Below are 237,237 nucleotides of genomic sequence, written 5' to 3' on the forward strand. Positions count from 1 at the left end.
GGTTTCTGCAGCCCCACGGTGCTTATCTCAATTTACTTTCTTTTTAATGCAGTTTGTTTTCAAAGCGGGTTTGTCGCGGGCTGTAGCTGTCGGTGGAGTGCCGCAGGCAGCGCCCGATCCCGAGGACAGCGGCTCGGGATCCCGCGGGGAGCCCTGCCCTGCGGCCGTGGGGCACCTGTGTGGTTTCTTGCTCTGGGCCGAGTAGGCTGGGGCTTTGGGGTGCCTGCTCCACAGGCTTTGCGACCCGATGGGGAGCCAGCGGGGCTGTGGGGCGCTCTGGACCGAGATCGGGGCTGTGGGGCACTTTGGACCTGTGTGGGGCGTTCTGGTCTCTAGCCTGCGATGGCCGTGAGGCTTCTCGTCCCGGACCGCTTAGAGGCTTCGGTGGAGAAGCTGTGCAAAGGGGGTGCCGGGGGCTACGGGCTTTTGTGCTGGCGCCCCTCCGTCAGGCGGGTAGAGGGACCCCGCTGGCCACTACTGCGATCTGCTGGCCACTCCTGGGCCCCTGCGGCTCAGTGCCCTGACGGGCGAGCGTTTCTGCCTGCGTTTTGAAATTCCCCCTTCCAGAAGTAGAACCCCCAAGCGTTTGATCATCTAAGTGAAAGTTGCACAACTTCACCCCTTGGCTGGTTGGTTTGCGCAATGCAAGTGGGGTTGGTGGGTTTGCAATGCTTTCTTTTGACGTGTTGCTTTAGCATGTTTTAAGAAATCTGTTAGACTTTGAGTGGGTCTCTTTTGTCTGCCATGCCTTCCCTGGTGTGTGTGTGTAAGCCTGGAGATGCAGACATGGCAGAATAGAGGGGTTAGAAAGGAAACATGAGTGATGCTGAGTGTGATGCACGGTATTTCAGCCTGCAGTCTCTTCCCTCCTGTTTGTAGTTGCTACAAGTGGAAAAGAACAGTAGTATTTTCTAATGGAGTTTAATCTTTTCCTAGGTCTGTTATTGTAACTAGCTGTTAATTAAAAAAAGAGTGAAAAGCTGCACAAGTGCTTCAGTTTCTGCTGCCTGTGCCAGTGAACTGCTTGTGTGCTGGTCATGAGCTGTGGTTTGCTTTTCTCTAGTCGCTAATTTATAGCGACCTGTCACTGCCATGGATTTCATTTAGAGAGAATGAAAAGAATTTGTGTTTTTATATGGAAAGAAATCTGTGATTAATTAAAGTCCTCTTTTTATAAGGGATTTGGTGCGCACAGCTATTAAATGACTTGTAGCCTAGCTTTAGTGTTGAGCGAGCCCCCTAGGAATCCTAGCTGAAACTTGGTGGAGGCTTTTTGTTTCTTTTCTTCCTCTTCAGCCACATAAAAGCTCAGCAGCTGTGTGTTTCCCCTCTGTACATTGGTGCTTGTTTAGACTTTTAAGCGGTGGGTTTATTGGGCACCTAGGGTCAGAGCTGTCCTTTTGCTGGATGCCAACAGGCACATCAGGAATTGGCTGAATACCCACTCTGAATTCAGTTTCCTAATATATATATTGCTCTGCCTAATGTCAACAGCCGTGTTCTGGTTACCTGAGTGGCCATTGGTGGGAAGGAAGTTTACCGTTTGATTTGGAAACTTATCTGAGCAATGAATCTCTGTTACTGTTGGGTTTCTAAGGGGGCGACGTTAAATGTCTGTCCGTACACTGACAGAGGCTGCATGACAGACCTGCTCTGATGGTCTGTGAGGGTGGGCTGGTGGAGCCCAATGGGGTTTGCAGCCCGCTTGCTTCTGCTTGACCAAAGGTCCACCTTAAATGTCCCTATATGAGTATGGAATCAGGCTGTGCCGCGGTGTAGTCTTACAAGAGCCCGCCCTGGTGTGCTCCTGCCTGGCTTCAACCACACAAAAATAGATGACATCTACTACCTAAGATGTCATTGTAACATTACTTATCCAAGGTGAAACTGAAGCCCTTATCTTTGACGCTGAACAGCAATTAAGTGCCTCAGCTGCCTTTTAAAGATAGTTTAAAAGGAGGGAAATGCCTGGGTTTTGCTTCCTCAGTACCAAGTTGTGGCTGTGGGTATTTCACTTTAGTTCATGGCTTTCATTTGAGGGTTGGTTTTAAGATCCATTTTGTCTGTTACATTGTTCTACCAATATGAAGCTAATACTATAAAAATAAAGAAGTCACAGGGTTTTTGTTTTCTTCTGATTAACTTCAAAACTGCGATATTTTGAAACTGTCAGGACATAATATGTTTAGAAACAAGCTTCAAGCTGATGACATAGAAGCATATGATATTCATTTTGTTAGAAATGAATGTGCCAGTAGTGCAAATTTCTTTCGTACTTGGATTTAAGGGATACTATCAATTCATGCTTGTCTCATTGAACTTTTTTAATATGAACTTCAGTGCTGAGGGTCCCCCCACTTTCCCCCCCATGTTAGTGTTAGGGAGAAGTAGTTGTCAAGATGTCTGATGCTGGGAAGTTCTCAGAGTCCCAAGTCTATGTTACGTTCCCTAGTTACATTGCTTCCTAAGCTATGGAGGAAAACAACATATGAGGAATAAAAGCACAAGTAATGACTAACCGATGTGTATTTATTGGCTGTTTTTATACTACGAGGGGGAAAAGATAAGGCTTTCAAAACGGTAGACAGTGCCTTTTGTTTTTTTAGTCTTTAAATTAGAACTCTAATCCTCTTCCACAGGCATCAGTTCTTTGGATTTGATCCTTGAAAACTAAACAACATGAGCAACTACAGCGTGTCTTTGGTCGGCCCGGCTCCCTGGGGTTTCAGGCTTCAAGGGGGCAAGGATTTCAATGTGCCTCTGTCTATCTCTCGGGTAAGTGCATGTGTCTCTTTGCCTGCATGTGGGTATCTGTTATGCTGTGGCCAGCCTGCAGCCTTCAGGCATAAGTATGCAAAGCCATTAGAGTTGCTAGGGTTCAGCTTGCCCTGTGGCATGGAGGGCTGTTTTTGGGGGGGTGGAGGGGAAGGCGCTGGGAAAATAAATCAGTGTTGTCCAAAGGCTCCAGCAAAATTACTTTAGGAAGGATGTGTTTGCTTGGAATGGTCATTTTATCTGCATTTATTTATGCAACAAGAAAAGAAGCCACCTTTTAATTCCCACCCAGAAAACACCAATGCAGAGGCTGGAGGCTGGCAAGAAACAAGAAACTTTCTGTGCTGGGCTGAGTCTGTGCAGTTCAGATAGGAAGCAGTGGGGGAAAATCACTCAGGTTACCCTTGTTTATTCAGCAGCTTTTAGCAGCTTGAGGATCTCCTGGTGTCTGTGCTTGCAAATCCCACTATTTACAATAAAAAGGCACTTAAATGGCAGTAGCTGTAAATAGCAGTTCATCAGTATGTGCCTGAGTGAAAGTGACAGTTTCTCACGAGTGTTTTATAGTGTATGTGTACTGAACTGGTATTCAAAGGATTTGAGGAACTAAATCAAAACAAATGTGATTTTTGTACCCAGGCACTATCTGACTAGTTTCCTACTTTAAAGCCACTTTTTTAAGGAAGGCTGGTCTTTCAGTACAGGCTGAGTTTCAAAGTCTTCCTTATACAGCTGAAGCACTTCACGTGTGAAATACAGGGATGAACAGTATTGAATTTATAGGATCATTGGAAATCTCTGGGTAAAGAAACTGGCTCCTGATGGCTCGGTACTCTGGCACCTTTAAATTTGGTTTGCAGTGTGGAAGCATTTATGTACAATGGCCTCTTGTCTGTTGACAGCTCTCCTCTGCCTCCTGCATATTCATATAGTTTAGTGACAAAGATGAATTATTTTTACACCTGTTGGGACTGCAGAACTGATACTGCCCTGGAAGATGGAGCAGGTTTCTATTTGGGTTTAGGCATCATGGGAATATTTTTAGCTAATCTCAACTAGCAATTCAAACCCTGTCAGTTCATTTAAACTTGGCTTATTTTATCCACTGGTGGATTATGCTGATGAAGTTAAAATACGGTTTGGCTCTACTGAATTACTTATATATGGCTAAAATGGACTGGAGAGCTGTAGAAATATCTGTGTACAGATGAATACAGATGATATCTGTGCCAGAAAGGGGTTGAGAAGCAGTTTATTCCCAAATTCCATGGATTTTCAAGCTAAACTGTAGTTCAGTTTCGTGTTCAGTAGCTGGTTACTCCTACAGTAATGAGAAATTTGAGCTAGGGTTGTGGATAATGCTCTTCTGATTCCATGGTAGAAGTGCTGTCATAACAAGGATTTGAAAACGCATAGGCTCGTGCCTACATAGGGTATTTGTACATGGTACTGATTAGCAGTTAAGTGCTTGGAGGCAGTAAACCGTAGTAAACGGCTAGTTTTAGGGAAGGGGAATACTTATTTTTTGTAGGAGCCTTTGCAGTCCTGGAGATCTACTATACAGTCTCGCTGTTAAGCAGCCTTCCTCTAAAGAGGAAACATATGTTGAAATTAGTCTAGACTACTACTTTATTGCAGGAATCAAATATGCTGTCGCATGGAGTAACCTAGGGGAATTGGCCTAAATAGCTACATATAAAAGCCTCAGTTATGGGACTCTCTAATGACAAATGTCAGCGCCCGCAAAAGCAGAATGTAATGAAAGATGTGGACTGGGTGGTTTTAGGACTTTAATTTGTGCATGGGATGGGAAAGCACAATATCCAGTTCAGCTATTGTACCTTAGCCCTGCTCCACAGCTGAATTGTTTCTTACTTGCAGTTATGTGTGTAAGAGTATGCAAATATTAGACTGCCAAAAAAATGGTGTGTGTTTTGTTTTCTGTCCTTTGGATTAAAAAAGTGCTTAGTTCTGGTATGCCAATCCAGCTTTGGCCTGATAGCTGGAAGAATTCAATGCTGTGTTCCTGGTATGCTAGAACAGTGCGTACCATTCACACCCCTCCAGCCCTTCTTTTCCTGATGAAGCATAAATGACTTCCTGTGTCCGAGGGCTGCTAATTAAATTATTTTAGCAAAACAGTAATGAGAAACCAGAATTATGTTCTTTGGCAAGGAGGAGTTCTTCAGTTTTGTTTTGTTTTTAGTTTGTCCTCTAGATGCTGAGGATGAATCTGGCTGCGCTGCTGAGGGCCAATTTCCTGCTTTAGTTTAAACTCCTTGAAATTAAGTTCAACTGAAGTACAATGTACAAAACACAGAAAATAAACAGCTTTAGAAACCAGTGTATCTGAAAAGCTAATCACTTTTTACTAATGATTTGAGCAATTTAAGGTCTCATGTGGTTCTTTGGAGAAAGTTTTTAGTAAGTTAGGTAGCTTTGTGCAGAATGCAGTTTTAATGAGTGTATTCCTTGTTGCTTCTGTAAGGTAAACCAAGCCTGGTTTGGGTTCTTCAGTTGAAATTCTTAATGTCAGCCAAGGTGTAGCAGGTTAACATTAACGCAGGGGTAGCAGTAGCATTTGATTTTTCATGAGCTAGTATGTTGTAGACTGGTTGCAGCATAACCAATAGCAACAGTTATTGCAAGGTTACATCAGTCACTTTATATAGCTCTCTTAGCGCTTTGTAGTTGCTGTGTATACTTATACAGCTGTACACATTTCATGGTAAGTAATATATGTGATGTTGGGTATATAGCCTTATAGTTAGTGCCATAAATCTCCACAACAAAAATGCTGCAGTGCCTTTTATATACACTTGAATCTGGTTGGACTTCAGCAGGGTGGCTTTTCACAGTCCTTCTCCTTACCTTGCGAAGGCACCTGTCTGAGCCCTGCAGAGCCATTATGCAGGTCAGGAATTCAACACTGGGAAGCTGATGTGGGGTGGAAGTGGTGGTTGTAGTGTGGTGGTGGGTATGGATCTGACTGAAGAGGGCTCAGTGGGAAGGAAGCTGCTGTGAATATAAAACGATTATATATTTACTCTTCAACCAGGAATAAAGGGTGGGCTGAGGTAGTAGATCTATATCTTTTATTAATGGGTAAGTGTTAAAAGTAGCTCAGGCCACCACATGTAACTGTACTGTAGGGCTTCCAGGTGGTTTATTCTGTGGTGGTAGAATCATAGAATAGTTAGGGTTGGAAAGGACCTTTAGATCATCTAGTTCCAACCCCCCTGCCATGGGCAGGGACACCTCACACTAAACTATCTCACCCAGGGCTTTGTCCAACGTGGTCTTGAACCCTGCCAGGGATGGAGCATTCACAACCTCCCTGGGCAACCCATTCCAGTGCCTCACCACCCTAATAGGGAAGAATTTCCTCCTTATCTAAACTTCCTTATCCTCCAATCTAAACTTCCCCTGTTTATACCCCTTGTCCTGTCACTACAGTCCCTAATGAAGAGTCCCTTCCCAGCATCCCTATAGGCCCCCTTCAGATACTGGAAGGCTGCTATGAGGTCTCCACGCAGCCTTCTCTTCTCCAGGGTGAACAGCCCCAAATTCCTCAGCCTGTCTTCATACGGGAGGTGCTCCAGTCCCCTGATCATCCTCATGGCCCTTCTCTGGACTTGTTCCAACAGTTCCATGTCCTTTTTATGTTGAGGACACCAGAACTGCACCCAGTACTCCAAGTGAGGTCTTATGAGAGCAGAGTAGAGGGGCAGGATCACCTCCTTCGACCTGCTGGTCACGCTCCTTTTGATGCAGCCCAGGATATGGTTGGCTTTCTGGGCTGCAAGTGCACACTGCAGCCGGCTCATGTTCAGTTTCTCATCGACCAACACCCCCAAGTCCTTCTCCGCAGGGTTGCTCTGAATCTCTTCCCTGCCCAACCTGTAGCTGTGTCTGGGATTGCTCCAACCCAGGTGTAGGACCTTGCACTTGGCATGGTTAAACTTCATGAGGTTGGCATCAGCCCACCTCACAAGCGTGTCGAGGTCCCTCTGGATGGCATTCCTTCCCTCCAGGGTATCAACCGAACCACACGGCTCGGTGTCATCGGTAAACTTGCTGAGTGCGCACTCAATCCCACTGTCCATGTCAGCGACGAAGATGTTGAACAAGACCGGTCCCAACACCAATCCCTGAGGGACACCACTCGTTACTGGTCTCCAGCCGGACGTTGAGCCATTGACCACAACCCTTTGTGTGCGGCCATCCAGCCAGTTCTTTATCCACCGAGTGGTCCATCCATCAAATTGATGTCTCTCCAATTTAGAGACAAGGATGTCATGTGGGACAGTGTCAAACGCTTTACACAAGTCCAGGTAGATGACATCAACTGCTCTACCCCTGTCCATCAGTTCTGTAGCCCCATCATAGAAGGCCACCAAATTGGTCAGGCAGGATTTCCCCTTAGTGAAGCCCTGCTGGCTGTCACCAAGCACCTTGTTGATTTTCATGTGCCTTAGCATGCCTTCCAGGAGAAGCTGCTCCAAGATTTTGCCAGGCACAGAGGTGAGACTGACTGCTCTTTAATTCCCCGGGTCATCCATTTTCCCCTTCTTGAAAATGGGGGTTATATTTCCCTTTTTCCAGTCATCAGGAACTTCACCTGACTGCCATGATTTCTCAAATATGATGGCCAGTGGCTTCGCATCTTCATTTGCCAGCTCCTTCAGGACCCACGGATGGATCTCATCAGGACCCACGGATGGATCTCATCAGGACCCACGGATGGATCTCATCAGGACCCACGGATGGATCTCATCAGGACCCATGGACTTGTGCACATTCAGATTTTTAAGATGGTCTCGAACCAGATCCTCTCCTACAGTGGGCACAAGGTCTTCATTCTCACAGTCCCTGCATCTGCCTTCCAAGACTTGGGTGGTTTGGTCAGAGCCTTTGCCAGTGAAGACCGAGGCAAAGAAGTCATTGAGAACCTCAGCCTTCTTCAAATCCTGTGTCGCCAGTTCTCCCGAGAGCTTCCTGAGGGGCCTTCCTTGTCCCTGGTCTGTTTTTTATTTGCTATGTACTTGTAGAATCCCTTCCTATTATCCTTAACATCCCTAGCCAAGTTTAATTCAACTGGGCTTTGGCTTTCCTAACCTGGTCCCTAGCTTCCCAGACAACATCCCTGTACTCTTCACAGGCTGCCTGTCCTTGCTTCCACTTTTTATAGGCCTGTTTTTTCATTTGAATTTTCCTCAGTAGTTCTTTATCCATCCAAGGAGGTCTCCTGGCCTTTCTTGAGCTACTCACCTCAGCGAATGACCTGTCTGGTACTTGTAGAACAGGAGATAGTGCAGTCCCAAAACAGTACTTGTCTCTGGTTGATGGCAGTATTTACCACTAGAAACAAGGAAATACTGAAGTGAAACCTTTGAGCAGTAATGTAGCCTGTGTACATTATGTATCTTTCCACCTAATGCAAGCACATAGGAGGTTTTCTTTTATTTAAAAGTTATTTTTTTGTTTAATCCTCATGGCAACTCTAGTCAACTTCCTTCAGAAAATGTTTTGCTATATGTCTTTCTCTTCATGCAAAAATGAAATGGAATATGTCTTCTTGAAATGCTTGACCTGACTGACAGCTCTGTTTTTAATACTGCAACTTCTTTAAGTGCGTTTTCCCCCCAGCTTCTTACTGCTTTACTGGTCACTTTGCCTCTTAGAGCAACAACAAAAAAACCCAACCCAACCAACCAGAACCCAAAGAAACAAACAAAACCCAAACAACAAAAAACAAACCACAAGACAACCCACCCCAGCAAAACAAACAGAAATCCCAAACCTTAGGAATAACCCTTTCTTTTTGCAATTTTTAAGTTTTCAGTATTTCATCTTTTTCAAGTGTGTTTTTCTGTGGTATAGGTGTTGCAAGCTCATAGTTGATGGGAGACTCACAATAATGAATGTCAGCAAGCAGTACCACCACGGAGTAGGTGGATGAGCAGCCCACCTTTGGATGAAGTGGGGAGTACATGTGCATTCAGCTATGCATCAATGCATGAGCTGCTTGGTATTCATCCCATGTGAACATACTGAAGTATCTTCATGCTGATATTAGGAGGTCACTGTCAGAGAAGTTTTCTCCTTTTCTCTCCTGCTTTCCTTCCTTCCTGCCCAGGTACTTACACGGTTACCCAGCAAGCTGTGCCCATGGGTGGAGCATGTGTGATTGTTTTTGCACAGTGTTTGCTTATTCAGGGGCTTGGCCTTGGCCACCTTAATATTTGGAAGCAAGCTGTTTTAAAGGTATTAACATGTGTGAAAATAAGGTCAATGAGAAGATAATAAAGGAAAATGGTGCATTTAATGCACCTAGAGCATGTCAGCTTTGATTGACTGGACTCTGGCTGAGACTGTTGCCCTTGTGTTTGCAGGAATTATTAAGCCAAGTGTGTAATTTCGAGTAAAATCTTCTTTTTTTTTTTTTTTTGTAAGTATGAAATAAGTTATTGAAGGGGGGAAGGGGAGGGTGGGGATGGATTTCGGAAATGGTCTTTCAAGCAGGCATGTGAAATAGGAGAGAAGAACTGGAACAACTGATGGCCTGGCCAGTGATGATTGTGTCAGTAACTTTATGCTCCATCCTGGAAGTTACTGACTAAGCTCTTACTGGCAGCTGCTGCCATTGCTGTGCTGGTTTGATCTGCTACCGAGTTGTGATGGTTTGCACAAAATACAGCTGAAGATGTATTCCACTACTGCAACTTCCTGGCACAGGGTCAAAGGTACAGGCAGAGGTCACGGCACTTACCTGCTGATCCTGCACCTAGGTCAATAAATGCTGTGTTTTACGGGACCTGTCTGTACTTATGAAATAAATGGGATTAGCCAAGGCGTACATGAAGAAGCGTTATTCTGTTCTGTTTAATTCTGTTTACAAGATGCGGTTTACTGCAAAAATATTGAGAATGACGGGTGAGCTACCAGTGCCAAAGTCTGCATCCTCTCTGCACTGAGTCCTGAAGGAGCAGAGTTTTTCCTTTAAGTGAAATATGGACAATTGTAAAGCTCCCAGATGCACAAGTGATTTAATATGAGTGTTTTCTAAAAGTCCTAAGAGTGCTAGTTAGTGCTTCAGAGCTTGTGTAGTTGCCTGCAAGCAACATCCTTCTTTAGGGCTCCTCAGTTTAACTTGAAGATGGAAAGAGAGATCAGTTGGCACATTGTTTCCTGACTGCCTCTTTTCCCACCACTGTTTAACCTCTTGTGCTGAAAAACTGGGGGAAGGGCTGTTGTTTCCCCAGACCATTTGTTTCTCTTCGCTTGTCTATTCTGCTGTGCAGTTTAAAGCAAGACAGATCATCACTGGAGTGAGGGTGGGAAAAAGAGGGAGGTATGGGGGAGAAGAGGCTGAAGAAAAGTGTCTGCATTTCATCTGTTCATGACTTTATTTGTCAGAGAACCTTCTCAGACCATGGAGGAAGCTAACTTATTTTAAAATAGTTCCTCTACTGATGTCCTTGCCCCAAAAGTGAATCTGGCTGTATTGAGGGGTGAAAAGGAACCAAAGAGCTTGTAGCTGAAGGATATTTGATTGTATGTGTGAACATGTTCTTTTTACATTAAAAAATGCTTGTAACTCTTTTTTTTTTTCCCCTTGGAAGTGACTGTTTAGTTACAGTATGAGAAGTACAAGCTAAATACTTCGTGATGGAAAAACTAAACTATTTGTTTGCAGTGTCTGCTTCTCAAAGACAGATGTAGTGGAAAAAATAAACTCTGATTAGATGTTCAGAGCAGATGCAAAATTGGCAGTTCTTCCAGAGGCCAAAAAGCAGGACCATTTATTGAATAGTAACTGCAAAGAAATTAGGCATGTTTTCTTTGCAAGTATCTGGCCCTGGAGGCCTGACAACTTCTGTCAACTTCCTCACCGGTTGGAGATGCTATTTTTAGTGTAACTGTTTTTCTCATTATTCATTGGCTGATGGCTATCAAAAGGCATTGTGAGAAGAGACATGGTGTTGAAAGGTTTGATTGTTTAGCTTTGGTATGGAGCCAGGAGATAACATTGTTGGCTTCTTTTTTTTTTTCCCCTCCATTTGTTTTGACTTTTAAGAATAGATTTCGTATGTTATCAATATAAGGGAAAGTGTGAGAGAAAACTCTCTTGTGTGCCTAAAGCAGTAGAAATATGGAAGAGGTGATATTCCTCCTGCCAGTGGTCAAAAAGAAGAAAAATGGAGGCTGAGGCCTGTTTGAACAGATACGAGAAGCAGAAGTACATTTACTTTCATAGCTGGCTCTTGCAAGAATAGAATCAAAGAAAAAGATGCCATGCAGAAGGCCAGTGTTACACGAGGCTTCGAATGACTCAAGTCTTCAGGGAAGTAAAAGTAGGGAAAATATGACAGAAGTATCTGTTTAGGTTCCTTAACAATAAGAGGTCCTCAAGGTAAATTTGTGGAGAGCTGTGCTGTCTCTTGGAAGAGTTGACATGGGTGGAAGAAAAGGTCTATGATCTTCGGGCACAGAGTCCTTTGAGGGCTTCAGTTACCAAATTGATGTGTGTTGCATTTGGGAGTTGGTGTGCTTTGCCTTTCTTATGTTTAGAAGTTTATGGTGTCCTGCTGCTCTGATGTGTGCTGCTGAAGGCAGAGCTGATAGGTAAGAGGCTGAGTGTCACTAACTTTGCTAGTCTGGTTTAAATGCAGACAAGCTATTGCTGTAGATGTGATAGCAGGTGATTGTGAGCTCTATGTGTCTAGATTAGGGCTATGATGGTTTTAGCAGACAAGTTTGCTGGTAGATCAGGTTTGTAATTTCATTTGCTTCTATGAACTGATCTTGAAAGAGTTTTCTTCAGGAGCGTGATCACGCTCGTAATGCTGTGCTGTCGCAATTCAGTCCCATCTTCTGAAAAGGAGTAAAAAAACCCCAGAAGGCATTAGGAGCTTGTGCTGTGATTGTGCTGCAAGAGCAGCCTCTCTAATTACTTGCTTAAAACTAGATAAACACGGAAATGGAGTTCAGGGAAGAGTAGGAATGGGCAACAGAGGAAGAAGGAAACAAAATGTGGATGCTGTTTGGTTCGGTACAGCTGTGAGTAGGGGCGGGTGCTATCTGTGACTGACTGCTACTCAGGCACAGGCCAGCTGCAAATGGCCGTGGCCACTAAACACTTCTGCAGAACAGACCTAAGGTTTCAAGTATGGGAATGCAAGCCACCCTTAATGGACAGGCTTTAAAAGCCTGATTTTAGTGACTCACATAACACTGCATGGGGGTATTCCCATCCTCTTTTTTCCATTTCTCAGCTTCATTCATCACTTGCCTTTCGACGCTGTCAGTTAATGAGATGGTGTTCCACATACAGTAGCTTTTTATCTTTTGTCACTTTGTGACACCAGTGCAGTTCCCACCACACAGTCCTTTGTGTATGCTGGCCCAAGTAGAGAGGTAGTAGGGGGACAAACTAACATGTTAGAAATTGAAGACTGTATCATGATGCACACCCTCAAAGCGCATGAATAGGTGCTACACCAATGGAATAAACTATATACCAAAACTACTGAGTAAGCAGCCACAGAGGACAAAGAGACTTCTGCTGTCAGTTACTTTATTTTTACTTAACAAGGAAAATAGTAGTCTTCAGTGTTTTATGATACCGAAAACTTGGAGTGAAATTAATAATTCTGTGCAGCTTGGTGGCTTCTGCCTATGTGCTATTGAGCTTCAAGATATACCAAGTGTTGAGTCCCCACTTAAAATGGGAAGATGCTATACATCGCTCGAGATTGGTGTTTCTTCTTTTAGTGTAGACCAGAAAATTTTGAATGGAATAGTTCATAATATTTTTTTATTGTGGATTATTATTATAGCTTTCTCATTCTGAGTTAGTCTTGCATTAGAAACCTCAGCTTAAACAGTTAAGCTTAGTAAAAGCAAGAGAAAATGGCATGTATGTAGTTGAACGTATGAACTCTTGCAATTGCTGTCAGCTGTGCTTGTAACAAAGCCCTGAAGTGTAATGCCTTGTGCAAAGTCCCATAGGATAAGAAGTGGATCTTGCCAGATCTTTAGTAGTCCTGTTGGAAAGGTCAAATGGTTTGCATGTTAACTGGATATGAAAGAAGTTTGACTTACCCTGGCCTATATTAAGGGATGACCTAATGCGGTATCTAGTTCTTTCCTTAACAAGTGATTGAACAATCTGAAGTGCTGAGCACAGGAAGGTACCAGAAACATTTATTTTGTGTTAATTATTTCATACCTCTGGGAGGTTTGAATAGTTATTTATATATGCTAGATCTGGATTAATGTAGAGTCCATAAATTTCAGAAAGGTAGAACTCCCTGGCTTTTAAGCTTTTGTGTTTATGAATGTAATTGGCTGAAGTGTGTCTCTTAAGTGTGGTGTTGTATTGGTTATAATAACATTTGAGATTTTTAACAAGGAGTTCTGTAGAGTGAAGGCAGAATGCTGTAAATACGAAAAATGCAGTTATACATAAAGATGTATTTTTTTAATTAAGAAGACTATCACCCTGGTGGGAATTCTAGCTATAGAACATTTTTTTGTTTAGAGCCCTTAAAAGAAAGGCAGCTTTGCTCTGCAAATACTCCCTCTGCCAAACAGAGCAGCCTATTCTCAAGGTTTTTCCTATTACGTGTTATTAAAGCTTTTTCTTTCTAATGTACATATGATACATGACTAGCCAGGCATAGTTTCTAGTCCGATGCTGCTAGTAAGTGAAACTTTTCTTATCAAGTAAGAGGTCAAAATTGTTGGTTTTTTTGGGAGGGAGAGTGAGGACTTTTTGCCAGTGATTTCTGCCTCTTCTCTTTTTGGTTCTAGACTTAGCCTGGTGTTGTGGAAGACACGGAAAGGTAGACTAATGGGATTGCTTGCTTCCAACTTGCTCATGTGTCTCAGCAATTCCTTCTATGCTGTTCTGGTTTTCTTCACCATATGCCTTTAAAAGGAAAAGCCAACAAAAAAAAAAACCCAAACAATGGAGATCTACAAGCCAGAGAACTTGTGGAAGTTAGGTTGGGCTTACTTTTATTAGATCAGTAGGGAAATGGAAGGCTTGTAAAGCTTTAAGACATTTTGATAAACTCTCTTGTTTCCTTCTGGCTTTCTGCAGCATCTGGTCAGGTCACAGTGTTTTGAGTCCAGACTGAGTAAGAGTGTTCTCTGCTTAGTGTCTAAGGTGGTTTGCTAGCAATTATTCAGGAATGAAAAGGCATCCCCACAAATATGTACTCTGATAAACAGAATATAATGCAACCTCAGAGGACAGTTAACTAGTACCTTGTACTTTCTATGGCTTGATCAAGTGCAATGTAGATAGTGATCAGGGGATGCAATCAACCTTGCAAAGGAAGCAGTAGTGGTTGGAGGGTAGGCATCATTGCATCCTATCTGGCAGCCTGAGTTCTTGTTCTTTTTAAATTTTTTCCTAATGCGCAGAGGGGAGTGTGTGTGGTGGTGGTGGGGGTAACCCAAAACACTGGTAGTTCACTAAAATGGGAATAAGCTCCATAAGAAAAGCTAATGCTTTTCTTGTACACAAATTAGCAACCACCCTTCTGTCAGTGGTAGTCATTGGCTGAAGAAGGCTGGCAGAAGAAAATGTGTGCTTGTATCTGCATGTCAGAGCTCAAAGTAACTCTATGGATGAAACTCTTTCTCTCAGTGCCCTAAGCAGGGATAGTAGGTGCAGCTGGTGCAGCTCACTTAGCCCAACAAGAGCTGGGGCTGCTGTCACAATGGTAGGGGCACATACCTGGGGACAGTACAATTTGAAGTACCAAAGCCAGACTTGCTAGGACATGTCTGTCAGTGTACTAAGCTGTGAAAACTGCCACTGAATGCTTATTAAATTACAGCTTTTGTCAGCTATGGATGCAGTCTATTCTCTCCACTTTCCAGCTGTCCTATTTTGGCAACTGGCTACAAGCAAAAGTCATTGTAGCAGGGGCTGACATGAATTTCCTTTGAGAGCATACTCAGTTTGTAAATTAAATTATCTTGCTATTGTGTGAGCATAATTCTGTAAATGCGAAGAACCCAAGCCTTGGCACTGCAAAAACACTTGCAGAAGTATAATTTTAGGCATACAAGTTGCATCCGTGAGATGACTCTTGCTTAAGGCTCAGCCTATGGAGATGTACATTGCTGTTCAGCATCCTGCAGTGCGGGGTCTTCAGACTGTTGTTACCAGAAGGAAAGAAATACTGACTTGCTTGGAGGAGACCTTTCCAGCCGACTTTCTGCTTTCTCTCAAAGATTCATTAGCCAGTGACTGTTAGCCAAAACACCTTGAGGTGCGCACTTAGATCTTGGAGACTTGCCCAGTGTCTGTCTGTTCCAGAGAGAACGTGATACTCTCAGGCCGGTTGAGTATCTCCTCTGCGAGACCTTTTTCTTCCGTTGACACATCTACACTTGGACTTTAAAATGTAGAAACTGCTGATTATTAAAACTTCAAATAATGTTAATTTGTTTTGATACCTGACATGATGAAAACGGCTGTTGTTGCAGTTGACAGCCCAGATCAGCTTATAGCTCTGTGATGGATGCTGTGGAATTAAATAACTGGAAATAGCTCACAGGAAACTCTGATTACAGCAGTTGAAGTAAGGATTTAGAGCAAACCAGTCAGTGTTGATGCTTTACTTTGTAAACTTGTGCTGTTGGAGAAGGCTAAACTACTGGGTTTCTTTCCCCCTGCTTCCTCCTTGCAAGTGTAAGCACAGTTTTGGCATGGTGATGGAGGCAGTGTAAGTACATGGTTCTGGATGCTTTAAGCCATTGACGTCAACTGGCTCCTGACCTCATCAGCAGGACAGAGTGCCTCGGGTGCTTTTAGTAACTCTGAATGCCTCCCCTTGTCACTCACTTGCCATGTGCGCAACTCTGTACTTGGTTTTATTGCATATCCCAATCCACGCCTGTTCAGTTAGCTCAGTGATTCCCATTCCTGCTCTCTGACTTCTGTTGCTCTCTTTAGCAAAGAATGTATCCCCAGGGTACCAAATGAGGATTTGTAGAGATTCTCCTGTTCTGCTTTGCTCTGCTGATGATTGCCTTGTATAAGTCACCCTTTGTCCTACAGCATGGACTTTTTACTTCTGTAGGAATATGGGGGAGAGGTGAGAACTCACAAGGGGGAATCCCTCATGGAAAAAAAATATTATTCAGAATGAGGGGGTAAAGATAAGCTTTGTGGAGTGTGTAACTGCTGTGCTTCAGAGGGGTGCCATGCAAATATTTTAGACTTGGATGCAATGACATTTATGTAATATTAGTATCAATTCTGGGAAATGTAATACATAACAATAGGCATTAAGAGTTAGGAAATACCTAAGATTGCTAACTACTCAAGTTGAATCAAGAGTTGGTTTTCTAGTGCCGTTTTTTTGAGTTTATGCCAAATAGATTTGAGTCTTTCAATTTGTCACCTGTTTTAACATAAAGAGGTAGGTAGTTTTGCAAGAACATAATTTGTACTGGCATCAGTTTCCCTCCCCTTGCTTTCCTTAGCCCGAGGAAGTCTTTCTTACTGCTGAAATAAGTCTACCAGGTGTTTTTTGCTGTTAGTTATGATTTAAGAGGACTGCTGTTCAGAAACCATTATTATTTGTGGCATTAACAGAGCTTAGGGTTCAAAGAAGTGTATGATGGGATAAGAATGAAGGGAATCATAAGAGCTAGGTGGAGAAAAAAACACAAGCCCCCAAACTACAAAACCCACAAAACTATTAAAATCAAGTATATACGATACTTGTCAGAAATCTCTAAATGACAAATGATGAAAGGTTTGGACTCTCTGTACCGCATGGTGTAAGTTTATAGGGATATTTTGCTTTTGTTTTGAACTAAGTACTGCATATAAGTCTGTAACCATCCTTTGCCTTCTAATTTTCTCTTACTGTGCCAGTCCTTGCCAGACTGTAGCACTCCTGGTTTTGCTGTGCCTAGCAATGGGCTTCTGTTAATCAGAAAAATGAGGCTGTATGGCATCTCTTTTGCATTATTGATTCAGTTGCAGGAAATACTTTAGCATCAAGAAACAAGCTGCTCTTTTATGCAGCAGAGAGCACCTTGGATGCCACTGGATTCTTAGACAAGCATAGATGTTGTCAGCAGCATGTGCACCCTTTGGGTTGCCAGTCCAAAAAGCACTACTGACTTCTTCAGGGAAAATACTGTAGCTAGGGTTACATGAGAGGTGATCAGGTGGGTCTAGAAGTGTCTTCTGACTTTTCTGACAGGCATGTGACCACCCTGGTTGTGTAGACTTAACTATGTATTTCAGTTTCATGAAGTCCTATGCATGGGGCTGTCTTTTGGAGCCTGCCACAACAATCCTATTGGTCTCCCAGGTTCATGGCAAGAGTAGCAGCTGTATTCCTTCAGCCACTTCAGGCCATTCTGGTTCAGGAGAGCACAGAGGGTTTAGATTTCATTTGCCCGAGGTTGTAAAAATGTGATAGAGCTAAATGGCTTTGTAAAGAAAGCAGTAGCTTCCTTGGGTTGATCTCTGTTCAGCAGTAAATGGAGTCTAAAAGCAAAGTGTTGGTTAAAATTCACCCGAAAGATACTGTTTCGACCATTACCCATTCCTTTCATTTATGCTGGGAGGAGGAGTAAAGTTATTGAAAGGCTTGAACTAAAATGGACTCAAAATCTAAGTAATCAGAGGGGCCACACTGCAGTTACAGCAGAGCCGGGTTTGTTTTGCCAATTCTCCTGTAAAGGGGAAGAAGTGTTCAGAGTCTGCTACCTCACCAGTAACCCTAGCTGGACATTACTCCGGACCACCCATCGCTATGTTTGACCTCTTTTGCTGTTTTCCTGCATGCTGGAGTGATATTCCCAAAGCAGCCCTTTGAAGGGAAGGTCTGTGGGAAGATTGCTACGGTTGAGATTGTAGAGGAAATTCAAGTTACTCCTGCTGGTGCCATACTTGAGTGTCACCGTGAGCTTTTGGGAGGGCAGTGTTGCAGGGGTGCTGTTAAGCCCCCAGTTCTTTGCATTGGTGTGCTTTTATCAAAATTTGGTTTTGATTTAAATCGCCAAAATAATTCTTCAGTGTTGCATTGAAGAGTCAAGGAAAGTAAGCTGAATGACCCAGCGAAACCTCAGAGTGTATCTTGGCATTAAAATCGTGAGATTAAAAAGCGCTCCTTATTTCTAGGGCCTGACTCACATTTTTTGAATGTGTGAGGGTGGCAGTGCTAGCTCCTATGGTCAAGTAGCATTATAAATATTTCAGGACTGTAGGGCACAGAGCTGTGCCAAATATTTTTCTCATGTTTGGGTTTTTTCCTGATTCCCAAACCAAATTGTTGCAGATCTCGTATAACCCGGTTTGTGTGTGTAATTAAATGGACAACATGTTAAATCTGCCATGTTTCTGACAATGGTGCGTCAAATCCAAGTATTTAAATTGATTACATAGTGACAGAAGTGTTGCTGACTGTCTAAAAGCTGTTTTATTGAGACATAGTGTATGTGTTTTCAAGTATATGTGGTGGGGAAAATGAATTGCAGAGCAGCTGGCTGGCTAGAGACCTTCAGAAATAAACAGCACATGGCATGTGTAGTAGAATTTGACCCTGTTAGGAAAATAAGTAGGGCAGAATGGCTGGTTATTAATGGTGGCTCCAGCTTCTGGTGGCACCATAGGCAAGGCAAAAGAATGGCAGGGGGGGAAATCAAGTGGGATTTGAATAATTCTTCCTGCCTGCCAGGAAGCCCTAGATGCTGTGAAGCTCATTTAGCCAGGTCATAAATGAATTCTCCTCTGACAGATTGCTCTCTGGGGGAAGCATTTTTCCATTAGTTTTCATGAAGCATTACAAGCTGCCACGAGTCCGGAGCATTAAAGGGCGGAGGGGGCTTTCAGCGGAGGTGTGTGGGAATGTCTTGCTTGGGACTTCAGCAGACACTGGGATGCGGTGTGCTGCATGCAAGGAGTTGGCACATCACCCGCTGTGCCATGGGGTCACCGCCAAGTGACGTGGGGAGGAGCGGGTGGCTGGGAGTTGTTGGCTTCATGAATTTTTCCCCAGAAATGCTGACAAGGTCCCTTTGTGCTTTAGCATAACAACTGAACTGATAATTTGCTTTCTCTGATTACCAGACATGTGGGTGTGAACAGGCTGCCCAGTGTGCTGTTCTGTGCAGCGGTGAAATAATGAGGTTGAGCACTGTGGATGGAAAGGAGTGGGTCTTTTCTGCCTGCGTTATATACCGATGAGAAAAGATGGAGGATAAATACATATGTTTATTTGTCCGATACGAGTATGCTCAATCCAGACTTCTGTGCTATGTGGAATAAGCCCTTTACCAGATGAAGCTTTGGGCTCTCTTTGTGCTTCAAGAATTCTAGGTTTCTTTTAATCTGGAGATTCTAACCTGTCTCTGCTAAAGGGAGACAATCCTTTAGCCAGTGAAAAATGTGTATTACTATGGAAAGACGTTTTGCTTGTTGTGTTTGGTGCTGCTTTAACAAGTGTGTGTCGTGAGGGAGATCGTTGGAAGTAGAAGATGGAGTGTGGCAGGCAAGATCGTGAGGAAATGTTGGAATAAGTAGATATGCAGATAATAGTAACTTAACCTCTCTTGAAGAAGTTTAGGAAATTTATTGCTTGATTTATAGATTTGTTATGCTTCTAAAAGTCACTGAAACATAACGATGCTCAAAGAAGGTACAGGAAAGATCTGTGTCATGTTGCATAAATAGCTAGACTGGGTCCTTGTAAACAGCTGTTGTAAACTGTATGGGACTGTAATATAGGTAAACTCATGATTTCTTTTTCTGCAGAGGAGGAAGAATGATGTTTACAGTGTGTACCTTATGTGTCTTATGATGTGTCTCCATATGCTATTGATTAAAATGAGGTAACAGAGCCGAACGTAACAATGTGTAAGCGCAGTACTCCACAGTTATCATTGGGACATAATTTTGATTGGCCATCTGTGTGTCCAGCACATTTAATTTGAAAACTGAATTTCAGTGTAAGAATGGGCTTTGTATTGTAAGTTAAACTAGCTTTGGGATTTTCAACTAACATGTTGTGGAGGAAAAAAATAAAGAGGAATGAATACAATCCCCTTAATTGAAACTAACCTTAATTTCTTTTCCTTTCTTGATTTACTTCACTCTCTATATACATGAATATGACAGCTGGCATGATGCCTCCTTTTTGAATTGTTCTGTTTAGCATTTCTGGCAGCTGGATATGTGTGGAAAGCTGTATAGTGACAAATCGGTTTCTCATACCTTTTGTAGTCTGGTTTTCATCAGATGGAAAAATGTTAATACCCCCTGAACTTTCCTCCTTTGGCTCACACGGACAGCAATTTACTTGAGCATTTCCTGTATGTTGTCTTTGGGTATGGAGCTCGTGCTTTCTATCTCTGCTGCATTGCAGAGCTACATCAGGATGCTGCCTTGTCCCCAGGTTTCTTGGAGCATTTCTGAGGACACCCTGGACTCGCATGCTGCAGCCAATTGGGATGGTGCAAACTTATGGAAGGGAATTTATCCTCAGTCTGAAACAGTATCTGAAGTGAACCTTGGAGAAATACTTCACTTTGTGTATTTGTTGCCATGCTGTTGATGTTTCCTGCATGTCTTAACAGAATTTCATAAGTTTCCTGGTCAAGCAGAAGTCTGCCTACAAAGAGTTACTGCTTAGAAAAGAAAAGCTTAGACAATCCTGACTTTTCCATATGCTAAAATGTATTTTGATGCTAGTAAATGAATATTTTCAGAAGTGGTGAATAGAACCTTTGTTTTCAAGGGAATTTTCCTTGGTTTTGTTAGTGTGTTTTGGCTTCAGAAATGTACAAATGAAGAATATGGCATAGAGCAGATTTGTCTGTTAACTGAATATTTTGTGCTTATTCAGGCTGCCTGAGGAATTTTGTGTTGTTTGTGGGCAAATAACTGTTTCTAGTCAACTCTGCCCAGAGTGCTTTAGTATTTAAGCAGGTGCGGAATTTTGACCTCTTGGACATGCAGGTATTGTGATCCATACACCGCACTGTGGAATAGGTTGCCTACTGTAAGCAATCACCATAATGATTTTACTTTCTACTCCCTTTCTGCTCTACTTGGGCACTTAATAGTAGTTCTGCAAGCATAAATAGTTCACCTTAACAGTTTACAGTTACAGCTTTCTCATTATGCCAATATACAGACTTCCAGCAATACAAAGAGCTTTTCTGGAGACGGAGCTGTGAGAAGCTCTGAAATGCTCCTTGGAGGTCCTACCTTCAGTGCATGGGTGGATGCTATAGTGATGACAATGCCTGGAGGAAAAAGCATGCAAGCCTCTTTTTCTGACAGCAGATAGTCTTGTCTAAACATTTTACTTGACTAACTCGCTTTAACAGTGTAGCTGTTAAAAATGCAGCGTTGAGGCCAGAACATCAATATTTTGCTGGTTTTCACTTGATAAATATTTCTTTACTGGAGCTTCTTTATCCTAATTCCCCCTTCTTGCTTGAAAAGCTACTATTTTCTTTTTTTTTTGCTTTATAGCAGAGCTGAAACAAGAAGGTGGTTTTTGTCCCTGTGAATATGCCTAGTTCTTCAATTTTATCCTTCCATTTCACTGCTGGTTTTGAATGCTACCAAAACTGTAATTTGGCCCTCTTGTCTCCTCTCCTCCAGTTCTAAGACTTGGAGCAATCCTCAGACCTCAAATATTTTCACATTGGAAAAAAAGAAAGTCTTAGGTTATTTGAGCCAGGCTACAAGAAAATAATACAAATATGGAAGAACCAAAGCACAGTCACACCCTTGAAGGGAGGATGTGATGTTGTCTTTGAACAAGCTCTTCCTCATCAGCAGTTCACTGGAAAAATTACTTTGGCTCTCCTTAGAAAGTGTTTTGAGTTATTAATGGACTTTGAAGCTTTCTTTAGGACAGTATTTTCTTTTGTCAAGAGTGTCTTGAAGTTCTTCAAAAGCCAATTTGTAAGTTATTGCAAGGATTAAACAGACTCATGTTGACATAAGTAAGCTTTTATGTTTATTAGGTTTTAATGTAGACATAAAAAACACGTATGTGCAGGTCTCTCTGCATGTTTTATTTTAGTGCTACAGAACGCCGAGGAGAGAGATGTTGCAACACTAAGTTTTGTTAAAAGTACAAGCTGACCTGTTGCCAGCAGGCACTGGAAAGTTGTCATGCAAAGCCTTGCTGAAGGAGAAATCAGAAGTGGTTTCCTTAGTACAGCTTTTTATTGATGCATACCAGCCCTGAAACAGGGGCGGTAACACTTCTGCAGGGATCAGGCCTTTAAGAACTAGCACGGCACTATTGCCAAAATCTCCAGGATATATGGTTATATATATAACTGAGCATTGCTGTTCAGCTGGGAGCAGATTTGGGTCTCTGCAAGCACCCACTGCAACCCTTGGTCCAGGATCAAAAACTTACTCCTGGATCAAAAGCTTGCTCCCAAGAAAAGCAATCTCTGCACTGACACCTTCCCGGGGAAGGTGTGGCTCAGGCCATGTCCTGTAGGGCAGCTTCATTCATGCAGTGGTTCACTGTGGCCTGACCCTTCTCCTACCTGGCAGCATCACAAAAAAATGGTGACAGTTAAACTGTGCTTGAATTTACTAGGAAAACCAACTTGGTTTGTATTTTAAATCCCCTTCCGTTGCTGGGGCCTCAAACAACGAGTGATATGTTATATTGTCAAACTAAATATCACTTACAAATGAGTTGGCAAAGGTCTCCTTTTTGTTTTCTCATTGTGGTTGTTACAGTCTACATACATCATTTGATATCTAGCACATGAAGCAGCAGTAGTCTGCAATGCTTCAGTGCTTTGTTCTGTTTTCACGTTGCCCTTCAATGTGAAGTTTGCGTGTGGGTAATGCCATTGCTATGGGACAGCCTGTCCCTTGCCCTTCCTGGCCCGGTTTTCTGTGCAGCATGCCACGTACATGCTACTGGTATGGATGTCCCCAGACCTCCAGGCACAGTGCTAGTCCTGTCCCTGCCCTCTTGCATTTTCATGTATCTCCAGCTGAGGCTGGCCTAGGAATGCACCCGAGACCTTTGGTTTTTGCTAAGTATACTTCAAGCAGATACCGGGATGCTTTTTATATTTCTATGTTAAAACGAGGCTTTTGTTCACACTTGGAAAGCAGTGAAGACAGAGGCTGTAAATTGAATGTGGAGTCTGTAAATCCTAGTTAAATTCAGCTGCAAGCTGAGTTCGTTTCACTTATTCGCTGTAAATTTGATTATTTTTCAATCTGAGACCCTTTGCCAAGTGCATATGGCATTTTTCACTGCCATGGGATACTTCTGCACATCTGGATTTGGCAGAAGCATTGGCTAAATCCTGTAATTCTTAAAACTCTGGGGCTGTGGCCCTCTGTCTGCTCTGTTTCACCAGAGAGCAAAGCCTGTAACATAATCTATAGGCAGCATATTGAAGTGACGTGCCAGCTTGATGTGCCATGGTTTTAAATAACTTGCATTCATTCCCCCCCAAGTACTAAATGAAAGTTTAGACCCTCGCTGAGCAGCCCACACCACGGTTGGAGCTTGCTGTTCAACACGTACACTCTGGGGTGGCTGTGTCCATTTTGGAGGCTTTCCCCTACTACTTGCTCTTCCATTTCTTTTTTAGTCAGACTTCTGTTGTAGTTTGTGGGATATTTTTTTTTTTTTAAACCAAATTAAAGTGACAACTCTGGAAGCAAAGCTTTCATGTCATTTCCTATGCCATATTTGTCTGCAGGTGAATGACTGTGAGCCTTACATTCTAGCTCCTTACAACCCTACTGTCTTTGGTACCACTAAATTCGGCTAGAGTGATTTTATTTTTCCTTGCAAATGTTTCATGTAGGTGAAGCAGCATTCGACCAAAATTAGATTTTTGGGCAACCATACTAAAATGTCATAACTGGGTGATATTTAAAATTAGAAAACAGTATTTAGAAGTATTTAGTTATGCAGAATTAAACCAGAAGACTCTTATGCTAATGAAGTTATTGTTGCATCAACCAAAAAAGATCAGGTGAGTTGGAGAAATAAAAAAACTTCTTCATTGGAGGACAGTGTCATTGAGCTGTGTGACTAGTACTCATTTTGTCATGTGATATGTCCCTGAAACTAAGGGGAGCTTGCCTGGGATTGCCTTTGTAATGATGTGTATTTATGTGGTTCACAGTGTTACTCAAAATTCTTTTCTAATCTTGGGTGTTCCCTCCAGCGTTGCAAATTCTGCTTTTATGGTTCAGTGAGCTCCTCAGCCCCATCTCCAGTAACCTCGAGTAGGAAGGCACAGTCTTAAGCATGGACTTAAGCCAGTAATCCTTCAACCCTGCCATTCCCCTAACCTCATGTACCACCCTCAGCCCCTGTGCTATCACCGCTGCTCATCCATTCACATGCTGTGTGTATCCTAAAAATTTGGCTTCCATGAGAGCTACCTGTAACTGCAGACACTGTGTTACTGAAGTGTCAAGTTTAATTATATGAACTGGAAGCTAGAGCAGACTGTGTTTTGGTGAGGTTTTCTTAATCTCCCTCTAGGGACATAGGATTTTTCCCACCTGTGCTGGGAAATTAACTTTCACTTATTATTGACCTGTGCTGGATTCAGTGATATAAAGGGAGATGCTACGTAGCATATCTGACTATTAACATTTGATTTACAAATACTAGCCTCCTCTGGTAGCTTCCTTTTCTTTACCTTCTTGTGCACCCTTTTATATGCAGTGATCTGGGTCACCCTCTTTTCTCTGAGCTGTAATTAGCAGACTCTGATGAATGTGACAAGTTATTTTGTTTTCCAGCAGATTGCACTTGATGGCTGCTGTTGTTCCACCCTGCTCCTTATGCTGTTGTATTGCTACACCAGTCTTGTACTCCTCAAGATGATGAAAACCAGCCTGCCTGTGTCTCCTCTGTAACAGGGAGAGGAATGACAGCTCTTTTATGTTCAGTGAGCACTGTGGTTAGTGTTTAGGAAGTGCATGTGACAGTAACAGAGAGAAGCAGGGAGGTCTGGTGTAACCTTAGGCAGGTTAATCACTATACATATTGACATTTGAATGCAAACTTTCAGCCGCACCAGTATTTTCATATGTCTGCTTAGTATTTCTTTTGTGTTTTTTTTTTTGTTTTCATTAATATCTTGGTGTAGTCTGGAAGAAGAAAGAAAGATTGTGTTCTGTTTTAAGCTTTGTTTATTCAGAACAGATTCCAACCCCCCCCCCCCCTCAATTTAATAGGAATGTGGAAGAACTCTTTCTCCCCGGTATGTGTCTTGTGCTGCTGTCATTTTAATTTTAATTTTACATGCTTTCAGTTCTCAAAGGTTTGAGCTTCCTCATTCCAGTTAAGCAATGTGGGTTGAAGAAGTGAACTGCTTGCTTGTGCATCTGAAGAGCTTGAAATGTAACTTCTTCAGCAGTTGACTTAGTGGTTTCATGCTCTTCAATATGAGTCATTACTAGAAAATACAGCTCTACCAGTGCTGGTCTTTCCCTTGGCACATTTAGTTTGTTTAGTTAATGAGAGGAACACTTCAGAGGTAATTAAACACTTTCTGAAGTTCATGTTAAAAAGCTCCTATAAATAGGAGGCTGATGTCCTCCAGATGCTCTGTGGTGGCAGAATACCCAGAGGCACCGAGAGTGGCTGGGCTGTTGGCTTCTGAACAGGGCCTGTCCCCTTGTGAAGGCTGCTGTTCTGGAGACAGCATCCATGTCTGGGAACTAGTGGAGCAAACACCTGGGATGGACCCTTTGAAGTCACCAGGTGACTGGTCCTAATGTGGGATGGGAATTATTTTTGTGACTCTGACACAGGGTTTCATTAGGCCCATGACTCTTCATCAGGCTAACAAATATCTGTTCATTGCTGCATAAGTGACTTCTTACACTAGCAGTGATAGTGGAAGCTCACACATGTGCGCATATAGACAAGGGAGTGTGGGACTGACCCTATTGCTATGGCTCCAGCCAATGAGCATCCCAGTGAGAGTGCTGAAGTACCGTTATCCTCTACATCTGTTTACTGTGTTTATACCTTTATTTAGAAACGTTTGCAAGACTGATTTCTCCCTTTCCCTTCCCACCAGTCCTGGTTTGGATGCTGCTATTTCACAGTCTTCAGGAATACGTGCAGTGACATGCTGCACTTGCTGTGTGGTGCTGGAGGAAACTGCTGTTCACACCATTTTACTGGTGTGAACACCGAGCCTTTTTGTATCAAGCTCTTCAGAAGTGCCGTCATTAATGCAGTTCCTGTCTCTAGATTATGGAGTGAGGTAGAAGGCTTTTGAGGTGGTCCTCATATTGGGAGGAAGGATGGTTAAGTGTGAAATTAAATGGTTGATACCAGATCAGTAAGGGTGTGTTGTCACCAAAGTGTCTTGCTAATATAAATTCTGCAGAAATCTTCAGTTTGGCATCACTGTCTCATGGAGGGTGCTCAGACCTGTGCACTCTGTATTTTGGTAATGACTTTTCTCACATCCTTCCCTCAGAACAGACTGCCAGTTGCATGAGTTTTCTTGTGGTAAGGAACTGAACTCCAGGTTAAAACCACAAATGCTTCAAGTAATATATGTATTGTAACGAGGATCTTCAGTGTCTTCGTTTAACCTGATCACCTTTCCAGGTCACAGGTGTCCTTTTGTGAATGGGAAAAGAGAAAAAAACATAAAGCAATGCTAAACTAGTACTCCTCTCACCTCATTTGTAAATGAGACTGAAGGTTTGCTTCTGGGAAGATGTTTTAGTTCCAGGTTTTCCAGCTTCATTAATTTTCCTGCTCTGGTCATGCTGATTTTTTTTTTTTTTTTTTTTTTTTCCTTCTCGCTTGTATGGTTTGCTTTCGTTCTTTGTCACTGTACTTAAAAAGCAGTGCAAAAGGTACTCCTGTAATCTGCATGAGCATTTGGATAACAATTCTTTTCTGTGAGAGGCTGTATTTTATCTAAGGTGGAATATTTGATATTTGCCGTGTTGAACTACCAAATCCTAACTTTGTTAGTGCATTCTTCATTTTCTGGTCATGAAAACCCTGTGGAAGCTGAGTTCTCCTGCCCATGTGGCTGTTGTTTGAGTTGGTGACTTGTAGCATAGTTCACAGAGATCGGAATACTATGGTGTACAAAAAGGTATTGAATCCTTCTACAGTAAGTGCCTGAAGAGGTTTAAGGACAATCTTATTGGAAAGCTGGAGGGAAAAGGAAAAGCATCTCCAACTACACTGCAGGCCTCTCTTGTTCAGTACTTGTTTCTCACTGTAACCAATTGCAAGACTCCTACTGATATTAATAATAGTTTAACTTGCGTATGATTGTTCTGGGTCAACTTGAATTATTTTTATGTAAGTGCAATAAAACTTCAAAGTCAAAGTTATTTTAATATGCATAAATTCTATTATCGAATTCAAGTAACAATAGACCTTACTGGTTTTTGTACCTATGTCAGCGCTAATGCCTTTCTTTAAAATTCTTAATGCAGTGTGCTCTTGTTTTTATTAATGCATGAAACCACTATATTCTCAGCATACCTAAATATATTTTGGATGCTATAATTGTGCTAAGTTCCAGTTTAAATCTAACAGAGAAAACATACCTGTGCTCCCTTGAAAAGCGAACCTTTTAGTGGATTAGAGATATGGGCTGTAACTGAACACCAAGTAGCGAGAGGTGTAAAACGCTTCCAGATTCTTCAGTCACTGTAAGACCTTGTCAGGGATGCATGTGTAAATCTGGGGATTCTCTGGTAAGTTGCGTAATTATAAGATACCTGATGCCTTCTAATAGGTGGCTGGTGAGGTATGTATGGGTGAAACTGTAAAGAAAGGCATGATGGATAGCTGTGTGAAGAGCTCAGATCCTTCTGTAACTTTTCTGTTGTCCCACTGAGCCCGTTTTTCTTTTGGAAGCTGGTTGAATAAAAATGATGTATTTATGAGGAAAAACCTTTCCCCTAAAATAGGTCTGTTAAGCAGGCAGTAAATGTGCAAACAATGCCTTTTAGGACTGGAATGAGGTGAACCCTTGATCTCACCAGCTCATATGACTTAAGGACATTGCTTGCCAAAGGTCACTGGCTGCCTGTTTAAGCCTCACATGTGTGGTTATTCCTCCCTCCCCCTGCAGAGACAGGACTGGGGATGGCATTGCTGTTTGATGATTGATGAAGTATGTCTTGAATGGTGGTCTTGGGTGGGAAGTCATTGGACCCTTCTTGCTCTGGTGGCCAGCCTGATCCTGTGATGGCCTTTGAATAATGCGTCTTATCCTGCCTGCTGATGTTTGGGGAGGGAGGGAGCTGACTAAAAGATGCTCGATTTTGTCTTGAAGAGCTCTGTTTCACAAACATCCAGTGCATCACTGCTCAAGGAAGTTTTATGCCCTGTGAAGTGAGTTGTATACTCATGTGTCTGGTCAAATTCTGGCTTAGAACATTAGTGACAGCTGATGGATGTATCTTGCTGTTAGCTGAGGGGGAAGGAGCAGGTGCTGCGGGGTCTTATAGTGATGTCCTGCTCTGTCATCTTCCCTACCTTGGGCAATAGGCCCTGGCATCTCCTGCATGGTACTGACCTTGCCAGCAATCCCAGCTGTAGTAAGCCTCCAAGCAGAAAGAAGCATGAAGGTGTAGTAACCCTGCCAGGACAGTTATGCTGTCTTGCTTTCCAAGATATTTCTTGGATATTCTCGCTTCCTTATTTTGGGGAGATAAAGAGTTTTTCATTGCTTTCAAGAGGCTGTGTTAGTTGTTGAGTTCCAACTGATGTGGAGAATCTCTTTTGAGTATAAGCTATCAGCAGTGAATGTCCCTGATGGTTTATTCTGGTACCTTTTCAGTTTGAAAACTTTGCTCTTCATCTGGTACAGTTGATGCAGAATTCAAGCGAAAGCAAGCTGAAAAAAAACCAATTAAATACAGATTTTTATGTGTTTAACACTTTGGAAGAGTTTTATAAATCAGTATTTCCAGCAGTTCTAGAAGTAATATGTTTACTTCTAGAAATTATTTGAAATCTAGCAAAATCTAGTCTTCCTACAGTAAATTTTTTTCTTGTTGGGTACCCAATGAAAAAAAAAAACAACAAACAACTGTTAAGTGACATGCTTAAAAAAAAAACCAACTGCACAGATTTAACAGGCATAAAGGTAGGCTCTGTCATCATGTTTATCAAAAGCCTTCTGCTTGAGTGGTGGTCAGGCTTTTATTCTTAAATAGCTTTGGAGCATTCAGGAGACTGTATGTAGGTTTTAGAGGTTAGAAGAGTGTAAATCACATGGAGGCCAGTGACATCTGTGCAAGTGATCAATATTTTGTATTGTTATCAGGATTAATAAAACCAAACCTAATCTGTAGGCTTTCCATACCACCTGCCTTGGATTGAGTTGGAGAAATGATTGGATATTGGGTTGTGGTGTTGTGTTGTTTAACCTGGAATAGCATTGTCTGTAACCAGCAGTGCATATTAGATTTTACTTCACAGTTTTAGAGCAGTGTTGGTATTAGTCCTAAATTTTCAGACTGTAAATTATTTTTATTTCCTTAGATGTGAAAATGAAGCAGAGTTTACAATGAATATTTAGGGTGGATTTTGTGTGTATATGTGTCTCAATTTTGCAATGTCCTGATTTTAGTTTTGGTAGTATAGAGCTCAGAGATCTTGACATACAAAGTGGGGGGGAGGTGGTGAAGGAGAAAAAAGAGACAATAAATAAAAAGATACCAGAGACCTAAGGTGACTACTAGGCTCCATTTTACAAGACTCTTCTGAAAGTCCAGGCTTTGAATGGCTGGACTCTTTCCACTGTGAAGTGGTAGGCTGAGAGCCAATGGTAGACTGTTGCAAGGAGTAAATTTGAAGGGTTGAGTTTTCTTCATCGTTTTTTCAGAGGTAGTTGATAACCAGCCTTATACGTTGTTCATTTGTGTTACAACTTTTGGATCTCAGTATGTCCAAGTAAGAAAAACCATGCTGCAGTATAACTCAGACTTTAAGTTATGATTAGCAATTGCAGGTTTCTAGCAAAACTCAGAAGACTGTTAAAATAGAGGAGTAAGAAATTTAGACTTGGAAACAAGTACAGTATCATTTTCCTTTCTGGAGCTTTAGTAAGGAAATTTTGTGTGGGTTTATATTCAATCCTAAATGCCTGCAGTGCATTTAGGAATCATATGGTAAAGTGAATTTACTTAAATTGAGGGTCTTCATTTTGCAGCCTGAGTATTTGTCCTCACTAGTTTCCTATTTTCTCAGGACAGCTTCAAACAAAGCTGATAATCTTCATGTGGTCTTAAAGGCACAGATCCCCAGGAGAGAGGAGAAATGCCTTTTAATTTATATAGGGGTGTGTGTGTGTAAAATAAATATTTATACATAAATACTTAAAGAATGCATGTGTATAACACCATCTATAGCAATAGATCTAGTGTTTTACATACATGTATAAATAAATGTATATATAAAACCCCACACCTGGGACTGTATAAACAAGTGACATAAAAGTGATGCTTAAAGTCAAATAAACAAACTGTGTGTATAAATTAAAAATGGAAAATTAAATTTGATTTTTTTTAATGTTTATTACTTTGCAATAAATATTTTTGTGTCTTAGCTATAAACAGCTGTATGAATTTATTAAACAATGTGCAGCTCCTTTAAAACTTGTTTCTTGTTTTCTGAAGGTGTTTTTTATTGTACATTTTTTTCTTGCAGTGTTTCATACTTTGGGGTTTTAGCCAATAAATGTCTAGCTTAAAATAAATGTCTGCTGTAATGTTCCCTTGACACATAAAAAGGCAATATATCCACTTGGATTTACTGAAATCTTCTATTTGTTTTATTTCTTTGTGCCAGAAGTTTGTGTTGCTAAATAAAGGTACATACATAGAGGACTGTGCTTCATTGAGCTAGAGTAGGTCTCAGCACTACCAGTGTATTATTATATATACTAATTAGTTTAATTGTTACTTTCCATGCACTTCAGAGCATGCTTATTTTCCTGAAATGGGTTGTCTTTCACATGTTTAAGGTTGCTTTTTTCTTCCATATCAACAAAGTGCCATAAGCACTAGTGCCTTTATACTTAAAATGTGAACCCTCTGGTGTAGCATGGTTGAGTGGGAGAAGCTTCTGTACCTTGATGCTTTTCTTCTGCACTTTCTTCTTGGGTGTTGAACTGAATGCTCAAAGGAGAGCTGGCAGAAGTGCAGCTCTGAGTCTCCAGCCTTTGTGTCTGTGGTGGCTCTCCTGGCCTGCACTTGGGTTTCATCTTGAAAATGGACTTCTGCAGTTCTTGCAGATTACCAGTTTGGGATGGCATTCAGGTGAGCTGTGCTCCCTGGGCAGATGACTTGTGCCAATAAGCAATACCTGCAGTGCCTGAACTTGTCTCCATTTTCCTATTACGTGTTGCAGCTTATCATTATCTCAATTCTTTGAAACAAGCATGTTGTTTCCTACATGTTTATACATGCCTGGCTTGTTTCTGGATAGGAGAAAGTGAAAGAGCAGCTGGTGTACCATTGGGAATTCAATTCGTAGTAGTGTTTTCTTGCCACTGGCTGTTAGTTTCTGTTAGGTGAGTTTCTGGTTCACAGTTCCCCACATAACTCTCTTTTGGCTTTGCTTACATAACTGTCTTTTGGCTTTGCTTTCATATGTGGGATTGCTTCATTAGTTGAATTTCCTTCTCAGTGCTGTCATATATGAGACTTTTCCTGTGAGAGGGACTCCAACACCCCCCCCCCCCCCCCAGTGGAATACCTTTAAATTACACAGTATAGAATAGCACTCTGTTTGTATTCCTAAATTGAATGCTCTGGGAAACAGAATGATTTCATCATGTTTGATGTGGGAAAGGTATATCCCATTAAGAGGGACTAAATCACAGACCATGAAAACAAAATTACATATGTTGGGCTACTAAGGTTATTAAGGAGATGGATGTTCAGTTAGTTGAACTGATTTTATCATCTGTAAATGAATAAAAAAATAACCCTTCATGGGAAGGGAGGAAGTACACCATTATATACTCTGCGGAATTCTTCATCTTTATGGCCTTACAGTATGGAAATTAATTTCCGCTTTGGAAGAAGCTGAGCCTCTTTTGTGCCCATTCACACTTAAGCTCCATTAAAGGAAACTAACTCTGCTTTGGTTTAGGTTTGTTCAGGAGGCTTCAGCAATAAAACTTAACCAACTAACTTTTTCCAAACTGTTTATTCCAAATGAGGCAGGCACTTGAAACTTCTGTTCTGACGTAAATCACTCTGCTCCTAAGGCAATGCCAAGTCAGCAGTCCCAAGTAATTTTGTGCTTTGGTTGTGCAGTTAATTAGTGTTGGCCATCCAGAAAAACCCAACCCTAGAACTGGAGGAGAGACTTGCAGCTCCCAAAAGCTTTAAGCAGTCACACAAAGTCTGTGTTGTGTTTCTAGCTACATTTTCAATTTCCTCTTTCTGTCTCTCTGAGAAATTAAGTAGGCAGTAATTTTTACCCACTGGCATATAGTTTCCTAGGGAGAAACCTGGATTAATTGTGTAAACACTCTGAACAGAAGAATAATCTTCAGAGAGAGGACAGCTAAAATAAATAGGGTTCTAAGGCAGGCTGGCAGCATGAGAACACAACTGAGCGCCTTCAGGGAAGGCTTAGTCAAAGCTACTAATTTAGGGTCTTAAATATCTGCAGACATTCTGGCACTTGGCTGTAAATCATTTTCCATCCCTTCAGTGTTTGGAAAGCATGTATTTTTTGGAATTGCCCATGTTCTTCTTGCAGATCCAGTTTTAGCCACAATGTCAAAATTATTTTGCCTTAGTCCTTTTGTCAACTTCCTTTTTGACATTGTGACATTATTTCTTCTCCAAAACAGAATGTTAGTTGTCTTCTGTTACTCAGGAAGTATTGCCCATTCCATCACAGTGGCAATATTTTCACCTCTTTTTTCTTTTCAATGCTTCAAGTGGCTTGGAAAAACAGGACGAGATGCTTAGTCTTGTTAGATGCCAATAGAGCTACACTTGCAAAGAGTAGTTTCTTTATGCCTTGTGTGAGGTGAGAATGAATTTTGACTCATTTTAATAATCCTGTAAACCCAGTGGGTATTTTGACATTTAAAGTTGTCTGTCAGCACCTGAATAAAATGTTTAAGATACATGTAAAATGCATTAATTGTATCAGAATTTATTGCTATATGTATAGTTAACTGTTTCCCTTTCACACTGCCAAGTTCAAAAGCTGGGGTCATCCTTTCTAGGAACTGTTACTGAACTTGCAGTGATGATGAGGTGGTGGTGTTCTGTGAAAAATTAAAGCTGAAGGCATCTTCTGTGCAGTTGTTTCTGCTTCCTTACATCCTGCAGCAGTTGTAAGGGAATGGGGAGAGGTAGCAAAGACAAAACCTGCTCATAGAAGAGCAGAGCTGCAAGGCAACCATGATCAGTCAAGCCATGACAAGTGAGAGATGGCACAAGTTAATAAGCCTTTTGGCATCAGCATGTGGAAACTGTTTTTCCTTACTAACAGCCTGTTCTGGGCCAAGTGAGGGAAGCTGAGGGCTGCTGCTTTGACTTTACTCCGCTGCCATTCAAAGTGATTTGTTTACTGCTAGTTGATTGAAAAATAAAGGAGCACATTTCCAAAAGGGCTGGACATTGTGCAGTTACCCTATTGTGTAAGCTTAATTTGTATTTTTGAATCTTTTTCTTCATCAAGCCAATTGTGTGTCAGAGTGATTTATGCTATGTGGTGCCTTTCCTGGTTTTAGCAGCCAAAGCTCCATGTTTGGTACACGAAAGGATGGATGAAGTGAGTGATGTGTGTGTCAGTTCATTTGAAGAGTGAAAGAAATTTAAGTTGTATGTTTTATGTGGAGGGCATTAGCTAAATATTAAAGGTTGAAATACAGTAAGAGAAACTTTTAAGAAGAAAAAAGGGGGTTGAAACTAATTGTCTTTTCCCTAAAATGTGAACCCACAGCCGTGCTCATGTAAGACTTCAAACTTCATGTTGTTTTTGTTTTGACGTAATTTCTGAAGGCGGGACTACAGGCATATGCGGCTCAACCATGTTAAAATCTATGTTGTTGTCAGGGTTACTGCTGAGGATGAGTAGCAGAACTGAGAATGAAATGTGAGAGATGGTTTTGTGGGTTCTTTGCTAAATGCTTGTGGGATTTTCCCATGCTTAGCTGTGGGCTATGATTAGTCAAAGCATTGGTTTAGGTCTTCATCAGCCAACCCACTACCACACCGCAGCAAGGGAGCTGCTGTGCATGGAGGGAAGAGATGACACAAAGCGGGAGAACCTGGGAGTAAAGGCCAGGAGGCATGGGTAGCCCTCTTGCTGAGGAGCCCTCTTGCCAGGACTGGAGTTGTATCTGCTCTTGGGACCACAGCCAGACCAAGAAGTAGGGTTGGTACTTTGCCTTTTTTTTCCCTTACACATTGTCTTTAATGGTTATTGGCATGCTGTGCACACTTTAGGTTACAGCTGTATAAATCAGTCAGGAAGCACCTTCAAAGTTACGGAGAGTAAAAGGAGGGAAATGGAACTTAATCTAATTTTGATCCCTGCTTGATTTGGGGAAAATCTTTAGCTTATTTGTAGGACTGCCTCATAACCCCTTTTATAGCTGGTTGTGTCAGTGGTTTCCACTGCAAACCCTGCATTAACATTCTTATAGCTCAGCTGTATAAATTTGATCTGGACTTTAAAATTGGTATGTACATTCTTGATTTGGAAGCAAGTATCGAGGCTGGTGGTCTAATCTGTTGGCTATGTGAACAATATTGCTGTAGTAAAGGCTGTGAGGAATATGATACAGCTCTTAGTTTCCATTGAGTGCAGAGGAAGCTTATTTGCTACAAAGAGCAGGTGCTCCCATGGCTTCTGCCCCCAGTGCAAAAGCAGTAAACTGGACCCTAAGTGTCTCAAACCTGTTAGGAGTCTGGAGCATAAGCTGGGCTTTTGCTTCTTTCCCAGCAGGGAAGGTGGTGAGGAAGGGTTTTGTCTAGCCACCCCGTTAAAGTGTGCTGGGGCACAACAGTACCGTATTTGTGCTCATGGTGTTCAGGTGTCAGATCCCAGTACCCAGTGCTGCTGCTCCTGTGAGTTGCATGGTGCTGGGGCCACCTATCTGGAAGGAGTCGGGTCAGATGTGCACAATTCATGTGAGGGAGCTGGTGCAGCTACAGAATATAAGCATGCCCTCCCCATACCATTTTGGGGTAAGCGTCTGTTCTCCAGAAATACAGTAAGGACTTCCTGTGGAATCATAGAACGGTTAGGGTTGGAAAGGACATTAAGATCTTGCTCTCTTCTCTTGCAGTGTTTCCCCAAAGAGGTACTTTTTAGTGTAATTTGAGCTCTAAGTACATTTGAGAGCATGCCATTAAAATACTGGCTATTGTGCAAGGTGGTACTTTGGTCAGGTGAAATGAGGCTAGGGATACAAACAAGGTAGTAACAGTTAATGAGTGTCAATATTAGCATAAAGTGCATTATAGCAGGGAGATAAAGCTCTTGTGGTTTGAAAGTCTGTGTGAAAGAGCAGAGGGTTATTTGATAAAACAGGTTGTCTGATTGCTTATTTTGTGATTCTGCGAAGTTCTCTTGTAATGGTCTTTCTGTACATGGATATGTTGTGTACTTATTTAAAGCACTTTGTTATAGGGAAGGTTAGTGCTGAAAGAGGAGCAATAGTGGTAATGATACAACGATCATTGTCTGGTTGACTTCTGCTTCGATTATGCATGTTTTTAAACTGAATTGCTATACCCAGCCCAGTATTGTAAGTGCTCAAGGGATAAAATTCAAGCTGGAGGGATGTCAGGTAGCCCAGGGAGTTTTAAATTGGGAGCAATGAATTATGTTCCCAGAGAAAGTTGTAGATGACATTGAAGGATGTTTGTGTGATGCAGAGAACATTATTTACTGTGAGGCTATGAAATACTTTCTTTGGGAAAGTAATTGTGATGCACTGTCGCATGACCTGTTTGCAGCTAGGATTGATTCAAGGCAGGCATTGTGGAAAAGATAAAAGACAGCTTCCATCTCTTGCCAAATAGGCCTTTGTTCTATGAGTAACTGCAATTTAAGTATTTCATTTATTACTGCATAAAAGCTAAATAATGACAGTTCAAAGAAGAGATGCTTGTCAAGTTTTCTTTGCTTGTAATGCGAGTAGAAATAGACTGTTATGTGTTAATTAGAAATTAATTAAGCTGCGAATTACATTGATTTAGAGATAGATGCACATGTATGTGCACACATGCGATTTTCCTGGAAAGGATCTTCCAAAATTAAAGCAGTCTAAAACTTATCTCAAGAAAACAGTTGTATACCAGTATGCCTCGGGTTGTTTGCTTTTAAAAACCTGAGGCATAGATTGCTTATAGTAACCTATGCTGAGATTACTTTTTATACCATTGCTTTTAAAGTTCATCCTGGATCAAGAGCTGCTTTATTTTTGATTGTCTTCATTAAAAATGTTCTTTAGGGCAGTATTTGCAGGTTTGGAATTATGATGTTTAAAACAAGACCAACAAAAAAGTAATTTTTCTGGGGGGGGTGGGTGTCAAAACTGAAAAGTGAGATTAGATGGGTGATTTTACTTATGTTCATTAGGAAGTGTCCTGCGCATCTCTGGATGGCATAGGCTGGCTTTTGGCTTTCAGCCATGAAGCTGATGGGGCTGAAATGAGGTTTGCTTCTGGAGGCTGTGGGAGTGATTGGCCTCAGCAGGTGCTTGATAGTGAAATCTGTCCTGCTTGACTCCCCCTCTGCCTCCAAATGAGCTTCCCAGAGTACAGAGGCATGGAACTGAGTAGGAGGAAATGTCTCTGGTTTGGCAATTTTGTAGCTTTGAAGTCTGCTGTGTAACATCAAAACAAAGTCCCCTTCTTTAGCAGCTGTAATTCATGCTTGATTTTTAAAACTTGCCTCATGCTGTAAATACAGAATTAAGATAGATCCATCAAAGATCTGAAGAATCTTTGTGGTGCTGAGAAGTTAGTTTGATTCGTAGGTAGCCAGTTGTGTAATTTTAATGCTGTATTCTTCTGTGCATATGACTTGTTGCATTGAATACATTTATTTGCACGTATACATTCAATAAAGGTGTATTTTTAAGGCTATGCTTTTTTCCTATTTGTAATTAATTAAGTGTTAAAGGTTTTTTCTTTTGCCTATCGGTTTACTAGTTTTTTGGTATTTAAGCATAGGAAATACTGTAGTTCAGTGGTGACTGATGCCAGATAATTTCATTAAGCTAAGGTTAAATTTGCAGTTTAAGAACAAAATTGCTCATAGGGGGCAGGGGGAGGGGAGGGGGAATCAGTACAAAATAGTAAGGATTTATAAATGCCATTTAAAAATTTCTTGTATAGCTTAGCACGTACGTATTTTTGTATCTCCTGCATCTGTTGAATTTTTCAAAATCTAGAAGGGGAAAAGAAAGATAAATGGAGATTCCATTGTGACAAGGAATATGGGGAAGCTTTCTTTTAGCTTTGGTTGAATCAATTTGAAATATGTATGCAGTTTTGCTTATGTAATTCCTGGTACATATATGAACCTATTTATTGTAATGGTAATGCACATTTGCAGAATCTAGAAAGTGTCAAAACTGAGACTTCCAGACTACATATATCTGCAGTCTGGAAAAGATCCTTAATAATTTCAAATGTTCTAATTCTTCCTGCTTTATGAATTGTAGATACTTGCTTATTTTTATATACCTGTTCTTGTGATTATTTTCCTCTTGCATCTGGTGAAACTCTGCCCTTGTACCTTCAGTCCACTTCATTATAGGTGCTTCACAAGCTAAGGATGATAACTGGTACTCTCAGGGAAGACTTGTGCTTTGGCTGAGATTTCCTAGAACTATCAAGTTCACCTCTCTTGGTTAGTCAGACCTCTTGTTCAAAATCAGTAGGTGTTACTTAGAAGTCTTATCCACTGTATCTAGAAAAGTAGATTACTGCTATGGCATCCCTCTTCACACCCTTGTCCAGTAATTTATTCAGATGGGTCTGTGACAGCCTCGCCTACCAGGCAGATTCAATCCCCTGCCTACACAGCAGGTCTCATGGATGCAGCCAGGGCCTTGTCATGCTTCTCAGGACCTGTTTGCTCTTTCCCTCATCTCTAGGGTGCACTTTCTGGACATAGTTCTATGGGATTTTCAGCCTGGGGTTTTGCTAAAATGATCTTATAGCTGCCTGCCATGTGTGCTTGCAAAAACCTTCATTCCCAGTAGGAAACAGTTTAAGACTGACCTCTTGAAAGTCAGGCAGTTAGTTGTAAGTTGTGTGTTGGCCACCAGAATTGAGGAAAAAAACCAAATGACAATTGTGGATGGGTTGTTTGTTCATTTTTAATTTATCAGTTTGTTTTATTTTACACTTCTGTGGATGGTAAACCCATCCCTCCATGAAAACAGTTACCCTGAAGGCTGGTTTTAAAGTCTTACTGCTGAATGTGTAGATTGCATGTGAGCATCATGCATATTTACATACATTGAGAGAAAGGTGAAATTTATTCACTTGGGGAGTCCAGTCACAAAGCACAGTGATACATTTGACCTTTGGCTTTTAGCACCCTTACGTTCCTTTTCCTTTTCCAGACCTTGCTGACAAATGTCAGCATGCTGTAATGTGTCGGTTTAGGGATCTGTTTATGGCAGGTTTCCCCCCCATGCAAAGGTTTGAGGAGCTTCCCTATAAATAGCTATGTTGGTCATAGCTTTCTATATGCCTGTGGGTTTCCTGATCTGTGTTTTATAGCAGCTGGGTCTCTTTGCTCGGAATTTGGGTATGAACACCAAATTTTGGAGGAATTTTGGTTTTGTTGTTGCAGCCTGTTATAAAAGGTTGTAGCCTGTTATACAAGTTGTAATTCTTATGAATTTAGCAAGACAAAGAGATAAAAGTCTTCCTTCTGCCTCCCTTTCAGAACTCACTTGCTAGAGTGCAATTGTGGCCCAAGGAGAGCTCCACTTTTGGAAATAAAGATGAAGTAATTCTGCTGTTTGCTACACCTCCCTAAAACCATAGCAATTTCTTCAAGGAACACACTCATGTTTGCAGGCAAAGGAAAGAGTTGTGAAGTTTTGCATGCACAGCACAGGCAGCTATGGCTTTTCTGCTGTAACACAGGAAATACATCTGGCAACAAAGAGGGAATTTGCACCATTCAGGACTGCTCTTAGCAGCCGCCTATAAAATGCAGATTGAGGACCAGGGACATAAATCAGTTCATAGATTTTGCCATATGTTGCTTTATTTCTGCTCTCTTTCAGTTCTTTGGGATGAAGCTTGTTGAAGTTCAGTGGCATAAAATTAAAAGGTTACTTTTTTTTTTGTTCAATTTGGGTCAATAATGTGAACTTTTACAAAGGTTTTTGTTGCAAGATCATTTTGTTCATGTCTATAGGCAGTTAAACTGAAGTTTGGCAGTGACTTTAATCAAAGAGGTAGATTGCTCCACAAGCCTTTCTTATTCTGGTGTGAATATACTAAGGGTCACTGGGGCAATAAACCTACTGAGAGAAAGGCAAAACTAAGTAACAGGTCTGTGTGATGTTGAACTTCTGACTTCCTATATAGTTGCTGCTGGGGAAAAGTCAGCTTCACTATTAGTAAAGTCATCTGTGCACATAACCAGTCATTGACAGATGAAATTTGAAAGAGTTGTTTATACGGAAAATCTAGAATGGGGAAAGTCTTCATCTCTCCTCTTGTGATCAAAGTTTCATATATGAAGAGATCAGAGGCTGGAACTTGGCATCCAGGAAACTGTGTGTTCCTATTTCTGCTTGCGTCTTTTGGTGACTGTACACTTCTTCCAGTAGAAGTAGTGGCTGATTTTGAAAAACAGGCAATACTGTGCAGTACTTTTCCTGTCATTCAAGTGCCAATGTCTGTTGTGTCACTGGAAAGACAGATAGTGGAGCAACTGTCACAGGGACATACTCACAAAGGAGAAAAGAGAACTCCCCCCCCTTCTATGAAACAGTACTGTGAATAAGATACTGTGGTCCTGTGTTCAGAGGACACAGACATAAACTATCCAACGTTCTCATTTACTGTTCTTGTGATATTTCAGCTTAATGATGGTGGCAAGGCAGCCCGAGCGCACGTGGGGATAGGTGATGTAGTTCTCACCATTGATGGGATAAGCACAGACGGGATGACTCATCTAGAAGCACAAAACAAGATCAAGGCATGTACAGGCAATTTGAACATGACTCTGCAAAGGTAAGATACCTGTTTAAAAAAAAAGAAAAAGAGAATTAATAGTCTTTTTAACAGTTGGTTGGAGGATAAAACTATGTAAGTGATTTGGCGAAGTGCATGGAGTTAAATGCTCACAATTGAAGGATATGCTTCTGTAGCTTGAAATGTGTCTTGATTTATTTCATTTTAGAAAACATGTGAGTCAAAATCTCTTTTCCAACCTTCTGTCAATGCAGTCTAGTTCCTCTTCCTTTTGAGCTTCAGTTTTGTTAACACTATTTTAATTAAAAACAGATCTTATCTTTTTCCCTCCCCTTCCCCTGACTGTCTAGGGGTACTTCTTTTTTTGGTCAAGTGGTTCGTAGTCTCTTTTACTGGCAAACAGAATTGATGGATTTGGACAGTTAACCCCTGAGTTACATGGATTAGAACACTGCTGTTTAAGAGTCATAAAGAGATGTTTTCCAAAGCAATACTACTGTTTCACAAAGTAACAGCCTTCGTTTGCTAATTACGGTGTCTACTATAGCAGTTACAGCCTGGTCCAGCCTCATTCCTGAAATTTACAGTTTATTGAATATCAGCATACCTCTGTTAGCCCAGGATTATGTTTTGGGAGGGGTTGGAAGAAGGGCAGGATGCTTATGTGTGGGTTACTGGAACTGAAGCAGGAAGAGCAGCAGTGCAAGCAAGAAATTCCTTCAAGCTCTCAAGAGTCTCTCAGAGCTAACTATTGGCTTTTATTCGAAGACTGCTATTTTTACTTAATGAAGTGAGTGAGCATCCTGGAGGAGGAATGGCCTCTGAAGCCATCACATAATGAGAACCATCTTTTCTTGTTATCAAAGAAAACAACAGCACTTGCACCCTGTGATTGCTGTTTGTGCCTGCCTTCAGCAGTGCAAAGTTCCTCGGTGAGTATTGGTTGACTATAACAGTGTTTCTTCACCAGTTACTGTATTTCCTGGTAAATAATTGTGCCTTTAACGAAAGGGCCGCCTCTTTCTGAGACTTCATTGGTACAAGAGTTAAAGAGGTAACATGGTTGTAGGTCTGACAAACACCCAGCTCTCCAGGGTGGTGGTGCTTGTTCCCAGTCCTAAGTGATGTGTAGTTGAACAGTTATGTGAGTGCTGTTTTCTCTAAGAGGCTACAGTTCAGCCCTACTTGTTGATTCTTGTTTTTCCTGTTGTCCTTCTGTGCTTTGATACTTAGCTAGCCTTAATAAGGGATTCCCTTTGTTTAGTCTGTGAGGAAAGGATCATCTTGTGGTGCGGTTCATGCCTAGGGCATCTTCTTGAGTGAAACTTGAAAGGTGGCATTAAAAGTTTCTTGATGAAAAAGGTATTACACCAGATCATATATGCATAGTATCTAGTGTGTCATTTGCTCTTCTGTCTCCTGACGAGGCAAGCAGGTCGTTTAGAAATGCACTTTCCAGGAGCCCACTGAATTACTCCAGCAGGCAGCTGGGAGTGTGGGGATTTGGCCCACTTTCTCCTGTCACCACAGATTGATGGGCAGGGTTAATATCAGATACAGGAAAGGAATAGCAGGTGTGTCTCAGTCAGGCAATAACTTGTCTGAGACTGCTTCTGGTTGAGTGCAGGGATGAGTGGCTTGAAAATAGAATTAATCATGAGTTAGCCTGGTCCCTTCCTGTTCTCACCCTTCCTGCCCAGTGCAGCATCTGACTCACCAGCGTCTGCTACCTGACAGCTGAGGGCTAAGTCAGGATCAGACTAGCAGAGATCAAAGAAATAGCATCTGGGGGTGGGACAGATGTCCTCTCTTGCAGCTCTGCCAGTCTGCAGTCCCATTGTCTCAGCTGTTTCGAATTCTGTCTGGATCCCATGAAACCAAAGCTGTGGACAGTGCTCTCCTGGCTCCTCTGCCTGTGAAAACTTCCTTGTGCAGATTGCTCTTGAGCAGGAGGTTTGCTTTGATTGTTTATTTGTTCTTTATAGCCTGGAAGAAAGTGCTTCTTGGAGTCAGACTGGCTCATGCCAATTGCAGAGGCTGGCTGCCCATGGGAAGGATGACTTGAGAGTATAAACAGGGTGGCAAGATAAGCCATTTTAATATTGAGGGACCTCCTTAATTATGTTCTTCTGTTCCTGCCTCTTCTCCCAAAACAAATCCAAGCTAAAATATTTGGCTGTTATTGTTCACATGCAAGATTAGAGATGCTGTCAATGTGAAACAGTGTTGGCCTTCAAATTATGAGTTGATGCCATAGGTATGAAAATCTAAGGCATATCTTATATGGGTTTCACTGCTTTTAATGATCTTTAGGGATTTTTACACTTTTCTGAGCTTTTATCTATTTCCTCATGGACTACTGATAGTTTGAGCTACAATGTAAGAATGTGGAAGTTAGTCTTGAAAGAATACATATATTCTTAGACACTGCCCAATTTGATGTTGCTTTAAGGGAATACAATGATCAGTTGGTTAGTGGTGTTACCTAGAGGTCCAAGAAAATTGGAAGGGCCTTATGGCTTGAGCTAATGGCTTTTGCACTGTGAGCATGTCCATGTGGCATTTTATGAAAGATGTAAAAGAACTCAGTTTAATCAGTCAGGGGAACCAGAATGTAGTTTGTAAGTTCAATCTGGTACATGTTTAGTGGTAGCACAGGGTAACCTTTATTCATGACAAATTGTAGAAGTACTGTGCAGCCATCTGCGGATGCCTGCTTTAATCTTTATCAGTTATAATTTGCCACATACTCATGTGGAATATGTAGAAAATTAATATAGACAAGTATAATGTGAAGATAATATGGGTTAAAAATACTGGGTATGCCATCAACCTCACGGCATGTCAAGAGAAGTGGCTGGCTTTGCTGTTTGCTGGGGATGGATTACCCAAAACAATCAGCAGTTATTTGAAAAAGAAACGGTCTTGCTGTGGCTTTTTAGGATTTTGTGTGTGTGTTGTGAGGATAAGAGTTGGTAGTTGGTAGGAAAGCAGTGGTGCATCCTAGGGATTAGTAAGCTGTTGAACCTGAGTGGGTCCCATTTGAGGTTGATAGGCTCCAGCATCCCAGTTGGCACAGTGGCCAGCACATGGCAACAGCTTGCCTTTTAAAAGATATGAAAGAAACTTCATATGTCTACATGGCAAAACAAAAAGAGGCAATTCTTCATGATCAGCTTCCTTATTATAAATATTTTAACTTGATAAGCTTTTGTAGCTCTGGTCAGGCTTTCACTTGACTTCCTCTATTCTTTACGTACAAACTGGAAAAAGTAAAATTAAGAGACACAAAATAAGGGGCAAGTAACTGCTTTACTGGGAGTTTGGAAGGGATATTGAAAGCAATGTCTTTAAAAACTGTACTTACAGGTTGTAAGCAGAATATTTATGGAGGCAGATGTGTATGTACCTTTTGTGGAAAACCAGTTTAGATGTTTTGTAACTTTTAAAGAAGGTTTGCAAAATATTTGAAGGGAGAATAAAATCTCCCTTTTTTTTCCCATGTAAGGCAATGTTACAGCTTGGTTTTTTAAATACTGAATTGTTCTCTGCCCCTTAAAGACCTGCAGCTGTCACAATTGCAAGTCCACCTTGCTTGGATATTGCTTAAATACAAATAGATAAAATAGATGTAGTAGGTGCCTAATAACTCACATGTGTTGGCAAGTATTTCCAGGTATATGTCTTTGAAATTACTCCTGTAAACAAGTCTCACTGTTTAGTATGGAGGTTCTATTTTCTTAAATTATGAAATAATATTCTAATTTTGGCATGTTTTGGCATTTTTTTATATTAGATATGGCCCAAAAATACGGGGTTTGTTTTTCGTAACCTGTGATTTTAGCCTCTTGATAGTGGGCTGAGGGTTTTTTTTTGTTGTTGTTGTTGTTTTAGTTTAGGGCTTTATGTTGTTGTTTCCCCTCCCTTGGGAAATTCTTTTTGCATGCATCCCTTCTGCCCTGAGATCTTGCTCTTTTGCACCCCAATATTTTATTTTCAGTTAAAGCCGTTTCCTGGTTCCCAGGAGGTCAGATGGAAACCAGATGCTTGCTTTTTGGATGTATTTTCAACTTCAGTAACTTAGTGTGGGCTTCCATAAATAAATCTGTAAGTTGCTGAACAGCTAAGAGCCGCCACCTATTTTTTAAATATTATCTTTGGGGACTGTTTCTCCAGACTTCTGACTTAATGATTCTTCGGAAGTGATAAAGATGCAGAATTGTTTCTATTGGTGCATTAGATCATGATACCCATGAAACTTCTGGGAAAAGTGTCAGTGAGCAACCAGGGATAAAAATAATACAGAAAAGCCTAAAAAGTTGATTTGGTTTTGTAATATACAGCTTACCTCTTTCTTAAAACAGATCTGCACAACTACGGTGTGCTTTTTAAGGAAATTTCTTTCATCTATCCCTATGAATTTAGCCATTTAGGAGTAAAAGGCATTGGGATCATTTGGCTTGGGAAGTGAAAGGAGGATTCTGAAGGGTGTTTACCTCTTGATATGTTATGGTGCTTCAGAAATCTTTCTTGGTACAGTTGGTAGGCAGTGAGCTGTTGCCACAGTTCTGCATCCAGCTCTTCAATGGCTGTTTTAATGGCTTAAAAGCACAGGGTTGCCCAAGTGTCACAGGTGAGGCCAGGGCCTGCTGGGTATTTTTGATGTCCATGTTGAGAAGACTCGGAGCCAAAATTCTTAAGAGCCTTAAGGCTGGGTTCTGCAGTTGGTAAACATAAATGTTAAAAACCACGACACTTATTTTATCTTCTTCCCTCAATGTGAATCTTTATCATATCATTCTCCCTCATCTTTTTTGGTTTTTCTTTCAGGAAACAAAGTCTAGACTTCTAGCTGAAGAGCAGCTGAAATTCTCATGATTTGAGGTGGGGTAATAGGGAAAAAATGTTATGGATCATTTGATTTCTATTTTCCAAGGTCATTTTTAAAGTTATCCAACTCAGAAAGGGCTTTCTGCAGCAAGACTAGCTCATATGCTTTTTACTATTTTTATTGTTCCCAGTCTTGCTTTTATTAGAAAACAATATAATGATATTACCATTTATTGTATTTAGAGTCCTGCTCTGCTTTGGAATTGCAAAGGAGGAAGAGATTTGGTGCGCGAGGAATGTGTGTTCTGACAAAATGGATGCTTTTGTTCCCTTTTTGAAGATGGGGAAGTGAGGCACTTTATAGACTAGGTTTTAAGAGACTCAAGTCCTTTGTTCCTCAGGTGTTGATGCCTTTCTGTAGTGTAGGTTACCTGTAATCTATTTAGTTTCTCAAAAATAAAAACCAGCAGTGCAGGAAATGGCACCATGGAACCCAAGAGCCAGCCTTGGTCACTGTTACAGGGAAATATGAAGACCTGAAGTTCATTGCCTCTGTAGAAAAGAGCATAACTGCTAAATCAAATGGCAGGTGAGTCCGTAATAAAAATAAAAGAAGAGGAGCAAGCAGAATACAAGTATAGAAAGGATTTCTATATAAATATATATAAACCATTAACAATACAGGCTTCATGATGGTTAAAACTCATGCTTTCAGGTTTGAGTCATGGGTTTCTTGGGGCAGATATCTTGTTTCCATAAACCATATAAGGATGAGCTTTAAGAAAGCTATGATAAGAATGCATTTGGAAGTCTGATTTTTCTCCAACTTTGGTTTACGAGTCATCATTTCCCTTACATAGGCATTTTGACTTCAGTTTTGTTCTTTAGTGATTTGCTTTTTCTAGCACATAGAAGAAGGTTGATTGTCCTGTGCCAGTTGAACAGAGGCAATAAATGGGTTGAAAGCATCACAGCTTCAGAGTTTTGTTTTTTTTTCTAAATCTGGAAGTAATTTTATTTTTTGCTGGAATTCTTTTTTTTTTCCCTGTAATATTAATTCTTACATAATTTTAACAGGGACAGCAAAACTGAGTGTTGGATGATTAAGGAAATAAGCACCATTATCCCTTTTTAACTGAGAGTTGAGACACAAAGATTGCAAAACGCGATAGAAGTCATATGGCTAGGAGTATATAAACAAACTATATACTGACAGTTTAGCTGCTAGTCAAAACTTTAGGCAACTTACTCCTCAATGCTAGATTTTTACCCTCAGTCATTAATACTAGCTTTCAGTAATTATGCCTGAAAAGAAACTGGCTGAAAAATAATGCCTCCCAAACAGAGTGTCACTTCTCTCCTTTGTCAATGTCTCTAAGCTTTGAGGTGGTGGCTGTTCTGGGTAGCTCTCTCAGTGGAGCCCCATATAGCCCTGTGAGACTTTAAGCATTCCTGTTGAACTTTCTGTATTAACCACAGATTCTTCTGAAAGTTGCAGTAGAAAACACTTAACCCATTTCTGATCTGTTGCTGATCTAAATGGTCATGGCCTCCTCCCTGCCAAATGCCAGCATCTCAGTGACTTGAAGACTTAAAACTCCCAGGTGAACTTTTAGGGGGAAAAAAAGAATCAGTTTTCCAAGTCTTAGGTAGCCTGTAAGCTCAAAGCAGTAGAGGTTTGGGCAATGAATCTCACCAGCTTAATGATTGATGCAGGTATGGATCTGTATTGCTCTGCATATTACAACTCGTTTTATTATATTTTCATAGAATCATAGAATAGTTAGGGTTGGAAAGGACCTTAAGATCATCTAGTTCCAACCTTCCTGTCATGGGCAAGGACACCTTACGCTAAATCATATCACCCAAGGCCTCGTCCAACCTGGACTTGAACACTGCCAGGGATGGAGCATTCACAGCCTCCCTGGGCAACCCATTCCAGTGCCTCAAAACCCTAACACGAAAGAATTTCCTCCTTATATCCAATCTAAACTTCCCCTGTTTATACCCCTTGTCCTGTCACTACAGTCTCTAATGAAGAGTCCCTCCCCAGCATCCCTATAGGCCCCCTTCAGATACTGGGAGGCTGCTATGAGGTCTCCACGCAGCCTTCTCTTCTCTAGGCTGAACAGCCCCAACTTCCTCAGCTTACCTTCATACGGGAGGTGCTCCAGTCCCCTGATCATCCTCGTGGCCCTTCTCTGGACTTGTTCCAACAGTTCCATGTCCTTTTTATGTTGAGGACACCAGAACTGCACACAATACTCCAGGTGAGGTCTCACGAGAGCAGAGTAGAGGGGCAGGATCACCTCCTTCGACCTGCTGGTCACATTTCTTTTGATGCAGCCCAGGATACGGTTGGCTTTCTGGGCTGCAAGCGCACACTGCAGCCGGCTCATGTTCATTTTCTCATCAGCCAACACCCCCAAGTCCTTCTCCGCAGAGCAGCTCTGAGTCTCTTCCCTGCCCAACCTGTAGCTGTGTCTGGGATTGCTCTGACCCAGGTGTAGGACCTTGCAGACTTGTCATGGTTAAACTTCATGAGGTTGGCATCAGCCCACCTCACAAGTGTGTCGAGGTCCCTCTGGATGGCATTCCTTCCCTCCAGGGTATCAACTGAACCACACAGCTTGGTGTCATCGGCAAACTTGCTGAGGGCGCACTCGATCCCACTGTCCATGTCACCGACAAAGATGTTGAACAAGACCTGTCCCAACACCAATCTCTGAGGGACACCACTCGTTACTGGTCTCCAGCTGGACACTGAGCCATTGACCACAACTCTTTGTGTGCGGCCGTCCAGCCAGTTCTTTATCCACCGAGTGGTCCATCCATCAAATTGATGTCTCTCCAATTTAGAGACAAGGATGTCGTGTGGGACAGTGTCGAACGCTTTACACAAGTCCAGGTAGGTGACATCAACTGCTCTACCCCTGTCCATCAGTTCTGTAGCCCCATCATAGCAGGCCACCAAATTGGTCAGGCAGGATTTCCCCTTAGTGAAGCCCTGCTGGCTGTCACCAAGCACCTTGTTGTTTTTCATGTGCCTTAGCATGCCTTCCAGGAGAATCTGCTCCAAGATTTTGCCAGGCACAGAGGTGAGACTGACTGGTCTGTAATTCCCCGGGTCATCCATTTTCCCCTTCTTGAAAATGGGGGTTATATTTCCCTTTTTCCAGTCGTTGGGAACTTCACCTGACTGCCATGATTTCTCAAATATGATGGCCAGCGGCTTCGCAACTTCATTTGCCAGCTCCTTCAGGACCCACGGATGGATCTCATCAGGACCCATGGACTTGTGCACGTTCAGATTTTTAAGATGGTCTCGAACCAGATGCTCTCCTACAGTGGGCACAAGGTCTTCATTCTCACAGTCCCTGCATCTGCTTTCCAAGACTTGGGTGGTTTGGTCAGAGCCTTTGCCAGTGAAGACCGAGGCAAAGAAGTCATTGAGAACCTCAGCCTTCTCCAAATCCTGTGTAGCCAGTTCTCCCGAGAGCTTCCTGAGGGGGCCCACGTTGTCCCTAGTCTGTTTTTTATTTGCTATGTACTTGTCGAATCCCTTCCTGTTATCTTTAATACCTCTAGCTAAGTTTAATTCTAACTGGGCCTTAGCTTTCCTAACCTGGTCCCTAGCTTCCCGGACAACATCCCTGTACTCTTCCCATGCCACCTGTCCTTGCTTCCACTTTTTATAAGCCTGTTTTTTTTTCATTTGAATTTTCCTCAGGAGCTCCTTATCCATCCAAGGAGGTCTCCTGGCCCTCCTGCTGCACTTCCTTCTAGTTGGGATGCAATGCTCCTGAGCTTCTAGCAGGTGATCCTTGAATATCACCCAAGAGTCTTGGGCCCCCCTGCCCTCTAGGGCTCTATCCCATAGAACCTTACTAAGCAGGTTCCTGAAGAGGCCAAAGTCTGCTTTTTTGAATTCCAGGGCAGTGAGGTTGCTGCACGCTCTTCTCACTGTCCTGAGGATGTTTTTGGAACTCTGTGTTCCCAAAGAAGCATTCTGGTTATAAAACCAGGCATGAAGAAATAGGAAAATGTGGTAATGGGGAAGTCTCCATTAAAACCAAAACTATATCACTTAAGGCTGCAGACGAGGGCTTTCATGACCAGGCAAGGAAAGTAGTAAGGTGAAGTAAGTAATGTGGCGCTCAGAGTGTATTGATTGAAATATATGGTGACTTGTTCTGCAGTCCCCCTCATGATCTCTAAAATCTCCATTTCAGCAGCACTTAACTCACATGTGTTCAGAAGGTTTTCCTGAGGGTGTGGAAGGGCAGGAGAGACTTGTCAGTGGGGCTGTAGAGATGTGTATATTTGTACTGGGGTTTGGCACTGGAAGCAGTTTTTACTACGAAAGTGTAATGGAATGTGTGTATGTGGTGTGGGGCTGCTTGCCCTGTCAGACCCTCATCCTGCTACTTTGGGGTTCGCTCTGTGGCATGGGGATGAGGAGACAATCCACACAGACCTGTTGCTTGCCCAGCCTGCTGCACTCAATGGCAGCTGATGGAAATGCTCGGTATGTAGCTCATTGAGGAGGAGGTGATCCAAGGTTGTGTACCTTGCAGCATGAGAACTCCCAGGTGCTTTTGCCAGCCTGACCTTTAGGCCTGTAAGGAACCTCACTTCAGGACCAATGCTCCTGTCTGATTTACAGTAAGTGGATGCTGCTGAGAAAGCCACTTCTTATATGCAAATTTGAAGAATCTCTGTCTGAGCCTTTGGAGGTGAATCCTGTCAACTCTGTGCAGGTTCTTCAAATTCCTGCGAGCTCTGTGAAGGCCAGCTTCAGGATGTGGAGGTGAGGCATTGCTGGTCTGGAGTCTGGCCGTTTCACCTCTCTTGGCTCTGCTGGTGTTGGTGCTGTGTAGAAGACTTCCTTCTCTTATCAGAGTGCGGGCTGGTGCCTTCTCTGACCACATCTGAAGCTGCAATTGCTGCTGTGTGCCCAAGTGCAGGGTGACAGCTGACCCAAACCCTTCCAAGCTCATACCCTTGCATCTTAACAAGAGCTTTCCTAAAGCTGTGAAAGGGTTTTGCCTGTGGCTTTTAATGCTGTACATTGCAGTGTAAGCAACTGAGTCATCTTCAGTTCTCCTGTTTTATCTGGCTTTGAAATTAAGCAGCATTGGGTAAAACTTTATCCAAAGAATTCAAAGCTAATGAATGATGCTGGTTTCTTCTTTGCATACAAAGGTGTCTTGGTATAAAAGCATATGGGGTTGTTTGGGTTTTTTGTTAATTGGAAGCAAGGTAGAAAGCTTTTGCTCCTAATTCAGCTGCTGAACAGGTTTTGCTAGCTAAGCCATGCCTTTGGAAAACCTGCCCGCAAACTGAACAAATGGAAGGGTACAGCTCTTGCTTCCAGCTGGAATACAGAATCTTCTGTTGCATACAGCCCTTTGCTGCACGACAGCTAGCAATTAGGTGAACCACAAAACATGCTGCAGCTCAGTGAACCTGACAAACTAAAGACTTGCCTGGAGGTTCAAAGGAGAATTGCTAGGATGAAGATGGAAGTTTGCAGCCTAAAAATGGAATTCAGTGACTTTGCAGGATCATACCTCCCCATCTGCCAGGAAAATGGGTGGGAGTAAGCGATAGTTAAGTAATAGCAGCTTTCTTCACATTGTGTTCTTTAGAGCCTTCCATGAGGATTCTAAGAGCTGCAAAAGATGAGGATTTGTAAAGGTGGTTCAGTTTCTTGAGGTTGATACAATATATAACATAGGAATACAAATATATATAGTGGACAATGTCAGATGCTGATCTTGGATCGTTACTTACTGTGTGTCAAAATATTTCATTCAACTTTAAAGACTTTTTTTACTTCAATTTCCCTCTACCCCATGATTTATACCACCACAGAAGGAAAAAAAGGGAGGAGGGAGGCAAATAAAATGAAACAAAGGAGCAGCCCTGGAATTAAGTATTTAATTTGGTAAGGCTTGAAGAAGAAACATGAAATGTGTGTGTGTTTTGTGAGGGTTTTTTTTGTTGTTGTTATTTGTTTTTCTATTTTATGTTCAGTTTGCCCCCAGAGAAATGCAGAATAGAATCTCTGAGTTACAGCATTTGTGGCAAATTTACCATTATGCTTTTGAGGGTTTGTCTGAGTGTAGTGTTTTGGTGGGCTGAACCAGAGGGCACTCAGATTAGGAGGATATTTCAAAACTCCATCTTCATGTTGTATGAAAATAAGGAGGCCAGCATCAAGTAATTTCCTCTTGGAAGCTGGGGACCTATAAGTTCAATTTGGGAGAAATTTTCAGGATTCCTGCCCTCCTAGTTCAGGTCCTCAATGGAACAAGGGTTGGCCAGTTGAGAGGTTACTTGGGAGGATAGCTCAGATGTTATAGATATATAGAGCCTTATAAGCTGCTGGATGGGAAATGAGTTGGGGTGTCATTATTTGAAGGGTAGCGAGTGCTTGCGGGAGGAGGTTTGCAAGTCTTGTGTAATCCGAGAGTCCGTCACTGAAAATGCAGGGAGAAAGAGTTGGATCCCATAAGTCCCCACCTCTTTGCAGTGGATCAAGTGGTAACTAAAGGGCCTAACCAGTGAGAAATGTCTGTGCCTTTGCTTTGTACAAGTTGTTGCATAGCACTGACATCTGACAAATACACCAGAATCTAATTCTGAGCTTTGTCTCTTAATTTTTACTTTTTAAATTGCTTGCTTTCAGAGAGAAGTGAAGATTTTTTTTAGTATTATTTTTTTTTTTCAAATAATGAAAAGGGTTTTGCTGACCCTATAAATGTTTACTGTAAGGTCCAAAACTATGCGTATCTTTCTGATATGTTGGGACTAGCGAAAGAATAGATGTTTATCATCTGTTGTTATTACATGGACTGTATTCTTTAATTCCCACATTTAAGACATGAAAATAATTGCTTTCTGCTATTGTTCTGCTATAAGGATTAAACAACTCTGATGGTAACTAGTGTTCCTAGGGGTTTGATTATTGCCTAACAGTAATCTGCAAGGTGCAAATGTTTCAAGTTAGTTTTGCTCATCTTTTAAGTTGATTTACATTCCCAGTGTTGAAAAGCTTTTTCACTGCTGTTGAAGAGTGGAAGAAGAACATGCAATGCATGCTCAAACATACCCACTTTGAAGAGGTGTAATTCTTCCTTAAGCAATCTTTAATTCTACTTATCATTATATACATGTATTTTAGGAATGTGGGAACAGAACTAAGCCAGTAGGTATTATGGAAGCCTAAAAAAATCTCTTAAAAACCACAGAAGCTAATTTTGCTGACTGTTGGTATCTATGTGATGTGCAATAAAACTATTTAACAGAAAGAAGTGCCAACTTCCTACATGAGGGGAAGATTTCAGCTGACAGTGCAATACCAAATCAGTCTTTCTGTAGTCATATCCCAGGTGCTTTGGGCCACACCACTGTTCTGAAGACCTGTAGCAGCCATAGAAGTTTGTTCCATGTGCTTTTTGTTTTTCCTTATCTCTCTTGCTTACACAGATGATGCTGAAAGGCGTGCTGGGGTTCTTCAGGGAATGTGGGGTGCATGTGTGGTGTCGGTTTATGGGTTTAAATGGGTGACAGGAAAGCAGTATTGTTTGCTCTTAGTGTGATTTCCTGGTTATGTCTTGCTTTTTAGTTATTCTGAGGAAAGGGGTCATAGCTGTGTTTCAGGAAGTTCTTTTGGTAACTTTCTTCCTCCCATTCAGAAATAATCCTCAAAGGGAATGTAGTTTTGTTTTGTTTTCTTTAATGAGTTATAGCAAGCCACCAGAAAAGTGATATTATTAGGATTTTGTTGTATTTTGTTTCATTTGAAGTGATTTTCATGGAGTATTATTCCCCAGGAGGCCTTTGATGCCATTCTGGATATAATTTCCTTATTTTCTAATAGACTTCCATGGTATTCAAGGTGACAGTCACTGATACTCCATAAGCACTGCAGCATCATTTATATTTTTTTGCTTCCCTGATAGTAGATAATATTATGTAAGTGTAGATCCAAGAGTTTCAACATGTGATTCTGCTGTTATTTCAGTGTTAGAAGTTATTCATATTTCAATATGAATAGCAAAGAGCTCCGTCTATATACTGATTTTTACATCCCTACTAGCTGCCTCACATTTTCTGATAGGACGTGTTTTGGCCTGACAATGAATAAGATGTGTTTCAGTGGATATGTTCTGGTCAGAACAGTAAGCCTGAACAACAAAGAATGAATTGAAAAACTGTAGGGATTGCTTTGTCTTAGAGGAGTGTACTGGATCAGTGAGCCTGTTAGTCTGGTATCCGGACCCGTTGTGGCTGGTATCTGGTGATTCAGCAGAGGAAGGGGGTGAGAACTAAACTATACCTTAGTAACCCCTTCATGGTGAAAACCTGGGTGCTTACACAAGAGATGTGGGTTTGATTATCATAAACACTTGTAACTAATAATTAAATTGGTATCTTATGGGCGTTGTTTCATATATCTAGCAACAATACTCTCATCCCAGAGAGTCTTAACAAGATGAAGATGTGCTGTGTGCGGATGGAAAGTATTTTCTCACATTGATACTTTGCTTTTTAATTGCCCTTCCCTCCAGCTTTGTGCACAGTGTATCCCCACTTGCACCTAATGCACAGTGAGTTGTTCAGAAAAAAAGTTCAGTTTTCTTTACCCACTTCTATATGCCGTTCCTGCTTTTGGCAGGATCTGTACCAGATCTGAGCCTCTGTCAACTCTGTGGTTCAAGACTTGAAAGTCTGAAGGATTCACCTGACAAATCAATTTAGTCACAACTGAATCCTTGTTCCCACCAGAAAAAAAAAAAAGTACTTTGTGCACATGATCAACTGCAAAGACATTGGGTCATCACTGAGATGCAGCAATTTCTGGTCTTGAAAGGACTTTGGTTCCCAGCTGGGGTAGAGCCCTGGAGGACATGCTTCCCTCCTTTACTTCCTATGTTTGAGCCTCTGCCCAAAAAGCACTTGGAAAGAAAAAGTTTCCTTCCTTTCTGTAATAAGTAGGGAGGTTTGGAAGACAGTACCTCGACTTGGTAAATGTTTTTAATTGCATTTTAACCTGCTGCATTTGTTTGGTGTTTGCTCCACAGTCCTCTGTCTTGATACCACCGGCTACCACTTGACACCACTGTCTTGACACCACTGGTACTGGTGGCTACTGGTCAGGTCCTTGCAGTCACCAACTGCGGGGAAGCTAATTAATATAAGGGAAGAGTTTGCTGCCAATTTCAGAGAGCTCTAAGAAGTGGGAATCTAGATATAAAGGTGAAAACAGATGTCAGAGCAGGAGGGAAACAATTCTGAGAAAGAATAATAAGTTTCAAAGAATGAGGAAACTTTTACGGAAAGATAAGGTAACTTTCAGGAGAAGTTGTGGCACATCCTCAGCACAGAGATGTTAGTGATGGCTCGTATCTCTGAATGACCATCTCTTCTGCAAAAATACAAGATGATGAAGACTTGCCTTTGCTTCTGATCCATGAAAGTGTAAAACCAAAAGCAGTAAATGTATAGGGATGAAAAAAAGTTTATTACGAACATATCAAGAACACTTTGGCTAGTAATTTGCCCGCTTAAAAATTTAGGCAGGTGTGGGGGAGTCTTGCCTGCCTGAACCAGAGCTGAACCTGGTTTCATTTATTTATTTTTTTACTTAATGATAACTACTTCTCTTATAAACTGTGCAAATTATTCTGATTCTTGCCTATTTTTTCAGTTTAGGCTGAATTGCACTTGATGCTAACAAAGTGTTTGGTGCATACTTTAGAAAATGTTGGCACAAAATTAGGGTTTAGCTTTTTTCCAGCATTCTTGTAGACTGTGTAAACTGAGCACAGTCTGTTAAAATGAAATTTGCAAATGATTTCAGTCTCTTACATTTAAATTCACAACAGATTTATATGCCTCCATATTTTGGGATCTTTGATATTCCTCGTAATGCTTTACAACTTTCAAGGTTCTAATGTCTGCTGAATTATGGCACAGCTTTGTTTTCCTCACATTCCTAACTCTTACCAAGAAACAATTAAAATACTACTTTAAAAAACCCAAACCAAATCAACAAACAAAAAACCTCAGAAAGTTATTTTTATGTGGATGTAGCTGAGCACAAAATCTTCCAAAATAAAAAAAAAGAGAAGTTTTGAGAGATTACAAGCCTTTGCCTGATACACAAACCCTATAGAAAGTTAATGTCTGCGGGTGAGACTGTTGAAGCTGTTGTTTGTTGCTTATTGCTTGGAACAGTTTTCACTAGGCAATTAAACGGGTTTTCTGAGTGGCAGTTGTTTTGGGGGTGGGGGAGCTTGCTTTTTTGGCCTAGTCTGTTGTTTGTGTTTAAGCTGTGACTGATTGCTGCTATACAAGAGAGCATCTTGGCAGAAGGGAATGAATTATGGAAATAATGTGAGCATCAGTAGAGGGAACTTTTAATGCTCAGTATCTTTTGGAGGGGAAAATGACCAAACCCAGAGTAGTTAGTCTACTGACTATGTAGTATCCTTTTTGACTACTAAGCTTCCATGCAAAAAATGGAATGTGGAATACATTCTTAAAATATATTACAGAGTTTAGGAAGCCAAAGTTTTAATGAGCACAGTGACTTCAGAGGTAGCTAATGCTTCTCAATTACTAACAGATTATTTTTCCTTTACATACAAAGCCACTCCCCATGAGCAGAATATGAGTTTTAGTGACACATGGAGTCACTAAAATACACGTACTGGGCTAAGTATAATATATAATAGTTTTTGCAAGCACAAAAATGTGTAATATTTTCCATTCAAGGCCTTTCAAGTACTGCAGTTTATAAGTGTGCCTGCTGTTAACGAGTCATCTTGGAGTCCCCTGGCCAAAAGAGTTGCCAGTTATCTCCTTTCCAAGTTTTGGAAGGAAGGTAATGGGTTGACAAGTCAGAAATTTTCCACAAAGTCTTGTTAACCCATAAGAGATCACCCTGTTAGTGAGACAGCTAAGTGAATGCTGGGGCTAGTATTTGTGCGTTACATCTCTTGGAGATGCCTACACAGGAGCAACATTGAATAGCTTAATTACAAGGAGAGTATGGTTGTGGGATTTTTGTATCTCTAACTCTTGCCTAAAGGAAGCAGAAAGCTTTTAGTGCAATTTGAGCAAGTTGGAGCAAGGGCAGACTTAAGTTCTTCCCCTTGTGGCCAGGCTGTTAGACTAAGGTGGCACAGTGCTGTGAATGGGTATCTTGGGCTCATGTGGAAGTTTGAACAAAATCAAGTTTCAGCACAGCTCAGGCAAACATTGTCATTAAAAAAACAAACAGGAAAAAAAGTATTAAATCTCAGTTATCACATAACAGGTATTTTGGTAGGAAATGGGACTGAGGAGAGCTACGTGTGTCATGTAGTGAAAATTGTTTCCAGGACTTCCTAATGAATGAAATCCATGGGTCACCAAATGGTTCTTCCTTACGTTGGCTGTAAAAGTATTATAGTGGTACACAATGTAGTTGTTGCAATTTATAAGCAGAATTTGTTCTTTACTAATTCTATCATGCAGAATGCATAAAGGTAAGTGGAGGTAGCATGCCAGTGATAAAATAATTAATAATATACTAATTCAATGTTACCGTGATAATTTCAAAGTGTGTGGGGGGAAATAGTTGGAGAAATCAGAACTATGTATTTTGGAATCGTGAAGTGGTATAATCTGGTAGATTTAGGAGAATGCATTCCTAATTTACATGTTGGTTTGTTTTTATATTAGAAATTAAAAATGCATTTTGGAATAAAATACTTATTAAATTTTAAATTTCTTTTCATGTGGTGAAAAAAGCAGTTCTTCGTTTAATGAGAGCCTTAATCTGCTGGTAAAGATAATGGAGCCTGAGGCATTTAAGAGCTTTCCTGGAGAAACATAATACCTTGCAGGGCTGGACCTGAATTGTTTCTGCCATAAGCCAGTAATTAGCAAACACGGCACATATTTGATCAAGATTTGAATAAAGGACACTGCTAAAACTGTGCCTTTTGTTTTTCTTTTCTTTCTTTACAAAAGAGAGATGAAGGAGGCTATGTGGCTTTGTGGATATAATTTTATGGCAAACTTTTGTTTTAAAGATACATCTTTAATTTTGATCATGGATATTTTTTTTTGGATGAGGTGGATTTTATCTCCTTTTTCTTTCCCCAGTGCATGAGCACTAGAGAATGTCTCCTTATTAAGATATCATGAATAGCTGCCCACTGTGGGTGGGGCCAAAAGGAAGTGTGGGTGAGCTGGAGTAATTGTGAACATTAGATATTGACTCTTCATTACCCCTATTCATTGTATAATTTGCCCAAATGATTTCATTCTTAAAAAATGCTAAGAATTCATCTGCTCCTTCTTCTGATGCACCATGGTCTTGCTGTTTTCTTTTTTTTTTTAAACACCACAGAAGACTCACAATGAGTCACCAAATCATTGCATTACCTCTTGACATCTTCAGCATTCTTCCTTTTTTCTCTGTCTGTCTGGCAGTCTGAGTGGCATACTTTTGTTTGTGGGGGAGGGTTATGGGTTTTTTTTTGGTTGGTTTTTGTTTTGTTTTTAAATTGATCTTCCTACAGTCCATCTGTCAGACTTTGCTACTATTACCCAGTTAAGTAAAAATGGGAAAATGAATTGTAGAACCTTTTAGGTTGAAAAAGACCTTTCAGACCTAGTCCAACTGTTGATACTGAAGACTCAGTATATGTAATTAGTGGCCTAATACTATTCCCTGCTTTATATCACTGTAGGTTGCTAATGGTCAGGCAGGGGAAGCAAAAGGAAAAACTGGTAGAAAGGGGAAGAAACTGGTAGAAGTGGGCAGGACCCGGATGATGATGGTCATGATAGATATGGTAGTCTTTCAGTGTGGTATTAGGGACCTCTTGTAGTTGCAATCATTTCTAACTCTCTTCACCTCTAGGGCTGGTCAAGCCTATAGGAAAGGCTTGGATAGGCAAGGACCAGCACTGTTGAGAGCTCTCCAACAATCAGGCTTTGTGCAGCCTTCAGGAGTCAAGATGACCATGGACTATCACATATGGAGATTGAAGGTGGCCAAACTTTGTTGGCTTCCAAAGTATGGTACTCAACCAAAGCTCTGTGAGATTACACAGAATGTTTTTCAGGACTGTGAAGAAATGCTTTCCATTGTTACATGAGACTGCAGAAATCTTAATCTTTCCACAGCTCATTGATGTCGTTTTTCCCTCATTTGTGGATGTTTCCTCTTGGAGATAGGAGTTGGCCCAGGACAAATAATGCTGGTCCCTGGTCTGCTTAACATAAATGCATTATTAAGAAAAGATGTCTGGACAGTTGAGCTTTTCATCTTTGTCCAAAGAGATCACTCAAGAAGCACAATTTACAGTGTGGAGACCAGTGTTCAATTTACAGTGTGGAGACCAGTGTTTCACATTGTGTATTTCCTAGCTCCAAGACAAATGGATGCCAAAAAGACGTGGTAGAAAGTAGCTGGGTCCTATGACTTTCCCCTCTTCTGAAAAATGTCTTCAAGCAGTAGACTATGGAGTTGCAGTCCTCGCCATGGCCTACCAGGACAGCATCTTCTAGTAAAACAGCATCCATATAACAATAGTTTTCAGGATCGAATTAGTGTATAACTGTTTGGAATGAGTGTTTTCTGCAGTCAGTAGCTATGCTTTCAGAGTTCTTGTATTTCAGGTAACTAATTTAAATGTTCTCCCCAGTGCTGCTCTCCATTTTCTTGCTATTACCTGTGAGAGAGTTTGTAGGTATCTTCTGTATGACTGGTGGTGATTTACCATTCACAGTCTCAGGTGAAACTTTTCTACCTATTCCTGGTTTGATCTGTGCAACTCATCCAGTATCCCTTTGAAGTTAAGGGGCTCACTATCTAGTCACCACTAGCTGTGGTGCTGTTGACCTGCCCATTTATTTTAAGCTGCATCCATAATTATTGAGTGAAAGATTCATGGAAACAATGTGAAGCTGGCCAGTTTATCTTCACTTCTTAAAATAACACAGATACCTCAGAGAGTGGCATGATCTTTAGTGACATTTTAATTCTGTTGGCACACTCTGAAATAGCCAGCTGGGGCATCATAGGCAGACTTCAGTTTTGAAGCCTTGCAGATACCATCTAAATGCCAAACTTTTGAGCAGCAAAATAATGCATTTATATATAGATTAAACATGCAGTAATCAAAGTGCCTCACAACGCATGCCAGTAATTGTGAACAGCTGCATTAAACAGCTGTTAAAACTACTCCATGCCCCAGAATGCATGTATTTTGTCCAGATATTACTCATGGGTATATCTGTATGTTTGTTTTGAGAATACAGATAATCATTTGGAATGCATTCATCTGAGGAGATTGGTCCTTGATTGTATCCTGTCAAGAGAGTAGAAAGTATAAGCAGGCTCAGACATTTAAAAAAAGTAATCCAGCTCCAGTTTCACACAGCAAATGAACAGTATCCTGCTCCAAGGATCTTTGCTGTGTTGTCTGAAAACAAGCATTGCTTTAATAAAGTTATATAGTGTTTGTGTGTATGGTGTCTAGTACTTTGCAGTGCTACCTCCTCACAGGCTTTAGGTGTACCTGCAGAATAAGCAGTGCTGAGATAGAAATACCTAATCCTCTCTTTCAGCTTGATTGCTATTCACTGTATACTGTGTTTAGCTGCTCATTATTCTGAAGGGGAAAAAATGCTTTAGCCAAATCTTTAGCTATTTTACAAGGGAGTAGGCAAGAGTATTGAAGGGCAAGGTACCTGGATGTGTCAACATGAGCTGTCCATTGCTGTGTGTTAGGACAACTCTGACTCTTTTCCATGGAATCTAGGCTCTGTGAGGCATTTATCAGAAGAGGTAATGGTAAGTTTAGATATGGAAGAATCACTTTTTTTTTTTTTTCTTGGAAGGATTGCTCCTCTCTTAGCAGGTACTAAATTACTTCTCAAGTTTTGCTCGCTTTGATTTTATGTCATCTATACTAGTTGTGTTAGAGCAAGACTGGCCCTGTGTGGGCAGCCTGAAAATGTTACATTCAATTCACTGAGAAAGTGAGACCCTTTAAGTGGTATGTACCAGCAACTTAATCCAGTTACTGGACAGGGTTTTATGTGGTATGAGGGCATGAAACACTCAAAGCTCTCCTGTCCAAGTGATTGAACACAAAATTGAGAGGTGTCAGCTCTTAATTGCAAAAATCTTTTAGTGTTTTGGGTGGCATATTTTTGTTAAGAAATACATAGCATTACTGCCTGCAAAATGTGTGGCAAATTTCTCATATGGCTGAGATGATAGAGGTAGTTTGATCACTTTCTTTGTGTGTTTGTTTTCCTACAAATTCCTTTATTTTACATTTCCTTGTATAACCCAAGGTATTTGTTTTGTACTTGTTATTTTAATTTAAAAGCATTAAACATAGGATGATTTAGAGGTTAGAAAATTGAAGGTGACTTAATTGTTATGGTGTAACAAACCAGTGGCAAAATGGAGAAAGTCTTGGAGCTGCTTTAGCCTCCTCTAGTATGCCGGTGTGTAGCTATAAAAGTAATTGTTAGTAACAGCTAATGTTATTCTGTACCTGTTGGTGAGGCATGTTTTGTGCCAGTGAGTGTTTGAGGACTGGAACGTGAAGATGTAGAAATTCTTTCACCATGATGGAAACCAGTCTTGTCATCATAGTTGTCCTCATGCTGTTTGTGCCATGTGTTCCCCTTGGGTTTTTATTACAAGATGTCTCCAGCAGCCTCCAGTTCAACTGCAGAAAGTTATGTCATGCAGAGGAGACCAAGTGTAAAGCTGTCAAGGTCTCAGGATAGAAAATACAGGGGAAACCTGTGCCTCTGCATGAGAAGCTTCACTTTGGAAGCCTCATGTGCTTCATGTGCACCGTAATTTCCAAAGGAATACAGCAGCACAGATCTGATTTGACTGTGTTATTAATTTACAAACAGCCTGATTAAAATCTCCTTGAGGCTGTCATGACTGTACTGTTTGTAGTGATTTGGAACACTGATAAATTTATTCCCCTCCCCCCCCCCATAGTTATGTGAAGGTAAGTGTTAATAGGAAGATAACCAGAAAAGCAAGACAATTATAACCCCTTGCAAATATTAAGCAAAACTTTCTGGCTGCTGCTTTTGAGTCTGCAATGCTAGTGTGAAGTCAAGTGTCCATTGAACTCAATAATTTCCTAAGACTGCCAGAAGGACAGTGAACTTGAAGAATAGCAGTTTGACCCAGGTCCAAAAGTTTTCTGATCAAATAGTTTCTAAAGCCCTGTTGATTTACTTCCCAGAACCTGAAAGTAGCTTTGGGATTTGGCAGTCGCTCGGTAGTCATGCGTGAGTGGTGGTGCTTTCTGCGCTCCCGGCCAAGTCTAGATAAATGGAAAAGCTTGCACTCAGGAAAGTTGAAACATTTCTTAGTTTATGACTGTTCTTACCTGTGAACTTGAGTAGTGTGTGAATATATTTGAGAGTGAAACTTTTGTCCCCTTTCTCAGAAGATGGGGCGGGGGTGTATTTGATACATAATCTGGATTGAGTGACATATCTAATGGCATTTATTTAAAATCTTTTTAAAGTTGACTTAATATTGCTTCTGTTATCCCAGTATTAAGAATGGGTTCTCTCATCTATGGGTTCCCTATGGCTCAAAATCTGGTAATGTACACGCAGTTTATCTGACTTAGTGATGCCCAAGTCCATCATACTTCAGTCCACTGTGTAATCTGTGTCATTTTTCCCTTTGTAAACACTCATCTGGTTGTTTGGGTGCTGCAAGTGATGTTACTTTTCTCTATTTACACTTTTGTTTTTCAAATACACAATGTGCCCTGCACCTGTTGCTTTCCTTTGGCAAACACGTCTCTCCAAGGTGCATGGTTTATGATGCTAACTTGCAGGCATTCCTCAATTATAAAAGGATATGTGATGATCTGTCAAGGGACAGTTGTCTCTAAATGGATTAAAAGAAGCTTACACAGTTTAATGTGAACTCTGCCCTTCATATGCTGAAAATAGTTCCAAGGTAGCTTAAACTAGCTAAATAGTATATTTAGTACTTATACAGGTAACTGTCTTCTTGATTTCAGATAGTTAATTTTGCACCTCTGTGAATGTGCGTTGTAAAGACTAGAAAAAACCTAAGGTAAATGGGTGAACTGACTGGTGGTGTTAGATAAACTGTTCCTAAGCATCAACTCACAAGAAAAAAGAGACATGCTGTAAATAAAACCTGTCCTCTGCCATGCAAGATATCTCTCAGCTGTTGAGAATCAAAATTGTAGTGTCCCTGATGCGTCGATAAGGCTTTTGCTACCTTTTTCTCTAGTAAAGAGTGGGATGAAACTATATTAATGTTTGGCTGTTTGGAAAATAAAGGTCTTACTGAAAGATAGTGGTACTATCATGAAAGCGTAACAGCATGAGAAAAATGGGATGTTTGGTAATGCTGGGAAAAGCACGCAGGTTTTCAGGAATACAGGTCTGAAACAAGGATAAATACAAGTTGAGAGCCATTACTAAGCAAGTTTACCTAGATAGGTATCTGTTACATCACCTAATAGAAAGGTAAATGGTAGTGGCAGAGTTAGACATCTACTAATAGCTGAATTGCACAGCTGCACTGTTTCTGGGCTCTTTTTTTTCCACCCAGTTTTGCAAAAAAATACTGCTTTTGAGAAATTCCAGGGTATTGTCAGTAGAAAGTCATGTCTGTGGCACAGAACCACAAAACCCCATGAGGTAATAAAAACACACATTGTGCCTGTCAAACATTGCTCACTTACTCGAGTCTTGCATTACAGCTGAAGTCATGTTTGCAGCATTGTGAAAAATCTCAACAGGTTTTGTGACCATCAGATGTTTTGCGTCTGTTTTGCATCAGTGATTAGTTGCCCAGAAAAGCAGTTAATTGCTTCATGTGCTGTGAATGTTATTCCCTAAGTATTTAAGCCCAGAAGGATAAAAGCTACTTTTTCTAAAGCTAGACTGTGGGAAGGGGAAACTCTGGATCAGCTGGATCAGGCTGAGTCAGATGGGCTTATTAATGTGTCTCTTCTTTCACCATTGTTGCAAGGGACAGAATTACAGTGCTCTGCTTTATGCACCTTTACTTAATCAGTGTTAGCATTTCCAGTAAATTGGTTCCTTGTCTGATTTGTTGACTACAGGAATTAACTATTTGAGATCACTGCTGCTTTTTGAGTTTTTCATGCTTAGCTTTTGCAGGAAACAAAATAACTTCCAGTTGGAGCTTGTACTCTGGCAGCTGCTCTTTTGATGGCTTCCCCTTAAAGGTGTGGTGAGAGCTGTTGGCCAGGCTAACTTGAGGTCTTCTAGATGCAATAGTTGGAGGTTTTCGTCTAAGGCTTTTTTCAAATTGAAGTTGTTAGATATCCAAAGCTATAGTAGACCGTGGTTTCGAGACAGTTCTAACTCTTCTCAGCACATTAGACCTGCTATACATGCTGCTAAGCCAGTGAACTTAAATACACAAGCATATAAACAATACAGGGAAATGATAAAGGTCAACAAAAGTGAGGACCTGTAGTAGAAAAGTTAACTTCTTCTGGGAAGTGCATGTTCATTAAATGGATCCTGTAATAATTTAGTAAAATGGTTTATAGTGCTTCAGCTCTGCTGTTCACAGCCACCACCACCTGTGGTAGTGTCCCCTTGGGGGACAGCCTGGGGGCCACCCCTCTAAACATTTCTGCTGCAGTGAAGACTGGTGCAGGTATGTGCTGGCTGCAGTATCCCTGCAGTGGAAATGCCTGTGGTTGTCCTGGTGGTAGTTTGCCAGTCAGGCCCTGGGCTCAGGCACTTCGAGGGCAGATGTTCATTCCTCACTACTGGGGTGGTGTGGGAGGGAGGAAAGCGGTGTCTGAGGGGCCAGATAGGAAAGAAAACTTGCTCATTTGGTGGTGGGTCATACTTGGGAGTTAGAAAAATGCTTAATAGTGTTCCTGACCTTAAAAAGAAGAATTAAAACCACAGCATATCCTATGAAAACCAATGGAATTCATCCTTTTAGATGCAGATAGCATCATGCTTTTTTATTGGTGACCTCTGGCTTTTCTGGACCATCTCCAAGCTCAGCGATTTTCATGACAGTCATGCAGTTGCAGCAGGTTCTCTACAAGTCCACATAGTTGAGATGATGTGCAGCTCTGAATGCCGCAGGTGGAAATTCAGAAGTTATAGTCTTAGGTTGCTCATACTGTTCCCATATCATCATGAAGTCATTAAGAAGTGGGAAGTGTGAGAAAGCAGCTGGGATTTGGCCAGAGCTGCCTACGTAGTGCTTCTGGGCTCTGTATGGGTGACACCACTTCCCCCCATCCTAGTGACCTAGTGAGGGACATGGGTCTTCTTTGGTGTTGTTGCCTGACATCTCAGAAACAGTTCTTGTCTTATTTGGTTCACTACATTTCCCATTTTTTCATGTAGCCATGGATAGGTGAGCTGCTTCAGGGAGGAGGGATATGCTTAGCTCCTGTAAGACATAAAATATAATAATCTAACATCTCTCTAAATGGCCAGATTCTTTATTTGAGAGAAAAAGAGTTGTACAAACACTTGTGTTCATAAGCACGTGCTTAAGGGGGAAGGAGGTAAAAATCCATAATAAGGATATGTTTGGGACTGGGGAACTGTGTCATGCAATCCCAGTTAAAATAGATATGACTGCACTTTTAAGCTTATTTGTGCTGTGTTTTAAATAAAGGAGGTAATCTCTGGAAGTGCTTAAGGCCAGGTTGGATGGGGCTTTGAGCAGCCTGGTCTAGTGGAAGGTGTTCCTGCCCATGGCAGTAGTGCCGGAACTGGATGATCTCTAAGATCCCTTCCAACCCAGACCATTCTGTGATTCTAATGTAAACATTGTGGAAAGCACTGGAAAAAAAGAAAATTAGTGGTCAGTTTTCAATCTCCTAAATTATTGCCTAGATTTGATGACAGACTGAAAATACGAAGTTTCTTTTGAAGGACTAAGTCCAAAAGTCATTTAGGCTTCTGCTTTTTATTAAGCTGACAATTTTTATAAGGTAGCTTGCTGTGTTAGAATTAGTATCTAGTAAGCACTTCTAAAGAATACCAAATGAATAAATTTCACTTTATTAAAAGCCTGGGTATAGTTGTTTTGTCTTGTTTCTTGCACTTAACAGTTAAGCAGATACTGTTATGTAGCAAGACAGCTTTAGGAAAACTTTTATCAATGAAAACATTCAGGTTATAACTGATGAAAACAACCTCCATCACTGAAAGTAATGTAAAGGAGGTCTTGCATACAAGCTGTTATTTTTCCTGTGGCTTGTGAGTAACCAAGGATTGACGAGGTGGGATTCCTGCTTACCAAACTTGATCATATAGACATATCGAGCTACCATTTGTATATAGGCTGCTTTTTAACTTTTCTAGGACAACTGACAGCCATACATCATTGTAAGGCACTGGCCATACTTGGTACTGGGAGTGCTTCACCTGTTTAGGCTCTGATCCGGGGAGTCATGGGTAGAGTACAGACTGAGCTGCTCCCCATGTCCAGTGCTGGCCATATGCATGGGCTCTCCAGGTTTCTAAGCCTTCTTCCTCATGGGAGTAAGAAGCATGTTTTAAAAAGTCTGGCAATCAGAAGGTGAGATGAATTCTCCCATTATTTTTTCCTTAGCTTTTTATTTGGTTTTTGGTTTTGTTTTAATAGAATAAAATATTATCTGCCTGCACTTAAACTCTCTTTACAAATGCATTTGGTAAAGTTGCCACAGACCACAGGAATGAGACTATGAGCAGTGGCCTTTGGGTGGTCTTGAAAACAACTAATCCTTTGTGGGTAGAAATACCAAAGCAGAGGGCAGCTTGTTTCTCTCCTAAAATGTCAGCAATGTTTATTTTAACACATAATGGTGAAATCCTGAACCTTATTTAAATTTAAGAGGGGGGCATAAGTTTGATTTGGCTAAATATCAAATAGTCAGTGAGCAAGAACATAGTTTTTCTTGCTTTTACCTGATGTAGTGCTTTATCATAATCTGGTGTGCTGGGGAGTACGAGGATGTAAAGGTGTTATATAGCGTATAACAACAGTACATATAACAATGGTAAAATGCCGACATGCACATGAAGTTGGTTCTCCCTCTTGAAAATTATTGAGAATGTAGAATTTGTTGAAGGTGATTCATGAGCTAATACTCCTAGGCTAAATATAATGAAGGTGTGAAGTATTATCTCAAGGTATTATTCTGTCCAGAAATAAATCCCGATATTCTGGGCATACTTCATTAAACATACCTCATCAAAGAGCATCAAACCCAAAAGTTATAAAATGGTTTAAGTGGTTCATCTGACTGAAGAGATCCTTTTCTGAAATGTCACATAGAAATAGAGCATCTACAGAAACTCTCTTCAATATTTGGTTAATGCTGAGACAAGTGTGCCTTGCACTGTTTGCATTTTAATGTTTGAATTATCTCAAGTTTACGGCATGTATTTTGTAGGGTAAGAGAGAGAGAATGTGTTTTTTATGTAAGAATTAGTTTGCAGCATAGGATGCTTGTACCAAGACTCCTGGAGACGTATGGTATCTGAGATACAATTATGCATCCCATCTTCTCTCCTGTATCACTGATTTGAAGTTGCTATTTGGTTCCTTCAGGCGGCAGTCAGTGCTGATATCTGCATTGTTTGATTGTAATTAACTTTCCCATATTTGTCATAATTTGGTATGTTCAGCTAAATGAAAACTACCATAGTAAACTAGAAGAAAGAGAATGACTTAATAAATAAAATGTTGACAGTCATTTGCTTGGATGTTAGCAAGCATGATGACTGGAGTATTGATTTGAAAATACTGCTGTGTTTCTTAAGGCAAAAGAAAAAGTCATCTCATTTTTGCAGTGACTGCAACAGATTCCAGCTCTTACTGAGCAGTACTTAATGATAATTTTGCTGCCTCTGCTTTGCCTTGCATTGGCAGAAGTTTGCAGTCTCAAGGCCATAGGTGCTTGTCCTGGCAAGATTGCTGAAGTGCTGATTTACTGACTGGTGTTGCCTGGGGCAATGTGTATGTTTCTATAAAACTGTGGGAAATGTAGTTGTATGTTATATTACCATATGTAAAGCAGTCATTTCTAATGCTGTGTAAGCTGCAACAAGAAGCAAGCTGAAGAATGTTTTCACTTTTCTGTTTTGCTTTTCTGTTGAGCCAGAGCAAGGTTGGTAAGAAATGAATTACATGTGTGACAGAGAAGGGCCTTTGGGTCTAAGGAAAAAAAAAGAAATATTTGGATTAGGGTTTTTTTCCTGGGCTTTAAATTACATCTGCACTTGTTTTTGTTCAGATAACCCCTGGTGAAAGTCATGGCTTGTTATATATGTTAAACGTTTTCTGCTTGTCATCTTATTTCCAGGAGTTGGCTAATTTATGAAAAGCAGTTTCATTTAGCTTTCTCCCCTGACAACTCACTGCTCTCTAGAAAAAAAATGAAGCAAACAAACAGAACTGTAGGCTACAATGGCAAAATCACTAAAAGATCAAGTTTTGGGAAGGAAAATCTAACCAATGGATTTTGAGGGCATAGATTCTGCTGCCAAAGCCAAAGGTTTGGGGTTGGACTTGATGATCTTTTCCAACCTGAAGGTTTCTGTGAAGGTCTTGCAGCTTTTTGTTGTATCTTACACCAGAGTCTGAGCAATTCTGTTCAATTTCTTGTGTACTTTTTTATTTTTTTAATATGGGTGAAATAACTTGGAATGAATAAAAGGGGAATTTAAAGAATGAATAGTTTTTGCTGGGCATATTGCTTCCAGTGAAGAGCAGACCAATTCATTTTCCTAATAAGGCTGTGCTGGATGTTGGAATGTTTTGAATTGCATTAAATGTCATGAAAAGCATTCATTGGAGAGGAATGGCTTGTGGTATGTTTACAGAGCAAATTTGATCACATTTGGTCAAAATGAACTGTTTACACAGGCTAAATATAGCACTTTTTTTCCTCAAAAAAGAATAAATGACTTTGATGTAGAAGCCTGTGCAAAAACTTCATGCGCTTTCATTTTCAGTGTTAGGCCTTCAGTAAGTGTTGGCTGCTGCTTTTATTTTTGTCTATAATAATTCATATGAAGCTTGAAACTGTAACCATTTGTCAAGGTCTTTTGTGTAAGTTGTTTATAATAAGCATTTACACAGAGCATTTATGTCTTTGCTTTGTTTGTATGCAGTTGAAAATAGTGCATAAACTAATATACTGAACTGTTAGTTTTAAATCATTCAGAAAATATCCTGCTTTTTTTTAGTAAGTAGTAACAGAGCAAGTGTGTCATCTCATTGTGAATGCCTTTGTCATCAGTTATTATACATTCAGTGTGACCAAGCCAGCATGAAATCCTAATATGTTTAATTGCTAGGTGACAAGCAATGTGCTAACAGCTAAGAAAATATGCAAGATTATGCAGTTTAATTATTTTTTTTTCCTATGCAATTTGATAGTATCTATCAAAACCTTAAGGGAAATAGCCCTGAAGGAAGTATTTTCTTTAATGACTGTTGGGTGTGTTTTGCTCTGGAGCTGGAAGTGAGCATTTCCTTTTGTACTGTCTTGTCTAACAGCGATGCATTTTTCACATTCAGAACTTGGTGGCTCAGTTTGCTGGGTGAGCATTTTCTTTATATGATACAGGATAAATCACAGATTTCAGTCTGATTATGATCTGAAGTCAAGAAAGCCAAATTAAACTATTTGAAGTATGTCTGGAACACACAAATTAATGTCCTTGTTTCAAGTATTTAGGGGAAATAAAGTAACGTTACATTCTCTGACTCCAGTGTTAAAAGAACATTGGGCACATTTCAACCTCTTTTTTCCCACCCTTCTCTTTGTGTGATACTTTTGAAGATGAATTTTGAAGAGTATGTCTTGAGATCATCTGGACATAGTGGTTTGAAATATATTTTTCTCAGTGCTGTATTGATGCATGCAGAGCAATTTCATCCATTGCAAACTCAAATTTGATTTTGTAAAAACAAAATAATATTTAAGTATGTTCCTTTTATGAAACTAAAACTTCAAGGTCCAGCATTAAGCAAAGAGATTTTTTTCCTCAAGCATGAAATATGGTCATTGACTTGAATAATGAATGCCTTTCTACTTCTTACTCTTAGATCAGCTTAATAAATACACAGAATGTTCCAAGTTATTGTATTAAAAAACATGTCTTAAAATATGGAGCGAGATGCATGTTTCCTTCTAACTTGAAAGAAAAGTTTCCATATGTATTGGCACTTTCTTCTTCTTGCTTGCTTTTGTTGCTTCAAATTGACAACTCTGCAATTAGGAGTGATTAATGATGCACCCTCGTGCTTTGGAGGGCTGGAGGTCAGCCTTCATATAGGCTGCATACCCTGTGGGAAAGGGGAGAACAGACCTGTTCCTCAGAGCAGACAAAACCCCCTCACTGTTGATGTGGACATAATGTGTGTCAGCAGCAATGCAAAACTGGTGAAGGCAAAGTGAAGAAGATGATCTTCTCATGGTGGATTTTTTTTTTCCTTTTCCTCAAAATATAGCGTGTAGTTTTTAATGTATCTTCCTTTTTGTAAATTAGCTACTGACCCTGCAACACGATTGCTGTTTTTGGAATCTGAGCTCTCTGTGTTTTTCTGGTGGAAATAGGAAAGCTGATAGGTTTATATAATAGAGGTGTTTTAAATTGTAATATGTTAGCTATCTCCAATTAAACAAACGTGTTTGTTTCCCTGGCAGATTATCTTCTGGAACTGGGATTCCAGCTTCAGTTCTTCAGAACCCTTTTTAGACTTCTCGGAAGCTGTAGTTGTTCAGGCAGGATGATTTCTGGTTCTTGGATCATTAAGGATGCCAGCTCTTATGAGCAGTTACCAAATATGGCCAGAAATGTTTTGAAATGTGGCAAGAAGGCACTTTTCTACCAAAAGAGCATGAAAAGATTCAAGTGTATCAGCAGCAATATTTGCAGAAAATGTTAGTGTGTCAGGTTTTTTGCTGGTTGGTTTATTTATTTTGTGTTTAATTTTGTGTATGTATGTATTTTTGCATATAAGTGTATGCAAATCTGAAAAAAAACCAAACCCAAACCAACTATCAAGTGAGATGCCTTTATCAGTAACATTTTGTCAGTTCACTTCAGGTATAACAGAATCTGTCAATTCTTTATCATATTAATCCTTTCCATTGTGATACTTCCTTTCCTTCCCACCACCCCATAGTAGTTTCAATGCACCTATTGTTTGGAAGAAATTTTTTTGTTGTGTACTGTGGAGTTCAAGTGACATTAACCTTACCCTTGAAGACCAAAGACTGTGCAAAAAGTTTCTGTGTTATTTAATTTCCTAAGTCCTTCAGAAGGATTTTTGTTGTTGTTCTAAAATGAAGCCATCTGATATAAGCCTGAATAAAGGTTATGCACTGTTTAAAATGCAATTTACTTGACTAGAGCTTTTGAGTTACGTGACATAGCATCTTACGAAAAGAAGGAAAACAAGCAAATTAGTCTTCTAACTGCTGATGAGGTATTATGAATTTATAAATAAAATATTACTTGACGATAGATCCTAGTGTTCCTAACACTGTATCTGGATAAATTAATTCCGTTTGGTTTTGCCTTTTCCTCGTGTTAACAACAATGTTGTAGGTTTTACTTGAATACTTCTGTTTCCTTTAGAGGAAACAAAATGTGATGTTTTATATATCTGTGGTGACATGATGATTTGGAAGAGAGAAATGCTTAAACATTAAAGAACTTATATGTATGTTTTTACACTTATACGTATGTTTTTTCTGTTGCAGAGTGTCTTCTGTGCAAAAACCCGACATTGTTCAGGTACCAAAGGTATGTACAGCACAACCAAGAAATGCAGCATGTGGTACTGTTACCCATCTGTCACGCCTTGTTCTTGATAATCAGTCATTCAAACTTTCCTTTCAATATAGCATGCTTGATTTCCATGTCTTACATTAAAAGCATTGCAGCATTTGAATCTGAGTGATCCCTGCCCACCCCCCAAAAAAGGAAAGATGTAATTAAAAGACCTGACAGATGATTATTGAAAAAGAAGAAAAGAAAAAGAGATTGTTCAAGTTCTTCCTTTATCCTTAAGGGAGAAACGTTAGTAGGGTTTTTTAGTGATGGGCTTTGCTGTTTTTTTTTTGTTTTTTTTTGGTGTTGTGGTTTGTTTTTTTTGTTTGGGTTTGGTTTTGGTTAGTTTTTTTGGGGGTGTTTTTGCATTTTTTTTGCTTTTTTTTGGGGGGGGGCATTTTTTTTGTTTGGCTGGGGATTTTTCAGTGAGGACTGAAATCTTCTTTTGTGTTTGGAGAAAGCTCATCTAAATATTAGGGTTTGAGAGAACAGTTTCCCTCGCTTTGCTTAAAACCCTGGGGAATTATTTGTGCTTCTAATGTTTTGTTCTCAAGCAAATCCACCTTTTGGATAAGAAGGCTGTTTGCAAACCTGAAATTGCTTACAAATGGCCTGTACATGAAAATCTTCTCCAGCAGACATAAGTAACTTATAGTATATTATTGCATTGCTGACTGTGATTTGAAAGGCCAAAGTTTGGGAACCACCGTGGTAAACCATAGCTCCCAGAGAAAAAAGTGTGGTTTTTTTGTGTGTTTTGATCTGACAAGGGTATATGAAGACATTGAGGCCCATTGATGGAGTGCAACTGGAGAGGCTCGCTGAGTCTTGAAGCACTGGCCCACTAATAAGTGAGCTCCAGGGCTCTGGTTCCACTCTTAAGGGCTGTATGAACAGATAAATACATAGTGTGTGTGTACACACACCCATGTTGTTTGTTTATGGGGAACGTACATATCTCAAGTTGGGTTTGGGAAGTGGAATGTGGATTTTATAAAAAGCTGCTAATTTTTTCTGCATGAGTTTACCCGATGGTTTTTACAGTGGAGTGGTTCTTCAGTTCCTCTTGAATTTGATTTGTGGGGTGTCTGTTTTGGATGAGAAGAGTTATCATCATGGGACTGCATATTGACTGTGCATGCTTGGATCATTCCCTTTCCTAAACGCATGGCTTGTTTTCTTCCATACAATTCATGGCTGCAGTCTCAGTAAAGCTTGCTTCTGTGCTTCTTGGTTTCATGCTAGGTGGGTTGTCTCCCATGAGAGCAGTCAATATGCCTGCTGAGGAATGTGCATGTGTTTGGCGTGGTTTTGTGTGTTTCTTTTTTGTTTTTCATCTTGCATAGGGAGAACCTAAAGAAGTAGTTAAGCCTGTGCCCATTGCCTCTGCTGTTGCACCCAAAGTCACTCCCACGGCAAGTGTGGCTTACAATAAGACACCGAGGCCATTTGGAGCCGTAACCTCTTCCAAAATCACCTCCATCCCATCACCATCCTCCGCCTTCACCCCGGCCCAGGCAGCTGCTGCCCCAGCCCCGTTCGCTGTGCCCGGACTGCATGTTAACGCCAAGCCTAATGCTGAGCAGTGCTCACCGGTGCTGAGCGCTGCTAAACCTGCAGTTAATGTCCCACGGCAGCCTGCCACGCACAATGCCGGCCCGAGCGCCTCTGCTGGCGACGGCACCCAGGATGTAGCCGAGGGGCAACGACGAGGATTCAGAGAAAACCAGGGGGAGAGTAAACAGCAAAATGGGTAGGTGGGATTTCTTTTTGCTGTGAGGGTCTTTCCTCACAGGAAAAAAGCTGGGCTTGTTTAAGGGCTAAGTCAAACACAGCTTGGAGGAGGAGTCGCTTCGTCCTCAGACGCGAATCTCTGAGGGAAGGACTTGTGTTTCAAAAGGGATGCTTTGAGGGGTAAAAGTGGTGTTTTTTCTCCGGGGTGACATACCAGTTTACAGAGTGTCACAGCTAAATTGAATCAGGACCACAAAATGCTTTATATAGTGGGTTGTATCACTGTGTGTTCTGGACCTTACAACAAGCCCAGTGTTAATTTCAATGTCTGTATCTCACTGTGCATTTTGACTCTTGATACAGTGACTAAAAGCAGCAGGCACACAAAAATGCAAGAGTCGTCTGTCAGTAGGTGCTGTGATGGCCAGGAATGAGATACTCTGAAAGGACCCATCAGGACCAGTGGAGAGAGGTCCCAGAAGGGAGGCAGAGGGACAGATGTCACGTCACTTCTCTGCACACACATGTGAGAACGTGAGAAATTTTTAAGGTGCATTCAAGGAAGCCAGCAGGGTTAGGCAGATTTTTTGTAGCATTATAATATTTCAACTCTAAATAGTGCCTTTATCCTAAAAAAGAAATGGAGTTTTAAAATTTAAGGGACTGTAAGGCTGCATGAAAGGCTTACCCTGTATAGTGTGTAGCATCTAGACAAGTAAACAGATTAGTAGATTAAACTGAGCCCAGTGGCAATCCTGTGCACTCAGACATGCAGTGCCACCCTGTTTCAGCATCATGCTTTTGGCAGGGGACACCTTGGGCTCTCCCAGAAATTCTTGGGCAGGGCTTGGGAGCTGTAGTGCCTTAGGGACTGGTTCCCAGTGGTTGCTGTGCTGTGGGGAGAGGAGGAGGCTGGGCAGGAGTGGTCCCATGCCAGTTGGCCTCTGTGCCCAGCAGCAGTGTCAAGCAGATTAAGTAATAAAAAGGGCTGGAGGGGAACTATAGGTTTCTCTTCAATCTTGAGAATGTAAAACCTGGGCATAAAACCTAAAAGCTGTCATTACTGTTTCCTGTCCCTCAAAAGAAAGTGGCTGTAGGAAAAGGCTTAGTGCTTCTCTTGTCTGATATTCTCTCAGTAGGTGAAGTATATAAAGAACCCTACAGAAAGGTAAACATCCACATCAACTGAAATACAGCATAAATTGCAGTTTCAGTTGAGCGTCTCATGGGAGGGGAAACTTCTTTAGGTACCTATTCCCTTTATATTGTGGTACGAATGTTTTCCATATGTGGACTTGTATAATGCAGTCCATATGCATTTTATAATTGCGCTGTTGCCATGGTAACTTCCAGCCCTTTCTTAAACAGGTGGTGGCAGGAGTCCACACCACTGCATAGAAGTGGGATGAAACTGGGAAAACCCAAGGACTTGCTTGATGCTGGTCGACTTGTTGAATTCACTTTGGCAAACCATTTCTTTATCTTTCCAGGAATGTTGTTGTATCAAATGACTGTATGAGTATTTAAAAGCAGTAATTAGCACTGAAAAAAGAGGAACAATAGCAGTAAAACTAAATCTCCTGGAGGGAAGTGCTGGAAGTCTGGAGTAAGCACTCGACAGTCAAGATAGAATGACTGGATGAGAGCTGTTTCATGCCCTACCTTATGGTTATGAGATGAATAATAGCAGCTGAAGAGTATCACAGCTGACAGGTGAAGAAATCCCTATTTTGCCACTAACCTTCCAGATCTACTTTGGGAAAGTTTGAAAACGTTCAGAACTGTAAAAACCTACTTTATTTTGCCATCTTTCTTGCGATAGTGTATTTGAGCTTGTCAAACTAAGGCAGAAAACAATAACCCCTAAAGTGATTATATTGGTCTGCCATTACACTACTTATTTTACTTGGAAAAATCGCATTTCTACAATGATGTCTATCTCCCTCCCCGTTTAAAATGGAATCAGTGACATTTATGAAATATCAGAAACATTGAAGTTTGGAATAATTGAGCAGTCTGAAATAAATTCCATTTTGCTTCTGTGTTTTATATTATTAATTTTCTCAAAAGAGAAAAAGTGCGTGTGTGGGGAAGTTTGTATCTTGTTCATAGCTCTGCTGAGCAAATACAGTTCTTCTGACATGCACCTTGTACTCAGAATTTCCCCTCTTCCTTCTGGCTTCCGTCAACCTGTATTCAGGATATAAACTATTTGTCCTCACTTCAGGCTGAGGAAGGAAGTTTTGTTTCCCTTGTTTAGTCCTGGCTTAGAAAGAAAGCAGTTTGCCTTCATTAGACTGTATGCAATTATGCTTTATTCAAGACCTTCTTGCCAACTCTTGCATGAAAAAGTGCCTGCTGCTTAGAACAGGTAAGAGGTTGACAGATTTCACTCAGTTTAAGCTCAGCTGGGCTGATTTTTTTTCCCTTGTAGGTTCTCTTGATGGTTTTAGGTTTGACTTACCTGGTATATGGCCTTACCAGATCTTGGATTTGGAAACTCCTGTAATATTTCAAGGAGCAAAGAATGTGTTAACACATCAAATACTTTTTTTTTTTCCCTTGCAGATAACAACAATGATAAAGTTAGTATCGACAGCACTCAAGTTGAATTATGGTCATTTTTCCTGTTGGTATAACCAGCATGTATTGTTGTTTTGAAAAATTATAACTCTTAAATTTCATATTTAAGTTTTGCGCAACAGCTTCAGCTCTTCTTTGTAACTTCTTAGTGCAGTAAATGATTTTGTCTGCATTGGACATGATGTGATCTTGCTTTTTTCTCAGTGTGTTACATTTTGCAGCTTTTGAAAAATTCTTATTATTTTATTTTTGTGTGGTGTTTGTGTGTATTGATAATTTCTTGGTGCAGTTACAGCTAATTGGTGTTGGTAATACAACTAGTTAATGGTGAAGTACCCTATAAAAACAACTATGGTGTGAGGACTATGGAATGAAGGGATAGTGAATTTATACAACAACAAAAAAAGTAACATTCATATACATCCGTATGTGATTTGTACGTATTAGGGATGATAAAAATGATTGAAGATTTACTGGCTTGTCTTTTCTCCCTTCGCCTGAAAGGCGAGTTAAGGCAGAGCCTTTTCTCATTGACTTTTCCTTTGTCTTTGGCACCACCTTGTGGCCTCAACGAGTCACTCTTGTTAGTAGAGTCTTAAAAAGAAGGACCGGTGGTAGGATCCTCAGAGAGTCAGCGGGCTATTTTGTTTGTGATAGTACTTTCAAAAAATGTGAAAGACTACTTATTTCACTGTGGCATTTGCTAGAATGCAGTCAACTGCATGTAAATAATTACATTTCCATGTAGTTCCACACCTTTAATTACTGCTTTAATGTTCAGATTTTATTTTTGCTATTAAATGCTTTTAATAATGTTTGATGCTTTTCTTCAGTTTTCTCTGTACTTCTTGTACTCCAGCCTGGAAATACCACTGTCCTTCTTTCTGTGCCTCTCTCTTTTAGTAACTTTGATATATGCATACTTCACTGATAGTATATGTCAGTAAATTAAATCTTTCAATACAATTTTGTGTGATACCTTTCATAATATAAAGAAATATACTTTTCTTTATATACAAAAGAATAATTCCAGTATTAATTATTCTTTTAAGCTTAAGCATTTACTCACGCATTTCATCGAGTGGGCCTAATTCTTACTTTTTGACAATTAATAATTTACATCATTCTCATTAATATTTTCCATCTTTCTTCACCATAAATACTTTGGACATTAAGAGTAAAGTGGGGAAGTAGTGGCAAAAATGAAAGCAACTTTTAAAGTTTTGTTGGGTTATTTAAAATTACTATAGCTAAGGAGTTAGTTTTGCACAATTGATCTCCTGTAAATTATGCGATAGTAGATCTACATTTAGAGAGTCTTAAAAATTAATGCTTTGAAATAAACGAATGTAGCATTTAGAAATAATATACATATAGTATGGATCTTCTGTTCCCTTTTCCTAAATTGATCGGTGCCATTACATGTTCTTTACATTGGTTACTGAAAACAAAGCATTCAAATCCTGTCTTCTTGCAAGTCTGCTGGTGCAGGGACTGATATTAGCATGTAGGTTGCTGTGGGAGAAGTTTCCAGGTGAAGCATCCCCTCACTTTTTTGACTTCCAGAGAGGTTATTGAGCATCAGTATCTCCACGTTATGCTCCAAAATGTCATTCCTACTCTTCTGAATAGCCTGAGCCTCATCCAGTCTTTGCCAAGTGCAGAAAACTTGCACACAGTGTGTGCTTGGCCTTTTGTGAGCCAAGGGGAGAACTTGTCACAGGGCACCTGATCTGAAATAAGTAGACTACCCCGCTTTGCCAAAAGAGATTCTCTCCTCATACCAGTGAGGAAATTGATGCAAGTTTAAGTATGGGAATTCTGTGCTGCAGTTTTGGTAGTAGAATGAGAATATCTCTATTGAATTTCAGTGCCCTTTCCCACAAAACTAATTCAATAGAATAATTAGCTGCACTTCTGTTTCAAGTTTCTGACATTATTTCTTGTGTTTTGTTTTTTTTCTCCTTTTCCTGTTTATGCTGGGAAAACTTTTTCTTGCTGTCTTACTCTATCATCTCCAAGGAAAACTCCACCTAAACGGTAAACATCTAAACATGTATATGTCTTGATAATAAAAACTTCTTTTACTGTTTCAAATGTTCTGACAGTGAAACAAGGGAAAATATTTCAGTTCGGTAAGAGTAATTATAAAGGTGTGTTTGATTCAGAGAATTGAATTGATGTTCAGGTGTGCCTGTAAAGCTCACTGCGGCACATCTGCATCCAAACACAGAAGCTGCCTTTTAATGCTGTGAGAAGTCACAGTTCTGCCTGTCTTCGTAGCTACACCAACCCAGGTGGTCTCTGAAGCTGTTCACTCATTGCTCTCTCCTCTCCTTGCCACAGTCCCCCGCGGAAGCACATTGTGGATACCTACACAGAGTTTTACCACACACCCACCCACAGCGATGCCAGCAAGAAGCGACTGATTGAAGACACCGAAGACTGGCATCCCCGGACAGGCACCACCCAGTCCCGCTCTTTCCGCATCCTTGCCCAAATCACTGGCACTGATCATAGTGAGTAGTTTGGTGTAAGCCAAGTAAAATTAATGGCTTTGGACAGATAGGTGTTTTTAATAGCTGGGGGTGGGAATTAGTAAAAGGATTCAGTCACATTTCTTTCATTTTTCCTCTTTCATAATACATTCAGTAGGCAGAATTTTGGTTGTTTCTTTCCCTCCTATCCTGTTCATATTTAATACTCCAGAAAAGTTAAGGTATTTTCAGGCACATAGAAAATATTTGACAGTCATACCAAAGGGTGTGTGATCTGCAATGTTTTAGTCAATCAGAAGCATAAATCCATAGTTCCTCAGTTTATTCCCAGGTTATGTTTTTCATCGTCTGCTTATGCTATAGTTTGATTACATATACTGTCGACTGGAACAAGTGATTCATTTCCAGTCATATAATTTTATGATAAAACTTCAATTTCATATTATGCTGTCAGTTACAATTCATTGGCTAAGATCTGTAATGTTGTGTAAAAGCCATCAGAAGAGTACCATCAGGAGACTTGAGCTCAGTCATGTTCAGATTGAAGCAGTTCATGTACAGGTGATTATTTCATTCTACTTTTCACAGCTAGTGCTACAATAAAGAAGGCAGTGAGGAAATTGGAACCCTTCCCTGGGGGCAGGTTTGATTAAATCGACTACTGATTCTCTGGCAGAATTACTCTAGAAGCCAATGATAACCTCTTCCCAAGCAAAGATTATTATTCATCTGTGATAAATATTCTGAACTTGGACAGTTACCTTGGTGGGTCACAGCCTGGCTGAAAACAGACGTTTGGATTATCACCTGTTATAAATGCACTGGCTGTTTGTCCAAAAGAAGTGCCTCCCAACTTCCATTCCTCTTCCCCTTCTTAACGTGCCTTTCTCAATGCCACCATGGAGAATGGGCCAAGAGAAAGGGCAGAGACCAGCAGAGCCACCTTTCAGCAATGCTGCTGGCAAAGGGGCTTCCCCCACCTAGCTCATTTCCGTTGGGGTGTAGTTAGAATCTAGGAGTCCTAACAAGCCTTTTTGTGATTTCCTGTTGTGAATACATTGGCACAGGGGAGGATCTCAGTGTATGGTGGTACAGTGCCATTAGTGCTTTAGAAAGTAAAAACTTTCTGTTTTCTTGCAGTGAAGGAACCAGAACATGAAGCTTCGAAGAAGACTAAGTGAGTTGATGTTTTACATTTTTATTACTTTAATACTTTGCACGTCTTGATTTTTAACTGATAGTGTTTGGTGCATTTGTGTGACATCTGGTGTTTTTAAAGCATTGCTGCTTTTTTTGCCTTCTTCTTCAGCATGTAAAAATCAAGAGTTTTTTTCTGCATAGACAGATCTCTTAAAATCTGTTGCTGCAGTCCAGTAGTAGTGTTTGTGCAGGAGTTTGAGATTTTCCATAAGCTTGGACTGATTTGGTTTTCTGTACAAGGTCAGCTTGTCAATTGTGTTTTCTTTTTCCTAAATCTAACCAGACATTTTTGATTTGCCAGTGTGGATCAAATTGCAAGGCATAGCTGGAAAGTATTATCCTTCTGGACTGCAAATAAGGGTCAGCTGTCTCTTTGCTTTGGGATAAGTGTTGTTCAAAATGAGGACCAACCAGTGGCTAAATCTAGTCAGTGGGAGATTTTGTGCTGACTTTGTTTAACACTGGATCCAGATTTTTGACAGATAGGAAGGCAATGTGCAGATAGGATTAGTGCATGGAGATTGCATGCTCGCTTGTGAAACTGCTAAAGGTAATCTTTCTTCCTTTCTTATTTTTCTTCTATCACTTCTTTCCACAGGGAAAAGGTTCCCATCCACGTCTTTAGTCCCAAATATACAAAATTACGTGACTGGCACCATGAAGTCTCAGCACGTGTTCTTAATGTCCAGTGATTTTACCCAAGTTGCAAAAGCATAACACAAATACTTCCTTCTTTCCTTCTTTTCCATCTGCTTTGCAAAAAAGGAAAAAAAAAAGAAAAAGAAATCTTATTTCATTAGCCTTACTGCAAGAGAAATTCTGTCCTTTTCTATACTTTTCTAACACTTTCCTACTGATGTATAAGAAATGAGATTAAAATGTTCTTGTGATAATCAATAGTTGACAAAAAAACCTCATTTAAAACCGAACAACTTGGGTGCCTCAATCTCCCAACGTAGGGGATTAGGTAGGTGGCTGTTGCAGTTCTTTTGTTGCCTCGAAGGAGTCATTTGCATTGCTGAGTTTGTGTTACTGTAGGTTGTTAGGAAGAAAGTTATGAACAGAAGAATAAGAAATTGTATTACTTTGATTTTGGGTCTGGGGGAAGAAGATGAAGAAAGACTGTATGCACTTATTTGAGACTACCAGGATAATTATCTTGGATTTCACTAGACATTTAGCTGGTCAATTTTAGAGTGGTTGTAAATGTTTTACCAAGTACAACAAGAAGATGGGCTGCTTTTAAGCAAATAAATAAATAAATCCACTGTTGCAAATCCAAGTGCGAGCTCAATATAAAGATTCTGCTTCTTAGACTAGTAATATGTTCATATTGTGGAAAACTTAGAAAAAATTAAGCAGAATGTTGCTGTGTACCTGTAAAAGCTTCAAAACATCCTCTAACAAGAACACGATGGTAGTATTTATTTATTACAGTGTGAAGCTCATAGGCTTTTTTTTGTTTATAAAAGCTTCATGGCCCTATGGTTCTCCTGTAAAATAATGTATTATAGTAGCTACACATTCATTAATTTATGCTTTTTGAAGCTTGAAGAGTATTTTAATAAAAGTTGCTTTTATCTTAGATCTGTCTGTTTTTCTTTTGAGTCTCTCCGACTCCTTGAATATTCCTCTCATGCACGGAGCTGTAACTTCATTGCACTTTCATAGATTATATTATTAAGAGAAACAGTTAAAATCCCTGCTGCGTAGTAGAAACAACCTGCACTGTAAAAAAATATCACAGTAGTAGAATGGGGTTTGTGTGTTGTCAAAATCGACACGTTTGTAGGTATCAGTCAAATGAAGGACCTTTGGGTGGTTACAGGAGCAAGAAATTTGCCTAGTAAAAGTCTTTTGCAGCGCTTATTGAATCAGAGAAGTTTTAAAGCTCAGAAGTCAATTGTAAAGCACATATAAAAGCTGAGTCTTTCCCAACTGCTTAATAAGAACCACTACAATGGCTTGTAGTTTGTGAAGCTGACCTACACTCTTTTCTGATGTGCAGCTGACCTACACGCTTGGTCCTGTGAACAAATTGATGTCCACTGCAAATGCTTCTGCAGATTTGGTGGGGTAAACTTTTTTATTGCACAACAGTGAAATAGGAGACCCTTGGAAGCATGTAAAGCTTGTGTTTCCTTTTCAGATGGTTTATACTGCTATACAGTACAGTAGTAGTTATCATATTTGTCATTTTATCCTTAGGAAAAGCCAAACAGAAAATGGAGACTTCAGGTAATATCCAAGTTATCTAACACTAACAGTCACTGATCTGGATGCATAACACTGCACAGCATAAAGTACAATTAGATTTGCACTGGTAATGATGGACCAATGCATATCACATTTTGCACACCTTTTGGGTTGACTAATTAGGGACAGTAGGGGAAAATATTAATTTCAATAATTTCACTAAAGACTGTTTTAATGAGAAGTGCCAATTATTTATCCCCCCCCCGGCTTGTTAGTGAGAACTGTTACTAAACGCAAGTGTATTTCTGAGTGCACATGTAGAATCATAGAATAGTTAGGGTTGGAAAGGACCTTAAGATCATCTAGTTCCATCCCCCCTGCCATGGGCAGGGACACCTCACACTAAACCATCTCACCCAAGGCTCTCTCCAACCTGGCCTTGAACGCTGCCAGGGATGGAGCATTCACAGCCTCCCTGGGCAACCTATTCCAGTGCCTCACCACCCTAACAGGAAAGGATTTCCTCCTTATATCCAATCTAAATGTCCTCTGTTTAAGTTTTAACCCATTACCCCTTGTCCTGTCCCTACAGTCCCTAATGAAGAGTCCCTCCCCAGCATCTTTATAGCCCCCCTTTACAATATAATAATTTTATAGCACACTGCTTATTAAAGTAGGGATGTGAAGTAGTGTATTAAAATAGTTTTGCTGGTTTTAATTTTTTTTTATGAATGGAACAGAAGATGGGCGTTTTAGAGGACATCAGTACAATGAAAACTATGCGAGATTATTGCTTAGGCTCTCCCTAGTGTTTTCTTCATAAGGGTAGAATGATTTGGCCTTCCAGTGTTTTTGTATTTTGGAGATGTCCCCAGGTAATGAGAAACATCTTCACATTATTATTTAACTTACCATTATGTCTGTCTGTCTCGCCAGCTCTTATCCCTTTGAAGGGTGAATTGCTTTAGTGAGAAATAGAACGAATCTGAAGTATAGAAGCCTCTGTTCTGTTCAGATTTAAAAACAGATAGTCATAGAGCCTAGCTGTTGAGGATATGAATAGTGTGAGAAAGGTGGGAAAATTATTTGTTGCCTATAAATTCATATCAAGAACTCATTAGTTCAAAAAATGTTTTATGAACATATGAAATGAAGAATTCAATTTAGGGTTTTAAAGATATCATCTCTTCTCCTAATATCTTCATTGCAGAACACTTGTTGATGTTAAATTTTGGACTTCATTACTGTTTCCAAAACAATGGAAAGCGTGTCCATTTGCATGTGGCTAACATGTCCTTGCTCATGTTCAATTCCCAGCGTAGATCTCATCTTTGAAAAAAAAAAAAAGCATTCTGAGAGGTTTTAATATAAATAAGCTTAAATTTAAGGGATTACCTAGAAGGATGAATATGACAAGCAATGACATAGAAACTTCTCTTCCATTAGTAATCTAGAGACGAATACCCCAATTTAATAATATTTCAACTTTTTGTGTGGATAAACCAGATTTTTCTTTACAGGAGCTGGAAGGACAGGAAATAGGAATAGAAAGTCCTCACTGAAATGTGTGAATTACAACTCTTTAAACCAGTTACTTAAAGCTTAGAAAGGCAAAGTCTAGCCTTTGTGTAAAGTTTATCTATGTGCTTGAATAACTGATTAGTTCTAAAACATACTTGGAAATAGGGTGGCACAGAATTAGATGTTCACTTTTAATCATTTCCTTTTGAGCAACTAGGTACAGATTTGGGTTTGGCCTTGAACTGCAGCGTCAGTTCATTGTCCTGGGTGAAGATGTGTCTGGATTTTCTAGATTTGTAATTTATTTAATCCATAGCCAGTGGAAAGTACTTGTCCCACTCTTGTTCAGTCCTGAAACAACCTGTTTTAAAGGATGTATTTTTCGTTTTTTCTCCCCATGACATAAATATCTCTAAAGCATACCTGCAGATCTGCCTAATAGAGCAGGAGTCCAGGATACTTGTATTAATCTGAATAAAAACTCCATAGCTACCCACACTTTGGAGAGGCCACCTGTATCAGAATTTCCATCTACACCTTTACCGCCTATGAGTTCTGTCCTCTGATCGTTCCTAAGTCTGTTCAATGATTTTCAGCACTTAAGATTCCATATGTCATTAAGATACTTAATTCTGCATTCTTTTACATGGACATACATGGACATACATGGACATACATGGACATACATGGACATACATGGACATACATGGACATACATGGACATACATGGACATACATGGACATACATGGACATACATGGACATACATGGACATACATGGACATACATGGACATACATGGACATACATGGACATACATGGACATACATGGACGCAACACCTACTCCTGTGGCTCATCTAGTCTGCTCAAAACTTGTGGTTGTGATTGCTCTCTATCTCGTAGTTTGCTTCTGTTTTTGTGTATCACAGTGAGATGTGCTTTTCTTCAATTAGAAGGCTTTAAGACAACGTCTTCTATATATATATATTTTTCTATCACAACTGAAAGGAAGGATATGAAAAAATAAATATATAGTCTAACCTCCACAAAGCTAACACCCTAAAAAAGTTGCAGCAAAAAGCATAACTTGGGGAGTGAATTCTACTAGCACTTTGGTCTGTTTCTTTTCCATTATTTCCTAGAAGTTTTCCATCATGTAGCCCAATACTATATATATATATATATATGTTCCATGTTTTTAAAGGCAAATACTATTTGGCCTTCTGAGTTTATAAGCAGCAGGACACTTCTTAACCTTCATTAAAACCGTGACACTTCCTAAGTGTATTGTGCATCATTTTACCCCCTCTTTGTGTATTGCTACAAAATCCACTTTTTTCTTAAAAAAATAAAATAAAATTACTAACACTTACATGCATAGTCCCTCCTGTTCAGCACAGTATTTCAACGTGGATTAAAAATCTCTTTTCTGTGTGTCTCTATTTTGGTTTTATTATTGTGAATGGAGTGAAAATGGTGCTAGACCAGAACCTGCAGCCACTCTTTTGCCACTAGCAGAGTCCTTCTCTGGCAATGTTTGCTCTTCCAGGCTTTCAGAACACATTGCTGCAGCAACTCCTGGGAGGTAAATCATTCAGATTCGGTTAACGATCTACCTATGTGTTGCTTCAGCCTAGGTTCATCTGTTTTAGGGCAGGGAGGGTCTGTCATTCACTTAAAATAAACTTTGTTAATCTACTGTGATTAGGGATTTTCCTGGAAGTGGAGGGGGGGAAGGAGGGTAGGAGGGGGAAGGAGAAGAGAAATGAAATGAAACTGAGCAGATTTATGAACCAGTCATGTGGGTACCAGTATAAATAAAGCATGATACGTAGTGTGTGTTGCTGTGTTGTCAGTGGGTGTCCACTCTGTCACCTGGATGGAGTAACTTTTCAATGATCTCAACAACTCAAAAGTGAATTGAGTTTTCTTCAAAACACAGAAAAATGCTTTTAAAACTATAAAAATATTTTTTTAAAGTAGATAATTTTGTTCATAACACTATGCTGTGTGCTATGATGCAATCAGAAAAAAATCGGATGATTATCTGGCAAATTCTGTGTCATTGGCCTAGCTTCACCAACCCTTATCTTGGCAGATTGATGGTGGTTTGGAGGTCATTTTTGGGTACTAGACAGTGACAATTTTTGATATTAGACAGAAATAGTAATTTGGAAAGGGTTTGATGCCATTATTAAAGGTCAGTAACATTTTCTGATGATTTGTGTTTCATAGTGCAGGGGAGTTTTTTGAATTCCAGGTAGCTAGAGTTCATTACACATACACAAGCACAAAGTTAAAGCACAAAACAAAGCTGCTGCTCTGAAAATGAGAATTGAATGAACAATGCCTGGTCCTGCCAGGCCCCTAGACAGAAGTATTTTACAGATAGTCAAAAAAGTAGATAATGGTATTTTCTACTCAAGAATGGCAGAAATCAGAGCAGTTTATGCAAAACTGTAGAAGGAAGCATTAGCATTAAGTGTGGGAAGGAGAACATAAATTGTTTAACAAAGCTATGTAGTCTTGCTAATCTCCTGAAATTAGAGGTATCACCATAACAACCATATTTGACGTTTATTTTTTGTTACTGAGGCCATGTCACTGCATTTACAACATGTTTTCATGTGGGAAATGCACCCAGAGCTGATCTCCAAAGTCCTTCATTTTTGTTGTTTTTGTTTTGCTTTATTTTTATAAAATAGCAGCTATGGAGCAATTGGTGTGTGCTGTGTTAGACCTTTGGTAAAGCACAGTTACCCATCCAAAGGTCAGTAGACTGGCTTTTGCTGCTAAAGCCCCACGTGTTATCAATGACTGGCATGGGTCTTATTTTCCTACTGGTCTCCATCTCGTTTTGGCTGAAGCTCTGATTTGTACCACCCAGTACTGAACCACCAAGAAAGAAAAGAATTTGCTGTGAAATGTATGAAGGATCTGGATTTGATTACTAGTTTGAAGTTAGGTTCATTACTTATAAGGTAGACTTCATAATATAAAGTGTAATGCTTTTTTATTGTAGTTTTAGTTCTTTAATGAAAGCCTAAACTGGTTATAAGGCAATATAGCCATCTACTGTAATTTATGGTGTATTAATACTCAATTTCATATATGCAGTGCCCCCCTATTAGTTTAACAGTAAAATATTTAAAAACAATTGCAGCCTTTCCACAAAGTTGCAAAAAGTCATCTTAAAAAGTCATCCTGGCAAATTTAGATCATATAAACCACAGAATCTGGCACTTCCTGAGACATACATAACTAATATAAGGCAGCTCCAGTGCCAGCTAGTCTTTACATTGCTCTTTTATATACACACTTTTTACAGTCATACAGACCTACTTTTTTCTTTTAATGGAATTATTCATGATAGTCATAAATACAAAGACTTAGTATTAAGTAGTAGGTATTAATCCTGATTTTGGTTGTATATTTTCTGATTAGTGGACAGCCAAGAATATTCTCTGCAGAAATAATAACTTCCAAGAGTGATTTCTTGCTCCTAACTACTGCCAAAGCAAGATGAAAATACAATGAGTATGTGTGTATGAGTAAGATTTGGAGTCAGCTTCCTCTCACTTTGGAGCATATACCCAGTATGATTTATTCCCCTTCTCCTTGCTTTTGTCAGGGCCCTTTTTTGTAACTTAACAAAGCTTCACAAAGATGCTGTGTAAAGTTTTGGAGAACTTGAGGGTGAGTCCAGGAAATATAATCTGTGCATACCCCTGTTTTGTCATGAATTGTTGTAACTGCTGCTGTATTCTCCTCAGCTCAGCCAGATCTTCCTTTTGGCAGGTTTGGCATTTCTACATTGATTTTTAAATAACTTCCCTTGACTGCAAAAGGGAATTTGCAAAACCAGGAGCTGCTCATTTAATTGGTCAGTGAGCGTCAGGTTGGGTCTCAGACTGACCGAACTAAAACTGTCAGATCTTTTACAGTTGTCTCTGTTTGGTGATAAGCAGGAGGAAGTAAAATATGGGGGGGGGGGTACTGCTTTCCTGGGGTGAATGCTGTTTCTCCTTCCGCTTGCTTTTACTTTACTGAACTTTTGTTTGAGAACACTTTGGAAGCCTTGGCCAAATGAGCGTTTAACCCCCCTGCAATTGTTCAGGCTAAATACCAGCAGCCAAGTAGCCACAGTGTCTAAAGTGTAATCTACTTATACTAGGGAGAGTTTCTGTTATCTGTTTTTTTGAGTAACTACTTTAAACTAGCCAAATAGTTTGGTTTTGTGGTTAAACAAGCCTGGTTCTAAGCTTTCAAGCTTCTGCTGTAAAAATGCCCCAGAGAACCAGTTTCAGCATGGTCTGATTCCTAGGGGATGAGTATTTGTTTCCTGGGGAATTAAAAACGGCCTTCATAGATTACTCACTCTTCTTACAGAAGATGCAAGAACACTGACTACAAAGGATTGTCCATTACTGATAGGTATCTTTAGCAAATAAGAGATTTCTTCTCCATGTGTCATCTTGTTATAATTACTGTGAAATTAACATCAACTAGGGAAATAACTGTGGAGTTTCCTGCTCTGGAGGCAGCAAGCTTTTTGACGCCTGACAAAGCACCTCTCCCTTCAAAGTGCACCGTGGCCACGCAGACCTCCGAGCTCCCAGTACCTACCACTGTGGCTGTGGGACTGCCTCTTGCAGCCCCAACTGTGGAAACAGCCCTTGAGCTGCCTTCTGCTATAGCCAGGTACATTCAAGCCTGCTCTGTTAAAAGGCATGATGAGAAACTAATTTTACATATGGTTTTACTTGTTTTTTTTCATGCTGCTGCTGTCAAGATGGAGCAGCTTGCAGGTGTCTCCTGACACTCATGTGGCTCTTGAAACCTGAACAGCATTTAGAAATTAAAGGAGGTTTTAGACAAAATGTAAAAAAAATACTTAAAAATAAAATGGCTATTAGATAGAGGCGGATAAACCAGTAATGGGTAGATTTGGTTCAAAGGTAACATTGTAGTCAGAAGTTGGTGACATGGGCTGAATATAGTGTCGAAGTGTGGAGGAAGGTTTGAGGGGGGAAGGCACATCAGAATGTGCATAATGTGTGATGCTTTGGTATTCCACGTTTTATTCTATCAGCTTTCAAAGGTTAGTCACCCATGCCATAAAAAGGGTATTTTTGGATTGCCTACTAGCCTGAAGTTTTTGGAGGAGAATACAAGCATTAACTTGTGTAATGATGGGACATCCAGAGTATAGTGTTTACCAATAGGTAAAGAAAACACTTCCTTCAGTACTTAACACTTTGGGATGTTAAACCACACCTGGATTGGTTTTTTTCTGTTGTTGTTTTGGTTTGTTTTTTTATGGGTAAAGAGGGCTTTTGAAAGTCCTTAAATGAACTCCTCCTGAACTTTAGTTAGCAGTGCCAAAGGTATAATGAGGGCTTGATTAATGACTTTTCTTCTCTTGCTGCTTTTGGGCAGGCATGAAGCATCTCTGCTTACTTGTGAAACAAATTCTTTCAGTAAAATTTCAAGCTACCAGTCTAAATCGTCTGTAAATCATACAAGGTAAATATTTTAAGGTATATCTACAGCAGACCACTAGGTGTAGGCAAGGTTTTCAGGCAGCATTTTTGCATTTAAATCTGAGAAGTAGTATATGGTTGTGTGTTTTGTTGATTTCTGAAATGATTAAAAAATATACACAGCAATTCTATGGATAATATTGACATTTTAAAGTAATTTACCACTGTAGAAATTACTTTGGGTCCAGTCTGGTTTTCCCTTTTTATGTACTTTTTCCCCTGTTCATATTCCTTCCAACTTAGATAATAAGCAGGGAAAATTAAAAGGGGGTGAGGAGTACACTGAATTTGTACAGGTGGCTAAAAACAGGCCTGATGAAATTGTATTAGCAAATATTCCAAAGCCTTCAATGTTTATTATGAAAAAAAGAATTTAAATGATTTTCAGGGGTCTTTCTGTCAGCACCATGGAGACTCAGATGGATCCACATGGAGTGTCCTGGGTCCTGGTTCAGTGGGAATGACCTAGGGGTGTGAGGCAGAGTCTGGAATGGGGAATTTGAATGCTGATACATGCTGAATGCTGGCTTGGTGAGGGGAAAGTTTTGTTTGTGGGTGAAATCAGAATTGCTTTTTCTACATTAGTATTCAAGTAGTTAATATATTGCCTGACGTGTCTGTGAGCTGGGAACCTACATTCGCATAACTTTCCAACTGTTAATATGGTCTGGTATTGTGCCTCTGTCAATCTTTCCTGCTTTCTCTGTTTTCTCCTCTGTTGGCTCAAAGCTTCTGTGCTGAAAAAGTACTGCTGGAAAATCCTTTGGGAAGTCTGTCCGAGTTGGGACCTACTACTCTTCCCGTTCTTTCTCCTTTCAAGCAGAGATCAACAGTTAAGAGTATGGCTGCTGCTGCCGTGTCTGCTGCCATTGCTGTCCGGGCCAGGTAGACATCAGTTCTAAAAGGAACATTTTATAGCTTGGTTTAAGAAAGTTCAAGCTCACACAAGAATAATGGGTCCCTCGCGGGGCTGTGAAATCAACTTTTTTCAATAGCATGGTGGGCAAGCTGTTGGAGTCTGTCCAAGGCTCCCATGCCATTTTCTTAGCTTAGTTCCACACTGTTGCTCTGAACCTGGGTGAGTAATTCTACCTTTCTGATCTTCATTATTTCTGTTTCACGGTTCAGTCAGTAAACTAACTGTAAATAACAATTGTGTTACATGAGTGACAGAGAATAATTACATCTTTGAGTACCTTTTAGGTGCTCTCTGAGTTCCATCTACATCTTTACTGCACTGCTGATTATGAAGGCTTACTTAAACCAGTGGTTTCAAGTTCTTCTCTCATGCATTCATATCTGTAAAAAATTTTTGAGCATGTAATAGATGTATATTTATGTATTTCTAAATTATATAAATGTCCTAATGTTCTGATACATATACTGATATCATAAAACATACACAAACCCATAAATCAATATAGGATGAGAAAGAGATGAAGTAAATGCTATTTTCTAAATCTTTTCTATTTTACTTCATTAACGGTAAAAATAAAATAAGAAAACCTCACACACCAGTGGGTTGTCTTGTGCATCCTCTGTAGCATGTAACCTCCACTTTGGGGATTGTTTATTTAGACGTAACTTCTATACCAGTTATCCTAGGTTCAGTGTCTTCATACTGCTACATAGTTTACAGGCTTTTCCTGAGGGTTTAGGGGTTTTCAGTGGTCCCAGCCAACTTGAACTTGTTTGATCACCTAGCTTGTTTACATGGTCTTTCTAAATGCTTGCTAGACTCTCCGAACCTAGTGTCTACCGCTCACTCTTGGATGCCCTGCTCATCACGCCTGTCGCTAAGCCTCCTTTGCAGGCCATGAGGCCCTCCAGGAAGTCCATGAGTGCTCTGGAGTTGCCAAAGAGCAACAGGTATTATCTGAGTGCGGTGCATGGTTGGCACTTAGGACACGCAGGAAACTGGCTTCTACTTCAAAGCCTTTTTCTGTTGCCTGCACACTTGAAGCAGTCTGCCTGTTGTGGTATTTGGCATGAGGTCACCAACCAAAATCCTACTCGTTTCACCACTTTGCAGAACTAATCTGCACCCTGGTCCTGCTGATGGAGTTTGTGTAAGTCCACCGTACTAAGCAAAGACTTCCTTCCTGGTACTGGGGGCATGCACTGATACGCATGGTACTGTTCGTGTTGCATCACAAACCTCTGAGGGAGGCACTGTCACTCTGAAGAGCTGACTAGAGAAGAAACAAGATATTCTGGCTTGAAACCTCTATCCAAGTGAATTATTTGCAACAGTTCCTTGAGCAAGTAAGTGACACAGTAGGCTGCAACAGTGCTGCAGGAACAAAGGGCTGCTATTTTTCAAAGCTTACTTTTAATGTATAAAATAACTGGCATGTGGTGCAGCAAATAACTATTGAAAATATATTTGCTGTCTAGGCCCTTTGTTTTAGTGCAGATTCTGTCCAGTGCACAGGACTTTCTGTTCTTGTTTCCTGACCGCAGCTGTGTTAACACTCACTTCTGGGGAAAGCTGCTTTTATGTAACTGACTTCAGCCTCAAAGTTGGAAATCTATTTCTTGAGTTGTTTTTTTTACAGGAAAGTATCTATTAAATTGTGCTAAGGAAGAAATAATTGTGGGGTTTCATGTACGTATTTGTATTTTAACAAGAGTAAAACTCTTCTAGACATAAGGCCCAGTTCTAAGTAGAGATGAGATTCACTTGGTGTAGGAACTTGTATTGAGTAAGATGTATTTATTATTTCCATCCTGTTTCATGGCTTCTAAGGTGACCGCAGTCACTAGAAAAGGCTAAAGTACCCCTAGCCTCGGGGAGCAAAAAATGGTACTTATTAGTCACAAACAGACAATCTTACATTTTATTAAAGTTTCTAACATTGTGGCATATCCACTTTTAAAAGAAAAAACTATTAACAGAATTATAGTACTGTAACATGACCTTAAATCTTAATTTACTTTTTGCTGCTAAATGATACTTACCAGGAAGTCTTTTTAGGTATGTATCCAAAGGGAAAACCTCTCCAGGAGTTCTGATACTTGCGCACTACGGATGAAGTCCAGGATGTGCTGCCAGACTTTACTATTTAGCTTTGGTGTTTGTTTGCTGATACTTTAGTAGAGCAAATAATTGTGGTGAAAATGAACTTCCTGACTTCCCTTTTCTTTTTTTCCTTCACTCACTAATATGCACTGGTTTTGGCATAAATGAAGGTAGATTGGTACAAGAATGGGAATCTTTTCGTTCTTTACTCTGAAATTGACTTTATGTTTGCCATTGTCTGCTCCTCATACAAGGAGAAACCCTCCTGGTTTTGAAGTTTTATTTTTTGGAGATGCAAGCACTTATTTCTGCCAGAAAGTTGAGATTCCCAAACTAGCTGCATTCAGTTGCTGTTCCTTGGTACATGGGACTGTCTGTTGGGAAAGGCAGCAAGCAATGGAGAACTTCTTTCATCCTGCCATAGTTAAATTGCAGCCTTGGAGGTTTTTCTTTGTTTTGCTCTTACAACTGGCAGAGCTGCATAGAAATGTGCTGAGAGCCAGGGGGTATACAGGGAGTACAGAAGCCATGTAAGCCTGCCCAGATGACCTTACCAGTATTGGATGTATCAAGATCCAGGTTGAACGGCTTGAAATAAATATCTGTAGATTATTAGGGGGAGTGTTAAATGTTATTTCTAAACATACTAATTTTCTCTTAAACCATTTCAGTAGCCAGGTTATTCTGGTTCAGGTTGCTGCGTGCAGGCTGTGGAATAAAGCAATACAGGAAGTATACAATTTTCAGGCTGTTAGGCACTTCCCAAATAGGATAAGGCCTGAAATTTGGGAAATGTGATGTAGCAGTACCATTAGTCTGGGAATGTTTTGCATAAACTGTATTTTGAAGGATTTTTCCCTGAATAGCTGCTGTTGGTCTAAAGTTATCATCCAGCATACCAGGGTAATGATTTCTGTTTTCCTTATTATTATCCTGAGCCAGTTGCCAGTTGATGGAACCGTAGAAATGAAGCTTTGTGCTGCCTAGTGAATAAGGGAGCACAACCTTTATTGTGTGGCTTGAGAAACATATAGGAAAAGGAGACAAAAGAAGATAATTTTTGAGTACAATTTACTGTCAGTAAGCACGTAAGTACAGTAAGTTCAACAAAGATCAAGCAAAATTAATCAATTCTGCTAGAAAAAAAAAATATAACAGATTTGAAAGAAATGTAGCCAATGAGTGTGTGAAACTAGGTATTAAAATGTCTTTGCACTAGTGTGCATCTCATGACGTATTCTAATATGTACATGAATGTCATGCTAAAGTTTTACATGGCAGCTCACAACACAGTAGTTGATAAGAAAGAACTGAAATCTTATGTCCCATAAGTACAGAAATGAGTATACAACATTGTGTAGTAGAATCACTTGTTAAAAAAACAATTGGCTCAACAATGTAAGGCAAGTAAATTAGCTGAAAACAACTTTGGGGTTTGTGTTCTGGATCTATCTTGTATAACTTTCATGAAAAGGTAATGGGTCTATTTTACCAAGGTAGCTTTGCATTATCTCTGGGGAATATCTCAAGAAGGTTGTAGCTATAGTAAAAGCAGGGGTTTGATTTTGTTCTGCAACAGGGTTGTTACTCCAGAAATATTTCCCTTTTATTCTTCTCTCTTCACTGTTTCTGTTCCAGAAAGCTGGCTGTCTTAAACTGCTCTGCACTGGTTAGCTGTGAGAGAACTTAACCTTCTTTTCTGCCTTAATATTTGTTATTAACTAGTCTGAAGTGTGCTGAACATCCACACATTTTCACTGCCTACCAAACTCCTCAGAAATGGTCCTTTTTTCTTGGTATAGAATCAGCTAGGTTGGAAGAGACCTTTAAGATCATCAAGTCCAACTGTTACTCCAGCACTGCCAGTCCACTGCTAAACCATGTCATTAAGAGCCTCACCTACATGGCTTTTGAATACTTCCAGGGACAGTGATGCATATCTTGCTTCTCTCCACAACTCAAGGAAATGTGTAGCTTTGTCATATAACAGCCATGCAGTCTTTCACTAAGTTTTCATCCTGATGTCAAGCCTTAAGTTTATAGAGGTCCATGTTTTATAACAACATATATGCAGCAGAGAGAATGATGTATTTAATATCCAAGAATTGGGGTCTGCCATAAAATCAAATCACATGGCAAAAATGATGTAAAATGTTGGGAGACGCTAGCAAGAATGGGCATTGACGTGGCTTTTGCTTTATCTTCTTGACACTGTGCCATATACAATTACTTGAAAAGAGGATGGTCTGGCCCTGTGAGATAAACAGTGATGCTGACTCTGGGAGAATTCTTGTTCTGAAAGATGCTTTGAATTGTTTCTATGTAGAGCACTGCTTGTGGAAGGGTTACATAGTCCATTACTGTAACTTGATATGGAAATACCTCCACCCAGATGGCTTTCTCTCCCCTTTATTATTTTATTTTGCATTTTTGTCTTTCTTGGAAGTTGTTGGAACACTGCTAGGTTAACATGAAACGTAAACACCATTTTAGAAAGCTGACTGAGACCGTGGGTTTGCACTAGGGGTGGGAACAAGCTCAGCACTCAGTATTTTCTGTCTTCTGTTTCTCTGTTATTACATCAGAACACCCTTGTATAAAAGGCATATGTATTTGCCCTATTTGTGGGGTTTTGTTCTCATTCTCATACCTTTTTCTGGCCTCCTGTACCTGTCTTCAGCTAATGTGTGTTTTGATACTGGACAAAATACATCATGTGATGTGTATGACTTAACACATCTTAAACCAAGAAATTTTGATCTGAGATTTGAGTTTATCTCAGCTGTGCTAATACCTTGCTGTAAAGCTCTGCAGAATCATCTGCTTGACAGTTTACTTGGTCTTAGGGCAGACAGATCATTCTTTGAAGTTGCAGTTTCTTTAATACAAATGTTTCAAAAAATTCTCTTTCTCCCCCCCCTTCCCCTCCTTCAGTGCTATACCAAGTACTATGAATATGTTAGAAGCTGTTTATTCAGGTTTCAGCAGCGTGCTCTATGCCTGCGTGGAGTTAACAGACAACAGGCAGCTGTGTGTAAGGCAAGGGAAGTCTTACATTTTTTGTCACACTGTTTTGGTTTTAGAAGCCATAAAGCAGAATCAAGGTTACCACATTCCACTTGGTTGTGCCAGAAACCAAGAAGAGTGATTTGCTCACATCTTTTTTTTGTCATGAAATTTTTACTACTCTTAAGGGAAAATAACCTCACAGAATTCCTGGCTATCAGAAGAAAGCATTTACAGACTTTCTCTTAGATACTCCGTGACCTCTTCTGTCAGCAAGCTTCCTTAGATCACAGAGTTCCTGACTCACACAGTCATCCTGGACAAGTGGGAGTTAAAAGTATCATTTATAATCCAGAGATGTAATAGGAAAATACTGATCTACTAGACTGAGGTTGTGGCTCAAGTGATGATGATTACAGATGGATAACCTGGTATTTTGGGCTTCCATGAGAAAAAAGGTCCACCTAGACCTTTTTGAATCTGCTTGGGAAAGTCTGAGAGGCTTGGCCTTTGTCAGCATTTTAGAGGTGTTAGAAGTTACACTACAAAAAACTGTATTCATTTTTAGATAGGACCATAGCTTCTCCTTTGGCTAATAACAACATGACACATAGTCACCTTCTCTAAAGCATGTGTAAAGAAATTCTAGGCAGCCTTATACAGGAGTTCCCATGGAAGGATGGAGGGAGTTCAGGCATCTATAGCCCCAGACCATGTGATTTTCTTCTGTTGGATTGTAGGGGAAGCAGGGCATCAAAACCTCTGACTACGTTCAGAAGGGTTTTCCAGTGCAAATTCCTTAAAATGCATTTGAAATGTGTTCATCCTTGTCTTGAAGCACCTGATTTTGAGAAGAAAGCAGCTGTGGTATGGAGGCAAATATCCCAGTGTGGTCTCTGAAAAACTGGTGCTCATTTCACATGTCAACTGGACCTGCTTCTTTCTCTGCAGGTTTCTTGCCTCTATAGCATCCATGAAGTTCTCGGTGCCATGTCCAGCAATGGGACAGTCATCTGGCATGTCTTTTCCTCCCTGTCCTCCTACCAAAAGCCAGGGTGTAATACAGTGGTTTATATACAGTGTAAAACAACAGAGGAATTATTACTTGCTTTGTAGTTTTTTTTTCCACAGTACTTTTGTTGATCAGGAGGGGCAAGTCTGAGGAGCCTGTTGTGAGCTCTGGATAAAGTTTGCACTGGCACTGGAGCCCTGTGTGTGTCCCCAGGTCTCAGACCGGCATACCAGGAAGTTCTTTATTTTCTGTACCTGTCCTTACTCTGATAGAATGAGGCTGCACTCTGCGGTAGGAATTGTTCATGGAAGTTCAGGAGATGTGTCATGTACTAGCCAGCATGTATCAAAGGCAGAGAGGAGTCTTTGGCTTGTTCCTTTGCTGGACTTTGTCTTTCTTAAAAGGAATGTGGCTCTTGGTTACATTCGTTTTCATAATGGAAACCTTTCATTTTTGCTATAAGTATTCATCAGGTGGAAGAGTAATAACAGTTATGAAACAGAGGTAAAAGGTTAAAGCTAGAGTTAGAAGGTAGGCTTGTCATTAATAATAGTAGACGTGTTTTGACATCAAAATGTGCTTGACCTGAACCTGGCCTATGAGTGTCATCTGGGAAGTCTGAGAAAGCTATTCGTGTGAAACTTGGTAAATACATAAGGTTTATCATTCCTCCTTCAGCTTTCTAGTGATGACACTGTAAAACAGATGGGAGCTCTCTTCCATGACCCATTCATTTTCTTAAATTTCTGTATATTTTTTTTTCTCTTCAAACCATGTATTTTCTAGGTAATGAATCTTGTACAATATCCTAGTGAATTACAAAAATACTAGCTGGGCTAATTGTGGGTATTTTACAGCCGCTTTGTAGAGGGTAAGGTAAGTGTGCTTCTGAAAAGACATAGCTATATTTATAAAGTGGGTAAAAATAATTGGAGTTTGAGTGTTTTTCAGTGTAGAAGAACATAAAGTAAAATGTTGAGGAATTAATCTTGAAGCATGAATTTGAAGAAGCTTAGCATTAGCAAGGGTGCAGCCACTTGTTTGAAAGTGAGACGAAGATGCATTTCTCTCTCTCAGTGGAGAACACTGCATGTGCACTCCCAGGCAATTGTGTGATTAGAGGCTGTAATGCAGGAAAACAGTGCATGAGCACCTCAGCCATTTCTACATTTTTTTCTATCCTTCTCCTGCCTAAAAGATACTCTTTTTACTTGTCTTGCATCCATTTTTGCTTGTTGAGTAGCTTCTTCTGTGTAACGCAGAAGCCCTGGCAGCAGGGTTTTCTTATTTAGGACAGATTATTTATATTATTTATGATTTACGTGTTCCAGACAAAGGCAGTTAAAGAGATGCTATGTTTGAAAAGTGGTTTGATAAGTGGATGCATTGTTTGGATGGAGAAGGAGGAAACTGTTTTTAGGATCAACAGTGTTTTGAGGAATTCTTTAAGTTGTAATGGGGCTTGGACCTGAAGCATCAAACATAGGTTATGTGTCAGATGTACTCAACAGTACAGAAGGGCGCTTCTGTGACACTGAAGTTACAGCCTTGTACTTTTTTCATAGTGGAAGCCAGTCCTAAACTGCCTTGTCATCTTCACCCACTGAGCTGCTTCCTCATGTCAGAGAATGTCTTCCTATCCTTTTTCTGTCAGTCTGCAACAGTGCTTTTATGCAGTGTATCTCTGCTGCCTCAGAATTTTGTTAAAAGACCTGGATCCTAAGCTTTTAAGGAGCCTAAAGTGTACCTTGAGTGCCTCTGTTTTCACAAATGTCTTTAAATATCTTTTAAAATGAAAATGTAACAGAATGCAAAGTCTCACTTTGTGCTTCACTGGGTTTGTGCACACTGCATATAGCAAATCCATCAATGTCAGGCAAGCTTCCACTGTTCCCAAAAGCCTACAAATGCAATAGCTGTTACTCATTAAACTGAACATTCATATATATTCTCTAAACTGTGAATATGTTTTTTCATCCATTACCAAGAAAAGATTCTAAATGCATCAGTTATTAACCCTGTAAATCTAGACACAAAAAATCAGGGTTATGAACTTGCTTTTTGACCTCTCAGTGTGTTCAAGTTCTTGCATGTCATATGGGCAGGGCAATATTGTGCTGGTGTAATACTTGTAGAGCAAAAATAGCTCAAGGATTTTTACTTTATGAACTTGGCACAGTCTGTAATTCTGTGAATGACCCTGGTGAAATATGCACGATGCACATGTGCTGTAAATTGTTTTTTCTTAAATACAGGAAAGAATACAAGGCTTCTAATGTGTTGGCTGATGTGTTTCCAGATTGCACAAAATATGTATTTAGAATTGTGCTTTGGCTGTATTGCACAACATTATTGAGTTAACTTCTTGTTTTTGTGATCTTCTTGGTTTGCAAATGACCTTCATTAGCAATTACTCTTCTACTTCTAAGGTTTTCAATAAAAATTTTTGTTTTCAGCTTCTGAAAGGCAAATATCCATTATACCAATACTATTACAGTGCATAAAAAATTGTTATGGATAACTTTCTCATTCTTGAACAGCCTCTGGAAATGAGAAATGAAAATTTTTCTGGCAGGCAATGTAATTAGTGGCCATATACATTCTACATGAATTGTGATTAAGTACAGTTTTCATCATCCATGGTTTATAAATAGCTGAAAGAGTTCTGCTAACCCTGGAAAATGTAAAAGCAACTGTAAGCTGCTCTAAAGAGGCAATATAAAATATTGTTTAATGAATGAAGAAACTTGCAGCTCTTTTAAAATACTTAATTTTTTGGAGGCACAGTGGCGCATAGAAGAAAATTGCATTTAATTAAAGCGCTTTTAGATAGATAATTTTATTAAGATCTACAAGTATAATCTGACTGAGTATTTGTCTACTCTCCAAGAAAAAAAGAAGTATTGGAAAAGTCTAGGAGTGTACAAACTTTACAGTAAGGGATCTGCTTTAACTTGTGTCATGCCAACAATTATTGTAAATGGAAATTGTGAAGGGATTTAGTTGTCTATATTGAATTTTGGCAGGAATTACTCAAATGTGCAGTTCTTGGGGGTCAGAAAAAGCTTAAAAATGCAGCTTCCCCAGCATTGTCCTGGGATGATCACCCCAGCATTGGTGATGGCAGAGTAGTGAGTGCAGCTCTGTTGCACCAGGGTGTCACTCCGCATCTCCAGTTCATTGATTCTCTTGGTCTAGCAGGAAATGCATTTTATTTTCTCCTCTTCATTTCTGAACAGTGATTCCGTGGAGGCTGCCCAGCCTGCTGCTTTTACGGCATCCTCGTCAGCGAACATGCTTGCCCACCAAGAAAACATGGACACGAGATCTGCTACCGCCAGCACTGCATCTGCTGCCGGTCTCAAGCCAACAGGAGCCCCAGGTGCTGCCAAGTACTCGGGCTTGCAGCCTGCAAGCCAAGCAGGTAAATTCCAGGGAGGCTTTTTCTTGTTCACTTAAAGAGGCTTGGATAGCTCAGGAAAAAATATTTCACCTTCGGTGTAAAAGCAACAGTCTTCAAATGGCTGCATGTGTGTTTTGAGCACAAGCCAGTTTGTTTAGGAGAGAGGAGAAGAAAACCAAATTTAGCAGTTTTAGTAAACCACTAGCCCTTTGTAAGTTACCTCATAGATGTAATTGGTTTCACAAACAAGCAAAGTCAGATGTCCGTGACTTCTATCAAAAGCATATATGTCAGTCAAACATATATATGTGTATATATACATATACGTACACAGACCCCTCAGTTTCAACTTGGCACTTCCCATGTGACCTCAAATTTCATGCTGTTTCAGGGGTGGGAATATCAACAGACAAGTGTTTTCCAAGTGATCTTTTCTGAAGTTAATTGCAAAAAATCAAATCAAAACAAAAAAAAACCACCCAAACCAAAACTAAAACGTTAGAGTGGTCATGTATCTGATATTTGTAGGGTTTATGTGAGAAGAGTGCCAGAGTATTGCATAGGTTTGTGATAGGAGATTTGTTTAAATAGGTTTTCTTGCAAGTACAATGTACATAGCTACCTACAGGCTTTGAATGTAGCTTGGTGATTCTTGCCCCTTTAAACCCACACCAAAATGTCTTATGCCTGGAAAGCATGCCGTTTCCGTCATGAATTTCAAAGGATCTGGGAAATCTGTACTGCTAATTAAGCTTTAACTGTCATTCTTGTAAGAATGAGATTAATATCCTTGATACTCTTCTGACTTTTTTTAGTTCTACTGTTAAGGGTTTTCTGTCTTTAGAAGTGTATTTTAAAAGTATATCCAGTCCAGAAAGGGAACTGCAGAGGCCCTAGCTTAAAAGTAAATATAAAACATATGGTGTTAACGCCGTGTGTTTTGTAACGGCTTTGGCACATCTGGCTCAATTACTGTTGTGCTTGGTAACAAATATATGTATTTTATTTGGATATGCAGTTCTGCTACCAAGCCTCAAGATGGCAATACACTGTCATTTCTATACTTCCCTGTCAAATACCGAGTATATTCTTAAGGTCAAAGTAAAGATATATTTAAATTTAGATCGGTTTAATTCTAGCATTGTTTCACTTCTTTGAGTTAGATATCATTAGAGGAAAAAAACCTCAACTTTTTGAAAGTTACATTTTTCATAGTAGGTGTACTTAAGGCAAATGTCTGTGGAAATAAGTTGAAGTTTTGTAAGTGACTGAGTGTGCTTCATGTTTGATGTAATTCTCTGAGTTACCAAGTGATAATTTTATTTCACTTGCACAGAAATCACCTGTCAGCTTGGGGTTTTGGTAGTACTACAGCCATTTTCAGTGTGTTTGTAGGTGTGTCATTGTTAAAACCTACTAGCATGCCTTAGTACTAATACAAGTCTAATGTTTGAAACAGACTTTTTAAGTGACAGACACATGAAGGAGAAAGATTTTAGATTTTTAATTTAGGATTAATTAATCCAATTACAGTTGATTTCATACTTCTCCAAAAATCTGTGCCCATGCTCTTGGATAATGTTAAAAATCTCTTCACAAAGAGGTACTAAGTCGGTAGATAAGGGGGGAAGCCAGGCAGAGAGTTTCTGAGGCTTATGTTGCAGAACACCTTACCAGAAAACTTTGGAAATTTATACTGGTGCAAAAGCAAGTGGACGGCAATGGTCGTGAGGATGTCAGCTCTGCACTACCTTGCTGTAGGGTCCTGAGATGCACTGCTTAACTTCCAAAGGAGCAAAGTCATTACCTCCTCCAAAAATATTTGGGGATCCAGAAGTAAAAACTGTAGGAGAAAGGGGCATTGAAAACTCTTAAGTTTCTTAAAATAGTAAAGTATGGGGAGCAAAACACAACAGAGAGAATGGCAGTGCCCAGGAGTTAACAGGGGCAGGAGAAGATAGGATGTCAAGGATGCCAGAGGAGCTCTATTAGCATTTGCATCTCAGGAGTGTGAGGAGTCACGCACTGCCCCAGGAAGCTGGTCCCAGATGAGGAGCTGCTTGCTGCAACAGTGAGGAAGAACAGGCTGTTTGGAGATGTCAAAATAATCTTGGGTTTTGTTCATCTTTTACATTATGTGACTTCATCAGTCTGAAGGCACCTTCATCTTACAGCAGAGTTTGCAAATGAGTAAAGAAATGACAGACCTAGTGTGCCTGCTAGCCTGATTTCTGACTTGAAAGAAAATGTTTTGTGATTTGATTAAAATTCCAACAGTTGCCAAGGTGCCGGAGGCTTGTCCAGAGGTTATCTGACAGGTTTCACTGAAGGTCTGCCCTGTAAACCTGCCCTAGGCTCACCTCAGGTTTAATATGCCATGCATTACCCATGTCATTCAAGAAGTCGGTAACGCAAAACTAGAAGATAGGAGAGACTTGAGCATGGTTACAGCAGAGATGGACTCAGCATCTATTTCTCAGGCCTATATTTTACAAAAATAAAAGCATTTGGTGTACATGAGTTTACTCAGAATGGCTGAACCCAGCAGTCCGACAGGTAAAACTGTTGCAATAGTTGAGTGTTGATAAAATTAGTCAGATGTTGAAGAAAAAGAAAGACTAGAACTGTTTCTGCTGTTTGTTTGCAGTCTGTGAGCATAAAGTTTTCTTTAAATTGCCAGTGCTTCACAAGCCAAACAAAATTTGGCTTCATAGGTCTTATGCCTGACAAAATTTTAAACAAACCCCCCAAGATTTCATAGTTGCAGTCTAGCTTAGGAAATAATTAGAAAGAAAACATAATATCATATAAATGTGTATATCAGCATGCTATTAATAGCATGCTTATTTGTAGTGCAGTTTTGTAGCTCTAATAGCGCTCACCCTTCTAATGAATATTGTATGTAACACCAAGTTGTTTCCATAGCAAAGCAGGCATGTCACAGGATTTTGTTTGTCTGGGGAAGCTGTAATCGGCTGTTTGATGGCGTGGCATGGATATTACCAGTGATTTTATTTATTAAGAAATGTAACTACACAGATAAGTCATTTGGTCAGACAGCATCTTTTTGTTTATTGTCTGGAATCTCCCTTTCTTGTATAGGCCACCAGAGAATGCCCTTATGGTTGATTTATTTATTTATTTAATTAATTAATTAAAAGTAGCATGGTTTCTTGTTTTGTTTTTGGTGGGTTTTGGTTGGGTTTTCGAGATTGTTCAGAGATGCCTAAAGGTGTCAGAGGGTTTCTGTTGGAACTGAACGCCTCTATTTCATGACCTAGCAAGAAAATGGTGTAGGGGAAAAAGATGGTCTGAAATAAATAGCTGAGATTGTGAGCCTGGAGGTGCTTCAAGTACTGGGTTTCTCTGTAGAGAAGTCAGTCGTGATCCAAGAGATCTCGCAGTGATAGAACCCTTAGAGCTGAAGTATCCTCATCTGCTGCTGCACTCGTGGGTTACCCACAAATATACTACACTAGTCACCCACTGTGAAGGTAACAGAGGTTTTATTCTCCTCTGGAATAGAATCCTGGTATTACAGGATTCCTGAGTGGTTTGGTAGAGAAAATGAGGGGTGATTGCCTTTTGTTTTCTTTTAAGGCATGGGTAAGAAGGTGGATAAGCAGGATAAAAGCCTGGCTTGTCAACAAATGAACAAATAAAGTCTCACCTTTGGCACACAGGATGCATGAGGAGTTGAAGATGGGGAGCATGTGAGGGGTGCAGCAGTGCCGTTAGCCTGGAGAGTGGTTTCCAGATAACTCATTTGCTACCAGCCTCTCTTGTCTGTGCTGTTGATTTTTTCAGCTGTTGAAAAAAAGTCTCATTGTGGCTGTTACTGTGTGTTAAGTGTACAGGCTAGAATTTATAACAGTTCTTACTTCATTTCTGTTGAGCTGTGATGCTCTGTTCACCCTCCAAAGGGAAAAGCTTTTTACCAGATTATATCCAATTTAAAAAAAACCTACTCAGAACATCCTAGCTACCTCACAGTGAGTCATTCTACTATTTGATAGCTGTTACCCTCTGCTTATGTACCATAGCTCACCCCAAGGAACCCCAAAGCATTTTCCAGTCCTGGTACCATGTGCAAGCACATGATGCACACACAGGAATGGTGTTTGCCCACCACTGCTACGCAGTCACTTCTTGGGTGAAACGTAACAGCTGCTTGTCAGCACACTGTAATACTCCATGGCATCTTGAAAGGAAGTGAATAGCACCGTGGCAAATTGAAACTGCTGGGATAATTGAAGAAAGTATAATTATGCAGTAAATGCAGTGACACAAACTGGAGTTTGGCCAGGAGATGAACTGTTCTTGCAAAAAGAGCAGCAGGATCTGCGATGGTCAGAAGTGGCCAGGACTTACAGTGTTGCATTTCTCACACAAAAATGCCCCCACTTTGTGGCATCTTCAGAAGGCTGTTGTTGGCAGGGGAGCTGCTGGTGCAGTGGGACCAGAGAGGCTGGGTACCAGGCATGACACTGCAGTGTGCTCCATGCAAGAGCTCAGCAGGCAGCATCCTGCTTCACTCTTGGGGGTCTGTTTGGATCATGGGTATCTCATGGTGAACTGGTACAGCTGGTGACCAGAAAAGCTGGTTTGCTTCTTGGAGAGGAGGGCTTATTGTAATTGATGACCTTTGTTCCCCCTAGGCATAGACAGCTGAGTTACAAAGATGGGATGGGGGTGGGTTGTGTTAGAAGTGTCTGAAGCTTGCAGTTTTAAGCGACCAGTTACTTGCCTGTGCCAGTTTCCATATTCCCAGGGTTTCTCTCAGCCTGATACCACTGGGATATATAATCCCCTTCCAGTAGAGCTGCTTGGGAATGTCAGCATATTCTGCAATACCCACAACTGTCAGTTGCCTAATCCCGAGCCAACACATGTGTTAAGCACATGCTTCCTTCAGCAGAGGGAACGCATTTGGAAGCTGACTGTAAGCATAGAAAAATTCTGCTCTTTCCTTGCAGTTGTTTTCATGTGTTTGATATACTTGCGTTTACCATCTCTGCATGCTGCTTTGCTGTATTTTTTTTTATATATATTCTATTTCCTTGATAATATTAGCAGTATAAAGCAGAAGAAAATATAAGCCTTCTCCTAGGTGTGATTTGACATCTTCTCCTACATATACTGACAGTTTGGGTCTTTGTCTCCTTCCTTGCCACTTATTCTGTAAAGGTTTGTTAAGGAAAATGGGATAAAAATCCAGAATGTATCAGGTGGGGGAGGCTGGCCATCAGGTCAAACAGTATGAAGCTGGGGAGAGGGAGGAAGGCACTGAGATTTATTTTAAGTAGCCAGTAAGCCTTTGCTGGAAGTCCGTAAAGGATGGACTGCAGCACTTTCTGTCCTGGTCACCTTTGATTTTCTGTGTTTCATTTTTAATTACCCCAGCCCCTATCTCAGTTCTGTTGACCTTACAGGCCACCTTAACTGGGTAAGTTAAGTTGATGGCCCATCAGTCTTTTGTGGGGAAAAGGCAACTGAATTATTGTATCAGCATCACCTTGTTCATAACCTCCTCCAATTTTGTTTTCTAGTATACTCTCATCCCAATTTTTTTCTTTGTAGAACAGGAAATTAAAGGCAGGGCTAATGATTACAGGGGTTTAAGGAACTATGTACCCATTGAGGACAATGGTGTGATCTTGGGGAAGAAACTGGAGTAGCAAGTTGTCAAGCCAAGTACTTATATATACTTATACTGCTAGACACAGTCTCAAAATATGAATAGTTCCAGTACTTTTCATCGAAAAAGATTGTTAATGATTGCTCCTTCCGTGATGCAATTACCATTCATAGAAGCAGAAAGCCTTGTCCATAAAAGTGGTATGATTGACAGGTCAAAACACACAAGCTTCCTGGTCCTGGTATATGAACTGTTATTCTTATTAATTTTTCATCTAATCTAAGTGATTATATCACTATGTGACAGCGAACCACAAGAATTTATTCTTATGAGTTATGTTAAGTCACCTAGCCAAGCAAAACCCATTGTGAAACCAGAGTAATTTATAAATGTCAGCCTTAATTTGATGGTAGTATGAAACTGTAACTACTGCAGACATGGTGAAAAAATGATTATGTGTCTGAAACTTAAATGTTTATATGCAAGAAGTAAATAGTAATGATGCAAAAATGGACCACCCACTTCTTGAAGGCTGAATGACCTGGTGTACCTCGCTACAGGATTTGCTGAACAGAAACTCGGCTTTGTGTTACAAATAAGACCTTTGACAATTTCCATGTGATTTGATGTTGCTGAATTCATATGCTATTGCACCAAGCTGTGTACTTAAACTAATCGCATACATAAATCAGATCGACGCATGTTCCTTTCTCTAGTTATTTGAACAGAGGTGAAGAGATTGTTTCTCTCTGTGATTATTTCACACCCATTGAGTGGGAACATTCACTAACTTTCAAAATTAGATGCTCATCACCTTTGATTTGTTACAAAGCTACTAGCCCACTGGGCTGACTTGCCAGATCAGTTCACCTCCATTCGCTAGTGCCAACTCAGAGCAGTAATGTGTTCTGTTCAGATGTACAGGTGTAAAACATCCAAGAATTATGCCTAATATTTGTTCAACAAATGAAAAGTCAATATTCCTCTGGTAAATGCATTCTTATCAGTATTCAATGTTAAACATCAGCTCCATGAAACAGGCAGATAATCTGTATATGAATGAGACTGGGCAGTCCTGCTCTCCGCAGGCATAGTCAAGCTGTCGCAGTCAGAAGAGGAGCTTAAAAGCAAGGGAGGCAAAATGTTACCTGCAGAATGCCACCAAATGGGTTTCTACATCCTCACTCCAGAGAAATGAAACACTATTGTACAGATCTTCATTTTCTCTTCCTCTTCAAGGCACGTTTTCTGTAAAAGCGACTCCGGTTGTGGCAAATTTGTTATGGTATGTGATGTAACAAATCACATGGAGATAGGCTGAAGAGAGCCAAACCCACCATACTCATTTTAATTAAGATGCTTTACAGCTAATTCAGCCGGAGCCTTTCCAGTTGAAAGGCTGATTGCTGCCACAGGAACTAGTCCCTTCAGTTGCAGGGGTTGTTGAAATTGGGTCCGGGTGGCACCTGTTGTGATTTTCCACGGGGTTACATACCAGCCTTCGTCAGCATTTAAAGACATGATAATGGTTTAATCCTTCCTGTTCTGCTTTTAATCAGTGGCAGGGGTTTAGCTCTGACGGTATTTCCAAAACTCCGTAAGAAACAAAAGGAAAACGCTGAACACAGAGGTTTCGGGGGTGGGTGGGTGGATTTTGTGGTTTTGTTTTTTTTTTAACTTCCCTCTTGCTTGTCCTGTAGCTTTCTCCATTGAACTTCTGCGATTTCATATGGGCCTGGGAGTGGATGGGGTGTTACATACAGCTAATGTAACAAGCTGACAGCCGAGCTTTTCAGACACATTGCTTCATCCGGCCATCTGTTTGGTTTGGAGGGAAGGAAGAGGAAGATTTCTTACTCTACAGATATATTAAGAGAAGTCAGAAAATTGGATGTATGAAGCTTTATATTTTCCATTTATAATACAGTAGTTTGATAGCAGTGTATAAATCACTGAGTTAGAACACTTTAAAATGAAGTTCTGGCACTCCCACTGCTTAAAGTAGCATTGTTATTTATAGATATTACATGAAGTCTGATGTTATGTTTAAGTGAGCATTAAACAGTTCAGGCTGTTGTATTGTTGCTATGCACCAGAGAACCTCTGTCAAAGTGACTTTGGCACCACCACGTATCTGCCTTTCTCCCTTTGTCTTCCAAACCTTTTGCCAGTGTTTGCAGTTATCCATGTGCTCAGTGATGGAACAGCCTATTGTTAGTTCCACGAGGGCAAAGTCACACTGGGATTTTTGAAAAAGAAAAAAAGGCAGTTCTTTACCTTGCCTAAAACTTTGTTAAATATTAAACTAGCCATACCAAGGAGTTTAGTGAAAGCAAACACTGAGGGTTTGCTTAACTTAAACCTAATAAAGTAGAAAGTTAATAGTCAGGTACAGAATGTTTTCTGTTTTAGAAAAGCCAGCTATGACAATGCACAAGAGCGAATCAACAGAGTAATTGAAGATTTAATTAAGGAGTGTGAAGGTGAAGTGAAGCCTGGAAACCTCTGAAATTTGTCCACTAAGCTTTTCTCATGACTTGTGGAGAACCCAAATGTCTTTGGCACTTGGGGTAGAATAGCTCCTGATGGGGTGTATAATTCATACAAATTATTTATTGTATTTAATTATCATAATTTGTAATTCTTCTGAGCACTCACAAAAGTTGCTGTGCTCTGTCCTGTTTCAAGCAACAAAGGTAGTGCCCAGAAAATATGTGGTTCTGAGATTGTGTCATAAGGCAGCTGGAGTGGTTTCCTTTTCCATCCCCATGCAGTCATCATTTTCAATTAAAAATGTGTGTGCACCCCCCCAGACTATAGGTACCAAGTCACCCCCCCCCCCCCAGCACTCTTTGCAGAACAGAGCTGCTGATGGGATCCAAAATCATATATGTAAAATGTAAAAAGCAAAGTATAAAGCATAAACCACAGGAGAGCTCAGACTGATTGCCAAGAGTTGAGAAGTCTTTGCTTAGATTGGGTGTAATAACATGTACCTACCTTGTTATTACTGGTATGCCCTGGTAAAAGCCTCTCATTGCGAGAAAAAACACTTGCATAATTTTTCCAGGCCTCATATTTTTCTTTAAATCGTGTGGTTGCGTTTCAGTCTGAAAGGTTTCCAAGGGAATAGGGAGGAGAAAGGAGAGGAGGAGAATGTCCCCTTCCTCTCTGCCTGCAGAAAAAGTATCTTGTCCAGTACAGGAGTGTTAAACTTGCTGTTTAAGTCACAGGGATATTTGGGAACCATCACTGTTCATTCTAAACAAGAAAACAGACCTAATATATGAAATTCGGTAGCTACAAGAGGTGGATTATTGTTGGAAAAGAATACTGAGGATTCATACAGATTTTAAGTAGGGAACTACTGGGGGGGGGGGGGGGGTGTTAAAGAAAAGAAAAACAACAAACAAGCTGACAAAACAAAAGCTCTAAATGCCATCACAAACAAAAAATTCTCCGTGGGTTGCAGTGGAAGTAATGAAACTTTGGTAGAATCACTAGAGTGTTAAAGGCACGTTTGTGGTCTGTGGAAAGACATAAGTGGGCAATAAAAGCTGTCCTCCAACTGGTGTTCAGATGGGAATGAGGAAGATAAAAGACTGAGGCAAGTCAGCCAGGGAGAAAGGGAGAATGATCTATGGTGAAAAGAAGTCTAGCAGAACTACTGCTGAAGGTTTACAAAGAAAGGCACATAATAAATGTGGTGAAATAGTTGTTAGCGTACTTCACCGGTGTATTTTCTTCAATAAGAATATGGATCTAAAGGCAGTGGAACCAAACTGACTCCTCTTCTTTAAAATGAAAAAATCTGAACTGAAAGAAACTTGAGTCTGCTTCAGAACAAGAAGAGGGGGGAATAATACTGCGCAAGACCAGTAAGGTCTTCATGTTAATACTAACAAAGAGAAAAATACCCCTTGAGAGAAAAGGGGTATATTTTGCTGTGGGGACAAATTGTGAGCGTGGGCAGGGAGCTTCCTGGCTTGACACTTGCCTCAGGAGATGGAAGAAGAAAGTGCTTAATAAAATTCTTTAAAATCTTACTTTTCAAGGATTTTTGAGCCGAAAGCAACCTTTTCTGTCTCGGATCCCAGATAGATTAGCTACTGTTCCCATTCTAGAATGATAGGGTCTCTTCTAATGATCTGTGACTGGTTTCTTCTCCCAAATAACAAGTGAGAGGACAAAAGGTAATGGCCTCAAGCTGCACCAGGGGAGGTTTAGATTGGATATTAGGAAAAATTTCTTCACTGAAAGGGTGGTCAGGCATTGGAACAGGCTGCCCAGGGCAGTGGTGGAATCAGTGCCTCTGGAATTGTTCAAAAACCATGTAGATGAGGCCCTTGGTGACATGATTTAGTGGTGGACCTGGCAGTCCTGGTGTAACATTTGGATTTGATGATCTTAAAGTTCTTTTCCAATCTAGTTGATTCTCTGATTCTATTACTGTATGATAGGAGACCAAATGGTGACATAAATCTGCAAATGACAGTCAAAAAGCCCTTTACAGTGTAGCCTTTGTCTGGGATCCAGAAATATTCTGACAAATATAGAAGTATCTGAAAGCTTAGGGCTTATTTGTTATTCTCCTTATTCTGTTTGCATTGTGCCTGTGATCCCATGGGAGTCCTGCATCTGCTAAAGCAGATGAACTTAAGTTCGCCAGTTCCAGTGGAAGTAGAGTGGGTCTTTTTGCCTTCACTGCTTCTCAGTGTTAAAAGCCCAGCTTGTTCTTGCTTAGGCCACAACTCTTGCTTAACACAGTACTAATTTGTGTGGTTTATATTATGGTTCGCTTAAAAGAGTATATTTGTTTTAACATAGGAACATTAGTAGACCAGAATTATTCCCCATACAGATGGACCAGCTCCTTCTCTCCTTTTTAGTGCTTTGAATATGCACTGAAGTCAGAAATGACTTATCTCAGAACTCTGTAGAGAAAGTTTATGTAGAAAATTCTGCTCCTGGACAGTTGTAACTTTAAAGTTGGGTAGTGCTGAGAAAAGCATCATTCATAAAAACAGCCTTACTGAAAGCTGTAATGAGACCAAAGAAAAGGGAACAATTGTGGTGTTTGTACTTTGTGTGTGTGTGTGTGTGTGTGCTTACTTTAAGCAAGCAGAAGGTTGGGGTTTTTTTAACTTCACAGTGCAAACGACCTTACTGATGTGTCTGAATGGGCTTTGGGATTCAGCAGATAAACAGAAATTAGCGATATACTAGAAGCTGGACTGCAGTTTGATTTATGGCAAAAGCAGTCTTCAAACAGATTTGGTTTTAGTGTGTATTTTTGTCTTCTCGTGAAATGGGACCTGAAAATTAGAAAGCCATATGTGATCACAGAGGAGGAAAGTGCAATTAATCAAAACCACTTTTGTTCAGATCTTCAAAGCCTTTCAGCCACCTTTTCCATTTTTATCTGTTCCTGTGTTTTCAGTTTAGCAGGAATTTATAATCTAAAATGAACTACAGTAGCAGAGTGACTTGTTCAAGATCAAATGCTAAAACATTCCTAAGTACTTTATCTTCAGGAATGCTGAATGTTTCTAGAACCGAGATATTTTTTTAAAGTTATTGCATATTAATTAATTATATTCTAAATATAATAAATAACCTTATATTAAAAAAAAAACACAGCACCCACAATAAAACAAAATAAAACCAAAACAAACAAAAAAAAACCCCAACACAAACAAAACACCTCCTCCCCTCCCTCAAAAAACCCAAAACAAAACAACACTAAACCTCAACAGCCACCCCCCCCATGAGCTGGTATACTTTTTGCTACTTCAAATACTGAAAAGGATCCAAAAATGTCGCTCTTGAAATGACCTGATTTGAGAAAATTTGACGAACCAAGCAGTTAGACAAAAAAGGTATCTGACTATATAGTTGCTTCATACAGAGAAAGAGTAAGCAAAAGTAGTATATTGAGCCCATATCAGTGGATTAATACCAAGCGTAATTATAGAACAAAAGCATTGGTATTAAAAAAAGATTTCTCTTCCAGCTGTGCTGCCTTAGCCTACAAATGTGCATAAGTAAAGGGGTGTTTTGTTAACTAAAGTTCATTGTATTGTTTTGATTAAATGGTGTAGTGTGCGGCTGTCTTACTTGTGTAAATAGCAAAGGATTGGCATTTCTATAGAATTTTCTGTGTATTTGCTGTCACTTAAATTTATCTGTGAATTAGTGTGCCACTTCCGTTTGAGCAGGGAAGGCAGTGTTTCACCTCCAAGGTGTTTGCAACTTTTCTGTGGGGTGGAGGTTTGTCAGCATTACGTTAAGGGAGATAATGACAAACAGTTTTTCATGTTTTCCCTGAAACATGATATGAAAGGTGAAAGAGGAAGACTACCAAAAAGGTTAACAGCCTCATACAAACTATTTTTTTTTTTGCAAAGCTACTGAATGCTGAATACATCCTGAATGCTCTTGTTTTGAAGAGCTGTATCATTGCAACAGAAGCATCATCCTGTTATCATCCGATATCTCTGTCATTGCCTGAATTTCCACTCGGATCTTAATTTTGCTTTTTGCTTTACAAGGTTTAGTATGACTGCACTAATGTCAGGACACAGAGTAAACATGGTTTCTCTTTCCTGTGGTTCCAAACAAAAGGTTATGGAAATGTGAGGGGATTTTAGCATACTTGAAAAAGCTACTCCACAGAAATAACTGCTCCCATAAAACCGTGTTGCTGTAGCTTTTCTGTTACCAAGGTGCATATATCAATAGAGGAGAAAGAAAAGCAGAGGGATGTTTCTTCATTACCCATGGCAACAGTATCATCTGCGCCTTTCATTTTTGTAAATGCATTTTTCGTACTCCATAAAAGCTTGTGACTATTCTACGACTCTGAAAACCTGAGCACAAATGGAAGTCTGTCGATGTATACATTTCTGAAAAGTCAGGTTTTTATTTGAGTCATAACTTTTATAAAAGGATGTGAACATGGCCTTTGGCGTGCTTCAGAATGGCAATATCTAGTGACCTAGACTGGTGTTTAGATTCACCTTAGAAATATGTTTTCCTTATACAGTACTGCATTTTAAGTTCCTGTACATGTTGTATTGAATGTGTACTTTTGTTTAACCTGTTAGTAATGACGTACGATCTATTGCACTTACTGTAAAATGTTTTGAGTAGGTATGTCATGTTCTCCTGTCTCTGTTCAAACACTGATACTCTTGGCGTCAGCTTTTGTATCTGAAGCAAAATAATACCTTCATGGGTTCTATATTCTTTTGCCTAATTTCTTCAGTATGTTGAAATTTGTCCACTCCTTCTACAAGTTAGCCAAAATTACGCTGTGTTATTTCACAGACATTTCATAAAGTAGGTTAGGACTTACTTGGTGAGGGAGGGGGGGAAATAAGTGCTTTTTTATTTTGTCCCTTTAAGTAGGCAGGTATACAGTGGACAAAGATGTTAGGCAAATGTTGATGGTTGCTTGTATTTCAAGATAGTTTACTTGGTATTGAAAGATGGTCTTCTTTCCCCAGCTCCTGCCAGTGGATGGACATCAAATAGTGTTAAACCACCTGGAACGGCTGCTCCTAGTGAAAAACCTGCACCGGCACCTCAGCTAAACGAGCAAGACACGTTGGTTCAGAGGGCAGAGCATATTCCAGCAGGAAAGCGTACTCCTATGTGTGCGCACTGTAATCAAGTCATTAGGTTTGTATCTGTGTGCTGGGTATACTCTTTGCTGGGTAAAAAAAACTGTCTGGGTGGCCAGGCCCAAAGATTGGTGGTGAATGGAGTTAAATCCTGTTGATGGCTGGTCACAAGTGGTGTTCCCTAGGGCTCAGTAGTGGGGCCAGCTCCGTTCAATATCTTCATCAATGATCTGGATGAGGGGATTGAGGGCACCGTCACCAAGTTTGCAGACTACACCAAATTGGGTGGGAATGCTGATCTACCTGAACTTAGAAAGGCTCTGCAGAGGGGTATGGACAGGCTGGGTTGATGAGCAAAAACCAATTGTATGAGGCTCAACAACGCTCAGTTCTGGGTCCTGCGCCTGGGTCACAACAACCACATGTGACGCTACAGGCTATGTCCCATATTTGTAATGCACAGAACAGAAGAGCCTGCACCGTGTTTCACCATGGTTAAAGAAACTTGTTTGATTAGAAAACGTGAGTTTGAAAAAGTGAGTAGCTGTATAAATTTCATCAGTATTATAGAAAATAAGCCTTTCCACCACGGGTTTTTGCAGCCTTTTGAGCTCTGGCCTGGATTCTGCATCAGAAGATGCAGCTAACTCAAATTACTTGATCTCTAGGGGTCAGCTGAGTCCAGCTTGTTTATTTCCATTAGATTTCTGTTCTGATAGGTCACTACCAGTTCAGCTAAAATTGGGTTAATGTTAGAGGATGCTTTACTAACCGATCTGTGATCTTTTGGAGGATTTTTTCCTACTTCCGTTGTATATGTCAAGGAAATAAAAATACATGACCTGAATCCCCTTGAAGGAACAGAAGAGACTATTCAAATTCCTAACATAGGTGCAAATTCTTTACTTCATTGCAAAATGGAAGATTAATATCAGAAAGGTCCACACTTTGGGGATGAGATTGATCTGCTTCATTGAACAGCTTGGCCTCTGTAACCATTCTGTCTGTCTGCTATTCTGACCTTTTTGTTCCCTGGGCTTTGGATTTGTGTGTAGTAAATAATAAGCAAGCAACCATGCACTGTCCTTTTTGTTACTATCACTTCAGTTTAAAATTAAGACTGAACAGAGTAAATACATTACATGCTGAATCTTTCATGCAGGAAGCTTCACTGCTTTTTGTAGTGCCTTTGTGGTTTAGCAAGGTTTGCTGAAGCTCTGTGCTGCAGGGTCTCAGAGCACAGTCAGCAGATTGTTCTTGAGCAGCCAGCATTGCCTCTCAGCCCTTAAATCACTTGCTGCTACTCTCTGCTTTTCCACCTTGATCACCATTAAAAATGGGATTAGCTGCCAGTAGGGTAGTGTACTGGTCCGGGGAGCAGCTTTTGCTCCTTTGTGTATGCTTGAGGAGAACTACTTCATAGAATCATAGAATACCAGACTGGAAGGGATGTCAAGGATTATCTGGTCCAACCTTTCTTGACAAAGCCTGGCCCAGACTAGATGTCCCAGCAACCTGTCCAGCCAAATCTTAAACTTGTCCAATGTCAGGGAGTCCACCACTTCCATGGGGAGATTATTCCAGTGGCTGATCTTATTGTGAAAAATTTTCCCCTGGTGTCCAACAAAAATCTCCCTGGGAGTAATTTGTACCCATTGCCCCTCATCGTTTCCATGTGACTCTTTGTAAAAATGGGTTCTCCATCTTCTTTTAGCCACCCTTTAAATACTGAAAGTATTAAGTACTTGACAGTACTTAAGCCACTGTCACCTATTGTAAGTGATACCTCTTCATGAATAGTAACTGATACTCATGTCTAACTTCTTTGTAATCTGCTGGTGATGTTTAAATCCTTATATTTTTTTCATATGTTAAATGCCACTTCAATTATTAAAAGCAAGCATTATTGCATTTGAGGATGAGTTGATGTGCATTAATGTTAAACATGCCTTGTATTCACAGCATACAGTGGATTTGGAATATTGCAATGGCATTTTGAATTCAAGTTTTAGCATAATTACAGTTCATGCCCTCAGGTAATACTACCACTATGAAAAGGTAGGAGGAGGATCGAGCGACATTGCATTGTTCATCTGTTTTGAAGCCAAAACGCATTGTGGAGTTGGTTACTTTACACTCAGGCACAGAATAACCACGGTTGCTCAAGCCAAAACCATTTATTAGAGACATCTTATAACTTTTTAATATATCTTTAATTATTCATGCAGTGATGGTCTGAATATTCCATTTTTTCCCAAAGCTTCTGTAAGTAAGCTTTTCTTTCCACGTGTAAATGAATCAAAGCTAGAGGCAAACTAAATTTCCCATGATCTACTTGCTGTGATGGTCTGATAAACTTCTGACATTTCCTGATGAAGACTTCTGGTTCCCGGGCAGTCTTACTAAGTGCTGCAGTGCAAAGTTGGCTCTTCCTTTGAAGTCAAAATATGTTTTCCCTGAATCTCCACTGAGAACGTACTTGTTGGCATGTCTGCTTGTGAATGATGAGTTGGCCATGTCATCTTTTCATACAGCTTAATTGTTTTTAAAGGGAAAAGGGAAAAAGTACGAATGGTGGTTCACTTCAGCATCTCCTATACAAAAATTATTATTCTGGCATTTTCAAGTGAGGAGAAAAAGAAACTTCCCAGAATGTAGACTGCTGTATGGTTAACTGTCAAGCGATCGGTCTACTTAGCAGATGTGAGGATCCTTTTGATCTCTCTACCACTAAATTTCAGTTCTGGCTTGCGATCATAATAAAAGCCACATGGGAAGTTAGATTATTGACCTACTAACACATCATGCCCATACTGATGAAGTTGTATTTAGCTACAAGTGTAAAGATAGAGAAATTGTGATTATATTCCCTGTATGTTACTTCTTCCTGCTGGCCCCTATATCATTTCTCCATGCAGAACCCAGATGTTTTAGGTGGCTAATCCCAAACCCAACAAACAAAAAAACCTTACTGTTTGCTTCCTTCTGTGAGTTTGGTTCATGTGGTCTAGATGGTAATGCCAGCAATTTGTTCAGAAATGCTTAGCATGTCAAAGTAGCCTGGGATAGAAGCACATTCATAGCCAACTTTTGCCTCTTTGATCATTGCATATCTTTGGATGGAAGCAACATGGGTTTTTAGCACCACCTTTAAAAAATACGTTCTAGTTGACAGAGGCATGGGGCAATTTTTATTGTTTTAAATGGGGAGGGAAGGATGCAGCCATCTTCCTAACATTTCAAAGCCTAGCTACTTGCTGTTAGTTGCCTAAGAGTGGGCATGTATCCCTCTTACTCAAATGAGACCTTTAAACACCTTTTCAAATGAATACAGCAAATTAATACCTTTCATTACTGAAAGCTATCGTTTTGATCACAAAAATATGCAAAGACCAGGAACACCTCCAAGTTCTGAATATCACATTTTGGTGTATTTCATCTGGCAGGTGTTTATTTTTTTCTTTCTTCCATGTGCTTTGGGGCAGCTTTTAAGTCACTGGTGTCATTAAGCTGCAGCGATGGCTTGACATATTTAAAATACTGCCTGATTAAAAGCAAAATTGTATTTAGAAAGCCTTCTTCTAGACGTGTGTGTAGGGAGCCCCAGCGCACTAATGGAACACCTTGGAGACATTGTGCAGGGCATGGCCACAGCTGTCTGGGGACTTTGGGAAAGAAACTCTGTAGATGCACTCTCAGGCTGTTCCCCGTCCGTCTGCGTTCCTGCGCGCTGTCCTGAATGGCTAACCTCAACATGTCAGAGCTGTAAACTCTGGAGGGCTAAATGCAGCAGATGTTGTAAAAATTCCTTCCTCTCCTGTTGCTAGTGTGCTTTCTTTCCATTGCAGAGGTAACTGAGCCTATTGTTTCAGTGCAGATGGCCAGAAACTCAATCCTACCTGGAACCGGGAGAGCCTCTTCGGTGTCAGCCCTGTGTTAATGAATCTGTTAAATTAGCCTGTGCTGACACGGCGCACTGAGAGCACTTTGTTGTACATAAGGGCTTGTATTGTTTGATCAGTACATAACTGAAAGGGCATTGATGTAAAAAGGTGCTTGTAGAGCAGTGAGAGGGTATCGGGTTAGGTCAGTGTTTGCACTGCTTAAGCATCCGCTGGGAGTGGGGGCCAGCGAGCTGCACTCGACCCTAGCTCCCTCCTTAAAGGGCTATGAGCTGCTCTCTGGGAGACTTTTTCACTGCTTTCTCTCCCATATCAGAGGTGAATAGAAGAAACTATTTCAGATTAAATATGGTCATCATCTCAGATGGTGTGTGAGTTGTCCGAAAACTGTTTGAGTCCCTTATCTTTGACTTCTCATCCTGTTGAAAATCCATAGCAGCTCCAGAGAAAATGTGGAAGAGAAACAAAAATAATTGCCCCGTACTCTTGATGGAGTTGCCCTCTGTCCTCTGCCCACTCGAGTCAATATAACCCTGGAAGCAGATTTTGAGGGTTTTTTTTTCTTCTCTATTATTGCTTTGTTCACATGAAAATCTTATCTTACACAAAAAATGTTCTTGTAGCTTACTCAATTTCCAAAGAAATGCTTAGCAACAGCTTGGTCGTATTAGTACCTTACACTTTTCCTGCAGTGAAGTATTAGATTGAAAAAGAAAAAAAAAGATGTGTTACTGAAAAGATATCATCTTTATTGGTCTTCAAAAATGGGAAATCTGGTGGGTGAGATGAACTTGAATCCCAAAGTTCACCTGAAACCTAAAATTTGAAAGGTTGAGTATTGGTGGGACCTTAGGCACCTCATTAAATATGTTCATTAAAGAAATTAGCATGCAGAATATGTTTTCAGATGAACACAGAGTGATATATGCCTGGGATTTATGAGTTACAAACTGAGAATTTTTTGTTGACTAAGAAAAAGACAGTTCATCTTGTCTGTTAACCTTGTTGCATTAGCCACACAAACGCTATTAAAAGCATCATTATTTTGTGTTTGCAAATAATAGCGGAGACTCTGTATTTGGAAAATATGATCCTTTTTAACTATCTTCTGACAGAAAAGAAAAAAAATAAACACCAATAACTGGGATGGGTTATCCTGTAACAAATTTGTTGGATAAGGACGGTGATTGAATTTTTGCCTCATGAGAAACTGATGTTATCAGCTCTTAATGGAGGCAAGTCTACATACATTTGTGTGCTTGATACAAATGCAAGCTGAAAGAGAGTGGATCATAGCACTGTGTCATATATCTCTTTGCAATAGATGGAAATAATTGGGAACACAAGAAACATCCTTCTTGTTCTCCTTTTCCCTAACAGCCACTTCAGCATGGTATTTAATGTGGTTTTAAAATAAGATTTCTGAAATGCAATGAAGTGAAGAGAATTCATATTTATTGCGGTCAGGTGTTTCTGGGAGATGGGTCAATGGGAATAAATACAGTCAACACTTGATGCTTATTCGGAACCTGTAGAGGGAAAGCGGGATGAACTGGTTTATGTTTGCAAACTGTGTAGTAATGGCACAAAAGTGTCGTAGGTTAAGCCTATTAACAGCTTTTGCAGGAGCCAGCCCAGGGGCATTAGCTGACAAAATCTCTTCTTTCTAATCAGAGGACCCTTCTTGGTGGCTTTGGGGAAGTCATGGCATCCAGAGGAGTTTAATTGTGCTCATTGCAAAACATCCATGGCTTACATTGGTTTTGTGGAAGAGAAGGGGATGCTTTATTGTGAGGTCTGCTATGAGAAGTTCTTCGCCCCTGAGTGTTCAAAGTGCCAAAGGAAGATTCTTGGGGTAAGTGACCAGCAAGTGACCCACTTCTCAGTGGGAACAATAACCACAATGTTCATTGCTTCTCTGTAGTGAAATTCCCCTTTATCTGACACAGTCTGCATTTTTCCAGACATACTCTGACATACCTTTTCAGCTCCCATCACACACAGAATATGTTTTTGGCTCTTCCAGTGTTGTGCCTTTTTGGTCTCTTTGAGAAGCTGCAGTCTTCTTGGCTCTTCAGGTTCAGCTCCTGTTTTCGTGAAGCTGTTCTGCAGCTGTTGTGATTTACTGGATTTTCTTGAGAAAAATTTAATTGGCAGCTCTTTATAGAATTGGGGAGGGGCAGGGTGCGCGTGTAATAAATAATGCTCTTTAGCTGAACTGAACACTGTAGAACTTGCTGGTTGGCTAGATGTGAAGTACTGAACTATTCCCAGGGGTAATGTAGATAGAAAGACATGTTATCAACACCAATATTGCTAATTTGAGCCCGCCAGCTGATTGTTCACTGCTCTACTGCAGACAGCAATGTCTCTGGACTCTTGTCCAGGGCCCTCCAGGGCTCTGACAGCACAGTTCTCAAGTCATACTTGGCACTATTGCACCTTCCAGTACAACAGAGAGTGATCGTAATTTTCTACATGATGTTTTCTGTTAACTATTCACAGACTTGAGGAGACATCAGAGACGCTGCTTTTCTTATTTCAGGGGACTGTTGTGGGTGAGATCCTAACTAAAATGGAAAGGGTGAACAAATGAGCTGTTAAATCTGTCCAACTGTACATTGAATCTTCCAAAAAATGAAAGGTTGCTTATGACAAACAAGGGGATGTACTGTAAATAAAGCACTTTGTTAAGTTTAACATCAGCAGAAATTGCATGCACAACCCATTTTCAAAGTAGCAGTAGGAAACAAAATATTCTTGAGACGAATCAAGTGTGGAGGCATGGTCACCACAGTCTAGTCATCACTTCAAAATAATGTGTTAATAACACGTTTTCTAATCCCCACAGGAAGTAATAAATGCTTTGAAACAAACTTGGCACGTTTCCTGCTTTGTGTGTGTGGCCTGTCATAACCCCATCCGCAATAATGTCTTCCACTTAGAAGATGGCGATCCCTACTGTGAGACGGGTAAGAAGCAGCACAACCCAAGTTTACTGCATCTGTGTGGGGAAGGAGAGCTCAATAAGGTTGGAAAAGAATAACAATTCCTTTTTCTTAAGTGTCACTTCAGAAGCAGCTCTCCAGAAAATTTGTGTAACTCTGATATGTCAATTCAAAGCAGCATCAAATACTGTAGAAACTTCCAAGATCGCAGGAGAAGTTGGTGAGAATTTTTTCACTGGCTTCAGCAGGAACAGACTTCTTGTCACTGGTTTTACTGGTTGTTCCTGTTAAGCCCTCAGCGGTCAGTACCAGTGATACAGAAGTGTTAATTTTGGGGTGACTTTCTGGTTGACTTTAAAATAATCTGGAATTTATGTAAATCTCCTTATTTACTAAACCAGCAAATGCCAGGGGAGTAATGTGTTTTATTCTGAATAGCTTTATTCACAGCTGGGAGGGACTTCCAAGAGCAAGCAGTCTGCCCAGGAAGTTTTTTGCAGGATCAGGGATAACATCTGTTGAACATAAACTTGGCGCGAAAAAAACAGGCTGTCGAGGGAAAAATACAGTGATATGATTATAGCACTTGAAAGCCTGATGAGCAATATTACATGAAAGATGCGGCTTAGAAGTTCAGAGGGACTCTGGTTTGGTTTTTAGCACTTCCAGCTTATCATATCTTTTTATTAGTATGAAGTTTTTTATTTTTGTTGGTTTCCTCCTTTGCTTAAAACTTTCCATGTATCCTTCTGGGGTTGGAAGGAAAAAGATAGTATTTGTAAAACAATTCCCACAAAATTGAAAAGAAAGAAAATTGTATCAAAATTGTCTATTTTCACATTGCATGATATTTACGTCTGTGTTAGAACCATCAGTCAAACCTTTTCTGTTTTTCCTGTAGTTTAACTAGAGGTGGAAGTGGATTGACCAGGAAAAGATTTAGCATAACATCCTGGCAACTGGTTTAGAGCTAAGATTTCCTTCTGGATTGATCCCACAGTTGCTCACAGTGGGTGCCATGGAGAGTTCTAGGTATAGAAAGGATGAGGAAAGCAGGCAAAATTCATCTAAAATGTATCTGTCAGAGTGGCTGTAATAAGGTGTTGGCAGATACGGAAGGACGCAGTGGGTTATTGCCAATTCAGTGACATGAGTAGGGTAATGTATTGCTCCTATTCAATTCATGGAGCAGCAGAGGAAACAGATACATGAGCAGCATCCTCCAGTGTGACAGCACGGTGAAATTTCATCCTGGAGCAATCCGAAGCCCTTAATCTTACAACCATTTGATGATTCAAAAATAGTACTGAAGGAATCAATAACTCCCCTTGGGGTGGAAAGCTCGTGACCAAGTTTGTTCTGCTAATACTGAATTCTTGTTCCTGCCACCAAATGACCTGTATGTTGTGTGGTGCATTGATTTGTGCTACTGTTACCACTTCCTTGCTCAAATGCACACTTTTATATACTGTGAGCACTTTTCTATACTGTGAGGAAACCAGGATAAAAATATCAAGAATACTATGCTTCTCACAAAGTTTATTTCTGAGATAGAAAGTTTCTATCACAACTTAATGTAGGTACATTCTGTGAGGTATTATTGGCAGTGACACATTGTAATGGCCATGGCTTTCTAACTAGATGTTAATTTGAGAGATATTTGTTCTTCAAAGACTTCCAGTCTAGCTGGAGCTAAGAGTCTATGACTAATTTTAAAGGAATAAGGAGTAAATGCCATTGCCAACTTTCCTTCCTAGTCAAAGGAATGTTCTAATTTTAAATCTATGTTTGAAATTATAACAGCATTAGCTATTAGTATTAAGGGGGGGGGTTAATCTGCAAAATGTTCTGCGTTTGGATGTCAATGCTAAATTAAAGTGCAAATATCTACAACTTTGAACTTTAAGTGCAGAGTTAGTAATCTAGTTTTGAAAATGCTGTGTGCGGGAAGCATTGGTATGTGACTGTATGAGAAGTCTGCTTTGGAAGGCTTCTATGGTATCACAATTCAAGCATGCAAAGGAAAGCTGATGCCCTTCAGTCTGCCTTATCTATTGCCCTTTCTTCAGAAGAAAAGCCAATAACCTTATCAACACAAGCCACAGCCAACTTACAAAGGGCTTTAACTACTGGCACCAGGAAAATATCACTGAAAGATTCTGTATGAACACAGATGCAAAGAGCTGAAACAGTGTGGTCATGAGACTGTCCTTCAGGGTGTTTGCACCCTGATGTGTCCTACCATTTCACATTTATGTTGTCTGTCTCCTGCTTAAACACTTGCAAGTTCATTCCAGTAGCACAAATTAAGGAAGGTAATCAAGGAAGCTGTTTCTTGCCACTGGCTGCCATTGAGGGCTTTGCTTTTCCAGAACACTTGTGTTCCCCATTCTTCTGAGATGCCTCCTATGGTTATGCTTTTTGAGATCATCATACAAAACACTGTCTTACTGAACAAAAAGAGGACTTTTTTTCTTGGGCTTGACACATGATAAAGCCTCTGTTGGCTCTGCTGCAGTAGGCACTAGAGCTTCAGCACATCTGTATAATCTGGTAGAGAAACAAAATCTCCTTGTACCCTGTGTGCCGCTCCTAATAAGTCTCCTTGAAAACAATCCCTGGTATCTAATTTCCCTGTCAAAGGCAGCCTGTTACTATTAAGGATGGAGTCCAAAGCTTCATTATGGTTGCCACTCTGTTCTTAAGTTCATTTTATGAAGATGTAATGTTGCATGACATTATGTATTTGCCATGGTAGCGTGCCAGTTCCAAATTCTTTCATTTTATAGCACTCATGCTGTTGTCTTCTGTGCAGGAGCATAGCATTTCCTTCTTAGAATGGGATGTTTGAGAGTTGAAATAAGTAGAAAAGACCAGAAAACCTGGTCTTTTTTTAGGTCTGCACTGGCAGACAGCAAAGGGCTGTGGTGACTTGGAGCCCCTGAGATGGCTCTATGCACAGAAAAGTGAGTGCCACACACTGAGGTCATGGGGATGGGTATGGATGTCAGTGCCTCCCACCCAACTTTATACATGCATTTTGTCTTGCTAGTCTGCCCTGCTCTCTCTTTTTCAAGCTCTGCAATCAGTGAGGAATATCAACAATTCGATGCCCTTTGTTTTGGTCCCTGTTCCCTGAGACTGCTGGAGGACTTTTTCTCTGCTGGCTCCAGGGCAGCCTCCAGCACCACCAAGTCAATCTTGTGACTGAAAATGCGTGGTGCAAATACACTTCAGTGATGGCAGTCACTAAGAACCACCCTAACGCCTTTACTGATACTTTTTGTTAGAGGCCTCTGGTTTGGTTTGGGTTTGGTTTTTTTTTGGGGGGGTATTTGGTTGGTTGATTGGTTGGGGTTTTTCAAAGCTGTAATAAACTTCATCGACTAGAAAACTGTTCTGACTTGATCTGCATTACTAGACTGTTTAGGACAGAAGCCTAATGATTACATGATTGTGTGTGGTGCATTCTGGGGCAAATATTGTGCCAGAATGTAGGCAGGCTCTCTTTACTTGCTGAGGTCTGTCCTGTGAACAGCCAGGGCATGCTTTCAAGACAGAGCTGGAGAGAATGTAAGGAGCACACAGAGCCCACACAAGTGCGCTTGCATTTGTGTGGCACACAAATTTCCCACCTTGAGTATGCTATTGATCTCAAGGAAATGAAACACCAGGAAGATGGAAGCATTGCTCACTTGAAAGGGTAAGGAGGGGGCTGAGAACTGAATTAGCAAGGAAAGGAGGGCATCCTGGTCTCTCGATCTAGGAATTCTTTACTCAGGGTACCCAGAATTACAAAACTCAACTAGTGTAAACCCACTGCCATTGAAAGAAAAGCACAACGGTTTCAAAGGGTCAGTCTTGTTTTTCTGCAGATGCTTCAGCTTTAAAATGTGATTGTATTTGTTCACAGATTATTATGCCCTCTTCGGTACTATGTGCCATGGCTGTGAATTCCCCATTGAAGCTGGAGACAGGTTTCTTGAAGCTCTGGGCCACACTTGGCATGACACTTGCTTTGTATGCTCAGTAAGTAAAACTAATGTACATTTCAAACAAACCCCTGGCAGCAGTGCTTGTGCTAACCTGACCAGTGTGGGAGTTAACAGCTATAGGCTCTTTCAATCCTCTGAGTCCAAACAAAAAGCACTTTCCCAGTTATTTGGAAGGTGTGTTGCTATTGTGAGCCTCTGGCACCAGTCCAGAGGATTTGGCCTGTGTTGCAGCCATGTGTCCTGGCATTTAACCCTTTATTTAACCCTTCCTCATGGCAAGCTCTGAAGGCCATACAGGAACAGGCTGTTTTGATATAAAGACACTATAGCCGAAGTATCACCTGCTAATATTGTATGACCAAAAAAACCACCTAAAACCCCCAGACCTAACGATTGGGTTTCTTTTTAAATGCTGAACCTAACTCTGCTCCCAGTTAAGAGCTTGCTGACTTAAAGAAAGAAGGGTTATGCTGACATCGACCATTAGCATTTCGTCAAAAAGAGTGTCCCTAAGAAAAAGTTAATAATTCTTATTCTTTGAACATATTTGTGTACAGGCCATGGTTTAGCATTCTGAAAAATGTATGGTGTAATTCCTTCCTCTGAATTGGGTGATCTTTTCTCTTTTTTTATCCCATTTCAGGTATGTAATGACAGTTTGGAGGGTCAGACTTTCTTCTCCAAGAAGGACAAGCCACTGTGCAAGAAACACGCTCACTCTATCAACATCTGATGCATGTAGCTCATCTTGTGTAACAAATGTACTGAGCAGAAAGAAAGGTTAAAATGTCCATGTTCAGTAATGGGTCAAAATTATTTATATATGATTTTCTAGAATGGAAAAAAAATGTAAAAACTTGTGGAGGGTGTTGTACACAAATTTAAAATGTTTATCAATTATATGGGTTTCCTTCATAAAAAGATAGGAATCAGGGAATTGCATCCAAGCCAAACGATTGGAGTGCCTTTACCTCTACATTTGGCACATTAGTGTATTGGTTTCATGATGTTATGACCACATTTTGTATCTGCTTCGGTATAAGAAGTGAAGCATCTGTAAAAATAAATACTGGTATTAGAAGTCTTGGGTTTTCTGCTATTCAACAGATAAAAGGAGATTGGCTTCAGCAGTTCAGATCACTTTACTACAATGTTATTTGCAGTGTGTCTAGAAGTGTTGCAGCTAAACTCCATTAAGAGGAATTCAAAGCAACGTTAATATTGCACGGAATATGTAGTTCAACTGATATTTTTAGCTGATACTCATATACATGATGAAGTCTCCTGCACATGTACCTGTGCCTTTGCAGTTAAATTTCTCATGAATCTGCAAAGGACAGAGATTTTTACAAAGCAGTTACATGGAGTGGTGTCCATGCTGGTGAACAAGAATAGTTTAGAAGATGCTACTTAGAATAAATCATAAATGGGATACTCTTGCATCTTCCTTAACTACTAGAACACTAGCCAAAATTCTGGTATTCTGGTGTACTACCAGAATACTAGCCAAAAAAAAACCCTGCTAGTGAAGGTATGTTTGACAGGATTCAAATGTCAGAGCAAATCTTAAAAATAAGGAAGCAGGGAGTTACACTCTTATGTTCGCAGTTCAGATTTTAGATAGTTTTAAGTGCCTTGGAAAGGGGAAATTGCACTGAATCTGCAGGCAACAGGTTTATATCCAGAATGTGAGACTCTGGTGTTGAATGAGGGAAACTGCTGAAGTGCAACTGAGGACATTGTTTTTCTCTCAGTACATTCTTTACCATGTAGCTCATGAATATGTGTATTGGTGGTGTGCCAGGTAGTATGCCGAAAACTTGCTTTCTTGCTCAGCTGTTACGATTTTTTTTTCATTAGTTTAGGTTCTATTTGTCTTTCTTCCTTCATGTGTAGGGAATATATTGTTGACTAATATAATACTGAGTTAGGCAGCTCAGTATCTCTCAGTTCTTGCAAGGGAGCAGAGAGACAGTGCTGTCATCATGCATTTACTGCAAGCCAGGAGATGTAGCCGTTTCTGTGGCTTGGTACGGATTTTGCCTCCATACAGAGAGTCAGTGCAAGACCTGTGCACCAGCTAAGTCCCTCTTAGGGACAGGGATGGTGTTGGTAGGGAATAGATAGGGAAGAGGTGGTGACCCTTGGCGTGGGGTGAATGTCACACCAGCAAAGTTGCACAACAGGGAAGGGGGCCCTCTCGGGGCCAGATCTGATTCCCGAAGGAAACTGAATTTACTTGCTATTTAATTCAACTGGGATATCACAGCTGAATCATTAGTCTTTAGTGTTCTTTCCAGTAGACATTAAAAGTAACCATTTGCAGATTTTGTTGTTTTGGGTTTGGCTTTTTTTGTTGTTGTTTTTTACCAATACAGAAAACAGGTTTATGCATAAAACCATGCGGAAAATCACAAGGAATTGCCATGGTTGAGTAAAGCAATTGTAACAAGGAACATCAACAAAGGGGGGGGGGGGGGGGGGGGCACTAAACTTCCTGTACTAAAATATGAAAAGGTATTTTGCTTTCTCATTAATTCAGTGAGACAGGTTCACATTGTGGGGCTGTTTCAGTTTATTTTCTGAAGTTGTTTTTTCTTCAATGCTACCACGTGTCTCTTTAACTTCTGGTGGTACGGAAGAAATGGCATACGGCTGTTTAAAATGTTTACACTCTTGCAGATGTGTTCTTTCGTGAGTTTGGCTGAAAATCAGAGGGGTAGAAACAGACTGGACAAGATACAGTAATATATGAGCCAGGTTGCTTTTGAAATTAGGTGAAATGGGGAGAAATGAGACTTAGAGGGTAGGTTTCAGCGGAACTATATTGCACATGCATGAGGAAAGAGAATGAGAATGCACAGGATAAGGCGTTCAATTATTTCTGCAATAAAAACCTTTCTATTTTAAAGTAGGGTAAAAACTTCTCATTTTGTCATTGTCCTTAAGATCAAATTGAATTTTGTTTAGTTTCGTAATTTTAATTGGAATTATACTTCTTAATCTATAAACTCTAGGGATTGAAATTTTGCAGTCATGAATGAATTTGAGGACAAAAGCCTGGAAGGCTCCAATAGTACTGCTTCATTTAGCTGCTTCGCCTTTTAATTTCTGCTTTTATCTATTCGTTTAAAATCTAAAAGGAAGCATAGAGTCGCTGATACATAATAATATTTAATGGCTCTACCAAATTATATAAATCAACTAAAAGGGACATAATTTTTATTGTTATTTTAATAAGTGAGATTTTAGTAGAGCACTTTATAATAATGCCATATATCTCACTGAATATTTATTATCTGTTTTTTGTTTAGGACTATTTCATAGTAGCATCTTTGGGTTTTGTTTTATTTGTAAGCCTGCATATTTAACTCTAGAATTTGCTGGTGTGTGAGTGTGTGTATGTGTTCATATATACCTCTCTATACATGCACGCATATGCATATACATTGGGAGATATTCATATATATGCACATACACATGTCTTTAACTGCAGAATTGACATAGCAAAAAATCAGCACCCTTCTATCACCATTTGAGGATTTAGTGAGATTCCCAACTACTTTTCATACAACACATACATAGCATTCATGTTTTGAGGGACTGTTCGAAAGTCAGGAGAGATAACCTAACTACTGTAGTTTTTTGCATGCATTTTCAGTCAGTAATTATTTTTCTTCCAAAAAATTATTTTTTTTCTGCCTGTAAGAATACTGGGTTTAACTCCATTTGAAGGTAGAAAGTCTGTATAAATTAATAATTGAATCATCACAACATTTTTGGTATATTGTAGCTAAATAATTCAGAATTATATGTAAATATAAATGCTTAATATAACAATGCAATAAACTTGAAAGCAACAGTGAGCCGAAATGTTTTTCAATGTGTGTTGATCTCTTCAATTGAATACCTGTTTCTTCATGGAGTGACTTGCATCATCTAGCCATACAAGTGGCTTCGCAAACAAGAGTAAGAAGGGGAGCTATGTGAATTCACAGATTACTGGTTTTAATTTAATTTTTTTTTTCTCATTATTTTATGCTAAACCACCAGTTGTAAAGTCCTGGTGATTTCCTTTCTTGTGTTTAATAACCTTGAGCATCAATTTTGGCTGTTCACATCTGCAAATTTAATTATAATTAAAAACCAAACAAACCCAACACAAACCTCCAAACTCCCTGTTCTCAGTTGTTTTGTGGTTACTGGATGTTTTCTTTTCCTGAATCATAGGTAGTAAAGGAAAGTTATGATTGTACACATGAATAGGTATTATTTGTGTTGCTTGTTCTTCAGATTTTTTGGGGTATAATGGAAGTTTGCTTTACAGTAAAGGACCTGGAGGTCCTGATGGACACCAAGTTGACCATGAGCCAGTGATGTCCTCTTTGTGGCAAGAAAGACCACCAGCCTCCTGGCGTCCATTAGGTGGAGAGTTATCAACAGTGTGAGGGAGGTGATCATCCTCCTTTGCTCATCCTTGATGAGACACATTTGAAATGCTGGGTCCAGTGCTGGTCTCACCAGTACAAGAGAGATGTGGATATATGGGAGTGACGAACGAGGGCTTGGAACATTTGTCACACATGGAGGAGCTGAGGGCTGATACTGTTCAGGCTGGAGAAGAGAAGGCTCAGGGGACCTCTCATACATGTGCACAAATACTTGGAGGGGAGAGTAAAGAAGATGGAGCCAGACATGGCAAAGTGGTACTTAGTGACAGGACAACTGTGAGGATGGTCAAACATTGGCACAGGTTGCTCAGTTTCTGTCCCTGGAGATACTTGGAACCCCAGTGGACATGGCCTTTGGACTAGCCAAGGTCCCTTCATCTCCGAACACCTGATACAACCTCAGTGAGTCTCTAATTCTCTTCCATGCCATCTTCCATTCTTAAGATAGAGTGGAAGATGGAAATATGATAGTGAGCACTGTAGAACATGGAACAATGTAGAACTCAATATTAGCCAATTACTATTTATTTACTGTTGTTGCTTCATTATACTGACTGGCTTGGAATACTCTGCAGTGCTTGTTCGGAAATGGTTAATATTTTCCTAAGTTGAGACTGTTCAAGGAAATACTGCCTACTCTGGCAAGCAATATCCAATACTGTAGCTAGCCTTGGCACACAGCAGTCTCTGCTTTCACCACGGGATACTTAACTGTCTGCTATAACTTGGCCAATTACTTCATGATAATACCAGCCTGGTAAGGCTCTCCTTAGCTGAGTATCTCTTAACTATGCAAATGCACCGTTGTTTTCTACCTTTATTTACACAAGTAAAGGAAAACATTGCACACAGCTCTATAAAATTTAGAGGCAACTTTACAGAAAGCTTGCCTCCCCTTCAGTGTTTAGGCTATGAACGAGACAAATGCACGTCTATTTGCAAACAGTATATTAAGCTCCAGAAGCCAAACTTTTAAAGGCATCAAGTCTGTCTTTGACGTTTTAATGGCAAAGGTTTGGTTTCTATCAATCACAACGTCATGTAACATTAAAAAAAAAAAGAGTTCTGTCATTCATTCATTAAGATGCTGTAATCCAGTGTAAGATTTATAGGCTTAAAGCTCAATGGTGTGTTTTCACAATAAATCCACTTTCACTGCTCAGCACAGAACAAATCTCTCTGTCACTCAAAATGTTTGCTGGTCAGAATGCCCTGTATGAGATCTTCAAAGGGTTTCTCACAAAACTGCATATAAATCCTTTTACCAGTAAAGGCTTAATTTAGGTTCAAGTTTTATTTTCTTGGGACATTGGTTAATATCTTGTGCTCAGACAAGATCTTGGTTATATCAGAAACACATAGGGCCTAATTTATTATTAGCAGGCTGGTGTTAATTAGGGGGAATTACCAGAAATAGTTTGCTTGATGGAAATTTATTATGGGATCACACTTTACTGATGGCAAAATAGGAGTCACTGAAAGAGTGCAGCTCCTTCTCATAACCAACTAATTAATAAGGTGCCAAAATTCCTCTGAGAAGGGTTTGGTCCTAACTATGGGAACCTCACAGAGAAAGTGGTTCCTATGCAGTATTTAAAATTTAAAAGGGGAAAAGAGAGAGGAGGAAAAGCTGCCCAGCAGAAGTCTCAAAAGTGGTGTGGCTTTCTCTTGAATTTACAAAAGAAAATATTTAGCTGTGTTTCCAAGCTCATTAAAGAATTGCTTTTCCCAGACAGAAAAACAACAGCTAGTTTATAATCTCATTTGGTGTGCTTGAACTTGGTTTTCAGTTTTACTTGTGCATACTGCACACTACAGCCTGTAACTTTATGAATTGGGCTTATAATGAGCTTTTATATTGCTCTTTATTGCTTGCCTGAAGGTCTTTTTCATTGTTGTTTACCATGAAAGTTGAGGTTGGCATAGATAGGAAACTTGCATCAATGACCAAAAAATAGGGCAAAGTGTTCACATCTCTGATGAGCCCAAATCTAGCAGGCTCATGAAAGTTTGTCTTGGGTCAGAATGGCATGCTGTAATAAGATGGAGTGCAAGCAAAAGTGTGACTAAAGAAATTTAAAATAACCATTCTAAAATTTACATATGGCTGATTTGGAAAAAATATTTTCCATAAAATCTATTTTTTTCCCCAAATATTTAGTAATAAAGCACTTTTGTATTTGCACTAGAAATACCTTAAACTTTTAAAAAATATCTGTTGTTTTGAGTATGTTTTGAAAGCTTTCTTCTTATACTGAAATGAAGGATTGTGTCATTGTGCTCTAAGTAATATTCACACTTTCCATGGAATCGCAGTTATTTCCTTTCCAGCACGCATGCCTTTGCTTTGCTTTTTCTTACTGCTGGGCAGTGCCATTGTTTGTTTTAAAGCGTGTCAATACGAGATAATCCTGTCAGGTGTGTCCCTTATTTCTCTTTGTGATGCATCAATGAAATGTCAAATGTTCCTTTGGTAAATATAAACTTGCACTGAGTTTTGGCATGTTTTACAAAGTGTCAAGTTTTCCCACCCAGAAGTTTCCACTGGAAAAATAACTCAAGATACTAGACCAAAGCGGTAATTATATCCCACATAAACTCCTTCTTTCCCTTGAACTCCATTAAGCAGAAGGGAAACACAGGAAAAAAAATGTAGGGCCAAAATCATTGATAACCTAAGCAGATACAGCCTCACTGATTTCAACTTATTCCCCTCCAAATTAAACATGACTGGTATCAAAGCTGTATTTAAGCTTCTGCTGCCATTCACCCAGTGACTGAGATCAGAATAAAACTAAGGATCTGAGTGTCACAAATCTACTTGAAGGAATGCTCTCATTTGGTAGATGACAAAACACACGAGTAGCATGTCTACGCAGAGAAGGAGCATCACTACAAGAAGTAAAAATCCTTCCTAACTACTTCGTTTCTCAAATCTCAGATGTTCAGTTCTCTGCATGAACAATAACAGGTTGGGTATGAAAGTGGAAATCTTTCCATGATACTAATCTGCATACTCAAGCACCTTGCTGGTTAGATTGAATTTAATTAAATTGTTATGCATTTCTACTGAAATGTAACATAAAATTTTTGACCCTGTGCTTGGATCAATATTCTCTAAGAATTAAAAAGATGGTAAATTCATAAAGAACTTGGCTCTGCACGAAAGATGAGCTACTGGCATTTTCACTGAGTGAAAATTAGATTTGACCGAATCAGAATTCTGTAAACCCTTCAAAGTGTCCATTAGGGGTGGATTGAGAATTACTCAGATCTCTCAAAAATTAATGGAGTGCTTGGTTTTTCAAATTCACTTCCATTATTGAAAGTGTTGATCATGACATATAAAAGCAATCACCTTTTCCTGCTGCATGCAAAGAAATTATATTTTATAGGGAAGGATTTTATATATATATATATATATATTAATATAGGGCATGTTTTTCTTTGTATGTGCCTAGCCTCTGCTTGTTGGAGGTGGGTAAGTATTATGAAATAGAGCAATTTCATATTTATAGCACCTAGGGCCCAATCTTGGACTTACACTTGGCTTTAATCAACCCCCGTGAAATTAATCTGCTGTGTGACTTTTTTTTCCCCATGTGGTACCCACTGACAAGCAATAAAGGACTGCTGGGACATTCTGACCAGTGGTATGTGGAGAAGCAAATAGGTTGGGCTTTCTCTGAAATAATTCAGTGTATATCAATGAAAATAAAATGATATTACAATAAGGCTTCAAATTTGTCTTTGAATCTTGCATATTCCTCATTTCTTTATATATTTTCCCGAGTATGTGTCTGTGCAAGTGCTTTTCCCCCTGTTTTAACAGAACTCATGTCATAGTTGGCTAGAAGCTCCTGCAAAATCTGGAGAGATGTTAGGTTTTGGTGCTTTCCTTTTTATTTATTCCAAGTAGATGTCTGTTGTGGTGTTATGGTTTAACCCCAGGTGGTAAGTACCATGCATGACTCGGTGGAGATCGGTTTCTAGGGATGTGCTGGTCAAGCCTATGGTACATCCCCCCCAAAAAAGTCAGCAATAGCCTATTTTCTTGCTTTTAAAGTTTGACTTTTACAAGTTTCTATAGCTTTGGTACAGTTTTCCTGATACCACGTCTTCTAGGCAGTTACATCATTGTAATAGGAGAATTCTGTATTTTTCTGCTTAATGGCAATTAGCTGTCAAGGATTGTGGTGCATTGTGGGAGCACTGGATCACTAGCTAAACAATGTTCTGCCACTGTGAAACTGCGAGTCATAATTTGGAATGACACAATGGATGCAAACAGTTAAACGAAAATCAATATATGGGAGCTGTGGATTACCACCACATCTGTATCCAGGCTCCAGCTCCTTTCCTTGGATAGGTCCTGCGCTACAGAGGTCTTGTCAGAAGCAGCCAGCCAGGCCAGAGATTCATGAAAGCATGGTCTGAAATAAGGGGAAGATCTGGAGATGGCAAGGTAAAACAGCAAGCAGGAGACAAGGATGCTTTGAAGCAGAATGCAGACCTTGTGGCTTCATGGGAGGGGATTTTCTTCCCTTCCTATTCTACATTTATATTCATCATCAAACTGTACACATTTTTCTTCTCCTTTTTTTTTTTTTTTTTCCTTGAGGTCAAATAGCTTTTTCATCTTTATGGTGTACTTGAGAGCACAAAGAAATCCTTTTCTTTCATCAGATGATCCTGGGCTACCCAGAGGTTGAAGCAAGTGTTGTTTAACATTATCAGAGCCAGCTGCTGCTTCAAATTACAGCGTCCCATCCTGTGCTGTCTGGAGGCAGCAGCCCTATCTCAAATTCCCTCTGGACTTTGTTTCTCTGAACTTCTTCCAGCTCCTGGCAAAGCCACCTCTGCTAAAGTCCATGTAGAGATTCTGCAGAGCAGTTCCACAGGACTGTGAGTGGGAAATGCACCTCGAGCTGCTGCAGCCCTTGTGTACCACCAGAATTTGTGGGGGAAGAAACGGACTGGAAAATCTCATCTAATCATTAAAAGTAAGCTTTTTACCCGCTGCTGTGTGCAAAGGTGGAGCTGCTGTTTTCCACATGCTGTTTAAAATGCTGCATGAGGGAGCACTGAGAGTCTATGCTAACCCATGCCCCAGTGCAAGGGACATCCAGCTGCTCTGGGAGCTGACAAATTTCTGGTAGCTCTTTGGCTCTTGGCTAAACATATCCATCGCTCCTTCTGGTCTGTGGGTTATGAACCTTGTCCAGCACTACCTCAGTGCACAGACTTCATATCCTCCTCCATGTCAGCCGGAGATGAATAACTACATGAGGATCCACAGTCTGATACCCCGCTGTGTCATTTTTGTCAGTGCTACCTTGTTTGGAGTTCCTGTCCATCTGGACCTCCCTACTTACATACTACTAGGTACCAGCTACAATTTGACCAAGCAATGTCTGGTCAATGAGGATGCTGGAGGAGTGAAATGCCTCGCCTTTCTCTCACAGTCCTGGGCATCCCCTGGTTTGGCCAGGCTGGTGCTCTGGACCACGGATGGAGGAAGCCTTCAGGAGCTGCTCCTTTTCTCTCATTCAGGATTCTTTCTCCTGGTGCCTGTCCAGCCCCAGCTGGCTCTCATGAAGCAGGGTAGGAACGGTACCCCAAAGAGCACACGGCATGAACCTGCATCATGTTTTAATGCACAAAACATTTTCAGTGTTTGGGGGTAAAAGACAGCTTAGCCCAGAGAAATGTATTTAATGACTCAAGTGTTTAGCTGTCAGTGTGTTCTCCGTTACTCTCAATAAACTTGGCAATATGATTGTTTTAGATGAGCACAACACACCCTATGGTGAAGACTCTTTTTGTTATTATACGTTGTTTGATGCTTCAAATAATAATTTTTAAAAAAGGGAGGGGGGAGAATAAATTTTGCTTTTGATGAATCAGCTTTTGAGGGCATTGTTCATCTCAGTCCCAATATAATTGAAAATTAGGATGTGCATCTCATTCAAAATGTGCCAAGAGCAGTGGCGATGGCACCTTTAGGAGGTGCTCTCATTTCATTGAGTTGAACCATAATGAATGAGAGTTGATTCCTGTGGAAACCAGAGCATACAGCGGGGTAACTGAAGGTTTTAGCTGAAGAGGACTGAATTGGTGTTCCAGAGTTCAAGGATTCCAGATGAGAGAAAACAAGCTCTCATCAAATAGAGAACTCACACCTGGTTTGTTAATATAGGAAAATATAGAGATAGTAAAGGATATAGTAAAGGATACTTCTGATGTTTGGTTACCTTTACCAACCCCAAGGAACCTCGGCACCACTCACTGGGAGTGAGTGAACAAGCTACCTGACTGGGTTTAAACCACGACACAGAGTTCAAGGATTCCAGGTGAGAGAAAACAAGCTCTCCTCAAATAGAGAACTCACACCTGGTTTGTTAATATAGGAAAATATAGAGATAGTAAAGGATACAGTAAAGGATACTTCTGATGTTTGGTTACCTTTACCAACCCCAAGGAACCTGTGATGATAATCAGGAAACCAGCAGTGTGAGGTGGCAGGCTCAATCTTAGCGAGCGTCCCCATAGAGGCAACGTTGACATGGGTGGCATGGGGTTCTGCCTCCCCTGCACTGCATGAGGCTCGGGCTTTTATACTGGTAAAAATGCACACTCATTCTGATGCAGGGGGCCAGCCTATGTTGGAAGAAGTGGCCAGCAATATCTAGAAAGGTCTCCAAGGGTTGAGACTTTTCCAGGGATTTCTAAAGCAGAACTTTCTGGGTAGGAACCAAAGCTGGACTTTTAAGGGAGCAGCCAAAGCAGGACTCTCTGGCAAGGAGCCAAAGCGGACAAACAGTACTTTTCTATCTTTGTGTGTTTCACCACAGACCATTATCTGTTGTCCCTGACACAATTGGCATCATCTTTTAAATCTGACAGATGTTCTTTAAATGGAGTGTAACCTGTACAGCAAAGGCACATGCTGGTACGGTGTTTATATCAATGCTCTGGTCCGGTTCAAAGCTCAAATTATTCCGAGGTTTGCAGTGTAATAATAAATCCCAGGGAAGGTTTATTAGCAAGCGAAGACCAGGCACAGCAGTCAATGATATAACCTGACTAGTGCAATATCTATATGGCTTGTATGTGTTCATGCACGCAGAAACGAAGGCTCTATAGTGAAAGATAACATTGAACATCCTCTAAATTTTCCTCCTCTAGGAATGCATCAAACTACACAACAAATGGCATATGAGGAAAAGGGCTTTGCTATAGGTAGAAAGAGATTAGTAAAAGGGCACATCAAGGTCCTCTAATGAGCAGAAATGAAGTTGCTTTAATTTCTACCAGAGATTTCGGGCAAGCTCAATTCAAATATTGATGTTGATACACTAGGAGTAGACTGAAAAAGCTAAAGCAAAACATGTATAGCTGAAGTAAAGGCTAATATACAGCTTTTCTTTCTAATGGAAATTCTAAGTAAGGTAAAAGTAACTAAATACTTCTGGGGTTAGTTTAATAAAAACCATCCTGGTATGCTACTTAGACTCCTAACAGCTGGCCAGAGATGATGCATCGAAGACAGCAAATGGAGACAAAGAAAGAATTGATGATACTGGAGAAGTGATGCTGGCCATTCAAGCAGGATCAAAAAGGAGATTGTTTTCAGGTGAGGTAAGCTAAATATTTTGCTTTTAAAAAAAAAATTCCTCCCCACATACACACAGAGCTTAGACAAAAGCATTTGCTTCACCTTTCTTATGAATTAGTCAGAGATATTAAGCAAACTGTTTATTATTGTGTTAATTCCGATCAGTCTGGTTTTAATTATCTTTCTTTTGTTATGGTTGTCATAAGTATAATATGCATATATATGCAAAGAATAGAAAAACTTATTCTCTGACTCAGGAAGATGTTGAACACAAAACACAGCCTGCAGCAATTCTCTCATTCTTGATCACTGGCTCTGGACAGAGCAGCTCCATTGCAACACTCTATGTACAACCTTTTGACCTGGGATCTGGACCCAGGGAATTGACCCAGGGGAAAGCCAGAGACTGCAGGTTGCACACCACTTGCTGAAAACACAATACTCAGTGCCTGGAACCCAGCAAAGCCCTGATGCACGTGCTTCCTCTTAAACATGTAAGAAGTCCCCTTGAAGATAACTACTTTATTAGGCTTTGACTTCAAGCAGTCTGTCACAGGCATCCTTACAATAACATTTGTAAGGCAAGTTTATCAATGTTTATATTCCTAGAGTTTTTTAGCAAAATTATTATTGTTGTGAAATTGAGCAGGCTACTTCTCTTACTTGCAGACCCAGGCAATATGTGCACTTTCTAAGCCCCTTACATTAGCCACTTCGAATAGAGGGTGAGTTTTATCAAAATTATTCGCAACACCATTATTATTCCACATGTAGAACGTAACAAGTCAAAGTGAACTTGAATCAGTGCAATTACATATGCGAGTCTAGTTACCGTGTGAATCTTCTTCTAAAAGTTACAGCAGCCTAAGAGCCAGCAGTGGCAATCTTTAATTCTGGACCTGTGACATATTTGGCATTTGATATGTTGTATGTTTGCATAGCTAAACATAGCTGCAGTCTTTGGGACTGTGCTGTCCTGATGCTTCCCGGGTCCGTATCTACATGCTGTCCACCCTATGGTGTAACAAAACTATCCTCAAGTCAGCATCATTGACCTCTTCTTATTGCGCAGAGGGCTAAGGTGCCAAACCTAAAGCATGTCACTGCTCCAGAGGTGGGCAGAAACAAGTTAACAGGGAAGTTTTGTGCTAGAACTAGACAAGGAAATAGATATTTATAGATGCCGTGAAGACGAAAGAGGTCATCTGAAGTTGGTCAGGTTGGAGTCTGGTACAGATACAGCAGCCAAGAGGGGAACCGTGCCCTGGCAGTGCAGGGCTCAGTGACAATCATCCCTGGGGTTGGCCTAGATGGCTGCAACTGGTAACCACTGCACCTTCTTATGAGAAAGCAGCTGCTGTTTTCCTAGGGGATATCTTAAAGCACCTTGTGTTTTGACAGAGTTTCCCTGCTCATGTTGGAGAGGGTTTCCATGCCTCGCATCCTTGCCTTTATGCATCAGTCTGCCCGTGGCAGGAACGTTTCCCTTCTGCAATGCCATGGAGGATCCAAAAGCAGTGCTGTGGAAATGAGTCCAACAAAATGTCAACATGAGCTGTATTCAGACTGTGCCAAGCAGCCATTTACCTGTTGGGATTACAGCTGATAGACCACCTTCATGTGGGAGAGTTGGCTTTAACTTTTAAAACTCCACGTGAGAATTACACTGTGTGCACGAAACATGTTGCCTGTAGTTTTACAAGTGAGCCCCAGGTGCCCCCAATACACCAGAGTACAATAAGAAATAAATGGTTTACAGAAGAATTTAATTCAGTGGCAAATAACTCTAATGAAACAGATACCCAAGAGCTTGCTGGGGTAACTTGGCAACTTTGGTGTAAAGAGATGGATATCTGCAAAGAAACTAGGTTTTGTAGCTGTGGTAGCTTATTCATGTCCGAGGTAGGACCAGCCACCATCACGTTTATCACATGCTTGCATTTCAGGGATGTTTCAGACTGCCTTTGCTGTTTCATAGGGCACCTGGTTCTTCTCCTCCCTGGAAAAAGTGCAAGGATGCATGCAGCACCCTGTAAAAGGGAGAGGAGACAGCAGAGGTTTGCACCATCACACAGCTCTCATTACAGATGCTGTCCAAGCCTCCCAAACTCCTCTTCAGAAATAAGATAGCATTACAGTGCATTTGCACAGAGGGAATACCTAGCAAGAACTGAAGTGAAATGATTGAACTGTAAAGGCTGGAGACTTGAAAAAACAAAAAACTAAAACCCAAGCAGACCAAAAGACAGCAACAAAAGCCATAGAATTCAAACAGGTTTGGTGATTCCTTTAAGAGACTGCAGGTAAAGTTACTACATAAAAATATATTTTGTCACATTTGCTCAGAATTTGAAGCCTCTGTAATATATACTGTTTGTGTAACTTATAATCATCAGAGCCATTCCCAGCAGATTTCACCTGTAGTATAATAAATGTATGGCTCTTATGCATAGCTAAAATTACCCTTCCTAAATAAGTTTCAGCAGGGATTACAGCCCTTGTTACAAGAATAGCTCATGCTGGCATGTGGTGTGAGTTTACCCAAGTGGACCGAGATGAAGGGAAGTGTTACCTCAGATCTTGATATGATTATTTGCCCATCTGTGTAGTCCTTCTTCGAATATTGCCAAGATAGGAAATATAACATGGCTTCAAAATGTCAAAGTCTTTAATTAAAAAGTAAGCAAACCACTGAAATCTGAAGCTAATATCACGGGGAGAAAAAAAATAGGAACGAAAGCATAGGTAAGGACTTCAGTATTAGTCAAATGCCAAAACTCAATCTCTGAGGGTATTTTGTGGGAAGCGATTAAAGTGATGGCTGCCCTGCTTGCTTGCTGGGTGCTGCGATTACCTTCAGGGTTAGGAGTGGTCTGTTTGGGTTTTGTTTTTTTTTCTGAAACACTAAGATTGAGAAACTGGAACCAGAGAAGTGGTTGGGATGCACACAGCAGCTCCTGGGGCTCTGTGTCTGCCCATCTTTGGCAGAAAAAGAGACAAAAAGGAGCACGTCCACTCCTCACCGCAGCCTGTTTGGGCCACAGAAGCTGAAACCAAAACCTCATGTGTTGTATTGCCAGTGTGCTCCCGCCCTTACAAAACATTCTGAACTACAGAAAGCAGGGTGGATGAGAGAAGGCTGGTTATGATTTGCCGTTTCATCGATGAGCATTTCAGTCCTGTTCTCTTGGCTGCATCCTGGTCTGCTGAGGTAGGGCAGGAGCCAGCCTTCCTCCCCTGCACCTGCAGTGCCTCCTGCACCTTGCACCATAGCGGCTGTTCCTGCCTGCAGCTCTGGGCCAAAGAAAATATGCTCCAAAAGAGCAGAAAGGTTAGCTCATCTGTTGCTTCTAGCCTGCAGTCTTTGTTCACAATGGCTACTATATTGGGAGTTTTCCTGGAATACATAGTTACAAACAGTAATGGGAGTTCTCAGAAATATCATTTCAACTCTGTGTGCTTGTAACAGATGCCAGGGCATTCAGGCTCTGATCGCAGTTTCCAACCTTGCCCTCATCTTTGTGGCACTCGGCTTCCTTCCTCCCCACAGACAAAAGATGTTGGCCTATAAAATGCTGGGGACAGCAATCTGGCAGAAGAATAAGGCTTGTCATATGTGTTTCAACACTTGTCAGATCTCCCAGGAGATGCTCATTAGCCAGCTTGAAGTAACTGCGTTTACATCCAACACCAAGGGACAAATGTGCCCTTGAAGTGATCAGCCTGTAAACATTCCATGCTGGTCCAAAGGAAAGGATGAACTTTATTTTTATTTTTTCTATGGAGAATGACAAATAAAATGGATTTGACAGGAGTTTTTCCTGAAAGCAAATCTCTTAACAGAGAAAAAATTCTTAAGTTCAAGGCCAGGTTGGATGAAGCCTTGGGTGAGATGGTTTAGTGTGAGGTGTCTCTGCCCATGGCAGGGGGGTTGGAACTAGGTGATCTTAAGGTCCTTTCCAACCCTAACTATTCTGTGATCCATGATTTAGAAAATGTCATTGGCTGTTGGAGAATAAAGAAATGTGAATTGAAAGGGATATCATACTTCGATTTTAACTAGCGGTTTGCAGTCGCTTTCTTTGGATATCCTCTTTCCTAGCTGATATTTCCTCTGATTTATTCCACTGCCAAAGTGGATCATTTTGGTGAGTTTTATGTAAGTCCACTTGGCTGGTTTATAGCTCTCTGCATGTTTCAATATATTCCACTGTTAAAATTTTTAAAAGTAGGTGGGGAAAGAGGAAATTTCTGGTTAATATATAACAATTTCTGAAGTCAATGTGCCTGGACTCAATTTTTCAGGGCATTTTTCCAGACATCTAATGATGCCAGAAAATAAAAATAGCCAACTAGCAGGACCTTTCCTACAAACTGCTCTGCAACCCAGCAGAAGTTTCATGGCCCTAATCAAGTCCTTTTCTATCCTCACTGGGGAGAAACTGAGAAAAAAAGCCCTATCACAGGCAGGCAGAAAAAATAGAAGTGCTGTATAAAACTGTAACAGATGACCAAGTCTATTACAACAGGAAGAGCTGAAATGAATTTGTGATGTTTTTGATAACATCAGAACAATCATGGTTGACCAAATTGCTTTGCTGAGTTTTGCTTGCAAAAATACTGCAAAGTTCAGCTGAGCATTTGTATTCATTTACAGTTGGCCGCAGGAAGGGCAGCAATCTCAGCACAGACACCAAGCTGGTGCTATTACTGTTGCTGCTGCCCATGCTGTGGACAGAGGTACCTCTTGAATGAGTGTATGCACTCCCAGGGAGTTTCAGGTAAGCTCACATCCAACTGATGAGAGCAAAATGCTGGATTTAAAAAAAAAAAACAACCCCAAAACTACTCATTTTCAAGCCATTTTCATATTTGTAATCATAAATAAGAAAAGCCTCACACTGATAGTAGTTCAAGTAATGACAAATTAAGTGGGTGAAAAATGGGAATAGAAGACCATTTTTCACTTCTTTTTAGGTCTCCAGCTTTGTGAGAGGATGTACATCTTAAAAAGACTTAGCTTGTGGGTTTGTCCACAAGACTTATTGCACTGCATTTCATAAATTTCTGTCTTACTGGGGCATTGTGTTACCCAGAGCTGCTGTGTAGTCTCTGCTCTTTCTAAGACCTAGCTGAAGACAGACCTGAGCAACTTGGTGTGACTCCACTTGGAGCAGGAGTTTGGGCTAGATAACTTCCCAGGTCCCTCCCAAACTAAACTATCCTGTGACCCTCTCAAGCAGACAAAGGAGGATGATTTTTATTTCACACTTTTAGGCATAATTTTTTGCATTTGTGTGCAAGAAATGCTTTTCTTAATGGAAACCAAGGACTTAACTGGATTCATATATAATTTTACACACTTTCCAGGAAATGTTGCTGAAAATATCATATCAAACCACCTTCTATTTCATTAGTAGTCTTGTATGATTTTAGGTGTGAATGAAAATATTACAAAATGTGGAAGTTAAATAAATGACGAAACACAAGAGCAGTTAATGACTGAGTAGCTTGGCAGGATAATGTGAACTATATTAGCTTAGTAGGTTGAGCTATGCATATTACTGATAATACTCTATACACAATCAACATAATGGGCCTTGCATTTATTGCTATAGCAGAAGAGCTGATCTAGAATAACTCTGGGAGGACCTCATTCATCCCACCTATGATTTATGCCAGCTGCCAAATGTTCCCTATGAAATTCCTTCTCATGTCTTTATTCTTATTCTTGGTTTGGCTGATAAGGCAATATCTGTGCTGCTATTCCCTATTATAAGATTTTTTTCTGTCAATTACTTTGTGTTATTAATACTTAGACGTGTTTCTGATAATATATCTGAAGAAAAACGGATGTGTAAGAGACTAATATTTTATGCTTGTGCTATTCTAACATTTCAAACTCTTTAGTAAAATAGTATTTTGATTGGCCAAAGCTGTTAGAATAAGCATAGGGAAGAGGCTCTATATTCTTGCTTCCGTGAGTGCATACATGTTGTTTTAACCTGACTGCAGCCCTATATAGTAATGTTCACGGAAAACTCCGCAAAGCTAATGTGCCTCATATTAGCTTAGCAGCTGAAAGATGAGTAAATTCAACAGCAAGAGAAAAATTAAATTAGATAAAGGGAAAAATCAGACATGTATTTAGTGATCCAAAGTCACTTAGACCTCAGCTGTTTTGGGTTTGAACACAAGAAAATAAACCTACATGGGCTTTATGCAAAATCTCTTCCATCTGGTTCAAAAGGGAAGCCAAACTCTTTGTCGTCTGGTTAGCTATGAATTTTTCAAACATGTTTTTCATAGATCCATCCTGAGTTTATTGCGACGTCTTCCAGAGGTCACAGTAGAAGTCACTGTAAATAGATTGAATTACCGTTCCTGTACAAAGACAGGAGTGTACACAGTCACTGGAGTAGCCCCAGTCTACTGACTTTCCAACCTTTTGTGGTTGTTTCAAATAGCAAAGTGAAAATCTTCATCTGCATTTCTTTTGCCTTTGGATTTTTCCAAGCAAGTCATCAATTTCCTCTTCACCTTCACAGGGCTATCCAAATCCTCTTGATACATGATTCTGATTTTTTTTTTATAATACTGATACTAAGAAGATCCAAACTAAGGTAAAGTTAGTTTGTGACTTCCGGAGATGCTTTCTGTCTGCGGGGTCCTTAAAAAGCCAGATGACTTGAGAATAACATTAAAGAAGAGCCCCTTGTCATTGTCTGAGAGGTTAAATCTAATGGACTGTAATTCAAATGTGGCAGTGAGATTAGTGAATTGTGGGCTGTTGGCATTTAGTAGAGCATGTGAAATTTTGATAAAAGATTAACAGTCTTTACAAGGAAGATGTGAAGCAGAGAAGATTCTTACTGTTTTCCAATAATTATTTAAGGCTCAGGGTGTCTCCTCTCTCTTCTGGCCACATTAAGAGATCGTAGAGCAAACACACTCAAAAGTTTGAAGCATGTGTTAGTGCGACTAGGCTTATGTATAGTACTAAAGTGTTATGATTTAGAAAGAGGTAGACCTAGGTTTAGTCACAGAACAGTGTCTGGAATTGCTGGTAGCACTAGATAGAATGTTTACTTTTGAGGAAGAATTTACAATAGTTGTAATTTTAATTACAGCTATTACTATTTAATTACTGGGATTAGAATTTTGCCTTACAAATTAACTGCACAAGAGATGGAGAAATACATGTTAATACAGATTAATACAGATTAATACACGTTATTAGTTTTTTTAATGATAAATCAGTTCTGAGGTAAAATAAAAAACACCTGTTTCTAGGTTTGATTTCTGTCTTTTCCAGAACTGGAAAAAAAAATCTCTGTCCACAGCTCTTCAGTCCTCAGATGAAACTGCTTTTGGGACTGTGAGATGCTCCTTTGCATTCGCCTGTGGACAGAAACTTGCTCTAGTGCTCAAGGTGAAAATAATGGAGAAAAGGAAAGTGACTTTTTATAGGTGAATCAGGTTTCTTAAAGTAATATTAGAATGTATTCCAAAGTTTTAAATTTTAGAGAAAGTTGAAACAATTACTTTTTTGAAGAGATACGGGCAGAATGTGGACTGGCTGTGTCATATCCCTGCCAAATTATCACGTGGGTTCTAACTTCCACATCAAGTGTGCTTGTGGATATCAGTATGGGGGTAATACATGCATATATGTATGTGTGCACATGAAATGTTCTGTATACTTTATCATGGGTTATGCCCAGCACATTCACTTGATTATTCAGTAAGGACACACACTACCAAGTTCTTGGACCTTTTTCTTTGTAAAAGCTTTGATACTTTTTGGCACTGGTTCATGTAGTCAGTAGAGTACATTTAATGGGCCAAAGGCATTTTTATTACCCTTTAAAATGTTTAATAGAGTTTCTGTATAATTTCTCAACATGTTCTATTTGTTTATTTCTGTATAATTTTGGTATAAAGAGGTAACATTGTGGTGTTAGATTTTATTACCTTGGCCCTGTCATCATTAAAGATGTATCAATCCTTCCATTATGTACCCATATTTTAGGAGCTTATATGCTGTGCATGGAACTTGTTCTCAGTGGGTGTCCTGATACAAATACTCCAGTAAGATGAGAATCATGATTTTTTTTAATTAAGCTTAAAAGACATTGGTTTGGCAAATTTAAATAGCACAAAATCTGTTTTGAGATATTTTTTCAGACGTGAAATAGAAAAAAATACAGTTTTTATTCTAACAGTTAAGGAGTTAAGGGATTGCTCCAGCACTTCTCAGACACTTCATTATCTTAGTTGTAACAGGATATAGTTTGAGATGATAATGAAGGTTCAGGCTCCAAAAGAGACATTCAGTTCCTGAATACCTTACCCTTACTTTTACCATTATGTAAGAAATGCAAGTGGTCTGGGCACTAAATAAAAAGGAATAGTTTTTTCATATGAAACAGATGAAAACTGAAGTGCATAGAATCTGGATTTTCTCATCTACTACAAATGGGGAAAAGAGTACATACTTGGTCTTTTGAGTTTAAAATAACAGCAACGCGTTATTCAAAAGCATATGCATTGCATGTGTTTTTGTTTACAGCTTTGATTATTCCTTTGTTTTTATATGTGGGTATTTTGCTACTTGAATATTCTGATTTGTACTTGATTCAATCTTGATTTTTGAAGAGGATTAATCAGTAATTAGGATTTGGTTATAAAATCCAGGATAAGGAGCTGCACTGAAGTGCTGGTTGCTTGTATGCAGAAGTCAGACATCATTATCTGAATTTTGTAAGTATAGAGGTCTTATTAATTCAGTGAATGTGAGCGTAGTAGACCACCTTCTAGGCATCTGGTGGGTGGCAATGCAGGAGCTTTTTTACTGCCTGAGTTCCAGTCTGTTGCTCCATAGAAAGAAACAGTTCATGGTTAAAACAACTTAGAGTCGGGTTTCATTTCTGACTCTGCTGAGCTTTACCCTTCAGTAGGAAAGGGACAGCTACAGCAAAAAACTCCTCAGCATTTGGAATCTCTTTCTCACCGCTGTGTGTATTTTGCAAGGATATTTTTTTTCTTTTTTGGCAAAGAAGACATAGCAAGAAGCCAGCAGCACTGTTATCCTGTACTCTATGACTCCTCCTCCCAAATGGTGCTGAGAAGCTGCAGTTCTGCAGATAGAGAAAAACAACAGATTTGAAGTTTGACCCTAGATTCTTCCACCTTTTCCCATTATCATATGCAGAATACAAAGGTTCAAACAGATGCTAGCAAGATCAGTGGTTAAGTCCAGTGCTACACCAAAATGATAAATACAGCAGCTATATTACAGAACCCAGAGCATTATTAATAATCAGGGCCAATATCTGGGTACTGGTGTTCAAATAGTCCAAATGTTCTCGAGACTTCAAGGCAGAGTCAAAAGCCAGTTTTCTTTTCAGTTTCTCCAGACAAAGCCCACCAGTGATTTCAAGTTCAGTGCTATTCCCAAATACAGAATAATGCATTAGAAAGGTCCAGTGCTTGGAAATGGGACCATCACCAAAGATATATTCACTAATGTTCTGACCTTATGAAAAATGGCTCCACTTTGTTGGAACAAAATAGTCAATATATGTCCATAACAATTTAGAGGCCTTCTAAAATTATTCCAGAATTGTCAGTGCATTTCATTAATGTACAAATAGCATATATAAAATTAATGAACTTGTATATATACAGATAGATACGTATATATAGATTATCCAAGAAGTTGGGAGGTAAAATGTGTAGGAGGATGCTATATCTTACCCAGTTTGCAGAATGAAGCATCACTTGCACATCTGTTCTAGGAGAAGCTGATGAAAAATAACTAGATTGCAGTCATTTACTCATACTACATGATATACTAAACTGATGGGAGATGAGTAAGTACAGCACCAACTACTTTTTTCCCTATTAAGGATTTACTCTTTCCATCTTTGAGTAAAACACCATCTCCCCCTGGAGTGGCATGGAGACTGGCTTCACATGAGAATTAGCTTCCCCATAAAGCCATGAGGCAGTGCACAGCCAAGAAGCAGGTCAGAAGCTCCTGTTTGTCACTGGTTTCCCTGTCTCAGGAACAGCTATAATCTTTGCCTGTCCTTGCATGTTTGGGATCTGCAGTGTGGAATATAATGGTTCATAAATCACAGCATATCAACTTGCTGATTGTTCAACAGCAGGTCCCAAAAGTCATGTGCTGCTGATGAAGAGCCAGTCTGAGCTTGGGCAAGTGAAAGAAGCCATCGGGTTCCTGCTGACATTTGGAATCTGCCATCTCAGAAACTGTCATTTTTAATGCATGACTGAAAGCCTTATTTCAATTAGGGGGCTGTGCCATTGGCTACCAGCTGTGATGCTGTGGAGTGTGCTGTGACAGGGTACTCCCTTTTCCCAGACCAGAGTCTCCACTCAGTCTCTTGATAGTCTGCCAAGCCTTGCAACTGGAATGTGTGAAGTTCAGCTTAGAAACAGTTTCTTTCCATCATTCGTGCCTGTTTTGATCTAGTATGTGAAACAGGTTTCTACTGTTATATGATTCTCGTTCATTCTTGGCAGATTCAAATTCATTATATAATCTAGTGGCATCAGATGACTGCCTAGGAGTGAACAGCAGATGCATCTCCTGAGATACAGATTTCCTTGCTATAGCCATGCGTTGGTGACTTGATAGACACCACTATATGACCGGAGTGGTGGCAACAAAGGCATTATGAATTTGATAAAACCAAAACCAGATGTAAAGGACTCTGAAGTAGTGTGATAGCGAACTGGCCTCCCACACCTGAAGAATGATGGGGAAAGCATTTGTCCTGGCACAACCCCACGGTTTTAGTAATCCTTTCCTGCGTAAGCACAACTCAGGACTATCCTACCTGAGGATAGCCATAGCTGTTGTCAGTGTTAGTCTGGCTTCTCCATTTACATGCTGCTGTGCTGTGAGCAGACTCTGTCAGGCTGATGTACCACTAAAGCATGTTAAACAGCCTCTCTTGTGGCTAATCTACCAAGGATGACCATGGATCCAAGCTAATGGATGAGGCCCTTTCTTTTGTGGGGCTTTCAGACTGCAGTCTGCGTTTTCATCCCTGCTGTTGGCATAATGAAAAAGAAGTTACAGGTGGCAATGCTCATGGAGGTGCCAACTGCTGTGCATTTCAGAAACTTGGAAAGAACTTCTGAGAAAACGGACATGACGTATTTTCCATCTTTTTTTTTAAATAATAATCTACAAAAGACAGCTGTCTGCTCCTGCTACCAGCAAGCGATACTGTGGCAAAGGCTATTAAACAGCTTAGGAATCTCCATCCAAAAGTGCTCCAAAAAAGCTGGCTAAGCTACTACTAGACTCTGGAGGTACCTGACCCCTCCAGGAGCTTTCCTGCTTGGTGTTAAGCTCTCCAGGTGCCTAGAGTTGTACCTCTGAACATTTCACCCTAATCTTCACAGGACTGAGCAACCTAGCTGCTAGCATGAAAGTCAAAACCATCAAGGTCTTTAAACAGTGCATTTTCCCCCTGATGTCCTCAGGAGCAGTTGATCTTGTGGCATTGGAGTCCCCAGAACGGAGCATAATCATTGTGCAAGCCAATCCAAGGTGGTACATACGTCTGAATGGAGCTAGCGGATTTTGCCATCAGTGGTGGTACCTAGTCCCATAAATGGTGACTCCCTAAAAAAAAACCAAACCAACAACCAAACAATAAAAAGCCCCACTAGTGGATTTACCCAGTTGCAGGCATTCTCAGAAAATGCCTGATAACGTACTGAAAGGATTAGGTTCCTCAAAAAATGAACTCACAGATGCCAGTGCCTTTTAAAACATAGCTGGAAGAAGAGAAAAAGGCCTTCATTTCCATAATAGTATCCTAGTCAGATTATTCATCAACTGAGAGGGTGCTTTTGTTTTTCCTAAACTGAAGGGAATTCAAGGTCCCATCTCTGAAAAGCGTTCCAGAGCCCCTGCTATAGGTCTTTATGTTTTGGTTTGGTTTAATTCCAGATTCACTGGCCCAGATGAGATGTGTGACTTCATAGCCCATAGAGCAGAGCTTCAACAGGTAAAGGGTCTTGGGTTCTCATCTCATTATCCCAGATTATTTGTGTATTTCAGAGCAACCTGTCCTTGGACAAGTTGTATGGGTGAGTCCTTCAATGCAAGCCTAGATTTTCTTCCTTCCCTGTCCAATCTATCTTCAGTTGTTGAATGAGAGGAGTCCTGCTTAAGACTATTACCTTTTAGGTAAAGAATTATGAGTGGTATGAGACAGCACCATCCTCTGATCTTCTTCCCTCTGTTGGGTCCCAGCTGCCTTTACTCCTGCTCTGACACCCCAAACTCTCTTGCTTCATGCAGAGAGGTACTGGTGCTACTGCACTTAATACAGGGCTTGTTGTCTTTCACTGTGTTGCCAGTTATCTAGCTCAGCTAGTAAAGGTCTGTCCCTGACTAGCGTCTTGGGATAGATATCCTAAAGCCTTATTGGGTGAAACCATGGTGAGAAGAAAGGGTCTTTCTTCTTAGTCCATCATTGTATTTTGCAGAGGTGGGCATAAATTAACTCTAAGCTTTGTATACCAATGTTTATCAACAGTACTGCAAGCAGTGTGTTACAGTTTAAACTACAGACAGTTCTATAACCAATCCTCACTAAATTATTTGCAGGTTTCTCTTGTTGATTGTCAGTTGGCAAGCAGTTTTCCAAACCTGACTAATACATTATATGCACTATCTTGAGGATAATAAATGGAAGAACATCTGTGCCTAATACTTTTCTGCCTTTCAGAAATTCTCCAAATTCCACAGATGGGAAATGAGATCCTTCATAAGCAAATAGTGCTTTTAAATTTCTTTCAAAGCTAAAGAGGTTAATAACCTGACAACCACAAGAAAATCACTTGGAAGATAAGGCTTCTTTGGCTATTAGATGAAGTAGTTAAATTTAGTAATAGTGGTTGCTGTATAGAAGATCCCAACGTATCAGTCATGGAAATCTAAATGTGATACTGGTACATATTGTGTTAGATGTTTGGATATGCATGTAGCAACTACCAGAGGGTTTTATAGTTCTCAGCTGGTGATTATCACTCTGGTTACTAGGGGTGCTTAAGAGTTTTCATTTCCAATAATTGCAATTATCAAGAGTGTCAAAAGCAAGTTGAACAAACCTGGGTTGGCAGCATGAGGGAGGGACACATATTAGGAATGACTATTATAAATTTTATAAACCACAGCCAGCTAATTCATCACAAATTGAAAAGCAGAAGGAGATATTTGGATCTTGAATTCTGTGCTAGGTGTGGGTCACTTCTTGCCTTGAGACAGAGAACGTGTTTTAAAGGGTGCTTTGAATTGTTTTGAAGGCCGTATGCTAAGATTACTCATTAATAATTGATTTTTTTTTCAATTTTATTTCCCAGGTAACAGTTGCTGAGTCATAAAGTGGAGCAGAAAAAGCAATATGCCACAACACTTGCATAGTCCAGCTTGTGTTCTCTACCATATGTGAAAGACAGCAAGCAGTTCATCATGTGCAACGTGCACCAGTTCTGGCATACACTGAGACTAATTTTTGGTATAGAGTACGTCTGCACGCTCAGGAGTGAGGACTTTTTGTTGCTGTTGCCCAAACATTCTCAGTGGGTTTTGGTTTAGTCAAAGTATAATTGATTCAGATCTGCATTGTAGTTACCTACAGGGGACTGCATGAACACTGTCTCTCCCTCTCTCTCGCTCGAGAGTTTCCTCTGTATTATTCCACTGTGGAATAGGTGCTCAACTACCAAAGGCTAGATAGCAGTACAGGATCCCATCATCATGTACTGAAGTCTCCTGAAACAATCCCCACTGAGTTTCTAAATCCAGCAAATTGCTCTGTTTGCTTTCTGCCAAGTTGCTGATTCGATAGGAGATCTTCCAGGACTCCTCACCTATACAATGACTATAAGCAAACCAAGAAACAAGGCTTCTTTATGTAATATGGACAGCTGTTGGCACAGGAGGAGGAGAAGAATGATGTATATTTGGCAACTCAAGCTTCAGCAATAGCATTTCTTGGTTTTTGGTGAGAATACTAGCTTCGTGGATCATGCATACTCTACTGACATTCTTCACTTGGTGTTTCTGGTCTTATGTCATCATCTTGCTGATTTGAAATCAAAAAGACTTTTCTTCTGAGGTCAATGACTCTGTATTTTGTTGGGCTAAACTCCTTGCCTCAGCAGTTGTCAAACTGTGAGGACACCAGTGACTTTGTAAACTACACATTACTGTACAAAAGGGAGCTGCTGAGTTAAAGTCACCATGCGGCCAGATTTTCTTATAATACCCATCTGAAGGCTTTGGCTTGAAGAAATATTGTTAAGCTTATTAGTAGCCCCAGATTTTCCATTTACCAGATACAGATGATGTTCTTATCAAAGATCTGTTTCATATGTATCAAAACCACTGTTAGGTCTATGTCAGAATTCCTCAATATTTCTGAAATTGCTGAGTCCCTCAGTCTTTGGGTCAAAGTGAGGATTTATTCTAAAAGTATGCACGTTTCAGATCAGTGCATATGAAACTACTTTTTGTGTTGTCCCTTTGTGGTCCTCCAGAAGTAATTCTCCACCCTTCTGGGTTGAAAACGACATATCTGCACGTATTGCTGCACTGGGTTGGGTGTGCTCTTTTTACCAGGAAAAAACAATCTTGGGGAATGAATAAGCTGTCACAAGCAGCTTTGGAAATAGAGAGCAAAGTCAGGGAAAGCACAGAGCTACGAAGGTTCTTTTTTGTCAATGCTCATATTCATGGTTCATAAAAATCTTATTCAGAATGTTAATTTACCCACCCCCCTCAATAAAAATAAAAAAAATCTATGCAGACACTGTGCATTTCTCACTTGTGAGCCAGACGCTGACAATCCTGGTATTGTCCTGCCTCACAGTCCAAGAAAAATCAACTTTTATCTTATGAAAAATTGTTTATTGTACCCAAAATGTTGCAATATTTTTGGGGAGAGGGTGTTTGTAATGCATTGATATATTACAGTAATCTATCCTTGTGTGGTTTCATGTTCATTTTTTAACAGATAAAAGGAAAATAAGAGCAATGCATCTGATGCTGAAGTCGTAGTAAGACAAACTTCCAGATCACAATGAATTCAAAGTAAGATTCCTGACATATATTTCTTATTTGTTAGAATGCTTCATCCTGGGAGTATTCAAGGCCAGGCTGGATAGAGCACTGGACAACATGGTATAACGTGAGGCGTTCCTGCTCATGGCAGGGGGGGTTGGAACTCGATGATCTTAAGGTCCTTTGCAACCCAAACCATTCTATGATTCCATGATTCTATGTGAAAGACCAGAGCTTTTCTTTTCAGGGTCCTGTGCTAATGTATGCAGAGAGTCCCTTACTCAACGAATTTATACCCTGAACAGAGAAGATGGGTGGCAGGGGAAATAGAGACACACTAATGAAAGTGCTTGGGCCAAGCTATGCAGCAGCTACTGCTGGAGCTTGCCACAACATCCAATTTGCCTGACTGGAAAATCAAAGCTGCTGGTCTTCCCTGGAGACATCATCTTTAATTTAAGCAAAGTATTTATTTAGCTTGATTTCCTTATCTGGAGATTTTTATTTTATATAGCCAGGAGGTTCAGTGATGTGGCTGTTGAATAGGATCAGAAAGCCTTTCTGATCCACACCCTGTTTTTGCTCCCAAATCTGTCAAAAAATCTGCCATAAAAGATTCCTCAGATGGCCACATAGGAACAGCTTTTGGCTTTTTCATTAGTCCAACTTGTAGTGACAGGTTTGATGTCTCTGGGAGGTGTGAGGCTCTGAGGCATATCAGGGCATCTATGCATGTGTGCAGAAGGTCATTTCTTCCTCAGTTTTGCAAGCAACCAGACAAAGCTCTGAAGTCTGAAAGCCATGAGATTCCAGGCTGCAGAAAGATGAGTATTCTGCACCAAATGGAGAGTTTTCTCACCACAGAAGGCAGGTCTTTATACAGGCTGGAGAGACCTCTAGCCAGTCAGCTCCGTAGAGTTTTAAAACCTGTCCGAAACATGTCCAGGTGCTCCACATCGAAGTGTCAGGCAGTGTCCTACAATAATCCTTGGAGCAGAGGAACTGAAAGTAATGAGCTTCAGAGGCAGGGGTGGTAGCCCAAACTAAGCAAGGAAATGTTTTGTTTGACATTCTGCCCAAGGTTCATAATTGAAAGAAAAAGCTTTGACCTGTAAGAAAACTCTGGGTGTGGTGGAAAGTGCTTCCTGGGCTGGGGGAATCAGGCAAGCTGCCCTGTCAGCTGCCTCAGGCATGGGTGAACAAATACAGTCTCTGGCTGAAAAATGATTATGATGGGAAACATTTTGGATGGATTAATACGTAATGATATTTAGGATTACTCAGGTGCTTTTGTTTTAAGGCTTCAGAAAAACTGTTCTTAAGGGCTGTAGGTACAATCTTATGCAATGAAGGTTGCTACGGGACAAGCAAAATTTTACGCAGAATATTTACATTTTCTAAATTCTGTAAGCACAGAGACCATTGGTGAGGTGACAAGTCATTTGCTGGAATGTACAAATCCTAACAAATGAACATAGTACAACTTGAAAGGATCCAGAAGTGAAGCATATTAATATGCTGCCAATATGCTGCGTATACAGCACAAGGCAGCGTGTGTTTGAGAGCAAATGCAGGTATGCGCACGTGTGTGTATTTTCTACTGGACAAAACTGCAGGCCTTACATTGATGAGCATGAAAATCCCCATCAGATAGGCAGGCAGAAAGTACTGGTCCTAATACTATGGTTGTAATGATTATATTTTGTACTGAAGACCTTTTTTAATTCCATCAAAAAAAGCTCAAGTCCTTTCCTTAGGTCAGGATGTGAGTTTTATGCACTCCCACACCCCACCCCCAGACTTCTTGAGGGAAACATGTGTTTTTTTTTTCTTTCCTTTAAATAATTTGTATTGAAATACATACCCAAATCCCCCCTCAGAAGAGTAAGAGCTTTCCAAAACAGCCTGAAACTTAATCCAACATAAGAGACTCTCCCCTAAGTGGGAGAATTTTGGAAGGGCTGTAGTATTCCTGGGCCTTTCTTTTTTTTTTTTTGCACAATACTCCTAATAAAACATGCAAGATTTTGTGACACCTGAGCTTAGGAAACCCAGCATCACATGTCTTACAGAGAAGAGCACCTTGTTAGTACAAAGAAGTCTATGCAAGAAGACTTTGTACAGCTTCCCAGCATGAAGGAATTTTAGTCTGTACATGCCGTACACTCTTCTCGTTATTTCACAGTATAGTGTTGCTTTCTGTTCACAGACCAGCCATTTCTCTATCAGCTGCTTGAATCTGGCATTTTCCTTTGTCCCACAGCCATTCCCATGTTCATATTCTGGCTGCTATATTGCTTCTTAATGTATGTGCTCAGAAGCCAGATGACACTGTCTTGATTCCCCAAGCAGCATATCATTTAAGAGTTTAAAATCTATCTAATCTAGACTTTTCCAAAATGCCCATGTTTATAATGATAGAGCAGCACCTCTGGAAAACTTCTGCCACTGTATAACCACTCAGTTACCTATAGAAGGTATTTTCACCAACACCTTTCACCAGAAGGTTCCATCACCATTTTGGTTGTAGGTGGATTTCTGTAACATCTGTTCTGCTCTTCATGTGGGCTTCACCAACAGAGGTAAATGGGAAGTAGATGATGACTTATGTGACCAAATGGCTGCTACCTGTTTTCCTGACTGTCCTGCTTCCCACTTGTGGCCATTGGAATCATCAGGGATTCTGTTTATTAGGATTTCTTGTCACCCCATCCACTGCATCTGCTTACGCTGCTTGTCCCATCTACACTACATGGAAGAAGACGAAGACTTTTCATATTCTAAAATATCTCTTACAAAGAGGGACATAAGTAAGCTGTGGATTCATTCATATATCGCTTTTCACTAGGGAGATGAGCGATACGTTTCTTAAGAACACATGACTTTTTTATGTCCTCCTCTGATGTGCAGGCTTTCCATACAGAATGACCCTAGCTCAGAAAGTACATTTATTTGGAAGAACATCATTTAGTGGCTGAGCTATGGCTGACAACAATCTGTTCACTGTTTTGGCCAGATCCTAAAACTCCATTGAATTCCACGGCATGTACTCATCTCATGCTGCTGCTGGTCTCACTTTGGAGACTGTGGGAGATGCTCCAGGATAGCTTACATGGAGGCTGTAATAGCACAGAAGAAACATCATTACAACTTGTAAAACAGATTGTTTTAATCCAGGAGACAATAGTAACATCCAGTAAATGGTAACCAGCTGGTCCAAAAAAAATCTGAACCATAACATTGTCACTACTGGGAACTGTGAAATAAGAGTCTACTTTAGTAGCCCTCAGGAGTACTTTTTTCCTGGTAAATGTTGTGGTGTAGGTAAATGGAGTGTATGTTTATGGAATAGCTTTCTCTTTGAAGGGATCAGTAGAACTCTGCTGATGCTCGTATCTGCAAAAACAGAATTTCATTAGGGAATTTGAAAACAGTAGTATCCATTATTATGAACAGCAATGTTTCATTATTATGTGCCTTTATATATGTGCTAATTGGCAATATGTGACAGGCTTTTGCTTAGCGAACTGGTCCTGAGGGTAATCTTGTTGTTTTCTCATGATTTAACAAGGAATTACAATCCTAAACAGCAGTAAAATGCAGTCAGAAGTATTTGACCTTGACAAAATCACAGCTTTTAATTTAATTTTATTTTCCATTCCCTGTGGAGATTCGATAAAGCACAGAAACTGGCTGTGAGTTTTGCACCTGCTATAACTTATATTGTTTGGTGCTGTTCGGAATTTGCGTGTTTGGTGAGACATTTAGCATATATGTGTCAGTCTACCCAGCACAGTCTGTTCCCTTCACTGCTCCAGTATAAAGTGCCTGTTGTTTTTAAATGCAGTTACTTTCAGAACACTTCAACAGAATACGTTTTCCTGAAAGGAAAAAGAGAGGGTCTTGTCTTAGCTTGTTCATGCTCCAGTTATAGTTGGAGAAGCTGCCTGCGATCTAAGTGTCCCCAGCTTTCCCCAGACAGGGCAAATTAAGGGAGATGATAACTTGTTTCTGGGACCTTGAGAGAGCCTCAATTTCTGGTGTTTGCATTTATGGCATGTCGTTTTCATGTGCAAAATAATAAACTGGGAAACAAGCTCCAGTTTTACAGTAATCCTGTAAGCTTCCCACCTGCTACTGCTCTCTGACTGCTCTCTTTGATGGCCTGAGCAAGCTAATGAACCTTAATTGCCCAGAGGCCTCACCTGAGGTCTCCACCCACAAATCCTTCCCAGGTGACCAGGGTCTCCAGATCAGATCACATCAGATCAGATCAGATCAGATCAGATCTGATCTGATCTGATCTGATTGATCTGAAGTACCTTCTCCTTCTCTTTAAGCCCATCTGTCTCCAGCCCTTATTTTCAGTCCCCTCTCCTGCTGTTCCCATCTCCTTTCCCCAAGACTTAGCTCACCCCTTGATGTGTCCAGGGCTGTCAAAGGACCTAGCTCTACCTTTTGATTTCAGGTACTGTGTGGGAATGGGGTCCTGGTGGGTGAGGGCATGGCTGGTGCTGTGGTTGCCCTCTGCTCCTTCTGCACTGAGCAGCCCCTCTTGCTGTTCCCTGACACTGCAGCTTTGCAGCTTAGTAATCTTCATTGTGGTGGGGTGAGGATAAGACAGAGCATAACTGAGAGTAACTAAAAGCAGTTTGTGCTCTAGATAGGCTGTTTGCCTACCTGGTGAGCATGTGTTTGAATGGGGACCAGCCTACTGGCCCTTCAGCTGGGTTTGTCGTGAGTAATTAGTCTGTACTAATGAGTTTGTATAGAAGCTGTGTTTGGTTTATATGTTGGTGTATGAAAACTTTAAAAGGTAATTCTGAAGTGTGGTCCTTTTGCTTCTGTTTGTCATTCTCAATGTTCACTAATTTGGGGTGGAAGAGGAAGAAATCCCTAGAGGGAAGGGTTAGCTGCGGAGTCAATTGACTCCAGCCTTGGCCACAGACTGGGAGAGTGGCAAGGCTTTTGACTACGCTGAGATCAGCTGAGTGGGTAAATGCTGGTTAACTTCTCAGAAACATGATGGCATAATGAGTTAGTACAAACTAGCCAGATCTCAACATTTTGGGAAGCTGGGATGTGAATCTGGAATGGGATTTGATTTCCTGCTCCTGTCTTTTTTGTCAAACTAAACTTTGCCTGTTTCAAAAGACCCCAAAGACAGTGCTTTGCATTATAGATGTAGAGCCTTTGCATGTTGCTTCCCTAAGGAAAAATGAAGTTAATCTCACCAGAGTATCCCATTTGTGCAATCTTCTGTGCAGCTCTTGCATGTTTGGTTATTGTCTAATGCACCTTCAAAATCCTAATAGCTGGGGATCTTTCTGTATCTGGATTAGTACAGACCATTAGAGGTGTTGGTTTGTTTCTTGCTTGTTGTTTTGTTTTGTTTTGTTTGTTTTTTCATTACCTTGCCATAAAGTTCTTACATGGACTTTTTAATTTACATTTTCTTTCATCTGGAATGTCAAGGCCTTTTATTCATCTTTTCTCCTGGCTTTTGGCGTATGGAAAAACCTTAAGACATACTTGGCTTTAATAGTTTGTACAAATTTAAGCACCGGTAATGAAGAGAAATATTTGAAACTGACTGCATCCTGGTGTATTTAGGGATTTCAGTTACCATAGGTTGCGAAAGAACCTTATTATCTGTATTTTATTAGTAGATCTTAAAAGAATAGAATCAGCAATAGTTTACATGCTTGCTGGATGACATTGGGTGCTAAGGAGGAGAGAAAGCTAAGGTTTGCTTCCAAAGGATTCTTGGGAAGTGACTTTGAAGCTCAGCTTAAAGGGTAATTGCTTTTCCATCATAAATTTTTTAAAGGAGAGTGATTTTCCAGGTGTTTGATAAACACTTGGTTAAATAACATGTCTAAAGTCAAATGCTCAATGAAAACCTGTGTTTGGAAAATAGCAATTGTGAAGAGAGAGGAAAAAACTCAGCTACTCCAATAGTATAGCACCTCACCCATAAAGAATGTAAAGGGCTGTAATCAAAGAGTTATAGGGGTCCAGCATTTACTCATTGCTGTCTGCATCCAGAAGGGAGATGAGATGAAAGAGCAACCACATTAAATTTTATGTTTAAGATATTGATGGATTCATTTATTTTTTTCTTTAACACTGTTCACAAAAATTATTTTAAATTGCAAAATGCTTATAGCTTTCCCTGGTATGGAGAGAAAAAAAAAAGCCAAAGCAGAATATGCTTTGGATAAATAGGCCCATATTTTTAAAAGCTTTCCCTGTATGTGCCACTACCTTTAAACAGCACCTCAAAGGAATAACAGAGTTCCTATGTCATGATAGCTAAAAGTCTGGGAGAAATACTGGTGTTTTAATAGAGTTCTTCAACTTCCACCCCAATGACTGTTTTAGTTGTAGGTTTTCTTTCTTTCCAATAATGGCTGGGATTTTCTATCCCTTGTTCAAAAAATAAAATGAATCCACGTTGCGTATGTGCTATCTCTGCATTTACAATCACATGTATCTGCATTCTTTAAAATTTCAAAGGGTTAACACTGAACAAATAGACACAAAACTTCTTTACAGAAAGATCTCTGAAAAGAAGGTGTGAGGTTTTTGCATAGAAGAAAATTGGATCCTGTGGTTGTAGAGTAGAAGAGAACATTTTCTCCAGTGTGATTTCCTAAATCTTACTTTTCTCCCACAACTATCTGTTTCCAGCATTAAAATGAAAGTCTGGGGGAGGCAGAGAAGGAAACAACTATGTCATCAGGGCAATCCTTTCTTGTTTTCAACATTTGCATCCTCTGAGCTTTACCTCTTGTGATCAGTGCTTTTCTGTGCTCAGTATAAATGTGTCTGCTGAAGCACACTTGTGCCAGTCCTTTGTGCTGCTTCCCTTCCACTTGAATCCATCCAGCAGGGTTCCAGCGGGGCTCAGACTCTGCCCTCAGCTTCCCATCCATTACCTAAACCTTAGCAGGTCCACTCTAGCACAAGAGCCTGTGGGCCAAAAAGGGCTGAGCAGGAAGGGATTTGTAAGGCTATGTTTCTGTATTGTAAAACACTTCACAGAACTGGCAGGATCTGATGCTCTACAGTATAATTGCTTCTTCACCTTGGGAACTGGGAGTAAAATATAGAGACCTTGTATATTTTTATCTTTGTGATGGATGGTGATAAAAGGAACTATGCCTCATCTGCTGCTGCTTTTTATTATTATTACAATAACAGTAATAGGAAAAGGTTTAAAGGGGATTTCTGTAACTTCATGCAGGGATGGTTGTATTTCACTAGCAGTGGTTCCCTCTCTGTATTATGCTCCTGTGAATGCAGGATACTGCCTAAATGCTTACAAGTAGCCTGTGTGTGATTACTGGTGTTGATAACCAAGCCTTCATAAACTTTTCACCTGCCTTAAAAAAATAAAATAAGCACCAGATTTAGGTCATGTCACCATACTGGTAGCAGGGGAAAAGAGATACGTGTTCTCCTGATACATCTTGTTTTACCCATAGCCCATGGGGAAGGTACTAGATCATCATTTACTGTGCAAGGTTGTTAAGGCCTGGAGAAAGCTGCTCAAGGTTAAATAGGTTGGTCAGAATGAAAGAGAGCAGAGGATGAAAGTGAACAGACCTACCAGCATGCAAGGAAATGATTTGTTGCTGGAAGAATAGTTCCTAGAGTGGCAGCTCCTCCCCTCTTGCTCTGCTCTGCTTCCAGCACAGCATCACCATATGCAATGATAACATTACCTGTGTCCTCCATGCATATTTTTAGAGATGCCTGTGCCCTGCTGATCTGCAGAAAAACAGATTAGTGCAAGCATTTATTAATAGGGACTGCTAACATTTATGTGCAGTAAGTGTATGCTGATCTGCAACTTTTATCTGTTGAGACACATTTAGGATTCTGGAGGAGTTTTGCACTCGACACCTTGGCAGTGTAAGGAGACCACTTCCAGTTTCATCATAGTATGAAGTAAGAGCCATCTATTATAATTGACTATAGCTAAGCACTACACTCTGAGTTTTAAAAATCCCACTTTATTTTCCACTAGATAAACATCTGCTTGTTTTTTGGCCTGGGTCTCAGAACACAGCAGGAAAATAACTGTCATCCAGTTTGTGTAGTGTCTTCTTGCTTCTTACAAAGGTTGGATAATTTCAGTGGTGGTTCTCCCAGTTCTTATCTACACCAACTGTAATGTAGCTTGTGGTATCCAATTACTCTACAGATTTGAAGACATTTCTTCCTATGGCTTTTGATAAATGCAAGTTATTTCAGTTTCCCTGCTTATTTCAGTTTTCAATAAAACTGTCTAAACCCAAGCAGTGCCCTAACAATGTGGCTGGAATGCATAGTTGCATCTGTAGTCACTTTTATAAATTATATAATGATATGGGGATCTCTGCAGCTGAGCTGCAGTATGTACCAGGAGAGGGGTTGGGATAAAAGATGCTAATGGGAAGGTCAGGATCTGTCTCTTGAGATGTCTTGGGTAGGACATGGAAATTTTGCTTGGCTCCTCTTGAAGTTGTTCTGTTGACTAGGCCAGGGAAGGAAAAACAGGCTCTCCAACCTCTGGATAAGGGCTTCAGTTGGAGAGAAAGGGTCCTTTCTCAAACTATTTGTTTGATTGTATCTCTTACTGTAGCAGGACATTGGCAATTATATGTAAGTGGTGATTATTTTGTTGTTGTTGCTTGCTTCTTTACTAGCATTTAACTCTGGGTTCTTTGGTTACAATGTCTATAGCTAAAAATTGGTTTTAAAGTTTTCTTTTTCCTCCTAATGGTATTATGAAGATTTAAGTTCTTTTACTGTGTTTTTTTCTCTTTATTTTAGAAGAGAAACCATAATAGCAAGATTTTGCCCAAATTACTAGCTTTCTAAAGTTTCAATGCATGGCTAGTCCCTTAGCATGTGTAGGGAGGAATATACAATGATGAATATTTTAAATCTGAGCAGCATGAAATCATGGCAAAGCTGGGGGTGCAGAGGGGATGTGGTGGGTGATTCCTGGATGCATTAATGGTTTTATGTGTTTTGCTGCCAGGAAATTTTTATTTATTTATTTATTTTTTATAACAAACTGGCTACAAAGAAACTTTCTGAATGCTGTACTCAGTGGGTTTCACCTGATGCAGTGCTCTGCCATTAACTCATCAGAAAGCTGACTCCTTGGAGCCTCATCAGGAGAAAACTAGGATACGAAACCACTAGAAATCATCTCTGCATTGCAAAGGAGAGAAGCAGTCTGGTGGATTATGTGACGTGGCAGATCTTGAAACATAGCACATCAAGGAAGGAAGGAGTGCCATAACTGCAGGGGTATTTGGCTTTTATTTTTAGAGTTGTTTGACAGATCACCATGCAACAATGGTGCGTATGGGGACAGCTAGTAAAGTAGTGCTGGAGATAGTTATAGTCTGATGTAAGTCCAGTGTGATGACAATTCCCTGGCTCTTCATGGTGTTTTATCCCTGACATGCAATGTTCTACGTGTCAGCTTTCTTTTGTTTTCCATGGCTTGTTTCTCTTTGCTTTCCACACCATATAATAGTGAGCAAATGAAAAGGATCCTTTTATGAGATGATAAATTCCTTTTGTATTTTTACATATTCTGCTTTAGGTACAGGAGAAATGCACTGCATGGTTGGGCCTGTAGCTGGCAAAATGGGTATCCACGAATAAAAGCACACCTGATTTAAAACAAAGTGAGATCCTGCTCCTTTCCACTAGGAATTCTCCAGCCTCTCAGCACAGGATTTCTTTGCAGCGGGTGGGTCATCAGCTGTTTAATTACTCCCATTTTCTAGATCAAACCTGACACACTCAGCGAAGGCAAAATAGGTCCAAAGGAAGATCTCAAAGAAATGTACCTTTTCCCTATGCAGGTTTTGCTGATTTCCTCTGGCTTCCATTAGGGTCTCTTTTCAACATGGCAGTCATGTAGCTCACTGGATAAGAGTAAAATGGCTTAAATGGTTTTGTTCCAAGAACTTTCTATGGCTGCTTCGAGATCAAGCCCCTATCTTTGTTTTGATTTCTTAAAGAATATCTAGATCTTTCTCTATCTTTCTGCAAAAGGTCAGATTTTAACCCCTGTGGCAGCACAGCTGTGTTCAGAGAGAACTGCTGCTTTTACTGCATTAAATTGGTCAGTTTATGCTCTCCAGAAAGCCCATCCCTTTTCAAGGGTTTAAATCCAAGAGGAAATCCCACTAATATCAAATAACATTACAGTATAAAGTGAATAAGAATATTTTTATATATATACTCTATACAGAAATAACAAACAGCAAATATAAAAGTAATTTTCATTATGTGAGCCCTAAGTTAAAGGGTTGCAAGAGGAAGAAAATGTGTAAAATATACTCCATAGTAGTGAAAAGAAATTAGTATTATAAAAGAATGATGATAGACTTGCTTTTAATTAAAATAACACCTGTTGGGTTAAGTTTCAAAGAAGTGATCAAAGAAAACACTGAGCACAAAACAAGGCTCACAGTAAGTGTTTAGTACATCAAAACATTTAAAAATGTTTCATAGAGTACTATAAGATGTAAAAGGGGAAAAAAAAATTGGGGATTATGTTGGGATTATACTGAAACTTGACTAAAGGACCAGCAGTCCTGAACAAATAACACTACATTAAACTAATTAGAGTTCAGAATACGAAATTGTTAAAGTTTGCTATCTCAGCTGTTTCTTTAAACTGGAAAAAGGATTAATCCATATTGTAAAAATAGTGAGTGGTTCAGAGGGCAAAAGCTATAAAATACTACTGAAGGTTGGAGAAACAATAACAAAATCCACAAAAAAGTGAGGCCTGAAGTCCTAGTCCATGGAAGCCTCAGGCAAGAGAAGAGCTCCTTGTGCAAGGCCATTCACTGGACTCGGGTGCATAGCTGCTATCAGCAAGGTGTAAGTGGGTGCTTTGGGGTGCATCTTGAATCCAGGATGGTCTGCAGTTTATGACTGAGTAGTGTAACTGAAGTTAAAAACATCACAGGCAACAGATTTCCTCTTAATTGGAGGGCTTTATTCCCTGCTGCTGTTGTTCTAGAGACAGTCATTTATTTTTGTTCTTTTAAATTTCCTCTCAAGGCTTCTGCACTGTAAACTTTCTTACTTAGTAAAGATGTCTCACATTCAGTTCTGATGGCTTTCAAGCCCCATTTAAATCAATAAGGATTGTGAATGCCAGAATTTATAAGGAGAGGACTCCGGCACATTGAAACTCATGGAGGATGTTATGGCTGACTGCTGGCTCCTCTTGCTGGTGAAAGATGCTGAGGCAGGCAGCCAGCTGCTCTCCCCAGGAGGGAGTTAGTGCCTGGATCTCAGTTTGGGAACGGCCGTCTTACATAATTTTGTTCAAATATAGTTCCTTTTATGTTCTTTCCAATTCTCCATCCCTCTCACAATTACCATTTCACATGGGAATTGTTCCTCTGCTTTTACCAAGTTGGGCTGTCAGTGTTTTACTCCTATTGTAATATACATATTTATATATACATATGTGAATATATATTAGATATATGCATATTACATATATGTACATATGTATCCTATGGCAGAGTGATGTAATGTGAAGAACATTTGATTCTAAACCTCCAGACTTTGCACAGCAAATATGAAATAAGACTGTGCTGCATATAAATAAGCATAACTTGATTCTGCGGTTAATGTTTGGGTCAACTCTTGGTCATGAAAATGTGTTTTACTTGTTTGGGTTTTTTTTTATAAGCATACTCCAAGAGATGTTGGGTAAGGGATCAATATACCTGCTGAAGCATTTTTGACGAAGTGTATGTGGCAATTATCTCTTCCCTAAGTAATTTTCTAGCTGGCTGATAGAGCTTTTTGATATTCTGTTTATGACAGTTTAAGGGCTGATTTGAAAATCACAGTGCTGCACTACAGACAGTATATTCCAGCAAACAGATGGTAAAGAACTGTCAGTTGTAATCCGTGAGTAAACAAAGACAAATGAAGTTTGGTATTCAGTTTTGGAGATGAGGTGTAATTGTGTGATAGAACTGTAAGAAAGCCATGAAAATGTTGTATCTTTCTCCCTGTACAGTAAAGATCAAACGCTGTTTAACCTGGCATAACACCATTTCTTGCTGCCTTGCTGAAAACTGCAACTTTGGTACAGTAGGAAAATCATAATGTCTGATCAACAGTTTGGAAAACGGGAATAAATTGGTTGCATGTGCTTGTTTTTTCCCTTTGTGAAATACGTAGAGCCACTGAATGACAAACAGACTTGGTGAAGTTGTTTACTGAGAAATAGCAATGCATAAAGCAGAAAGCCAAGCAGCTCTTCACAAGACAGAAAGAGAATACTACTGTTTTGGAAAGGGAGCATTCGTTACTAGAATAGATGGGGTTATATTGCCTTTTCTAAGCATAGCCAAAAGGTGAAGAGACCACGCAATATTTGTTTTTCCACCGGATGGTTGATTTGCATGTGTTTGGGGGATGGGGGGTGTTTCCCCTCTGACTACACCTAGTATCTGAAGGAATTGGAGTAGTGCAGCAGTCAACATGTTGAGATCAGGAAGGTGAAAGCACGCCGAAAACTTTGCCGGGAGGCTTTAACATTTTTGTGGTTTCATCTGTTTACCTTAGCAATGATAGAAGATTTAGACAATTACCCAGTAACCTCAAACAGCGTCTTGTACAGAAATAACACATCTTCTTTTTGGCATCATCACTGGGAGCTCAATATTTTGAGCATTTTCACTCAAGTGTTGTTATAATCCGGCCTGATATAACTGGGGGGTAAAGAATGGTGTCTGAAGTGATCCAGTGAGATTAGCTGGAAAGGAAGCAAACTGTTATGCCTTCATGAGAGCTTGGTCCAGGGCTGCATAAATTCTGTGGCTGCTGATTCATCTCATCTTGGAAGGGTATGCATTTTGGAAGATTTGGTATATGTTTTCAAGGAAACTAGTAAACAACTTGCCCCCTTTGGGCTGCACACTGGCACTGGAGCACTATGGCACAAATCCTTGATTCTCACATACTCGGCAGATATTTAATTGTTTTTGTACTTCAAAGGCAACCACACTCTCAGTTTGGCAGTGTGAAGCAAGAATGTTCATAACACCTCTTCTCTCCATGCCAACTATTTCACTTTATAGCTCTTTTTAATTCTGTTACACCTTCCTTTTGTTACCTTCCTATTTATTTTTATGTTTTCTCTTCCTTTTCATCCCTCTCTATTGCTTTCTGAGGGTGGTGTTTTTTTTGTTTTTTTTTTTTCTCTTTGAGTTCTCTGTTTTCTAGGCTTCTCTTGCCAGTGCAGCATGGGGTAGTTACTCGGCTGTTTTCTGGAAGAGCCAGTACTTCTTATTTGTCTTAGTCTTGTTTGTCTGCAGAAAGCAAAGAAAAGCAGGGAAGCCAATTAAAAAGTGAAGTATCTCTGCTGAGAGAGAACCCTTAGGCACACAATAGGGAGTATACCTGTGTTACAATGAACTGTGGCTCAGATACAGGCCAAAACAAAGTGCAGAACATGAAGTGCACAAGGACAACTTGCATAGACAGTTTGCACAGAATACCAGTACAGAAATCTTGCTGGAATAGTTCTCTTGTATATATTTCAGCATTTCCAGATTTGCCCCAGCAAGAAATAAGTCTTTCCCCACTTCTGCGTCTAGTATTGACTGACACATGTATAAAGATAAAACCATGCCTACAGTGATGGAGAGAGTATGGGTTTGGGCCTAAAAACAGACAGATGCAGTGGAAGAAGCTAGTTTGCTCTCTCCTCTAAGTATGTGCCCCAAAATCTTGACACAGTATTCTGCAAATTAAATGTTCTAGTCAAAGGGGGATAGACAAGCTTCTGTGTACATGAACGTTCAAACCCCCTTGGAAAGTGAGGGAGAGTACTAACTCATCCCAAGTGTGAGAAAGTGAAATTATATGAAGTTAGGGTAAAGCCTGTCTGTGCTACCAGCAAGTGTGGCCTAGTAGATTTGCCATCTGAAACAGATGGTTCTGAGGACCTGATGCTCAGATCAGTGCATGTGAACAAGCTGCAGCCTTGCCTGGTGCATGGGACGCCTGTTGGCCCCATAGTGCATCATAGATGCGCTCCTGGGATGCATTTTCTGGCTTACAGCTTGAGGTCTGTGCACTGAGGCTGCTCCATAACCACTTCAAGGTGCACTCCTGTCGCACGCTGAAGTGCTAGTGTAGTCATACCTCAAAATCTTACATTTGCCTTTTTCTCAGAAGTCACAATTTTAATGTATGTTTTAACACACTAAATTGTGAGCACAGACTTCTATGATAATATGATATCTAGTATGATAATCTGAGCTGCTGTTCAGTTATTTTCTTTAACTGATCATAAAAAAGAGGGAAGCAGTAATAAAATAATGAGATTGAAAACCCTGGGCTGAGGTTTCTGTTGTCCCAGCACAGGATGGTACTGGGCTGCCTGGGACATGTAGTACAAGTTACAGCAGGAGTATATACACCGGGGTCATGGTGCAGCCTCCACTTTGCAATAAATTATTGCTGATGGTATGAACACTGTAGGATGTATCGGCAGTTCATTTTTTAATCGGCCGTTCCCACGCTGTCCGTTTTATCTCGGTTGTTAATTTCATCCTGGCAGTAAATGGCCTCTCTTCTCCTAAATCTCCCTGTCTTGCCGGCCAACCGCGGGGAGACTTGGCCTTGAGTGTGGGAGGACGCGGCGGCCGGTGACTTGGCCGGTGATGAATGGATGGGGGTAACGGGCCCGGTACGCCCCGTCGTTGTGCTCGGCGGGCCCCGAGGGTCCCCGCGGGCGGCGGCTGGGCCGGGAAGGCGGCAGCTCCGCGGCGGCCGCCCGCGGGGGGGCGGGAGGCGGTGGCTAGTCCTCCGCTGGCTGGCCGGGTGTGCTATCACTAGTGGGAGCTGGAGAGGGCGAGAGGAGGGGGGTGGAAAGAACTGCAAACCACCTCAAACCCAAGTGCAGTCTGCGGGCCGGGCAGGAAAAGGAAGGGGGTGTGTGCGGGCCACAGGCGGGGTACGAGCGCGGCGGAGAGGCAGCCCCGGGGAGTGCAGCCCCGCGGAGCCCGACGGCCTCTGCAGGCGGTAAGGACACCGCGGGGGAGCGGGTGTCGCGGAGCGGGGATGCTGTGGCGGCGGCCGGGCACCTGCGCGGCCGGGGTTGGACGAGGCGGAGCGAGGTGCTGGGGAGTTGCGGTGCCCGAACACTGGCCTGCGGGCGGCCCCGGAGAGAGCCGGCTCCGCGCCCGCCTCGGCGACGGGAGCGACCGAAAGTTCACCAGCGCGTTCAGCCCGACCCCGGGGTTCTGGCTCCCCCAGCTGCGGTGCTGCGTCCCTTCCTGTCCGTGGTGTCGAGCGTTTGCTTTAGGCTGCTCCGAACTTAACCGCAGCGCAAGAAGCTGCGGCGGAGAGTGACTAGCTCTAGCTGGGAGGCTGGTAGGAAGTCTTTGGACATTCTCTCTTGGGTCACACGCGGCGCGTTGATACGATCTCGTTGCTTGCGCGCCAGAAACTGGTGATTAATCTTCAGTGCTCCCTAAATGCGCTTTTAAATCAAAATGCCAGTCTGTCGAGGTAACGTCTGGTTCTGTAACTGAAGATGATGGAGGACTCTTTGGGAAGTGGTAATCACATGGTGGAATGGTATTAACTGATGGGCTTTGTCACTTGTGATGGCCTGACACGAACTCTGATTTACCAGTTAGATCACAGCAGTCCAGTTTTTGGTGATGCTGTTCAGAAACGTAGTGTTTGGCTGGTAGATTTAAGGATCTGATGAATCTAAGCTACAGAAATTGTCGCCATTTAGGAGACTCTTGTGGGCAAAACTAGAGGTCTGTCTAGCGTCCTGTGTCTGACAGTGCAAGAAATGGTGCCGGGGTGTGTGTGTGTGTGGTGTGTGTGTTTAAAAATAAGGCAGGCGTGTAACAATAATTCTCCAGAAGGCTCTCTCAGTATGCAATCATTTGCAGCTTGGTTGCTTCCTACGGGAGAGCTGGTATCTCTGTAGTTCTCACTGATTTTTCCTTTCATGAACTGCTTTGATTGCCCCTTGACCCTGTGTAAACTTTTAGCATCTGCAACGTGGTGTGGCAGAGAATTTCATAGCTTTAACTTTACACTATGTCAAACACCACCCCCTTTTATTTTGAACCTTTGTTTGATAGCACCTATGTCTTGCTTAGAGATAGTGAGGAATGGGTCCCTATTCCTCTCTGTCCCATTCATACTTTTAAAAACTTCCAGTGTTCCTCTGCTGTCAGCTTTTCAAGCTGAAATGCGTTCTTCTGCTTCATTTAAAGTTCACCTTAGGAGAAGGGAAACGGCCATTGTTATTGTCTGAGGATGGATCATTTTGAATGACAGGCATGTTAAGGTTAGGATGTTGAAAGGATGCAGTCTTTGGATATAATTCATGGAGGCACCGTATAATAATTTGACAGAATGGCTACCATGTGATTGCCTACAGAGGACAAAATCGCCTCCGTCTGATCACTAGTGAGAAGCCTACGGCTCCTTACTCCTGTTTTCTTTTCCCTGCAAGGGCTGCCTGCACAGTGAGTGGATTTCTTTCAGAGCTTTTTAAAAACAAACCAGAAAACCCGAAGCGTCATCTTACTGTCAGAGCAATATGATGAATCCGTTACCTGCTTGTAAGCAGATTCTCTGGTCCATGTGTTGTAATTTTGCACAGTTATGAAACAGTTTTGAAGTTATTTCAAAAAAAGGAATCCATCACAGCAAATACAACCTAAGGGCCTTGACTGCCTTCCTACAACCTATTACCCTGTTAGGCTTGAGCTGCGCTGCTTTTGACTGACGCTTGTGCAATCAGGAAAAAAACCTTCAGGTCTTTGGGGTGGTTGTATATGTACCTATCTATATCTGTGTGTGTGTGCATCATGGACTTAGCAGTCCTGCTTCTGAGTCAGTATACTGAATTCTCTGGCTTCACCTTAGCACTTAAGTACACACTTAATTTTAGGGATATGAGAGCGTCCGTTTTAATTGGTGCACTTGTGTAATTAAAGTGATACATGTGCTGGGGTCTTTGCTGCAGTGAGGCCAGATCACACATTGCTTTGCAGAATGAAGCCCTGGGGTCCTGAAACTCTCTTAAAGAGCCTTACCTGGTAATGAGGTAAGCTGACAGATTCACAAAGGCTGTTCCCAGTGTCTAGTCTTTCTTGCCTGTTTCTTCCATTCTTCTCTATGTATTGTTTCCTAGAAAACGATAGATAAGACAGAATATGTGTTGCCAGGTGCAAGAAAACAATGAGAGAGGAAGTCTGATGCTCAGGTGGGAAATGATGTGTTACTACTCACAAAAAATAAGACTAACTTTTTATTTAGATGAATGTTTGAGCTGCTCTGTTTCTTAACCACTGATCACTTGTAGACTACAGAGCACTTACCTGGACTGTAAATTCTGTGGGGGACTGCTTTGCCTTGTCTTAATGAATGCAATACTTGATGCATTCTGCTGAGGGAAATGGTGTCTCTGGGTCCTACCTAAACACTGCTGCTGACACCAGCAGTTGCAAGTACTTTACAGCCTTCAGATAGAACATGGGAAAAGCCAGAAAAGTCTCCAAGAGCATGAGATGTTTTCTATTGCCTTTAGAGTAGTTGCAAGGATAAGATAGTAGATAAGGCAGCATGGTCGTCCTGGTTGTCATTACTTAAGAAGTTGGTGAGAATTTGAAATGTATCTGTACTTGACATGTACATGCCAAAATGATCTAGATCATTGTGCTGTAAATACTGCGAATTCTGAACAGAAACAAATACCGTGGATTTTTTGGGGGTACCCTGTAAACCAAATTACCATTCAGATTTTTGTTCATTTTCAGAAGAGACGAGGTCCTGTTTTAAAATCGGCTTGAACAAACTGAAAATGTGGCTGCTCATAGGCAAAATTTGGAGAAAACTGATTAGAAAACTGTAGATGAAATGGCCATGTTTGCGTGTGTCAAACTGGTTTCTTCACTAGAGCGCATTTCAGGCTGGGCTTACTCTGAGAAGCACTTTCCTCTTGCTGTGTTGTATCTGGTTGAGGTAGCAAAAATGTAACAAGGGTTATATGATAAGGTTTTAAAAAAGTCTACAAATTGTAACATTCTGATGATATCTGTGAATTGTGTCATGACGCCTTACATCAACAATCTTGTTACGAGTGCATGAAAGAAGGGAAGACTTAGCTGTTACAGCTTCTGTGAAGGCTGGACTTTTTTGTAGTAAGGAAATGATTCTGAGGTAACTAAAATACATTATAAAGTAGTGTTTGATTACATTATGCCATTTTTTTTCATGCATTGCATTACAGAGTTTACTTTTCTCTGCTTAAAATGTCAACACCTCATCAAGCTGTAAAGAAATTCCTATGTGATCAATTACTCTTTATGATCAGTTCACGTCACGCTGTGTGCGCACACCCAGGTGTGAGTGCTTATGCAGCGCGCACACAGGGATGCTTGGGTCTGTGCGTCTCTGCTAGACAGGCAATACTTTAAATTGCTCTCATACGCAGAATATATTGCAGGATTTTGATAAGAAGCAAAACTCAAAGGAACCTTTATCTTCAGGCATTGCATCTCAAGGATGGAGTCTCCACTAGCTGAGTCTTATGTGCCTGCTCCAGCCTTTCTCTTGACAGGGTCATTAACAGAGGCTGTGCTCTCAGCCCCGCTGCCTGCTTTTCTGCCGTTTGTCAGAGTGAATATCTTTTAAGCCTCCAAACCTATGTCAAATTTAGTTATAATTGGCCAATAGGCTCAAAACTTATTAGAGGGTGAGGCAGACATGTTTATCTGCAGATAAGCGAGTCTAAACATTTCCTTGGGAAAGCAGGCTGAAAGAGTTCTTTTCTGTTTGAGTCTGGATGTGAAGCAAGTCCTCATCTGGTGGTGCAGCACCAGCTGGGAGGGTGTTTGCATGGAAGTTGTTATTACAATTTTGAGCCCTGTATCATCAGTATTGGAGACAAAGGTGGCAGCTTGCAGGACTGCAGGTACAGGTCCACAGAGCCTGCAGAGTGATGAAATGGTCACAAACCGTTGAATGTAATGAAGAGACTGGTGTGGTGATGTGGGTGTAGGGGAGAGCATTGGTGAGCTTAAGTCCCCCCTCTACATGTTCTAGAAAGTATTTTTCAGCAGTAAGTGAACTATAGTATAGAGGGGGCCGCATGTTCATGGGTCCTGAAGTTTCTTCCCCTGAAACTGATTGTGTTACTCATTGAAAATTAATTCAGTGCTAAGGTTGAAATACATTGCTACAGACCTCTACACTTGGATATTATTAAGCCAAAGACTTGGTTTCATAGACCAGGGTGAATAAAGGCACATATTTAAAACATTCATTCTTTAAAACTACCACTGATTTTCTAACACAAATGCAACTGTTGCTGTTTTTCTGAAACAAAAGCAAATATTGTTTGGTGTTCAGGAGTATTTCACATATCAAGCCTAAAATACTAAATGGCTTGCATATAAGAAATATTTATAAAGCAGCTACTTGTAAGTCTTTAAAAGTTTAAGTTATTCAAGACTTATTCCCTGAAGCTACAAATGTATTTGCTCATGCATAACTTCACTGAGGAATACTTCTGTGAATAAAATTACGCACTTGCAAGTTTGTAGAATCAAGACCATAATTAGCTCCAGGTTAATTTCTCCCCCCCCACTTCCTAATTAAAAACGCACAGGTCAATTAAGGATCAAATGAGACATTACCTTTGTGATTATCCTCCTTGGCAGAAGTAGCTGTTCTTCTAAGTGTTTCAATTGCAGTATAATGCAACCTTTTGTCCAATTTGCTTCCCCTTATCCTTACTGATTTTGGCCAAGGAAAAAGAGATGTGTTTAAAACAGATTCTGAAAAGTTGAAATGCTGAAGTACGTGTTTTGGGTACGCGTTTATTTCAGAGGACAAAACTTCAAATATGGTGGGTTAAATAATAAATTTATTTGCCTTGGGTTGGTAATGTGTATATGAACAGGATTTGGTTAGTTTGTTTTTGTCTCTCTTATGTACACAAATAGAGCTTTTTTTGTAACCGGATAATTAAATAAAATTCTCTTCGCATGTCTGCGGATTTCCCTCTTCTCCATTCAAAATGCTGATGAAATCACATCCACAAGTGTGGGTACAGAATACAGTGCGGAGGGTATAGGTGTGTATACAGGCTAAATCTTTGCTAGTCAGATTTGCTTCATAGTCTGTTGTTTGTAGGCTCTGTACATACATGAGAAGATTTGGACAAGGCAAAAAATTCTTGCTTCTGTGCCAGAAGTATTGCAAAGTCGGGACAGTGTAATGGAGATAAGGTTAATTAGCTATTTGCATTTGCTACTGAAGTTGGATGAACAGTTGGGTTTTTTTTTCCTTAACAGGGAATTTCTCTTCAGGCATGACTATCTGGTGGAGTTTGTTAAAATGAGTCTAGCAAGACTTTCGTAGCCTGAAGAAACACAATTAAATGTGTGCAAGCATCATAGACTTCTTTTATCCATAGGCAAGTCTTGTAGGGTCTTGTCCTGCTGAAGAATCGAAGTGGAGAAACCCTCTGAGCCAGGCAGGGTCCTCTTGTTTCCAGGAGATGCCATAGGATTGGTAACACTTCTGTAGCTCAGTTTTTGTCCAGTGGGGTACAGACAGGAGTACCCCTTTTAAAGTGTTTTGAGACCCTGGGGCAAGGATGGGGTCTAGTCTGAGATGGTGCTGTTGATGGACAAAATGAGACTTCAGTTACTCAGAAGATTGTTCCATGCTTTCATCTTTAAAAATATTAATGTATTATCATCTTTTACCTTAATCCACAAGCGTTCCTAGGCAGGGGCTACTGCATTCAGCACCTTGGAGCTATTAAAAGCATGAAACTTTGAATCTATATTGTGTTTAGGGTTTAAAGTACTACTATAATTTCTGTAAGAAGCAGATGGTAAGAAGTGCTTTGTCTGAAGTCTGACTGTGATTTCTGCGTTCAAGCCTCAGTCCACCTCACTCAGTGGTTTTCCCAGGACACCCATCGCTGTCACATGAAGTGAGAGCTTCTTAGGGCAGGACACATTTTTCCCACAAGTATTAATCTCCTTTTCCAAATTTGCCTTGGCACAGGTATAATTGCTTTACTGTAGCTAAAGAGCAAAACTGTTTTTCTCTAGATTTTGTCATTAATTGGAAATAGATGGTAAACTTTGGAGGTTTATTAGGGGATTAAGTCTATTTACATAGGGCATGTGAGTTGTGCTTGCCAGCGGTACATGAGCAGCAATGGCATCGAGTTTACTTAATTTAGAGCTCAATTTCTGGACAAATGTTCTGCACAAAGCATGATATCTATTCTTTTGCAGAACTAAATTTTTCTGATTCACCTTGCCAGTTCAGGCAATGTAACTTGGAATGGTGTGAAGAAATAAGAGCCTGTCAGAAGAGTTTGATCTATTTTTATACTGCCCTTCTGCTCTCAAATGCTGCACATATATTCAAAATTATTAATCCCAATATAACTTCTTTCCTTAGTATCATTTCAGCTGTTTCTGTAAACTATTCCTGGTGTTTGTTTTCTCTTGGTGCAAATTTAATAAAAGCTAAAACTGTGTGACTCTACATCTGTAAATGGATATATTCTTATAGGTTTCATCTTTGATGCTAAATCTTTTTAAAAGTTGGAGGGTCCTTTGCATGAAGACAGGAGTTGTCTTACATGTACTGAAATGCCTTTTGAAATGTTTTTTTTATGCTACTCATACTTAAAGACTGGACTTAACTTATGGTGAAAAGTAAACTGTAAGTAGTCTGATTGACCAAAAGCAGTGCTCTTAAGGATAAATTAATGTTTTGAAGGCTGAATTCGGCTTTTAGAAGTGCTTTGCCATAAAATTAAGAACCTAAACAGGCAGTTGATTTGGGAATTGTTGGAGCATTTGAGGTGCTGCTGTTCCTAGCTCTTTCCATCTTTGCCTGAAAATAGGGTCCTCAGCACACTCTGCATGTGGTGGGAATGTGCCTGCCTGCACCAGTGCAAAGGCACCTGCCTTGTTTTGTCTCTTTCTGAACTGTGATGTGAGAACACCTCACTCGCTGTCCTCAAGAGAAGTGGGGCGAATCTTCTGTGAAGTGGGGCTTGGCTTCACTGGGTAGCGCAGAAATGAACTGCTGAAGATGCCATCTTTCTCAGAAGTTAATTTCTTTTCCCTCTGTCTGCAGAATAAGAAATAATCAAATGGTACTTACAGACATAAAATGCTAGAGATGGAAAAGTTTTGACTTTTTTTTGAGGAAGTCTGATATCCTGAAGAATACAAGTTTGTTTAATTGAAAACAGCAGTACCCATGAGATAGAGAACATTGAAATGTAGTAATTAATACCAGCAGAGGTCCTGCAAAGTTTACCACATTTGGTTTTGGTCTTGTGAATAGGCTAACTGATAGTAATGGTATAACATGCAGAGCTTAACATGTTACGAGTAAGTATACTGGTGTGAGGTGGTCAGATCCCTGCTAGCCTGAACAAATGTAGCTTTAGAACCCTGAAACAAATCCTGTGAGTTGTCTGAAAATATAGCCAAAGGTGAGTGCTGTCAGCCTAACCCTAGGGAGAGAAAGCACAAGGAAGTTTTCAGGGGAAGGTCAGGGCTGCTGCTGCTTCTGCTTCTCACATTGGCTGAGGACAGAAGGCACAGGTGACTTCAGGCAGCAGCTGCCTATGTGTTCTGTTAATGGTTAGAGATCATAGTGAACTTTGGAAAGAATTATAATAAAATCCTTGAAAGATGTGCATGGCAATTCCTGTTTTCATCCGAGGCTCTGGAGCTGACCCTTTCGTTTAGTCTGTGCTTAAGAGTGTATGTGTCACACCTATAATGTAGACATCATGTCAAGAAGAGCATGTACCTTTTTTTTATCTGCATAGGTTATTTCACTTAAACCGGTATAAGCTGAAGTAGTAAAATCGTGCTTAAATTGGCAAAGCTATCCTCTAAATGTTATTAATTTCCCAGGAAGCAGTTGCAAACCTAGGTAGCAATTTCTGGGTGACCATTCACTGACTATCACCAGTTAGGTAGTCTGTTGGCTTGATTTAAAAGCATGCACGTGCATCTCTGGTGCTTGTTAATTTTGAGCAGGATGAGTATTCAGCATCTTAAAAAATTAAGTAATTGCTTGTATGCTGCAAGTATTAATTCAGTTTTGTAAGACCTTTGGACTATCCCAGGTGATGATCGGTCTTTTCAGAGAAAACACATGCCAAATTATAGGTGACTTTTTTGCTTTTGAAAAGGTGTTGATCCAGTTAGGTGTTTTCTTTAGGTGGAAAAATGGACTAAGCAGTGCCTTTTCTTTTTGTGGGGACTGGAAATTAGCACAGAATAGTAGCTAGCATCTTTAAACTACACATTAAACTGCTTGTGGTCTTTAAGCCATTTAATCAAATAAGGAAAGGTGGTAGGGAATGAGTAATAAATGAATGTCAAGAGTTGAGAAACATTCTGCATAGAAAAACCCTTTCTGAATCTCATCATCCCTTCTGTATTTTCCCTAAGGTATATAAGGCGAAGTGTCAGACCTGGGGCTGTATTCTTGAAAGAGCCTGTATCTGAAAGAGGGTAATTAGGGTGATTTTTCTCCCACCATGAGGCACTGCCAAGTGTATTGCATGGACAGATCGATGTGCTAATCTTTGCTGAAGGAGGAGGGAAACGGTATGATGTTAGTGGTGGTGGCAGTACTGTGTGGTTTCAGGGGGGTGGGGAAAGAGCTATGGGCTGCAGTGCAAAGGATGTATGTGTGAAGTCATTTATCTGAGGGATTTGCTTCATATACTTTTTTTTTCCTACAGCCCACACACAGTTTTTGGCTATGGGTATGGCATTTTCCAGCAGACGGCCCATTGCACAGGAAGGTGAGGGTGCTGTTGGAGGCTTTCTGAGTGCACTAATGTAGTCAGCCCTTTTGCTCATATTCTTAAATCCTGTGAGCCAGTTTCAAAGGAACAGAGTGTGTGACTGTAAACTTAGAATGTCTTTGTCCCTCCTTTTATTTTCTTTATTGTCTTTGGACATGTATAAACATAAAGCTCCAACAGAATGCATGGCTGGACAAGGAGAATAATTAGTGCAAGTCTGGCCACCTTCCCCTTTCCCTTCTTTAAGAACAGGAAAATAGTTATAGAAACAGAAGAGCTGCTAAATATTTGTTCAACTGCAAAACAAGGATCAGCGTATGCCCTTGAGAACCCTTCACATTTTGTTAATCTATGCAGGCAAAGATTTAGATTTATAATGAGATAAAGCTGTTTTTTGCAGTTAAAACTGCTACTAATGTCCTTTAAAAAAACTGTTCCTTCTCTAGATATCTGACTTCTGTAATGTCAGGAAAATACACCACAGCTGATGGGATAAAGGCAGCTATGAATGTGTGTATTTTGGGGGATGCAGTTATAGTTTTGTTTTGTGAAGAGCAGTTGTGTTCTACAATATCGGCTGTTGCGTGAACTTTTAAAAGGGAGATCTCCACATTTAAATATAATCATTTCTTTGTGATGTTTCTTCCATAAAACTCTTAAAGTGAAAATATATTTTCAAACAAGATGGTGTTTTGAAATGTTTGTATATCTGGATTAAATATTTTACTGTTTGTTACATTAGCACTCCAAGTGTGAGATTTTATTATCAAAATGAAAAAAAAAAAGCCAAATGTAAGTCTTACAAAAGGTCTTTTAAAATTATTTAAGAATAAATAGAATATCTTGTAAAAGGTGTTGCAAGTGATCACTCTTGAATCAACTACTGAAAAATAAACAGGTTGTCTACTTAATGAATGAAACAATGAATTGATGGAGGCTGTTCTGCTATTTCTGTCATAAATGGAGATATTATTTCCATTTAAGTAATTTTATTTCCTCCCCTTCTTCTTGTACTGTTTCAGTTCTCTTCCAGCCGCTATCCTCTTTTGTCCCCACTCCCCAGTTCCCTCTCTCACAGTATTCCTCCCTGAACAAAAGCAGCCAACTGCTGTGCTGCTTGTCAAGTAATCCAGTATCAAAATTTTCAGTCGCTTTTATTGTTTAGATGTTCCTTTGTGTAGTATGAAAACTTGTTGAGTATTGGCTTAGTGGCAGTAATCATGGCATTTATGATACTACTCTCCAATCAAATGATAAATGCCTATTTGTAGCAGTTCTTTTATGCATCCATTAAGGTTCTTGACACAGTGATAAATATATCTGATTCTTGCTTAAATGTACCATATGCAAACAATTCAATCCTGTTCATCAGTGAACACAACAGATATACTGTGAGGTGCATTAAAGATACCAGGAGTGTGTGTCAAACAACAGAAAATTCTTCTTCCACGCATTCTTGTTGAAATGATCTTGTACACTCTTGATTTTGCAGTTTTATGGCTTGCTTACTTCTGTGCACTTGTATCTATGCATGCACTGATGCTTACTATCATGTATTTCAGATGTTCGAAGAAACATTTTAGTATCAGTGGTGCATCTATCCATCCTTACAAGGTGATGGATCCATTCTGCTTTATTCTCCAGTGTCCTGGATGTATCATCATTGAGAAAAGGCACTGACCAGTGAACATGGCAGCTCATGCGCAAGGGGTCTTTCCCCCAGACTCGTGCCCACAATGATCTCACCGGCAGTATGATGTGAGGATATGGCTAGATTGTGTATGTAATGTCAGTGCTAAAACTTCCCTTGCTGACCCTGACTTAGTAAGTTAGCATTGTGGGGAATGCCTCCAAATTCCTGCTTGGCAATCTCATGCAGTGCATGCTCACGGTTTTTGTGCAGTAGGAGTTAGTTTGAAACTGTTTTCTCTCTTTTGATGTGGTAGAATTAGCAATGGCATTCACTTGTGCCTGTTGTTTAAGGTAAAAAAAAATATGCAAAATAATACATTCTGCTTCTTTATGAGAAGTGTAGAGAGACCCCATTTGTCTGTAGCAGTCTTCAGGTAGTTTGAAATGGAGGCAATCCCCTGTGACTCAGAACAGTCATGTGGGCTTTCTCTGTCATTTTCCTTTCCTAATCAAAATTTTGAGGCACACACTCCCTTTTGATCTGCTTTGGAAAGTAATGCTTGGACTGGATCCGCAGTTGCATCTCTGAACCATTTTAACAGAGTTTTTACAATTAATTCAGATTCTCTGATGACACATTTCACTTATGGGTTGGCATTTGCAAAGCCTGTGAACTGTGCTCATGTAAACTCTTTGTTCTTTGAGCCACAGCATTCAGTCAGTAACGTTATTCTAGTATATATAAACGATCCTGGAGGTGGTTTCTGTGAGTGTTATTCTCTGCCTTATCTTTAAAGTTGCAGTGTTTGTTTTTCATAGGAGTCCACCTGATATTGTAATTATCCAGGAACCAGGCCTCACACTGGTGTGAATACAAATCATTTTGAGTTCTTTGCTTTGAGAGTTTCTCAATAAATTCTTGTCTGCCTTGAGTATTGATATATTTTTTTCAAACTCTTTATGCCTGAAAAGATTTATAATTTCTTTTAAGCGTCCTGTCATAACATTTCTTTGAGGAAGGTTTGTTCTCAAACTAGTACTTCTTGAAACCATTGTGTGCTTTCTCTAGGTAGTTGCCAACATCTGCTAGGGCCAGCTGACCAACTGACTGACTAACAAGGTTAATTATGATTGTGTTATTAATGTTTGTTACTCATTAAATATGTCCTTTTTTTCCCCCCCTCAGGTTTTTCAAATAAAGCTTGTTATTGCTTGGCCTTTCTGAAGCCTAGATAACTACAGATCTGCATGTTCAAATGACTAGCTGACATTTGTTAAAATCCCCGTTTATGGAATGGGTGTACATAGTTTGCTTAAAAAGTATCTAGAGAGGACTTGACCAAACGACTTCTTACTTACCTGTCAGATGTGTCTGTGTAAACGTGGAAATTTTTCTTTGTCTTGTCAGAATGTAATTTTGACTTTCAGAGTTCTTACATCTAAGCTTGTGGGGTGCTGTCACTCAGAGAAGGTGGACTTGAAGGTGACAAGCACAAGGAAGAGGCTGACAAGCTGAGACTTTTCACACTGAAAAATCAACAGAACTCAGAGTTTAGTTAATCTCCTGCTAACCTTGTTTATTCAGATTTGAGGTCTTGTCTTTAAATCTGACCCCGCAGTAGTCAGTTAGAAGGTTGCCCTTGTGTTCAACAGGTACTTGATGTAAGGGAGTTACAGACATTATGCTCATGAGTTAAAAGGAAAGAATGGCAAGATGATATGAAAGGTCTGAAATGAAAGCAACAGCTGATTTTGTTCAGTTCAAAATGACCCTGCCAAAGGAGGCAAATGACATCACAAACTGGAAGGTCATTGTTTCTTAACAGACTTATAAAAATCTGGTTTTGTCCAAAAAATACACCAAGAAACTTGAATGATGATGGATAAACTGCTTTAAGCTCATGGGAAACAAGCATCCTTAGGTATTCAGAAAACTTCAAAACTGCTGATGGGAAGGAGTTCTAACTTCATCTTAATGGATGTAGTCAAATTCCTCAGCTTTTTTAGGTTATTTTCAGGTATGTGCATGTGGTGTATTTTCCAGTGGCCTATTCCACTTGACTAAAAAGTCTGAAAACACAGAAATTGCACAAGCTCACTTGGTTATTTTTACAAACATTGAGAGGGTGCAGTGTCATTTGCCTTATTTATTTTTTCCTGCATCAGCTTTTCCCAGTTACAGTTCTTCCATCATCAGCTTTGGAAATGAATCACAATCGAAGCAGGAATGTTAAAAAGGTTTCTTCTTCTTTTGTTCTGTTTATTTATGTTTTTTTTTAATTATTATTTTCATATATTTTTTATTGTTAGGCTGTGCAAATTACCATCATTATGGGTAAAATACTCTGTGTAGTTTCCCATTTTAAAATACAATAAAGCTCAGACTGAAGTATTCTAGAGACCCTGTTTATGACCCAGAAATGTTTGGAGTGCATCCTCTTGCCTTCTAACACTTTACCACAGCTGGAATTTTACTATTCCACAGGTGCTCACTCTTGTTTGCATTGGCTCCCTGTTCTGCTTTTTCCTCCTATGTTCTAAACCCACTTCTGAGTTAGAGGTGGAGACTCCAGAACTCCCCTCTCCAAAGAAGTGTCACCTAGTACTGGAGTATGGGAAGGTCTCCTCCTCCATCTTTGTCTGCCATCACGGAGAGTACAAGGAACATTTGTAGGGGACAAGCTTGTGTTTTTAAAGAGCATCAGTTGCTTTCAAACCCTTTCTCTGTTCCCTATAGCATTTACTGGTTTTGCATACTTAAATTATTTTTGTGAAGTCCTTTTGATTGCTTGAAGACATTGCTTTGACACCTTAATGTCATCTCTTATTCGATCTGGTATGTAGTCAAAGTCCCTTTATCTACCCTTTATCCCTAGTCTGTCTTCCCCTAGTCCGTCTTCCCTCTTAAATCCACTTCTTCAGCCATTAAGCATCTTTTTGTTCTTGCTCTCTGAATTTTTCAAGCTTTTTGTTTCTGTAGTGTTGGGTACTGGGCTGATGCTGCTCAGTGGCTGCCAGGCTTTCTGGTTGCATTCCAGTGTTTAATGGCTTAGGCTATGCACAGATAGGACTCACCTAGAAGGATGCTTGCCTTCTCTCTGTAAATTCAGTTTGGCTGTATTGAAGTCCACTGATTTTTATTTCCTTAGCTGCAGAACCCTAGCAGTTTATGGATTACAGTTAGTAAAGACACATTTTCCACTCAACAGTTTTAAAATAATTTTCATTTTCACTGGTTATGCTGCACTTTTGTATTTTGTTGGCTGTGACAGTAACATTTACTTTGGACCTTAATCCTGTTAATTTTCATGCGTGACTTTAAGTACAATATTGACTGAATTCCTCTCTTTTCTCCCTTAGGAGATGGTTCAGGATGAGTGTTTAAAAACAATCTGAAGACCAAGGAAATAAATTACGTATGTGAACCAGAGCAATTCCATTAGCAATTTTTGTTCATATTGATAAACTGCTTTTACGCTGCATTCATCAAATGTATGCCTTGAACACAGTAACCTATTCAAATGCCTTTCTTTATTTATCCCTTCTTTGGAGGGGGGTGGTTCTGGTGTCTCCACCTTTAACTCAGAAGTGGATTTAGGACATAACAGGAAAAGCGCCCAATCCCTCTGTTGTTGCAGTTGTGACTGGCTGCTTTAAGTGAATGCTGCTGTCTGTACAAGAGCTCATGTGTTATCTTGAGTGTCTCCACAGTTTGTCTGTGGCTAAGGTGTTTTGCAAGAAGCAGATTGAGGTAGCCCTTTTCTGTGTGTGGTCCAAAGCCTGCTAAATACATGACTTAGAGCTTGACACAGATGGCATGATGTTACCCCATTTCACAACGTAGAAGTTGCATTTAATTTAGAATCATAGAACAGTTTGGATTGGAAGGGACCTTCAAAGGTCATCTAGCCCAACCCCCCTGCAATGAGCAGGGACATCTTCAACTAGATCAGGTTGCCTCAATGGCAACTAGATCATGGCCTTAAATGTCTTCAGGGATGGTGCATCTACTGCAAGGTTCTGTATCCATGTCACTGGCTGTTTCTTGAAAGCCAGCAGTATTTTGGCAAGAGGACCTCCTATGTCTCAGGATGGGTGTGGACAGGGATGCTTGCTCATCCGGAGCTGAATATCAAGCATATCCCATATATGCAAAGCAGTTTTGTTGTTGCATAATTTCAGATACTTTGTTTGGCAGGCTTACCTTCTCCTTGATAACACCCTTTTTATTCAGTTCTCTTGCCTCTGTTTTTCTAAAGCTTCAGAAAATGATGGATCATCTAATGGACTAGCTGTTACAAGAGGTTTATTGTGGATGTGAAAGTGTGTCTCATACAACTTGAGCATATCCAGAGCAAATTGCATTCAAACTTTATCTTTGCCCTCTTTCAGTGGACTCCAGCTGTTCAACTGGACGCTGTTTTATATCAGTGTGCTGGACTACAGGATACAAATGTTGAGATTATAGATGCTTTTATCTAGTGTAAATTTTCAAAGAGTTTTACTGTTGGCAGTTTACATTGCTCAACCTATTCTCTTTTATATAACATACACGGGAACCACTAGATAGAGTCATACTTAGCAGCTGGTTACACTCTGTGTTTCTTTCAAGATCTGGTGCAAAACTTAAAAGTTTACATCAACTTATAGGAAAAAAAAATGCTCGGGTATCAAAGGGAGAAGTAAGCTAAGTACTCAAATGTTGGTGCTGGTTTTGAGTGCTTCCATGTTGCCCTGAACACAGCTCACTTATTTCTTTAGAACATGTGCTGTTATTTATATTACCTTTCCCTATGATCCTTTCTAAAGGATTTTTGTCTACTAAGAAGCAGGGAAAAAAAGGAGCAGTGGAAAAGTTTAAAATAAGGTTTTAACTGTGCGTGAGGTGGAGATGTATCTTGATTTTTTATTTTTTTTTTTTTGCTATTTTTCAAAGTTCGTTTATGAACTGCCTTTAATCTACTGAAGGAAACTAAGATGTTTATATTATGTCATTGGGCTCTCATTAGTCCCTTGCTTGTTTTTTAATGGGATCATAATTTCATCTGGCAAGCCAGAACTTTGTCTTACCACCCCTTTACCTCCTCCGCTGTTTGCAAAGCCCAAGAAAGTCTTTGTCTCAAAGTTATGTTTCAAAGCAAAACAAGAAACCCCTAGACAAAATAATTCAACTCCCACTCACTAGGCTGGTAGGAAAGGCTTAGCACTGTGTGCGTAACATTCCTGGGGAGTCTTTGGCTCACTCAGCATTGTAGCCCCCTCAACACCAGAGTGATTAGGTGAAAGTAGCCACAAGCTCAGGGGCACATGTAAGTCACAGCTCCACTCCAGTGTGGCTTGAGAACATAGGTGAAGAATATTTTGGTGAAATCAAAATGAAATTTTCTTGTTTAAGGGCTGCAGAAGAGAGAAACTTCTAAAATTTTTATTATGGTTTATGAGAAATTGGATGTGGTTCACCCATGAAATTGGGAATTAGTTTTCCTCCGAAGTTTAAAAAAATAAAGTGAGTTTGTAATTCATCTGAAGGAAGGTTACTAAATAATAGTTAAGCTAGAAGCATAGACTCTCTCACCTTAACTACCAATGAAGTTATTACTTAGTAGGTCTTCTAATGGCCTATTCTGAAAACTGTAGAGAAACTGTGTCTAGATCTGTCCATTTTTATATATATATATATATACATATATATATAAAAAAATATATATTTATTTTTTTTTCTATGTCATTGCTTTGATAAATGGGGTTCAACTCACTTAACTTTAATTCTTTGGCATTTGTCTATAGTCAGTGGTGGTAAGTGGACCCTCCAGAGGATAGCTCAGTTTGTGCAAGTTCAGAAAACATGGGTTGAGGTAAAGACAATCTAACAGGTAGAGCAAAAGCTGCATAGGCAAGCACGGATTTCAATCACTACTTCCCACCATGGGGCAGGTGTTCAGCCATCTCCAGGAAAGCAGAGCTTCATCACACCTATCGCATACTTGAGAAGACCAACACCATAACTGTGAATGTCCCCCTTTCTTCTTCCCTCAGCTTTTACTGCTGAGCATGGCACCATATGGTATGGAATATCTCTTTGGTCAGCTGGGATCAGCTGTCCTGTTTGTCTCCCCTCCCAATAACTTGTGCACCCCCAGCCTACTCGTTTTTAGCCTACTTCCTGGTGTGGTGAGATAAGAGAAAGAAAAGTCCTTGACTCTATATAAGCACTGCTCAGCAATAGCTAAAACATCCCTTTGTTATCTGTAGTGTTGTCATCACAAGTCCAAAACATAGCACCATACGAGCTGCTATGAAGAAATCAACTCTATCCCAGCCAAAACCAGTACATGTGAGTCGGGGAGCTGGTGGGCTGGTGCTGACAAGGGCTCGCAAATGCAAACTGAAGGTCTGATCTACTTTCAATGACTGGTGCCTTCACTCCAGAGCCAAATCAGAAGATGTCTGGTGTGATGTCCTTTCTTTTTTGCCCTTCTCCCCCCTGCCCCAGGATCAATTTGTCTGTCTGCATAAGTGTCCACATTATAATTCCAGTGGTAGCAATAGCACAGGTCTAGTGTTAACGTGGTGCGGCAGTGACCCCTGACTGTTGTGGGTGGTTGTAGTGAGGCTTCTCAGCAGAACATGTCCTGATTTTACAGTATCTACTTACCTCTCTGGTCAGTCTGATTCGGTATTCTTCTCCCATCACAGTCAGGAGCATGTGTCTGTGTCAGGAACACCTTTCACCTTTCTGAGGAGCTCCTAGGCTAGATGCTACTGGGAGCAGCTCAATGGTAGCAACTCTTAAGTAATGGAAAAACTTTCTCCTGTTAATTCATTATATGATTCTTGCATCTAAACAATCAATTTGTTTTCTCAGAAGTTTCAGATTTCTAGATGCCTGACTCTTTATGTGCTACAGTTGCTTCCCATTGCAACTCTCAGCTATAGGGTGTAGCTTGCAAAGCACACGGGCCTGTGTTCTCTTCTGTGCTCAAATTCCCTGCATAACTAAAGTGACTGTAGGTAGAGGACAGATTAAATACAATGGATCTGCATGATGTCACTGTGTCAAATCATATTTGACAAACACTGAATCCCTCCTGATACTCCTATCCAAAATGAGTATTAAAATAATATGGACTGCTGTGATAACATTGGACACTTTGGGCGATGATGGTGGGGGATTCTCCTATGCTCTGCTTTGCCAGCCTTTCCCTCTTGTGTTGCTGAAGCAGAGGAGGTGCCCAGATAAGCTTATTCCACTTGGAGAGTAGATAAGAGAGATGCATGAGCAGAGAGGCATGGATTGGTGAAGAAAAAGCTGCTGGGATTAGTATTGAGGGTTTAGTAATAGCATGGAACTCTCAACTGATAATTCTGGTATTTCACATGTTTAGTCAGGAAGACAATGAGATGCCTGTCATGGAGAAGTAGTAGGCAGAGAGGGGCACAAAAGATGGCTTTAGTGGGAGTTTGAGATGTATTTTTTTTCTGTTCCCACAATTTTAAGTGTTTGCTTTCCACCCCTCTCATAGTTCTTTAGATTGTAAGAGGATGGTGAGAAACAACTTCTTCCTTTCTAATGCATCAATTTGAAAATTAACTATTAAGATTCTGATATCTCCGTTGTGAAGCATCTTCCACCATGCTTTCCTGTAGTGAATTATAGCACAAGTGAATGACAGTAATGGTGTCTGAGTCCAGCCTTGGTTCACCATACCTGCTGTTGCCTGAGTAAATGCATTATTCATAACTTATATGATACTTCCCTGAAAGTGGTATTCTTGAAAGCAATGTATGTAATATAATGTGTCATTATTCCAGAGCTGTGAAAATGTTCTTTTAGAATTCTCCTTCATAGTACAGTTTATGTGATATGGAAACTATTTTCTAACATGTGTGCCTAAGCAGTGAGCCCTTTGTTAGATCCAATTAGAATTTCTCCCTTGATAGAGTGTGAGGCTCTAAAATGGTGTTATGCTTGGCCACAGCTAAAATTAATCCAGTCAGTTGGGACTCTCAACATCAACTTTCTGCAATCTGAAGGTCTAGAACCACTGATACATGTGTTTACATTCAGCAAATCCAGCATTCAGTGCAAGTGGCAATAGCCAAGCCACTTGTCTGGTGTAGTGTGCAATGTGTCAGCACGTTTCAAAATTGTTACGTGCGTACGAGCTACTGTCAGACACTTTCCCCCATGATGTGGTGTAGCTCCTTTCCTGGTGGTGAAGAGGGTTTCTTATTTGTCTTCTGATTTTTTTGAGGGTATGATGCGCATGCTGTGTATGCCGTGTTCATGAAGATACTTCATAGTGTTTAGAGAAAACCTTTTGTATTTTCTGTTTCTTTTCATGAGAAGTGTTAATTAAAAAAACCTCAATAAAACAAACACTTTGTGGATTGCCAACTATTTTGTTCATTTTAGTAAGTGTTTGTTATGGGGCTTAGTGTTATAAAGGATTGCTTGAAAAACTTAGATTTCGTGTTAAGCAGAGTGATGTCAGGTGAAGTAAAAAACTTTCAGTATCTTTGATTGGGTTTTTTCCCCCCATGTAGTTCCTATGCTAAAATCCGGGAATGGACAGTTAGTTGCAGTTGATGCATTGCTATAGTAAGAGTGATGAATGTGACTTAAATCTAGCCCAAATTTACTGGTTTCCTTGGGAGCTGATATGGACGCTGTTTAGACCCATCAGGGTCCACAGAAATCTCTGTAAGCATCAAAATGATTCATCAGCATCTTCAAACATGCAAATGCTTTTAAACTGAACCTCTGTTTTGCTGGTTGAGCTCTTCTGGCATTGCAAGTTCAGCTCCTTCCAGGCTGGAAATGGTTTCTCACCCTTGGTGTTCTCTTAGGCCTGACTTCGTGTTCTGTGGCTTCTGCAGGTGCTTATGCCAACTGGAGAGCGCTGCTTACCTTTTTGATACTTCAGACAGGTGTTGCAGAGTGCAGCCAGGGCCTATCTGTGCTTGTCCTGCAGCCTGCTTGTGCTGTTATGGCATGAAAGAGCCCTGAGCGAGGTAGAAATGACCCTCTGAAGGGAGAAAAAGTCTGGAGAGAGGTGATGGCTTTGCTCAGTGCTGCGTCATTTAGCTTTGGAAATAGAACCTTTTAGAATAAGAGGTTAGGAGTATGTGCTGTGTCCTGGTGATGTTCAGCTGCAGAAGAGGGGTTTCCAAACTGGAGGGCTCCACAGCTACCTGAAGCTGTAAAGAATGTTTTTGTAGTTACAAGAAGGAATCAGAAATCTTGTTTCAGTTTTTAGTGTTTTCTTCTTAATATGGATGAGTGGCAAAAAACATTTCTATTTCTGGTATTGCAGGCCTGTCGCTACCTACTATGCTCCAGACTTGTTTGCTGTTTCTTTGAGAATGACTCCGTGGTGGTTAACTCTTCCTCCTGGGCTGATGATGATGGGTCATATGTCTTTGGGTTGAAAAGCACTGTCAAAAGCTGTTTTTGTTCCAAAAATTAGTCTCTGTGTGTGTGTGAAAGCTGAACCAGTGCTGGTTGCCTGGGAATAACCTATCATCGGGTCATTCCTATTTGCTTGTAGTAGCTCCCTGGAAGAAGCAAAATGTTGTGTACCATATATAGGAACCATGAACTCTACCTCAGAGGTAAGTCTGAAAAAAAACGCAAGTACAGCATACTGATTGTGATATAAAATTTTAGCAAAATGCATATGGACAGTCATATATTTAAATTTTCTGGATAGCTATGGTAAAATTGGATTCTTGACACATTTCTTCACGCATGAACAGTTGCAGTTAGACCTCAGGTTTCCATTTTTTTAAAGTTAAGGATGGTGTTATCTTAATACTGGGCATAATACATTTAGTTAGCTAGATGTAAGGTACAATTTATAATTACTAACTTTGCTACAAGTGAGAATTCGGGGGCTAGCAAATCTGTTAAAAATCTGTTAAAAAAGTTAGCTATGCAGTTACAGAGTGAAGCAGCTAAATTGTGTTCTGGATGCTTTTTGCATTGATCTGGTGGAATTCAGCTGAAGGACAAGTTTTGGATTGGCCTGAAAAAGAGATTTATTAAGATATTAATAACTGTTCCTGAATGTAACTAGTATATGCATGCTGGAAGTGTGTAACTGATCATTCAGATGATCATAAAATCATAGAATGTTAGAGTTGAAAAGGACCTTAAGATCATCCACTTCCAACTCCCCTGCCATGGGCAGGGATACCACACACTAGACCATGTTGCCCAAGGCTCTGTCAACCTGGCCTTGAACACTGCCAGGGGTGGGCCATTCACCACTTCTTCAGGCAGCCTGTTCCACTGCCTCTCCACCCTCATGAAGAAGCCTTTATACTTTTTTCTTCAAAATAATATATGATGGTTTATTTTACTGTCAGCTAAAACATACATTTTTATATACTGTAAAGCAGACAAAATCTTGGACTCCATTATTTGAATGTGTACAAGTTAAATAAAACACTTTATGTAAGACTCAAGTATTAGTTTTTATGAAGCCAAGTTCTAGTATTCTGCCAAAACTAGTGGAAAAGTAAGCAAGGCTGAACAGCAACCTAAGTTTTAGCCCTCTATCTGTTCCTAGCTAGAAATGATTATGAATCTTAGGAATGAAGGTTGAAGTGGTGTGGATCTTAGTGAAGGAAAATGTGATAATAATTCTTGCTTAAAAAACCCTAACCTGTTGCAACTTTCTAGCTTATTTCTGTAAAACATCTGTTCATGAATTATACTGTGTTATCGAGAGAATTATTTTGTCTGTGATTTTTCTGTACTGGGTTTACATTTCCCGTTTGGAAAACAGTGACCTGCCGTCTTGATTGTTGTCTTGTCATATTCAGCTGTCTTTCTGCAAATTGTTAATCTCTTTTGCTAAATTTGTCAGAATCTGGGTTTTACTTTGTTCTCAAGCCATGTTATTGTCTTGATTCCCTTGTTTCATTCATAGCTCTGCCAAGCCCCATCAGTTCCACATGCCGTAATGCTTAGCTTGCTTTCAGGCTTGCCACAAGTACACAGACTGTTTGTTTTCTGCCTCACTCATCCCTGTCCTCTCTTGAGCATAACATCACATTCTGAAGCATATGTCTGTAAATCAAATTATAAGCTTTTTTTTTGATCATTGTAAGAAGTTTGAGAAATCCATCCAAATGCAGACTAGTGGCCAGGTTGTTACATAGGTAGAGTGAGTCTTTGCATATAGAACACTCAGTTACTGGAAAATCTTTTGCATTTTACCTTCTTTGATTTTTAAGAAATACTTTTTATGTAGCACAATTTATTTAAATTTGACTGTATAAAGCAGAGTGTAAACCATTGAGGAATAGTATAGGCAGATTTGTGTGAGTAATAACGCCTGAACATGAGCTTCTTAGTTCTTCCTGACCGTGAAAAATCAGTGGTTTGGTCATACTGCTGTTTTACTCATTCGGTCCATAACTGAATGGTTGTGACTGACAAAGCACTGGAGTGTGTGACGCAATGAATCCAGTCTTAGGGGTGAGTATTTGTCAGTTTAAGTACCAGTTCTTCCTCTGAGCTGTAGTACTAGCCAGGAGTCCTGCATCTTTTTCAAGTTGCTTTGGGAATGAGCGTTAAGGTTGCACTGCACCCTGTGTAGGTGCTTCTTACTGTTCTGTGACACTTGCTTCTATCTTAGCATTTGTGAATTGCCTCAAGACTGGTTATACTGCAAACGTTTCAAGGGCTTTTTAACAGTACAGACTTCAGAGGAAGATCAGATAGGTTTTTAAAGAGTGAGCGTTGCTTCATAACTGTTACTTTTGCCATCAGTTTATGTTCATTTCTCTGTCTTAGGTGAAGCAGCAGAAATGCTTTTGAACCTTCTAAAATACTGGGGTCTTAATTTGTGGTAGGTCCACACAGATCCACAGAACTGTGGCTGACTAAAACGTGATAAACCTTTTCATGAATGGAGTATAATTTTTGGTTTTGCTTACATTAGAGAAGCAGTAAGTGCAGGAGAGTGCGATTTAAATTATTTGCAGTGTTTTGGGCAGCATTTTCTTAGACAAATAAAGAGCAGTTTTTGCCTACCATTTTTTATGATTAGTCTTATGTTTTTAATTAGGCTCATAAGTCCAAGGGATTAAAGATTTACAGGGTCAGAGCTTTTAACTTTACAGTGGCAAAGAAGGGGAAATCTGTCTCTAACACATTTAATTTTTACATTTTAGTTTCTGTATTGTTGGTTAATATTTGATGACATCTTGGGGGAATTGTATTTTTATGTGATATGTTTGTGTCAGTGTGCTTTGAAGAGAAAAAGGGGAAGCATGCACTTGTTGGGAAGGGAGATATAAATGGTGTTGCACTGAAAGAAGTCTTATGCATGCAGAAGAGCATAAGCATCTCTTCTTAGCAGACCTGTAGTGCTGTCCCAGGAAGATGATGTTTCACATGAACCTTTCACTGTATTTGCATTCACAGTGTTCTTGGCTCATTGTGTTGGACCTCACTTCTAATAGCAGTGAGGTGGCAGAGGTCTTGACAACAGATCTCTTGGGAAAAAGAACTTTCATTCAAGAGGAGGAATAAGGAGACATGAAGCATGAGTGTTCATAGTGGTCTGTTTGGTACCTATGGAAATACCCAGCGTACAGGAATGGATGGAATTCCCCTAAAGTAGTATATAAATTTACAGGTCAGTTACCACCACATACTTCCCTTTTTTCTTAGTCTTCATGGAAAAAGCAAACACAGACTGGGAAAGTTAATGAGAAACCATTTGAAGGCCTCATTCTTCCAAAGCAGAAGGGAAGAAAGAACGCTTTTTTTGCTTTTTCACATTGATTTCCTTCATGTTTCATGTTCAGGAAAGTGTGTATTCCACCACATCAGCTTCAGTCCTAGTTGAGAATTAGCCTTAATTTTTCCACTGCTAGACTTGTATTTTTCCCCTCAGTGTTCAGTATTTAGCTGCATGTCATAACCTAAGAGCCCAGCCCAACCCTATTCAGGCAAGTTGTTGTACTGATGTTAGTATTAAGCATTAGGCACCAATTTTCCAGTGCCAGAGCTGTCCCATAATGCCCCTGTAGCGAACCATCAACAGTTGTCCAATACACTGCAGTGCCTGCAATATGATGCTTAAGAACATTTCAGTTGAAGTCAGTTAAGTGAGTGGAATGGGGATCTTGCACACATCCATGATAGGACAGCACCTTGAAGTTGTAACTTTCACATTTCTTTTCTTCTCTCTTTTCATGTTTTGGGTTTTCTTGAACCACTCCCTTTTGAAAACTTAATCTTAGGGGGATTTTCCCCCCTTCTCATTTGTTTTGACTCTCACATGCTGTATTTTCTTTTGCCTTTATCTTGTTCATCCACTGACCGTATGTCTGTCCTAAAGTAGATTATTCTCAGTGCTTGTCTTATTTTTCTCCTGATGTTTCTTAGATGGACTCAAAGCTATTAGAAACTTCAAGGATGGAAGCACCTTCTCCTGTTCAGAGCATTTATGTGTAATATCAGAAGTTTTTGGTTTTTAACAGTAGACCCCAGAGAGGTAAAAAAAGAAGTTCCAATAAAACAGATCAAAGAGACAACATTTATGAGAACTGTATATTGAAAGATGCTTTTGAAATATATTGCTTAAATGACTTTTCCTTTTGGGGCAACTGCTAAAGTACTCAATAAGCTGGTTTTGGACAGAGCTGGAAGGAAGTAAAAGAATTAGAAGTATTTTCTTACTTTCCACTTGTTATGAAGAAAATTTAATTGCTCTGCCAAGCCTGCTTTCAGTGCTTTTTTGTCCCAAATAGGAGCCCAAGAAATTTTCTATTGAAAGGAAAAATTTCTGTGTAACTATAAAAAATTATTTACATCTTGCATATTTATGTAAAACAATATTCTGCATATCCTAGCTTTATAGAACTTCAGTATTGCTAAAAGTACCCCTTGTGCAGCTCAAGGATGCAGTTAAAGCTATGTCAGTATTTTTGAGGACTGTAAATGGGGAGTGTTTGGGAGAACAGGGACACATTGGATTAGTAGACTGGCATGGTTTTGTACAGAAAGAAATGTTTGAGTAACTTCCAAATGAACAGCAGAGTAGAACCAGGCAGAATTGTCATGATTAAAACAGGTTGAGATATGTGTCAGACTAGCGAATATGTTTAAGTCAGTAAGAAGGTTTTTAACTGTCTGCTTACTGTAGGGATATGGTTTTGGTCTTGTGTCACAGGCAGGTGTTACAGAGCCTCTTCATAGAGGGTGAATGCACCCTTTCCCTGACTTACGGGCCACAGCTGTCCCAGCCCACCAGCTGGGTCAAGCAGGGAGTGCCAGGAGAGCATTGGAATGAGACTGAGGGTTTTGTTCTCATGTGTAAACTGAACCCCATGTTGACATAAGCCAGCATTGACCACAGAGGAATTGTTCAGCCCTGTGGAGGTCAGCCTGTCTTCTTTAGAAGTGCCTAGATTTCACGTTGGGGATCTGTTTTGAACATCTAACTTGGTTTCATGTAGGTTGTTAGTTTTTGTTTTTAATTGAAGGTTTTCTTGAGACCAAGTAGTCCATTCAAATCTTCCTGTCTGATAGAGAAGCCATTCAGCTTGCACCACAGGCATACAAATTTAAGTCTTTCGTACAGTAAGAGGGGTAGTAAGGCTTTTATTCTTGTTTGCTTAGTCCAGTTTGGTTATTCAATGGGACCTAACAGAAGTGAATATGGATCCCAATTAAATGTTTTTAAAAATTGTATGTCTGAATTCCTTTGGAATTCTTAATATTTGGGCATCTGGGATGTAGATTGTGGCTTTCATACTGTGTTCATTTCAGTGGGATTAAACTTCCCTGTAAGGGGGGATGTAAGCTTTTTGCAGATTTGTCTGTAACTGGGTAGAAATGGTGTAGTTAAAAGACAAAATTTTGCAAGTGGGAAACTTGTGCGAGCAGTCAGGTTCCTTGTGTGAGTAACCAGTTGTTCAGTGAACTTTGCAGCAAGCTAGGGCTTTTTGGTGTCTTTTGACGTTTGTAGAGAGAAGTCATTCTTCCCACCATGTGTTTTGCTACAGTACTTCATGCTCAGGTATCTCAAAGTTTCTGTGTGATATTGTATGTGGTTCTTCTGTGTGTTGGTCATTTCTCCTAACTTTGTGTTAGAAGCTCTTTTTAATAAGGTACTGCTGGTTTGGGGTTTTTTCTTGCGAATTTCATTGATAAAAGTACCAAATAAAATGGCTTTCTGAACAAGTGTTTGTGGAAGTACACTAATAATCTGCACATGGTGCATGCTTTCTCTTTTTAAAACTCCATAAGCTAGTTAGTTCATTCATACTGCTAATATGTACTTCAAGTTTCCCCTCTGTTTCTGAGTTCACTAGAGAATTCTTTGTATGTCATGCTGTCACAGGCTTTATTGAAGGCCAGATAAATGATCTCTACTAGAGATGCTCACATTAAAAAAAGAAAATTAAGTTAGTTTGACATTGCAGACAGAAGTAAATTCCGCTGTTTACTTCTAGTTCTTCAACATTCCTCTAGCTGCCCTCTCCCCACCCATAATTGTCGTGAAGCCTTGCATTCTGCTGGGATCAGAATAACTGGTCTTTCTTTGCCCAGATTACATTTTTTCTTTCTCAAGTTATGGGTATTGTATTTGCTGTTTTCTGATCAGATGGCACACTGTCAACATTGGAGACCTATTGAAATATTTTCTTTGCCAGCGTTTCCATTTCCAGAGCCCTGGGATGTAAATTATCTAACCTTTTGAATTTTTCTGCCACGTTGGCTCTGTTTATTTTCATGTCCATTAACTAATCTCAGAGAAGAGTATATAATTTTTTGCTTCAGTTTCTAAATTAAAAACATGTATTTGGTAATTCACATTCTGCAGAAATCTTGGAAACAGGCTGGTAAACATTCCTTAAAGCTGCTTGAAGAATTCACTGGCCTATTAATATTACCCAAGAAGCCATAAAAAGCACAAGCCAATTTGACAGTAAAAGTAATGTACATTTCCCAGAAATTTAAAATTTTGAGGTGAAGAGTCATTTGGCAGAAGAATGATCATTTTCCTCTGTGGCTTTCAACCAAAGTTTGACTTTTGTTCAGTCTGTTGCCTCTTGACATTCCTTCAGTGTATGAGGAAGAAAATGCATGCCCTGAAATCTTGCATGTAGAGTTTTTGCTTTCATGTGTCTGATGTTCCGGCCCATCAGAAATGTTACTTTCCTTCCCCTTTCCTTTCTCCCCTACATGTATTTCATCTCTGTGCTTCTATCTGTGTTTTGCTGTCATCTCCTTTACAGTCTTTCCAGCTTCCTGCACAGTGTTCCAATCCTTGCCTGATTTCCCTTGAGCTACCTTCCCTATGCTGCTGGTTTTGCCCCATTCCTCTGCATTTTAGGGAACAGTCACTTTGCATATTCAACCACCTATGGTTTGTTTTTTTTTTCTTTTTTTTCTTTTTTTTTCTAAAAATCTGTCCTTCCCACAGGTAATCTGGTGGATGTAATATAAAGAAATAAAGCTTCTAGGTAGCAGTTGCCCTTTCTATTGGACAGTGTTTGTTCTTCATCTCGGGAACTTTGTCTGACTCTACCATAATATATTTATTTTTATCTTTTCCTTGAAGACCTGTGAATTGGTGCAATTTTTATTTTTTTATTTTTTTTTTTATTTTTTATTTTTATGACTCCATGATTTGGAGTCCTTATTGCAGTAGTACAGTTGCTAGTAGTGCTTCATATTCCCTAACAGAATAGGGTGCAGCAGCAAGTGTGTGATGTTGTTATTAGCAAAACAGCTGTCAAGGTATAGACATGTAGGTACAGAGCCTTCCACAGTTATGTATGGAGAGAGCCTTGTTTTCCCTTTAGGCGTGAAAGAAGGAAATTGTTCATTAGACCTGTCATTCAGGAGGTCCCTTCCAGTGCTGCTTTCCAATGAAATGCTGTGATCAGCCATTAGCTTTTCCAAAATTGTCTTCTTTAGAGTTACTCAAGTTACTGGCAGCATTGATTGGAGCACTTTCTATTTTTAAGTGTCAGGAGCCGGTTTACGGCTGGCTCTCTTTATGGGTGGACAAGATGTGATTTAACACATATTTTTCATTACAAGACCACCCAACTGTAACACTCTGAGGGAGAGAGCTGTGGTGCTTGACCATGTTTTTATATGCTGTATTGATATGTATTGGCTGTGAGAGTATCTGGTTACACGTTTGAGCACTCCCTAGCTGTTCTCTAATTGCTCCTGTTTTGCTCATGGTTGCTTAATGTGTAATCTTGACTGCTACACTGAACTCATATTATTTAAGCTGCTGGGAACCTGTGCTCGGCATTAAACGTACAGCTGGTACAGCTGTGGCTACTTCACTCTGCCACTGTGGAAGCTGCAAGTCTCGCCAAGGAGCAAGCTTGCCAGAGCGTTGACCTGTAAAGTGAGTTGTTTTAATATAAAGGCTGAGAAAAACACTCCAGCACATAGCTGCTCTAGTACAACTCATTGTGGTGTGAGTGCACTGCAAGAAACCCTCTAATTCCCTTCTATGCTGGGGGAGCTCAGTTTCTAATCAGGTTCACTGGAAAGGTTTAGCAAGGTACAATGGTCCAAACTGACTGCAGGGTTGTCTTTTGTATTAACAGTGGTTTTCTGATCTTGTCCCCAAAGCAAGCGTGCATTGGTTTAGAAAGCCCCCATTGCTGATGGGGGAAAAACTCTCACTATACAAGCTGTATGTGAGACTAAGAGCTAGATCTCTACCTCCTGTAAATGGACAGCTCTTCATCTGACCTGGTATTGCTGCAGCAAACCAGAGAGAAGTTACTGCGATGGGGCCAAACTCTGTTGGTGCCTCTCATGCATAGGGGGTTTTGTCCACAGGACAAAAGCTCAGGAGCTGCCAAAGCCAAGGTTATTCTGACTGGATTCTAAAAGTCTAGTTTTTCTTTCTAGCAAGGTAGGTGGCTGTTAGGGAAACTAGGCTCTTCTACAGGGAGGCAAAAATCTGTGTAGGATGGCAGTTCTTTTGAGTAGTCATCCCACTCTGGTATATTTCTCCTAATTTTGTAAGTTGATAATACCAACCTAAAAACTGCCTTTTGAAGCTGTGTAGGAATTATGACCCAAACTCTCAGATCCCAAGCTTGCTGTGGATTGCCAGCATTGGTTTGTCATAACAGGTTTTAGATTTCCTGCTTTAGGCAAAGTGCTTGCCTCTTGCTCGGCGAGACTTCAGTTACCAAGCAGTTTTTGAAAGAAGAACTAGCAGCTTTCTTCAGAAGGGTTAAATTCTTGGTGTATGGTGTTGGAGGCTTAATCACAAAAGAGAAGCATTAAGGCAATAAAATCCATCTGCAGAGTATATTTGACAGTGCTCTTTTTCTAGAGGTGTCTTTGGGTTTTCAAGAAGTGTTTGTGAGTTACAGTAAACTTCAAACTGAAGACCTGTTCTGCCAGGACACATCTGTGGAGTCCTGTGTTTCACAAGATCTTCCCGAGTTGTTGAGTTTCTGTGTTTGCGCTGTGTACTGACTTCCAAGACCCTTCCTGTTCCCCTACTATACGAATGTGTGGAGCTGCCAGACTGCTTTGTGTCTTTGAGATTGCTCAGCTCAGCTTCTGAGTATGTACTCATGATGAGTACAAGTCTAGGATGTGATGATCTTCTCATTCTGCTTGGTCTTTTTCTCAGAAAAATGAATTGATTGAAGTGATAAAAGTACGCTGTTCCATTTGGCAGACACAAAGCATAGAAGCTTTTATGTAAAAGCACAGAGGCTTTTAACATGAACTTTTTCACAGCTATATCATGTCTTATGTATTATATATTTTAATGTATATATATTTTTTTTTAAAGACATACTATGCAGCTTCTGTAGAAGGCTCTAACATAATGTATTTAAAATATTGATGCATGATCTACATGACTCAGTTTCTTCCTCCTCTAGTTCTAAGGAACTGGGTAACATAACATAAAAATTTCTGTTGTTCCTGAAGGAAAGAACAGCATTTTTATTAGATATGGAAAATTCTAAGTGGAACATGTACAGAGATAAAATACCATTTGGAGATTTAAGGACACATTTTAGGATTTTGACCTTTTTTTGAAGCAGACCACACAACCACGTCACTAGTACTCTCTTTTACACTGCATTAGGCTAAATTATACTGAGAGAAATAGCATGGGTAGAGAAACACGAATTATTTGTTTGCATAACCTTCTCTTCAGTGCTTTCCTGAGAAGCCATAAAGCAGTACCACATACTGCTGAAAACTTCTTACAAATAAAATACTTTGTAGTTATAGGTAATGTCTATTTTTGAGTTAGTATTTGTGTTGGTCAAGCAAGAGGGCAGTTCTTTTCCTTTCTTCATCTTAAAATAGCTTAGGCCAATTTTAGGGCCAACTGTCACCAGTTAAGGGCAACAGCAGAGTCACTCCAAACTGTGTAGGCATCCACTGCATTTTCACAAGTAAGACTGCATGCAGTTCCCCTTAGAATAAAGGTTGCATCATAGAGATTGCTGAGGTGAGGCAGAGGTTGAAAGGATATAGCAGATTTTTTTCTTTTCCTGCTCCAGGTTTCATTTGCTAGCACACCTGCAGGTCTGGCACTTGTTTTGGTTTTTGCTTCTCCTCCTTTTAATATATATATAAGTGGCCCACTGGAGGCAAGACTACCTCTAGTTTTATTTCCAGCTAACTTAACCCCATGCTACTGCCCCCCACCCTCCCAACCAGAAGTGCACTCCATCCTTTTATGTCTCTTTGTTAGGCAGTTTGCAGAGGGAATTGGTGAATGCTCATCATGGAAATCTTTACAGGAAGAAAAAGAATTTAACACATCTCTCATTTTAAAATGTTTTTTTTTTAATGTTTAAATATAAAGGTAGATGTAAAAAGCTTGTAAGAGGAACACAGTTTATTGTTCTGCAGGGACAAAAGCTGAAGAGTGTGACATCTGGAAAGTTTGGTAATATAAATAAAACCAACTGGAAACAGATGGATAATGGGGAGCTCATCTCCTACTACAAGTCTTCCTGTTTTAAGAAAATGCTAAATCTGTTTTTAGTACCTGGCAGTATTTTAAAAAGAACTCTCTGTATCACAGAGGAAGTTGATAATAAAGAAATAGAATTCTTCTGTTCTCTGTGGAGCCAGGATTTATTCACCCAGGTGAGTAAAAACAATGAGGTCAAGTGTTTCAAATTCAGCTGTTGAACCTTCAGTCTTCAGAAAAGAAGTGGTGTAAAAGTGAGAAATACGCAGAAAATGTACCGTCTATATAACACAAAATCAGGTCTAGCCTCTAGAGTTACAAGGGGCAGTTTATACTGGTACTAATAATTACTCTTGTAATAATTACATTTAATATAATGTTAACATTACGGAGAATGATAATGACTATAATAATTAGTAGCCTATTTATTCTTATAACTATTAGGTTAAAATCCTTGTCCATCTGAATGATTACTGAAAATTAACACTAATGGCACCCAGTGTAAATGTCAAATTGATAATAATAACATTAAGAATCATTTTAAGTCATATGATGTGGTAGCCGGAAGTTACAGCCAGATGAGGAGGTAATAGCAACTGCTAAATTATCCCTTCACCTGCCACAGAAGACACATTCTTATCCAGAAATACTAATTGATGTAGTTTAAAAATACTATCCCTTTGATTTATTTTATTGATATATGATATGTTTAATGACATTGTATGTTCTGGAATGATGGAAGTTTTAGCTGAGGTAGACAAATATTGAGTCTTTTTTCACTTTGCAGTATTCATAGGTGAAGGCAAGGCAAAATCAAGTTTTTTAAAAGTTAAATACTTATTTGTGTTTGGTTTACAATTCTGTATCATTCATATGCATGTGTGACTGCTTCTCTGTGTGTGCATTTACATGATATGAAGAAACAAAATGAAAAATCAGTTTTCAAGTGTGAGGAATTATTAAGAATGGAATACAGTGATTTTGTGTTTGTGGGACTGAAATTTGTATGCTTTGAGAAGTGGCCAGAATGAAACAAGTTGTTCTCAAAGGCTGAACACTTCAGCCTGACAATCATGTTTTGTTTTTATTTGCTTAACTAATAAGAATGATGGTGGCTGCTAAGAGCAGGACAGCGGTGAGTGTTGCTCAGGAACCTAGTGGCGGTTGTGAAGGATGCTTCATAGGGAGGATAAACAAACCTGGCTCCATCAGTGTTCATTCCCCACTGATCTTCTCAGCACCTACTGCTGTTGGGCTGCGAGTGTTAGAGATGACATCCCAGCCCCTTCTTCCCCTGAGCTTGCTTGGTCTGGTTTTAAACTCTGAGTCTCACACCACAGCTTCATCTTTTACCAAAGGTGTTCCCTACCCAGTGTGGAGAAAGGACCTGTTGTAAAGCCACCTAGATTTCCTGCTTAGTATCACTAATCGCTGTTTAACATTACTGCCTTGTTTCTGTTTCTTAAAAGAATCTTGTCAGTGTGGCATGCCTGCATCTAGCAATATCTGGTCCGATTTTTTTTCTGTAGAGGAGTTCCAGTAGTGTAATAAAAGATTGTAGGCTTAGATGTCTGGGGTTTGTGTCTCCTTACAATGAGGTAACGCTGAAACTGGAAGGTACTCTGTAAATCAAACCATATACATTTAAGTATTCTGCAAAGAACAAAATTATGGGAAATACTTTTACAGATGAGCAGGTCTCTTCTGAAAAATGAAATCTAAGAAGATACCAGATGCTTGCTTTTATTGGATCCATAAAATTACCTTATGAAATCTGGTTTTATAATTGCAGGTTGAACAGAAGATGGATGAAAAACACCCGTATGTTTTAAGGTACTAAATACCTTACTGGTGAGCAGGGGATTTAAGATAAGCAGAAGTGAACAGGTCTAGCAAGTTTTTGCTTTCCCTTCTCAACCAGATGCATTTTGAAAGTGCTAATACTTAACTAATCTCTAGAGGCCAAAGATGTTCTCAGGTTTGCATCAGGAGTGACTACAGTAACTAGAGGAGCTTACAGCAAATCAGGGCACTGAGGCTGCAAAGGTGGGTTTGTGATGAGGGCAGAGCTGGCTGCAGGTGGCCAGGGTTGCTTTGCATGCAGTGCTAGGTCAGATAGGGTTGTAGTGAGAAGAGCTGGTGATTTTCTTGCTTTGTTGAAACTATGTGTTTTTGTGAAGACCATTGAGTAGGATTTGAGATTTGATTATTCTAGCTACATTCATGGTTCCAAAGCACTAATCACTACATGTCAGTGTTTAATTTACCCCACTTTTTCCTTCCTGGTAATAACTGGAATTAGAATTAAAGCTGTAAGGGTAATTCCCAGGTGGTTATTTTCTTTGTTTCATATTGCACAGATAGGTTGAGCACTAGCCTTTAACAGAGTGCGGTGCCTGTGGAAGATAATTATAGGACATAGTGGACAGCCCTGGAAGTGTTCAAGGCCAGGCTGGATGGGGCTTTGAGCAACCTGGTCTGGTAAAAGGTGCCCCTGCACATGGCAGGGGGACTGGAGCTAGATGATACTTAAGGTCCCTTCTGACCCAAACCATTCCATAATTCTATGCTGTTTTATACTTGTCCTGCTAGGCAGGACCCTTGTACAGAAAGCTGAAGTAAGTGTTATTTACAGAAAATGCTGTGCCTTGACATCAGCAGCCTTGAGCATCTTTTACAAACGAATGGGCCATCAATTTAAACTCTGGCCACCATCTGCAGCCATAGAAATCCCATGGCCAACAGCTACTCTAGTGGGCTGTTACTGAGCTGTGACAGGCCATCTGTGACACAAATACCAAGGAACTTTATTCCCCATCTGAGAGTATGCATCACACTTCTTCACAAACAAAGTATGTAGTGTTAGTGTGGCTTTTTTTAGGTACCTGTTTTAGCCTCAAGTGTTGAAATGTTATTGTAGGCTGACAGCTCATTTTGGTGAGACATTCCTTTGAACTTTCAAGGTGGGTAACATGTTCCAGCAAAAGTAGGTGCTTGCTGAATCAGAGCCTTAGTTTCTTTCTACTGAGCAGCATGGAGAATTCACAAGTTGGTTTGCGTTGGCACCTTTTCCTTTAGCGGTGGTTGTAAACAACAGGTGCATGCTGTCATAGTTTCCTTCAAAAAAACCCCGGAATTTGTATTTGACTATGCATACATTTTCATATTGTTTTTCATAAATGTCTCACCAGTATTGTGCACCTTGATTTGGATGAGTGTTTATTTCAAATTGATTGTAGTTGTCTGAATTTCGGATATTGGCATGCTTGTGATATTTGCATGTATCAATTGAACACTATTTTTCTTAAACAAGTTTGGTGGATGCATTATACTTTAAGAAAAAATCACTCAATTTATAATTCTTTGCATGCTGAATAAGATCCATTGCTAGAGATGTCTGAATCCACCCTGATTCCATAGGAATTTTTTTCTTTTTACCATGTGCCACTCTCTTCAAAAATAAATCTTAACTTTGGATACATTAAGTGACTGATGTTGAGCAGAGAAATGTTTGGAACACTTGAAAAATTCACATAATCTGCACTAACTTCATCTCATCCTTTGCAGACTTTCAGTATGACCCAGGAGCGAGTTCTTGCCTTGAGGGAAAACCAAGCAGTGAATAATTGCAACAGACTCGCCAGTGTTCAGCAACAGTAATGGGTTCTATGTAACATGTGGCAACTCACTAGTACTAGAGCAGAGAGACAAAGGGAAGTTTTGAGCCCACCATAAGCAATTCTGAAGTTTAAAGCTAACCTGCTTCCGGTGTTCCTGCTCTAAACAAATAGAACTCTTGCCAGCAAGCAGAATGTCTAAGTCTGGCTCTTTCCCCTGTCACTCATAAAAGGTGACCAATTTTACCATCAAGACAAAAGGATTACTGATGCAGAGAGTTGGTGCCCATTTCCAATCTACGAGAACAGTAAGATACTGAAGAAGGAAGAGGAAGGAACTGAAAAGCCAGACCTGCGTTAGGGAAAGGGTCCCATGTTGTGTCACTGCTCTGGGTTTACATTGTTGATGAATGGTTTCCTTGGGAAAAAAGTAGAACAAGAAGACCTGAATGCCAAGTGTTAACAAAAAGATTAATACCTACTACAATGCAAGAACTTTGTGAGAACAGTTAGTCCTTGTGTAAAGATTGCCCAATAGTGCTGAAAGGTCAGGGAGACCTTGGAGTTATCTGCTGCTTCATGAGCTGATAAATGTTTCCTCACACTGGAATTGGAGAAACAAAATTCTGCTGTTTCCATTTCCTCTCCGTCCCCTTGATATCATCCATATAAACTGGATTAAGTGAGAAACAATTAGGAAACTATTTGTAGTGTCAGAGGTCTCTTCCTTATTAGATACAGTTTTATGCTTTTATCTCGTAGAAGATATTTGCGAAATCCTGTCAAGATGCTTTCAGATCTCATTGTAGCTCTGGATGTTAGAAGGGCAATAGTTAGGAACTGTGTCCAAAACGTGAAGTATCTTGGATTTTGTTCTGTATTTTAGTGCCTGGTGCCTTTGGCAGATACATACACAGATCCATTAGCCATGTTGGTGAGTGAGATCTTAATGCAACTCTGAAGAAAAATTGCTGAGGAAAGGAAAACATTGGGAGAACTCTGAAAACATGTCAAAACCAGTTAGGGTGGTTTTGGGGCTTTTTAGTAAAACTGTAGAATGTTTTTAAAAACAAATAGTGGAAAACTTCGTGTAAACCAAAATTCGTACTCAGTGCTGATGGTCATTTTGGTTTGGATATAAATTTCAGCTTGGCAGTATAGTAGCTATGTAGTATCTTCTGAATCTCCCCTTTGCACATTTGAATGCAGTTTTTGCATGTGATGGTACAGTGCTTTCTTAGACTTTGTATCCTCTAAATCAGGATAAACAGTGAAAGTAAAGGTTTAGAAGAACAGTTTTAGCTCAGGACATTGCACTGGTCGTTGGTGCAGTTGTGTTTGTTTTAGTTTTCTTTGTTTTGTTTTGTATTTTTTTGGTGGGTTTTTGGTTTGGTTTTTTTTTTGGTTGTTGTTTGTTTGTTTTTTGTTTTGTTTTGTTTTTATTTTGTTTTGTTGGGGTTTTGTTCATTTTCCCCTTGGCTGCATAGATGGCTTGCTCTATAATATTGAGAAAAGCCATTACACAGAGTACGTGTGAGAAGTCTGAATTCATGCTGCATGAACAGCCACAGTTCTAGTATTTACTAATTTGAGAGCTTGTTTTTTTAAACATTAACATCTCTTTCATGAATTTTTCAAGTTACATATTATTTTTCAGTCAAAGCTTGGAACTTGCTTGCCAGATTCCATCAGTTGCACCACTTGCAATAAGTATCAAAGTGTAGCTGTTTTTCAGGACCCAACTTTGAATTGGTGCTTGCAAACTTCATGATGAACACCTCCCATTGATGCTTTCACGTCAAAAATCAAAGGGGAGGCATAGCTGAGCAAAATCAGAGCCCTGTTAATAGTGGCAAATAGCCTTTTATTCATGTATTATGAATTGCAAATTAATACAATTGAATATGGTTTTGTTTCAAATTGATGGGTACTGCATATAGCACTCATTGTACATATTTAATGGAAAGAAGGAAATTGGAGGACTGTAGATAAGAATTGCAAGATTCCCTTTTTGTAGTACATTATGTTTGACTTGAATTCCTGCTGGTTCTGAATTCTTACCTCTTCTTTTCCCAGGCAATTTAAATTCATGGGGTATTTGGTTGGTTGGTTGCTTTTTCCTAAGAGTGTAATTTATCTAAATGAGTATATCATGACATGCACAGTTTGTGAGCTCTCTTCCCATCTTTGAAAATGGGTTTCTGCTCCAAAAAACAAGCATGAAAAAGCAAATAGGTGGTTTGTGTTTGTGTGAAATCATATTTTTTCACTTAACAAACAAGGCTGCTTGATGCTTGCGCTGTTGCAATGATCCCCTATTTTGATCCCTGACTGAATATGGAGCAATAGACAGCTTTTATGATTCTTTCTTTGAATGAACTTGAAGAAGGAACTCATCATTCTGTTTTAACCATTTATTATAGCTGAGTAATCCAGATTGTTCAGGTTGCAGATAGCTTTTCCATTTGAGATACGCTTTGCATAGAACTGAATATAAATAATGAAAAGGAATTTCTTTGGAATAATTCTACTCTACAGTGTATTTGAGAAAAATAAATTCTTTGTGTGGTAGGTTTCCCAATTTTACCCACAGGCTAAGTCTTGTAGATATAATTATGCTTTAGGAGACATTTTAGGTGCTAGCTGAACCTTTAACCTGTGTTTCCCCTGGAATAATTACAGGATGTGAAAATGGCCAAATGAAACACTTACTCAATAGAGATTAATAGAATTAGTTAAGCTACTGTTACCTTATGCTTGATTTATATTGTATGTTTAGGTTGAAACAGGCTTTAATGGCATGTGGGTGTTTTCCTATCTTTTCATACTTGCTACTTGCTATGTTATGTGAACTTCTTAAAAAGGCATTTTAGATCACTGGCAGGTAGTTGAATTTCAAAGGCTGGCTCTATTTAAAACAAAAACTAGCCTTTGAACTTCTATCAATTTTTCTGAAAATAACAGTAATAGAGTTGATTCCATCACCTTCCAAAGAAACAAGTTGAAAATGAAACTTCTGTGGATCCATAGTCCAAACACCAGATATATTTTGCAGACGTTTGAAATCAAGCCTGAATGGGCTCCAGTGGAAACAGGGGAAACTCAGAAAAATCACTTGCCTGTCTGCATTGCTGTAATTGTTTCAAAAGGTAAAAATAAAAAGTGTCTAAATGTGAGGAGTGGTATCTCAGAAGCAGAGCATTTAATCTTACGTAAAAATCTAAGATTGGTGGTAATTCTAATATTTTTTTTTTCAAGTAAAACACTTAAACGTGATCTGCCTTTTAAAATTTGATTTGGTGTGTTTCTCTAAAAAGAGTAATGCATTGGCTTTGAGACAACTTGAATTTTGATCTTTGAAGAAAGTATTGAACAGTTACCATCCTAATTCTCAGAAACTGAATCTTTAACAGAAAACTTATATTTAGAATTAGAGGAAAGCTTGAAGTCAGCTTGTATTACTAGATAATACTGGGGGAATGATTATGTTTTAACAGGCTTCACTGCAGTTGAACTACTTTATGTTGAGATACTTTGTGAGCCTTTCACAGCACTCCTGCAGCCTCTACCAGGTGCAACATTTGGGGGCTTCACCCAGGTGAGGAGGAATTTTCAATGATGTTATCAAGGAGCAGTTACTCATTTCAATACCCCAGTAGGTGCCAGTTTAATATATTCATTATTGGCTTTATGGTCGTTCAACCGAGTCCTATTTTGAGGTGCCGTTGATCATGCTCATCCTCTCTCAAGATCCAGGGAAGGCTTTGGGGCAGTAAACTGAAACCTTTAAAAATCTGACCCATGATTAGAATAAACCTTACTTGTAGGAAATTCTTTATTCAACAACTTCGTTTTGAATCAGAGTGTTTGTTTAAACCCATTTTACACCAACATAAGGTATCTTTAATGAACTATTTCACTACTTTTAAAATCCTGTTTTAATTTGGTTTAGAGGTAATGTTTGTTTCAGTGATTACAGCAGCCAGTGAAAATGAGGTGTTTTTTTTTTTTAAGGTCAGTGAAGTAGAAATGCAAAGGAGATTAAAAATCAATTATTAAGTCAAGATTTCCTTTATTCTCATTCTATTCATGTTTACCTCTCTTTGATGACTTCCCCTTAAAGTCTTCTACTAATGTAGGAAATTAAAGATTTTTCCATGTATACATTTCTGTATCATCTGGATTTCTCATCTCTTTCCTGATAAACATGCTCAGTAAGTGTATGGAGAGGATACAACTTTTTTCTTTATAATAATCATTCTCTTATTAATTATACCAAATTTCTTTTAAGGAAGAAATCTGTATTTTACCCCTGTGTACAGTGGATATACAATGCAGGAATTACAGCTTTTAACCAGAGATGTAAGAAGAAATCCTATAAAAGGATCACTAAGCATGTGATCTGAATGCAAATGTTCTGTAATAAATGTGAATTACTTTTGCCAAAGGGTGAATGTGTATCCGTCATTGTAATACTATGATGGCATGAAAAGCATTTATGGGCACAGCTGTGTGTGCTGAGGTGTGACGCTTCAGCTGGGAAATGGTGTACTAAAATATCTTTCCTTTTATCTTTGTGTCATAATGTCTTTTGTTATTTAAGTAATTTTTAAGGAACTTTGAGAAACACAGAGGCTGTGGCTGAAGGGAAATCAACTTAGCAAATCATTAACATCAACAAATACAATAAAATAGTAAGAGAGAGACAGGAGTATTGAACCATTGGCTGTTCTGTGTGTTTATTAAAGGACATTAGAATACCGTGTTTAAAACAGTTGACTAAAACTTCGAAAGCCTTACATTAGGGTTGGCTTTATTAAGAATATGCTATTTATGTTGAAATGATGAGAAGGGACACCGAAATCCTTTAATGTACAGTTATCAAATGATGGTCAAAGATCTTCCAGCATATACTGGAACATTAGTACCTTATGAAAATGTTTTTAAACTTGTACCAGATTTTCTAAGATTATAGAATGATTAAGTATTAGCCAGTTGTTGCACTTTTGGGAATCATGAGTTTCTGGAAAATTTCCCTCTGCTGTCTAAGAAATGAAGTCCTGTTCTGGGGAACTCATCTGGAAAAAGCATTTCTTTGGGGGTGATGGGGACCATCTGTGGAATTCCAACTACGCTGAAAACCTGGAGCAGAGATGGGCAAAAAATACACCAGGAGGCAGGCAGTTCTGAAGAGGTCACTGCAGTAACCTTGTTTTAAGGAAAGGTCTGCATGCATGGGCTGACCTTCTGACCCTTAGTAACTCAAGAGTAATGTTATACACTCTTCATGTCTATGCAGTATTTCCATGGCATAAGGCTTCTAATCATTCCCAGTCTTCATACAATTTCCAAATATATGTTTACACATGGACAATATATGCACACACAAGCCCTGTGATTGTTATTTAGTATGCAGCCCATGCAGTTGAAGAACATTCGAGCCTAAAGTAAACAAAAGCAAAAGGAAACATGCTCTGAGATTCAGTTCACAAATTACCTTGTACTGCAGTGAATTGGTAACTTGCTTTGTGCTGTAGTGAGGGGCATTTTTTCTGTTTGAACCATTTGGTTCACAAATGACTTTGTACTCCAATGGTTTGCTACTGTTGAGATTTCATCAAGCCAGCAGTGTTTTTGAGTTACCAGTTTTCTCATGCATTTTCATTTGCTTTTGGCCATCTAGTTTGAAATTTCATGATATGCCATATTCCAAAGTTGCAATGGAAAGCCACCCTTTTTCTCTCTTTCCTTCAAGGCAGTGAAGTCTAATCATAAATGGAGATAATCTGCAGGAAGTGTTAATTGGTCTTTTTAATGCAAAATGCTGAGAGCTTGTGTGTAACATCTGAAAACGGGAAAGAAAAGATCTTGTTCCTTATTTAAAATGGTAATAGCAGGTCATGTTGTCAATGAGGAAGTATTTAGAAATTACTCTGGTTTTTACGCCAAATGCTTTAGCTTTCTTGAACTGAAATGACCTGTAATTCTATTTCCTGTTTCTCACTGTTTATATTTTTAGCCTTACTTAAAAGAAGAGAATAAAAATTGAAGGCTTGTAAATTTTTTATAACCATGTCCTATTATAGTTATTTCTTTCATTTTGGAGCTGTCATATGATATTAGATAGGTATTATAAATATAACTTTAGCATATTTCACTATTGTCATAATCCTGTTGTTTCAATGGGAAAAGGTTTCAAATTTAGAGAGGACACCTGTATGCTGAATTTGATCAATAGTTTTCTGTTTTAATTCCAAAGTTGTGGCCTACCATATCAACACCGACTTACAGATTAAGCTGAGAAGGGGAGCCCATATAGGAGAACCATATAGGTCTCCAATAGCAGACCATCTATTTCAGGTGGATGTGCCTTCAGAAAGAAGGGGGTTGGGCTTACAGTTCCTCTTTGGGCTGCTGTCCTTGGGATCCTGCTTGCATGCTGCATGTCGGCTGTGGGAGGTGGGGAATGCGCGTCCCTTGATGTCTCTGGGAAGACAGTCTACATGCTGAATGCCGTTAGCCAGCTATACACATTGAGCTATACACATAAGCACCCATCAAAATAAATGAAGCTAGCTGATGCTGACCTGCTCCTCCTCAGCATGTACTTCATCAGATCTGATTTTGTGTACTTTGGCTTTGTTAGTCCCCTGTGGGGACATTATTGAGTTGATACTGAGTGTGTCAAATGCTCTTCAAATATACATACATACTTTTGTCATCAGCATCCTGTAGTTTCTTGTTCGGTCTTCTCAAATATGCTTTTGTATAGGTAATGATGTTATTTTCATGAAGCACATAGTGACGTCTTTTACAGTCTCTAGCATAGTGCTCCTTTCAGCATCTCTAATAATAGTCTTCATCAGCTCCATGTAGAAAATGTAGCACCAATAGTGCCAGCCAGTTTGTGTGTAGAGAAAAAAATAGATCTTCGGGACCCAGGCTGTGCTTGAGGCTAGAAATGAAGTTCCAGTTGCTAAGTGTAGGTGGAAGACAGTTAAAATCTTAATCTTTGTGCTTTTAAATGCATTTTTTGACTCTTTCCTTAAATTAATGTGCCTCAAACTAATTGTGGTAGTTACGTTAAAAAGTATAAATAGATGACTCATGACGGCAACACACATGATTTTTGTAGTGCCTTTTCTGTTTCGGAGGTAAAAACAGCACTATAATGTCTCGAGTATTAATGTCATAACTGGCTAGGATACAGTATTCTAATATTGATGACTCTGATTAGTTTCAATAAGGCCATATAAACTGTCTCATTTGGTTTATACTTGAACTCTGTAAAGAGTCTTTTAAAGTTGACTTTGTTTTAAGCAATTACATTTATTTGGTTTCTTGGTTTCTTTTCCATGAAGTAGGAATGAGTACAATGTTACTACATTTCTGTTGATAGGGAGACATTAAAATCCTTTGAAGCTGAGTGAATTATTAATTATAAGTTGAAGTTGTTCATCAGACTTTTAAATAACAGATTTATACATTTGAAAGATCTTTAATTTGCTTTAAAATGAAAATAAAGCAAAAAAAAAACCAAAACCCAAACCCCAACAAAACACAACCCCAAATCAGAATCAATTTCTATGCCAAGCAGATGACAGCTCTTGTCATCTGACTTGTTCATGATTGTGTTGCATGCTTGCATAAATCTAACCTTGTCTCACAAATTGGGAATTAAACTTTGCTTCTTGAGCATCTTATTTGTGGTACTTGTGTGCTACAGGAACAGTTGCAGCAGATACTGAAGCCAAATTTCCTATGCTTTTCATAACAGTGGGAATGTAACTATGCTGTTTTTCTTTGAAGATACTTTTCAAACTGGAAGGGCAGAATTTAGTCTTTTCATACTAAGAAAATATTTGCATGTATTATTCCCAAGGACAGTCTCATATTCTGATATTTCCTTTTTTTTTTTTTTTTTTTGGCAGATTTCAGTTGGAAACAGGTGGATCAGGTTTCTTACTGGCTGTTTAGATAGGTGCTTGTCATTCTAACAGTTAGCAAAGAAGGCTCAGTGTGTGAATGCTTGAACGGCATGGAGCCATTGCCAGAAAGCAGATTATGGGTGGATGTGGGAAAGCATGAGCAACTTCATTGCGTAGGAGATCACCTGTGGATTTTTAGTGCCCACACCTCAGAGAATCTCTGACAGTGTAATTTGCAGCATAGAAAGTACAGAAAATAGGAAGTGGTAAGACCTTATAGAAATGCATCAAAATAGATGAGCCTTTGGTGAATGGCAAAGCAGCAGTAGGTTTATTTAAGAATGTGATGAGAAGGGCCTTGAGATTTTCCTGATTACCTAAATGCTGGTAACCATAGTGAATCTAGGACATCCATGGAGAAAAGGTTATCTGTGAATTAAGTTAAAGGTGGTTGATTATCAGCATCTTAATTTCCCCTAGTGTTTGACAAGGTGTGGGGAATAGAAGAGTTCACAGTTTAAGTCGCTGACAGCCACCTTCCTGCTAGAATCATGTCTTTCCAAAGATGCAGTTTTCCTCATCGGAAGGTACATTTCATTTCAGCTGTCTTGCTGTTTTATTTTTTCATTCAGAGCCCTTTGTTTGTTGCACTGATATGGCGCTTTAAGTTTGCTAACCTAAAATTGCCCTGATCTTGGCAAAAGTGGTATCTTACGTGATTCTGTATTATTATGAAATCATCTTATCTAATGGGAGGGAAGGAATTCATTCCGTTTCTCATGAAACATTTTTTGTCTATTTGTAATTAAAATGATGTGGCTACTCAGCTTCTTTTCTCTATTGCAGTTGTAATTTCCACTGATAAAATTTGTAGGCGCAAACAACTGCGATTGCGTTAAATCAGAGTAGATACTATGAAGAAATTATTCACCGTGAGAATGGTGAAACTCTGACAGAGGTTGCTCAGAGAAACTGGATGTTCCACGCCTGGAAATGTTCAAGGCCAGGCTGGACGGGGCTTGGAGCAACCTGGTCTAGTGGAAGGTGTCCGTACCCATGGCAGGGGGGTTGGAATTGGATGAGCTTTAAGGTCTCTTCCAGCCCAAACCAGTCTGTGATTCTATAAAATTGATTTTGTTCTATCATAATGTTGTATAATTTGACAATAGAAGCCAGTAATGAAGACTGATGTCCAGAAAAATTATCTGTGCTTCTACGATCGAACTACATATTTATACATGTTATGTTTACACATGCTAGAGAAAAAATTCTCATAGGCATTTCCATTCAGCTTTTTTGCCTTGTGGAGGCTGCATCAAGTGAAATCTCATACTCTTCATGCTGTAGCACTTTTCTATAATCTGTCTCCCTTAAAAACTTTCTGATGACATCTGTTAATTTTCTCTGTAGATTTTAAATAATATTGATTCTGAGTAATTTGTTTAATTAGCCCCAAACTATGTGTGTAATTATTCCAATCTGTGCTTCTCTCTCAGCTTTTGCCTGCAAGGCTGACAAATGGCAGGAGGGGGAAAGGGCACCCTAGCAGGAAGTTAGTGGCTGTGGAGACTTTGGTCCTCGGTCTGCTTTGTGCTGTGGGTTCTCAGGATGAGTGGACTCCTTCTGAAGGAGCCGAGAGAGAATGATGAAAATATTATCTAGCTTCATTTAAGAAATCAAAACAACTATTAGTAGTGGCAAAAAGCTTTCTTATCTTATGAAATAAGACACTTTTATAGTTATTTTATTGTTTCCCAGCTTTTTATTGCCATAGTAGCAATTTACGCATGAAATCCCAATTGTATGAGCCAGTGTTAAGATAAACTTTCTGTCTCTATTCCTGCAGGGTTTAAGAGGAAAGATAAATTATCTTGGGATTACTGGTGTTTTGTATGCAATTTAGAGTAAAATGCTAACTGAATCATCTTCACATTTTTATGGGCATTGACCTCTTTGGCTTCTGTATTGGTGGTGTACCAATTCTGAGGTTAGACACATGGACATCAAATTGCAGGATATTTGTCTGCTGAAGCACAGCATAAATTGTACTGCTTATTTTTATGTATTTTTTTTTCTTACTGTAGGATTTTCTGTCTTTCTGAGAATAAAATGAAGAAAAATCTTTACATTTTAACCCATCTTGTACAGGTAACATATCATCAAATGCTAGCTAAAATGTTTTTTTGTTAGGCATCTCCTCTAGACCAAAAATAAAAGTTTTTTAAAAAATAGATTAAAGAAAAGAATGGAAAGCATTCTCAAATAAGATGACACGCCTTTTGCCACCAGAAGCTTGCAGGCAATGTCATGGCTAAAGCAGGAAGAGAGACCTGCCTTGTATACCCCCATTTTGGGGAAGATGTACTCACCTTTAGAAGCTGGTCTGTGTTAATTAAAAGCAAAACCAAATGATCACAGCTCACTTGAAGGGTTTGTTCTATAAATGAATGTTCACATAACTAGCATGAACAAAGCACATGGGAGATTTTCTTCTATCCTGAAAAAGGGAACTGTGAATAAATTATGTCATTACAAGCTAGTTACATATTTAAAATTTACTTAATTACTCAGGTATTTTCTTTAATAACAACTTTTTTTTTTTTTCTGTTCAAACATAACAACTGTAGAACAACAAACGTTGTACAAACAAGGATGGCTACTTGAATCAAGGCATTATCAGCCAGTCAGTTGTATTTATGCCCTTACAAAATTTCTGGCTGTTCCACTATTGTGAAGGAAATTATAAATATTTGGCCAGTGTTTGTGACAGGAATGAAATTGAGCCATTCTGCAACTCTTGAATTGGTGTTGATATGTGTAAAACTACTTCAGATAAGATAAGCAGTGACATTTATGGTTAGACTTGAAGATCTTAAGGGTCCTTTCCAACTGAAATGAATCTATGATTGTAAAGATTTTAGGGAAGCTGTCTAAATGAATAATTTCTGCTTCACATTCCAGTGTGATAACGGAGTAGTTAATTAAAGAACAAAGATGTAAAAGCTTTGGTCCTCCTATTTTTCCTTGCGTCTGTGCTCCTGTGTCTTTTGTTCAACCCATGAAATTGTTTTTCCGAAGTGTAAAAGCCTGTAATGTGTTGATCCTCATCATGCTAAAGTAGCTGTTTCTCCGTCTTCTTTTTCTCTTTTGCTTTGAGCCGGTACGATTAAGTTTCTGGCTTGTCTTTAGTCCTGTGCGGCTGACTGAAACTGCTCTTGCTGATAAATTCAGTAGAGCTCTTATGGCTTCATTGTAGAATAAATGAATCTCAATTTCTCTGCTACTTTTGAGACAGTTGATCTCACCCTAAGACTTGTAACATCTGTTGCCACACAAATCCTGTCCTACTCCCATCAAAGTGTTTGGGTTCATGTTGTTGTTACAGCAGGGAGGAGTGATGATCCTTAGTCTATAAAATATGTGAATCATTTTTAGTTAATATGTATTGTGTTATCTCATTCTTCTGGGGCTTCTCTTAAGAGGTAAAGGAAAGCTGTATGGCTGAAGATTGCACAATGGGTTGCAATACTGACGTTTTCTCTTGCAAGCTGACCTAATAAATAATAGTGTAATTTTCCTTATAAAATAGTATTGTTGACTATTTCACTGTCTGCAGGTCATATGAGCGTTTACTATGTTATTAAAGTGATGTAGTAAATATGTATCTATATGCCATCAGGGGGCTTTTTTCCAGATACCATTCTTTTTTTACCTGAGTATCATACCAGAATTGAAAGGTCGTATTATTTTGTAATGATTTAAACCTTCTATTAGAATATCACTGATCATTGAAAAAATGTTCTTTGTCCACAGGGTGGAGTTCATTTCTTTTGTTCTTGGGAGCTGAATAGGAGAAAGGGACATTTCAGCTTTTCTTGATAAAGGTAAGATAGCATCTCTTAATAACGATAAGACACTGTTCACTGTTAGGAGCTCAGACAAAGTTTGTCAATGGAGGGTTTGTTTATTTTGGGTTTTTGTTTTTGGTTTGTTTTTTTTTTTGTTTCCAACTTCTATGCTTTGTAGTAAGTTCAGTATGTGATAACGTAACTTGTATTGGGAATGGAATGTGTAATTCTACTGCAGGTATCAGTAAAGGCTCTGAAGATAAGCAAGTACCTGTAGTTCAGTATGATGAAGTGGGTAGCAATTTGTTCTACTGCTGGAACTTGTGACATTTTCTATATGCTGTTGAGCTCACCTGCTCAAGTTCACTCCATCACACTTGTGCACGCTCATCGAGAGCTCTTAAAAACAGTAGAGTTCTGTTTATGCCATTTCTCAAAAGAAAACGTATAGGTCTGGTGCTGTTGTTACTGCTCTGTATTTGTTGCATGAGAATGTGAAGATTTGATGTGACAAGAAAAGGATCCTGGGACCTATTTTATTTGAGATACACCTTCAAAATTAAGTGGCAAATACCTGTCTACTTTTGCTTGTCAGAAGTAGGAGACAGAGAAGCGGTTAAATTCTGGAAGTCTTCTGAGAGGCATGTTTTCCCCAATGACTCTTGCTTCATGTTCTGCTAAAAGGTCTGATGTTTTATAAATTACACAGAGTGTTAAGTTAAAACTTGCAAGAAACATTTAAGGGTATATCATGCAACTCAGTGTTGAACTCTTTCATTGCAATTTTTAATGCAGAAATCAACACAGCACTGTCTTTTCTTATTTCCATTTGGCAAATTTTGGAAACTGTTTGTAGGTAGTTTGATGTGACAACTGCAAAAGAATGTGGTTGGTCTGGTTTAACATTTACCACGTGTGCAGCAGATTGACCATCTGTGTCCCCACCTGCTGACTGATGCCTAGCCCGTCCCCAAATGGTGATTGGCCACCTCCTGGCCAACTCCCCCTAGTTTATATACTGCGCATGACTTGCTGTGGTATTGAATACCCCTTTGGCTAGTTCGGGTTGGCTGTCCTGGCTGTGCTCCTTCCCAGCTTCTCATGCAGCTCCTCATTGGCAGAGGAGGAGAGACTGAAAAGTCCTTGATCAGGGTAAGGCTACTTGGCAACAACTAGAACGTTGGTGTGTTCATCAGTATTATTCTCAGACTAAAGCCAAAGCACAGTGCTTCACAAGCTAGTAGGAAGAAAGTTAGCTCTATCCCAGCTGAAACCAGGACAGTATACACTCTTTATTTTATACCATTTACATCATGCCCAGGTCCCATGCTTTCCACTATATTGTCACCTTTTTCTGTTTTGTGATACATACACACAAGATATCATTCCTTAACTTTATGATTAGCATCTACCTTAACAACTGGGTTCTGCACCCGGGCGGTGATATCTTGCCACAGTGCAGCAGCCCAGATGGGTTTACCTCTGCGTTGCCAGTTGCTCTGCTTCCATTGCTGCAACCACCCCCACAGGGCATTTGCCACCATCCATGAGTCAGTATAGAGATAAAGTACTGCCCACTTTCTCGTTCAGCAATGTCCAGGGCCAGCTGGATGGCTTTCACCTCGGCAAACTGACTTGATTCACCCTCTCCTTCAGCAGTTTCTGCAACTTGTCGTCCAGGACTCGATACGGCTGCCTTCCATCTCCGATGCTTTCCCACAATACGGCAAGAGCTATCAGTAAACAAGGCATACTGCTTTTCACTTTCTGACAGTTTATTATATGGTGGGGCCTCTTCAGCACACATCACCTCCTCCTCTGGTGACATTCTGAAATCTTCGCCCTCTGGCCAGTCCATGATGACTTCTAGAATGCCTGGACAACTGGGATTTCCTATTCGAGTTCGTTGTGTAATTAGTGCAGCCCATTTACTCCATGTAGCATCAGTTGCATGATGTGTAGAGGAGACCCTGCCTTTGAACATCCAGCCCAGCACGGGCAACCGGGGTGCCAGGAGGAGCTGTGCTTCAGTGCCAATCACTTCCGAAGCAGCTCGAACCCCTTCATAGGCTGCCAGTATCTCTTTCTCAGTTGGGGTATAGCTGGCCTCAGATCCTTTGTATCCCTGACTCCAAAAGCTGAGGGGTCGACCTCGAGTCTCCCCTGGAGCTTTCTGCCAGAGGCTCCAGGTAGGACCGTTCTCCCCAGCTGCAGTGTACAGCACATTTTTTACATCTGGTCCGGTCCAGACTGGTCCAAGGGCTACTGCATGAACTATCTCGTGTTTAATTTGCTCAAAGGCTTGTTGCTGCTCAGGGCCCCATTTAAAATCATTCTTCTTCCGGGTCACATGATAGAGAGGGCTTACAATCGAACTGTAATTTGGGATGTGCATTCTCCAGAACCCTACTGCACCCAAGAAAGCTTGCGTTTCTTTCTTATTAGTTGATGGAGACATTGCTGTTATCTTGTTGATCACATCTGTGGGGATCTGGCAATGTCCATCTTGCCATTTTATTCCTAAAACCTGAATCTCCTGTGCAGGTCCCTTGACCTTACTTTGTTTTATTGCAAAGCCACCATCAGAAGGAGTTGGACTTCCCCCCGACCTCCCCTCAGATGTATAATCTCAAAGGTTAAATTGCTGTTGGATGAATTCTCAATCCATCCTGAAAGGAGAAAGAAATTTTCCTGCTGAAGTCGTACATCTGTTGGAGGACTCGCAGACTCTTACTGAAGGAATGTGTTCCAGTGTTAGATTGCTAAAGATGCAGAGGGAAAAGTTGCTATGCTGACATACATGAAAATGTATTAATAATAATTTACAGATAAATTAATATGGCCTGAGCTTAATCTCATTCTGGCAAAACCCATGATGAAGGAAATGAGAATTTACTGGGATCTAATTGAGTCTCTTTTTTTTTTTCTTTTTTCCTTTCTTCCCCTGCACTGGAGAACTCATTTAAAGTAATAGCCTTAAATATTTAATAGTACTGCACCTACCGTGTTAATTTGTTGTCTAGAGGTATATAATTTTCTTCCTCTCCTTGTAAGATTCAGTTGCCTGTCCTCTGAAATAGCTCTTGCATTTTCTGAACATTGAGAGCAAGCTATTCCTCCTTAGAGATTACTTCGTGCTTCTTGTACATATGTGAAGCCTTGCTCAGTGACATATGTAATAGGCTAGCTCTGACTTGCTGTATTCCTTTATTTAGAAAAAATCAGTATGTCTGAGGTCTCTGGGGTGTGAGGTTCACCATGGATGCACAGACAGAGCAGCAGCACTTCGCTTGCTCTTTGTTACTTTGTGGGAGTAGAAACGCTCAGAGTTCATATGTAAGTTTATCAGTACTCAGCAGAGTTTGAGAATTGCACTTAATGACAGAAATTCACATATGTAATCAGTGGCAAATTCAGTTTCTGTCTGTGTTGAATCAGTGCTCACATGTAACTGTGGGAGGAACTTTTATACCCACTTTTGTGGGAGGTACTGTTGTAGTGTTATACCGGCAGGATCATTTAATGGTATCACTGAAAGAAAATTATGGTTTGGGAGCTCTGATGCTTCCCTGTATCATGACTACTTCAGCTTAAGTACTCCTGCAGTGGCTCCAGGCTTCAGAAATAAAAATGTTAACTGTTCCTTGCCTCCTACCTCAAGTCTGCTCCAAAAAGACTGCCCTTAAGTATTTGACATAGCTGTGTTTTCAATATTATAAGCTTCTGTATTGTACACTGAAAATGTAAGTCTGTAAATTATGTGTGAGTGTAGGATGAATGCTTTGAAAAACAAGGATGCCAGCAGGCTGCCAGTTCAGCTCTGCTTTCTCCCAGGAGAGATCTGAGTTAATCATAGAATCATAGAATAGTTAGGGTTGGAAAGGACCTTAAGATCTCGTCTAGTTCCAATCCCCCTGCCATGGGCAGGGACACCTCACACTAAACCATGTCACCCAAGGCTCTGTCCAACCTGGCCTTGAACAACGCCAGGGATGGAGCATTCACAGCTTCCCTGGGCAACCCATTCCAGTGCCTCACCACCTTTACAGTAAAGGACTTCTTATATCCAATCTAAACTTCCCCTGTTTGAGTTTTAACCCATTACCCTTTGTCCTATCACTACAGTCCCTAGTGAAGAGTCCCTCCCTGGCATGCTTGTAGGCCCCCTTCAGATACTGGAAGGCTGCTGTGAGGTCTCCACGCAGCCTTCTCTTCTCCAGGCTGAACAGCCCCAACTTTCTCAGCCTGTCTTCATACGGGAGGTGCTCCAGTCCCCTGATCATCCTCATGGCCCTTCTCTGGACTTGTTCCAACAGTTCCATGTCCTTTTTATGTTGAGGACACCAGAACTGCACACAGTACTCCAAGTGAGGTCTCATGAGAGCAGAGTAGAGGGGCAGGATCACCTCCTTCGACCTGCTGGTCACGCTCCTCTTGATGCAGCCCAGGATACGGTTGGCTTTCTGGGCTTCAAGTGCACATGAACATGAGTCATAGGCTGGGAAAACTTAGGTCCTTGGGAGAGGAAGGCTAGAAACTGTCCTTCAGCTTTCCTTCATCTTTTTTCCCAGTTATGATGAACGGTGTAATATTTTTCATCACAACATAGTTCAAGTCCAAACCCAACAGTCCTCCCCATGTGTGTCTCAATTCTTTCTTCCCTGCCCCTTTTTTTTCAAGATCATGAACCCCTTGGGGCAGAAACACTCTTCATATTTGTCTGGTTTATGACAGAGGCACGTGTATTCTGCTCAGTCTTCTCCTGGAGCAGAGAGCTGTGTCAGAAAGCAGATGCTGTCCCCAATAATAATATTTGCCTTAAAGGATCTTGACCTGCTTTGCGGTGTTTTTGGAAACAAAATGCAGGAATAAGCATTATATCACAAATGAAGCAAGGAATAGGGTTGCTGTTTTCCTTAAATATGAACAGAGCTTTCAGAGTGCTGAAATGTTTGCTTTGCTGGGGGAGGTTAACTGTCCAGGAAATTGGACATCATCTTGCCTTGTTTATTTTGGATATTTCCACTAATTGATTTTAATCTAATGATCAAAGTATAAAACCAGGCCTCTGAAACAGACAGTAACTGCAGTTGGAAAGATTTACTGTGATTCTTCCATCAAAACAGGAGAACTCACTGTCATTTAGGCTTGTAGTACTGCATGTAGCTGGCAGTGAATTCCTGAGTTGGTGGAGTGTGCAGTGTTTTGAAACTGAGAACTACCCTTCAGTAACTGTTCTTACAATTTTTAGCTTATCCATGTATGACGTAGCTGCATGTTATAATATAGGGTAAATATCAACAGAGCAAGGCTTATTTGTGTAGAAAATTATTGAAGGAAATATCTTGTTACCTGATTTTTTATTTCTAACAAAATAGTCCATTTCAGGTTACTAGTAAATTACTTTCTGTTTGGAAAGGTGAGTGCTATAAAATATAAATGCTGGGGAATGTGTAACTGGTTAAAATATACCTCTTCCTCACACTGCAGCTGATTTTCCTTTGTGTCTAAAAGGCTATTAGCACAGAAGAGGGAGGTTGGGGGAGGAGTGGATATTGCTGAATTGAGTGGTGCAGGTTACTCATTATTTAGAATAGCCAGAAGGAAAACTCAAGTACACTGGGAAAACCACACTGATAAAATACCCCACGTGTAGTTCAGGCTTTTAAATACAATGTTTACTATTGACTTTTATATTGAGTTAGAGAATTAATCCACGCACAAGAATGCACTGGAAAAATACAGCAGTGGAGGATGTTAAAAGTGGCAGTGTAGGCTGTGGCGCTTTGCACCCTGCACAGTCGATTAAATGCGTGTATGTGGTGTGTCTGTTCTGTATGCATATAGAATATACATATATATATGTTCTATATACATACATGCATCTATAAATATTCTGTATATAGAATATACATCTTTTCATATATATGCATATATATATATATGCACACAGATATGTGTATGCGTAATAAGTGCAGAGATACCCAGACTAGGGATGCCGAAAGTATTGTGGAAGGCAGGAGATGGCCCAGGAAGACAAAATCTACAGTTTTCCTTTCCTATTCATCCACAAATTGTGTCTCATCACCAGTACTCATATGAAGACAGAATGTTTAATCTGATCTAGTGAGGAGGCAGCAACAGGAGTCTGTGAGGGAGTACAAGAAGCTTGTAGCATTTGGGTGGTGTAATCCCCTGCCGATAGGTGAGGTATGGGATTTGGGAAGTCAGGCTGGAACAGGCCAGTCTATCTCTGAGAGAGTAAGGGAGGAAAAGAGAGCAAAGTGGTGGATGGTATGATTTATTACTAGACCTTGCAGGACTGAAGTTTGGGGCAAGTTGGGAATGAGATTCTATTGAGATACATATTCATATTGGAGGGGGAGAAGAAGCAGAAGTGGTAAGAAAAACCCAACCAAACAAAAACCTATTTTAAAAAAAAAAAGGAAGGAGAATTTTCAATGCTAGAAAAATCTGGAACAAGTCTGAAACCACAGACTATGCATGGAGAAGTTGCTTGCTAAAGTTATTAGCTTGTTGTGATTGCAAAACTTGTTCAGGCATTTATGAAAAGATGAAAACAAGGTGAAATAAGTTGTGGTGGCAAGGGCAGGGTAATGTAACCTTTGCAGCCTTGAGGGATCAAAAGCAGGATGCAAACACAGAACCTAAACCCACCTAATCTTTGTACCGAAAGCACAGTTTGCATCTCCCATGGCCCTGAATAAAAAGGCAAGCTGTAGGATGCCTAACAGAAGTCGTTCTAGCCACTTAGAGTGGAAAGAAACCTATGTAATCATATGAAATGAATAATTTTCATTATAAATGCACATCTAGATGAAGATGTCGTTGCTCATTGAAGGGGAGTTGGACTAGATGACCTTTGAAGGTCCTTTCCAAACCATACTAGTCTATGATTTTATGATTTCTATGATCTTGTGGATACATGGAGTTGCAAGTCCACTGCTGAAAAGGTGTTGGCTGCCAAGTCCAGAGCAAAAGAGGAAGATGCTAAGTAAGGTTGTGATCTGCCAGAGTTGCCTGTTGCTGACTATTTTAACTGAATCTTGGCATATTAGTATTAAAATATTGACTACATCAGCCAGTGTCATCTAGTAGAATAGCAGAAAACACTTTGGAAGTAACTTATCACTGCGGTTCCCTGGAAACTATTATGTGCACTCATGACTACTGAATGCACAAAAATGTAGTGTCCTGTGCCAGCATAATACAATAAAAGTGTTGTGATAATGTGATAATTTCTCTTCCTGGAAAACCATCATTTAGATCCCTGAAATCAGTGGGACTGAAGGACTCAGTTAAAATAAATCATGTGTTGCTCTCTGGAATAGTGCTAGGTGGGCCTTAAATGCATTCCTAGGTAATATAGTTGGAACTGTAGCACATCCCTCCATCATATTTGAGATGCTGAGATATTCAGCAGCCAAAACTCCTATATGTGTTATGGCTGAACAACATATTGCAGACTACTGAAAATATGCGTAAAGATACCACATTTTGATAATCACAGCTCTGTGTTTGGAGCTGAATTATTTGTATAATATATTGCCCAACCTCTTGGCATGTTGAATAAATAAGAATGTCTCTGGAGACCTACAAATGGGAATACTTATTTGGAAAATTAGGAGACAAAACCAGCAGACTAAGACTGCTGTGGAGATCAGACTGCTCCACTGAGAAAATCAAAGTCTGTGCAGTGATCTAAACTATGTTTGACATGCCAGGCTTTGGTTTCACCAGGAGACTCGCTATGGTATTTGGTTATGTTTTTAAAACCCACAAGTGTAAATTAGAACAAGCTAATTTTGTAATTATTCCCAACAGACGCAGAAATAATTTAGTCTCAAACATGTTTATTTTATAAAGACACAATCATTCAAAAAAGAAGTGCTGAGAAACCACAAGTGGTTTGAGCAACAGAGGCTTAGAGCTTTTGCAAACACACACGTGTTTTAAATGTGGAAGTATTTGTTTAAAGCCATTGAGTGTTCTGTCTCCTTCTTTGTGGCTTTATGACTGTCCTTAAGAGTAATATGAAGGAACTGGAGGGTGGGAAGGTTGTTTTGGTGGTGCTGGTGTTAGTCATTAATTTAGTTGAAATTCCAGGAAAAAACTCAGTTGTTCAGCATTGAGGAATGGAGAACAAATCATGCTTGTGTAAGATGCTGCTGGAGGAGAGACTGATCCTGAGATACTACAAATACGCCATGTGGAAAGGGCACCATATACAAATAGGTTAAAGTCAAGGTTGTAGTATTAGCCTGTATAGAAGTCCACAAAGAGGTGGTTAGAAATGGTGAGGTTCTCAGCAGTTAATGAGCAAGTTCACGTATGTCGTGACTCACCAGTTCTCTGATGGTTATTTTGGCATGACCCGAGAGGAAATAAATATTTGACACTGACAGAAGGTAAGTGCCCCACAGCTTTTGGGTCCTATAAAATGTATTGATATGATGTTACAATGTCTTGAAAAAAAGTGTGAGTAATAACAATACAACTTACAGCTGGTGAGCAGCTCTCAAAAACATTGTGCTTCCTGAGAGCAGTGAGCTTTATTGGCTGGTTGCTCTTTGCTTCTTTTACTGGAAAAGGTTAAACACACAACTCCAGCGTGGCTGTAATGTGCTGTCAAAGGTGAGTTGCAGCCTACTTCTCTTCTTTAAGGTGGTGTTTAAATCAATCTGTATTTGCCTTTCTGTAAGCAGTAGTTTGTTTTCTGTTTTTTGAGACAAGTACCAACTTTGGAGGGGGGAGAAAGGAGGCTCGTGGTTTCTATGTGGTTGTTGTACGGCTTGTTCTGTTAATAATGTCTGATTTACACGTACAAAGTGCCGATATAAAGCTTTTTGTACACTTTTTGTAGGATTTTTGAATACAGCTAGGTAGCAACCATACTTTTTACATTTCCCATGTAAGTTTATAGGATTGAATAAATAATCCTTAATCAGGCAATATGTCATGTTTTAAGTTCAAGCACCCTGCTTCTGGTATGAGTTATTTAGCTACCTCTGAACCCTAATGCTGCTGGAGTTAATGTATAAATCTCTACTTCTGGATTATCAAAAGGTCTACAAAAATCCAGCACCAATTTTTTGATAAAGGTAATAGGACTATAACTTCATATAGGCTTTTAAAATTTGAAGCCCTACTCAAAGTCGGAGAGTCTGGTTAGGAAGTCAAGATGACGAGAACTTCAAAAACTTATAGCAAATGGTCCTTTTAGATATTAGACCTTCCTGGCAATTTCTGTGAAATTGCTGGTGTACAGTAGTCATGAGTATTTTGTGAGTGAATCAGTTGTTTTGTAAGTTAGAAAAATATGTTTTAGGCTTCCAGTCTGGAGAATTCACACTGATTTAAGGAGTTTTTAGGCTTTATGGAATATCTTAAAGTGTATTTAAGATAATTTTAAGAGCTTTTCACCGAATTCTAGATAAACTTCTTAACATCTTGTGGGCATTGGTTTCGTAAAATATACCAGCTTCATAGCTTCAGTGAAAATCAGGTTGTTAACTTCAATGGAGAAATACAGCCCTGATGAGGAAAGATCTTAGTGGCATGAGGAAGGGAATTATTACTCGTACTCAGGTCAGATTTCTGCTTGAACTTACTTTTTACTGATCTGCAGTGATTTAATGCTGGTCATCAGGTTCCCAACACAGTCTAAAACTGTAATTCCAAGCATTTTTCTTTGGTCAAAGGCGCAAGTCGTTTTTCTCATTGCTCCCTGGTCTAATAGGTATGCCTTCATATTTACATTTCCCATCAGAAAATGTGTGTTTTAATTCGTTGAGTGCAGGTTTCAAAATTGCCCCCAAAGTTGGAAAACTTTATGCATCAAGGGCTTAAAGGGCTTACATGTGGTATATCTGCCCCTGTGTCTCACCAAAGTCAGCAGAAAGGGATCCATTGATGGCACGGGTGGCTGAGCACCAGTGGTAGAGTTCTCCTCTACTACGTTACTGCATGCTTTTTCTGTTAGTTTATATGGCTTTATGTTAGAAATATATTTTTGCAGTTTCAGTTATTAAAAAGTTCTGCTTTTCTGTTTTTGTCGCAATATGTATGACATGTAGGTCTTCTGTGAAGTGTTTAATGTAGATGCCCTGTTTCATCACTTCTATCTAAGAATGTCCTTGATAATGGGACAGTAACATCCTCAAACGTCTTCATTTTCTAATTGATATTTTGTCCTAAATAGCTGTCAAACTTGAGTACTTATGTACTTGCTTCCTGTAGGTTTTAATGATGAGATATTTTGTTTACATATTTAATTTTCTGTACATTATCTGCAGCATGCGTTTTCTTATTTCATTTTGATTTCCTTTCTTATGCCTCTAAGATACCTTGCAGTTTTTGAGGTTTGATGTTGGGCTTTCTTTTTTGGAATATTGGCTCAGATGAATGGCAATGGATGTTCAATATAGTCTTTGTAGCCCATTGTTATGAAAAGCAGATGTAATAGCTGATTCCTACCTTTTTTACTTCAATAGTTTCCCAGCTGCATTTAGCTAGTTATGTTTATGAATATCATTCAAAACAAGACAAAACTAAGTGCAATGAATATTGCAAAGCTGTAACAAAAGAAAGTGTCACTCATTTTGTCAAAGCTGAAAGAAACTGGTTTTAGCCTCAGGGTTTCTGCAGTTGATTTAAATTTTCATAAAGCATACATATCTAAAACACCAACAAACACGTGAAACCTATGAATGCTGTTATTCGACATGTATCTCTAGTGTTTATAGACACATGAATTGCACTAAACACTAGTGCTGCAAAAGAAAAGGAAAGAAGTACCTTAGCAAATGTGGTACCATAAGGAGAGAGCCTCAGGGTGGTAAGCAAACATTCCTTTTTGTTTCATATAGCTGTAGAGTGTTGGAATTCCACTTCCCTTTTTGCATGTCCGTCCTTCTGTGCTCTTAAAACATTTTTGCAAATGTAAATATTGCCAATGAGGCTTTGCATATAAAGACCACCTAGAGAACCTCTTTTATGAGAGTCACTGTAGTGACTGGGTAAGAATAAATTTGTTGATGGCTCAAAGCAAAATACATAGATAAATAAAGTCACTGGGTATTCCTGTGAGACTTTCTAGTTCTGGGAATATATATATATATATACACACACATACACACTGCAGGAATTCTTGAGGGAATAAAAATACTCTTAAACAATAGAGGTAGCAGATGCGGAGATTTGGGAAGTTGTTTCCATAACACCATGAATTATGAAATCACATTTGGATTTTAAATGCTTATATACTGCAAGTAAAGCTTCAAACCTTCTGCAATCCATAAAGTTTATTTTAAATGCCCTTTTTCCCAGTTCCATTAACAATATTTATAGATATCACATTAATATCAAGTTAAACAGTACAAAATAAATTCTCAGTAAAGCCTCTCCATCTGAGTGCATACTCGAAGAACTTTCTCCTCGGTTTTCCTCCATTAGCCTACGTGTAGTTAAAAGTTACAATTAAAATGTCATCTGAGATAGGTGAGCAATGAATTTGTTTGAGACTTATCTGAGTCCAAAATATTAAGAGGGGGGAGGGGGGGAAGAAAAAAAGGATCCTACAGTACTTTAAACATGATGCATGCTCCTGTTTGGCTGCCAAAATTACCGTGAAGACCTCATTTAAAATGATAGAGATTTACAGCACTTGTGTGCATAGTTGATGAAGGGAAATGAAAATGTAATTGCAAACACTCATCAAAAGCTCCAGCTTTCAGATAGCTTCAGTTAAAAAGCACAGTTTGTTATGAGGTGACATGGTAAAGTTGGCAGGATTTTGTCAAGTCTAAGATGGAGTTGATTCAGCTCCAGGTAGAAGATCAAAGGCCCAATCCATACCCCACTGAAGTAAACTGGAAGCTTCCCATCAGATCTAAGACTTTAAAATTTGCCAAAAGATTTAGATTGTGTGTGATAAGATTTTTTAACAGAATTTTCAGCAATTATTAGAAACATCCTTTTATTCAATTATATATGGTTGAATAAGAACAAATCAATATTACAGCTGAAAATCCTATTGTAATATATTATGGAAGTCATGGTGTTGATCCCAGATATTGATGCCTGAGCCCTGGGTGTTTTGAAGAGTTCAACAGTGCCCGCTGCTGATGATCACAACCTCACAGGGTTATTTGTCACTACATCTGTGTGCTGTAGTATGCCCCAGCCATATGGATTTGAACCAGGTCAGATGTGAGACCTTGCTCATGTTTTTGTCAGCCTGGCAGGAGCGCACACTGAGGTATTTATAGCTGCCTTGTACCAGCTGCAGGAAGGAGGAGGATACCTGATCTGGCATAAAATCTACCAAGATAAAATTACTTTCAGGAAAAATTTTAAAGTGCATTTGTATCAGCAGAATGGTTTGGTACCAGTTCAGCTTTTTTTTTTTATCATGAGCTTTCATTGCCTTTTTAGATACTGGGCACCCAGAAACCGAAGTTACCATCTCAGTGAACCACAGCTTACCATTATTGTTACTACATGCTAAATATTAATATATTGATAATTTAATATTACTAAATATTTGAGCTGTATTGAAGTAAATTTGGCTGTTATCTGAAAGCTACTAGTTGTCAGAGTACAATTTGAGGAGATTTCTTTTCCCTCTTGTTGCAAAGAGGATTTTCCACAGCAGGATGCTTTCACCTCTCCTTTCCCCCAACCTTTCCTCCCCAAACTTGTGCTCTTCCTTGACATGATGTAACCATTTTTCATAAATTGGAGCCATACTATAAGATAGAATAATGCTATTTTTTTAAGTGGCAATTTATCAGACAGGATCCTTCTCTGTTTTATCAGCATAACTGGTGTCCTAGTGAACCTAAGGAACATGTAGCTGAGCATGATGAATGACAGAAATGTCATAAGATTTGTGACGGGACAGAGAGTACTGGTCTCATTGGAGTAAATGTTTGTGGAATTGCACCACTGGAGCAGATGATGGTGTCGTAATGTTTCACATGAGGAAGTCTTATTAACAAAGGGTTAAAAGTTGTGTCGTTTGGTTTAATTTCATTTTAGATATTTGTTGATGTTTTCAAAGTTTGGTCAACTTGGGGTTCTTTAGTAGACATGGGGTTGATAAGTTTGTTGAAGGGGAAAGCAGGGTAATGAAAGTAAACTGTTCAGCTCTAAGATCACCTGGGAAATGTGTTGGAAAAGGTAATTTAGGAAGGAAAAAAAAACAAAATTGTGAGAAGACCAAGTAATTGTTATATTTCAATCACAGGTGCAGATGCACGCATGCTGTTCTTCTATGTATAATTATATTACAGTCCTGGATAAAGTGAATAGAAAAGCCTATGCAGATTTCAGTAAGTGATCCCTGCAACACAAGATGTGGGAGGTGAAAAGCTCTGGTGAATGCCAATTAGTTTTATCTGGGTTAGAGAAGAAATGGCACTTTCACTTCTCACTTTTATAACATGCCATCCACTATGTTTACATCAGTAAATGTCCTGAAAATAAGGTCTCGAATTGACTTTTACATGCAACTGCAGCAGTGTCAAGAATTTCAAAGTATTGTCTTGTTTTGCCTCTGAACTCAGAGCTCTGACTCAGGTAACAGCCATCATTTATGTGTAGAAATTTGGCAGCACCAAGTAACCACTGGTGACAATTTTCATCAAAGAGAAGAAATATAGGACAAGGGTGTGGCTTTAAAACAATTTATAGAACATATTTGTCTGGGTTGGACCCTTTCTCTCATGAAGTAATTGCAGGGTTTTGCACAACTGGTTTTTACAGTTTTACCGACTTGCTGTCCATGACCAAGAGTCGGATTTCTGGGGAGGTTTTTGCAAGCTCTGTTGACAGTGCTGCCACAAGTAGGCAATACTGGCACTCAGGCAGGAGAATTTGATGGATAAGATACCCTCTGTATAAACTAACAAGCATATCCTTTGGCTGTATGAGAGAAGATGACGGCTGTAAGGTCACATTAAAGTCCTGAATTGTTTAGGAAAGCTTATGTCTTCCAGCTGGGAAACATCACACAGACAGTTCAGGATACACCAGAATATTGGTTTAACAGAAACACAGCAAGTCAACTTAGGTAATTTTATCTGCTGTGTTCCCTTGGGCCAGTGCTTTGGGAAGGAGAGTAAGATCTGTCATTAGTCATTGTTGCCTCTTGTGAGCTATTAATTTATTATGCTCTTTTATGTCTGTATGTATTTTTGTAAATAGTGCTTAGATTAAAGTTAAGTGTATGTATTTGTAAAAACAGATGGATTGGACTTTCAGGGAATGTCAAGCTTTTTTGCTTCTGAGTAGGGCTGGTACCATTCATACTCTCGTATAACATCTATGCTTCTCTGCTGTTTCTGAAAGGTTTTGTAAATTTAAAAGAAAGACTAATGGCCAGTCATAAGAGCAGGCTGCAGAAACTCCAGTTCCAGTTTTTCTCACTCATATCAACAAAAGAACAGCCTGTGTGTGCTGGATATCCTTAGTAACGTGGTAGAACTTCATATACCCACCTCTGTACTTGCAAAGGGCTTCTGGGAATGCTTAAGTGCTGTTCTGGCCCGGCACTGTGTGTACACAGTCATGGAGTGGTTGGGAGAGTGTAAGAATGCCTGAAAGATCTTTCAAGGGAATGTGTAAATTTAGCATTGTTGTTTTATTAAATCATCTTTCAGCTTTTACAGCTTTTGATCCCACTACCACGGTGCTTTGTGTTCAGGTAAACAGCAACCTTGGAAACATGATGTGATGCTGTGTAATTGAGTTCTCCGAAAGTCAGTTGTGACTGAAACTGTGTCATCATAGGAAACTGAGCTAGGCTGCATGAACAGGCACTACTTCAGCAGAAGGTGAACTCGGCTTTTTGAAAGGAGATTAGGCCCAAGCTACATAGCTTTAAAAGTGTTGGGCAGGTTTGACGTGTCTTCAGATGAATTAAATACATTCTGTAGCTGCTGTGGTTTGATGAGGGGTGTTGTCTGACTTCACTGTGCCATAGGCAGCTGTTCTACTGTTTCATAAGTCTTGGATTTGGTAAAAGATGGATTGAGAAAGAAGAAAATGGATTCTGGTATTCAGTGGCTCCAGGCAAGCAAAGTGATGACATAAAATTAGGATGCATATTTAGGTTAGTGTTTTGGCAAGGTAAATGGTAGATTAACAAGGCAAAGATAGTAATTAGATATACTCCTGGTTTAATTTCTCTTTTAATTTCTCATTAGGTTTTGCCTTTGGCTGTAGTTGGCTGCGACATGAATTTATGCTTTATCATGTTGAAAAGGTGTATTGTAATTTGGGTGCAGGCTTTGGTGTGAACATCCTTCTGGCAGAGAGAAGGTTCTGTGGAAAGGATAGATCCTGAAAGGAGGGACTCCAGAAAAAATCAGACCTGCAGGAAACCTGTCCTGTTAATGCAGCATGACCTTTTGCATGCTGTCTCTTGATTCTTGACTGTACCCTTGAGCTACGGCTCTACTTTAGATCTTAGCTTATGCCCTCTAAATGTCATTTTGTCCATCTTTTGCATTACAAGGAAGGACAGTGGAGGTGTTACAGCTTAGCAGTGTCTCAGTTATTACTGTGGCAGTTCCTTAAGCAGAAAGGGAAAGAAGAAATGACAAAGCTTGGGGAGTGTGTTTCTGGAGCTGAAAGGAGGATTGAAGCACATGCAAAGGTGCTTTGGCACTGCTGGAAGGCGTCATAGAAGTAACCCAAGTTGAACTATGTATTAGTGTAACAACTGGGGTTCTTGTCTATGAAAGACATGATAATACTGAGTTATTGGAGGTGTCGTGGTTTAAACCCAGTCAGGTAATTCGTTCACTCACTTCCCCCCCTTTTCTTGCCCTCCCCCTGCTCTCGGAGGGACGGAGAGGAGAATCGAAAAGAATGCAACTCCCACGGGTTGAGATAAGAACAGTTTAGTAACTAAGGTATAACACAAATCACTACCGCTACCACCAATGATAATTATGTTAAAGGCAATAACAAGGGAAGAGAATACATCATCTCACCACCAGCCGACCGTTAACTCGCCCCCCCCCCAGCCCGACCAAGCTTGATACCTCTACCCTGAGCCCCTCCGGCTAAGACCTCCTGGGCATGATGGAATACCTCTTTGGTCAGTTTGGGTCAGGTGTCCTGTCTCTGCTTCCTCCTGGCTTCCCCTCCTCCCTGGCAGAGCATGAGGCTCACAAAGTCCTTGGCTAAACCAAAACATTACTATCAGCTCTGTTCCCAGGCCGAAAGTCAAAACACTGCACTGCACCAGCTACCAAGAAGGGGAAAAAATGACTGCTACTGCTGAACCCAGGACAGGAGGTATTTCACTCTTTCTTCATTCAAAGAAAAGCACATTTGAGTCCTAGTTGCAGTGTTGCTACTAAGCATGATGAAGCCTCTTTACCCAGGGCTCTGCTTTCTTCTGAATGGATTTTTGGATACCAAAAAGGGGATTATCCCAGTGTTGCCAGCAAGCGTGACCCACAGTAGAGTGCAAAGAGAAATCCATTATGCATGCTATGGAGATAATTCTATTCCCACTCATACTCTCTGTGGCTTGCATGTTTGCATGGTCCCTCTCTCCCAGCTCCCTTTTTGTCATTTAGCTGTCTGAATGCTGGAAACACATGAGGTTTTTTCCTGTTTGCATTGTCTGTGAAGCGATGGCCCCATGGCCAGTGGTTGCCTTTGCTGCTGTTCTCAGGTGCCTCACAGGGAGCTTTCCCAGCCTAGAGCTATCCTTATGCTCTGCTGTGAGGGTAGTGCTCCAAAGCTGAAGAAATCTGAGAAGGAGAGACAGCCTTCCTGCAAGTAACAGATGGTTAGTGTTTTAAATACTGGCAAAAAGAAAAAAGAATTAAAAATAAGGATTCCTACCTAACATGCAGTGCTGTTTGAGAAGGGAGAGTTTTCTTGGGGGGTGGTGGGGGCTTGTCTGAAGGGAGAGAGGGAGGTGAGGGATGAAAAAGAGAAAAATTGATTGGAGCTTTTTAATATCCTACTTAATCACAGTCATATGTCAGGCTGTTTGAGAGGAGGAGGGAGGGGATGGCTTGTTGAAATCTGCAGTGTGCTGGAATTCTGCAAGTGAGTTGTGTGGTATGGTGCATCCTGTGCCTTGCTGCTACCCCCATGAATAGAGCCTTTCCAGAGCTGCCAAGCCTGAAGCAAATGTGGTCAGGGATTTATTATGAAATGTACCAAACCTTGGCATGGGGCTAATTGCATATAACAAGGAGTGTGCTGGAAACTCAGACCTGAAAGGTGACAAATGTAGAAAGTATTCTGTATCTGATGCTGGTGAAAGAGGTTTTGTGTAAGGGAATGTCTGTATGTCTGTGCTTTTTGCTAATGAGCTTCCAAACATAGCTGTATGTTTTCTTGTTATAAGCTTGGTTAAGATGGATGTAGATTTCTTGGTTTGGTTATTTATTTCACAACTAACAAAGAGTAATTGCTATATGGCTGAAACAGCTAAAGTTCTCAATTCATCTAATTCCACCCCTCCTGCCATGGGCAGGGACACCTTCCCATAGACCAGGTTGCTTAAAGCCCCATACAACCCGGCCTTGAACACTTCCAGGGATGGGACATCGAGCACTTTTCTGGGCAACCTGTGTCAGAACTTCTAACTAGTATCTAATCTAAATCTCCCCTCTGTCAGTTTAAGTCATTCCCCCTTGTCCTGTCACTACATGCTCTGTAAAAAGCCCCTCTCCAGATTTCTTGTAGGTCCCCTTTAGGTACCAGGAGGCTTCTATGAGGTCACCCCTGAGCCTTCTCTTCTCCAGGCTGAACAAGCCCAACTCTCTCAGCCTGTCTTTATAGGAGAGGTGCTCCAGCCGTCTGGTTAGTTGTGCCTAATGACTGGCATCAGCTTTGAGACAGTAATCACTAGTGTTGTCTGGGCTTGTACTTATCTGACCCTGGCAAGTCCATGGTAGGTGAGTCCTGCCAGGTTTATCTTAACTTCTTTCTATCCACATTAGTCTTTATTGTGTTACGTTCTTGCCAGTGACATGGGAGAAGAAGTGAGGACCCAGCACAGTCAGTATTCCTTAGCCTCTACAGTCCTCCAAAGGTGTCAAAGCCCTTTATTTAATAAAAACACTGAAAGAACTCAGACCAAATTTTTGCTGTCAGCATCAACAGAGGTGGCGTTGCCCTGTTTGGTAGGGGAAAAGCAAGTGCTTGTTGGAAGCGGGCCTGAACCACACAACAGACATTGCCTTTTGGTCCCGATGCTGTTTCAGTCTTTGTATTCTCTCAGTGCCTGTCTCCTCTGATGCAGAAAAGGAGCAGTCCTGCACTCCTGAAAATAAGTGGTTGCGCCTTTACTATCAGAATCTCCTTGATCCATTTCAACTCTGCAATAAGAATGTAATCCATTGTACTGTAGAAAATACCTGAGATATTTGGGCTTTGGCAATACTTGTACATAGGTAGTGCAGCAGCAGCTAGTTCTACAGTCAAAGATTCATAATCCTTGGGACAAATTGTGTCAATACAGCAATTTATTTTTCTGAATCATAGCACATTAAACACAGAGAAGGGTAGCTTCTGTATTCTTTCTTGTATTCCATATTCTCTGTGAACTAATGTAAGTTACTGGTAGCACTGGTAGTACCTCCTGTCGTGCTTTCCTGTTATGTTGATAGTCAGGAAATGAAAGATTTATAAATGAATCTAAATAAAGCACAAGAAAGCAGAAAATAATTCTAATATGATTATAATACCCACAGAATCATTTTATTATTAACAAAACAAAAATGCAGTAGGTATAAATCTAACAAAATGACAACGTTCCTCCCAAGAACTCTTCTTGCTGGCTTTAGCAGCGTTGCAAAGATCACATTTTCACTCAGATAGGTTGTTCTTGAACCACTTCCTAAAATTATGAAGTCCAAATAAGACTTGTATTCTTTGGCATAGAACTTATACATGTTCTATTTTACCTTCATTTTACATAATAAATATATAAGATTTTTTTTTTGTAGAAAGCTAAAAAGGTAGTTCTGATATTAAAATGGCAGTGTAAGTTTTGTAAAGATGCTGCCAGTTAGATTTGAACACATACAGAGCTGTATCTGAAAGATACTGAATAAAATAAAGGACCACAGAATTGGAGAGACAATCTCTGAAGACTTCCAGGGTGCTCCATCTTCCAGGATAGAAGCTACTGATATCACTACTGACTGTCGTACTTTCCTCTATGTAAGTTAAAGTAGTTTTTTTACCCATTACAACTTCTGTCCAGCCTGATTGTTCTTCTGCTGAAGCTATCAGGAAATCTGTATTTGATTCCAGCAGAACTGAAGTATGCTGTGAGGGATGGCGCTGAAGGAAAAAAAAAACAAATGCTACCATAAAACATTTTCATTTGCACAGGCATAATGATTGCACATCAGAATGTAAGTTTTTGTGATCTCTAAAGTGTGGTACCTTCTTGCCACCTTTCCAGTAGTTAAGTGTAGACATGAGGGGATGCTAAATCTTGCAGTCATTTGCCCGCTTTCCCTAAATGAACAGATGAAATGGGATATCTGGTGGGAGATGAACTGGCATCCTTGAACTGATTTTTTAACTAAGTGGTGGCCAAGTTCATCCCTCTGTTTTCTATTCCCCAGCATAAGATTTAAATTTAAGAAGGATTCATAAAAGCTGCAGTTCTAACTCTGAGAACAGTCTCCAATTTTGGAGGCTTCCTCTGAGGAAGTTATTTTCTTCCTCGGTTCATGATCCTAATAAGCATGTAAAAAAAGGCAGCATACAAGTAATGCTATGACCCAAGCCAAAAATAATACTGAAGAGGAGTGTTGTCATGGCCTAGGTATATCAGAAGAACAGTAATAAGTTTATTACTTACAGACAGCATAAAATTTGAGAGAATATCTATTTCTTCCTACAACCTTCAGTAATGTTCTGTGACAAAGTAATGTCTGTCAGGAACTTAAAAAGGTGAAGATAAAGACTGTAGTAAAGTTGGAATACGCGTGTTAAGTAGATGGCTATTGGGTTTGTGCATGAAGCAAAATTAAAGGACATCTGATGTCGTAGCACTAGTTGTGTTTCTTTTCTAAGATGTTGCTGTTGCTGCAAGTTTGTAAGTAATACCTAGTGTGCATGTGATGGTGTCGTGGTTTAAGCCCAGCCATAAATCAGACCACACAGTCTCTCTCTCACTCCCCCCCGCCTTCCCCTCCAGCTCCCAGAGGGATGGAAAGGAGAATTGAAAGAATGTACTCCCATGGGTTGAGATAAGAGCAGTCCAGTAACTAAGGTATAACACAAAACCACTACTGCTACCACCAATAATAATAATGATAACGGAAATAACAAAGGGAGAGAATACAACCGCTCGCCACCTGCTGACCGATACCCAGCCCGACCGAGCAGTGATCTAGAACTTCCAGGTAACTGCCCCCAGTTCATATACTATATTCTTTGGCTAGTTTGGGTCAGGTGTCCTGTCTCTGCTTCCTCCCAGCTTCCCCTCCTCCCTGGCAGAGCATGAGACTCACAAAGTCCTTGGTCAGAATAAACATGACTTAGCAACAACTGAAAACATCTGTGTTATCAGCACTGTTCCCAGGCTGAAAGTCAAAACCACAGCACTGCACCAGCTACTAAGAAGGAGAAAAATGACTGCTACTGCTGAACCCAGGACAGATGGTTTGCACCAAAACCAAATACACTGCCTCTGGCCCAAAATTTTACAAAGGATACATTTAAGGAGCGTATAGGTGACTCAGTGGGGCAGTTTTGTTTGCAAGAATTCTGTGTTTTTGCAGATATACCTTTTATTACTTCATACTTTAAGAATCTTAAACATATATTTCAGCTGCAAAGTTAACAACTTTTAATACAAGCAATGGAAGATTGATCCTTGGCACTGTTTTAATGGAGTAGAAGCAAAAAAATAAACCTCCTGTGAAGTTAAAAGCCATGAAATGGTGACTTCTGTTAAAAATACCTCCTAAACCCACATTTTAACATAAGATCAAATTACAAATGTCATGTGTGAATATATAGTATGTTCAGGAATAGATATACATGAGACCATGGTTAGAGTGAGCACATAGGCTGGGCTTGGATAACGGTCAGGAATTGTGTGGGTCTGTAACAGCTACCTGTAAAATGTGGTGCTTACAAGAGTCTTTATACCTATGCATTAGGATCACAGACTTTCAGTGAGTTTGATATTAGCTGCTCAGGGATGAGAGGCTGGCATTTTGGTAAGTGCTGCTGGAGAAAGTTCATTAAAAATAGCCATGCAGATTTCATCTGATACAAGTATGAGAACAGGTTGAGAGGATTGGGCTTGTTCAGCCTGGAGAAGGCTCAGGGGTGACCTTACAGCAGCCTTCCAGTAGCTAAAGGAGACCTATGAGAAATCTGAAAAGAGACTTTTTACAAGGGCAGGTAGTGACAGGACAAAAGAGAATGGTTTTAAACTGCCAGAGGGCAGATTTAGATTAGATATTAGGATGAAGCTCTTTACTAAGAGGGTGGTGAGGCACTGGCACATGTTGCCCGGAGAAATTGTGTCTGCTTATTCTTGGAAGAGTTCAAGGTCAGGATGGCTGAGGATTTGAGCAACCTGGTCTAGTGGAAGGTGTCCTTGCCCATGACAGGAGGGGTGAAGTACATGAGCTTTAAGGTCCCTTCCAATCCAAACCATTCTGTGATTTTATGAGTTATGTGGAAGGGGGAAATATTAAAAAATAAGCAAAAATACCCCCAAAATCCCAAACCTCAAATGTAATCTGCGCTAGGACACAGAAAAGTGCATTTGTTTTCTGAAGTTTGGGATAAAAAGTCAGGTGTTTATCTTCATGAGTTTAAATTTCTTTCAAGTGCATCCTCCTAACTATTTGTGCTGCTTTAATAATGCATAAGATAGACAAAACCAAGATAAAAAAGTAAAAGGCAAGTGGACCATGGTGTTTGCCTATGCCTCCCCAGATGGGAGGGGCAGTCCAGTTGTCACCTGAGGGGACGAGGGCCAATGCAGTGGCCTTAAGACCTGTGGTGAAATTCCCCTGGGCTTCAGTGGATTACAGTCCTTAAACATGAGAAGTAAGTAGCTTATTCAGTGTGCTCAAAGTACATATTTGTAAGTGCTACTTGAAACAGCTTCCTTGCTCTATGCAGTGTGTGCCAAGTGATGAGCAGAAGCCACAGAAAACCTCGTCAGCTGGCTGAATTCTTTTTCTGCTGATTAAATCTGCATTTCTAGCTCTCCTGGCTGAGCAAGCAGAATTGCAGCAGGGCATGTGAAAACAGGGATTTGTTTTTTCTTTGCATTTTCTTGTTATTTATCATTTGTGCAGATGCACTGCCTAGACCCATTGAGCAAGGACCTCCTTGGTGCCCTGGTTGGGGTATGTTATGATACTAAGTGAAACCATGAGGTCTGCCTTGATGAGCTTGTAAGTAAAGTACTTCTTCACTTTGTCTTCTGGGCTGCAACTGATGTACAAGTATACATGTGACTGCAGACTGCTAGGTCATACTTCCCTCTGTTTTATAAGGAAAAGCTGGGTGAAGTTCAATGACCCATGTTAGAGTCAGCCACATAAGTACTGGCTAATTCACTACAAACTTTACTTCAGCTAAAAATGGGTTTGTTGGCCAGTTTTGCCTAGGTGCCAAGTGATGATGCTGTAACAAAAACTGCCGTACCAGCAGAGTTGGGCTTAGATGCAGTCAACCATTTCTGCCTTCCTTCTTCCGCTAGAATAAATAGTTATGATTCAAAGCCTGCAGCACAGCCAATTTATGGCCAGATGTTTAACCATCACCACTGCAGAGAATGGCAGGTTGTTACCGTAGGGGCTGGCTGAAGAGGGACGTGGGGGCTGGGAAGGAGGCCGGGGGTTAGAAATAACCTGCTGGTTGGGATCTTTAGAGCCTTTATGTAAACACGTCTGGAATGAAAACAAGGTGTGTGTTTTGTTTTGGTTTTTTTTTTGTTTTTCTTTGGAGACCTGTACGGCATCCAAGCGCAACATTGAAGGCTGAGCTGCACGCACCCTTTCAGAAAGGCACCACAGTGCAGGAGATTGGGCCCATAAGTCCACTTCAGTGCTGGCTTTGTGCATGGTGCTGACCTACGTCAGTTGTAGTTTTGCACTGTGGCCATAACGGGTGGAAAAAAAGAAGGAAAAAGAGGATAGTCATCATAAGGGAGAAAAATAGCTAGTATACTAGCAATAAACTGGAGTGACAATATTTATCTTTAATTTGAATTATAAGGCCTTGAGTATAATGGAAAGTAATAATGAAAAAATATACTTTTAGGTCTTCTGTGCTTAGGGTTTTTTTCAAAAGTCTTACAAAGTAGAACCTTCCTCACTTCTTAATGTGCAAAGAAGTATAAATCGGTATTAATGGACTGTCTTGCTTCTAGTAAGACTAATGCTTTAGTCATCTCCACATAGAGCAGGAGTTTGACTACATACTGCTAGAAAACTGTATGGTGGCATGTCATTCTGACAAATCTGGTGTTCTTTGGCTTATGCAGTTCTTACATGAAGTATAAATGTGGTTATATAATTTCTTGCTTGAGAAGGTGGGGTCAACAAACGTGCTTTGGATTTTGAGCAGAAGGCATGAGGATTAGTCTGTGCGGCTTGGAGGATGTTTGTTTCATCTTTGTGGGTCAGCAACTCTGTAAATTTGTGCCAGATGTAGGAAGCTTGTTGCAGAACAGTCATGTGGTGCAAGCACACACAGATGTTCCCAGGAAACCCTGGTCAGTGTTTGTCCCTGTGTATATAGTTGAATTTAGTTTAGCTTCCTGAAGCATCCAGTCTAATGCCTGTTTTAATGTTGCAACAAACGTAATAAGCTTTAGTGTGTTTTGCAGAAGCTTAAACAGGTTAGCGAAGAAAGAGCAGAACTTTTCTTCTACTTTTCCCTGACAGCAAAGATAAGCAAATAATAATTATAGTCAATTAGAAACAAAGGATTTTCCATTTAGTGTGTAAACGCTAAATGAAGGCTATCACATAGAATCGTTGATAAGTATATATACAAATTACTTGGAAAATGAGATATGTGCAGGTTATATTTCAAAATGCATTGGTTCACAAAATGCAACTCGTGATGTTATTACATTCTTCCACAATTTTCCTGAGATTGACTAGTTGTTAATATAAAAAGACCCATTTTCAGTTACTGTTTTCTTTTCTAAGAGATATTAATGATTGGTTTTGCTCATGTTTGAGAAATGTAAAATTTCAGCTGCCCTAACCACATTAAGTCAATAGCTAGTAGCTCAGGAATGCTGCTATTAGCATGTGGTCTTGAAAATTAGTAAGAGAGAAGAGAGTTCAGTGTAATCATTAGATTTAATGAATAAAATCTTCCTGGGATTTTGTACAAATGGTAGATTGTCAAGAGCTATATGAAATCTGTGAGAGATGTGAGAAATGGGTCATATGGCCTAAAATCAGAGCTACTCTTGCAGAATTAGTTTGCTTTTCCTCCAGAGATTAACACTTAGGAGTTCTGGGCTAAATTTCAAGAAGAGTGAACTCTAAGCTGTGCTTTTTCCCTTCGCTTGTTTTTCTTAACCTGAAAACAGTCTTAAGAGTGTTTGCAATAAAATGCCAGGAAAAATAAAATGAAATTAAATAATCCATTTTCAAGCTTTGGAAACTACTGTTTACTGTTTGTAAAGAAAGCTTAAAAATACGTCCTATGCTAGGTCTTCAAAAGTATGCTCAAGTTCAGCTTGTCCACCATCAGATGGGCCTAGGTATTTTATGCTTTAGGTGCATGCCCCTGTAGAAGTGCCCTTGCCCTCTCAGATAAGTTTGTTCATATGTAGCTCTTGGAACCTGTTAGAAAATATGTCTGCGTTTGCTGCATAGGATGGGAGAGCGCCAGTCTGCTGCTCTTCTCTCCTTCCCTCTCTGTCCTGGAAGAAGACTTTGTCCCAGTACAAATGTAATTCATATTTACCCCCATAAAATTTATGTTTTATTTAAGGTATGGAGTATAAAGTAATTGCAGAAAGAATGTTATAGTAATAGCTACGCAAGTAGAAAGTACAGAAGTGCAATTTAAGGGAAGATCAAGGAACTGTACGTCAAGATTCTGGGTTGTTGAAATTTGAATATATTTGATCTCCCATTGAGCTGAAGGGTAGTGGTATTGTAGCTGAGCATAGTTTTGATAGGAGATGTGTATGCACTCATGTTGGTTTGCTCTTTTAAAACTACAGGAACCACTCCTAGACCTAGGGTCATGATGGGGTGGACTAGATGTCAACCCCAGGCACAGAGACATCCAGGCCTGGATACCTGGGGGATCTGGGTCCTACCATGTATTTCACCACACTTCTGCTGTAGTTCTTACACAGCTTTTCATTATTTTCATGGTAAAAGTAGTAGCAAAGTATCTGATATCAAGTGTTTTGAGATGCTGAATGTGCTGAGAAAAGGCAAATATTTCAACATGCTGTTGCTAAGGGGCTAAGAAGTACAGAAAAACACATACATACAGCTTTGTAGGTGACTTATTTTACATGTTACTTGCTGAGACATTCCTGTGGCCGTAAAGATTCACAGCTTCCTGTTCATTAGTGTCTTTTATCCTGCTTGTCGCTTTTAAGCTAGATTTTTTTCTGAGGTATGATTTTGTTCTTTAATCAGCCTAAAGTGTTTATTTTTCTACATTGCACAATTTTCTAGTGCGTAAGAACTTGAAAATGAAATTGGTAGGAAATCGCTGTATAAGCTACTGTGAGCCTCATTGTTCTACTTTTGCTGCCCTTTTGGATATAGAGCTCTGATTCGGTGGTCCTGGACATCCTGGAATAGATAAGCAAGGACAAAAATAACTTCAGATCTTTCTACTTATGTAGGTAGTTGTTTCGGTTGACCTGATATAAAATAATTGCTTTATTTTTGTACGGTTTCAAAATCACCAAGCACCCAGAAGTAAAGCGTGTATAGAAGAAAGGAAACCTCTGCAGAACAAACTGATGTTCGTATCCATGCTTTCTGAATATCTTTATCTCAGTTTTTTTTTGTCTCTTGGATTTGTAACTGGAATTCAGAGGTGGAAATCCCAGAACTGCCAAAGTTGCTGATTAGCAGGGCCCTGGGTATACGAATACAAATACACATTGTAAAATAACAGCACAATAATTAAAGCAAGTAATGATCTTTTAGCTCTAATTTATATTTTATATTTGAAAATTAAATGTTGTGAATGAAATTTGCATTTGGAAAGTGCTTTTTCCCTCTGTGGAATTAACTTTTGAAATAAATGAATATACAGGCATTCATCATGAAGTTGGAGATTCTTAAAGAATTAAAAGAATGGAAAAGATACTCTGCTAAAGCTTTCAGGGGATGGTAGAATTGAAAGTTCTGCAAATTTTAATTTACCTGAACTGGTTTTCTTTAGATATAGAGTTAATTTTTAAATTACTAGGAAGTCTAAATAAACCCAAACCAAGTTAATAACACTTGTCTGAAGTCTTCCCTAATTGGCCAAGTTGGAAAACATTTGGGTGGCTCATTCGCCTTTGACTCAGTAATACATACATGAATGTTAGCTGGATTTAGCAACATTT

At 40.0% G+C, this 237,237-nt stretch overlaps 1 protein-coding gene across 6 annotated transcripts; it reads left to right on the plus strand.

The window, feature by feature from the left end:
- The first annotated feature begins 521 nt into the window (after positions 1-521).
- On the plus strand, positions 522-126,430 carry PDLIM5 (PDZ and LIM domain 5). Of its 6 annotated transcripts, XM_062637617.1 has the most exons (20): positions 522-657; positions 2,640-2,775; positions 39,894-40,045; positions 70,663-70,705; positions 72,079-72,485; positions 77,072-77,089; positions 77,396-77,568; positions 78,688-78,724; positions 80,956-80,985; positions 83,932-84,048; positions 86,973-87,164; positions 87,903-87,989; positions 88,736-88,891; positions 89,744-89,875; positions 98,286-98,470; positions 111,596-111,770; positions 117,289-117,469; positions 118,466-118,586; positions 122,476-122,591; positions 123,201-126,430. In XM_062637617.1, the coding sequence occupies exons 2-20, from the start codon at positions 2,680-2,682 to the stop codon at positions 123,288-123,290; spliced, it is 2,508 nt and encodes an 835-aa protein (XP_062493601.1). In that variant the 5' UTR covers positions 522-657; positions 2,640-2,679; the 3' UTR covers positions 123,291-126,430. The 6 variants fall into 6 exon arrangements, with proteins under 6 accessions (XP_062493601.1, XP_062493602.1, XP_062493603.1 ...); XM_062637618.1 differs by lacking the exon at positions 77,072-77,089 and having other exon boundaries at positions 523-657; XM_062637619.1 differs by lacking the exon at positions 77,072-77,089 and having other exon boundaries at positions 527-657; positions 72,370-72,485.
- Positions 126,431-237,237: the final 110,807 nt, after the last annotated feature.

The sequence above is a fragment of the Pezoporus occidentalis genome, unplaced genomic scaffold, assembly GCF_034315485.1.
Source record: "Pezoporus occidentalis ecotype Australia unplaced genomic scaffold, CSIRO_AGI_Poc_V1 ctg53, whole genome shotgun sequence".
Lineage (NCBI taxonomy): Eukaryota > Metazoa > Chordata > Aves > Psittaciformes > Psittacidae > Pezoporus > Pezoporus occidentalis.

What these genes read in the sequence shown, in the direction of transcription:
- PDLIM5 (XM_062637617.1), top strand. Translation starts at nt 2,680, where the DNA reads ATGAGCAACTACAGCGTGTCTTTGGTCGGCCCGGCTCCCTGGGGTTTC. An exon ending in AATCACTGGCACTGATCATA is followed by an intron (nt 77,569 to 78,687) that starts GTGAGTAGTTTG and finishes GTTTTCTTGCAG; the next exon opens with TGAAGGAACCAGAACATGAA. An exon ending in TCGTCTGTAAATCATACAAG is followed by an intron (nt 87,990 to 88,735) that starts GTAAATATTTTA and finishes GTTGGCTCAAAG; the next exon opens with CTTCTGTGCTGAAAAAGTAC.